This window comes from Natator depressus, chromosome 10 (assembly GCF_965152275.1).
Source record: "Natator depressus isolate rNatDep1 chromosome 10, rNatDep2.hap1, whole genome shotgun sequence".
NCBI lineage: Eukaryota > Metazoa > Chordata > Testudines > Cheloniidae > Natator > Natator depressus.
In genome coordinates, this window is record NC_134243.1 from 22,342,506 (window position 1) to 22,630,863 (window position 288,358).

General features: G+C 41.6%; 4 protein-coding genes across 8 annotated transcripts; 2 read left to right on the plus strand and 2 right to left on the minus strand.

Moving 5' to 3' along the window:
- Nucleotides 1-1,245: 1,245 nt before the first annotated feature.
- On the minus strand, nt 1,246-22,710 carry LOC141994924 (alpha-N-acetylgalactosaminidase-like). Its single transcript, XM_074965448.1, has 9 exons — nt 22,692-22,710; nt 21,891-21,968; nt 19,586-19,754; nt 17,001-17,175; nt 15,734-15,911; nt 12,025-12,119; nt 10,842-11,003; nt 7,156-7,353; nt 1,246-3,027 (listed from the first exon to the last, which is right to left on the minus strand). Exons 3-9 carry the CDS (start codon nt 19,738-19,740, stop codon nt 2,713-2,715), a joined length of 1,278 nt encoding a protein of 425 aa, XP_074821549.1. The 5' UTR covers nt 19,741-19,754; nt 21,891-21,968; nt 22,692-22,710; the 3' UTR covers nt 1,246-2,712.
- Nucleotides 22,711-25,552: 2,842 nt separating this feature from the next.
- Nucleotides 25,553-71,179, plus strand: ZC3H7A (zinc finger CCCH-type containing 7A). Of its 2 annotated transcripts, none has more exons than XM_074965441.1 (23): nt 25,553-25,758; nt 40,187-40,290; nt 41,905-41,944; nt 42,816-43,013; nt 44,307-44,465; nt 47,185-47,265; nt 47,374-47,415; nt 48,271-48,304; nt 49,237-49,523; nt 50,805-51,012; nt 52,020-52,087; nt 52,918-53,110; nt 54,822-54,983; nt 56,643-56,839; nt 57,099-57,196; nt 60,369-60,550; nt 63,747-63,823; nt 64,448-64,581; nt 64,971-65,076; nt 66,096-66,204; nt 68,278-68,411; nt 68,964-69,127; nt 70,282-71,178. In XM_074965441.1, exons 2-23 carry the CDS (start codon nt 40,223-40,225, stop codon nt 70,469-70,471), a joined length of 2,931 nt encoding a protein of 976 aa, XP_074821542.1. In that variant the 5' UTR covers nt 25,553-25,758; nt 40,187-40,222; the 3' UTR covers nt 70,472-71,178. The 2 variants fall into 2 exon arrangements, with proteins under 2 accessions (XP_074821542.1, XP_074821543.1); XM_074965442.1 differs by lacking the exon at nt 25,553-25,758 and adding an exon at nt 26,088-26,207 and having other exon boundaries at nt 70,282-71,179.
- A 3,319-nt stretch (nt 71,180-74,498) lies between these two features.
- Nucleotides 74,499-173,277, plus strand: TXNDC11 (thioredoxin domain containing 11). Of its 3 annotated transcripts, none has more exons than XM_074965444.1 (12): nt 74,499-74,725; nt 84,521-84,737; nt 87,364-87,461; nt 89,813-89,942; nt 101,394-101,487; nt 127,283-127,395; nt 144,433-144,633; nt 148,995-149,784; nt 157,427-157,572; nt 159,797-159,906; nt 161,047-161,127; nt 172,255-173,277. In XM_074965444.1, exons 1-12 carry the CDS (start codon nt 74,586-74,588, stop codon nt 172,817-172,819), a joined length of 2,685 nt encoding a protein of 894 aa, XP_074821545.1. In that variant the 5' UTR covers nt 74,499-74,585; the 3' UTR covers nt 172,820-173,277. The 3 variants fall into 3 exon arrangements, with proteins under 3 accessions (XP_074821545.1, XP_074821544.1, XP_074821546.1); XM_074965443.1 differs by having other exon boundaries at nt 172,174-173,273; XM_074965445.1 differs by lacking the exons at nt 74,499-74,725; nt 89,813-89,942 and having other exon boundaries at nt 84,600-84,737; nt 172,174-173,272.
- Nucleotides 172,902-195,933, minus strand: SNN (stannin). Of its 2 annotated transcripts, none has more exons than XM_074965450.1 (2): nt 195,692-195,933; nt 172,902-175,931 (listed from the first exon to the last, which is right to left on the minus strand). In XM_074965450.1, the coding sequence occupies exon 2, from the start codon at nt 175,836-175,838 to the stop codon at nt 175,575-175,577; it is 264 nt and encodes an 87-aa protein (XP_074821551.1). In that variant the 5' UTR covers nt 175,839-175,931; nt 195,692-195,933; the 3' UTR covers nt 172,902-175,574. The 2 variants fall into 2 exon arrangements, with proteins under 2 accessions (XP_074821551.1, XP_074821550.1); XM_074965449.1 differs by having other exon boundaries at nt 195,628-195,930.
- Nucleotides 195,934-288,358: the final 92,425 nt, after the last annotated feature.

Consider the following 288,358-nt stretch of genomic DNA (forward strand, 5'->3'; position numbering starts at 1 on the left):
GGATGACCCAGGGTAATGTGATCCAGAAACTACAAATTCAGCAGTAAAAATGTAGATACAGGGTAACTGAAGCTTGTGTATGCGTAACATGTAGGTTAGGTAAAAATCAATAAGTAATGTGTTGAATGGTGGTTGGAGGAAAATTGGGAATGTTAAAAGGTTTAAGAATCCAAGTGAAAATGCGACCAAAACTGGAGAAATGCTACATCAGAAACTCAAGTATAGGACTGAAGGACCAGACCAGGAGATGAGGGGAAGCGATGACCATCATGGAGGAAGGAAGGAAGGACTTCTTGGCATCCCAGGATACAATAAGTTGGGTCCATTTACCTATTCAGTCTTATCTGTTGTCACTTGTGTCTGGACGTCCAGACCCAATTATCAATAATTCTATTCTGAAATTGTATTAAAGACAAAAACTTATTAAAACTAAATTGGATGGACTTGGGACTGGGTTTCCCACTCTACCCTCCCAACAGAGGGTGCTATTTATTAGCCTTCTCAATCTCTATCTTGGTTTTTAGATAGGATACAGAATATCAAATTCACCCCCTGAGTATATGGGTAGAGCTCCATTATCTTCAAAGCAGTTGTGACCATTTACATAAGTGCTGTAATTGGCCATATAGATTGAATCAACTCAAAGTAAATGGTCTGAAGCCCAAGTTCTAAAGTTAAATCTTCCTCTTTCCTTCTTTAATTCTAGCAACTGATCTTTGGTATGAGAGACCAGTGGTGTCACATTTCCACAATAAAGGTAAAACTAACAATCTCAAACATTTCAACTAAAATCTTTTGGGTGAAGAACACGCTGAAAGCTGAAGTGAATAACTATTGTACTGAAAGTTTTATCCATATCTGTATGGAGTTAGCAGTTACCCTAACTTTCCATAATAGATCGCTGATTATTTTAAAACTTTTTTCCCAATCAGAGACACTATTGTTTTTTTCTTTTGCTATAAGAATCTTAATTTAAAAAGAAAGCAGTATTTATACCATGCACTAAATAATAAAATACGTGAGCTAAGGTTGTGTTTATAAGTGGTTTTAAGTACTCTCATCCACATTACTGTAAATGTATTTCACACACATTCTGATGATTGGAACAATATTTAATTTTCATGCATTAAACATCACTACTTTAAGTTCAGTTTCTTTTTAAATGAATGAATTCTGAGAAGTGACCTCACTGCTTTAAGAATGCTTTATTCATTCCATTCAAAATAATTATAATTTTTCATTACCAGGTTTGTTGATTTACAGTTGAACAATAAAAAAGGGGTTCCTTGACCCTAAGTATAACAAGATGAAATGTCAGTAAGATGAAAATTAAAATATCTAAACTGACTACTAGTGAAACTTTTAGACATGAATGAATAGATACGAGTAATAATTACTATAAGCCAGATTCTTCCCTCACTAAACCAGTACTACGCTATTGACTCTGGAGTAACTGAAGGGGAAATGCATAAAATTAACTTATCAAAAGCCTAAGTGTCAAAACGTTACAGAGAAAGTGCATTTTAATTTACCTGAAAACAAATCAGTCCTCACTACAATCCTGTGAGGTAGGAAAGCATTCAGAACTATATTTTACAGAGGTGGAAACTGAGGCACAGATCAGTTGAGGCCACAAAGCATGTCCGGGGGCAAAGCAGTGGTAAGAAATTCCTGGTTCTCAATCCCATGTTTTCAGGCCACTAGAGCATGTTGACTTTCAGTTTATTATACAGAGAATAATAATGCTGTAATTTTTTTTTTTTTAAAGATGCTCTGTGGAAGTTGACAGGCCCAAAAAAGAATGCAAAGCCCGTCCCACTGCCAAACACCCAAACAACTTGTATTCTAAATACCCTGTTATTAACAAAACTCCATAAATACCAGTGCTCCAGAAAAAGGTCTGCAAAGTCTTAAACTGCCTGTCCATCCCTGTGTTTTCTTGGCTCACGAGTATGGAGCTGGCAGGAAGGGAGACTATGGAGGTGCAAATGTCACATTTTGTTACGTAAATACATGTTGCAGCAAAACCCGAGCATCTTAGGTTTGTTTTGTTTGGGTCACGTGGCAAAAGGGCCAAAAGTTTAAGGACTACGTTCTTCCTCTGGCTGCACATATGTGGCTCATTTTAATAGGAACCACCTGTGCTTATTTAGCCCCAACTGGACTGCAGCCTTAATTATGAAGCACGTAATTTCACTATCAGTTGGGGAACATTCTGCAACAAACTCACTTAAGGAAAAAAAACGGGTGAGAGGAAAGGAGAGAACAGTGTATTTCAGGTCTGACCGCCTTTGCGATCTCTCTACATAAAGTTATATGTACCATCTATATGTGGGGAGATCAAAGGAAAGGTCTGTAGCATTCAATGTGGTGGTTTTTTTTGTACAAAGAGAAATCTCATCTTTAAAACAAGATGTTCCTGAAAAAACAAAGATCAGCCACTTGGTTTTGTACTATTTGAAAGTGCTGTTTTTCTTCCCTTCTGCAGGCTCAACCTCAACATATTCCTCTGGGTATATGCTAATATAGAACCCACAATAGCAGTTCAAGCAGCTTCAAGATCTCATTTGTCTAGTGCTAGTTGAAAGATGACAGCCATTTCAAATGTATTTTAGATAATGCACCTGATACTAAATATCTCTGATTCAAAGCTCCTGTACCTTTGCTCCCATCCACAGTGAACTCCATTGTAATTACCCTAGTTAACACTCTTTATTGCAGTTCAAGTGCTTGGGTTCTCAGGATTGGTTTTGTAAAGTAGGTGACAGAACACAAAGGCCTGAGAAACAGCAAGACTACACCCGTTGGAGTAACTTCTATGTTAATAGTTGTATCGAGTGCAAAATCTCCTAAGAACATTTGTTCCAAAACATTATATATCTTGTATCCCTCCTTGCAATCCAGGATACCCAGTAGTGCAAAACTGGTTGTGAAAGGTCTTGGCATGCCATCCGTGCCATTGTTCATCACTGCTACGGCAAACTGTCCGTTGAACAGGATTCTCTTCCATACTTCAAAATGACGGCTCTGTCAAATAGAAGAATATGGTGGGGATTCATTTTCATTGTCCTTACATCATCATTTCTGAAACTGGATCCATGGAAGTCACACACATCCCTTTGTGTTTACAATACTATTCACAGAAACGGTCACCACTATATAATTAACTTAAAAGTAGCACTACTATTAGTTTGCACTTAAGCTGAGTGAAAGCCCTGTGAAACGGATGTGATGGGGGGTACAGACCTGATGCAGATGAACAAAATATGGGCTCTCTCTCTTAGCTATTAATTCCCTCAGAGAACAGAAGTGAGAGGTGCTGCTTTAGGGGTTCACTGGATTCCAGATGTTACTTATACTGCAACTAAAAGTATCTAAGGGTACATCTACGCTGCAGTAGAACACCTGTGGCTGGCCCATGTCAGTTGACTCAGGCTCTTAGGGCTATAAAATTGCAGGGTAGATGTTTGGGCTTGGGCTAGAGCCCAGGCTCTGGATCCCTCCTCCCTCATGGGGTCTCAGAGCTCAATGTCTACACTGCAATTTTATAGCCCCTCAGCCTGAACCCTGCAAGCCCAAGTCAGCTGACAAGGGCCAGTGGCTGGTATTTTATTGCTGTGTAGACATACCCTTAGGTACTGTAGACAAGTGCTTGCCCTGAACATCTTACAATAAGTAGACCTCCTACAGCCAAATGAGACTGTCTTAAGAAAATATTACATCTTGCTGTGTTGGGGAGCATAAATCTGCTCACATTTTTACGTAACAATGGAAGATACACAGGGATCAAAATGCTGACTTTTCCAGGTGTTTTAAAAATGTAAGCAAGATGTTATCAATATATCTTTTTTATAATCTTGTGAATTTTGTTCTGTGATGGACACTTACGCTTATTAATAAAGAGCATCTTTTGGGGGGGAATAATCTATAACTTTCTCCCAGAATAAGTGAAGGTGCAATGTAGTAAAATGAGTAAATGATCTCTGATTCTGACAGACTAGCCTTTAAAACTTGAAGCCAGGGCCAGATAGCTTTGTGAAAGAACTGAATGGCACACACAGATCTTTATATGTTGTCCAGGTTGACCCAAATGTTCTCCCAATCAGTAGGTGTTGGTGCTGGATGCGTGCATGCTCTAGTATTCATTTCTAGTGTTGCTGATTTTGTGCATCTACTATATTTTGAAACAGCATCAGTGCTGGTTTTGTGCACATTTTTTGCAACTATCTTACATAATGATCCTGCTTTTTCTACATTTAAAAAGTTTTATTGCCTTTGTAGAACTAGAAAATTGCTAAAAATAGGGGAAATAGATTACTTCAATTTGAGTGCTACAAGTAAGTTTTTTACCTGGGGGGAGGGGGGAATTTCCATTACCCTAGAGCCTGTATCTATTCCAATGCTGTTAAGTGTCAAGAAAAAATTGTAACAATGTGCCAGTTGTATGAAGTTCCTTGGTTCTGCTTTGTGCCTGTGCAGCTACAGCGTAGATACAATTCTGTATTTAAGTTGTAAGAATGTTTATACTTTCACTTCATCCGCTGTTGTCAATTATATGATTACCCACCTTTCCAGCAATTCTAAATAATTTTCCATAGTGAGTAAAACGATCAAAAGTTCTGCTTACTTCTAATCTCTTTTTACACATGGGTCCTATTTATCCAGTGTCTCATTCAAACTATCACATAAGACATTTTTCTTGATGTGATTCTAGGCTTCTAAATTAATTTGTCATTCCAGACCGTCAGAACCAAATTCTGCCCTATATTCTGTTGTACTCTGCTGTTAAAGCCCTACATCTTCTATCTGATGAGCAGCTGGAGTGTTGTCTAGAAGGTTTGCTGCTGATACTTTTGTTTAGAACGATGCAGGTTCCCTAATAGGTAGAAAAAATGACAAGACTCAAGAGCCTCCTTTTACTTATGCAAATAAGCAGCTCCAAATCTCTATCTCCTGAAAGCAAAGGTGCTCTACATGAAAAGCTCCAGCAGAATGGCACAGTTACTTTTAAATTTAGCAGATGCATTTTATTATTCCTACAGCTCAATCAGGGCACAGATATCAGAGAGCGTAGCTTGCAGTTAGGAAAAGCTCAGCATAGTTCTTGCACAGTCAGCAAGACAGATGTGTAACTCTAGTGCAGTTGCACTAACATTACCAAGAGAAGAATTTGGCTTAAATAGTTAGGAATTTGTCTGCTCTTGGGAAGTTTCTCTTCAAACCTCATAGCGTTATCCTATCATATGCAATATTTGGGGATAGAGAGTGCAACAGGGTGGAGACATCAGCCTGGGAAAGCCACTAGGTATGACATTGGCTACAAAGGCCACATGGTCTCACCTTATATGAGCCCAAGGCCCATCACCAAAATCTCAGGTCTCTCATCTCTCAGAGCCATTCATTTTATTCTCTTAACTGCACTGGAAACCGGCTGTAAGTTGTGATGAATAACCAATACCACAGTTAGGAACTAAATGCATTCCTACTTAACCCACTATGGCTTGAAGATGCTCCGAGGAAGGCAAAAAACTCTCTGGTCCTCTGCCAATTGACCTGTGGGGGAAAAAAATTCCTTCCTGACCTCCTGAACAGGTAATCGGCTAGACCTGCGGCATCTGTCAGGCTGGGTTCCCAATCTCATTTTGGGTGGGTAGGGTGGGCTGCTGGAATGGAGCTGAAAGAGGCTCCATGTGGTCCCTGCACTGCGCTAAATTGTGGGAGATGAGGAATGCTGGCCAGTCAACACCCCTCTTTCCCAACTGGTCAATGGGTGCCAGAAACTCCCAGTGGGAGGAGCTACCTATTGTCCCTTGGGAAGCGTCTCCCTCCATTGCTACTGGGACTGTCCCCCTTTCACTGCCAGCCCCATCAATTTCTCCCACCCGTTGATGCGGATGGGTGGCATTTTTCAGCAGCTAAAGATTGTGTAATTCCATTCTACTGCATCCATGTAACACCACTGTGTCAACTCTATTGATGTCAGTGAGATTGTTTACTTAATTAGGAACACCATGTGACACTGCATCTAGTAAGATTATAGTAAGTTTCCAGATACTTTTTCACCCTGAAGAGAGAACATTTGTGTGTTTAACAAAATCAACTCTTGAAATTGACAGGGCTAGAACGTACACATATTTTGCTTTGTGTAACTATTAAGAGATTGAGACATCTCAGTAATGTGGTAATCCTGAAACAATTGTAGTTTTACCATTATGGCAGGATGCGTAGGTAGAGACCAACATAGGCAGAGGTAAAGAGTATGTACCATAGCAGCAGTTGCTGATGGTTATGCTATAAAATACTAGTTTTCCCATTTTATGTGTGGAGCAGAGTTCAGATGCTCATACTATATATGATGGTAAAATGAACTGACCAACTTTCCCCCATCCATCTTTTGAGAGTCTTGGGACTCTCTCTAGAGCCTGAGAGCACTCTAAGCATATACTGTGATCAACCCGCAGATCCTAGAGGAAAGTGAAACAAATAAGGACAAAAGTTACTTGGAAGCAGAGGCAGAGAAACTCAATAAATTGCCACATGAATTACACTGTTCTTGAATCCAAATTGATACTGAATGGAGTGATGTTCTCAGCCTCCCAGAAAGGAAAACATTATATGAAGCCTAAACGGCTGTACACATCAGCACAGAAACTGATAGAATGAAAAAAAGCCTAACACAATCCAGACTGGATGTAAGCTGGTGCAACTCCTGTGGAAGTGTCTTGGCCAAATTCACTAGTGACGTAATTAGCAGTGTAAGTTACTTATGGTCAGAAAATGGGTGTAAATTCCATTCATATGTATCCAATGAATGTGTAACCTATGTATGCAGAAAGGGAGGGGGAAGAAAGTGTGGCAGGAAAAGTAATTAATAATAAGAGTGTGTAGATTAACTTTCCTCAACCTTTCCAGCAACATTAAATAAGTGATTAAAAACAAATCACTACTACATAAGTTTATTACCAAAGGACTAGAAAGGCTGTTTTAAAAAGGAAAAATTCTGAAGCTTCCTTTCTTGGGAAAAAATAAGATAAAGTTCATATTGCTAAGTGTGAGTTTCTGGCAGAGCTTGGTGATGAGGCATAGCAGAACCATCCTTTAAAAACAACAAACAAACAAAAAACATAGAGAATAGACAACTAGCAAACTGGGTACCTGTATAATGCGCTGTCCCTGAATCCCCAGAGAATCTTGGTTTATATAAATCAACAGCTTGTTTTGCAAGATGTACTTGGCATCCTCAGAAATTGTCCTTAAATCACTGGACATAAAGAGAGGGGCTGCCAGGATTGCCCACAATGCCATCTGTACTTTTGACTGCTCATAACTCAGGCCAAAGTTACCAATAATCAGCTGAAATAAATCAGATACTGTTAAATGAAACTGTCTGTATTGTAGTAGCGTCTAGGAGCCCTAATCACAAACGAAGATCCCAGTGTCCTGGCACATGACATGGGCTCTTAGGGGTTACTGCAAATGTGACACTCTTAAAAGAATGAAAATGTACACCAAAAGCCAACTACATTACAATTTAGCACATGATCCTGCAAAATCTGTATGTGCAGAAATCTTACTGAAGTTAATAGTTGAAAGCTTACAGAACTGGACTGTTACTTATATTGTCTTTTATACAACATTTGACCCAAAATGTTTACAGCCTTAATTCAATTTCAGAATGAACCATATCTTTTCCTTCATGACAAAATCCTGTTTCCATAATACCTCTGTGCAGACTTGCAAAATTATCTTAAATTTAACAGCCCAGCTATAAAATGTACTTGTCTGCCTTTACACGCCCAGGGTGAGTGAGCGATTCAGATTTTGAAAGGCTACCTTAATTGCCTCCCTTTGACTGTAATATATTTGTTTAAATATTTACCAATATTTTTCCACTAGGCTATTTTGGAGAGCAGTTTTTGGTAATTAATTATGCATCTAGAATCATAGAATATCAGGGTTGGAAGGGACCTCAGGAGGCCATCTAGTCCAACCCCCTGCTCAAAGCAGGACTAATCCCCAACTAAATTATCCCAGTCAGGGCTTTGTCAAGCCTGACCTTAAAACCTCTAAGGAAGGAGATTCCACCACCTCCCTAGGTAACCCCTTCCAGTGCTTTACCACCCTCCTAGTGAAAAAGGTTTTCCTAATATCCAACCTAAACCTCCCCCACTGCAACTTGAGACCATTATTCCTTGTTCTGTCATCTGGTACCACTGAGAACAGACTAGATCCATCCTCTTTGGAACGCCCTTTCAGGTAGTTGAAAGCAGCTATCAAATCCCCCCTCATTCTTCTCTTCTGCAGACTAAATCCCAGTTCCCTCAGCCTCTCCTCATAAGTCATGTGCTCTAGCCCCCTAATAATTTTTGTTGCCCTCTGCTGGACTCTTTCCAATTTTTTCACATCCTTCTTGTAGTGTGGGGACTACAAAACTGGACACAGTACTCCAGATGAGGCCTCACCAAAGCCAAATAGAGGGGAATGATCACGTCCCTTGATCTGCTGGCAATGCCCCTACTTATACAGCCCAAAATGCTGTTAGCCTTCTTGGCTACCTCAAGCGTGTTCCCAGCCAGGGTCACACATGGCTCCATTTTGCCACCCTTCCTCTTAAACATGTTTGTGTCACAACTTGAGGAGATCATGAAGCATTTTGTACTTTTGTGCCATTGGCATGCTGATTATAATTAAGGTAGGATTCTGTCACAGAGGTCAAGAATTCTGTTACTTTCTGGGACCTCCCTGACTTCTTCTGGGGCAGGGCTGGAGCAGCTGTCAGCCTCAAGGCTTCCAGAGCAGTGGCTGCTGGAACAGCTGATCGGCGGCCAGCCCCACGGCAGCTGTAGCAGCTGCCATGGCCAACCCCAGGCCCACCAGAACAGCTGTCTGGCAGCCAGTCCTTGGGCTTAACATTCTAGTTGGATTTAATAAAGGAAGGCAAAAACAATGCCCTCAAGCTACTTATAGGGACAACTTGAAGTGGAAGCCCAATAAACCAGGAGGCTTGGCAGCTCCTGAATGCTAAGCACTGAACTGCAGGAAACCTCTGGAAAACCTCTGGTAAACCATTACCAAATGCTGTGGGCTTTTTTTTTATTGTTATGATGGAACAGAGACTGGTAAAGTATTGCAGTAAGTAAACTGCAAAGTATAAATCACTTTGGTGGTATAACAATCCAGCTGTATGTTTTCATAGTCAAACAGTAAGTGCTATGAATTTGGGGCCTTTGCTGCACAATGTGGAGGTCTCCACTACGTATTTGGGGCTAAATCCCCAGCAGCAACAAAGCAGAGTTCAGCACCGCTGAGAGGAGGCAGCAAAAGTACCTTCATCCTGGAGCTGGCTAGGGGCTGAACTGTCCTTCAGTGCAAATTAGATTAGCGTGAGACCTGCTCCAGCTAGTAACGGTCTCTTGGGATTGTTGAAGTGCAGCATGCTCCAGCCCTACTCCCTAGGCTGGGAAGGATGATAAAGAGCCAGTGTAGCCAGCCCTAAATCATCTGAAGATTCTTCCATGACAAGACAATCCTCTGCTATCCATTTAAAGAAACTTTTAAGGTTTCTATGCTACATTCCAGTGGCACAAAGAGGCCTTACCATGGGCCAAGATTTAACAAAAAAGTTGCAGTCTTTCTTTATTATGCATCGCCGGCTACGGTGTTCCACACCTTGGTCAGACTGCAATGTGCTTTACTCAGGAATTTCCTTGAAGGCCACTTGGTGCTTTACCAGTGCTGAATGTGCTGTGGAGTGGGTTAGTGTGAGTAAATTACACCAGTGCTCCATTCACTACACTGGTTTTCATTCTGCTGACAGGTGAAATTTAAATTACTGGATTTTAAAATTTCTGAAGCACTATCTAATTTTGAGAGTTGCAACCTGAAAGAATGGTGCTTGTCCTATCCAGTTGGATGAGAAACTGAAGAGCTCTTGTTGACATTTCCTTGATTTGAACTCTTAAGAACAGGAGGCAAGACAGTCACCATGGAAGCTCCCCAGCTGTAACTTATTCCAACTTTGCTGGTACTGAGAGCATCCTGCAAAGTTCATCTTCCTGAACAAATATCTGTTTGATCTCAAGAAAAAACTAAAAACGGATTTTCCACCCGGTGGCTGGGGTGGCTAACAAGGGGATGGCTATTATGTTAGATATTTATTTTTAATATAGGTAACCCAAGGGCCCCAGTGATGAGGCATTATAATTTTAGTAAGAAAAGCTTTTTTACCACATTAATATTTGGCATTCATGTAGAACATTTTTCACTAGATGATCTCAAGGCATTTTACAAACATTAATTCCTAGAAAAAAAGTTAAGGTAGTAAATATGTACCTACTGATTTAAACCAAAAATATTAGAACATTAGTTATAAAATGTTTAATAGGACATTCTGAGTTAAGGTTAAATACCATTTTGGCTTGAGATCCATGTGTAATTTCTAGCTGAATTTTTTTCCCCTGAGATAGTTAAATGTGAACACTGTCTATATCAGATTTAAATGCAAAGACAGTGCAATCTTAATTACTGAGTTGCCACTAAATCTCTATACTCATCTCATGCTATAAATACCTCTAAAGGTATTATACCATTTTGAAGATGGTTAAGTTGCGATAAAAAGAATGCTGCAGTGAGTCAGTGACGGAGGCAGGAGTAGAACCCAAGATTTCTGACTCTGTCCCCTGCTCTAACTGCTGGACATGTTTTCTATGCACAGGTGCATAGTATCAGTCTTGTCCATTGGCTGTTCACGGCTGTCTTTTAGAAAGTCTTACTAAATTATCGTTTTATCAGGATCTATTTAAATTTCAACATAGAACAAAATATTAAAAAGATAACATCACCATATCTGGATCATTCCATCTTCCTGGGCCAGCTGCAGGTTGCAGTTTATCCTGGTTATTTCCATACCACTCAATAATATTTACAACGCTCTCCCAGGAATCCTGGATGTCACCAAAATTTCTCCAGAGGTTACAAATTTCACCAAGTACAGTATAATTTACCTAAAAAAACCCATAAGTAATATATTTATATGTATAATACACATGTGATCATCACATCAATGAAATAAATTATTTTATTTCTACAGCCATTGCATAAACTACATTTATTCTGCACCTTTGACCTGTTTCCTGTGCCAGGACTGCTACTGCCATTATAAATCTCTAAGCAACTTCAATAGCTCCCATTCTCGGCTACCTCCTGTTCTCCCTCTTCCCTCCCTTCCTCATCCCCCCTCTTATTCTTCTGCTGCTTTCCTACCAACACTAATTGCTGAGTGGTGGGTCTGCAATAGCAGAAGCCGACTCTCCCCATTGTGATACAATAATCTGGTGCAAAATTAACTGGATCGCTAGGCTTCAGAACTGGAAATACCAGGTTGTTAAATATCATGTTATGAGCTCTCAGACAAACAAAAGTAGGTGGGAAGGACAGTGTATATAAATACTGTTTTGTTACAGTTTATACTATATTTAAGTGGTATTTTCCATCACCAAATTCAGAAAGGTATTGATATAAAAACATTTTAAAAAACAAATAAGCTGAATTGGTCTCCAGAAAAGCAAACAGGGTTTTCTAAATTTCTAAAGGAGTAAAATGTTCCCTAGCACAGAACATATATCTGTGTCGTTCTCCAACAGTTTTTTTCCAAAGGAAGAACAACTGATTTTAAGACAGTGGTTTAGTTGCCATTTGAAAACAGAGACGAGCAGACGCCTTTGCCATACTCTTTTATTTTCAGATGTCATACCCATAATCTGAATAGGAGAGATTGGTATCTACGATGTACAGCTTTCTTCTATAAGCATCTGAAAAGCGGAAGACTTTGGTATTTCATTAGTGCAGTGAGGTTGTTCATCTAACACGGTGGTGCCAGTACGCAGAAATGAATGGAATAGAATAGGACTTGCCTGGCTGGTGTGCAGTTCATTCAAATAAGTTCCAGCCATTTGTCAAGAGCTCCCAGTTAGCTAAATACTGTCAGCTAAAGAGTAATAATATAAAATCAGACAGTGGAGATACCTTTGGGGGAAGCCCTCCTTCATAGGCTGGCCAGCTACATGAGTAAGCGATGGGTCTTCCTGTTTTATTCAGAGCAATGCTCATCTTTGGGTAGCCTAAACAAAATTGAGCATTGGGTTGTAATGCAAGGCAATATTAACATATTACATAACAACAGTAATAGTGTTCTAGTTTTTTCCACTTGCTATTGTTTTACAAAGATAAGAGAGGAGTCTCTTCTTTGGTGAATTACATATGGAATGTGAATTATATATGGAACATGGCTAATTAAAGGTTTCCTTTACAAAGATCTTATAGTTACAATTTATGAGCAAGCCTGCCCAAAATTGACTGTTTCTGCAGATGTAAGAAAAAACATTTTTTGTATATTCCTGTTTTCAAGTTATTCAGCAACAGGCAGATTTTTTCCAAAATAGATGTGGGATTGGAATAATCTTATAGTTCTGAACCAGTGTTTAAGAAAAGAGCTGAATGGCATAGTAGTATTGTACTGTGTTGTCATTAAGGAAGTCTGGGTTTGGGAAAGAACCAAGGACTCTCCTTCTTTAGACCAGCAGAAAACTGAACATCTTGAAGAGATTATGTTCCTGAAAACTCTTACACATGCGAATAAGTTTTTGGGAAAAGAGGTGCTACAAGTACAGGATCTTGCCCCCTCAGTATCTTTAATTGCTAAGCACCTACTATAACAGTCTGGGAGCAGAGTCCTCTTTACCCTATCTGAGACTCACCTGTTTAAAACAAATCAGTCACAATTTTAAAAACAGTCTCCATTAGCACTCAGTGTATACATACAGAACGTAGGTTTCAAAACAGTTGGCTTTGTAACGTCTATTTTCTTTTGCTTATAAAACTTTATACAAAATGTACTGTTGTAATAATTTGGCCTCCAAACTTACTCGAACTGTGAGCTCAATTGTAAGAAGCGAAAGTTCATAATGTCATAACAACAACATATACGGTAGAACCTCAGAGTTAGGAACACCAGAGTTATGAACTGACCAGTCAACCACACACCTCATTTGGAACTGGTAGTACACAATCAGGCAGCAGCAGAGACAACAACAACAAAAGCAAATACAGTATAGTACTGTGTTAAAAGTAAACTACTAATCAAATAAAGGGAAAGCAGCATTTTTCTTCTGCATAGTAATGTCTCAAAACTGTATTAAGTCAATGTTCAGTTGTAAACTTTTGAAAGAACAACCATAACATTTTGTTTAGAGTTACGGACATTTCAAAGTTATGAACAACCTCCATTCCTAAGGGGTTCGTAACTCTGAGGTTCTACTGTAACAATAAATGGTGCTGGGAAAAGATGCAAAAGGCAGACAAACTGTGTTAGTCAAAACAAAAACACTTACACTGATATAATCCAAGGACTGTGTTAAGAACAAGCCTTGCAAACAAGAGAGGTGTGTAACTGGAAATCAATGGACCAAAACTGGTGTCAGAAATTATGCCTGATTGATGGACAAAATAATAAGGGGATGGGCTATTTCACCTTTCACTATCTTTTTAAAAGAAAAGACTTTGGGGGAAAAACTGCCTGCAGACTAACAACCACTGGTGACTGGGAGATGAGAGGACTGGAAGAAGCAAGCTTTACCATCAAGGCTTTCTCCTGGAACCCTGGGATTCACTGTTACACCAGGTTTCAGAGTAACAGCCGTGTTAGTCTGTATTCACAAAAAGAAAAGGAGTACTTGTGGCACCTTAGAGACTAACCAATTTATTTGAGCATAAGCTTTCGTGAGCTACAGCTCACTTCATCGATGTAGCTCACGAAAGCTTATGCTCAAATAAATTGGTTAGTCTCTAAGGTGCCACAAGTACTCCTTTTCTTTTTACTGTTACACCACTGGTTCTTCGTTGTTCTAATCCTGACGGAGATCCTGATGAGACAGGGCCAGAGAGAGAGGGACCCAAAGGACATCACCACCTACACTAACTAAATCCTAAATATTACCTGGGATGTGAGGCTTTGTCACTCTGTCCATATCCCTTGTATCTTCTCTTTCCTATCCTCCTTCTTTTGCCATCTGTTTAATAAAAGTGTGGCTTATCTGGCCAAGACCATATATTGTGCAACACTGCTATAAGCCTGTGACCAAAGAGGCAGGTGAAAAGCAATGCAGTAAACAGGCTGATGCTGGTACAAGCTTGCCAGGTCACAAAGTGGCTAACTAGACATTTGCCATGCCTGTGTTTCTCTAGGAGTGAGGTAGCAAGTGAGAGTCAACACCAGGGCCAGAAGCTGCATTTTCTGCCTTTCCTGTTCTTTTCTCACCCCTTTTGTGTGTGTTTGTTTTATTCTGTTTTTTAGAAAATGGGATCTGACTTTAACAACAACAGCTCCAGCCCATCTCAACTAACTTTCTCTTGTTTCCCTAAAAGGACAGTTTTAACTAAAAGACTTTCAAACTGTTTTTTTTTCTTTTAATAACTCTACAGCTAAAGGGAATAAGGGATATTGTTAAAATAAAAGGGTTATTTAATAGTTTACATAACTGTGTTCCTTCTTTTTGTTAACCTTTAATAAAAGGTTAAAAAGATTTTATTGGTGTGTTTGTCACGGTACTAGGCAGGTTGAGGTCTCTGTATTCCAAAACCTCAAACTATGTTAACTGTTAATGTTGGACAGTGACAGAGTCCTGTTAACACACTTGACACTCCGGACATATTTACTCCATCAAGATTAATACAACAGTACCTTAACAGACAAAAATATTCAATGCTTCACATTTGCCCCCAAACTTTTTTATTTATATTTTTGGAGCTGTAGCGAAATCCCTTCATCCATTCTGTGTTATCACTGAGTGGAAAAAAACATATTTTTCTGTTGTCTTAAAAGAACCAAAAGCCTTTGATAACACTTTTTGAACAGGGCTTCAGCACAAAGGGTTGACTTTTACAACTTGGCAAGCAGGCCAGCATTCTCACTGAGGACTCGTATCTTTGCTTTGTTTAATAAGATGAATTTGGTTGAACAAATTGATGACTTTTAAAACTTACTGAGCCACAAGCATTAGAACACTATGCTAAGGCTACAGATCTGAACTTAAACATAGGGAGATTCACTGCACATCTTTTGAGGATGCTCAGGATCTCTTATGTGGCGTTTTTAAAATCTTTCACCTGAAGCATCATTCATTGGCTGCAATTTGAGATAAGATATTAGATATGATGGGCTGACATGACCAATATTCCTATTAAAATGCTATATTGAAAACGAGAAGGGGACTGAGAGGAGAGATGGGGTGGCAGTGGGAAGCAGACCCAGAAAGAGAGGGGCACAATCCCGTTGACATCAGTTGGACGTTTGGGTGCTCAAGGAATGCAAAACAAGGGCCTTATTTTGAATCCTGTTTCTTGAGTAGCTACTTAAAATGAGCTAAAAGCTTATGAAGGGGATGAGAGGAAGCTTCATTCAGATAAAACAAGATCATGAGACATCACAACTCAATATTGAGCTTAACGAGTATAAATTCAGATTCACCCAAAACTAATAAACATATAAACAGAAATTATTTGGAGATGAAAAAACAGCGATGAAAAGCAAACTTACTACTTCACAGAACTTGAAGATTTCACAGGCTTTTTAAAAAATGGGATATCCAAGTTTAAGCAGCTTCACTTAAAAATAAAACAAAACAAAACTCCTGAGCCAGCCTTTCCCTTGTTCAAAGATTAACCCTAAGAAACAAACCTATTGCTTTAACAGATGAGTTGGAATAGCAGCCATCAAGCTTCAGCATGTCAACTTCCCATTCTGCAAATGTTTTGGCATCTGTATCAATGGTGTCCAGTGTGGTCCCAGGGTAACCATTGCAGGTGTAGTTACCCATGTCACTATAAATTCCAAATTTCAGCCCTTTGGAATGTACCTGATAAAGCAAATGAAAGTAATTCTGATTAGTTTATGATTTCAGTGTATTTGTCTTCTAGTACCCATTGATGCAAAATCTCTCTTCTGTTTGTTAAACATCTCCATTACTTTTCTGAATTTAGATTTCTCTTGGATGCTCTCTTGTGAGATCTCTGCCTATTTTGGTAATGATGTTCTGAGAGCCTTTGCATACCAGAGTCCTAAAAAGCTGATTGTTGTGTAGTAATGGCCGCTTTGGATTCATGGTGAAAAATATAGTTAAAAGGTGAATTACTTGGCCTTTCATATGTTGCCTTTCATGCAAGGATCTCAAAACAGTTCACAAGGATTAGGATGTAGATAAGCATTGTTATACACATTTGGTAGAAACAAAACAGAACGGTTAAGTGACTCACCCTAGGCCACACAGTAAGTGGTACAAGTAGGAACAGAAACCAGGAATTGTGGCTCCCAGTTCTCTGTGCTAACCATTAGTTCCCTGCCTCTCTGCAAAATATGGCTCTCATTCCAAATACACACTAAGGGCTCCATCCTTCAAACACACACATGCTTATTATTTACTTCAGTGGAACTATCCAAATGTGTAAACTGGTAAGCACATGTGAAACTCTGCAGGATTGGGGCCTTGCTGGGTTCCACTGTACACAACCACATTGTGTAATTGACCCACTGTACAGAATAATGCATCTTTGCTCATTTGTAAATATATCTACCTTCCTTTCAATTCTAACCCAGAGCATGTTAATATATTCCTAAGGAATAACAGTTGATTAACCCTAAGTGTCTACTGATCATCATCCATATGTGCAGGTGCAATGAAAATCCAATATGTATTTCCCTTAGAGATATGCGTAGAATCATTTACATGTATTACCATTAAGCTGTTCCCTGTAATTTTTCCAGCTAAGTAGCTTGACATTTATTAGTTGTCATTTAAGTGAATTCTACAGTATGTTATATGTATCCTTTTCTAATAACAATTTCTTTAAATAACTACATTCAAAAGAAAATTGCATTTTTAGCATCTACATCTGAGATACAACATTGAGAAACTAGTGTTTAAGTACATGTATTTTACTTAACTTACATAATCAGCAAGAGCTTTAATACCACTTGGAAACCTATCTGGGTCTGGCTGAAGTCTGCCCTGGGAATCCCTTTCCTTTGCAGACCAGCAGTCATCAAGGTTCACATATTCGTAACCCAGCTCCTTCCATCCATCTTCTGCCATCTTGTCTGCCATACTTTTGATCAAGTTCTCACTGGTAAAAAACAGAAGATTGCATTAACAAAATTGTTGAAATGTTACATTTTGCTTATTTGTATGTGTTTGCAGGGACCTCAAAGGGTCAGGACCTCACTCTTACATCTCCTCAGAAAAATGGCAATTCCAACCAAACAATACCACTTCATACCTTGCTGGCTGGCCACTGATTCAGAACTGAGTCACAGAGAAAATGGCTCAATTCTGGTTCACCTGTACTACTTCTTCCAGCTCCTGAACTTTTATTTAAAGGTATCCCTTCCAGGTATGTAGTAACCTGTCCCTCCTTAGTCTAGAACAGTGATCACCAACCTATCGATTGCGATCAACTGGTCGATCCTAGAGACTCTCCCAGTTGATCCCGATCTCTGGTGGTGTGGCAGGGCTGCTGCTAAGGCAGGTTCCCTGCCTGCTCCGGCCCCACGCCGCTCCTGGAAGCAACCAGCACAGCCCTGCGGCCGCATGGAGGGGCAGGGGTCTCCGCGTGCTGCTCCTGCCTTCAAGCACTGTCCCCACAGCTCCCGTTGTCCGGGAACGGCCAATGGGAGCTGCGGGGGCAGTGCCTGCAGCGAGGGGCAGTGCGCGGAGCCACATGCCCGCAGCCCCCGCCCCCAGGGGCCGCAGGGAAGCATTGGCCCCTTCCGGGAGTGGCGTGGGGCTAGGGCAGGCAGGGAGCTTGCCTTAGCCTCGCTGCGACTGCCACCCGGGAGCCGCCAAAGGTAAGTGTTGCTCGGCAGGAGGTTGCATCCCAACTCCCAGCCCCCTCCTGAAGCCAGCACCCCAAGCCCCAACCCTGTGCCCCTTCCCGGAGCCAGCACCCCTTCCCCTCTCCTGCACCCTGTACCCCCTCCTGCACCCCAACCCCTGCCCAGACATGAGCCCGCTCCCAGAGCCAGCACCCCAAACCCCCTCCTGCACCGAACCCCTGCCCCAGTCCTGACCTCCCTCTCAGAGCCAGCACCACATACCCCCTCCTGAACTCCAACCCCCTGTCCCAGACCTGACCCCCCTCCCAGAGCCAGCACCCCATACTCCCTCCTGCACCCCAACATTTTGGAAATCAGAAGTTTTATATTTAATTTATATTATATGGTATAGTAATCTCATAGTAGCCTGCCCTATAATCATTTGATTTAGAAACCTTCCATTTTAAATTTCAACCATTCTTTTATATACTTAACAGGTTGAAAAAATGGGACTTGGCCAAAAAATTTCCATCTTCAGCTAGGTTCTTTGTCAGGGTTATAGAAGCAGCCAAAATATTTGTCTCCTTGGCTACTGCTGTGCAAACATTACTAAGTTGATCATAAAACATTTCCTGTTCTGTGAATTATAGGAAAGTACTACGATCTTAACAATGTTAATACACTTAAGCATTTTACATACTTAGCCTTTTTAGTATCAAGTCTAAAGTTCAGCTTGTTTTGCTTGTATTTATTAATACAAAACAATGACGAATACTCTCTCCCTCCGTTAATCTGAAGCAGGCTCTTAACAATAACATTTCTGAGATATAACAGTAGAGGGAGTTCTCTCAATGTTTCCTAGCTAATTCTGTTCTGATTCTAGTTGTGTACATGAACATTATTTCCTTCCTATTGTAGAAATATAGAATTTCCAGCTTCCTTCTTTAGACAAATTTTGGCCACCTCCCAAAATGGTAGCAGTGAAACACTCTGGTTTTGTCTCAGTACTTTTCTGACTGGGAAACACAATGATCTAGGAAGTCCATGAAAGCTTCCACAAATGAGATTTTAAGATTAAAGGATAAAAATTGGGACAATAATATAAACATCTCTTCATAAGAGAATGGGGAAGGAGGAAAAACTAAATCTGACAAGAATTATTTGAACAAAAGACTCAGATGAAAAAAGGGGAAGAAAAAACATAAGAACCTTCAGTAAATGGTGCAGGACTAGAATTGTTGTACTTGAGGCCACCTTACAACAGCTATTCAACCATTCTTCTCCTTTGAGTAGTAAAGTATTACATTTCTTTTGTAAATAAGCTGATTAAAATAAGTGAATTGAGAATTTTTTATTCAAAATCTTCTTCTAATCTAGTGTAACTGACCGAACCTGGATTTATTCTTATCCTAAAATCTTACCTAAATCTATATAGGCACTTATATTACCCCTATCACCATGGCATCTAGCCACCAACATTCTATGTACTTAATATTATTAGAAGTGTTACTAAGAAGGCACCACTCTCACAAATGTTGTAGTAACATTATATTTGTACCAACACTATGCTTTTGGTCTTCTTTGTCTTTTTTATATGGGATAAAACAGACAAAACCTGAACAGTTTGTTCAACATTCTCTTAACTCTAGCACAAAGTTTGAGAAGTTTCCTAACTGTGATATTTAGAACTCTTTCACAGCCATTCTTGATCAATTATCTCACCTGATGCAGTTTCCAGGATCAGTTTTGCAATCGGTATTGCATCTAAAACGTTCCCAAGGCAGCCAGCCCATTGGTGGAGTCCTTAGTAAACCATTATCTAAGGATGAACAGCAGGCAGCCAATCCCAACAGGATGCTCAGAGGAGGCAGCAACATGATTAACAGGACAACTATAAATCAGAAAAATGGATCCAATTAATATTTTCACTTTTAGCACATCTGTTGTTCAAAAACAGTCCTACAATTTAACTTGTTCTTAAATGCTAGTTATCTGTGTCTTAGGTATTTCTGGGATCCTAGCAACCAGGTATCTCAGGGACACCAAGGCATAGAAAATAAAAGATTTCAAAGGCTGATCATGATTAAACATGGACAAATCTAAATATACAGGGGGACATTTCCAAACCTTTGAACAATGATTTATTTGTCTCTTCAATTACCAATAGGAAATTTGCAGCTAAAACCCATTAATCACATTGAGAATACATCATGATAAATATAATTGCACAGTTCAGAGATCAAACTCTTCTTCCAAATATTAATACAGTAAATCCTTCAATATTACTTTTGAGTAAACACTATATTGCCATTTGTTTGCCATTAAAATGCATATAAAGCTTGCATGGATAGCTTTTTCCTACAAGCTTCTTAAAAGATGTATATCGGCATACAACATACAGTTTTAATTTTGGCTGGTGGATCTCTCTTTCACTTACCATTCAAAGGCTGACCTGGGGCAAGGACCTTACCTTAGGTTGAAGATGCGAAATATGCAACTCCTTTGGGGTAAACTATTTTCAATACCAAATTTGTTTTAATGTAAGTGGCATCAGGCTGAAGAAAGGGATTGGTTACAATATCTCACACTTCTCACTTGCTCTCAGGTCTTCACTGCTTTTGCTTTCTCTAGTTTAGATGATGAGTAATCAAATCCTACTCCCAGGGTAGGATTGCTATCACCAATGATTCTGGAGCACAAATGGAATCAGTGCAAAGACAGAGAGAGAGTCATAGATAATTCCTGGGACTCTGTATGTTACAGAACGTTTGACTTTGGAAGGAAATGGTTGATAAAAAGAAAAAAAATTCTTTTTCTAATAACTGCAAGGGTAATTGACATCCTTCTACATCTCTCTGTGTGTTTCTTTTACTCTCTGTCTGGTACTATCAAAACTACATTGCAGTCTTAATTGGAGGAGCATTTAAAAACAGATTTTCTTCTCTATTGGGTTATTAAAGGCCCCTACATAACAACACACGTTTCTCCCAGTATTCTTGCCCAAAATTTTCCTTAGCCCCTTCTGTTGTGAAGTGTGCTAAACTGATTGATTGAAAGACACAGTAGAACCTCAGAGTTACATGCACCAGAGTTATGAATTGATTGGTCAACCACACACCTTATTTGGAACTGGAAGTATACAATCAGCAGCAGCAGAGACAAAATATGTAAATAAATAAATAAAGCAAATACAGTACAGTACTGTGTTAAACGTAAACTACTAAAAATAAAGGGAAAGTTTTTCGAAAAAAAAAAAAAGATTTGACAAGGTAAAGAAACTGTTTCTATGCTTGTTTCATTTAAATTAAGAGGGGGTTTTTCTTCTGCATAGTAAAGTTTCAAAGCTGGATTAAGTCACTGTTCAGTTGTAAACTTTCGAAAGAACAACCATAATGTTTTGTTCAGAGTTACGAACATTTCAGAGGTACAAACAACCTCAATTCCTGAGGTATTCATAACTCTGAGGTTCTACTGTAGGTGCATTTCATATACGTAAAAAGAAAAGGAGTACTTGTGGCACCTTAGAGACTAACCAACGTATTTGAGCATAAGCTTTCGTGAGCTACAGCTCACTTCATCGGATGAAGTGAGCTGTAGCTCACGAAAGCTTATGCTCAAATAAATTGGTTAGTCTCTAAGGTGCCACAAGTACTCCTTTTCTTTTTGCGAATACAGACTAACACAGCTGCTACTCTGAAACCGTTCATATACGTATACACATATAAAACATACAACTTTATCAGCTATGCATAGTAAAATGTTATTAATGAGTTATATTGAAGAGCAAGAACTTGTAATAGAAATGGGCAGATTAAAACTGTGTATAACATGCAACAATGCAAACTGAAACTTCCTCATTTTGTTTAAAATAAAATTCCTTGCAACAACATTTTTTCTTAACTATGAAAGTTGTTACTGTTGCCACATGAACTATAATTACACAAGAAGTAAGTTAGATGCATCAAAAGTGAGAGAGAAATCATAATTATCCAAATGTTATAGAAGAGTTAATGATCAAGTATCTCACCTATACCGAAAGCAGGCAGGCTGACCGATCTGTTCCTGGGCAGATCTTCATTAGGAAAAGAAGATACATGTGATCCCCCTTGTTTTAAATGGAGATTAAAAAAAATTAATTCACAGATCTGCCTTCCATAATTTATTCTTTTGATTTCATTGGATCACTTATCTCATATTACTGGACTAAGTAAGTAACATTTAGTGTAAGATCTCCCCCTCCCTGAAGGTACAATAGAACATTCCAACAGCTTTCCATCTGACATATTTGCTCTCCTAGGAGGAAGCAGAAAAGGAGGAAAAATTCCTTTATCAATCTTGGGGGATTCTACAGTGTCCATCACGATAGTATCAAAGTGCATAAGTAGTCAAAGATCCAACTGTGCCAGCACCAATGGCTATTGTGCTAGCATGTGTGTTGGCCCCAACCGTATCTCTGAAACTGAAACTAATACTAAACACAATAATCTAATTCCAGCCCTCATAGTTGCATTAATTCTCTCTTTTATGGCTGCAATTGTCTTGGCGTAATGGTACCACAGAGAATGAGGTTCTAAGGGCTGAATGCTGACCCACTTCTGAAGGAAAGGAAATCCCTAAACACAGGATAACTGTTACCTTCATATGCAACCGGGTACCTCAAGAAGAGAAATTGGTCTATTCATCCTTGTTGTCATATTCAGGATCATTCAGTAAGGAAATCTGACCAAGTTTCAGATTACTGCTAATTCTGCCCATTGTTTCTCTCTCTTGCTCACCCTCTTTTCTCTCTATCTTCCCTCTCTTTGTGTCTCTTCCAGTCTGCATTTACCTCTCAAAAAGCTCCCATTTTCTATTCCTTCACACTGGACTGGAATCAGGGCAATTTACTGGTGTCAGCCCCAGCTTGTGCTCGTGCAGCATGCCTAAATTAGGGATTTGTAGTGGTTTAACTATACTGATGTGAATTTCCTTAATGTATATGTAACACTGAGAAACCCCAGCCGTTAGCGGGCAGGATCATACTGGGGACTTCTGGAGCTAAATACATGAGCCTCAACTGCAGGGGTGGCCAACCTGTGGCTCCGGAGCCACATGCAGTGCTTCAGAAGTTAATATGCAGCTCCTTGTATAGGCACTGACTCCGGGGCTGGAGCTCCAGGTGCCAACTTTCCAATGTGCTGGGGGGTGCTCACTGCTCAACCCCTGGCTCTGCCACAGGCCCTGCCACCACTCCACCTCTCCCCTCCCCTGAGCCTGCCGTGCCCTCGCTCCTCCTCCGCCCCTCTCTTCCCCACCCTGAGCCTCCTGCATGCCACGAAACAGCACGGGAGGTGCGGGGAGGGAGGGGGAAGCGCTGATTGGCTGCTGGTGGGCGGGAGGCGCTGGGAGCGGGGTGGCGGGGGAGGGAAAGCTGATGGGGGTCTGCTGACGTATTACTTTGGCTCTTTGGCAATGTACATTGGTAAATTCTGGCTCCTTCTCAGGCTCAGGTTGGCCACCCCTGCTCTACTGTATGAACTAAAAGCCAGATGGCAGACTCCTTAATTTCTTTTTCTAAGTGGTCTCAGGGCCACTAGATGGGACACAGCACCACACCCAGGAGGTGTGTGGGTTACATAGACAGGACCTCAGTTTGTATGTATAAGGTATATCTTATTACTTGGGATGAGTTTCAGTTGATATGTTTTATTTGCGTTTTGATTTTCAAAACAAAATCAGAAATGGGTAAAAAAACAGTAGCCAATGGAGTTTGTAAATAGTGATGTACCATCACACAGGAGTAAAACCTTTTATAACCCTGATCTACAGTATATGACTGGGGCTATGAAATAAAAAAAAAAATTACCCTTGCAACAGCACAGTGGGTGTCACTCTCTTATTACTCCCAAGACCAAAGCCAGTAGTATCAAACAAGTGTTGACCTGAGTGCTTTCAGCACTCCACTTATATTTAATTGAATATATCAGCACTGCTCAGAGTGTATGGGAGTGAGGTCAAGGAAGGGCAAATGGCATAGTTAAAGGGAAAAACACCTCTATTTTTAGTAGTGGACTGCTATAAGGGAGGGGTAGGGCTTTCTAGCTTCCCTTGTGCATAGATTAGCCATTCCCATGGCACCGTGTATGAAAATACAATGCCATACTCATTTCAAGTTCCAGAAACCTAGGAGGGAAAAAAATTAAGATAGACTGACTCAAAAATAGACTAAAAGTGGAATTTATGACTTCCCATACCAGCTCAGACTATTTGTCCATCAAGTCAAGCATCCCACTTCCAACAGTTATTTAAGCAATGCTTCAGGGGATGTGAAACTCCCTTGTAGTTGTACAATGCTATGGAATCCTTCCTGAGTGCTGCAGGCAATCATTCTATGCCACAAAAGGTGATGTTAGGTGGTCTGATTGCACCAGGAGCATGTGTGTGTGTATGTGTGTAGCTCTCACTGCGTTATAGGTAACAAGAAGGGGGAATCATGCACAATACTGCTTTCCAAACCAGAATGCGAGGGCTACTCGGTTTGTCTGCAGGATGGAGTTATACTTTCCCTTATTTTTAACCTATTCACATACAGCAGTGGGTTACCATGCAGGACCATGTCTGAAACAAAGACATCATAGTGAAGGCTGCACATTTGAAGCCCAGCATTGTCACTACTCGGGAGAGATCAGAGGCACGGTTTGACACTTGTGCCTCCAGTTGTACCTGTGACAGACTGGCTGGGCTTGTGTCTGCCAGTGCCATCCAGTGGGACAGCACAGTGCCCCCCACCCTGTCCCTGTGACAAAGCATGGCAAATGGCATCAGGAGCCAATGCCTTGGAGGCGTGATGCTGTGGGGCGAGATCACCCCAAGCAGGACAAAGGCCTGACGCCACTTTGGGCCCCCTGGGTGATGTCATAATGATGCATGCCGCAGGCTGACCACACTGTGGCGTCATGGGGGCACGCCCACATTCTGATGGCACCATGGCAGCCAGGTTTATGCCACACCAGAAGGCAACCTCTTCCCCTCACTGCGGTGCGCCCACGTCGGCAGGACACCGTGGCGCCGAAGCCCCACCCGCTCTCTTCAGGCCCGACCCACGGTCACGTGGTGCAATGGCGTGTGGGAGGCGGAGCGAGAACCCGAGACGGGGAAAGACCCCCCCCTCCACATCCCGCGCATGCGCAGTGCTGTCCTTGCCACTTGAACCGGCCACCACCCCGCACATCGCAACGACAGTTGGCGGGGTTGGCGAGGAGACAGGGGTCGAAGGCGGAAAACAGTACCTATGAGGGGGGTGGCCCAAGCGATGCGAGCTAGTACTAATTACAGGGTGGTGCAGACAGTCTGGCACCCCGTGCTTCCGTTTGGTTCCTGAGGGGGCGGTGTGATGGTGAACCTAAGCCAATCGGAGATTCAGAGACGGCCGGCCTCCGCCTATCAGGAGTGGCGTGTCTCTGGCGTGGCAGTTGAGGAGCCAATTGGAGATGGAGATGTTGCCTGCTCCTGTCAAACAGTCGCACGCGGAAGGGAGCGATATAGAGGCGCATAGTTTTAGTAACCAGCCAATCGAAGGAACGGACAGGCAGGAAGGTACATATAGAGCCAATCGGAAGCAAAGAATCTGTTGGTTTCAGCCAATCAGAGGAGCCGGCTCTGTCCTAGGAATTTTGGAGCCGATGGGAGAAGCAGAGATGTGCCCACAGCTGCCAATAGGGTGGGGCTGCTCTGTTTGAGGCGGCTGATTGTGGCGCTGGCCTCCCAGAGGCAGAGGGCGCAAGTGCTAGGTGGCCGGGTTTCATCAGCGCAGCTGCCGAGCAGGAGTGGAGACGGCGCTGTTGTTGTCATACCGAGAGATCGCCGCTGCCTCCGCTTTCCTCCTCAGCTGCGCCGGCGCCGGAGCTAGCGAGCAGGTACGTGGGGGGCTCACCGAACGCGGGAGCTGGCGGCTAGATCCCCCACCCCCCTAGGGCAGGCTGTCCATTGCCCCCGCTAGGGGTGGGGGTGCTCTCGGCCCACTTCCCCCTCCTCTCCCCCCTTAGGGAAGCTGGTGTTGTCCCCTCTCCGCAGTGTCGGGGTTGGGTTTATTGCCCCCGGTAGCGGGGTTACCCTGGTGCCTCCCTCCTCCTGCTCAGCTCGTGTTAATCTTGTGCTGGGCTTGGTGAAGACCCTCGTTTGTGGTTCTGCGGCGGGGACTCCCGATGGCGGTGTGGGGAACGAACACACGGCAGGCAATGCTAAGTGCCCGTTGCGAAGTACGGGCCGGGACCCTTTGGATTTGATCCCCCTGTGGCGTGAACGGAGCGTGTGTGTGGAACCTCTTTTAGCCGCTGACAATCCCTGCTGCGGCTGGAGGGCCCCGGTGAGAGTGGGGAGGGAGGTGCTGGGGGACAGGCCGCCCTAGCCTATCAACTCTTACAGTCTAATTGTGACTTGACAGAACTTCAAGAGCCCCTGGCCCTATCCACTCAGTCTGGTCCATTTTAAACAATGATTTACAGCAAGGTCAGGTGTTACACCCGCTCCCGAGTATGTCTGCTATTTTTTGTGGTTTTACAACTGCATTTTCCTATGGCTCTTAAAATGGCAGTTTTCTGTTCCTGTGTGATGAGTGAGAGAAGAAAAAATAATTGGCAAAGGAGGGAAGGCGACTATAAGAAACTCATTCAGAGACTGATTGTACACAAAGTTGTGTCAAATACGCCAACTATTATTAAAACAGTATTTTAACTGATCTTCAGGTACACCCTATAGCGGGGTGGGCAAACTTTTTGGCCCGAAGGCCACATTGGGGTTGCAAAACTGTATGGGGGGACCAGGTAGGGAAGGCTGTGCTTCCCCAAACAACTTAGCCCCTACCCTGTATCCGCCCCCTCCCACTTCCCGCCCCTTGACTGCCCCCCTTCAGAACTCCCAACCCATACAACCCTCCGTGCTCCTTGTCCCCTGACTGCCCCCTCCCAGACCCCTGCCCCTCACTGCCCCCCTGGGACCTCACCCCCTATCTAACCCCCCTGACTGCCCTGACCCCTGTCCATATCCCCTGCAAGGGCTGTGCAGGACGGTCTTGCGGGCCGGATGTGGCCCGTGGGTCATAGTTTGCCCACCTCTGCGCTAAAGAGTAGTAATCAACATGTCACTAGTAAAAAGAAAAGGAGTGTACTTGTGGCACCTTAGAGACTAACAAATTTATTTGAGCATAAGCTTTTGTGAGCTGCAGCTCACAAAAGTTTATGCTCAAATAAATTTGTTAGTCTCTAAGGTGCCACAAGTACACTCCTTTTCTTTCTGTGAATACAGACTAACACGGCTGCTACTCTGAAACATGTCACTAGTGTTACACAATCACAGTGTGGTGTGAGTTACCTTTTCCATTTGTATATGATTTTCTTTCCTGTATGTTAAGAATGAATTTGTTTACAATTGGTATTAATTAATTTCTACAAAGTTAAGAAAAACACCTTAATATATGCAAAGTGCTATCATGTTCACAAATTGAGCAATCAGGAGAAATATAGAGAAATACTTAATCATTCAGTTATAGTAAAAGTTACTTGGAAAGTAGTAGGCAAAAAAATAAAGTAAAACACAGAAATGATTTTAAAGTTGATGGTGTCTCTCTGTAAAGACACATTGTCGGTTGTAAGCATCAGATTTAATTAACTGTGGTTATCTTGGTGAAACTTCTATCAATATAGTTTTCTTTATAGATACTTTTTCTGTCTAAATAAAGAAAGACACTTAAAATATTAGTTAAAAACAAACCTCAGCCTCCTCCCCTCTAAAACAGCCTGAACTTTTTGGGAATGAGAAGTAACTTTGCAGTGCTTATATCTTCTGTTTTGAGTTTTCAAGGGGGTTTTAAAAATGATGGGGGAAGTGTGATAGCATAAAAGAAAACAAAACGTTTAGTGTCTTTTCTTGTCATTAGTGGGAAGAATCTAAACATACTGTAACAAAATGCTGCTGATAAATAACTTTTAAAATGAGTGTATTATTCTGCGGTTGAGCTTAAACTTATTTTCTCTTTTGCTTATTATATTTAGATGTTTCCTCATAAGCACAGTTTAATTTAGTTTCAGTTTAACTACGAACTATTGCCAGTAAAGTAGGGGAGTTGGGATATTGCAGTTTAGAGGAATTTTATTAAACAACTCGTCATGGCATAAGACAGTTCACTAATGGTTTCTTCTACTAACCATAAGTAATTATCTTAAACTTAATCACTGTTTAAAACTAGTAAATACAGATTGTATTTTAAATAATGCCAAGTGAATTTTTTTTTTTCCTGCATGGAGTGTAGCTTTGATGGGACTGGGAACAGTGGAGATACCCTTTAGGTGGATGAAATCTTAACCTGGAGCAGCTAGGACAGTGTTCCATGTGCTCTCCCTGCTTCCCTCTTCACCTCCGATTTGCCATCAGTGCTTGTGGGGGGTTGGTTCTTTCCGCCCTTCCTTGTGCTGCAAGACGTGGGCAGGGTAGTGTGTACTTAATATGGGCGGTGGGCCTGACCTGCCTGTCACTGATGCTGCTGTTGGTGATGGAGGCTGGTAACAAGGCCAGGTGATTGGCTTCTGCCTACTGCAACTGGATGTGGAGAGAGGTTGGTACTCTCTGCTTCCTAGGTGAGTAGGCATTTTGGGCTCCCAGTTTCAGCCCCACTCTGAATTGAATTGTTTGATCTCTTTTGATTCCGGGGGCTAGGCTGATGGCGAGTTCTGGGATCTAGAAGGGGCTTTTTCCAATATTGCAAAACTGGCAAACTGCCAGCTGGAGTTCTAGTTTGGGGAGTTTAAATTACAACTGCCACAACTTTGGCAGGTTCCAATGCAATTGATGGGTTAGAAAGTGCCCACCTGAGGTCCCTTCAATGCAGTGGTCCTGGACACAGCAATGCATTGTGAGGGGACCTGCCTCAATATCTTTTTTCAGCTTGTGGCACCATTCATCTTATCACTCCTACCTCTGGCATAGTATAGAGCAGGGTAGTGGGTTGGGGCTCAGGCTTTAAATCAGGGTTCCATGGCTGGCCTGAGGACATAGAGGGGGCATGGCCTTCACACCCACTTTCAGGTTTATGACACCCAGGGCCATTGGTGCCAGTGGAGAATGGCACTAGAACAGTTCTGCTCGATAGTTTACAGTTTTCCCTGAAATCTAGAAAAGCACATACTATTCATAATGAAAAATGTGTGTGCTGAGTTTCGGCTTTCTAATGTCGGCTGTTTTCACTGTAGTGATGCATGGAGGAGAGAAAGATCGATCAAAATAACTGTTTTCACAAAGGGGGAAGGGTAGTGTGTGTAACTAATGTGACTGATTGGAATTTTGTCAAAAATAAAAGACCTCCCCCCTTTCCCCCCAAAACCCCCAAACAAAAACCCCACAGTTCCTGGTTTAACACTTTCCATATTTGGTGTCTGCCCCAAGAAGATGAATGTTTAAGAATTATAATCACACTTTGTACTTGCTTATAATAGACTTTTTTTAACCTTAGCAGAAGCAATCACTAGAGCTTTAATAATCTAAGTGGAAACTGTGGCTTTTTAGCAATTTCGTTATTCTTAATCATTGAAACTGAACTACAGGGCAGTCAATTTGAAAATAACATCTACAAAATTGTTTCCTAAAATCCACTCCAAAATGAAGAATTTTTAAGTAACGGTCTTATCTTACCAGGTCAAGATGTGAATTATTTTCATAAATAAATTCTTTGTTAGCCGTTGCATATGTTAAGCATAGGACATGCCATATTATATGAAGTCTTTTTTACAGTTCTTTGCTCACTTATGTCAAGAGACATATATCCCACAATGCTCTGCAAAGCTCAACACAGCTTTTGGCATTAATGAATATAAAGCCTATCAAAGGCAAGATACATTTGTTCTGCGTCCTAGTACAGGTACCTTCATGATTTAAAATATAGTATCCAAAACAGAGATAAGGAGATGTACAGAACAGCAAGTTAAGGAACTGGTACAAACTAGTGGGTAGGATCTTCGTTGACATATAAAATGCTTTATAACTTGTAAGCAATTGTGCTATAAATATAAGTGGTTGGGGGCATATTTCAAAGCACACCCACTGTGGAACAGCACTGCAAGAAACGGCTTCCCAGAAGGATCCCAGAAGGATTGGTATCTTATTAACTTTTTCCTTTCTGTATTATACTGCTATGTTTGGTTTATTGATCTCTTAAGCATTCTTAATAACAAACCATACGTGTAGTCAACTGGCTACGCTTTTAGACAATATTTTGGAGCATTCTGTTTGGACCTTTGGTAACGTTACCCTTTTTAAACAATCAAAAATTGAAAGGAAGTTAATAAAGATGATAGTCTTATTCTTAGCAACTGTCTTCTATTAGTTGAGGTTTTCATTAGCTTGACTTAAAATTTCTTTTTTAATGCTACAGTCTGAGGTTCCATACATAGGTCTTTCAAGAATTAGCATATTTCAAACTGTAACTGATCAGACCTGCTGAATTGTGGCTATTACCCCTAAATACAGTTTTTTGCAACTCTAGTGTCTAACGTTTCCGTTTTATAACTAATATTTCTGGCTAACAACAGTTCTCTTGCTTCAAAGAGTCTTTGTGCTGATCTAATTTGTGACCTTGGGCAAGTCACTTCATCTCTGTATCAAAGTTTCAGTTTCCCCATTTTGCGAAGGGGGATAATGATACTTGCTTTCCTTTGTAAAGTGCTTCAGGATCTCTGGATGAGAAGTGCTATATAGAAAATGTGTGGTGCTGGTTATTGGTTTTGAGTTTTAGCAGTATAAATGCTGGATCAATTTCAAAATAGTAATCTACTTTCACTGACATCCGTAATATGAATATCCGAGATGGCTGCATATTTGGTGAAAATGCAGTTCTGTACATTTCATGTGGATGAAGTCTACCTTATTCTCATGATTTTTTTCTTTCCTAGAGCTCATGACAGTTTTGTTATTGTTGAGTCCAAATCTCTTGTACCTAAAGAAAAATTTCTGGCACGTTCTGGATGTTAGATCGAGCCTTTAAAATGTTCATTGAGTGCATCAGATATTGCAGAAAGTAGAAGAGGCTTCTGTCTTGTCCAATGGTGGAGGGAAAAGAAGTGTCCAAGCCTTTTACATCAGGATGAATCAAATGGACTATTGAGGGTAAAAAAAATTTGGTGACTGCTTGGAGTATTTAGTAAAAAAGAAAAATCAGTACAGCTCAGGAAGGAGAGATTGGTGCTGAAGACCTCACTTACTACACTGCCTTCCATTGATGACTTTCTTGGGCACAGGTTGGCCCATTGTGTTTAAGGGTTGCTGGTAGAATGCCCTTCTGGATGGAGGAATTCCTTAGGTTATTCATCAGTGGTATAAGGTTACTTCAGTGCACTGCCTTTTTCTGTGAAATAGGATGAATTCTTGTCGTTCATGGTGAAGATGACCATCTGTTCAAAACAGTTTTGCTAGTCAAGATTTAGTGGCTGAAGGGTAACTTTTTTTGGTCACCTTCACAGCAGTAGTTCAGGAATTTTATTCCATAGTCAGGTTCTGAGTGGGTGTTGAAGTAGTGGTGCTCCAACCTGCTGCCTTTGTTTCATCCATTCTTCTTCATTGGACTGTGACCTTTGGGGAATAGTATGGAATATGAATGCAATGGTTTTTAACAATATGTGGTAATAAGGTCTTGCCAAACTAACTGTTCACTGGTTCTATGGAAGAGCAACACTGTCCATCACAGCTTTTTGGAAATCCGCTCTCTGGAAACAGCTTTGTGATGTAGTCCTTAGATAGAGAGATGAAAAACTTCCGATCTCTGTCAGAAATGGTGTGTGGACTAGTAAAAGTTGTGGGTACCTCTGTTGTCCTCCTCTAGGCCAGTTGCATCAGTGAACATCTGACTGTGCAAGTCGGACTCAAGATAACTTGGCTGAATCTCATGGTAATAGTGGATATGAGATTTTGAGCCAGTCTTGAAGGTGTCATCTGAGCAAGTATTCAAGTCACCTGGTACAATTAACGTTGGGGATTTAATTACTTATTACAGTAACTCCTCGCTTAACATGTAGTTATGTTCCTGAAAAATGCTACTTTAAGCAAATCCAATTTCCCCATAAGAAATGAATGGTTAACATATTGTTAATGTAGCCTCACACTCTACAAGGTAGCACAAATGGAGGGAGGGGAGACAGAGACGCACAGTATGTGTGAGAGAGAGAGAGACGTGCATTGCCCCTTTAAGTACGCTGGCCCCCTCTAAGTACGCTGACTTTTTAAGTAGATCAGCAAGTTGAGACAGCAGCTGCTGCCAGCAAGCTCCCTCATCCTGAGCTCTGTGGTGTTTCCCCTGCTCTGTGGAGATGGGTGCGGGCGGGATGGGGGAGGGAAGGGGACACCCTGACATTAGCATCCTCCTTCTCTCCCCCACCACCCCCCCCCGAAGCAGGAGGCTCCTGGGAGCAGCTCCAAGGCAGAGGGCAGGAGCAGCACACGGCAGTGGGGAGAGGGACAGTTGAACTACCCAGCAATTGATAGCCTGCTGGGCGGCTGCCGCACAGGAAACTTAGGGGAGCTGATAGTGGGGCTGCCGGTCCACCCTGGTTCCAAGCCCTCACCAGCTAGCTCCAACGGGCTGCTCTTTCTGCAAGCAGTCGACAAATCAGGTGGCTGCCAAACGTTATAAGGGAGCATTGCGCAACTTTAAATGAACGTGTTCTCTAATTGATCAGCAACATAACGCTAACCAGGACGACTTTAAGTGAGGAGTTACTGTACTTATTTATATTATGGTAGGCAGGTAGGGGCCTCAGGTGACTGTCTAAACATGTCAAAGGAAGCATTCCTTGCCTCAAAGACCTCACAATCTAGGCTTTTGACAAGGTATAGCAGGCAGGTGAAACAGACAAACAGTTTTACACACTAGGCAGCAGTCTCAATTCGCCACCTGCCTAGTCTTGCCAATTCCAGTGACCTTTTTCATGGATCACACAGGTTTGGCTGGGGTTGGAGCAGTGTTCTGATGGTACAAAAAGCTCAAGCTTTCACAAATTTCAGCCATGCCTGGTAGGGAAACCCCTTTCGACTGGCTGCTTTCCCCAGTGTCACGCCTCCTGGGGAAGAGCAGCCAATTTACAAGCAGACAGAATACTACTCTCTGTCTCCCCTCAGGAGCAGATACCATTCTTATAGGAAGAAGAACGGTGCAGAGGGAGCCCAGCAGCTCAGGGTGGCTCTGCTCCTTCCGCCCCTCTTGTGAGCAAGTGAATGGTTCATCAGCTGCTTCCCCACTTCACTCTCCTTCCCTGCAACACCCTGTCCTTGAGGGGACAGGAGTGAGTGAAGAACCCCAGGTGCTGCCCGCCAGCCAGGAAGGGGAGACAGGAGACCCTGCTGCAGCTCCTCTAGGCTGGGAGAGATGAGTGAAGAGCCCGTGAGGTGCAGGAAGAGCAGAGGTGGATTCACCAAGGGAACAGTCAGCATGGATTCACCAAGGGCAAGTCATGTCTGACTAATCTAATTGCCTTCTATGATGAGATAACTGGCTCTGTGGACGAGGGGAAAGCCGTGGACGTGTTATTCCTTGACTTTAGCAAAGCTTTCGATACGGTCTCCCACAGTATTCTTGCCAGCAAGTTAAAGAAGTATGGGCTGGATGAATGGACTATAAGGTGGTTAGAAAGCTGGCTAGATTGTCGGGCTCAACGGGTAGTGATCAATGGCTCCATGTCTAGTTGGCAGCCAGTATCAAGCGGAGTGCCCCAAGGGTCAGTCCTGGGGCCGGTTTTGTTCAATATCTTCATTAATGATCTGGAGGACGGCGTGGACTGAACCCTCAGCAAGTTTACAGATGACACTAAACTGGGAGGAGTGATAGATACGCTGGAGGGTAGGGATAGGATACAGAAGGACCTAGACAAATCAGAGGATTGGGCCAAAAGAAATCTGATGAGGTTCAACAAGGACAAGTGCAGAGTCCTGCACTTAGGACAGAAGAATCACATGCATTGCTACAGCGTAGAGACCGAATGGCTAGGCAGCAGTTCTGCAGAAAAGGACCTAGGGGTTACAGTGGACGAGAAGCTGGATATGAGTCAACAGTGTGCCCTTGTTGCCAAGAAGACTAACAGCATTTTGGGCTGTATAAGTAGGGGCATTGCCAGCAGATCGAGGGATGTGATCGTTCCCCTGTATTCGACATTGGTGAGGCCTCATCTGGAGTCCTGTGTCCCAGTTTTTCCACATCCTTCTTGTAGTGTGGGCACACAACTGAAGGAGTCCAGTGGAGGGCAACAAAAATGATTAGGGGACTGGAACACATGACTTACGAGGAGATGCTGAGGGAACTGGGATTTAGTCTTCAGAAGAGAAGAGTGGGTGGATTTGATAGCTGCTTTCAACTACCTGAAAGGGGGTTCCAAAGAGGATGGATCTAGACTGTTCTCAGTGGTAACAGATGACAGAACAAGGAGTAATGGTCTCAAGTTACAGTGGGGGAGGTTTAGGTTGGATATTGGGAAAATCTTTTTCACTAGGAGGGTGGTGAAACACCGGAATGTGTTACCTAGGGAGGTGGTGGAATCTCCTTCCTTAGAGGTTTTTAAGGTCAGGCTTGATAAAGCCTTGGCTGGGATGATTTAGTTGGGGATTGGTCCTGCTTTGAGCAGGGGGTTGGACTAGATGACCTCCTGAGGTCTCTTCCAACCCTGATATTTTGATTCTTTGAGGTGAGGCTGAGTGGGGCAAGGGATAGAGAATTAATAGGGTAGTGGGTAGATGGAAGGGGGATGGGCAGATGTGGGGGTGTAAGCTTCTGTAGCAGGTGCCAAAATCATGTTAATAAATTTGGGAGTAGTGGTATACTAATTCTCTCTCTCTCACTGGGGGTGGATAGACAAAAACCTCAATATATTCTCTGCTTTTAAAAATCTTGGTTTTTTTAGGCCAATCTCATTTTTTAGGGTTCAAATAATTGATTGTTGACCTTTGGGCTGACAACACTGCTAATATCTATGTGTTCAACAGTGGCTCTGATGTACAACATCTCTGGCAGTTGTCTGTTTGGGAGAAGAAAAGCGATCTGGATAATGCTAGGATTTCCATATCAGACCTGTTCTGTGGTGTACATGCTAGAGAACTCAATGAGTTCTTCCGAGGTCAAATACCAATACTATTGCCACTCTACCTTCTTTGTTCTCTCTGTAAGATTATGATGTATTGAGGAGCCTGGTGGCATAAACTATACCAGGATAAAACTGGTCCTATCATTTTGCAAGGTTTCGATGATACATGCAGACTTGTTCTGTGGTATACATACCAGGTGTGGGGTGGGCAAGATCAATATGTAAATAATGTTGGTATTGTAACCTGCCAATGTCATATTAGTTGTCATGAGCCTGAGTTTTGGGAAGTTTCCTTTCTTTTTGTGGGAAGATGGTGGCATATGTCCAGCCTGGCTTTGGTGTTTCTTTTTATATCTCCTCACACTTACTGTAACTGGAATTCAGAAGTTTAATCCATGGAGTGGTGAAGATGGGAAGCAGAGATGCTCACATGCCCAGATAGAAGGATTTTCATGCTGCCTTTTGGCATGTGTGCTTGGAATTGCTTACCATTATGCCATGTGCTTCTACTATACAATACTTTACAAAGTTTATTTTGTATCTGTCTTGCCTAGATCTAAAAACACTATAGAAATGAGTAATAAAGTCATAGGAAAGAAATTTAAATATAAAACAGTGGAGAATATGTTAAAGTATGTTGTCCTAGGCTTTTATGGTGTATTTCCTATCCTGGAAAAGGATCATTGAAGGTTGCCTTTGTACCCAAATGAATGAATAAACTTTGAGTACTTTGTATCAGTGGCATATTCTTAAGCTTAGCTATAATTGACTTTCTATTTATCTGTTTGGTATCAAGGGTCACAATAAGGAATTCTGTATATTCAGTGGAACAGAGAACTTGAGGGGTCCTTTCACTAACTTTCTGTGTGACTTTGGGGATGCGTTTCAACTCTGTGCCACATTTTAGGCATGGTTAAAATGAGAATAATTCTTATACCTTACAGAGATGATATAGCTTTTTAAGATCCTTGGATGAAAGGTATTAGAAAAATGCAAGGTATTAACAGTAAATGATTTAGGGTTACTTCTAGATTTTAATTAAAAAGTTGCTCATCTGGAAAATCTACCTTTTGGCTGAAGTAACTTATGGCCTGGAATTTTCTCAGCCTAGAAGTAAGTGTGTGTGTGTGTGTGTGTGTGTGTGTGTTAAAGTTTGAACAAATTATCTGCACCTGTGCCACAGGTTGGGTTTATAGGTTGAGCATGGTAAAGGTCAAAAATGCATAAATACCAGCTGACTGTTTTTGTTTAGGACTGTTGCCCTTTTTGAGAACTTCATCAGAGAACAAAATGTTACTCATGGTTGCTTCCTTTTCTTTCTGAGCAGTCAAGAACATTTCTTTAGGATAAGAATCAATTTCCACAGTCCTCATTCTCTGTAGAATAGCTCTTCAACTGTCAGTGTGGACAGTTACAGCTTTTTGGATGAAGTTTTGAACTGGCTCTAAATTTTCATTTGAACTGATTAATATAGATCCATGCTACTCTAAGTCTATTGGCCAGGCTGGGAAGCTTGCTCCTGTGGGCTCCAAAATGCTGTATAGACATTCCCTTAGACTCCTAAATAACTCAAATGCTTTTGAAAATTTTCTTGTTTTCCTTAAATGTTACAGTACAAATATCCAAATACTGTTGTCGGGATGCTGTATGAATTATAGGGGGGGAAAAATACATCCATGCATTGAAGGGGAGTGAGACCAAGTAATAAGGACATGAGAGAGGCCACACAGGATCAGACCAGTGGTCCATCTAGCTTAGTATCCTGTCTTCCAACAGTGGCCAATGCCAGATGCTTCAGAGGGGTTGAACAGAACAGGGCAATTATCATGTGATCCATCCCATGTTGTTCAGTCCCAGCAACTGGTCTATGGACACACTTAGCATTTTCCATTGGCATGTTAGACAACTTTTCAAATAGCTGCCTGCACACACAATTTATAAACATATCATGATTAAATTCCCAAAATCTGTTAATCATAAAATGACTTTTGGGGAGAAATATATCCTTTTACAACTATGCTGAGTGAAATAACTTTTTAAACTATGCGTTACAAATATCTAAAGTGTTTCACTTTCACCCAACCAGTACAAATTCCTTCCTTTCCACACGAACACTTGTTGGACAATGTCTTAACTTATCAGAATCCTCCTTTCTTCTTGGTTGTCTGAACATGATTTTTCCTGAGGGCTATTCTTCCTTTATTAGGAAAATTAATGAAATAAAATGGGAACTTGATAGAAATATAGAATCTGTTAATTTATTACATACAGTTTTTAAACTTTAATATTTTTTAAACAAAATAAATTCAGCTCTATTTAAAAGGTAAAGCAAAAGCCCTTCCTTTTCCTCCAGAAGGAAGCACAGCTTAACTGTAAACTTGCTCAATGCTGAAAGTTACCATATAAGTTTTATTCTAGGGGCAATCTTACTCAACCATAGTTTGAAGAAATATGTCTTGCTGTTAATTCCGTCATTTCAGAATCGGTATTGCTCTTGCATTGCAGTTAGAGGGCAGATAGAATTGCATTACCTATTTGGTCACACTTAGGGCATCCTTGTATTGAAACTGGTGTACTGTATTACTTTTTTTGTACCTTTTTATGTAAGGAGTGACTTGCATTATTTGTGTATTTTTAAGATTGTCAGGAACACCAAGAGTATTGAATGTAGATACTCCTTTATTGTAATGGCTGGGGGAGGAGGAGAAATAACTTGATAGTCTGAACAAATGATTGATTATTTAATCTATTTAATAGCTATAGAACCATTAAACAAGATAACATCAGTGAGTTAAATTGAATGATATTTTAACTAGGGATATAAATTATCAAATGGTCAGCATTAGTCTTACCTTTAACCCACCCTAACCTTTAGCCCCTAGCCCTGGGCCGACCTGGCCGGAGCTGCCCCAGCCCCTCTCCCTTTAATTGGTTAAATAATATAATTTTAATAGTTTAAACAGTTAACTTTTTAAATGATATATACATCCCTAATTTCAGCAATACCTCTTGTTTCTGCCAAGGCTTAATCAGATTAATTTGTATTAAAGCTGTGACACAAAAGACAAATATCTACACTTGAGCTCTTTCTGGGTTTGTCAAAGCAAACCTAAACATTGTGATGGATTTTTAAGTCATGTGTGTTGATCACAAAACTGAGAGGCTTACTAATTAGACTCATCTTGCTTTTAATTCTGTCAGCAGTTAGGAGATGAAGATACAAAAACATCTCTCTAGATTTTGACTTCATACGGTATCGTTCATATTAGAGGGTATTCCAACATATTTTTCAGTAATAAATGAAACAGTATTACAAGTTTATTTCGCCTGCAGGAAATACAACAGCAGTTATTGGTGCAAAATATTTTGTGAGCATCTGCTGGTATTTTAGCAGTAGTGCAGTGAATTTGTTTTTTGAGAGCAGGGTTGGGTATTTGACTGGTCCAAAAATCTCCCATAAATGCAAACAAACTTGTTTGTCTTAGCAATTGGCTGAACAAGAAATAGGACTGAGTGGACTTGTAGGCTCTGAAGTTTTACATTGTTTTGTTTTTGAGTGCAGTTATGTAACAAAAAAACCCCTACAGTTGTAAGTTGCACTTTCATGATAGAGATTGCACTACAGTACTTGTATGAGATGAATTGAAAAATACTGTTTCTTTTGTTTATCATTTTTACAGTGCAGATATTTGTAATAAAAATGTGAACACTGTACACTTTGTATTCTGTGTTGTAATTGAAATCGATTATATTTGAAAATGTAGAAAAACATCCAAGAATATTTAATAAATTTCAATTGTATTCTGTTTTTTACAGGGTGATTAATCACGATTAATTTTTTTAATTGTGAATAATTTTTTTAGTTAATCGAGTGAGTTAACTGCGATTAATCAACAGCCCTAAAAAAAGTAAGACAACCATAGGTACTTATGCCAAATTACGAAAAACGTTACTTAACTAAGTTGTTTTAATTCAGAATAATTAGAAACAGAATGAAATGAAGTTCTAGAAAAATGAAAGAATGGCACCATGATTACTCCTGGGGGAATCCTAAGCCAAAAAATTAAAAATTCTGCGCATGATATTTTAAAATTCTGTATATTTTATTAGTCAAAATAGCACTATATAATCACACCAGTTTCAGTTATTTTGGTAATTTATTTCAAAATACCTGTCAGCAACTACATCTATAACAATACAGACACACACAATTTCCCCCAGGAGCAGAGTTAAAGAAACCCCTGTTTCCTCTGCCCCTTCCCCCTCAGAGCACAGCAGGAGGATGCCCTCCAAGCCGAGACACTTGCACCCCCTCTTCCCTCAGAGCCCACCTGGAGGTCCTCCCCAGCCCCAATACTTGCACCCCTCTTCCCCCCCAGAGCCCAGGGATCCAGAGGGAGAAACGTCCTGGTGCTGGGTCCTAGGCTTGTATGGAGTTTCCTGTACGCCACCTCCTTCCTTCAGGGCATGCCAGGAACTGCAGCTGCTGAGAGTCCTCCATCTCCCCCCCCCAGTGTCGTCTTCTTGCAAGCTGGGCTGCGGGGTCCAGTGGCCAGCAGCACCTCTGCAACCCATTTCTGTGGGAGAAAAAGGAAATCCTGCTTTCACAACTCTAATTTCTGTGCAAATTCTGCAAGCGCAGTGGTGCAGAATTCCCCAGGAGTACTTGATGCAATCAGAGAGGTAGGCCATAGCCTATGTTAGGGCATTCTTGCTGGAATATTTGACCATGGTCAAATAAGTGTTTGACTGGCGGCTTGCCAAGTTTGTTTGAGACTGTAACATGGTCCTATGCCATCTAGAGTGGACAAGTTCCCAAATAGTCAGAGTACTTACCACTGTTTGGTAGTGACTAGCCTGGCTATTTTTGCAGTGGCACTGACACACTTCACTTATAAGTCTATCTTGTCCTTCATGAGTGGAGGAATAACATTCTCAGCAGGTGAGAGGAATAGAAACAGAGATTGTCAGGGAGGTTCTCTGTGAAATTGTTGCACACAACTCAGGGGAGAAAAAAGAGAATGTTGGGTTGGACACTCGGCTTATACCCACCCCTGCTTATGGTAGGAACTTAATTTTAATGCAGCGTCTGGAAAAAATGACTTGTCGCTCCTACTTCTGTGCAGTATCAGCATTGTTATTGAACCTAGCCCTGGTGTGAGATTTGAACCATCTGGTCTAGAGGAAAATGTACTAGCAAGTGGGGCATGTTAAAAGCCTCTGTTTATTCTTTCAGAAACCGTAGAGTTAAAAAGTGGATGTGTGGGGTAACATGTCCAGTGTACCTGAAGACAGAAGTATCAGACAGCAGGACATCAAGAAAGGATTGCAATTTATACAGTAAGATCTTATGACAGATGTTCTTATGGGTTTGTGTGTGTGTGCAGTCCTACTTAAAATGTGGTTAGACTTTTTATTTATACTGGCTTTAAAGAGTGAGATAAGGGTGAGCATTTGGCCAATTCATACTTCATTATCTATCCACATTTCAGCATACTCTTGTTTTTAAATGTTTAGGGGCTCAAAATTGACCCTCCCATTTGCTTTAACACAAGTAGGAGATGTCTCCTGTTTTCATGTGGCATTGTGTGTCATGGGGGTAAGCCAGGTGCAGCACTCTGTCTGAAGAGTGAAGACTGTTACTCCAAACAGCAGCTGCCAAATTTGGGGAGAGAAGAACACCTGTATGTTTGGGGAAGTTGTGGGTGTAGTGCTGGTAGTGAAAGTGTGCTCCAGAGGAGCTCAGCAGGCTATTTTTTAGTAACGTCTACTGACCTTGAATGTAGAGTTCATCTCCTATCTGTGTGCCCAACAGCTCTTTTAATGTAATACTGGAGGACGAAATGGTGAGGGCCTGTGTTTTCCCTTCATACACAGCTCCTCCTCAGAGCAGGATATTTGCCTACTCCAACCTGGAAATGGAGCAGGAGGAGAGGCCTTGGAGAGCAGAAGACACGCAAGCCCTCCTCTCTTATCACAACATGGTAGTTCAGAAAGGCTGCTGGGAGAAAGAGCAGCTCTTTAAACCTCAGAGAGAGGAATGGGGTGCTCCAACATGGAAGGCTTGTTTCCCCGCAACTGGCCTACTGAGCTCCTTAGTCCGCCCCAGCTATCTCTATTTTCAGGGGAAGGGAAATTCTTCCCTTTCCCATTTATAGACTGTCCTAGATTCTTGGTGGAGCAAAAGTAACATGATCCTTCCTGTGCTCATCTTCCTCCAAATATTGTTTGCTTGCAGTTTGAAGCAGAAATGGTCTTTTCTCTCTTCAGTTCCCTGGCTGCCTGAGGCAGTGATTACCCACCCTCTACTGATGTTCAGAATGTATCTGATCAGGATGTGGGAGTTCTGATAAAATTACAGAAATGGGAGCGAGTCAGTTAGGGCCCCCAAACATTTTTCCCCCCTTCTTTCTACCTGTCCCCCTCTCCTGTGTATGTAGGGATGCATTTTCAAAGACTACATTAAGGTTGCTAAGTCATGCGCTTGGAAGTTAGGGAATGCCAGAACTAAGGCTGACCATGCACCCTTAATTTAGGCTACTGGTGCGTAAGCATTACAGTAGTGTGCAATCATGTAACTAACAAAAAGAAAAGGAGTACTTGCGGCACCTTAGAGACTAACACATTTATTTGAGCATAGACTTTCGTGAGCTACAGCTCACTGCATCCAACGAAGTGAGCTGTAGCTCACGAAAGTCTATGCTCAAATAAATGTGTTAGTCTCTAAGGTGCCGCAAGTACTCCTTTTTTTTTGCGGATACAGACTAACACGGCTGCTACTCTGAAACATGTAATTAACAGCTACTCTTTTTTCTAGGACCCCTGCCTAATATACAAAATGGATGGTGCTCAGGGAATGAATTAGTGTTGTCTGTAGCACTCAGAACCCTTAAGTTTAATATTTATTTTTAACAATCTATTCATTTACAAAATTTGCTTATCTTTAATTCCTAGGTCTACTTTGCCCTATCCAGGGACACAAGAACAGTATGAGGTAATGGAGTTATTCTCTGAAATCTATTAGAAACATATGATTCTATAATAGGTGGAAATCTTCCTTGTGGTGCTTTTTAAAAAAAAAAAAAAAAACTGTCAAAGTGACATTTTTACTAGTTTTTAATACTGATAAACTACAGTGATATTTACCTTTCACTATCTTGTCCCACCCTGCCATGTATATAATCAAATATTTGAATGCACAGAAATAAGTTATATAGTAGCTCAGAGAGAGAATTTTTAAACTCAAGTTCACTCAACCTTGGCTACAAACTTAGTTCCTACGATTTCAGGAATCAAGATCGTGTTCTCTTTTCAGTGAAGTTAGTTTAGCACCTCATTAGCTAGACAGTAGGAGGTAGATTCACATGGTGAAACTACCCAGGCATTTTTCTGCAGTTGTAGATAACTGGTCATTAGTTTAGTTTTGTAGCTCGCTTTCTGTTGATATTAAAACTCTCTCCTTTCTCAGTGGTTTGAGTTTTGGACATGAATGGGCAACTGGTCTGATCCAAACATTTCCTGTTTGAGACTTCAGTGTGAAATACCAGAATATATAGTGTGTGTGTGTGTGTTCCTGCAAAGGGTAACTATTTCACATGTCGTACATCTTTCATGAGCTGCTTTGTCAACAGTTGTGCCCTACATTTATGCCTAGGTTCTTTGGTAATGGGTACCTTAGAAATGCCTAGATAATACTTCTCTTGCTACTTTTCTGTAGTGTATTTTCTTTTAACCTGGAAACCAAATCTTTGCATTCAATTTTTTTCCCATTAACTTGTTGCGAGAAAATTGTGAGTTAATATGTATTCAGAAGTATGGAATGTTTGCAGAGAGTTCTTCTGTTCATGAGTGCTTCTTTGTTCCAGTTATTCATACGAGGGCTTGTTAGAAATCTCTTCAATGAAGGGAATGATGCATACCGAGAAGGTGATTGGGGAAGGTCACAGAGCCACTATACAGAAGCTTTAAACATATCAGATTATGCCAATTCTGAAGAAATCCACATTTCCAATGAAATACTAGAGAAGCTGCATGTAAACCGTATAGCGTGTTATTCAAATTTGGTAAGCTGTTTTTATTTAAGCTTTTGCTTCTTTTCAGAGAGAGTACATTAACAAAATATGAAGCCATAGAAAATTCACTAGTAGATAAAGAGCTCTTGGTTATGGTTTGAGAATTGTCAAAATGATTCAAAACTTGATTCTCAGTCTTCTCTCTTTAAATATGTAAGCATGTGTCTAGATATATTTAGACAATAATACTAGAAGTATCCTACTAATATGAAATGGTCATACCATGCTCAAATGCTGATAAAGCGGTAGGTTCATCCTTCAGATAAGATTTGTACAGCTAATATACCTACTTCCCTGTCTTTTTGCCTGTGGGTGGACATGTTTTTGGGAGGTGGGGGGGAGATCTTAATGATGCCCCTATTTTCACTGGGCTTTATACTTAAGCTATACATGGACCTTTTCAACCAGGGTGACCTATGTAGGGAGCATAAATGTATATATACAGTACTAGTGCTGCTCCTTAATTGTCTAGAAAAGTTGCTAATGAGTGAGGCCAGATACTTCTTCCTCTCACAAATCATCTGTGGTGCCTCTTCTAAAATTTTCCATTTGTCATTTACCATTATAGTGATCCATTTACTGGTACATCAACAGCTATCAAGTCCAAAGAATTAATGAACCAAAGGCATTATTACTGTTTCCTTCCTTTCCAGCTACATAAAGAAAACCCTGTCTTATTTCCAGAATGAATTCAAAATAAAATCTTAAACTTCTACCTTGAATTCACCTAGAACTGAACTATCCAGAATCTGTCCAAGTAATAGGGCTGTCTGTCTTTCTGTGAGCCAGATACACTGCACTTTTGTCAAATAATATAAACTAGGATCATGAGGCTTAGTACAAGCAGGCTTTAGTACTTTTGCTGCATGAACGCTACCTTTGTAAGGTAACTACTCTGCTGTGCTACCTGAGTCAGTGATTTTTCATTAAACATAGTAAATGGTAGCCTTGAAATAAATACTAACTTTTTTTATTATTTCAAGGTTGAATTACGTTTTATCTGGACTACAAAGAGGGTTCTAGCGTACTTTGGCAAAATACTGTCTGTCTTCATTTGCAATCTGACTACACAGCATTCCATGCTGTTTGTAAGAACAGTAAACAGCTTTAATTTTGGGTCAGAGTTACTCACTTTTATCCAGAAGTAAAACGTTAACAAGGAATAACATCCTAAGAAGAATTCCAGCACTTTTTGATTTAAATATACGCTATTTGAATCTTCTACTCTAGTAACAAAATATTATTTATTGAATAAGCCCTTAAACTTTTTTGCCTTTCTCACAGAGATTGCATGATAAAGTTCTAGAAAATTGTGAAATAGCTTTAAGGTTAAATGAAAACAATTTCAGAGCTCTATATCGGAAATCCAAAGCCTTAAATGAATTGGGAAGGTATAAGAAGGCTTACGATGTTGTAGCAAAATGCTCTCTGGCTGTACCACAGGTAAGTAAATTATACATTGTTAAGTTTACTTTACAATAATGTTTTGGAAATAGCTGGTACTTTACGTAATACAATATTTTCTCGAATACTTATTTATTGTACCTGTTTTCAGTGTGGAAGCTAAGAAATATGAGGGGTTTTTTTTTTTTGTTTTTTTGGTAGGAAAAACTAGGGCCCCCAAAATAAGTAGAGCTGACACAGTTGCCTGATCTTTTTCAGCAAGGAAAATTGAGTCACGTGATGTTTTGTTTTCGCTAGTATGTATGGATGCCATCAGTGAGATTCTTTTAGAGCAGTGATACTCAGACCTCAGTGGTTCAGGAGCCAGATTAGCAATCAACATTGCCCAAAAGAGCCACAGTGGTAAATGAAGCGATGAATTCACACTATAGTACTCCATATTCATATTGAAACTGTATGATGGGAAATATTATTTAGTTTTCATTTTTATATATATATATTCTCACAGCAGAATGACTGACCACATATTATTTTATCAACTACAGTTGGTTAATAACATAGTAAAAGTCTCCTGATTGGTTAATAATTTAAATCACATTTGTGTTTTAATAGCATGTGCTGCAAAGAACCGCAGGAGATGCATTAAAGAGCCAGTTGTGGCATGGAAGCCTCAATCTGAGTATCGGATTGTTTTTGAATTTCTTTCATGTTCTGGATTTCCTCTAGCTATTCTAATATTTTTTTACCTGTCATACATTCAGAATCTTCAAATAACACTTCTTACGTTCAGAAAAATGTCCTCTCCTTTAAATACATATTTTTAAAAAGTGCATTAGAATCAGATAAGCTATGCAAGTTGGAATTATTTACTTTGGCCACAAGGATTAAATGATAGCAGGGCTGTCCTTAGGCATTCGAGGCTGTGTAGGTCACCCAAAAATTTGGGGTACCCCGGGTCTTAGTGTCCACCCTCCCAGCTCTTCCTGTCCCCTGTTCTGACCCTTCCTGCAGGCTCCCACAGCTGGTTGCTGCAGCCTGGTGACTCTTACTCCAGAGGGGATCTAGTAACTTAAAAGTGAAAAAGCCTTCCAGCCTGCCAGGCCTATTAGCACAACATTGAAACTGTTAAAGAGCCATTCAAGTGGTAATGAAGCCATTTGACAGGCATTTGCCAACCCCCAGGTATATACTGTCAGATTCTGAATTTACTGACAAAACAGTTGTGCATTACTGTAATATTTACTCAGAACATGTTAGTCTACAGGACCTTGTATTAAAATTTGCTTTAAAAATAATTCATTAGTGCAGTGTTTCCCAAACTTGGGATGCCGCTTGTTCAGGGAAAGCCCCTGGCAGGCTGGGCCGGTTTGTTTACCTGCCGCGTCTGCAGGTTCGGCCGATCGCGGCTCTCGCTGGCTGTGGTTCGCTGCTGCAGGCCAATGGGGGCTGCGGGAAGCAGCGGCCGCGGATTTTTAGATGCACAATCTGAGTATTCATCTTTAGGCTTAAATGCTTGGATTTTCAGACCTGCAGTTTTTAAAATAAATCCTTCAAAGGACCTCCCTTATGTCAAATACATTTTTAATTTTAATGACTGTAGTACAAAAAACTTGCTTCCGTTGGTCATAGGGGCACCAGTTTAATAATACTGTGTCAGGCCCCATAAATCCTAAGGATGGCCCTGAATGATAGACATCTTTGTAAACATCCCTTATCCCAGTAATGTAATGGCAGGTGTCATGTTAGTACTAGTTGACTATTCCATTTGTGATGGATTTTGTGCTGTGCTTAAAACCTGTGACTGTTTCATATTTGGCATTCCCCCTTCTGCCTTGTTTCAGGTGCCTTTGTAGATGTGGCTTCTCCCACTGACTAGTCTCCACCATGGATTTTTCTTTTGCTATCTATGCTGTGGGGTGAATGGTTACTTTTTCTCCATTTGATTCTAAATATTGATTAATATATATCTTTAATCTGGCATCCTGTTCAAAATGAACCTTTAGAAGGCATGATTGTGAATTTTGTGTGGCTTTTTTTTCTTTTCAAGATACAATTTTTGGCGCAGTGGTCAGAAATTTAAAAGTGCTGGGCACACACAACCACTTCAGTTGGCATTTCTCTGCTTCCTACACCTGAAAATTGGACCACTTAGCTAGGTGTCTAAATTTCAATTTCAAAGCCTAACTTTAGGTACTCATGTTTGAATACCTTGGCCCTAAGGTTTAAAGTAAATGTGCCTTGATTCTTCTTGTAACTTTATATGATATATTCTGAAAACTAAACTTTAAACTGTCAAATATTCTAAATGCTATCTGTCATCTAAAATATGAATTAACTAGGACAAAGTGAAATATGACTTGATTTTAACACAACGCTTCCAGTTACAACAGAGTATATTTCCAAAAAACAAATTAAATATTCAGGATGTTCTTTAATAGTTGACATGCTAATAGAAATGTGGCCTTCAGTTTGTAAAACTACAAAAAATACTCAAACTGTAGAATCTGTAAATCACACTTTAATTGCCAGAGGCCTTTGTCTTTATGGATCTTAAACTCATCTTGGATAAAATGGTATATACCTTTGAACTCAGTTATAGGCAGATGTTTATAATTTTTATTTACATGTAGGGTTAGAAGCACACTATCATAATTCCTATTTACTTTGGAATGAGAAAACAGTTGTATCACTTTGCCTGGGGGGGCGGGTGTGTGTGTGTGTATAGAAATATATAGAAATGTATATGTATTTGTTTTAGGATGAAAGTGTGATAAAGCTGACTCAAGAACTTGCTCAGAAACTAGGATTAAAAATAAGAAAAGCATATGTCAGAGCAAGGGTAAGGAAGTTTTATTTATTTATTTTATTTATTTATTTATTTATTTTTTAAACCTCATTCTGAGTTTTTAATATCAACTTACACTTACAATGACATGTTTAATTGCAGCCAACTTCCTCAAACTCAGTTTCTGGAGAAGTGTCAATTAAGGTAAGGTTCCACATGTTCACATTATAAATAGATTTTGAAAGAACTATTTTCTGTATTCTTACAGTGAAGTGAAACTGAGCAGTTAACATTTGGTTAAAGTTTCTGTATCTTAGGCAATGGTTAGGATTCTTGTCTAACCTTGTGCTTGGTTTTGCCATGAGTATAATATCTTACTCAATCACTTGATCACTTTTATCCAAGTTATCTTTGTACAAGAACTTCCTTGAATAAAAGTAGTTAAAAATGCTGTCTTTACTCTGTTTGGCCTTAGTTATTTGTAAGGTCTTGCTACATGGACACAGTTAACCATTGCTTTCTGTACTTAATGACAACTTAAGTACTACAGATGTCCAAGTGAGTACTATGGTTCACATAGGTTAAGGATAGCAAGTTGAATGCAGCTCAGACACTAATAAAGATGTACTATGAGACCTGCACAGATGCAGTTCCAGGTCTTGGAGGCATAAAGTTCACCTAAATTGTAAACAGATGTTGGCTAGAATTGGTTACACATTACATTAGTAAACATGAACACTTTAAAACAGTTTATTTAAATCTAAACAGTAAATAAAGAACATATCTTATTTTAGGAAATGAAAATTTGTTACGTTTAGTCTCACTTTTGTTAATTTCAGTTTCTTATGGCTGCAGTGCTTGGGTTTCACACACTACAAGGAATGCTTTTGTTTGAAAAGCGATTTTTCTTTGATTTTTAATTGTGGAAATCTGAATTTTCATAAATTTTACAAAAGCTAAATTTTAGGTCAAACTTAGATTGATAAAGTCAACTTAAAAATGTATGCTTGAAGGGTCTTGTTGCTCTTCAAATTAATTGATTGTTTTACTTATCTACAGAATTCAAATTCTTCTGTAGAAGATATTGAGTCAGGTGAGTCTTCCTGGACTACAATATTGTTTGTTAATGAAAGGAAGCTAGATACAAAGTGCAGCGCTGGTGTGTTTGTCATTGTCAATATTCATAAAATTCTTTATATGAATCATGAATTGAGCTCTTCTCCGGAGTTTGACTTCTGTGAAACTGGTATTATATTTCTATCAAGTGTGTGTGAAGGTACAAAGAGCATTACAATTAGGAAAGCTGCTTTCAAAGATGACTTCAGCAGTGGTTTCTCCCACATCCCTTGTCATAGGTAATAAGTAAACGTAGTGTCTCGTAAAGTTGACACAGTCTCCACTTCAAGGGGTTAAAAAAATTATTTAAAAAAATCAAAAGTTTCTCAAGTCAGTCCAAGAAATAACTTCACATATCACTTCTTAGAACACTTTTTTAATTTGCCAGCAAACTAAACTTAATAGACTGTGTGAAAGGTGTGTGGCGTTTTGAGGGATTTGAGTGAATGTTGTGTGTGTATGCATTAGAGAATACAGGTTAAGGTGGCTGTGCAAACTTTATTTAAATCTCCTGACTTTGTTGTTGTTTGTTCTCTTTTTTTAATATTGTGGTGTTCTAATATAACTTCTGTAACGTGGAAAAATTAGTGCTGAGGGGGTGGACGTGGGGAGGCAGAATAAAGCATAGCATGTGATAACTTAGGCCACAAGTCTCCGACTCTTCCTGCCTGCTTAGTATATCAAAATATGCAAACATTCCAATATACACATCTGCATATTTTCTTCTGAAGTTAATTGGTTAATTATGCTTGGTATGCTTTTCTTAAGCATCTATATCTTTATTCCAACATTAAATTTCTTTAAGGCAAAACATATTTGTACCAGATTAAAAGTGGTGAAAGAATTTTTTTTTTTTTTGCAGAACATTGACTAAAAGTTTTGGTCTCTTTCCCAAATTACCTGTTTCAGATTTATCAGAAGAGAAACAAGAGACGCTTTCTACTGTTTCCTCCTCAAATTTTGTCCCAGAAATGTCAAGTGACTTGGCCTCAATACCTATGCAATCCGTATCTTCTGTCATGCCTCTTCAAGTGGAAAAGAGTTCTCTACCTTCTGCAGTGCTGGCAAATGGGGGAAACCTCTCTTTCTCTATTCCAGAAGCATGTTTAGATTGTGGAGATGGAGATGATATTAGTATTGGGGAAGAACTTGATGAACTACTTGATTCTGTACCTGACTCGGATGAAAATGTAACGGTAAACTTTTGTTTTTCATTTTTTCTGGAGAGGAATCATTTAAAATGAAATGTTGTTTTTAGTTTGATAAGCAGGCTCACAACTAAGTGTATAAACTATAGTCATGCCTATTCTGTCAAATTGCACCCTGTCTTTTGACTCTAATATGAACTTCCCAGCAGAAATGTCATGTTTTCAGTTTCTTCTTAGAATAGTGACAGCATTATCCGACCAGCTCTTATCAGGTAATAAAGATGAAGCAATGTCAGAGATTGAGGGGTTTAGAGGCAGTTCTGGAACAGACAGATACATTAAATAGCAGATCACTAGGATCAGATGGCATATATCTGACAGTTCTAAAAGAATTTGAAAATGAAGTGCTGAACTGCTGACACAAATATGCAATCTCTCATAAAATTGTCTACTCTTTGATGTCCAGTTGAGCAGTTGTGGGGGGAGGGGAAACCTGCCAGTATGTTGATATGTTAACTTTAGCATATAGCATTATCCTTAAAGTAAGGAAATATGTCAATTCTTGAACAGATTGTAACTGTAAAGTGAATAATAGTTCCTCCCAGAACAGCACGAAACTAATCAGGATAATACTATTAGTATAATTTACTAATGAGGCTGTAGTAAATAGATTCTTCATGCAGGTTTAGTGGACACAATTTAGAATAAAGTTCAGTTTTGAGAAGTGTGTGGTGATTCTCTGTCTTAAAGTGTTTTTTAAAGCAACGCCGTTTAGAAAGCTTACTCTGAATATTTAACTTTCAGTATTTTAAAATAAACTGAGAAATGTAACTTTCTAAATTTCTGAAATAGATATTGCAAAGTAAAGGAGTTCTAGGAAACAATCTACCATGTTAGAATAAGACTTCTTAAAATTCCATTAGATATTTTTAGGCCTCTTTAATTTCTGCTGCCTCTTTTGTCTGTGTATTTAAAGGTATTTTAGAAACTAAACTCTCAGGTTCTGGTCCTGGTCCTGCAAGGGTTTTAAACCTGTGCTTAACTTTACATGTTGTGATTAGTTCTGCTGAAGTTAATAGGACTATCCACTGTGTATAAAGTTAAACATGGGTAAGTCTCTGCAGCATTAGGGTCTAAAATTTAGATTGAAGGACTGAAGTTCAAGATATTCTTCATTTTACCTTTACCTGTGTAGAGATAGGGTTTTTGTACTAAAACAAAGCAGATTACTAAAAGCTAGACTGTTGCAGACCTCTTAACCTTTTTGAAAAAGAATTTCTGAATGAACATTTAGTAAAAATATTTCTCTTCTTTTTTTTCCCCCCCCAGCAAACCACAGTAGTCAGAGGACCCATTCCATCAGCTAGTGTAGCTCCTAATATAGCCTTCTCCACAACTTTGTTAGGAACTTTACCAGTTGGTGCAGGATTTGTTCCAGCAGCCTCATTTTCAGAAATGTATTCACAGCCTCTGGCTTCTTCTTTGGAAAATTTTTGTTCCTCTTTAAACACCTTTCCAATCAGTGACTCAAAAAGAGGTAAGGAATGAGTCTGAAGTTATACCTGTTTAATCTTTCTTTAATAGAGAGTGGGAGAAGTCTGTGAATGACAGCTGACTTCTCACTACTAATCAGTGTAAACATTAAAGGTTTGTGGTGAAACATTCAGGCAGTTTGACTTGCCTATGTTTTAAATGTATCAAATATATAGTCAATATATACTGTGACCAAAAATTAAAAACAAAGTAACTGTTCATGTGGTATCTACATAAACATGTTCTAGACGCCCTCTGCTGGATCTGCATGAACTATTAGATAGGTTTTCCTAAAGTTGTTTTGATGTTGTGCATGTAAAATTAACCTGAGAAGGAAGTAAATTTAAACTCCATTTAAAAATCTGGGTGAGGCTGGGGATTTAATATGTGCCTGAGTGAAATGGGAGTAAATAAATGGGGCTGTTTTTTTACTCTCAAGATTCTAAAATGACTACACAGTGGAGAGTACACACTGAAAAAACCCAGCAAAGACCTGTTTAAAAAATTTGCTTAACACTGAATCTAAATAGGTGTAAGTGGTGATGAATACCAAGATCAGTAATGAGCTAAATAGGAAATATGCAATAAACTAGAGTTGAAAAAATAATCCCCCTTATATCAGTCAAATCTTGTAGTTGCACATTCTTTGTAGAAGAATGGGTATTGCAAAATTTTGGTAGACTGTCTCCCTAACCATGTCCACAACCAGGGATTTGAAAGTGAACTGTTGCCTATTTGCCCACCTTTTACATTCTGGACCTCTTTTTTCAGTCTGTCCTTACAGTGACTGCCTCAACACATGTTCTGTGGGGCTGCTATTAAAGGTAATCCATTGATTGACTGAGTCAAGATGACTTACCTTGTCTTTCTGTCCAGGGACCAAAAGGCATTTGCATGTAGTGGGAAAAGACATTGACCCCTGTCACCTCTATAGCAGGTGCAAATTCTTACATCAATAAAATGTGCTGAGAGGGGAAATAACTGAAAAATTGTTTCTTAATCACTGTCCAGATCTATCCAGTTCAGTTTCTAGAGATGGAACACCAACACTTAACAGCAATAATTCCTCTCTTTTACTTGTAAGTATCTTCCACGTTTTCCTTCACATGAATCAAATCTTTAATATTTAGTCATCAGGGTTTAAGGAAGTTTTTATTTTTTTATTTTTATTATTATTTATTATTAGTTTTAAAAATGCAGGGATAGCTTCATCCACCATTAAAATGTAGCAATTGGAGTGGGAAAACAGTATCTGTTTGAATAGTACACAGCAACACTCTAAGACAGAAAGTTTAAAAAAAAACAACAAAAAAACCCCAAACTACTTTCCGAAAATCCAGGGGGAATTTTAGATGAGGAAATTGTATATACTAGTGTCCTGGCCATTTTTTAAATTTGGTAAACTTTTTAGCAAAATGCAGCATGGAAGCTTAAAATGACCACAGGTGGTCACAACTGTCTGAATGTTATCTTCTATGAGTTTGCCATCTTACCACCTTGCAGTCCAGCCAGAATAAGGGGCAATATGTAACTGCAGTGGTCCACAAGCAGGGCAGTAACAATATTGTGACTAAGACTTTCAATCTGATCTGTGTTGTACTTGCATCTTAAGCTCCTGTATCTTATTTTTCCCAAATGCTTTCTCAGCAGTGGCTGGCTGGTGTATGGGTGGAGCTAGTGATTTGCATACTCTCAGCCCACCAGCTACTGCACTTATCTCAGTCCCAGTGTGGGGTTTGGCAATGCATTCAGCCTGTAATGGGGATATGGGCTCCTTATTCCCCTGTGTGGATATGCAGCCAAGCTTGCAATTGAACCCTATATGAAGACAATCTGATGTTTTGAGGAAAACCTTCACTCACTAAGTTCTAGTTTGACAGATCAAGTTAAATCTTGTTTCTTCTGGCAGATAAATGGCCCCAAGGCTTTGTTTGGGACTGAGGATTACATGGGAATTGCAGGTCAAACTAGGAATGACTTTTCACATGTTTTTAGCAGTGGAACTGCTAACATAGCTGTATCTGCATCACTTGTTGGAAGAAACCCATTGGAAGGTACACATGAACTAAGACAGGCCTGCCAATTATGTTTCATCAAAACAGGTAAGGAGCGCAGGAAGTCAGTTTGATAGATAATTAAATACATATGTACTGTATCAGCGTTGTAAATTAAAATGTTGTTGGTTTCTAGAAGTGCTCAGCTTTGACTTGTGTATCATTTACAAACAGAATATGGATCTGAATATTGAGTCATAAAAAACGTTGCAACCAGTTTTCTACCTTTGTTTTTCTTGATTTCATGGTCTTGTCCTAATGGGTTCTTAATTTCTAAACCCCCCAGCAATCACAACATGCTTTCCTCAAGCTGAAGGCTTACTGTGTAAGGTCATTCACGTTCTGTATTCACTTTCCTCCCAACCCCCAGGGTACTCTGAAGAATGACACCTTTGCTCAAGACTTAAAAACTTGCAATACCCACTCTGATTGGTCATGGGGAATTGAACTGCAATTCAAAGTACCCGGTAACCTTCACATCCCATCTGTTTTATTGTTCTTTCAAACTAATTCTAAATCATTATCGTGATGCTTCCAAACCTTAGCAATAATTATTAACTTACCTTCATTGACACAGAGGGTCTTAACCTATTTTGGGCCATTCAGAGAACTAATCTTTGAGGTCTGAGCTGTTGCTATTACACAGCTGTATTCTAGAAGCAACTTTTTTTTTCATCAAGACTATTCTTAAAATCGAGCACTATTCTTCAGGTTATAGACATTCTGAAATGTTAGTAGAGCAATAAAACATATATAATAATTCTAAAATACTACACTGACATATCTAGGGAATGGTTATTGTAGTTTGCAGTTTATTGCTCTTTAGTTTAAAACTACTTTTTTTACTGTGTAAGGAGGATCAACAGGTGATTTTGAAATGCCACATAGACATGATGTTTAATAAAAAGCAGCAGTTAGAAAATGCTGAAGGATGAACTTTAAGATATATCCATATGTTGGCCTTTAACAAAGCATTGGTTTCTTCCCTTGTTTCTTTGCATCCCTGCTTTTCCTACCCATTTCTGAAACCACACAGTTCCACCATGAACTTTTTGTTCAAAGAGAACCGGACAGGAATGCACCAGACTCTATTCTTAGTGGGTTATTGTAACTCCTTTTAATGACTGGGATGGTCACTGAGCATTGGAAACTTTACAATCCCTTCGCTGGTATATATGTATTCTTAGTATTTGTGGCTTTGGAAGCAAAATAGACCTAGTTTTGAACCCTGTGCTTAGCATGTGACAGTTAAAACACTACCAACTAGACCGTGGGGCTGGTATTGCATCCTACAGAATGCAAAAGTTGACTTTACTTGAGGTTGTGTTCTGTCTTTGAACTCCCTCTTTGGCTGTTCAAGTTTAATAAAAATTTAAATATTTAGTTGCATGGTTCTCAATGACTTATTAAAGGCCCAAAACAAATTTTATGAAAATTTACCCATTTGGGCCTGCAGAAACAGAAAAATACAGCTGGTTATTCCCATGCGGAAGCAAAGGAAGACTGTAAAATCTTCCTTAAATGACCTATTTTTCTTGTTGGTCTGGTCTTGTAAGTATTTGCATAGTTTTCTTCCACTCTCCCTCCCCCCCCCCCCTTTTTTTATTTAAGATTACTTTGGCTCTTCTAATTTATTGGTGCAAGTAAGAATTCTTAACAGTCTGTTCACACATTTCATATTTGGACATGTGCCTGAATACAAGTTCCACAGTTACTTTATAGCTTATGTAAACTATAAACAATTTTTCTATTATTTTAGGGCCTAAGTTATTGGATTTCACTTACCATCCCAATTTAGAGCATAAGTGTAAAAAGGATATTCTAATTGGTAAAATAAAGAATTCTGAAGATAAATCATGGAAAAAAATACGCCCAAGACCAACAAAAACTCAGTATGTAGGACCATATTATATATGTAAAGGTATGTTTTAAATATGGAAGTTACATAGTTTTTACTGAATTAACAAGGAAATTTAACTAGTTTGAATGAATGCAAAATTAATTGCAAGGTTTTAATTCCTATACTGAATATAAAGTAATGCATGTACATTTTTGTTATAAAATGTAGAATGAAGCTCCATTGTTTTTGCTGATTAACAAAAACAGTTTATAGATATTTTTAATATTTCCACAGGGATTTAAGAGAAACCCCATCATAAAAACTAATGTGATTATTTAGTTCATATTCTACCTCTAATTATAATTGTTTATTTAAAAAACATGAATGTATCTGGCTATTTCCAAATAGAGCCAACTCTAGTGTCCTTGTGACTTGGAGGTTCTGGACACTTAAGTAAAAGTAAGCATTGCTTCATAGATTCTTGGTATGAACTTCTGCTTACAACTTCAGGGAGGTGATTAGTTTGATCACAGATATTGTGCACAAATTAACATTTGTACTTCTGCCTACAGAGAAGAGAGTGGATATCTGTGAAAATATTTTTCTGTTTTTTGGCTTGAAATACAGAAGGGAAGCTGGAGGCTGTGAGGATAATTGGGGTACACATGCAAGCTCTAATGGACACTCCATATCTTCTGAGGGGTTCTAAATGTAGTAAAGTTGTTGTCCGGCTATACTGAAACATATACTGAAACAGGACAGGAGACTTTTGATATGGATTTAATCGGGCCGCAACTTTTATTAGGTGTCTGGGACTACCTGGCAGATAAAAGTGTACAATGCAGGCAACTCCATGTTTATTCAAATTACCTTGGGTTTCTGGGTAGTTTCATCCTGGTCCCCCAGCCAATCCACTCCTTGGACCTTGCCATTCACCCCTGCTTGTAGGAGAGTTAAGGTGGGCTTTAAGAAAGGGGGTTGGCTCCTTGCCCTACCAATCATAGAAGTCCCCAATTCCCCTGTTCCGTTCCTTTGACCAGCACCTCCTTTTAAGTCCTTTACCAGGCCATTTATCTGGTCACTGGATGCCTTCCCTGTGGAGTACCTGCACTGGACATCCACCCCACACTTACTAAATGAGTTGCAACATACAGCCTAACCACCTTTTCTCCTGATTTTCCCCCCCCCCGGTTGGGGAACGTGGGAAAAAAACCACCTCATTCCACTGAAGTCAATAAGGGGTTGAGGGAAAAATTCATTCCCAGCCCCCCTAAAAAGGAGCAATTAGCGCAATGCCCACAGCAGGTCCTAATCCAGCCTGATATTCGCACCTTTCGGGGAGGGAGGGTGGGTGCTGCCTTGCCTGCTGGGTGGAGAAAGGGCTTCCCACACCCAGGGCTTGCACATTTAAAGCCTTCTGTCCCTAACACTCCCTGGGGGTGAGTCAGCACTGCAAAGCTGATGACCACTCACCTTTTTGCAGCAGTTTCTGACCTCCTGCCTCGCCACCATAAAGCACTACTACCTTAAGCCTGGACAGTGTTCCCCCTGCTTAAAGGTGCGGTGTGGTCATTCAAAATGAAGTTTGGGAGAGAGGAGTAAGACCAAAAGACTAGATTAATTAACCATAGAGGTGGCTTTTCATCAGACTTTCTGAAATGCAGAGTTAAGATCTAGTGATGATAAATGTGGTGGTATAAAAGCAATGTCAAATTTAACTTTTATTTCATGTCATTTTAGATGTTGCTGCTGAAGAAGAGTGTAGGTATCCAGGCCACTGCACATTTGCGTATTGCCAGGAGGAGATAGATGTGTGGACTCTAGAGCGCAAAGGAGCCTTTAGTCGAGAAGCTCTCTTTGGAGGAAATGGAAAGATCAACTTTACAGTATCCCAACTCCTTCAAGAACACCACGGACTATTTATGTTTCTTTGTGAGGTGCTTCTTTAAAGGCATATTTGACTGCTTGTTTCCTAAAGATATGAAACAATTTTGAACAGTTTTTCATTTAACAGCTTTGCTAGATAGTAAGGTGAACTGCTTACGAAATGATTTGGTTCATGACTAACTTGTAAGCATTGAGGTGCATGGTGGATAATAGTTTGCACAATCTACATCCCTAATAGAATTTTTAAGGTGATTTCATACATGAAACATATATTCAACTTTTCTTTAATCCCTTGTTTTTGTATTTCAGAAATGCTTTGATCACAAACCTAGAATAATAAGCAAAAGGAACAAGGATAATTCTTCTTCTTGTTCTCACCCTGCCATGCATGACTTTGAAGATAACAAGTATGTCTGTCTGAAATATACTCAATATAAGTTTCAAATTAAAAGTACAGTAGAACCTCAGAATTACAAAGTTGTTTGTAACTCTGAAATGATCGTAACTCTGAGCAAAACATGATGGTTTTTTCAAAAGTTTACAAGTGAACATTGACTAAATACAGCTTTGAATCTTTACTATGTGGAAGAAAAATGCTGCTTTTAACCATCTTAATTTAAATGAAACAAGCACAAACAGTTTCCTTCAAATCTTTTTTTAAAACTTGCCTTTTATTTTTTTAGTAGCTTATGTTACAATAATACTGTACTGTATTTCTTTTCTTTTTTTGTCTCTGCTGCTGCCCAGTTGCATACTTCTGGTTTCAAACTGTGTGTGTGGTTGACTGGTCACTTCATAACATTGGTGTTCGCAACTCTCAGGTTCTACTGTAGCAGAGGTTTCAAAGCATCTTGAATTCTAATTTTCATTCCACAACTGCAGATTGGCTTTCTCCTCTTAGTTGCTCGCAGTCTGGTAGTTTTGCTTCGGTAGTAGTAGTAACAATACAGACTTTTTAGCCAACAAGCTTTAAAAACATAAATTTTGCCTGACAGCATCTTTGTGCTATAGGTATTGCCTTTATCTTACAGGTGGGAACCTGAGGCAAAAGGTTCTATTACCAAAAAATAGTTTGCTTTGAATTAATGCATTTGTTGCATTTTCTTGTCTAAAATATAGTCCTACATCATTTAATTATAAAAGCGATGATAACTTCTTTCTCAATGCTGAAGAAAACCAGTGATGTTGATCAGCTACTCCCATCTGTTTGAAACCATTAACCATCAGTGCCCCTTACTAAGGGCTTCTGTACCTGGCAAGCTGCATTGGTTTACTAAAGGTGTGACTTTAAACTGATATAGTTAAACCTTTACAAACCCCTCTTATGTCAGCTAAAGTATGATTTTTTTTTTTTTAGCTTAAACCTGTTTCTATTAGACTTAAACTAAACCAAAATAAGTTACTCTTAAACTAAAATAAGATTTATCCAGATAAGGGTTTGCATCAGTTTAATTAAACTGGTGCAAGTTTGTATGAGGATAAGGTTTGAAAGCTTATCTAGCTTCATTATTTTCTGAGGTAAACTGTAAGTTTAAAAAAACAAAAGATCCCACAGAGCTCCTTATGTGATTTTATGTATGTATGAAAGTTATAGCTAGTTGGACTACAATGAGAGCACTATTAAATATATGGGGACTCTACTGTCTGTAGGAATTAAATTTACACTGTTTGTAGTGTTTCTCATTCTAAGTAAAGGAAACACAGCAAATATGAGAGTAAGGTAAATACTGTGAAGTCAGTCCATTTTTTTTTTTTTTTAATGCAAGCCTACAAATAGTTATTGGTAAACTTCAGGTTGTGCAGGTGGGAATATTTACTTGGCAGTGGGATGTCATGTCTTTGCCTTTGGAAACAATGGGTATTGTTGGGTCCAGTATTGTTCTGCAGTAGGCAGTATTAGATTTGATAACAGACAGCACTGATTTCTGAGACATTTCTATTCCCCCCCCCCCCCCCCCGCTTGCCCTGCAAATGGTTAATTTAGACCCTAATTCTGTAATCTGCAGACTCTGTTCCTGTTCAGAATTCCATTGCTTACGGTGGGGCTTCACCTGGTCTTAAGCATCTACGTGCATCAATGGGCTTGCAGGAACAGGACTGGAGTTTGGAGAGCAATTTATTCAAATTTCTTCTATTGAACTTAAAAAAAACCTGTAGTATAAAATTACTGAGTGGGGGTGTTTCCAGTGGAGTCCTGCAGTGATCAGTTCTTGGCTCGATGCCAGTCAGTATTTTATCTGTGATCTACAAGAAAATATAAAAAATTTGCTGGTAAAATTTTTAGATGAAACACAGGTTGGTGAGGTAGTAAGTAAAGGCTTGCGTATAGTGAGATTTAAAGTTAATTTCTTCCAGTTATCAAAGAACAGGTTAAGAGAGAGCTATTGTGGTCTAGATGCACCAATACAGGGAAAAGATTTCTGATATTGTAGAGGACTCTAATTTAGCAGACTAAGTGGCTGGATGTTGAAGCTAGACTAAATGAAAATGGAAATAAGATGCAAATTTTTAAATGAGGGTAAATAAGCTTCTTGGTACATTTTGTGCTTGTAGTATCTACCACAGTGGTCTATAATTGGGAGGGCTTCAGGGAGCTACTGCAGTACAAATCAGTAACCATTGGAACAGCTTTCCTAGTAACATGATGGGTTCTTCATCACTTGGAGACTTTAAGGGCATGCTTACAAGGAGCAGCCTACAAGGAGCAGCAATGAGGGCTACGGGGGTGTTTTTTATAAAGTGCACTAATGTGTTGTGTACTAACTGGTCTGTGTAGACCCTGTTAAAATGCACTAAAATTGTAGTTCATGCCAACAGCTTTGAAACAATACTATGTTAAAGCACACCCGGGAACTATTAGTCTACGCCAGTAGGGTCTACATGGACCAGTTAGTGTGCAACATGCTAGTGTGCTTTAGAAATCATCCCCTGCTCCCCAACAGTGCACATTACTGCTATCGGTAGGCAAGCCCAACGTAATTTCTGCTTAAGCTAGAGTCGTGTAAGCTTGATACAAGGGTTACTGGGGTAAAATCCTATGGCCTGTGTTTTATGCATGAAGGTGGACTAGATGACCTTCATGGTCTCTCCTGGCTTTAAAAATCTGTTCTTGACAAATGCCTCCCTTGGCTGTACATAATCTACTCCCTGACTTCTGTAGGAGTTGTGTGTACACATACCTCAGAGGAAGGAGAGTAGGTGTCTATGTAATTCCATGGCAGTTTCCATGACAGTAGAATCCAGGAGCACAAAGGGCTCTGAATACTGCCTATTTGTTATTTTAAAGCTCAAATTTACATGCTGATATATAAACTCATATTTTCCAAAGTTTTAATAATTAATTCCTTAAGTGGAAAGACCTCATAGTCACAGAGAGAATTCACTTGTAAACATTAAACAAACAGCAGTAATCTAGGATTACTCTGCCTAGCAGTATATTAAAAGATACTTTAAAGAGCTGTCAAAATTAAAATAAAATATGAAGTGGAAAGAATGGTAACATTGCATGCTTTCCATATGCACAAGGAAGGTCAGTAAATTTACAGAAAGCTTAAAATATTGATTTCTTTTCAAAAACAGGTGCCTTGTCCACATTTTGCGAGAAACTACAGTAAAGTATTCCAAAATCCGTTCGTTTCATGCTCAGTGTCAGCTAGACCTGTGCAGGCATGAGGTCCATTATGGCTGTTTAAGAGAAGATGAGTGTTTTTATGCACACAGTCTTATAGAACTCAAAGTTTGGATAATGCAGAATGAGACAGGTATGTTTGGATTTAAATATTACCCCCTACCCCCAGTGCAAAAAAATAAAAGAAATGCAATTCCTTGACCCATTTGTCAGTGTCTTCTACTTACAACCTCCTGTAGTCTTCTGTATATCTAATAAACCATTGGTCAGTTTTACTAGCTAGTGGGTATTGAGTAAGACTGCTAGACCCATAAAATTAGGAAACTTTTTAGCTTTAACTCAAAACTAATAGTTTCTTAATCATGGAATCGTAGGACTGGAAGGGACCTCGAGAGGTCATTTAATCCACGGATTCTCAACCTTTTTCTTGCTGAGGCCCCCCTTTACACGCTATTTAAAAACTGCAGGGCCACTCGGGACTTGGGGGCGGGAGGGACCCTTGTGCTTAGGCATAGTTTGACTTCTATTTTGTGGGGGCAAGGGCTGGCAGGGTTCGGGACAGCTCCACACAGCGGGGCCCAGGGAGGGAGTACCACCTCCACCCCCAACTCGCCTCAGCAGGCCATCCAGCCTGTCTGGGTTGTGGGAGCCCGCAACTAAAAATAGAACTCAAAGTGGGGACTCAGTTCAAAAAGTCTGAAAACCGCCCAGGATGAGGGCAGGGAATGGCAAGGGACTGTGTGCAGTGGGGAGTGTAGCTCAGGGTGCAGAGAGGGGGTATCTAGGGGCTGTGTGCTGGCAGAGGAGTAGCTCAGGGTGCAGACGGGGTAGTTAGGGGCTGTGTGTGGGTGGGGGAGGGGTAGCTCAGGGTGCAGGCAGGGGGTAGGCTAGGGGCAGGGTGCAGGCAGGGGGTAGCTAAGGATTGTGTGCCAGGAGGGTTCCTCCTGCAGTGGCTGCTCCCCGAGGGCTCTGCCAACCCCAAAAGCCAGGTCCCCTCATCCGGGCAGCTCTTACCAGCTGCGTGAGCAGTCAAAAGGGGCTGGGAGCTGAAGAGCAGTAGTAACCCTGGGCACCAACAGCAGATGGGAGAATGCCACGGCTGCCCACTTCATGGTACCACCAGCCAGAGGAGCAGCTGCCCTGCACTGCCTGGCTCTGGGTTTCCCACTTACAGCTTGACCAGAGGAATGGGCCTGGGGGAGAGGAGGAGGTAAAGGGGTGGAGCTGTCCCCAGACTGCCCCACTCTGTGTAAGGCACTGCAGTTTGGGGGAGGAGGGGCGAACCCTTGTCTGTCATCGTGGTGGTCTCCTCCCCCACCCCCCGGCGCAACTCTGCCTGTGGGCTCAGGGCTTCCGCTCGTGAGGAGCGCCAGGACTCGAAGAGTGAGGGGAAATGCTGGGGCTGCTGGCTTCAGCCCCGCGCCGCTCCCAGCTTCAGCCCCATGGCGGGTGCTGGGACTTGGAGCACCGGGTTTCAGCCACAGGGCCCCACGGACCCCCCTGAAAGGGCTTGTGGACTCTCCGTTGAGAACCACTGATCTAGTCTAGTCTCCTGCACTGATGGCAATACTCAGTATTATCTATACCATCCCTGGGGTGTTTGAGGTGTTTTAGCTGTAGGTCTCAGAAATGTGTTCTTGTTTTAGTTTTATTACAAAATTGCTTTGACTAGAAATTGAGATATTTACTTTGAAGGCAAAGGAGAATGTTTCTGCTGAGTGTTAAAGACCTTGCAGGCTTATCTTTTAGTTACAGGTCTGTGAGCCAGTTTTTTGAATTGTCCAGTGTCTTTGTTCCTCTAGCTCTAAAATGGCTTAATGTTGCTACAAAATTTCCTTATTGTTAAATGTCCTTGTCTTCAGGGAAGCACCCCAGTCTGGAATGGGCTGCTTCTCTTTGCCTCATTGTGGTGGTCAACTTTTTTGGTATGGTTTTGGTGGTCCCTCCAACCAACTTGCAGTGGACCTCAGCTACGCTCTCTACCTTGCTGTGTGAGGGAGCACTGCTTTAAATATTAGTTGGGTTGATCATCATGGGTGGCGATGATGCCCGGAAAAAGGGCAGTGTGGGCAATGTGGAGATAATATGGTGTCCCATAGTTGGTCCCTTTTTTGCCCAGACTGTCACTCTGAACATTCTCGTTCCTTGGAGAAGGAGCATCAGGTCAGCTTCACTCTGTCTGGAAGTGTATCGGCCAACTTAGGATGACCCCAGGCCAAGAAAAGTTTCAGAGGAGGACAGTCATGTGGAAGTATACAGAATCCTCCCAATTCTCTGTTGCTCTAGCCCATTTATCTCTACTTGGCCTTTGAGGATTCCTTCTTGTGGAAGGAAGGACAGCTGCTCTCCCTTCCTTTCCTGCCCCCGAAAATGTTGAGGTTCAAGGGTAGCTGCTATTTCCTCTTAACCCCATAAACCTCTTATTAAAAGGGTTAGGCCATCCCACAAACATGAGTGTCCATGTCAGTGCTTCTCTCCTACACATGTCCAGACATAGTCAAGGCTCAACTTCTCATCTGCTAGAAGGCCAGTTGATAACTTATAGACTCTGAGTGTTGGAGGACCCTAAAGAAGGGGAATGCTCAACTGAGTGGGAAGCCCCTTCCTGCCCCTGCTACAAATCCAGGCAGAGACCTATTTTTCTTTTCAAGGACTCTGAAAGTCTGATAGAGTTGATGTCTTTAGTCTTCAGCCTCTCCATGGACGTTGTGGAAAAGAAACCTTGGTGAGGCTTTAATGATATGGAAAAGTGTGCAGTAAAAGTTCGTATCTCTGAGGTCATTGAGATTATTAAAGAGCCTGAGAGAAAAGTGGTTGCAAGAATGGCTATCATTAAAGGCAATGTGACAGTCTTTTACATCTTGCAAGACGTGTAGGCAGGTTTTGGGGGGTGGGGGGGTCTCTCTCCTGAGTAACACTGATCTGTACATGAGGAGGGTTTTTATAGGAGCCTTGTGAACATAAACTGGAGTCTCATTTTTGGAAAAAACGAGCTGGTTTTCAAGAGGATTGCAGCTAGCTTGCCTGTGGTCATTTGCACAAAGCCCTTAGGCATCTGGCTCCAGGATTTGAAAACAGGCTCTTTGGAAGATGGAAACTTAGGCAATACTTTGGTCCATCTGCGAATATATTTGTGTTATGTAGACAGTGTAGGATTTTAGGATGTCCTTAACTGGTTTTAAGTGCTTGTTTTTTGTAAATGTTGTGGTAGGTAACACCACTGTCTCTTTGGCAACCTTAGCTGTTTTTTGGAGGGATTCAGTAGCACTTGAACATGTGTATGAATAAAACTTCCAAATTGTCTAAGACCTTTGTTTTCTCCTCTGCAGGTATGTCACATGATACTATTGCTCAAGAATCAAAGAAATATTGGCAGAATATGGAAGCAAATGCACATGGAGCACAGGTATTTCCACTCATCTTTCTGAGGAAGCAAATTTATGTGGGACTAGCGTGATTGATCGGTGACGTACTGGTTTTGATGTCAATGTTTATAACACGATTTAACTGTTAGTTTATATCACAAAATGGTTGTCCCAAGCGTATGCCCCAAATGATTTCCTCTTCTTTCCCCCCACATGTTTTATTAAAAAAAAAAAAAATTAAGCTTTCTGGATACTTCAGATATTCTTATTTTTCCTAATCCCAGATTTCTTATTACACATGTGCAGTTACTTCCCCCCCTTTGCTTATTTTGTCATAAGCAGAATATAAACCTTCAAAAATGCATTCTTTCAAACTTTCTTCAGCTGAGGACCTAGCATAAATCCTTTTCTAGTAGTTTATTTTGTTTATACAGCACATAGTATGCCCATTGCCAGAACGTCTGGGTGCATTTATACAATCTAAACAAAATTAACTAACAATCTGTCATTAAGAGAAATTTCTAGTTTTTAAGATGTATTTATAAGCTCTCTAGTTTTTAACACATCTAGAAACCCTTTCTTATCTTCAGGGGTACTTAATGATTTATGTATGGCATTGCTCTGCAGATGCAAATCACCTTTTTTTTTTTTTTTTTAAATTTAAGGTTCTTGGCAATCAAATGAAGCATGGATCTCTAAATTTGAAAATGAAGTTTGTGTGTGCCCAATGCTGGAGAAATGGTCAAGTTAGTGAGCCAGACAAAAACAAAAAATACTGTAGTGCAAAAGCAAGACACCCGTGAGTAACAGATAACTTCAAATGCATAATGTCTCTCAGTAAACCATTTTGTAAAATCTTCTGAGTGATCTGTATAGGAATTCAGACTATTAAAAGGGATGCAAAAAAGCAAGTGCAGTTGAAGTAGAACTTGGGCTGAAAGGCTGAAGACTTTAAAGGGTGTTAATAATCAAGAATAAAAAATGCATGTTACACACTTCAGTTGGCAGTTTATACTGACTTTTTTTTCCCTTTAACTCACAACCATGATGGGTGTTTGAGACTTTAAATAAATTGCATTAAAACATATGGCTTTGGGGCTCTTTAGGTCCAATCATTGTCTTTACTGTTGACAAATAGTACAGTATGTAGATGTATTCTATATATTTGAATGCTTCCATATTCCTTAGATGGACCAAAGATCGTCGTGTGGTGCTGGTGATGTCTAATGAGCGTAAGAAGTGGATGACCATTCGTCCTCTTCCCACGAAGAAACAAGTGCCTTCGCAGTTTGATGTATTTATCTAAAATGATCTTTTTAATTAAGACACTTAAGTCACTGGAAAATACTAGTAAAGGGCCTGATTTCTGCAGCCACTGTGTGTGAAATGTCTATTGAAATCAGTGGGAGTCACTGGAGCAACTGCAGAGCCAGATGCTAGGAAGGACTGAGCTCATTTTTTATTGCTGAAGCTCCTCCAAGTCAGTGAAACTTCAGTAATAAAAGTATAGAAGGTATTTAATATAAAGTATTAAGTAATCTCATTTGAAGTCTGTAAAATATTAATATAGTTCTCATAAAACCCTAATCAAAAGAGTGCATAATATTTTGAGGGTGAGACACGCTCCATACAATATTGGAAGAGACCTGGAATTTCATTTCTTCTTGTGCAGTTGTCAAGATGAGTTTGCAAAATCCTGTTTCCTGGGTTCTGACAACTCATTACTTCAAAAAGGCTCTGTTTTCAAAGAGCATTGTGTGATTTTTATTACAGTGAATGAGAGGCATCAAGCTAATAACGTAATGCATAAATTTAACCTTACATTTTTGGAGTACTGTCAGAAATAAATAATTTGAATTTCTGCATAATAGAAATACAGCACAGACCTAAAATGTTATATTCTAATCCATGGTGTGATTTCTAAGTCATAACTGTCTACATCCAACCTATGTTTTCTGCTAGCTTTGCAGACTGATGAGCCCTTCCATAGCTAGTGCTTCATAAGGTTTTTAAGACTAGATAAGATCAATGTGTTATGGGCTGCATCCAATATTACCTGTATGGCCCTGAGGATGTCACATGGGCTGCAGCTGTGTGCTGATTGGGTCACAAGTGGCCTGTGGGCCAGAAGTTGAGAACCACTGCTCTGACAGCTTATTTGGAAGGCAACTATTTATTTGAGTTATAGTAATAGTAGTAACTTGTCTGCTTATCAGAATGTTAATGTGCCTGAAGCAAAGCTACAAATATCTTTCATCACCCATTATAACTTAACATATGCCTTAAAGATATTTTTTTTTTATTCTTATTTAGTTGTGCAATCATATTGCTTCAGGCAAGAAATGTCAATATGTTGGAAACTGCTCCTTTGCTCACAGTCCTGAGGAGAGAGAGATGTGGACCTATATGAAAGAGAATAGTAGTAAGTAAAAAATGTGTGAGGGTATTAAACACATGGGTTTTTTCTCTTTTTTCCATCTCTCTCCTACAATAAGTACCTCTCAATCTTCCATAGGCAATCTGGTGGGTAGATTTTTCTTCAAGTAAACCCAGCCTGCCTCTCATGATACAAAATTAGTGTCTAATACATAGTAAAATCATTTTAATATAGGTTTATATACATACCAGGTGACTCATTATGTGACTGAAATTAGTAATTACTGTCATTGCAGTTTTTACCTTTGAAGATTATTGATGAGTAAGTAGAAGAGTTGCAAATGCAAAAACACCATTTGCAACCATTTATGAGAGCACCAAGTTCCTGTTCAGATCAGCTGTATTTGTATTTATCTCTTTTGCAAATTGGGTTTTGTTTGTATATTAGGGGGCTGGCTGTCTGCAAAAATACCTGTGTTCACATGTAAACAAGAGTATTCACTATTCATTCTTGGGTTTAAAATTTGTTGTCCAATCAGGGAGGTTATTAAGGAGAAATAATACCATGTGACAGATCGCAAAGAACAAAGATTGAATAACTGAAGTGATACTAACATTGGTTTGCAAATGAGGAGACAGGATAAATATCGTATTTGTAATGCATTTGACTAGGTCTAATAACAGGCTTAATGATAAAATCACAGATCAGCATAATGGGGCCCAATTGCAATTGGGGCCTTTGGGTGATAGCTAATATAAATATTTTCTACTCATCAGGGTGGATAAAAATCAATGATTTTTTTTTATTTAAATTGGATTTTTTTTATAAAATGCTTTTTGAGGAAAAAACCTAATCTAAAGATACATTATAGCTCAAAGATATCTCATCATGGAATAGGGATTATAAATTCTAATTCTATCGTATGAGACAATATAATCATGTAATGTTTAAGAAAAATTTTGTTAATGAGTTCCAATAGTTCATGGATTAGGGAACCAATCTTATGGGGTTCTGCAGGCTTCTGTATCGATTATTTAGGTTAATCTTTCTATCTACTCAATGGGACTCAGTGCTCGGTCTAGAAGATACCATCAGAGATGCTTAGTTTTGCAGTTCTCAAACTGTGGACTTGTTTCTCCAGAGGTAACAAGCTTGTTAATAGCAAAAATGTTTTTAAATAAATTAATAGACCTCAACTCTATTGTCCCTCTGCGAATTTGTGTACACAGTCAATCCCTTACCTCTCTCTAAAAGTGCAAATTTTCAAAAAATTCAATGAATAGAAGATTGTTGGGGGCGGAATAGATCTGGACAAGGAGAAGCAGTCTGGAGATAAATGTGAGAAGCAAGGGACATATGCTTGTTTTGTTAAGATATTATATGTTTGCTGTTGAAGAAAAAAAATCCCAGAATACTTAATGTTGTTGATTTAGTTAAATAAAACAATTTAAATGTCTGTCTGGTGGTGGTCTCCTCCTAATACAGGATGGCAAGAAAATCTTCCAAATATTAATGATTAACCTGTTGAATTGGAGATAGTTCACCTCCCAGTGACTTCATAAATATCTGCTTCAATTACCATTGGTAAATGAAATAACCAAGCAATCAATCATTTTCTGATATAGCTGTAAAACTAATCTGAAAAGTTTTTTTTTCAAAATAAATTACTGTATAAAAATGTATAGTGTGTACCTGTTAAAAATGAAACCTACATCTAACTCTGAGTTGTGAAGAATATGTATTAAGGTTATAACAACCAACAAGAATGCACTTTTATGTAGAAATCCATGATTAAATAGTCTTCCTGACTTGTGATTTAAATCACATCCGCCCTGCTACTCATATTAGGTAAATCTTAATTTCTCCTACCTAGATGTCTTGGAAGAAAGTGAGTCAGGCTAAGAGGCCAAAGTTTCACATAGCTGTCATTTATTAGCTACTGTGGCTCTCTCCTCCCCTTGGGTCTGCAGTTTGTCCTTTCTTTTCTGCTTCTACTACATGGGGGCCTAAAGATATCTCTGCCGTATTTACAAATTATGTCTGCAAACTCAGTTACATATTGTACTCACTCTCTTGCCTTAATTGCTGAATACTTATTTTAGCTTCTGCTCTTGTTAGTTCAAGACATGGAGCAGTTGTATGAAATGTGGCTAAAGAGTCAAAAACCAGAAAAAGGAGAAGATACAGCTACTCAAGCAAACAAAGAAAATGGGAAGCAAATTCATATGCCAACTGACTATGCTGAAGTTACAGTAAGTAATGCAGGCTTAGTAATTATCCTAAACTCGAGTTTTTTTTGCACTTAATACTGTGTTCCTTGCTCATACACCAAATACTGTGTATGCAGTGTTGTTGTGGCCATGTCAGTCCCAGGATATTAGAGACACAAGATGGATGTGGTAATATCTTTTATTGGACCAACTTCTGTTGGTGAGAGAGACAAGTTTTTGAGCTTACACAGCAAACTCCTTCAGGAAGCTCAAAAACTTGTCTCTCTCACCATCAGAAGTTGGTCCAATGAAAGATATTACCGCACCCATCTTGTGTCTCTGAAATGCTTATAGTTAGCTAATGTGGAGTCATGCTGTGGATCAAGCATTAGTGCTGCTCTTCAGAATCTACAGAGCCTGGGGAGGGGATCAAAAACCTCAGCTGATGACTCCGTATAAACAGACTTTAAAATTATTACTGTATATTAGCCTGTAATTGTTTCTTTAGCTAATCCAATATTAAACTGTGTTAAGGAGCAGTTCTGTGCATGAAGTATTGATTTTTCTTAAATTTTTTAAATGTGTGTAAACCAGGTGGACTTTCACTGCTGGATGTGTGGAAAGAACTGTAATAGTGAGAAACAATGGCAAGGTCACATTTCTTCAGAAAAGCATAAGGAGAAGGTATTCCACACTGAGGATGATCAAAACTGTTGGCAGCATCGGTTTCCAACTGGATATTTTAACATTTGTGATAGGTATGTAGCATTTATATTTGAGATGTCAAAGTTTCTCACTCACAATTGTGGTATAGCAAATATAGGCAGATACTATAATTACTGCAGTTACCTGAGATGGTGAACATTGATACTTTTTTTAATGACACCCACTCTATTAGTATGCATTGTTGAAATCTTATGCAAAGCAAACAGTTAAATAGCAATATTTTAGCATGAATGCCTGAGTGACCAGATATTTAGTGTATTTTAATGTGTGGTGAGAAGGTTTGGCTTTGAGTGCCAGATGTGGAGCTATGTGGAAAGGTTCAAACCTTTTTGTGTTAGGATGAAACTTTAAATAATAGCATTGGTACATCACAGCTATTGCTATTTTCCTTAACGAATTACCTGTAGAATACAAGAAATGTATGCAGTTCCACCCACTATTCTCATGTAACAAAGTATGTTGAAATTATGGGGTGTTCTTTGCAAAGCAGAAATTCACTTGTCCCAGAAAATACTGTCACTGGAAGCAATCTATGAAAGTCAGGTATGTTCCGAAGGGCCCTACACACCAAACTGGCCTGCTGGCTTTCCCAACGCTGGTTAGTATACTCTACTACCCCGTCTTGGAGGACACAGCCTTTTCACCCAAGCCACTTGGCCTCAGGTAGACCAGTTAACACGCTTTAAATCGCTGGAGCCAACCTGGTTGGCTTTGGAGTCTGGGATCCAAGGTTGGAGGTCTACAGGGCAGGCGTTTTCTGTGGCAATATTAAAATCTTCATTTTAGTGATAAAGAGAAAAACTAATGGCTGTCACAGACAGGAATTCTGATGATTTTTGGAACAAACTGAATTTAATTAATATCTTAAAATGAGTTTTTTTGGGGGGAGGGTGGATTTGGGCTAAGTGGAGAAATGAGGACTAGAAGGCCAGAGCTTTGTCTCCTGTCCCCCAATCACTTTTTCCTTACCTGGTTCTCAGAGACTATTAAAGAGGGGAAACTGAACTGATGCATCTTCATTTTAGAGAGAAAATAATCTCTCTTCTAGAGAATTTGTGCTTCTTTAACAAAGGTCTAATTATATGAAAAACATGGCTAGTAGAAAATATTTAAGACTTTTTAAAATTGGATGGCTAATTCATGATACTTTTGTGAAAACTATAACACACATTTATTTTTTAAACAGATATATGGCTGGTACTTGCATTGAAGGAAACAACTGTAAATTTGCACATGGAAATGCTGAGCTCCATGAATGGGAAGAACGAAGAGATGTTCTAAGAATGAAGCTCAGCAAAGCAAGAAAAGACCACTTGATTGCTCCAAATGATAATGACTTTGGAAAATATAGTTTTTTGTTTAAAGATTTAAACTAATACTAAAATGATACATTCATGTTACCTTATGGAAGCATAAACTAGAAAATTTGACAGTAATCAAAAGCATGTGACAGAAAAGCAGCAGGTTTTCTGCTTATATTGGCTATAATTGTTCTTCCTGAACAGCAAAATATAGTAGATGTAGGGGGATTCAGAAGACCTGTCTGTGTTCTCATGAAACAGAATGGTGAAGTAATAAAAAAAAAAAGATATAAAGTATTACGTGCTTATTCGCCTTCTGTTGGACAGAATGTTATGAAAGAGGTGGAGGAGGAGGGAGGGGTTATAATGTGTAGGAAGCCCCCCTAGTGTTGGTCCTTCAGATGAAAACTTTATGGTAAAATTACAAAACACACTGGGTGTTTTGGGCTAAGAAGAAAATTATGGATGAAAATTCTTTAAATGTTTTAATGGAGAGGATTTGTTTAAAACAAAACTTTGCTATTTATCTCTATGTAGGTTGCTAAAGAGGATTTTCTTATTAAAAAGGATTTTAAGCAAAATAACCATTTAACTACAATATATGTTGAATGGGGTATTTTTTCTCTATTTGTATATTTCAATATAATTTACTGAAAAGGATCTTGGGAGAAAAATGTATTGATTTTTTTGAAAATCAAGTAGTTAAAATTCTGTTTCTTGGTCATTGCTGTTTAAATGATGATTTTGAAAGATTACACTTGTATGTCAGTATTGTGTATTGTATGAACCAATGTTACCTGTAATAAAGATAACTTTACATAAAGCTACTTTTTGCATTTAGCTTCTGATTGACGTCTGTTTTGCACGAAACAGTTACTTGCCCATTAGAAAAACCTTTTTGAGCAACTAAATCTAAACAAGTATGTTTAGTTTATCTTCAAGTTGTAGCTGATTTCTTAGAATAGTTTGCTTTTGAACTGCTGCTGACAACCCAAAAAGGGCAAATGTTAGGAATAGGTTTTCTGCACTGGTAGACTAAATGGTCATTTATACCGCACATTGGGCAACACGGATTAGGTCAGGAAGTACATTTAAAAAATAAAGCAGTAGAGCTTGCTTTAGGAGGTTATTTTTAAGTGTCCACCCCAGAGGAATGGGACAAAGTGCTATCAAGTTTTGTATTAGAATCATATGGTTCCCAGCCTCTTGTGTTGGGAACTATCTCTCTCCCCCTCCCCCCGCCCCAAAGTGAATCGTACTTCACAACCCACTTCAGAGATAGGCCCCATCCAGCAGTGAAAGACCAGAAGAGTTATACTTTGCTCTGAAATGTCACTTCTGAATAAGGTTACCCTCTGGGTCACAACTATGAAATCTTTCTCTTCTTACCGCATTTTGTCTTTACTGCAGATCTGCCTGCCTGCTTCATTCCTGACATTCATTTGTGCTTTTCTTAATCCCGCTCCCACAAAACCCCCACTTCCTTTTTAATCTGCTCCTTTATTGGCTGATCTGTTTCCACTGGGAAAGCTTTTAAGAATTATTTCAACTGTTTGAATGTGGTTACTGAGATTCAGGCCATAGTTTAGTTCCATACATTTTACATTATGCAAAATCAGCTCGTTCAAGTACTTGCACACTACAAACAAGCCTGGATATTGATCTGTCCCTTGTGGTCCATGAAATAAAAGCATAATGGATTCAAATGATACCTTTAAAAATAGAGCATAAGCCCTTGCATGATAAATGCTCTTTACTCTGTGTCCATACAGAAATTACAGTAGGGTACACAGGTTACATAGAATATTTGGCTTGTCCCTGAAGTACCAGTTGTTGAAACGCTAACCTTCATTACACTTGTCTTAATTTGTTTTAATAAACTTCTAGGATTGAAATAGGACTTCTTCTCTACTGGTCCTGTTCTTTCTATTTGGCAAATATATTCCTGCCTCTTTTCTCCTTTCAGTTAACTTACCTGCCACCCCCATCAACAAGCTGTTCCCCTGGGGCTTGCTCAGCGCATGGGCCTCTCCACCCTTTGTACTCCCCGGCACGTATTTCAGGAGAGGAGGGCAGCCTTGTCGCCCGTCTCTCGAGTTTACCTCAAGTGGGACCTGCAGGAGGCTGCTCCCTACCCACCCCAGGCTCTCCGGGTCTCTGCATAGGGCCCTTGTCCCCTGAGCCCCCTTGGCTGTCCCATCTACACACCTTGACCAGGCAGCACAACCTGCAGCTGGTTTGCCTTTGAACCGTGCCAAGGGCACATCTGTACACGCTTGAGCTCCATACTCTCTCTCTCTATTTCCTCACCCTCGTGTCCCCACCCGATACTAAGTGGCAGGACCTACTGCCACATATTGAGGGTGAGGAACCCCAGTGGGCCAGCCTATATTCCCCCTTGGTCCCACGGTCTGCTGGAGATATTAGTTGGCAGCTCCTTCATTGAGCCAAGGCGTGTACATGGCCTGGTTCACCCCTGTTCTTGATTTCTGTCCCTTTTGCGGTGTGAGGGAAACGCTGGCACATGTTTACCTTGTGTGCCAGGTTGCAGCCCCTTTTCCGGCTCGTCCTCGACCTACTGTTGCATTTTTGGCTGCACTTCTCCCCACCTTCTCATATATGCACACCCTATCTGTGGCCCCACAAAGTCGTGGGACCTCCTTGTCAACCTAGTCCTAGCGATGGCCAAAGTGGCCATCTACAATACCAGGGACAGGATGTTGACTGAGGGGGCTCTCTGCAACTGCGGGGCCTATTTCGGATCCTCCCTCCGTTCATGCATCTGGGCAGAGTTCCTCTGGGTGGCATCTGCCACCTCCCTTGACACCTTGGAGGAGCAGTGTCCCCTTCCAGTTTCCTACTTTTGACCTTCTGACCTTCACTCCTGTCAATTTTTCTGTTGTCCCCGATAATTGAGTCTTGGGCTCAGTGAATCCTCTCCATAGGCTGGGAAGTGTCCTTTAGCTGTGAAACCCAACAGGACATCAGTAAGCTGTTTTTTTTTTTTTTTTTTTTTGTAAGTTACCTTGGATAAGCAAAATCACATGAAACTCAGTTGTTTCAACAAAACCCCTTTACTGTTAAAAGCCTCCAACCCTCCTTAAACAGCATGAGTTCATTTTTTGTGGACAGTACTCAAATGGGTAAATGCTTCACAGAAGGGTGCAGTTCCGTTCTTTTCACCTGTCCTGGATTTATTCAATCTGTTATATACTTACAAGAATGATCAAAAAAGAGGGCTTGAACATTTAGCAACATCTACTATGCTGAGACCAATCCAAAAAATGGTCACCGCTTTTCCTGCATTGCTGCTCACAGAGGACTAAATAGCAGTAGTGGAAAAGGATCAGGCACCTGAGCTGGCTGAAGATTCAGAGGACATTCCACTCGGTCCATGTACCAACGGGTTCAGGCTTGGGAAGAATATCTCCAGAACCACAGAGGTCAGACGTTTGGCTTATGTTCAGTAACAAAGCAAGAAAACAAGGGTTTGGTAGGTTTCGCGCGGCGGCAGGGGTGCGGGAACAATATTTGTAGTGGCGGTGCTGAGCGCCATTGAACCAAACTGTAAACCCTGTATAGGATGGAACCACTTCAAGCCAGGGGAGTGCTACAGCATTCCCAGCACTCCTAGTTCCAGCACCTACGCGCCACGGGGTCCGGCCGCAAACCCCGTCCACACCTCTGGTGGCGGGTCGGTCGTGTTTTAACCATTGGTAAACGGGAAGGAGGCGTGTACCGCTGGGGCCGTGGACACTGCCATAGGCCCCGGGGTTCTGCGGCGACGCACCCCACATCCAACCCCCTGCGCGCTCCTAACGCCTTTCCCCTCCATTTCTATTGACCGAGGAGGCCTCAGTTGGGGCTGGGGGTCCCGTGCGGCTCCCTCCCCACCGATCTCTCAGCGGTTCAGTCGCAGGCTCTGCGCTTGGCTGTAGGCAGGCCTCAGTCAGGCACTCCCGCGGCGCAGGGCCGGGCCTGTGTGCGCCTACTCTGGGGGCCTTGGCTGGCGGAGCCCGGGCCGGGGCGGGCGAGGAGACGTGGCGGTGTTGGGTTCGCTCGTGCGCGGCAGCCGCCCCCAGGCGTCCCGCCCCAGGAGCCCCTGACAGGCCGGGGGTAGGGAGACGTGTGCGAGCGCGAGCGGCCCTGCCTCGCTCGTCCGCCCCTCCCCGCCCCGGGCTGGGTGGTGATGTCGTTATGCGGAGGCTCCGGCCCCGCCGCTGCCCCTCGGCCCCGCGCTGCCCAGATGTCCCGGAGACCCGAGCTGCTGTGCGGAGCTGCGATCGTGCTGGGCTGCGCCCTCCTGGTCACCCTCAAAGTCACCTGCAGGTAACCGGGCCCGTGAGCTTGCGGGCCGTGGGCTTCTGGACACTGGCGTGCACTCCGGGGGCGCTGTGGGCTCCCCTGGGCGCTGGCAGGCACCCCCAGGAGCCTTGCTGGGAGAATATGGGGGTGTTGAGGGCTCCCTGGGCACTGGCACGCACCCCGGGGAACCTCTCCAGGAGAAAATGGGGGGTGCTGAGGACTCCTGTGGTCACATGCACCCTACGGGGCCTTAGTATGCAGAGTTGGGAGGCCCAGAGCTGTTCTCAGGGCACTGACCTATACCTCGAGGCCTTAAATGGAATATATTGGGATTTCTAAGCTTCCCCATTAGTAGTGGTGTGCACCCAAAGGTACCTAATGGTAGGCCTGGTCATCCCTCAGATCTTGCAGTGGAAGGACATTAGTGTCAACCGTGCTAGGACATTGACAGGCACCAAGGATTCCCTAATGCAGGGGTTCTCAAACATTTTCATAGCATGCAGCGTTCATTGTATCTTAATAAAGAATTGTGTTAGGAACATTCTGCCATAAAGGGGATACCAAGCAGCTGCTTCTCTCCTCTGTACACCAACCTGGCTGCTTTAATGTCATTCTTCTGCTATCCACAGGGACTGAAAGCATTCATTTAATCAAAATGAGTTTTAATAGCTCTGTCCCATAGGAACTGCTCTCTGAGAATAGATCAATAATCCTTGTGGTCCAGTATCCCATCTTTGACAATGACCAGTACCCCACGTTTCAGAGGAAGGTGTAAAAGCCCCCATGATGTACCATATTATGCAATACTATGGAGAGAAAGTTCAGTCCAAACCTGATTAGAGCTAAGTTTGTTTAACTACTTTTGACATGTAATGGAGATTTAGATGCAATTAGTTTTGCTTCATGTTTGATCTTTGTGGTAACATATGTTCCTTATGTGTGTGCATGTAGCTTTCATCTTGCTGTGTTTGGTTAAAATTTTGTTTGGAAACTCAAAATGCAATCTCAGAACTTGCTTTGTTTTTTATTTTTTTTATGCTCTATAAATATATTTAGAAGTTTTGATCTTTCCTAGTATATCTATTTAAATATATAAACTAATGGCAGGAAGGTAATTCTATTATGCTGTTACCAGAGAAAGACAGTGCAAAAAAGTGTTCAAATAATGTAAATGTGACTTCCATTAAAAAAATTACTTGCGTTTAAATTGGTACATGGGAAAGTTGCTGCCTTTACAGCACCAGAAACTGTAGTGTTCTATATGGAGAACAGCACAGACAGTGGCATTGTAGAGTATTCCTTACATCTCTCGCAACGTACTTAAATTTGACCTGGAGGTCTCAACCTGGACCTCTAATATTGAGATAGTAGTTCTTCCATGTCTGTTTACTCTCTTGTTTCTTTTCTAAGAAGTTGCCAGCTGGTACTAACTGTGATCATGGTTTTTATGATGAAGACGTTCAGATCAATAGACAGTGGACTGAGACTTCTAACTTCTTTTTTTACTCATAGGACAACAAACAGTCAGATGGTGACTACTTTTGCTTACTGTCTCTGAGGGTTAAAATTGCATGGGGGTAGTATATTTCATGCCCACCACTGTTACCTGTCTCAGTTTTTTAAAAAATTCCCCTATTGGTAGGGCCCTATCAAATTCACAGCCTTGAAAAACGCGTCATGGACTGTGAAATCTGGTCTCCCACCATGAAATCTGGTCTTTTGTGTGCTTTTACCCTATATGATACAGATTTCATGGGGGAGACCAGCGTTTCTCAAATTGGGGGTTCTGACTCAAAAGGGAGTTGCAGGGCGGTTACAAGGTTATTTTAGGGGGGCTGCCCTTACTTCTGCACTGCCTTCAGAGCTGGGTGACTGGAGAGTGATGACTGGTGGCTGGGTACTTAGCTCTGAAGGTGGTACCCCACCTCCAGCAGTACAGAAGTAAGGGTGACAATACCATACTATGCCACTTTTACTACTTCGTTGCTGCCTTCAGAGCTGGTGGCCGGAGAGTGGCGGCTGGTGGCTGGGTACTTAGCTCTGAAAGCTGAGCCGCACCAGCAGCAGCGCAGAAGTAAGGTTGGCAATAACATATCATGCCATCCTTACTTCTGTGTTACTGCTGGTGGTGGCGCTGCCTTCGCAGCTGGACGGCCAGAGAGTGGCGGCTGCTGACTGAGGGCCCAGCTCTGGAGGCAGCAGTGTCGCAGTAAGGGTGGCAATACCACACCATGGCATCCTTACTTCTGTGCTACTGCTGGTGGTGGCGCTGCCTTCAGAGCTGGGCGGCCGGAGAGTGGCGGTTGGTTACTGAGGGCTCAGTTCTGTAGCCAGCAGTGCAGAATTTAGGGTGGCAGTACCATACCATGCCATTCTTGCTTCTGTACTTCTGCTGGTGGTTGCTCTGCCTTCAGAGCTGGGCTCCTGGCCAGCAGCTGCCACTCTCCAGCTGCCCAGCTCTGAAGGCAGTGCCACCACCAGCAGCACTGCAGAAGTAAGGGAAGCAGTACCACAACCCCTTCCCCCGCACAATAACTTTGTGGGCCCCCCCCCCCCCCACAACTCCTTTTTGGGTCAGGACCCCTGGAATTACAACACTGTGAAATTTCAGATTTAAATAGCTGAAATCATGACAGTTATGATTTTTAAATTCCTATGATCATGAAATTGACCAAAATGGATCATGAATTTGGTAGGGCCCTACCTATAGGACAATTTCTCAAGGAAGGGTGCACAGATGCCTCTTCTGATGCTTGTCATAGTATAATGGTTCTCAACCTTGGGGGGGTCATGGTCTCAAGATAGGTCTCAAAGCTACTTTCTGGAGCTACAGGTTGTAAACATTTTTTCACAGAACTTAAACTTTCAATTCAAAATAAAAATATTTGTAGCTCTCTGGCTGCAGAGAAAACCATTGTAAATAGCTGTAGAATTTAAATTTACTGTATAGGAAGCTGGCAGTGACACCTATATTTAAATTGTTTATCACCTTTCTTGCGACCTTTACCTTCTGAGAAGCTTTCAGACCTCCATTGTTTGCAGCAGACCTTTGATGTTCACCGGGCAGATAGCCCTGTGCATACAGAAGTGCCATTTTTGTCCTTTGAAATTCTGTTAAGCTTTTGTTGAGATATAAACTATTAAAAATAACTGTTTATTTTATCTCGCCAGCTGAGGAAGACTTCGGCAGCATGCCAAAACAATAACTAAAAGCAATTATTCTAAGCCTGGCCACCATTACACTGTTCTGAAAACATCTGGGAACGTCTGGAGCTGCTGTAGCAGGGTAAAGAGAGAGAATGAGCTGGGCTTTCCTCTCCCTCTCACAACCTTAGCCCGATACATAGCTCATGTTCCCCTGGTTGGGGCACTACAAATAGCAGGAACCCTCCTACCTCCTCCAGGAGTAGGGTAGAAAGAGAGAGCCGAGTTGGCTCCCTCCAACCATCCCTGGACCCAGCATGTGGCTGGGGATGCCACATGGCACAGCTGTTTCCCCCACAACTGTTGGTGTGAAAGGTGGAGGGAGGAGACCTCAGCTAGGCTCCCCTGGAATCAGCACCTGGACACAGCAGTCTATCCCCTTCTGCTGCTGCCAGCTAGAGTACCTAGTCCTGAAGCTCAAGGGGTAGCAATCTGTGCTGCAGCACTGCAGGCACACCTTTCAAATCCTCTTGCTGATGCATGGTGGGGAGATTGTCACAATTGCACATAACCTTGTTTTTACTTTTATTCATTTTAAAAAATACCCAAGTGCCCCAAACCTAGGAAATCGCAAATGGAAAAACTACATTAATAGAATGTTACCGAGGATGCAAAATCAAGCATTCAAAAGTTAGGCAATGTCAGATTTTTGGTTGTCTGTGCAATCTTGAATCTGTTCCCTTGTGTTGAAGTTTTATGGTACAGTCTTTAATTATATCTTCACATGCTATTTTTGCCACAGGACCTTGTTTCGGTCAGTGCAGCTGTTGGGTGCACAAGGGTGAATTAAAGTTGCACAGACAAGTATAAATCTGGTATTTCCTAATCTTTGAGTGCTTGACTGTGCAATTTAAATAATCTTCTTTTAATGTATTTTTGTATATATGGAATATATACTTGCTTTAGAGAGTATGCAAGTCATGAGATGTTCAGTACTAATGTAGAAATTGTACTTTAAAATATATCGTACAACAACTATTTATACTGAATATGAATGCCAACTTTGGTCATATATGGCAAACAAAGATTAAAAATGTGTTTAAACATTGTGCTTGTTTTTGGACTGAAACAGGACAAAGGATTCTTGGATATGGGGTTGTTGGAGGAAAAAAAGTGGGTGGTTTTGCCATAGTGTTTCCAGCAGCATAGTTCTGATCAGTACAACTCTGCTATGGAGGTGTTAACTGCAAAAGTAGAAGTACCAGCATGGTCCTCCAATGCTGCTGCAGTGGTCATTTGGAAGTTAGGAGAAAGGCAGGGTAAAAAAGAGAGTGACAGTGGTGTCAACCTTTACATATGATTTTAAAAAAAAATTCTTCAGTGTCTAGAGATGAGGGCCACATTGTGCTAGGCACTGTACAACATATACTACTCTGAAGAGTTTAAAGTCCAAGTTTAGCCTTGACCCTGGAAACACTTGTGTGCTTAACTTTACTGCCATGAGTAGTTCTGTTTAACTCAATGGGAGTACACATGGCAGTAAAGTTAAGCATGCGCGTGTTTGCAGGATTAAAGTCTTAAGTGTAAGACTATAGATATTAGGTGGATAAAACAGACCTTTAAACAAAAAGTTTAAACTGATTTTTATGGGCTGGTGTTTGCATAACAGTTCATCTAACGTTCTTCCGTATACCTCATGCTTATTATAAATGTATAATCTCGGGTTGTTCAGGTCCAACCATTCACTTACCCCCTCACATTGGTACTAGCATTTATTGTTATCCTTTTGATACTGAAGTGATTGTGGATCCTGGCTCTCCTTTTCCCTCTAGTAGTTTGGAAATGGTTAAAATTGAGAGCAAATAGAAGTTACTTTGCTATGTATTCAGAAGCCCATGAGGAGTTAAGTTAGAGAAAATCAATATAAAAGCTGCCAGACCATAACTTCCTTCATTGATTTTTTTTTTTTTTTTAAATTTACTCGCTCTCCCCCACCCTCAGTTGGAGGCTGGCCAAATATTATTCCTTTGTTAGTTAAATTTTAAATTGTCTCACAGTTTAAAACCTTTCCTGCACCCCATTTGAAGAGAGCAATCTTATCAGTTAATATGTTTCATAGTAAAGACATCATCTATTTAGATTCTTATATGTGGCCATTAATCTGAATTTTGTAAAGTTCTTGTTTAGAATTCCAAAAACTTTCTTTTAAATAAAAACGTAGGATTCCCATAACTTTAAAATATTTACTGAGGATTATTACTAAATATTAAACTCCAGTAGTGTGTTCAATACTATACAAATGAGTGAAGAGGCACAGTCCTGCCCAGAAAATTTAGGATCTGTTTCATAAAAGCAGGCAGAACCATTCATACACTTTTGACAAATTAAAGTGAGTGTAGTGCTAAAAAAACTTGACATTTTGCAGAGTAATTGTGATCATGAAAAGGGCTTTTTTATGCCTGAGTTAGTGTGTTGAGTGCAAAATAATTTTATTCCAGGGTTACTAAAATTGTGGCCTGGAGAAACAAAGAACAGGTAGGCTTAATTACTAATAGTTGTTTTTCATCAAGATATTAGATGTGCATCCCACCTCAGGCTCTTACTATAGCTTAGGGCAGGGGTGGGCAAACTATGGCCTGGGGGCTGCATCCGACCCTCCAGACGTTTTAATCTGGCTCTCAAGCTCCCACCGGGGAGTGGGGTTTGGGGCTTGCCCTACTCTGGCTCTCCAGCCAGGGAGCGGGGTAGGAGGCTTGCCCCATTCTGCCTGGCTCCCAGAAGCAGTGGCATGTCCCCCCTTCTGGCTTCTATGTGAAGGGGCAGCCAGGGGGCTCTACATGCTGCCTCTGCCCCAAGCACCACCTGCGCAGCTCCCATTGGCCAGGAACCATGGCCAATGGGAGCTGCAGGGGTGGCGCCTGCGGACAGGGCAGCGTGCAGAGCTGCCTGGCCGTGCCTTCATGTAGGAGCCGGAGGGGGGACATGCTGTTGCTTCTGGGAGCTGCTTGAGGTAAGCGCCGTGCAGAGCCTGCTACCCTTGACCCACTCCTGCGCCCCAACCCCCTGCCCCAGCCTTGTACCCCCTCTTGCCATCCGAACCCCTCGGTCCCAGACTGGCGCACCCTCTTGAACCCCAAACCCCTCATCCCCAGCCCCACCCCAGAGCCTGCACCCCCAGCTGGTGCCCTCACCCCCTCCCACACCCCAACCCCCAATTTCGTGAGTATTCATGGCCCGCCATACAATTTCCATACTCCGATGTGGCCCTCAGGCCAAAAAGTTTGCCCACCGCTGGATTAGGGGATACCATGACTTAGGCAAGAAAGGCAACTTTACAGGCCAGATTCTGATCTCATTTATACTAGTGTAAATCTGTAGTAACTCAGTACATTTATTTTGTATTTAAGCCAATGTAAAAGATAGAGAATCTGACCCTGAGAATTCTTAGAGTATAGTAAGAACCTAGGCCACAATCCTGCAAATACTTACAAATGTGCTTCACTGTACGACCGTGAGCAGTCTGGGTACGCACAGTAGTAAAGCTGAGCACATGCAGTTTTTGCAGGATCAGAGCGCTATATATGAGAGTTTCTGGACAGTAGTTTTTAATGCTATTTATTCTATCAGAAAAACAACAACCTAAAACAGTGTGTTCAGTTCCACTGCTATCTCTTTTGTTATGTCTTTCTTGTGGACAGTTTCCAATAAGAGATTGCATCTTCTACCTGAGTGAGATCTGCTTCCTGTAAGGAACATTCTTCTCTAGGAAAGCTAAAGCAGAAGTTAATATACCCCCAAAATAAGAGGAGGACCATGAGTATTTATCACAAATAATCCTGACAGAGTGTTGATGGAAAAGACAGATTGTTTAAAGGTGAATCCTGTTTGATTTAGTTGATCTGTGATAAAACAGTTTATGAATAGACAATGGTAAATACTATGAAATTCAGTAACTGAGAGGAGAGCTTTTGTTCAGTCATTTAAAATAAGACACTTTAATAGTATTTGCTTAAAATCTCAATTTAAAATCTCTTTTAAACCCTCACTTCATTTAATCAGTGATCTGCGACAGGTAGTTAATTAAAATTGAGGATGGATCCTCAGTTATAAATCAGCATAGCTCTATTGAAGTCAGTAGAACTATGCTGATTTACATCAACTGAAGACCCAGTCCAGAGATCTTAAATTAAAAGGTTTAGCTTGGTCAGCAATACCAAGAATATGGTGTTCAGATATTCAAAGTTTAACAGAAGAAGCTATTAATAAACGTCAAGATCCAACAATATGTCAATACTGAAGTAAAAATCAATTTCAGTAATAAAGTTAACCTAAGCCTTGTCAGTGTTTATGCAAGACTACATGTATCAACTGAAACTTTAGGGTTGGTGATGGAATCTTGCAGGGTTTAAGATTTCTTCCTGGCTTTTGGGTTCTTGCTGTTCCTTCCTGTGGGTTGCAGGTACTGCTGCTTTTGCTCTGAGCATCTCTCATTCTGTAATGCTTTTCTCTCTCTTTCTTCACCGTGTGTGTTTAGTCCTCTGGTGTGGACTTAGTTTCTCTGTTGTAAATTGCAAGAGATGTGAAGGCAATTTTTAACCACTTTCTCAAAGTTAACACATATCTTAAGCGATTTTGTTCATCACTTCTTTACTGGTTTATCGCCTTATGAGCTGGACTCAGTCGCTTCTTTGGTTCATACCTACGTAATAGGATTCATCAGTTCATGTCAACATTTGTAATGCTGTCTTGATTAAAAATGGCTTTTAAGATCTCTTTGAATACCTAACATTTGTCTTCAGTCCATTTTCTAAATGTCAGTTTAGTTCCAAAAAGATTTGGGTACTTGAAGGCTTTTTTGAATGAGTATAAGCATGTAGGGATAGAATCAGAGCTGGTTTAAATCAGCATTGCTCTACTGAGTTATTAGTCTACTATTAAAATAGTCTCTCCAAAATGTATCTTCTTATATGAAACCATCCTTCAGGACCGTTTTTGCATCTTCCTAAGTATGGTGAGTTAGTTGCATTAGAACAGCAATTAATTCCCCAGTTAATATAAATATCTGTGCATTCAAGCAGCTTCCTAAGTTTTCAATAACAAAAGCTCTAAGCAGATGTAACATAACATTTTTGGTACTGTGCTTTTAGCTAGAGTATGTCATTTTCTACTTTATAATTCCTTAACTGTTTTAATGAGGAATGCTTGTTTTTAGAAATGAAAAACTTGCAATCAAAAGAATAACTTACAAATCATCAAGGACAACACAAAGTAGTATAAGTATTAAGGGATAAATAGAAAAGGTTTTCCGCTTTAGTTAAAGGTATGAGCTGACAGTGAACTCTAGCGTGTTTTTTCTTATCTTTAAGATTCTGCTTGTGTGTTTCTTTTTTTAATTCTTATAAAAGTAAGGTTTGGTAAATTAATCATTGCTCAATATAAACTTTATTCTAGAATAAATCCCAAATAAGAGAAAGTGTAATCTAAATTTTAAATAGAGATTTGTCAATATAAGAGGAAGGGATGAGATTAGATTGCTTGGTTGTTTGCTTGAGAGAACAGTTTGCTATGTATTTTTACTCCATTTAAAATGGTATTTTGGGTCAAACCCCGTTCTCTTTAAGAAAGTGAATTTGTCTTGGTAGCTGTTATTTTCTTTAAATAAGATTTATGCCCAGACAGTGGCGTGTTGACAGTACCTTCACATTTAAAACGAGACGTGTCTGTTTTGCCCTGTATGAATTTTGGCCTCTTTAATGATTAGTTCTGAGTTTGCAATGAAATAAGCTATAGCAAACATTTCACAAAATACAAAGTTATAATAAGTAAAACATATTAATTACTCCTTCAGAATACAATATAGAAGAAAGAAATACTGAACATTTAGAAGACCAGCTAAATGTAATATTTTTACAGACATAGCTGTTATTTTACATCACAAAACTTTGACTAGTGTCTGTTCTCTTATCACCTAAGGTACAAGAGTTAAAACAGGAGGAGGCCAGGGAAGAATGCCAAATAAACCTCTTATGCTGGTTATTTCTCATGCTAAAGAGAGATGCTATTCCTCCTTTGAGAATTTAAGGGTTTGTGTGTATTAGGATTCATTTTGTGCTACATTGGTTTCATGATTTGATTATTGATTGTGTTCATGCAATAATTTGTTTCTCAGTCTCTTTTTGTTAAATTATTAATATCAGTTTATACTGTTGTCAATTCCTTGATTAATTCATCTGTTCTCCATGATAACCTCAATTTGATTATTGCATTGTTTAGTGTCTTAGGGAAGTGTAGCAAATTTATTAGCTTTATATTTGCTTGTTTAGTTTCTCAAAAAATACATAAAAAGTACACTAAACTTTCTCTCAAGTGGCTGTGAGGTCCAAACAACCTATAAAGATGAGGCCCACTGACCCACTCCTGAATTAAACCCCATTACCACTACAACATAACACACAAGAATATGTCTGATAGTGTTTATTTCTTAAAGCCTATGTTTTATGACGTGTCATAGGACTAACCCAGATAATATAAATTTTTGTCATTTGCATCAATTTTGAAGATTTTTGTCATTCCATAACCTTTGCTAGGCTTCAGTAAACAAGTGTTTTGGAATGTTTACATATTTTTTTGCTGCTGCATTATGTTGTCTAAGTACTTTCTTTTTCTTTCCCTTAGCCGAGCAAAAGATGTAACAATGGCAGCGAAGGTTCCAGTTAATTTCTTCTCCTCAAGATCCCCAGTCCTTGATCTTTTTCGGGGGCAACTGGACTACGCAGATTACATTCGCCAAGATTCTGAAGTTGTACTGTATTTTTTCTATGCCCCATGGTGTGGACAGTCCATTGCAGCAAGGGAAGAAATTGAACAAGTGGCAAGCAGATTGGCAGACCAGGTAATTCCAGTAAAGATGTTGATTAAAAAATGGCTTCGTTGGCCTTCATTCATTTCCAAACTCTGCCTTTCTCTGAGCATCCCATGGGAAGTCAGTGGGACCTAGATGCTTATGTTTAGCCTGTCCTCTTAATTTTTAAATTAAATTCAGAAAACCCCTGGTCCCCATTCTCTCACATATGTGTTATTCCCACTTCTAGGAGGGGAACTGTGTGAATTTCAACTAATACAATTTTCTCATAATTCTTGAAAGGGGACCGGGGGTTGCCTTTGTGCAGAAGCGGCAGCTCCTAACCTCCCAAACACTTGAATCCTATGGGATCCAGAGTTCCCTCTGTCTTTACACTGCTACTCAGCTTCTGGACACTTCATGCGTACAGCTGTCCTAAAACTCCTATCAGTGGGTTTCATGCCACAGCATAGGAAATAAGTGCAAATTACTGCAGACTTAGGGCTTTGTCTACACTAGCACTTTTTTTTGGCAAAACTTTTGTTGGTTGGATATGAAAAAAAACACCCCACTGACCGACATAAGTTTCACCAACAAAAGCGCTGGTGTGGATAGTGTTATGTTGGCAGGAGACACTCTCTTGCAGACATAGCTACCGCCACTTGTTGGGGGTGGTTTAATTATGTCGGCATAGATCGACTACACAGAAGAGCTTACAGTGGCACAGCTGAAGCGGTACAGCTGTGCTGCTGTAAGGTCTGTAGTGTAGAACTGGTAATGGGCTTAGGTTCTCCTTAATTTGGGGGGGAAGGGTGAGAGCGTGCTCTGGACTTTTTCTGAAGGGTTTTAATAATCTGCATGTGACTGAAACAGTCTCCCAAGTGCATATTTTTCTAGAGGCAACCTCTGTGCCTTCAAGATGGTGGAGAGAGAGTGTGGTTCTTTTATCCCCTAGAGAAGTCACGAAGGAGGTTTCATTATGAGGAAGGGATTTTGGACATATGTTTAATCTTTCAGTATACTAAGCCTGGAAAATTTGAGATCCAAGAGGTGAATTTTTCCTGAAATGAATATCATATGAAAAGAAAGAGGTGGTTTAAAATGGAAACATTGTTTAACCTTAACTATAGTGAACAGAAACAGGTAAACATGATGAGGGCCTGGTCAGCTTGACTGAAAACCAACCAGTGATTGTGTTGGTTATATGCATAACACCTTTTAATACATACTAACGTCTTCTTCCATATGCTTCCCTTCCAGTTGAGTGCTGTTTCTTCTACTTTTTTTAAAGTTTAATTATTACTTTTCTACTCTGCTCAGAATGGTCTAGAAATAAGTCACCATTTCTAAGTTTACTTAAATATCAATACCTAAAATCCAGTTCCATCTTGCTTTGGATCATTCCCTTTCTGTCTTTCCAAACAACAAGAAATAGTTGATTCTTTTTTTTTTTTAAAGAGTATATTTCACCTTTTTGGAAACTTCAGTTGGTACTCCTCTGAATCTTTGAACAATACGGTGCTTATTTGGTTCATTGCTGAGCTCTTTGCTGTACACTGTGAGATACTGCACATGAAATTGTGAGCAGAGTATACAGAAGAAGTAGTGCAGCAGAAACCTGGATTCTTTAGAAGAGCTCAGTCCACAATCTTTTTAACATAGGTTTGCATTATGTGGTGGTGGGAGGCAGAGAGAGAACTTCTGCCAGGCAGGAGGTGCCGCAGAGTATGTATTTATAAAATTCTGTTGAGGGTCTTTTAACACTTATTGCTGCTCCTGTTCCTATCCCTTAACAGTGAGGCATTCATTGTTCGTGCGATTTCAGCTTTATTTTTATGTTTTTTCTTTGTATTATTTAAACAAAATTAAAGAGGGGAAATCATATAACAATCAGTTGCTACACTGTCTGTGTTTCAGAGGGTATATTCCCAATCAATGGGTGGGGATTTACAGATGCAATTCCAGTTAGTTGCATAAATTGTCTATACATTGTTTGGACAGTAGTCCATTGCATGTGCATTTTATATAGCAGCTGTGTATAGCAGCTGTGTTAATCTGTGCAATTATTGGATTTGCCTTTTTTTAGAGAGTCAGGTTGTTTGACACAGTTATAGAAGTAAAAAACTAGAGCATAGCATTTTTCAGAAAAGAAACAAAGTCACATACCACATCTATCTTGGATTTTGGTAATTATGTTTGAAATTTTTATTTGATAGTTAATTATTATTATTAATCATATTTATTGCAGTAGTGCTTAAAGACCTATCAATGACGTAATGTACAAACACTGTGTGAACAGTTGTTGCCCTGAAGAGCTTACAATCTAACTAGACAAAACAAAGACTGAGTGGTAGAAGGGGTATAACAACAGAGGGAACATGAGATGGCAACAAATGTTATGTCAGTTTCTTGATTTTTTTTTTGTTTGTTTTAATTTTGCTTATGGATTTAGTTAGGAGAGGATAAGATAAATGGAAAGAAAAGTGAAGAGAGAGGGGACATTGAAGGGAGAGGTGGAGGGGAATAGAAAAGAGGGTAAGAGGGGAAATTGTGGAGTGAACCTGAGATGAAGAGATTTTGGAGGGCAGGGGAGAAAGAGGCTTGCAGCAAACAGCCAGTCAGCACAGGCTAGAGAAAGTCATTTTGATGTGTTTTGTACTTTTTGTCTGTTCTGCAGGTGCTGTTTGTGGCAGTTAACTGCTGGTGGAACCAGGGGAAATGCAGGAAACAGAAACATTTCTTTTATTTTCCTGTGATATATTTGTACCATCGGAGGTAAGAGTTTCACAAATGCGATTTATCTGCATTTTAGATTGCTGGTAGACAGAACATCATAAAAATATCAAGGATTCGGTTTGTAATACATTGGTGTGACAGAGGGGCTGCGAGCTGAAGTTCATCCCTGTGCAGAGGCCCAGCAGAAAACCTGTGAACTACTTACACCCCCACAGGGCCTGAATGGGACTTAAGTGACTCATAGGCCTTGTGCTTCCCTTTGGTCATAGCTGAATTTCACCTCTTGTGAATAGTCACTTAGGCTAAAGCCTGTCCATTGTTTTGTCCTTAGGCAAAATTCCCATTGACTTCAGTGGGAGGTTTGCCTCAGATGAGGATTCAAGAATTTGGACCTATATCATTTTGTTTTATTTTTAATATTTCCTGCTTGCTTTGGGGGTGGATAGCATCATTTGGTCTCAATTCAGGAAAGCACCCCTACTGAGGACAGCACTTACGTGCTTAAGTCCCACTGAAGTCAGTGGGGTTTAAGCATGTACTTAATTAAGCAGATGCTTAGGTCTTTTTCTGAACTGGGGCCTCTACCAGTGTTATGCAGTGAAAGTTTGGTATCCTTAGTGTCCCTTTACATCTTTTCTTTTTTGATTTTTGTCTGAACTTGAAAATAAGGCACTGAGCATGTTGCCTGACACTAGTCTCAGTGGAGGCAGGTGCTGTGCAGTCTCCCACATCTATTTCTACCTGTGCGCCTTAGTCCTGCACTGTGGCTCCCCGTCTTTTCCAGTCCAGCATTTCTCCCTTGAGTAGTCAACTAATTGTTTTATTTGCGCATGTTTACTAATGCTTCAATTCTCAACTTATTTTATGTAGATGAGGGGAGAATGCTGAAATTTGCTGACAAGCCCTGAATTTCAGCTGACTACATACACAGGTTGCACTGAAATAACTTAAAACGGTATAAGAACTGATTTAGTTAAATCAGTGCAAACTCTGAAATCGACACACATCACTGATTTATCTTGAGTCTGTAAATTTATCAGTACAAACTAAATCAATATAAGCCAGGTTTAAATTGATATTAGGGTCCACGTAGAAAGTTGCACCAAAATAATAAAAGGTTTCAGTTACAACTGATTTAGTTATTTCCTTTTGTTTGTATTTACCAGCCCTCAGATAGTTACATGTTAAGCTCTAAAGCATATTTTCTCCACAGTATGATTTGGATTAGTGTGGTCTTTGTACTTAGGAGGGTGCAAAATTAATTAGTGTAGCAGATTTTTGCTTAGACTCTTCATTTTATGTATAAGTGTGTGTTTAAAAATAAAATTCCCAAACAAACAACACACACCACTTTACAGGTCATTATAGATTAGTGTGCTTGAATTGCTTATGCTGTGTGGATGGACTCCTCTACCTCTCCCAAGGTGTTGAACTTCTAAAATTGTATGTTGTGCATGCAGAGTAATATTTTTCCATCAATTTTTCTGACCTGTGCATTACATAATAATGTTCCTGTGTGTTGATATAATGCATGTTGCTAATAATCCCAAGAGCTGTAATGATACCAGTTGACATGATCTAGTGGACTGCCTCTGGAACAATTCAATCCGTATGAATATATGGTATCTTTTAATGCAGAGTAATATTTTTCTTATAATGTTATATATATTACATATAATTATGTGCAAAACTACATCAAGGTTCTAAGTGACTCCCACAGAGGGAATGCAACTGGGAGAGTTAAGACTACACTTTATGCTTTTAAGTACTACACCTAACTTTCTTTTGACTGATTTATTTCATTGTTCAGTGTGGTGTTAAATCTAATCAGATGGCAGTTAACAGAGTGCCACTTGTGAAAGCCTACTTCATTCTTGCATCATTTGTGTGATGGAGTAGCAGTATTTGCACCTGTCTAGTTTAATTCTTTGTTGTTTTTCTTTTTTAATCCTCAAGGATTTTTTAAATCTATATTTTTTGTTGTCATGTGTGTCTATTGAGGTGTATTGACAAAGCAGAATGGCCTATTGCTCCACATGCTAATTAGGTCATTTTGTAAATTTTTGCCTATCTTTTATCAACTTTTTTTTTAATAAGACTCGTAGATTGTCTTAATTCCCAGATCCTTACTATCACACACAATCATAGGCTCTTTATCGGAGTATCTGTTATTTCAGTAAGTAAATTCTGAATGGGTCTCACTTCAAGTCCCTTAACACTGATACTCTATCAGCTACAGAATTTACTCTTAATCAGCACTAGGAACATCCTCTGCTCTCTAGGGACTGAGCATGGTGTCTGTGTATTACTCCCAGCCAGGGACTCCATTGTTAATTTAGTGTTTGCAGCTTAACCTTCATCTTAATGTATTATTATTTTTTTGGTACTAGTTTTGGACCAATTGAATACAAAGGCCCTATGAGTGCTGTTTATATTGAAAAGTTTGTTCGCCGGGTGATGACACCACTACTCTACATCTCGTCTCGATCAAAATTACTAGATTTCCTCTCATATTATGAGGTACTTGTCTCTCTTGTCTAGTTTTACCATTTGTGGTTCTGAAAGGGTTTGATTTGTTTCAGGATTAAATCTGACCTTCTCCAAATCAGTAGGTTTTTTCAGGGTCTCAGAAACCTGCAGTGCATCTCAAGTGTTCTTACAAGTATAACACGTGAAATAACAGACCAAAAATACCAGTTCCTAATACACTGACTACATATTTCCTGCATTATATGAATTTCAATGTTTCCCTAGTTTATGATTATTAATTTGTATTACAGTAGTGTCTAGAGACCACAATTAAGAATGTGATTCCTCTGTATGAGGTGTTGTATAGTCTTTGCCCCAAAGAGTTTACAGTTTAAGTTTGGATTGCAGTCAAAGGATGAATAATAGAATTAATGTTTAAAATAGAAGTCAAAGTAATATTACAAATTTCTAATAAATGAGAATATCTGTCAAGTAAAAGCTCACATTAAATCAAATGAATAACTGGCTTCTAGAGACAAACGAATTCTTCACTACTTGATAACCTATATTCGTTTATAGTATAACTTCACACTTTTAATCCACATCAGGGGGTGTTGCATTGTGTTTGACTAGCTTTCAGGTTCTGGTGTTTACTTACACTGTGGCAGTGCCCAAAATGTGGTAGGTTGCTTTCCAAACGCACATTAAAACATGGTCCCTGCTTTGAAGAGTGTGCAATCTAAAAAGACATACAAATGAAGGCCAGGGAAAAGAGATACTACATGCAAGCAAAGTCGTCTGGGTGATGATTTGCACATGTCATTTTAGTTGCTTTTTTTTGTTTCTGTATATGGGAAGATTGTGGGAGAGAAAAGAGGATTGATAAATAGAGCATGGATTTGATGTACATAGGAGGCATAATGGACAGCAGGGAAATCTGAGACTAAGTGTGGGGAGGAAGAGGAAAATGGAGATGGGAAAATAGCGAGTGGGGTAGTTTTGATGGCGTGGGGAGCGTGGTGGCCAGAAAGTAAGGTCCTAATGCAAAGGAGGTTTTGTTAGAGAGAAGCAAAAGCAAAAAACAGTCAACAAAATGTGAAATTTGACTAGTTCAAATTTGAGGTTTCCAATGAGGTCAGGAAGCGGTGGGGTGAGAAGTCCCTGCTGATGCTACTGTTACTCCTCCGAAGAATTCTGGAGTGCCTCTGACTAATGTGGAGCCCCCATATCTTTGTTGTATGTGCTGCTGCAAAATGGGAGCTGCTGAGCCCCCCTCTTTATTGCAGCTGCCACCCTAGTCTCTCTTGCTCCCAGCAGGATGCAGGCCTTGACTAATAAAAGGCTCCTTGTCCCTGCTGTCCATCGTTGTCTCAGCAGACACTTGGGGCGTGGCTTAATCTTTTGGCCATGCTGCCTGTCTTCCCTCGCTGCCAGCCCACCATTATGGTCCGTGGATTACGGTAAAAGTTAGGGCTACATTCTATTCTCAGTCCATAGTGGAATGTTATAGGGAAGTTTTGCACAGAGATCAAGGGTGGCATGTGGCTTTTATGTAGTAAGTAAATTTTTAGTTATCATTATTTCTATTTGTTCAATTCCTTATAGTCACATGTGGTGCCATTCAGTGGGAAAATATACTCCCCTTTTAGGATTATGGCTTCTTCTGCCCTTTGATTATCTTCTTTCCCCATGCTCCTTTGTTTCCAGTTTCTTTCCCTTTTTCTTTGTGTGTTTCCTCTGGCCTTCCCTCTGTATTATCTTCTCTGCAGCAACATTTTCCACACTGTTTGGGTTTGCTCCCACAGATGGTCAACAATGAAATGTTTAATGTGGACAGTAACATTTCATTGAGTTTTAGCACTTGTCTCAATGAAATCAGTGGGTGGTGGGGATTCACAACCCTCATCCTCATTTTTTTCAAGTAGTCCATCGATTGAGGTGGACATCATAGCATCTGTTACGCTTGATTCATGTTTGGAAGATTTTTTTCACAATCAAGAGGGCAAGAGTGTTTTTTGTTTTTTTTTTAAATTAAATCTTAGATTATTAATGTGCCACTGGTTTAAAGTTTCAGATTTCAGTACCATCAATAAGGATCAAATCCAGTCAGAATTCCTTTAATCACATCAAGTAGTCTCTTAACAATTGAATGCCTTATCCCTTATTCAGGCCAGACTCTAACCGAAGTTAATAAAAGATTGTCCTACATAGTGAATATGAGAACAGCCCCGAAGAGTACTTGGAAGACCATGACATCAGTGTATATTGTACATACAATATGGGTTAGAGGGAGGAGAAAATAATGTGGACTAGTACTTTAAACAAGCAGATCTCCAAAATGACAAGTTTTGAAAGTGGTACCTCTTGTGCATAATTTCTTTGATATGGCTCTTTACTATGCCATTATGTCTGTACAACTGAATAACATACCTTCCAAGATGTGATAATGTACTCTGGTTGGGTCTTGCTGTCTCTGAAAACAGTTCTCAAAGCAGAAAGGTATGGATTAAAAGTGAATCAGTGATGCATGGAAGTAAGTGTGTGTGTATATTCTGTGAAAGATAGTTTTGCCGGAGTCACTTACATCTACAAAAGGAATTAAATTTAGGGTTCAACCTAACCCTCTTTCCTTAACTCACTCTGTTGTACTTAGGTCTTTCAGGGGAGTGCCAAAAGGCTGGATGAAGCTATATATATTGTCTGTTCAGTATTGCAATACTTCTTTCTCTATATGCTATGGGGTGAGTTTGTGATTGCTTGAGGATTGCCTTTTTTTTTTTTTTTTTTTTGGCTGAATTTCCTTGTTTTATTAATTTAAATCCAACTTTTTATACATTTAATTTATTGTAGTCATGTGGTTTAACACAGTGGCTCTCAATCTTTACAGACTACTGTACCCCTTCTAGGAGTCTGATTTGTCTCACGTACCCCCAAGTGTCATCTCATTTAAAAACTACTTGCTTACAAAATCAGACGTAAAAATACAAAAGTGTCACAGTACGCTATTACTGAAAAATTGCTTACTTTTCCATTTTACCATGTAATTATAAAAAAAATCCACTGGAATATAAATATAGTACTTACGTTTCAGCATATAGTATATAGAGGAGTATAAACAAGTCATTGTCTGTATGAAAATTTAGTTTGTACTGATTTCGCTAGTGCTTTTTTATATAGCATGTTGTAAAATGAGGCAAATATTTAGATGAGTTGATGTACCCCTGGAAGTCCTCTGCATACCCCCAGGAGTACGTGTACCGCTGGTTGAGAACCACTGGTTTACCATAGCTCATCTAATACTAAGGACAAGAAGACTTCATGATTTAACAGTCTTTTTACAGTGTAGTAGCATCAGAAATGGATAGAGATTGTGAGTTGAGCTAGTGCTAGTGTAACCCACACACCTTCTGGGTGTGGTGTTCTGTCCCATCTAGTGGCACCGAGACCACTTAGAGAAATAAAATGAGTCTGTCAGCTGTTAAACTGAGTCTGTTACACTAGCTGCTATGCATACTAGCAAGAGCTTTCCTTTTTTTTTGTCTGAGACACCTTCCTTTTTGGTTAATGAAAGTGCTGTAGTACATTCTTGAGGTCTGTTGTCACAACTATATAACTAGCAGTGTTTTACATCATGACATATTTAAAATGAAGTTTCAGAGTAGCAGCCGTGTTAGTCTGTATTCGCAAAAAGAAAAGGAGTACTTGTGGCACCTTAGAGACTAACCAGTTTATTTGAGCATAAGCTTTCGTGAGCTACAGCTCACTTCATCGGATGCAAAATGAAGTGAACCTGTCAGTAGTATATATTACTAAGGTAGATGAAGCAGCTGCATTTCTTTCATGCAAACCTGTGTAATTTCATAGCTACTCAACTGATTAAGAAGTGTATCTCTGTTTGTGATGCTTGATTCTTCTTTTGCTTTCTGAGGATACAACTGGCAACTTTGCCTTTCTGGGTGAGGGCATCCAACATCCTCTTAAGAATACCTCTAAATTGGTAAGGTTTGATAGACATGTAATTATCTTTCTAAAAACAAAATGGGCCCTTGAGTTTTAGGATACTGACAGATGCTCTTAAAATTGGGCTGTATTTAAAAATATCACTTATTCTATTGAGATAACATTTGTGATTGTTTCTCTGAAACATAAAAGCAGCCTCAGGTAGCCATTGCTTATATCAAAATGCTAGGTTGTACAAAATGTACTCTGAAGTTTAGACAAGTACAGTTGTCAAATAATTTAGGTGGAGAACAATTTTCTGTTTTGCAGTCTGGTATGTGTAAGAATGATGCACGGGAAAGGATCTTCAGCTGGATGAGTTGAAATTGTATTTTGAAGAATGTTATATCTTCAAAACAAAGCATGATGCAACTTGAAACACCAGGCAAACAAAGACTTTTGGTTTCAGAGTGGTAGTCATGTTAGTGTGTATCAGCAAAAACAATGAGGAGTACTTGTGGCACCTTAGAGACTAACCAATTTATTTGGACATAAGCTTTCATGGGCTAAAATCCATCTGATGAAGTGGGTTTTAGCTCATGAAAACTTATTCCCAAATAAATTTTAGTCTCTAAGGTGCACAAGTACTCCTCGTTTTTTTTTTTTAAAGCCTTTTGGATTACTTCTGATTCATGGTACCTGGAGATGTCCTGAGGAAGAGCCCAAAGCCTGAGAAGGACAGTGAATAGGAGGAGGGTCTATGGGGTGTCTAGATCCCATACTGTTTAAGGGATTATACATCAGGAAATGAAGCCCTCATCTTGTAAAGGGATTGCTAAAAGCAGATCCATATGTTGACATGAATTCCTTTGCAGAATCTAAGTTTGTGATTCATGTGTTGGTCTAAATGGCAGCCACTGCAAGGCATGCAAGTTGGGCATAAGATATTTTCTAATGGTCGCCTCTGGTATCAGACATGTTATGTCATTTTGCACTGGCTGCAAGACATAGGGTTGCATTGTGACAGCCCAGAATAGGGGGAATTGCAGTAGTTAAACTGAAATGACAAAGCCGTGGGTGGCATTGGTGAAACTGAACTTTGGTGGCAAATTCTTTTTTCTTTTCTGACAGATACGTTAGTTGCACTTCATGAAGGCTTATTTTCCTTTTAAAAGGACAAACTGCTGTTTTTGAGCTCCAGTTATTGTGCAAACACAGATTCTTATTTGCCTTTCTCCTTTTTTGAACTTTTTATTTACAGTTTTTGCAGTAAAAATGATAATGCCAGAGTGAGAAATGTACACTGATATTAGCAGACATAGTCTATATAAATGAATGGGACTATTCTTTTAACTTTTAAAAAGTGATTATCTTGACTTTTGATTGTGATGGCTGAAAAATTGGGAGTCGTCTTTATAGATAATACATATATCCTCCTCTTTTTTTATTTAAAGAAGAAAAAAGCTTTTTTTCCCTTCTCTCTTCTTTAATTTTTTTAGGGCTAATATTGTTCTAACCTTTTAAATTCATGCATAGCAGTGTTGCTTTGTGTTTTGAGCAAAGAAGTAATAGTCAGGAGTTACCTACTTCTATCCCTGTTTCTGCGCCTGATTTACTGTGTGACACTGGGCAACTCTTTTCCTCAGTTTTGTCATTTTGAAATGAATAGTAATTTTTACCTACCTCCTGATGGCTTCTGGGATTTAATTAATGTATGTAAGGTGTTTTGATATCCTCCAGTGGAAGAAGCCATAAGAAATACAAGGTATTCTTTTTAACATAATCATATTTAGCTGTTAAACGTCATTTATATTTTTAGTGCACATTCAAACTCTTTTCTCTCCCAGTTTCAAAACTCTTCTATGTCCTTGCAAAGTCAGCAATGTTTATTTTACATCTGGCACATTCTGTTTTTATAGGACAGTCTCTCATAACAGAGAAAACAAATCCTTGTTGGTTCCAGTGTAAAGGGGACTAAAAAATAGGTCTCCTTTGTCGGCTAAATGAATGTTCTCCAAGCACTATGTCAGCTGTCTTGTGACTCCTGCCGCTACTAAAGACAACTGTTATGGTGAAGAGGGGGAAATAGCAGCCAACTCAAGCAACTAGAGCACCAGTGAGATTGAAGCTGCCAGCCACAAGTGGGAGAGGCAAGAGTAGAGAAGAGCGGAATTGGATAGCTATGCCATAAGTTTAGGTAGTGGGGAGAGAAAGGGACCAGATGGCTGGGCAGCATTTGCAGTGCAGAGAAAACCCAGAACACCTGGAAGTGTTCAGGAAAGCAGAGGGTGAGAGAGGAACAGATCAGTTAGGAGGGGAAGATGGGTTTAAAAGCAAAAGTAGAGAGTGTGATTCAAATTTTGCCACATTAAAAAGCAGTAAAATACTTATAATTATTTTTCTAAAATTGCTTTTCCATGTAAGCCCAGGGACAATGTGCAGCTGTGAATGGGAGAGGATGGGGTCCCTGAAATAACTTCTGAATTATGATGATGTTAACTCTGTGAAAGGGTTGGAGAATCTCTATCCTGAGGCATATGTATTTTGGTTTGGAGAACAGGAAACATGAGCAGATTTCTATGGATTTCCTCTCTTAACAGTGCGCCTTTTTTTGGCTAACCTCTTGTGTTGACCCTCATCTTTTACATGCTAAAATGTTAATTTCTTGTAATAAGAAGAAACCAAATTTTTACTATGACTAATCAGGAGTCATTTTGATTTCCAGCTTTTTGTAGCTAGAACTCAACCCTACAGTGTGTACATTGTGATTTCCTGTGTTTGGACCAGGGGAAAAGTCTGTGGAAAAACAGTTTGCTGTAAATTATACTTTTAGTCATATCACTGATCTTATTTTGGGGATTCTTTGTTTATGATAGACATAGGAAAATCTCAGAATACCATTTAGTTTGTTAGATGGCCAAAAAAATTTTAAACTATTTCTGAGCAGAATATTTTATTTTTTCTTATTGTGCCAGGGGGACACATTTTGTAAGGGACTGGTGTGATATATTTGGGGGAATTAGCAATTCATATTTACAAGTGTCCCTTTTCTTCCTCTTCATTTACACAGACAAAAAGTACATCGGAAGTGAAATTCTTCAAAATTAAATGTACAAAACATTTTTGATTGAATGTTGGAAAGGATGTAGAGAATTTTGATCAACATTTGACTTTGTTTTGACATCTTATTTAAGATGAAAATAGCAAGTTGATGGGAAAGTGACTGTATAACAAAAATAGATTAGTAAAGATTAATAGACCGAAAAGCTATACTTAATGCCACAAGAGGGCCACAATACATTTTTCAACTAGGTATTTTATCATAGGGTTTATTTTCTAGATTTGAAAGTGCTGATTCTTCTCTCCCTAAAACTAGTGTAGAACTCTGTTGAAGGCAGCAGTGGACTTACACCATTGTAAAAATGGTATGAGATTGGAACTGGAATTGTTTGAGAGATGCAGGAAAAATTGCAGAATAGTATTTGGGGTCTTAGACCCCCCCCCCCCCCAAAAAAAAAAAAAAAAGATTTAAATTACTTCAGGAGTAAGATTTACTGCTTCTAAGAAGTCTCTGAGTCTGTGTCCTCTGTGTACTCTGAGTCTGCCTTTTTTTTTTTTTGAGTTAGAGTTATTTTAACAAAATGTTAAACTCTGACTCAGTTCTTCAGCTGTTTAACCAGATTATTCAGGAGCAACATCCTCCATCTGAGGTGCTTAAGCAGCAGACTTTTTTTCCTTCAGTAGTGTCAGGTGAGAGACTGGCCTAAGAAGAGTAAACAAAAAACACAAAGATGCACAGCATGCTTACGCTCTTCACATCTAAGGGAGACCAAGCTGGAAGGAGCTCTTCATAACACCAACTCCCCCTTTTGCTCCAGCTCCGGGAAAATGCCTTCTATCAGTGCAAGTTGAGTGGGTCATTTGTTCACCAGCTGCTTAGGAAGCTGGCTCCCATCTCTGCTACAGTAGTGCCCAGCTTTAGATCAGTGATAAGGGAACAATCTCTATCGTAGCCTGTGTCTGTCTAGGGAAAATTGAATTATCCACCTCAGGAATTAGTCACAACTCTCCCTCCTTTTCCTTTCTGCCTGGCTAGGTCAGTAGCAGGGAGATGTTTCCTGTACACATAGGAAAGTAGACAGCCTTCATCTCTGTGAAGCTACCTCACCCCAATCCACAGTTCCTTCCTTAACTTTTAAGAGCCTTAGCAGATATAGTGTTTTTTGTTGGTGGTTCTGGGCCCAAAAGATAAGTTTCCCCTTTAAAGTGTTCCTCTCCTTAAGAACAACGAGGAGTCCCGTGGCACCTTACAGACTAACAGATTTATTTGGGCATAAGCTTTCATGGGTAAAAAACTCACTTCTTCAGATGCACTGAGTGAAAATTACAAATGCAGGCATTATTATACTGACACATGAAGAGAAGGGTGTTCCCTTACAAGTGGAGAACCAGTGTTGACAGGCCGCTCAAGGAACATATCCACATTAGCTCTGATCATGCTAGTGTGCTAAAAATAGAGTGTAGCTATGGCAGCATGAGCAGTCTGAGGGGTTAGTGGCCCTAAGTACCTGCCTAGCATCTTGGATGGTACGTACTCGGGGTGGCTAGCCCCTTGCGTCACTGTGGCTATCCTCTATTTTTAGCATGCTAGCTTGATCAGAGCTAGTGTGGGTATGTCCGCTCAAGATGGGACTCTGACCCTGGAGCTCGAAGTGTACACATATCTTTTGATTCTACTTGTCCCAGAAAAAGTGAGGAAATCCCTAGTGTCTCTATCTCCCTTTCGCAAGAAGAGAGAAAGAAAGCATCCTTCATCAGACAGCAATATAGATCCTGTCACTGCTAGTGCTAGTGCTGAAAAGACCGAGACCATGGAGTCATGCTTCTTCCTCCCAATGAGACTGGGGGCAGATGGAGGTAAAATAGTCCAAGCAGCAGGACAAAACCAGAGTGGAAAAAATCCAGAAGCCCTGAATCGGTTCTTATCCTCCAGTTCTTCCTCATTCACAGAAGAAGAGGAACTTTCAGAATCAGAACGGTTTCAGAAGAGAGAGAAATCAAGAGAATTCCGAAGAGAAGTGTCCATTTTATACCACACTAAAAAGAGAACTGAGAGCCTGGTGTAGTTCAATCTCTCAAAAAACCCGGAAGAACCAATCTAGTAAAATAAGGCAAAATGAACAGAAAACATTTCCCAGTATCTTCTAAGTAGGAGCTGTGTATCCCCCTTCATTTGACCCTCCCCAGAATCAGTGAGTGTGTAGTCCTTGAATCCCAGAAGTGGCAGAGATCCCGAACTTTTACACACATCAAAAGAATGTCAGACTCAATCTTTCTTCCCAAAGTGGGAGCAGTATGACTTTTTTTGTTTAAAGATACAGCTATACCTGTAGGTAACTTCCTTTCTCAAACTATTGGAAAAAGCCTGGAAGCTAGTTAAAGGTTTTGAAGCCTCCTTTGTGCCCCTTTGAATATCTGTAGCTTCTGGGTACTTTTCCATAACCACTGCTGTCTTGATGTAGGATGTAGTTTGTTGGTAATATCTCGCAATCAGTTGCTATAAAGGATCACAAACTTCATGTAGAAAATAAAGGTACAATATATTTTAGTAAAGCTGTGATTATATTTTATAATCCATATTTGAATAATTTATCATTCAAAGACAAGAAAATCAAAGCCACCTCATGAAGTATCTCACTGGTTCCTTCTCTTCATTGGATGCTTCTCTCAACTGCTTACATTTCATAGTTCCAGCAATGGTGGGCAATATTGTAGTAAGTTGAAATATGTGGCTGGGCTCTTAAAACATCTCTCTTGAGATGGGACAACCAGAACGGCATGCCGTATTCAAGGTGTGCTTGTACGATGGATTTATATAGTGTCACGATATTTTCTGTCGTCTTATCTATCCCTTTCCTGATGGTTCCTAACATTATTTGCTTTTTGGCTGCTGCTGCACATTGAGCAGGTGTTTTCAGAAAACTATCCACACTGACTCCAAGATCTTTGTTGAGTGGTAACAGCTAATTTAGATCTCATCATTTTGTATGTATCATTGGGATTGTGTTTTCCAATGTGCATTACTTTGCATTTATCAACATTGAATTTCATCTGCCGTTTTCTTACCCAGTCACCCAGTTTTGTGAGATCCCTTTGTAGCTCTTCACAGTTTGCTTTTCCAGTCATGGGCCTTATTTGAGTAGAGATTGTCAGGCATGCCGAGTTGTCTAATGTGGGGTTGTATGCGTGTGAGAGAGAGAGTGTGAGTGTGTGTGTACGCAAGACAGAGAGAGTGTGTGTGATATGGACAAATGTCTGTGTATTTGGGACTTGGACGAGACTACAGAACTCATTTTCAGCTGTACTTTAAGGCAGAATTTGAAATGTGACACCTGACCTTTTTCACTTAAAAGTTATTTCACTAAGAAAAGTGAATGCAGAGAAATCTTCTTGCATCATAGAACAGTGAAAGGATAACCATCCACACTTACAACAAATAAAATTCAGTATTTCACGTTAATGTTAACAAGTTGCATTTAGTGTTCATTTTTAAAAGGTAACTTTTAAACCTACTTTGTAGCTCTTTGTCGAGATAGCAGTGCAGTTATCAAGAAAATGAAGAGTGAATAAGAGTGCAAGTTGAGTGTGTGATGAATTGTTTTATCTGCAAATGCAAATATAAATGGTTCAAGGAAGGCTGTCTTACATTCTGATCTCAAGTATCTAAGTTCTAAGAATCACTTTTGTACCCCTTCACTATTATCACATGGAATAGGATCTGTAATCTCTGCCTATTTTGATGTGACCAGTATTCTCCGCACCCTCAACCCAGTCTCGATGGACAAAAATTTTCGTCTCTCTTTCTGGAGATCACAGATCCTTTAAATCTCAAATTACCTGGTTGCCTGGGCCAGGATCTGGGTTTCTTCCCTTTGTTTTTGTGAAATCAGTCTCTCACTATTTCCCTTGCAAGAATCTCATATGGCTGATGGCTTACCAGTGTGATGTAGACTGGCAGTCATGCAGAGGCTTCATATATAGATGTGAATCATGCACAGTATAGTAAAAACTTAAAGAAAACCAAGTATTTTATGTTGAAAAAGGGTTACAGTTGACTTCATTGTACAATGACACATTAAATCCCAAATCTCAATTTCAAAAGAACGCAGTATGGTGCTATGTAGAAAATGAAATATTCCATCAACGTGGTGGTGCTGAAGCTTGACTCCTGCAAGTATTTTAAATTATTACCATTTGCTTAGAGAATAATGTAACCACTAACACAGGAAATATGTAACACTGAAATTATAATGTTCTGCATATATACAGATTTGGTCTTGTGCACATTTTCCAAATTATAGTATTGGCTGATTTTTTTCCCCTCCTTTAAGATCCACTTTTCTTGCAGAGAAAAATGGCTAGTTTGTTTTTTCCAAAACAAAACAGCCCATTAATGTTTAATGTTTTAATCTGTTTGTTTTTTACTATAGTTAAATAATTGCAGTGTCCCATAAATGTGTACTTTTGTAATAGCTTAGCTAACTCTAATTCTTATTCTTGCAGCCTGGAGTTCTAGGATATTTTGAGTTCAATGCTTCACCTCAGCCTCCTGGTTATTTGACATTCTTCACATCAGCATTACATTCATTAAAGAAAGGTAAAAGCTTAATCTTAAGAATTTAAGGCACCTTTGCAAATAGTTTACATATGTGAACTTCAGTTCTCATCTGAAATATTTTGTAATTTGAGAATTACAGCTCTTAGTATTGGTCTGACGACTAAGTTGTATTCCTTTGTTAATAGACAATGAATGGATTAAGGAATAAAACAAAAATTAATTAAATAAAAGGTATCTTATATATTTTGTGGACAGGCAGAGTGGAATAAAATACATAGTGTGTTTATCTGTTGTCACATTTTCATAGCATAATAAATGTGATCTTCATTTTGTATAGTTTACTAAATATATCCAGCAAGTCTTATTTGCCAAGTCTCTCCACTTTATTGAAGGAACTGCAGTTCCTGTTTCATGTCACATTTCATTGTCTACTATTTGGGTACAAAAGTACTCAAAAGTAAATATAATTTTTGTAGCCAAATGAAAATGAAGCAAAATCACAAGTCTAAGTAAAATTGAGTGCATTCCTGTTTTTAGGATCTGATCCTTCAAACAGTTACACTTGAGTAGCTTTACTCATATGAGCAATCTCTTCAAAAACATAGATTTGAGATTGCTGATTTGCCACTTAAAGTTCATGGTATGTTTGTCTATTTTTCAGGTAAGTTTTGTTTTACACTGGAGTCAGAAGTCTGGTAGTGCAAGACATGACACTGGGGCTCATCCTCAGGTCTTTCCTGTCTCTTTGTTTAATTTAGCTTCTGGCTTTTTCACTTTCCCCATTTTACATTACTTAATGTCTCGGAAACATCTTGTAAATTTCTTCAAGTTACCTTTTCCACTGAAAGATGCTAAACAAAGAAATATTTACTTCCTTGGGGGTGATTATGGTAAAACAAAGATAGATTCTTCTTACACGGAGCTTAGGTTAGACAACTGCTAACAAAAGGAGATGCGCCTCCCACAGTGGTAACTTAGAATCAAGAAATTTGACCCCCCCCCCCCAAAAAAAAAGGTTATGCATAAAGAAGAACTAAATCTTTCTTCTTTTCTTTTTTAAGGGGGAAAAGTAAAACTCCGAGAGTGGGCTCTGTTGCTGACTGATGATCATTGATTTGGTTTATGTCTGTTTTAGTGGCTAGTAGATGGATATTCATGCTGATGGGGGTAGGTTGACTATCTAAGCAAAGGACATATCTGTATTTTGGAGAGTTTTATTCTAGTTTCCAAATTAAAGGAGAACTAACCCCCCAAATGTTTCATGTTTCAGGGCATAAACATAAAGCATAACGTATTTATATGTATTTTGAAAGGTTATTTTAACATGTAATTGTGTTCCTGTTGTAGCTTTTTAAGTGCTGAGCATTTTCACCACATTTTCCTAGGAGCAGAAGCAATGATGTCACAAACTAAAGTGCTTTACACACCACTGAGCAGGCCTCCCTAATTAAACCATCAGTTTCTTAACTCTGAGTACATTGCACAGAAAAGTGCACAAAACATTCCTGCATTTAAAATGCTTCATCTCTGAAACAAGAGCTTGTACACCAAGAATAAATACAGTGTAAAATATAATTACAAAAATATCTTAAAGAACATTATTTGTTTTCATGTTTGCAGCCTGTAAATGTCATAATTTTTTTAGGTGTAATGAACATGGTATCTGGATAATTTCATGCCAAATGTTGCGGAAACACTAAATAATAAAACTTTTATAGCCTCTTTTATCCAGTTTGTTGCATACATTATATTAATTCTCACAACAGTCTTGTGAAAAGAGTAATTATCATTGACCCAACTTCATAGGTTGGGGACCTGCGGTATAAAAAGATGGAGTAGCTTGCCCAAGATAAGTGAATTGGTGGCAAAACTTGGCAGAACAGAGTAGTCCCAGCTTTCAGTTTGATATATTATTAATTAGTCATCATTTGAGACCCAATCCTTATTTTATGTTTTTAATTTTCCTTAATTATGCAGATCAATAATTTGTGTTTTAAAATGCTGAGGAAGACAGGTTGTCTTATTTTTGCTGGTTGAGTAATTCCTTTAACTCTTACGTGTTTTGTCGTATACATTGAGGCAAACTAGATACCTTATAAAGAAAAGGAGTACTTGTGGCACCTTAGAGACTAACAAATTTATTTGAGCATAAGCTTTCGTGAGCTACAGCTCACTTCATCGGATGCATTTCCAACGAAGTGAGCTGTAGCTCACGAAAGCTTATGCTCAAATAAATTTGTTAGTCTCTAAGGTGCCACAAGTACTCCTTTTCTTTTTGCGAATACAGACTAACACGGCTGCTACTCTGAAACCTGTCTAGATACCTTATAGTTTGCACTAGCTGGGTCTATACAGGGCAGCTATAGCACAGCACATTTAGAGCACTTTACAAATTACACCCCTCGAATGTGCTTTGCTGTGACATGTAGACAAGCGCTTATACTCTTAGATTGTTCAGAAGAATTATGCTGCCATCTTTAACACATACTATTACAGTAAGATTTAATCTATAAGGTATTTATTATGATGGGAAAGCAGAGTAGGAGGAAAAAGCCGAGTGTTGTTCTGTGGCATGAAAGCCTATTCAAGGAGCTGATTCTAGAAGGTATAGAGCATTGATGTCAGTGGATACGGGTACTTAGCACCTTGTAGGATCAGATCATTAATGAGGTAAATTATGAATAATTGCTTTGTTGTGACATCACATTTTTGTTCAACTGAAAATTGAACTTTGTGAATATTTTTTGTTCTCTGAATGTGTACTCGTAGAGTTCTTAATTTTTAGTTCTTCTTTGTGTAATTATCCACATGGATTCAACTCTTTGATATTGTGTGTCATGCACCCTGATTTCATTTGGCCAGTAGTGTCTGTTCAGGCTGTGCCTGCACCCTAGCTGTCCTTGTGTATCCCCACCCAAGGGCTATAAGGGGGAATGGGCCCTACTGACCCTCAGTTTCTTCTTATTGATCATGCCAGTGAGACCAAACTCCTGCAATGTTCCCCTGTTTTCTGTGTGCACTGTGCTACTGACTTTAGTTAGTAATCTTACTATTTAGGTGATTGTTAGTTAATTCATTCTTATAGTTAGTTAGATGTTGCCCATTGCGGGGGGGAAAAAAATCTAATCTTTTCTTCAGTAGGTTTCAACTTTGGTACAAAGTGCCTTGGTCCATGGAGCCTTGGTACCTACCACCTCCGTACCCCAGTGGACAGTCATCAGTCTGTTGTAATTGCACCCGACCTTTGGCCCACATGTCTCCAAGCCAGTTACATCTGGGCAGTATCCAGTCACTGTTCCCAATTCTGAGCCTCTAAGGCACGCTTCCGGGTGCAGACCTCCTGTATGGCCCCTTGGGATGTAGGACTCTGCAATCCAGCTGCCTTAGACCCTTAAACCAGTATTGTGACCCCCTGCCAAGCCTCCCCATTTGCTTATGCATGCTTCCCTCAGAGTCCATCTCAGTGGGCATTCTAATTTATAGTTTAACTCTTTTTGGATACCACATGGCAGGTAAAGCAAGGAACACAGGCTTTGCACAGGGGTTTCTAAAACCACAGTAACAAAGCATACAAGAGTTACTGGTGTTTAGACAGAACAACAAAAGCCTGTACACTCTCCCCCCAAGTCTGTGTTCACCCCTTCTGATGAGTCCTTAAGTCCAGTCTGTATGTCAAAAAGGTTGGCCCTTTCAGCTCTCTGAACCATGTATTTCTTCTGTTGTTTGGCTGCTGAGAGAGTGAGAAACTGAGCAAACCCTGCTCTTAAAGTTTCTGTCTCCTCTCTCATGTGACTCCCTGACCAGCTTCAAAGCCCCAGTTAGGTATTTAAAGTCCTAGTTTCCCCTGCAGGCAAAGGGGAAGAACCAGTTTCCTTTAGTTTGGCCACCCTATTTAGCAAACTCATGGTTCTGGCAATCACCTTGGCAACTCTTTTGTTAGTCACTTCATGGAGGTGACTGGCATAAAATAAGCTACCTTGGTCTATCCTTGCCATCTCTAGGCAATCACAGCTACACACTCAAAATGCAAATCATGTTCTTCAAAATGGTGGTGTCAAGGAATGGTCACAATTTGATATAGACATGTACAGACATATCAGTCCATCACACCAACCTCTTCCCCCCCCCAGAGACAAGACACTACATATAGAATGGTCCATCCCTTAGATGACATTTACTCCTCCTCATCCCCATCTAGAAACATCAGGGAGTTATCTTCCATTCACCTCCCTCTCCTTGGGTGGCACAATAGAATCAGGAAGAGACTGAAGAGGAAATTCCATAAGAGGTATCAGGAAAAGATCTAGGACTCATAGGGAACATCCCTTCTGATACCCCCCTCAGTACTCCTATTCCTCCCAACTACAGGCTGTCCATTGTATGTAACGATGACATTACAGCATCACATGTGTTCTTCTGACTGTATAGTCCAACCTGTGAGTAGCAAAGAGAGCAGATATGTGGAGCTCAGTCTACACCTTTACAAGACACTATTCTTTGGTAGAGTCGTCCAGTTCAGATCCTTGTTTCGGTAGGACTGTCCTGCTGTCATTGTTTGAGGACTCCTACAACCCGCCTTCAAGCAAACAGACAACTGCTTGTTAGTCACCAAGAGTGCTAGATGCTCACTTGAAGAAGAAAGAACGGTTGCATACCCTGCAATAACTGTGGTTCTTTGAGATGTGTTGCCCACATGGATTGCACAACCTGCCCTCCTTCCTTGCTCCTTTGGCGTTCTACTCCTCCAGGATCCTTTGTTGGTGAAGGAACTGAGGGATGATTGGATTCACTCCACCCTTTATGCTTTCAGGTAGGGGGTGGGCAAGGACAAGAGGTCAGACTAGATGATCTGGTGGTCGCTTTTGGCCTTAAACTCTATGATGCCTAAGATACAGGCAAGGCCCCAACAGAATCTGCTGGCCAAAAGAATCTGATCTCATGCGCATAGGGCACATATGCACCAAGCGTGGAATTGTGTGGACAACACATCTTGAAGAACAAAAGTTACTGTAAGTTAAATAGCCATTTTATTTTTTTATTAAACAAAAAGCCAGCTATGCTATAAAAAGGATAACTGGTGTGTGTGTATGTGTGTGTGTGTGTGTGTGTGTGTATATATATATATATACATATGTACATATATATATACATATATATACATATACATGTACATATACATGTACATATATATATATATATATATACATGTACATATGTATATATACATATATATATATATATACTCCTCAGGCTGTCAGCTTCAAAAGAAGCATCACTCTGCACCATAAAACATTTTACCCATGTTGTCTACTGCCGAATGAAACTTATCATGAATTCCTTTTCTATTCTGTATTATACAGCATTTCACTGTGTGACATTACTCTCTGACACTACATGATAGCACTAGCTGTCCTGTGACTATCAGGAAAAACGGCTCCAGTAATGGTGCATCCCTGGCAGGCAGAGTTGTTCACCTATTTCATAAATATTTTTGTTAATTAATTTTGTTAAACAGATCTTTAGTAAAAACCAGTATATTTGCCAAAAATGGCAAGTATTAATTTAAAAGAGTTGTTAAAAGTTATGCTGATGGAAAGATGAGTGTTTGCAAAACATTTAAAATGGTTAAGAATTTTGAATTGTAACTTTTTGTCATGTGATGATATGGCAGTGAACAGAAACCAGAGATGTCAGAGGCAGCTGTGTTTGCAGAGAAATAATCCGTCAGAAGCTTGGATATGGATGAAAAGTTGCATTTCATGTAATTTAAGCAGTGCAAATGCTGGCCAACTTGCAGAAGGTCCTTACTTGCTCATCCAGTCAGACATACTGGATGATGGAGAACTTGTGTATTTAAATTCATCTGCCTTTTTAGTTAGAAAATATTTTGGCATTTGTGCCACAGGAAAAGAATGATCTTTGTACGCAAGTTTTAGGATGGCTATTTTTTTGAACTTGTGCTGAATTTCATAGATTTTTTTTCAGCAGATTTTATTGTTTCCATTTTTTTAAAAAGTGTTATTCTGTCTGCCTCCATTTATTACCCATTTCTTTATTACTTATTATTTGTGTTGTTGTAGTGTGTAAAGGTTGGGGGTCCATTGTGCTAAGCACTGTACAAGCAGGATACAAATAGTCCTTGCCTGAAGAGCTTACAATTTAAAAGACAAGGCAGAGAAAAGATATAGTTAAGCAATAATATTATTTACATTCTTATAATTAAATATTTAACTGTTTATCTCCCCCAAAGACATGAGCATCCTTTCTTCCTTGAAGTGTTCTGCTAAGCCCTCCAGTAGTTTCTGGTGCACTGGGATGCAGTTCTGTAGAAGGCACTCAAATTTGCATCTTTTTGATATGAAAAGATTTAGGCTTCTTTAAAAAACGATGATGAAAGTGAGAGAGTCTGCGTGGGATTTTGTTGAATAATGGCTGAACTGCTACATATGTTTCGTATTTATAAACAAAGGCAGACATCTCTCTGTCTTCATGACAACAAAAGCAGCCACCTCACATACCAGTGAGAAAAGGGATAGAATTCTGTAGAAACAAGTTAGAAAACATACATGGTGATAATGTGCAGCTTTCTATATCTGTTTTTCAGTTTATATGGCATCTGTTTAATACTCTAGGTGCTATAAACCAGCAAATATAGAAATATAAGTGTATGTGTATGCATATATATTAATGCAAAGGTTAAAGACACTGTCAATTTTTTTAAATGACAAAACATAATTTTCTGATAGAGCACCCTTTAATTAATACATCCTGATTTTTTAAAATTCTTTAGTATTTTTAATAAATATTTTTCTTCTCTCCTGTGGATGCTTGAATATTTTCAGTAAGGGAGAAACTGACTTATATGGGGAAATGATGACGCTAATTGTACACAAAGTACTATCAGATGGACAGAGTAAACAAACTGGAAAAACAGAGATATTTTTGTCCCGCTTCTGTTAGTTATCGTAATCTTAGGTGTTTAGCTATAGTATGCACACAGTTTTCAGACAGAAATGTGATTTTTGAAGTTTTGTCCTTAAAAAACCAAACAGAACTTGCTCATATCTGCTTAGTATTCACTCAAAATAAAACGCACAGATAACGATATTAGGAACCATAATTTAGGTTCCCTATCCTTCACCCATCAATCCAACATTTAGGATGATCATATAGACTCTTGATTCAGCAAGACATTTAAACACATGCTTAATTTGAACTTTAACCATTCGTTTCAACACCACTAGTCAAATGCTCTGCACTGTTAGCAACACTGCTGGTCCCACTGGCTAAAAGAGGAGGATTCTGCAGTTGGATTTGTGACCCATGCAGGTAAAACCTTACTGCAGCAGAAACAGTTCAGTTAAACCAAAACTTGAGGTTGCTAAGTACAGATGGAGCTCAAGACCGAAGATCTCAGTGAAAACTGAAAGGAAGCAGAGATCTCGAGACATCAAATGCTGATGACCATATTTCTAACAAGAGTAGGCACATAGAATGTATGAACTTTGTGTAGTAAGGGAAAGCTGGCACAAGTTACACAAAATATGAAAACAATACCATGTTTCATTGCACTGACACATACTTGGTGTCAGTGCAATGAGAAGGGCAGGGAGTGACAAGATGTTGTCTGATGGTGCTACAGTCTTATACTCAGGAGAAGGAATGCACAAAAGAAGTGTAGGAATTATGCAGGATAACATTCCAGCGAAGACCCTGCTGGCTTGAGAACCAATGAATGGCAGAATAACAGCCAGTCTGCAAACAAGACATATCAAGTGTACAGTAATCCAAGTGTATGCACCAACAAATTCAGCAGGCGACCCTGAAATGGATACGTTCTTTGAGCAGGTACAGCAAATTTTGGATAATGTGCCTAACCATGATATCATAGGCAAAGAAGTGGAAGGCATCCATGCTGATAATAGCAAACCGCTTTTGATTCTCTGTGGCACAAACCCTCTAAAGATAGGAGTCAGTCTCTTCCAGTATAAGAGGATTCACAAGCTCACATGGAGATCAGCAAAGAATGCAACTGTTAACCAGATACACACACATGGTCTATCTCAAGGATGAGCATCATCTTTGAGGAGTGTCCCTACCCAGATGTTGGCTTGGATGATTATCTTTTAGTGGCCGCGTTACAATGTAAACTTAAAAAGATCGTAAAGACAGACAAAAAGAGTGTTACAGCAATAGCAAAGTTCAAGGACAACAAAATACAGATCAGATTGCTTTTAGCAACAGTTACAGTATTTTACAGGCTCAGGAAAGTCTGGAAGATAGATGGTCAAATTTGAAGACCGTAGTTGAGACAGCTGGACCTCCAAAAGGTGTAGAAGAAAGATGCATGGATTACATCTGGAACACGGGCAGCAGTTAACAAGCAGAAAGTTCTGAAGGCAAAAAAGGACAGAGCAAGACACAGGCAGAGCTTTTACGGGCAGGTGCAAGATGTAGAGAAAAAGTCAAAAAATAAAGAAGAGAAGCAGGCAAGACAGAAATGCCTGGGTTCAGGAGAAGTCTGCAGAGGCACAAGATGTACCACTGAGAGAGACTTCAAAGAACTCTACAGAATAGTGAAAGACCTCTTAGGAAGAACCAGTTCAAGACGGGTGATGCCCATCGGGGACGCTTATGGACAGATGTTGGAAACACATGAAGAACAAGCCAGCTGAAGGAAAATACCATTTCCATTCCATATTAAACTGTGTAGAGCCACAGTCATACACAGCTTCCAGAGGAATGCCTATGTTAAGTTAGAAATAGAAGAGGGACCAATAAATAACACCCAATGAAATTAAAGCAGCCATCGAAGGCCTCAAACAGGGGAAAACTTCTGAAGTTGACAGAATTCAAGCAGAGGTACGGTGACAAGAGGATATAGAATGCGCTGTCATTACCTGGAAAGACGTACCATGACTAGCGAGCGCACATAATCAGTGCAGGAACTGGACTGGCCAATATGCCAGCAGCACAGGAGGGTCTAAAGTTTAAGTCGCATGCTTAAATACCTTCCTGAATGGCACAATAATGCTAATATAAAATAACTTGATAAGCAGTTTTTATTTCCTGTTGTTTTGCATTAAGAATCCAAAATGCAAAAGGCTGTTCTGATGACTAAATATACAAAGCTTGTAAGGTTGATAAATTAAGATTTGTGTTGGTTATTCTAGTTACGTTCTGCCTACTGAGGTTTGCTCTATTGCCTTATTTTATTCCTTTCATATTTCACTTGTAATGAGCAAATACAGAATGTTGAACATTGGGGAAATATCCTCGTGTCTTTTCACTGCATTTACATTATAATGTAAAATGCTTCTTATAAACAGCATATAATACTGTAAGAGAGGTTTGTTTTCACAGTCTCAGTACACGGATACCTTCTTATAAAAGGTGTATTTCCTTGAGGTAGTAGTTTTGTGTATGTGCAAAAAAAATCTTGAATTTGTCGGTTTTAGTTTTTGATGTACATAAGAGTTTTTTTCATGGGTTGTTTCTTTTGAATAGCTTTTATTTGGGATTGTAATGTGTGTATTAATAATACCAATGCTTTTTACTTAAGACTCTATTTGAGGACTAAAAGTGCTCTACGAACATTATCTAAGCCCAACAACATTCCTATGAGGAGGCAGATATCATTGTACTCATTTTACAGATTAATAAACTGAGGAACAGATTGGTTGACTGGCTTACCCAATAGGTTTTACTTGAAAGTCATTTATTTTGAGACAGCTTTCCACTGCAGTAGTGGTTTTAAAATCCCTGTATACAAGTGGGCAGGCAAGTAAACATTCTGAAATAAATGATCTGACATCCACTTTTTCCCCAAAAGGCAGACTGGAGAGATTAAGGAATACAGTTGTTTGTCTGATTAACTTTGGACTTTACTGATGTATTAAGGCTGTGATTGGATTTTTTTTTTTTGAAAGATACAGAATAATTAATAACAAGATAGCAGTATCTGTAGTGGTGTTGTTTGTTTCCACCAAGACCTTGCCGTTCAGTATTACATTCCTGAAAGCATACCAGTTTTGTTGTCGTTCTACCACTTGGTTCTGGCTAGAATTTAGACGGGTTTTGCTGTTTTAAGTAGCTAACTGTGAAATTTGATCTTTGTCTATCTTGAAATGCCTGTAATGTATTGCTCTTTTATTTGTTAGGAGAAGTGGACATTGGGGGAGCTGCTTGCAGTTCTTGACTGTTTCTTTCTCTGTAAAGAACACTTTTTTTAAATTCAGTTTGGTGAGAGTTTGTTCTTTTGGCTATTAGAGGAGGGATAAAAAATATCTCTACTTTTGAGAGAGAGAGACTTTGAGTCATAGAGGAATTCTGCTGTACATTGCTGCTTTGCTTGTTCCAAACATTGCATCAAAACAGTAATAAAAAACTAGAAATGTCAGACATTACTTGTAAAATCTTATTTGTCAAACAGAATTGATTATATAAACTGTTTAGCATTCTCTTCTTTAATCTTTCACTGTAAATTTCTGTGATCTGTAATTTCAGTGTATCTACTTATAGGTAGGGCTACGATTTTGTCACGGAATTCACAGAATCCATGACTTCCAGAGACCTCCATGACTTGAGCCTGCAGCGCCTGAGAGCTGCAGGGTCCCCCCATTGCCTGTGGAGGATGGGAACTGTGGGACCCCGAGAACCCAGCTGCTGCGGACGGGGGAGGGAGTGCCCCAGGAGCTTCCAGCTGCTGTGGGCAGTGAGGGTGCTTCGGGTGGTGGGGGAGCCCTGCAGCTCCCGGCTGCTGGGGAGCTCAGAGCCACCACGGGCGGCCGGGGCGGCCGGGAGCTCGGGGCCGCCGCAGGTGGCTGGGGTGCCCCGCAGCTCCTGGGCTGCTGCGCGCAGAGGGGATGCCCCGCAGCTCCCAGCTGGGCCCCAAGGGGTGGTGTGGGAACCCCTGCAGCTTCCCATTTTGTCATGCATACTTTTAGTAAAAGTCATGGATAGGTCACCGGCTTCTGTGAATTTTTCTTTATTGCCCATGACCTGTCTGTGATTTTTACTAAAAATATGCGTAACAAAATCTTGGCCTTACTTATAGGCCTTAAAACTGCTTGCATTAAAATCAGGTTCTTAGTCTGGCCATATGTGTATCCAAACTAAAAAAAAGTCTGTGCTCCACTACCTGTTTGTTTTTTTTTATCACGAGATATGTGTACAATCCAGTGGGTGAATAGTTTCCTTGACACACACTTACAGAATTCCCACTACATCGATGGGAATGAAACATTGAAGGGGAAGTATATGTCACAGTGCATTGTTATATATGTATTTGATTTGTCCAATTTATCACAAAGAATAAGTATCAGAAAAGAACTGTAAACCTTCCTTCTGGTAGAGTCCACGTGCAGCTAGAACTCTCATGAAAGTAGGTGCTGCTACTGACAAGGAGGGACCTGATTCAGTTCCTCGCCTTTGTTGCTTTCACTAGCGGAACTTCATCCTGGCCAGAAGTAAAGTTGTGCTCCCAAAGCAATGCCTCATAGTGTGAATTCCCTGGGAACACAGAAGGGTCTGTCTGGTTCAGGGAAGTGCATTTTGCAGGGTGACTCTAACTTTATGGCTGTTGATTTGAGTTATAGAGTAGCTAAGCTAATATCTGAATTTCAGCTTTTTCCTACAGTGTTTAATAAGTGTCTCACTAAGGTGAATAATGTAATGCTAAATCAGTGCTCCAACCCTCTGAGTAAACAGACACGTGATGAAATCATTTATATTAGCAATATTTGTAATCTCATATATTGAGACAGCTTGTTTTGCTTCATATAAATTGTAGAGTGAAAGATAAGCAAAAAGAAACATTACTATTTGGAGTTGAGCAAATGTTAATGTTATTACGAAACAGATTGTTATATTCTTTCAACAATGTACAGTACTTGTTTGATATGGTCCAGGTTTTAACTGAGTTGTCTGTTATAAAATGTGCAATTTAAAAGCTTGACTTGGAAATTAGCTCACTTAGGTATCATAAATAATTATATTAGATTCTTAAAATCATGCTCTTGCATTGTCTGTGAATTGAGACTGTTTAATCTGCTGAAACTGTCACACATTAATGCAAAAAATTAGTAATATTTTACCATAGCACAGATCAAATTATATATTTTCTCTCTCATTGCTTTTACTCTTTAAATTTACACCAAATTCTGCTGAAATAGTAATAGAAATATTTTTGCTCCAAATCTTGGATCATAGAATACAGATGTCATACGAGATGTAATATGCTCAACTGGACTAAATTTTTACTAAACCATTTTCTGCTACTTTTTTTTTATTTTATTTTATTTATTTATTTATTTATTTAATTACAATAATCAACATTTGTTTTTATTTGATTACAGGCTGAAGTTTTTATACTGCAAATTAAGACATTTGTCTCTGTTAGAGTTGGGTGAATATTGCAAACAACAGATTCACTTTAACAGAATTCAAAATCCTTTTTATTTTCTTTAACCTCCATGAGTAATTTGCCCATTCCAAGTTTCTGTAAAATGTTCCTTGTGTGTGAGATATTTGGGCAGATTCACTACTATCATGAGTGGGCAAACTCCACTGTGGAATACTCCACCTTTATTACACAGTTTTTTGAGTCCACAGTAAAATAATCTAAAACAGTGGCTCACAAACTTTATTGGTTAACATATTGCTTTCTTAAAAAAATTGTGAACTGAAATGATGGAACATTAAGCTCATATACCACAATTAGGGAACCCCTGATCTAATCTGTAATCATGTACTTTCCTAAAGGTCAAAATTGCTATTTATGGGAATGTAGCAGAATAAAATTTTATCATGAGTATCTATCAGGTCACAATATTTTTGTGGCTTTTAATTGACATTTAATCAGAAATTTTTTTTTCCTGAAAAACATAAGACTCACCTCCATCTTTGGAGAGACCTCTTAGCTGAGTGGGAGGATATGAATCCCTTTCACCAAGGAGTATGATCTCTGGCATTCCCAGATTGATTTTATAATCTGAGGGAACTAAAAGGACTCTGGAGACTTATTATGTTTATTTGCTCTATTCCTTTGTTAGATGTGCTCTGTCAAATTTTCCTTCTTATAAATCTTTGCACATTTTTTTTCAAATCATCCCATCACTATTTGTCTTTCATGAACTATAATGTTTTGTCCATTCAGTTAGTCTTTATACTTTGTCTGGTTTTGTCATTTATTTTTTGCTTTTTTTTTTTCCTTTTAGTTTCTTTATATTAGTCACCTGCACTGAATTTTTCATTGTTTTATTATATAAAATTGTGTAATTTAAATCCGATGACTCATGTTTTATTTTTGTTATAATTCGGTCTAGCATAATCTAGTTGAAACTACAGTAGAACCTCAGAGTTACAAACACTAGAGTTACAAACTGACCAGTCAGCCACACACCTCATTTGGAACCGGAAGTATACAATCAGGCAGCAGCAGAAACCAATAAATAAATAAATAAAGTAAATAAATAAATAAAGCAAATACAGTACAGTACTGTGTTAAATGTAAACTATTAAAAACATAAAGGGAAAGCAGAATTTTTCTACTGCATAATAAAGTTTCAAAACTGTATTAAGTCAATGTTCAGTTGTAAAGCTTTGAAAGAGCAACGTATTTTGTTCAGAGTTATGAACATTTCACAGTTACGAACAACCTCCATTCCGATGGTGTTCGTAACTCTTGAGGTTCTACTGTATTGAAAACTGAGTACAGTAAGAACTGTTTTAAGTGAATATGCAAGAGACAAGCCAAAACTGAACATTTAATAGAGGCCATCTTATTCAGTTTGCACACTACATAATTTTTTTTAAAAATGAACTGTAATAAATGGCAGAGATGAGTGAGAGAAAGGAAGCCTGGGTGCAGCTAAATCCACACTAAAGGTTGCCTCACAAGTGTAACCCATATCTTCAGTCTCTGCGTTAAGCTTTCCTGAGGGTTGCTAATAACATTTTGTATCTATCTATCTCTATCTATCTATCTAGTTTATATATATTTATTTTTGCTGGTCACTTGAATTGCTCCTAATGACATGGTTTATTGTAATTAAACTAGAAAGAGTGTGAGAAGGAATGAAATAATATGATCAACCTATTTGGGTTGATTTATTGTTTTTTTTTTTCTCAAAGACTGTTCAGGTGACCACAGAAGAACACACGTGCATATGATAGATTTCTGGGATAACTGTCCAAATTACAATTACTGGAAATGTTTGTTTTTCATTCTTTTATTCTTCAAACCTGTTCATCGTTACCTGCAGTACTTATGTTTTGGAGAAGTAAAATGAGTTTACTTCCTTTGACCCAGCTATGGCTGCATCTGAATTCTGTATCCTCTGACATTGCACTACTAGGGTTGCCAGGTGTCCGGTTTTCGACCGGAACGCCTGGTCGAAAAGGGACCCTGGCGGCTTCAGTCAGCACTGCTGACAGGGCTGTTTAAAGTCCGGTTGGCGGTGCAGCAGGGCTAAGGCAGGCTCCCTGCCTGCTTTGGCTCCACATGGGTCCTGGAAGCAGCGACCTGTCTCCCCTCCGGCTGCTACACATAAGGGCATCCAGGGGGCTCTGCACACTGCCCCCACCCCAACCACCGGCTCCGCAGCTCCCATTGACCGGGTACCGCTCTGCGGACTTAGTCACTTAAAAAAAAGCTGCTTTCATTAGTTATAACCATAACAGTATACTTTTCAGATATGTATGAGAATTTTAAATTGGCACAAGAATCAACTCTATGACGTCTGAGGACTTGTCATCCAAACTCAACATGAATCCTACATACTATGAAACACTGGGTAATGGAGTAGTACAGTTGTGGGATCCAAGTAAGTCCTGGAAGCCATTTTGATAAAAGCATCTTTAGTAATATATGCACTTGTATGTAAGGGTATTTGGTGTGTGTGTGTGTTGTTCAACATAAGCACCTTACAAGTAAATTTTTACTTGTAAATATTATGCAAACAAACTTTTAGATCAACTTCTTATAAGGTATTATTACCTTCCCATCATCACTCTGATGTGGCTTGGCAATCCTGAAGCCCGGCTCAAATTTCAGATTCAAAAGTATGTAAGTTTTCAATTCTTTATCTAAATCCAATGGATTGTTTGTGTGCCTATGCAATTCTTTCTTGAGGTGACCTTTTTAAGAATCTTTAACTCCAATTTGTCAGCTGTTTCTATAAATTGCTTTTGGTGACTAATAACTGGTGACCCTCATAGTTCCAGATATGGATTTATATAAGCTTCTTAGCTGGCAATTTTTCTCTCCCTCTTCCCTGCCCTCCACAAAAAATTACATTTGACTAGTATAGATATCTTTAAATGCTCTTTTCTTGACTCCTTGCTTGGAAATGACGTCTGTCTATCTAATCAGCTGCTGCTAATTGTCAGCAATGGCTTTTTCAGTTTTGGCTTTTTTGAACTATTCTAAAATCCTAGATGATGTTGTTATTAGTTGTGTAAATTATAGATGTCTTTTTCCTTCTCCCATAAATCTTGTGAATTACGTTATAGTCAGATCTCTTCACTTCAGTGGTCCTGGCAGGCATTAGAGGTTTTTGCTGTGTACGGTATTACTTTGCTGGGGAATCTCTGAGATAGAATTATTTTCTTAAGGTGAATCCTTTGCCTGGTCATCCTGAGATTTGCCTTTGACTTCCTTTGTTCTCTTCCCTTTGGTGGTGACTGCAACATTCATCTTGTAGGCTCTACTGTGTTTGCTAACTTCCTCTGTATCATTAAACTGTACAGACATTTCTGATGTATACTGTGTTGTGTTGCTTCATCACTTGTGTTATTGCATCCCTACTATATTCCCTGAGAAGCCTTAAAAGGGACAGAGGTCCAAAATGTTAGAATATTCAATTTTATTTGTGTAAGGCAACTGCAAATTCTTATGTAACTTTATAGGAGTCTAAGACCCCCCCAGAATATTTTTTTGTTTTTAATAAGTAATCGGAGTTACATTCAGTGTCTTATGTATGGTTCGATTTGACTCTATTTGGAAAGATGGGGTGACATTCATACAGGTGCAGAGAACTGGCGCAAGGCCCTTGAACACTTAAGTTCTGCATGGAATTGCTCGCTTGCTGGCTAGGCAGCTGCACAAAGGAGCTTGTGTTCCCAGTGCATGCAAAGAAAAAAGATAGGCCAGTATGCAAGGCTACATTGAACACGAGCTAGAGGAGGGACTGCAAATCTGAGATTTTGTGTGGATCCAGTAACCCAGACAACAGGCACAGGAATTGCTGTTGCCCTGCTCCAACCAAAAACTGGAATATCAACCTGGTCGTCTTTTGGAGTGGATTTTACTCAAATTTGTACACATGAAGTGGATTTTACCCAGAGGACTTGATTCTACCCCAGTTGATTTCAGTTGTTCATGGAGTCCATAGCTAATAAATTATGAGGTGGTGTGTGTTAAGAGCCTTATCGGCTTGAGTTGGGGATGGCTACATTATTCTAGAATGGTAACGCCTCTTGTGACTTTTGCAAAAAGAAAAGGAGTACTTGTGGCACCTTAGAGACTAATGAATTTATTTGAGCATAAGCTTTCGTGAGCTACAGCTCACTTCATTGGATGCATTTAGTGGAAAATACAGTGGGGAGATTTATATACACAGAGAACATGAAACAATGGGTGTTACCATACACACTGTAAGGAGAATGATCACTTAAGATGAGCTAATACCAGCAGGAGAGCGGGGGCGGGGGAACCTTTTTGTAGTGATAATCAAGGTGGGCCATTTCCAGCAGTTTTGTGGATCATTTCAAATTAGCTGCTAAATCTTCATATTTAATCATGCTGTCATGTATTTCATAGATGTCACATATTTTACAGAAAAACAATTTTAAAAATGTTTTAGAGTTTAGAAAGTTTTTAATTGGTACATTTTTTCATATTCCTCCACCCAATAAAGCCAGGTTGCCTTACTTAGCAGTCTTGCTGTATAGACCACAGAGGGAGAGAGAAATTATAACTAATACGTCCTATTAGTGGGGGAGGGGGGCAGGGGGAAAATAAGGAAATGCTTCTCTAGTAGGTTTTTTCTTGTTGCATTTGTTTGTTTTTAAATGGAGTTTGTTTGAAACTGCTGGGAGGTTTGGAATATGGGAAGTAGCCTCTGCAATGATTTGCTGTTTGTGTTACTGTGGTCTGGTCCAGGCATCCATTGGGCCTGGGCCATCGGTTCCTGCCATGACCTGCCCCATGAAAAGTCTGTTGGATGAGGTGGTGATACATGCCAAGTGGGTTTATGAAGAAAATGTTCTACAGCAGTATTTGTTTATTATACAAAAGATGGTATATAAGACCCTTGGATTTGATTTAATAGCAGAACAGCATATGATGAAAGTGAAAGCAGGATGATTATAGTTGTGACAAAGAGGACATTTTCTGTAATATTTTTATGAAGACTATGTATGCCTCAGTTTCCCTCTGTAGTTTGCATTGCATCCAGTGGACACAAGTGTTAACACTGCTCTTGAAGCAGCATAGAAAACACATATGTCTCACTTTGCTGTCTGGATGGAATGAATTTGTCATTGAGAAACTGGTTGAAACCGAGCTAGAGCAATAAAGGGTTTAGAGAGGCAATGGAAGCCCTGAGGACTGAATGATCTATGCTCCATATGGGGAGGCTCCAGCAGGTGGAGTTGTGAACTTGGCATGGTCCTGCCTGGAGACAAAGAACTTGTGACCAGCAGAGGATAGAGTGGGCTTCTGAAAGAGGCTGGCTGCTCTCACCTACGACTGATAAAGAGGTCCGAGTGGATAGACTCCTCTGCAGCTTGGCTGGTTAATTGTGCTGGCTTGGCCATACGGACTGCGTTTTAGCTTTCATTTCTTTATGCTATCCTAAGGACTTCCATTGCTGTGTTTCAGTTGTCAAATAAACCATACTCTGTTTTGAAAACGCTGCTTAGTGTCATTTCAGATGCTTGCTGCGGTGCATTAGTCCCTGAAGAGTGCACAGTTCTCTGACCAGGAGTGTATCTCAGTGTGGACTGCAGGGGAGGATTTATAGCATACAACAGTAGTGGTGAAGCCAGAGGCTCGGTTTCGGAGGTAGTAAGGTTGTATGGCCTATCCTGAGACCCCTTGTGGATCTGGCACACTACAGGGTTTCCTCCAAGAGACTGTTTAAAAACTGTAGCATCGATCCTGTGGATCCATGATGGTAATGAAATATGACAGTTATGGCAGCTGCACTCTTTTGATGGCCACTCTTTGTGACCAAGTGGCTGGAAAAGTACTGCCTTGTGGGAATTGGCTGCTGGAGTTTGGGTCATTTGATTCCCCCTTGTTGATTCAGCAGCATAACCAATAGGTGCTTGATTTCAAGCATGTGAGTGGCCCTGTTGACTTCAGTGGGACTGTTCACATAGTCAAAATCATGCTTAATTAGGGCTAGGATCATCAAGGGGAGGGTAGGACAGACATAGTAAAACTGGAACATGTTCACTTCAGTTTAAACCAAAACAATATCTTTGGAAGTGATATTTGCTTTATGCTTTGGAAGACTTCACTGATATATTATTTTTAAAAAGCTGATAAAGTAGTTGTGTTGGCAGAAGGGAACTAGTGGATGGAGTCAGTTGAGACCATCAGAGATTCATGATAAAGGCACTGCTATGCAGTTTATCACTTGGTTTAACACAGAGATATCACTTCTGTGTTTTTTAATGTACGTTGTTTAATTCTGAGCTGTGATGTTGCAGCAGTGAGTCAAAAGGATCTGCGCCACTGTGCATGTCCATATTTAATGAGCCCCACAGACTTCTATTTTTTTGTTAGGCCATGTCAGGAGACGGGGTCTGTGGGGTGCTGGGGGGGGGGGGGTTAAACAGGGACTCATAAGGGCTAGTGGGGGAGGACAGACTGGGGTAGGGGCTGAATGGGAGTGGAGGCACAGGGCCACTGGGGGAGGGAGATGCAGACACACAGGGGGAGGTGGGGCAGAGCTACATAGGGACAGGGGAGTGGCTGGGTGAGGGCACAGAGACACATGGGATCAGGAGCAGATGTACCTGACTGAATGGGAGAGGCTAGGGGTCATCCAGGGTCTGCATGGGGGAAGCTCCCTAACAATCCCTCCCTGCTCTCCCCCCCCCTGCAAAAAAAAGACAAAAACTCCTGTTCCATACTTTCCCACCCAAACCCAACAGCCCTCCAAGTTCACACCCAGGCTCCTGCTCAGCAATTTACTTCCCTCCGTTATCCCTGACTCCCCTTTTGCACTGCTTCTGAGGGGTGTGGGAAATACGGTTCTGTATTGGAGTTTAAATGAATTATTACTCAGAGTTCTGTATTTATATGCCTAGTAAGGAATCTATTTGTTAAAAAAAAAATTCCTAAATCTTTTTTGTTGTCTGTATTGTTACAGACAGACTTGCTGACAGGTATTTTGAAATAAATGACCAAAAATAATTGAAATTGGTGTGATTCTAGTGTGTTATTTTGACAAATGAAATATGCAGAATTTTAAAATATTGTGCGCAGAACTTTTAATTTTTTGTGCAGAATTCCACCAGGAGTAGAAGGTGAACAGTGGATGAGTTAGTCAATAAATATACTTGTACCTAATTTACGTAGGTATTGTTTAAAGCTGAATGGAAATGTTGGTGTGCTTGAGTTGGAATTCTGAGAGTTTACATTTGGGTTAAAATTTTTACGTATAATGTGAAAATGGGACAAAAAGTGTAACTTTAAAAGTAGTTTCTGGTTAAAGAAAATATAAATATTATAAAACAAATCATATGACTGTTTATTTTTTCTATTTAAGAAAATGTTATATTATGACTCAGACATGATATTTCCCATCAGATTTAGTGGTTTAGGAACACACTCCATGTACATGCCAATTTCTTTATGCCCAAATCTGACATGGTTATGCAGGAGGTACAGTTTTTTCTTCTTCCCTTTTTTCTGTAGCACTTAGGGGTGGCTCCCCGGAAATCCTATGTCCTGTTGCTGAGAAAAGAACTGGGCTTATTATTCATCATTGTTAAATTTATTCCCAATTCCCTTATGATAGTTTGTGTTCTTACCCTTCAAATACCCCCTTCCCCACCTCCGCTCTGGGCCACTTTCATGAGAGCATTCTCAAACAAGAAGTGGTGTGTCTCTTACAGAGAGGAGAGAGAGATTAGGTTTCTCTTCAGTAGCAAGAGAGGGGTTTTAGTTGACATATTTCCTAGTCCCCAAACAGAAAGGCAGTTAGAGACCCATTCTTAACCTCTGTCATCTCAACCAGTATATTCACAAACTCAAGCTTCACATGGTCATGGTGGCATCTATTATAATTCCATCCCTGAAAAAGGACACTTGGTTTACGGCTCTCAACATGGATGCCTGTTTTCACATGGACATTTACCTCACTCTCTGACACTTTCTCAGATTCATAGTTGGTCCCGACCACTTTCAGCATAGAGTACTCCCTTTTGGCATTGCTGCCACCCACAGGGTCTTTACTAAGGTGTTCTCTGTTGCAGTAGCCTATAGCAGATGATGTGGTTTTACCATCTTCCTCTACCTCGATGATTGGCTCCATGTTGCCAGGTCCATCACAGCAAGGGCTTACATGCCGAGAGACAGGTGTCAGGCTATGAATGTTGTCATAGACCAGATCATAACCAACACCAGAGTGCCTGTCATGACCCCTCTCTCTTCATGCGCTTACATCACACCTTTTGGAAGACTCCACCTTCATTGCCTACAAGTGTGACTTTAAACTATGTACTCACCAAACTGACAGTCCATGAGCACCATAGCTACTGTTCCCTCCCAAATGATATTGTCCCATCAGGTTTGCATTGGCATTGGCATTCCATTCCATTCCTCGCTTCCTCACCAGACAGGACAGTTGTTTCCAATACATCTCTCTTGGGTTGTGGAGCTCACATAGACAACTGTACAGTGCATGGCATCTGGACATCTCGAGAGTCCAGAATGCACATCAATGTTCTGGAGCTACAAGCAGTTCAAAGAGCTTGCGTAACCTTTTTCCTGTTCCTCATAATGTCAGACAATATTATGACTGTCTCTTACATCAACAAACAAGGAGGCGAGAGATATGCCCCCCATGTGTTCAGAAGCAATCAGCCTGTGCAACTGGTGTGTCAGCAATCAGTTTACCCTGTTGGCAGTGTACCTCCCAAGAAACCAGAATGTGCTAGTGAACTCTCTCAGCGGACTCTTTGATCACGACTGGGAGCTTCTCACCTCTGTGGTAAATACTTTAGCTCTAAGAGGGACTCCCTGTTTGCTTGGAGGCCAACAGGTCCCTGGTGGAAGTGTAACATATACTGTTCCAGAGGAGCCCTGGGTTACCACTGGAAGGGTGATGCTCTACTCCTCTCGTGGTCAGATCATCTGAACAATGCCTTCTCTCCACTACCACTTCTGCCTCAAGTTTTGTGCAAGATTTGGCAGGACAATGCACAACTTATTCTCATTGTCCCCCACTGGCGCAGACAGTTTTGGTTTCCGAAGCTCCTATGCATGTTGCCTCAGGCACCAATCATTATTTCTACGTTTCCTGATCTCCAGACTCAGGGAACAGCAAGATTAGACATCTCAAGCCATGTCTGCTTCATCTCAGCGCCTGGTTTTTGGATGGGCACCATCCTTTGAGCAATCATATTCTGAAGCGGTACAAAACATCCTTTCTAATAGCAGGAAGGATTCCACTAGGAAATGATATCTAGTCAAGTGGAAGTGTTTCACTGTCTGGGCACTTCAGACTTATTTCTCCAGAAGCCACAGATACTCCTTTCATTCTGCACTATATTCTTTCCCTGAAGACAGCAGGTTTGTCTCTCAGTTCCTTAGCAGTCAGTACATACCATTCACCTTCACGGGGCTACTCAATCTTCACACCCCTTCTGACCAGCAGATTCTGGAAATGCCTAATCAGAACCTTTCCTCCTACAAAAAAGCCTACTCCTCAACGAGACTTGAACCTTGTTCTCTCAGTACGCACTAAGCCCCCTTTTGCACCATTAGGTTCTTCTCCAGGGCTCTCCTATCCATGAAGGTTGCATTCCTGGTAGCCATCACCTCAGCCAAGTGGATTGGTGAGGTTGGGGCGTTGATGGTAAATTCTTCTTACACTGTATTCTATACGGAAAAGGTTTAATTAGCTTTACATTCTAAATTCACCCCTAAAATAGTTTGAGTTTTGTCTGAACCAGTCTATCCACTTGCCTGTGTTCTTCCCAAAACTTCATGCATCCTCAGAAGTAAGGAGGCTCTATTCCCTCAGTGTTTGAACCTTTTACCTGCAGAGAATGAAAACAATCAGGAAACCTCCTAGACCAGGGGTTCTCAAACTTCATTGCACTGTGACCACCTTCTGACAACAAAAATTACTACACGACCTCAGGAGGGTGGACTGAAGCCTGAACCCCCCGCCCTGAGCAGGGGCAGGGGGTGGAGGCTTGCAACCTGAGCCCCGCCACTCAGGACTCAAGCCCTCAGGCGTGGGCTTCAGCCCTGGGCAGTGGGGCTCAGGTGTCAGCTTCAGCCTCAGGCCCCAGCAACTCTAACACCAGCTCTGGTGACCCCATTAAAACGGAGTCCTGACCCACTTTGGGGTCCCGACCCACCGTTTTTGGGAACCGCTGCTGGCCTAGACTATTTTGTCAACATAGCGGAAAGGGTGAGGGGTCAGGCTATATCCTCTCACAGAATCTCAAAATAAATCTTGGGCTGTATTTTGTTCTGCTATCAGCTGTTTAATCTTCCCCCTCTTCATGGGGTAAGAGCTCATTCTGCATGAGTGCAAGCAACGTATATGGCGTTGCTTTGAGGTGCCTCTACTGCTGTTTGTAAGGTAGTTACGTGGAGCTCAGTGCACACATTTGCTAGATAGTGTGCCTTGATACAGGACTCCTCTGCTAATGCATCTTTTGGAACAGCAGTCCTTTGTTTGGCTCTGCCATCTACAGCCTTGTACCTTCCTCCTATTTGAGTAGTACTTGTCAGTTACCCACAGTGGACTACATAGAGGGACCAACACTTGAAGAAGAGAAAGTTACTTCCCTTATAGTAACTGTAGTTCTTTGAGATGTGTGGTCCGTATCTGTATTCCACTATCCACCATCCTTCCCCTTTGCTTTGGATCTTCTCTGATTCACAGTAGAGAAGAACTGGAGAGGTGGTTGGTCCACCCCACCCTTATTCTCCTTGTTCAGAGGCACGAGGTAAGCCATGTGCAGACCAATGGACACAGATTTCAAAATGCTCCAGCTCCAGGTGTATGGAGCATATGCATACCCACAGTGGAATATAGATAAGGATTATAGATTTCAAAGAACCTCCAGTACTATAAGTTTCAGAGTAGCAGCCATGTTAGTCTGTATTCGCAAAAAGAAAAGGAGTTCTAGTGGCACCTTAGAGACTAACCAATTTATTTGAGACTAAATTGGTTAGTCTCTAAGGTGCCACTAGAACTCCTTTTCTTTTTGTCAGTACTATAAGGTGAGTAGCTTTCTTTTATTAGGTGCTAAGTGCATGACCTTGCACTTGTACTAGTTCATCCCACTTCTGTCACTCCAATGTTCAATGTCATCCAGAGCTTCCTCACTGATATGTGAAAGTCTGTTTACACTAGAGTTTTGTAGTCAGGCCCATCTCTCTTCTCAGGCCTCTGCCCAAGAGGGTAATTGTTGGAATGATTTATAGTTTAGTGGTGGATGACAGTCTTCAGTGTTGACATTACTCAACAAATTATGTATCTTATTTTTAAATATTATTGCAACACCCAGCACCTGTTTTTATCTATCGGAGGAGGATTAAAGAATTAATTTTCAATGGTACTTTCCAGCATATACCCCTGTTTCACATTTGGATGTCAGTGCAGAAGTGAAATCCTAAACTGATTTTAAGGGATTTTTCCCCTGCATCATATGTGATTTTTGAGTTTCCTAAAAATTCCCTTTTTCCCCCCCCCCACTCCCAGTTTCAAAAATTGGCTAGAAACAAACAGTATTCTGATATACAGTATGTCTGCTGCTTCTAATGGGCACTGTGAAAAATTAAATGAAATAAAGTAAAATATATAGTACAGTAACGTACAAAATACTTCCAAATGCTTTCAGAGAGTGAAGAAAAGCCGTTTAATATGGCTGATTTTGTTTTCTGTTCCTGTGTTTCAGCGGATCATTTTCAATTACACATGTGCACTAACATGGTTTCATTGCAGTTAAAGATAAAAAGTGAAATGGAGAACAAATTAAAACCATACATTTCAAAGGCCATTCCTTGTTTTTCCAATCCTCATTTTGAAGGTGATGGCCTTTGTTATTTCACCTTCTTATAAAGCATAGTTATTTTAACATGATGCCATGTGTTTTTCAGATGTGGAAGAATGCAGAATGTTTTTATTGAATGTTAAAAGTCAAGTAACAGTCATGTAAACTCCTAAATGCTTGTGTCTAAATGTGGCAACTAGAGATATGAGGATAGTACATGTTTCCTGTATATGATTGCAGAAGGCTAAGCTGGCTTTTCTGTTGTCCCATCTTTCAGTAATAATACAATGTAATTTACAGTGATAATTTGGTGTATAGAAGGTATATGGCTGCATAGGTGCTAAGCACTTACTTTGTAGTCATTTTAGAATGATGCAGAATAGTTATATTTAAATGGATCGCTGATCCCTTTATTTTATATTTATGTTCCTTTATTCAATATTTCATACTCAGGAAGAGGATAATTAGACACTATGAGTGAAGGAGGCTCAGGTAATATAGTGCCCACTTACGTCTGGATCTCCATGGCATCCACATAGCACTATGCGTGCATTCACAGACTGATGAAGTTTTGATCTGATTATTCGGCTTTGTGAGACTCAATCAGAATGTTAATTTTATTGTAACAGATTTTTCTCAGAAATGTTGCATGAATGAACAGAAAGCTTACTTAAATTTAAGACTTGTAAATTTATTAGGGGGAATCATTTTGTATGTATAGTTGAGATTATGTTTTCCAATGTGCATTATGTTGCATTTATCAACATTGGATTTCATCTGCCATTTTCTTACCCAGTCACCCAGTTTTATGAGATCCCTTTCTAACTCTTGACAGTCAGTTTTGGACTTACCTATCTTGAGTGATTTTGTATCATCTGCAGATTTTGCCACTTCACTGTTCACCCCCTTTTCCAGATAATTTATGAATAAGTTGAACAGCACAGGTCCCAATACAGATTCTTAGGGGCATCCTCTCTCCATTGCGAAAACTGACTGTTTATTCTTACCCTTTGTTTCCTATCATTTAACCAGTTACTGATCAATGACAGGATCTTTCCTTTTATTCCATGACTACCTACTTTGCTTAAGAGCTTTTGGTGTGGGACCTTTTCAAAGGTTTTTTGAAAGTCCAAATGTACTATCAACTGGATCATCCTTAACCACATGCTTGCTGACTCCTTCAAAGAACTCTAATAGATTGGGGAGGCATGATTTCCCTTTACAAAAGCCATGTTGACTCTTCCCCAACATATCATGTTCATCTATGTGTCTGATCATTCTGTTCTTATAAACAAATGGAGTAAGCCAATATACTTCTCCTGTTTCTTGTTTTGTCACGTCTTGCTGTGTGACATGAGGTTAGCCTTCTGCCTCTCTGTTTCCCTATCTGTACAATGGAGATAATGATAGTTACCCTCCCTAGTAAAGTACTTGAAGATTTACAGGTGACAAGCACTACATAGATATTAAGTATTATTATAATAAAATCATTATTCTTTAAAGGGAGATAACAGTATTAACATACCCTTCTCCTTCAGTGTTTCAAAATTTTATTAAAACTGAAAATTTACACTTTCAGATTACCTTGGAACAATACACTTTGGAGTGATCACGGATAAACAAATTGCAAAGGAGATCTCGTTGACGCGCTCGGGAAGCGTGTACCTTCATAGACATGTCAACACTTCGCTTGTGAGTACTATTATTATTACTTAACAATATTTATATTTCAGTAGCAACCAAAGGCCAACTAGGTTGGACCCATTGTGCTAGGCACTACATAAACATAGAGTAGATGACAGTGCTTCAAAGAGCTTTCATAAAGCTATTATGTGTTAGAATGCAGTGTATTTAAGAACTGACATTTCCATAGTGTAGTTTCTATTGTCCTTCTGTGGAAGATAAAAATAAGTAATTGTATTTGGTTTTTGTTAGTTTTAAATAGTGGATGCTACTGTGTTTGTACAGTGTTTTTAAGAGTAACATACCACTCAGTTTCATTCCTGATGCTGGCCTGACACTTCATAGCAGAAATAAGAATGTCCATACTGGATCAGACCAATGGTCCATCTAGTCCAGTATCCTGTTTTCCGATAGTAGCCAGTGCCTGCCAGATGCTTCAGGGGGAATGAACGGAAGAGGGCAATTTATTGAGTGATCTATCCCCTGTTGTCCAGTCCCAGCTCCTGGCAATTGGAGTTTTAGAGACACCCAGAGCATGGGATTGTGTCCCTCACCATCTTGGTTAATAGCCATTGATGCACCTATTCTCCATAAATTAACCTAATTCTTTTTTTACCCCAGTTATACTTTTGGCCTTCACAACACCCCTGGCAATGAGTTCCACACATTGACTGTGCAGTGTGTGAAAAAGCACTTCTTTATGTTTGTTTTAAACCTGCAGCCTATTAATTTCTTTGAGTGACCCCTGGTGCTTGTGTTATGTGAAACAACACATCCCTATTCATTTTCAAACCATTCATGATTTTATAGACCTCTGTCATATCCCTCCTTAGTCGTCTCTTGTCTAAACTGAATAGTCCCAGTCATTTTAATTTCTTCTCATATGTGGAAGCCATTCCAAATCCCGTAATCATTTTTATTACCCTTCTCTGTAGCTTTTCCAGATAATATATAAGATAATATATCTTTTTTGAGATGGGGTGCCCAGAACTGCAGGCACTTTTCAGGGTGTGAGCATTCCATGGATTTATGTAGTGGCATTAGCATATTTTCTGCCTTATTATCTTCCCTAACTTCGTTAGCATTTTTAACTGCCACTGCATACTGAGCAGATGTTTTCAGAGAACTGTCCACAATGATTCCAAGATCTTTCTTGAGTGATAACAGCTAATTTAGACCCCCGGACACACTTGGATCCTGGCCAGGGAAATCCCCAATACAGTGGCCTCCACAGCCCACTGCCCCTCTGAGCATATGCCAAGGTGTGGAACCGCCAACGGTAAACGTAAGGAGAGATCCCATCATGAGAGCAAGAAACACTCTCATGGGCACAAGAGCAGATTCCCACAGCAAATTGATCATGAGGGACATGTTCTCGCCCCATGCCGTGCCAGGTTGGGTGAGATATTGTGCACGGGTCCAATGGAACCAGTGCTAAAGATCCCCCTGCTGGAGGATAAGGCTAAGAAGAATCGGGATCTGTTGATATCGCTGGTCACCTTGGTACTGGGACTATTAGAATGTCTATCTGTGAGTGCAGGTTCAGATACTCAGATGGTGGCGCCTTGACACCATATGGACAGACCAGGCCTGACCATGGGAACAGCTCCCTCCAGAGTTTCCATGGGAACCCAATGGACTCTGGGATGTATGGAGACTTTCTTGTCTCCAGAGGTGTTTCTGCTGTACCCGTAATCCCCACTCCTCTCAGGCCCTTCCATTCTTCGGGACATTCCCACACCAGAGTATGAACTGCTGCTCCTGCTGCAGGAAAGGCCCCTTCCCTGTTTGTTGGACCAGGGACCTCTGGTACCGGCGGTCCTGCTGTTTCAGTCAGAACTGTCATCTGACTCAGAGGAGTCCCAGGATGTAGGCCAGCCAGTTTCACCCCCGCCCCTCAGGCACCCCTTCCTTGCCCAGCTGTGACCCCTCCCCAGATACCTCTTCCCCTGGGGCCCACCCAAACTGATGGATCCCACGTTCTGGCCCTACTGGAACCCCTGGGACCCATACTATAGGCAGCAGGCACCATCACAAGGGTCCTATCGTTCTTCCTTCGTGAGGCAACTGGCTCCATCAGTTTACGAGGAGGAAGATGGTACTGCCGGTTCTGACCAGAGCCTCCTTGTCACTGGTTGAGACAGTCATCCTCTTGCCGCTCTCTCTGTCGAATGATTCTCGGCATTATCACGAACTTCTGCAGAGTGGCTACTGACTTACATATCCCACTGGAGGAAGTCCAGGACCCCCAACACATCCTCCAGTCACAGGGACCACTCCAGTGGCTCTCCCTATAAATGAGGCTATCCTGGAACCAACCTGAACAGTGTGGGACACTCCAGCATTGTGTGCCCCAACCGCCAAAAGAGCTGAGAGATGTTACTTAGTGCTGGCTAAAGTGGTGGACTTCCTCTTCACCCACCTGGCCCCTAACTCATTAGTTGTCCAGGAAGCCACAGAACAATCCCATCAACACCCCCAAAAGTCCACTCCACCAGACAAGGGGTCAAAAAGATTGGATCTCCTGGGCAGGAGGGCCTTTTCATTGGTAGGTCTGCAATTCTGCATAGCGAACTACCAGGCTCTGTTAGCTAAGTACAACTTTAACACATGTGGCAGGCTAGCAGAGTTTAAGGACAAGCTCCCTGTGGAAGACCAGGCCCAGTTCCAGGCCCTAGTTGACGAGGGTACACTGGTGGCGAAGGTGGCCCTCCAGGCAGCCGTGGATGCAGCCGACACTGTTTCCTGTTCTGTAGCCCCCAAACCAGTGATGCACAGGGATTTCTGGCTTCAATCTTCAGGGTTTCTGCAGTAGGTCCAAAACACCATTGAGGACCTCCCTTTCGTTGAAGCCAATCTCTTCAATGCTCAAAAGGATGCATCTCTGCTGTCCTTGAACTCATGCTTCAGTAACCCTCACTATTATTAGACTTGGTTGTCTAGATGGGAATCAAGGGCTGGAATGCCAATAGGGGACAGTGTTTGTCTTCTTTTTAACCAGTGTGGTACTGTAGCAGCTCTTTTATTACTGGCTTGGTGAATCTAATTATACAATAAACCACCAGTTTTGGGAATTGTCTGCCCTATTTCTTCCAGTCTGCCCTGAGTGTGGCACTCTCAGTGTGGCACATCTAGATACCTGGTCACACTAGGAATCTGTGTAAACGAACATAAGTCTGTTTTGTCATGTACCCAGACGATAAATTTTATAGGGGCAAGAATGGACTTGGTAGCTGTGTGGGCCTTCCTCCCGACAGACCGCTTTGTGGCTATGAGCACCCAAGTCATCCACATCTGCTGTAAACCCCTCATGACAGTCCACCAGTGCCTCTCCCTTTTGGGGCACATAGCAGCTTGTATCTACGTGATGTCCTTTGCAAGACTCCACCTGCGATGCCTACAAACCTGGCTCTTCCTGACCTGCAAGCCAAACAGGAACCACTTAGACTCCAGAGTGACTGTTCTCTCGGATGTTCGGACCTCTCTTGTTTGTTCGTCCAATCCGTCCAAGGTCATGATCGGGACCCCCTTTAACCCTCCCACTCTGCAGGCCACCATTGTGATGGACGCTTCCTTTATGGAATGGGGTGCCCACCAGGGCACGTGGACGCCAAGGGAAGCTAGGCTACGCATAAATGTCCTGTAACTTAGGACAGTCCACCTTGCCTGCAAAGCCTTTCTTCCCGTCCTTTGTGATCTCCGCATATAACTTCTTTCAGATAACATTGCCACAGTGGTCTACATTTACAAGCAAGGAGGGATCAGGTCTCATTTCCTCTGCTTGGAGTTGCTCAGACCATGGAATTGGTGCATCTGAAACCAAGTGACCTTACAGACTGCATAGCTGCCCAGAATTCCCTTACAGACTGCATATCTGCCCAGAATTCCCTTGCACCCAGAATTCCCTTGCAAACAGACTGAGCAGGAGTTTCCACATGGATCATGAATGGCACTCCATGACACAGTATTGACTGACCTCTTCACATAGTGGGGTACCCCCAGCTGGGACTTTTTTTCATCACATGAATCGCAATCTCCTCTTGTATTGCTTCAGGGGCGCGGTAGTCAAAGACTCTCAAGGTGATGCTCTCCTGCTCCTATGAATAGGCCACCTCTGATATGCCTTTCCCCCCCATCCCCCATTTCCCTTTTGCATCAGGTTCTCAGGAAGGTGCATCGGGACACAGCCACCATCATCCTCATAGCACCCTGCTGACCATGACAGTTCTGGTTCACAGATCTCCTGAAGCTCTCCACCCATCCACCGATCAGACTTGATTATTCCGGGATCTTCTGATGCAATTCAAGGCAGCTCAAACATCCTAACTTAGGCACATTTCACCTCACAGCCTGGTGTTGGGATGAGCATCTGACATAGACCATTTGTGTTCTATGCCGATCCAGCAGATCCTTTCCCAGAGCAAAAAAAATCCACCAGAACGTGCTATCAAGGAAAGTAATGTAGCTTCTTGGAGTGGGCCTGCTGCCCACCATTCCCCAGACACTGTGACTATTACTGGCATCCTGATTGCCTCCTTGACCTGACAATATCAGGTTTAGCTTTCAGCTCTATCTGTATGCATCTTGCTGCATTTAGCGCCTTCCTTCCCCCCGCGGATGGATGCTCCATTTTTACACCCCTATGATGGTACCATTCATGAAAGGCCTGCTCAAAACCTTCTCGCCAGTCACCAAAACCACCCGTCAGTGGAACCTTAACTTAGTCCTCTCAGCCCTCACAAAGACCGCCTTTGAACCTATGGTAACCTGTACCATGACCCACATTTCTATGAAAATGTCATTCCTGGTTGCCATCACTTTGGCCAGAAAGGTCAGTGTACTAGCAGCCATGATTGTGACCCACCCTACACAGTATTCGACAAAGACAAGATGTCCTCGAGACTACACCCTAAATTTCTCCCTGAGATTGTGTCAGAATTCCATCTCAACCAATACATCCACTTTGCTTGTGTTCTGCCTGAAACCACACTGCTCCCCTACAGACAAGAGATGTTCCCTCAACATTAGGCAGATCCTGGCATTCTACCTACAAAGAACTAAACCAATAAGGAAGTCTCCAAGATGCTTCGTAGCTGTGGTAGAGAGGTCAAGGGGACAAGCCACATCCTCAGAGTCTCTCCAAGTGGGTCTCGAGCTGCATACTGGAATGCTATCAAACTTCCTGCCTCCTGGGGGTGTTATAGCTCATTCCATACAAGCACAGGCCACTTCCTCCACTTCATTAGCGGACATTCTATGGTAAGACATCTGCAAGGCCCCAACATGGCGTTCTGTACACACATTTACAACTCTCTAAGCCCTGGCAGCTGTGGACATGGCCATGGGATGAGCTGTACTGCAAATGGCTCTACCATCAACCTCCTTGCACCCACTGCCACACTGATCACAGCCCATGCGTGGAATATGCATAGGGACCATCACTTGAAGAAGAAGAAGAAGAAGCGGAAGTTCCTTACTGTAACTGGAGGTTCTTTGAGATGTGTGGTCCCTATCTGTATTCCACTACCTGCCCTCCTTCTCCTCTGCTTTGAGCTTGACCATACTATGGTAAGAGGAGGAACTGAAGCGGCGTTGAGCCGCACTACCCCTTATATCCTCGGTCGGAAGCATGAGGAAACATACCACATGTGTGGGTCAGTGGACATTGGTTAGAAAAAACTTCTGGACTCAGGCACATGGCATGCATTCATACCTACGTGTGGAATACAGATAGGGACCACACATCTTGAAGAACCTCCATTTACAGTAAGTAACCTCCTCTTTACGCCCCATTAAGGTTATCCTTAGCATGATTATCCCTCATGGCCGCCAAATCTTTTTCAGAGTCACTGCCTCCTAGGATAGAGTCTCCTCATCATAGTATATCAGGGTTGGAGGGGACCTCAGGAGGTCATCTAGTCCAACCCCCTGCTCAGAGCAGGACCAATCCCCAACTAAATCATCCCAGCCAGAGCTTTGTCAAGCCTCACCTTAAAAATTTCTAAGGAAGGAGATTCCACCACTTCCCTAGGTAACGCATTCCAGTGCTTCACCACCCTCCTAGTGAAAAAGTTTTTCCTAATATCCAACCTAAACCTCCCCCACTGCAACTTGAGACCATTACTCCTTGTTCTGTCATCTGTTACCACTGAGAACAGTCTAGATCCATCCTCTTTGGAACCCCCTTTCAGGTAGTTGAAAGCCGAATAGAGGGGAATTATCATGTCCCTCCATCTGCTGGCAATGCTCCTACTTATACAGCCCAAAATGCCATTCGCCTTCTTGGGGACAAGGGCACACTGTTGACTCATATCCAGCTTCTTGTCCACTGTAACCCCTAGGTCCTTTTCTGCAGAACTGCTGCCTAGCCATTCGGTCCCTAGGCTGTAGCAGTGCATGGGATTCTTTCATCCTAAGTGCAGGACTCTCTGCACTTGTCCTTGTTGAACCTCCATCAGATTTCTTTTGGCCCAATCCTCTAATTTGTCTAGGTCCCTCTGTATCCTATTGCTACCCTCCAGCATATCTACCTCTCCTCCCAGTTTAGTGTTATCTGCAAACTTGCTTAGGGTGCAATCCACGCCATCCTCCAGATCATTAATGAAGATATTGAACAAAATCGGCCCGAGGACCGACCCGTGAGGCACTCCACTTGATACCAGCTGCCAACTAGACATGGAGCCATTGATCACTACTTGTTGAGCCCGACAATCTAGCCAGCTTTCTATCCACCTTATAGTCCATTCATCCAGGCCATACTTCTTTAACTTGCTGGCAAGAATACTGTGGGAGACCGTGTCAAAAGCTTTGCTAAAGTCAAGGAACAACATGTCCACTGCTTTCCCCTCATCCACAGAGCCAGTTATCTCGTCATAGAAGGCAATTAGATTAGTCAGGCATGACTTGCCCTTGGTGAATCCATGCTGACTGTTCCTGATCACTTTCCTCTCCTCTAAGTGCTTCAGAATTAATTCCTTGAGGACCTGCTCCATGATTTTTCCAGGGACTGAGGTGAGGCTGACTGGCCTGTGGTTCCCAGGATCCTCCTCCTTCCCTTTTTTAAAGATGGGCACTACATTAGCCTTTTTCCAGTCGTCCGGGACTCCCCCGATCGCCATGAGTTTTCAAAGATAATGGCCAATGGTTCTGCAATCACATCTGCCAATTCCTTTAGCACTCTCAGATGCAGCGCATCTGGCCCCATGGACTTGTGCTTGTCCAGCTTTTCTAAATAGTCCTGAACTACCTCTTTCTCCACAGAGGGCTGGTCACCTCCTTCCCGTGCTGTGCTGCCTAGTGCAGTAGTCTGGGAGCTGACCTTGTTCGTGAAGACAGAGACAAAAAGCATTGAGTACATTAGCTTTTTCCACATCCTCTGTCACTAGGTTGCCTCCCTCATTCAGTAAGGGGCCCACACTTTGCTTGACTTTCCTCTTGTTGCTAACATACCTGAAGAAAGCCTTCTTGTTACTCTTAACATCTCTTGCTAGCTGCAACTCCAGGTGTGATTTGGCCTTCTGATTTCATTCCTGCATGCCCGAACAATATTTTTATACTCTTCCCTGGTCATTTGTCCCATCTCCCACTTCTTGTAAGCTTCTTTTTTGTGTTTAAGATCAGCAAGGATTTCACTGTTAAACCAAGGTGGTCGCCTGCCATATTTACTATTCTTTCTACACATCAGGATGGTTTGTACCTATAACCTCAATAAGGATTCTTTAAAATACAGCCAGCTCTCCTGGACTCCTTTCCCCCTCATGTTATTCTCCCAGGGATCCTGCCCATCAGTTCCCTGCGGGAGTCAGTCTGCTTTTCTGAAGTCCAGGGTCCGTATTCTGCTGCTCTCCTTTCTTCCTTGTGTCAGGATCCTGAACTCGACCATCTCATGGTCACTGCCTCCCAGGTTCCCATCCACTTGTGCTTCCCCTACTAATACTTCCCGGTTTGTGAGCAGCAGGTCAAGAAGAGCTCTGCCCCAGTTGGTTCCTCCAGCACTTGCACCAGGAAATTGTCCCCTACCCTTCCCAAAAACTTCCTGGATTGTCTGTGCACCGCTGTATTGCTCTACCAGCAGATATCAGGGTGATTGAAGTCTCCCATGAGAACCAGGGCCTGCAATCTAGTAACTTCCATTAGTTGCCGGAAGAAAGCCTCGTCCACCTCATCCCCCTGATCCGGTGATCTATAGCAGACTCCCACCACGACATCACCTTTGTTGCTCACACTTCTAAACTTAATCCAGAGACTCTCAGGTTTTTCTGCAGTTTCATAGCGGAGCTCTGAGCAGTCATACTGCTCTCTTACATACAGTGCAACTCCCCCACCTTTTCTGTCCTGCCTGTCCTTCCTGAACAGTTTATATCCATCCATGACAGTACTCCAGTCAGGTGAGTTATCCCATCAAGTCTCAGTTATTCCAATCACATCATAATTCCTTGACTGTGCCAGGACTTCCAGTTCTCCCTGCTTGTTTCCCAGGCTTCTTGAATTTGTGTATAGGCACTTGAGATATCTTGCTGTTTGTCCTGCTTTCTTAGTATGAGGCAGGAGCCCTCCCTGCTCGCGCTCTCCTGCTCATGCTTCCTCCCGGTATCCCACGTCCCCACTTACCTCAGGGCTTTTATCTCCTTGCCCCGGTGAACCTAGTTTAAAGCCCTCCTCACTAGGTTAGCCAGTCTGCTTGTGAAGATGCTCTTCCCTCTCTTAGCTAGGTGGAGCCTGTCTCTGCCTAGCACTCCTCCTTCTTGGAACACCATCCCATGATCGAAGAATCCAAAGCCTTCTCTCCGACACCATCTGCGTAGCCTTTCGTTGACTTCCATGATTCGACAGTCTCTACCCAGGCCTTTTCCTTCCACTGGGAGGATGGATGAGAACACCACTTGCACCTCAAACTCCTTTATCCTTCTTCCCAGAGCCACGTAGTCTGCAGTGTTCTGCTCAAGGTCATTCTTGGCAGTATCATTGGTGCCCACGTGGAGAAGCAGGAAGGGGTAGCGATCCGAGGGCTTGATGAGTCTCGGCAGTCTCTGTCACATTGTGAATCCTGGCAAGCAGCAGACTTCTCGGTTTTCCTGGTCAGGGCGGCAGATAGATGACTCAGTCCCCCTGAGGAGAGAGTCCCCGACCACCACCACCCGCCTCCTTCTCTGGGGGGGCGGTGGTCGTGGAACCCCCATCCCTAGGACAGTGCATCTCATGCCTTCCAATCGGTGGAGTCTCCTTCTGTTCCCTTCCCTCAGATGTATCATCTAGTCCACTCTCTGCATTAGTACCTGTGGAGAGAACATGAAAACGGTTGCTTACCTGTATATGCATTGCTGGTACATGGACGCTCCCCTTTCTTCTTCTGGAGGTCACATGCTGCCAGATTTCTTCACCATCCTCCTGTCCCCGCTGCGCAGCCTGCTCTGAATCTTCAGAACATTGTGTCCGTAGAAACATATCCTGACGTCTGTCCAGGAAATCTTCAGTTTCTCTTATGCAGTGCAGGGTCAATACTTGTTTCTCCAGACCTTGAACCTTCTCTTCCAATATGGAGACCAGCTTGCACTTTGTACAGACAAAGTCGCTTCTGTCCTGTGGAAGAAAGACAAACATGGCACATCCGGTGCAGGTCACAACAGCTGAACACTCCCCATCCATATTACCTTCCTTCTACGAGCTTCCTCAGGAGTTGTAGTAACTACTCAGAGAAGCCGGCAAGATATAAGCCTCAGTGGGCTCTCCCCAGGCGAACTCCCTCTGTTAGCCTCTCTGCTGTTTGCCGCTCTGCTGGTTCGCAGCCGACTGTCTTTTTATAACAATCAGGCCTACTCAAGGCTCACCTGGAACAAAGCACTCCCAATTCACACTTTTCAAAGAATCAATCAAGCACACGGTCAAACTGTCCCCCCAACAGACACTCAGATATTCACCAACACATCCTGTAAGTGTGGCCTACGTTCTTTGTTTCTAGGTGTATACATTTATGTTTAGCCATGTTAAAATGCATATTGTTTGCTTGTGCCCAGTTTACCAAGTGATCCAGATCGCTGTGTATCAGTAACTTGTCCTCTTCGTTTACCAGTCCCCCCCATTTTTTTTTTTTTTTTTTAAACTGCAAACTACATCAGTGTTGATTTCTTCCAGGTCATTGATAAAAATGTTAAATAGCATAGTGCCAAGAACCGATCTCTCATCGATGATGAGTCTCCATTTACAGTTACATTTTGAGACCTATGAGTTAGCCAGTTTTTAATCCATTTGATGTTTGCCATGTTAATTTTATATCATTCTAGTTTTTTTAATCAAAATGTCATGTGGTCCCAAGTCAAATGCCTTACAGAAGTCTAAGTATATTGGAACAACATGTTACTTTTATCAACCAAACTTGCAATCTCATCAAAAAAGATATCAAATTAGTTTGACAGTCTCTTTTTCCACAACCTCTTGATAGTAACTTCTTAACATAGCTTCATGATGTGTTTCTTCTTTATTAATCTGGAAGTTTTAAAGATGCTTCATGCAATTATTAAACATGGAGACAATTTGATAAGCACCTCCAAAAGAGGTAGCCTTTTCCATCTTTCTAAAATTAACCTCTTTCATAATATACTGCCAGTCAGTTATTTAAATTCCTTTGTCCACGTGTGTATAGTGAATATTGAATTAAGGGACCTCATCGGCAATTCCTCGAGGTTGAGGATAATCTCTTTCACAGGTTTTATTTTTCATGAGTCTTTTGGTGACTGAGTAGTCCGATCCTTGAGCCACAGGCTCGTTGGCAGACATTGCGGGTCGTGTTGGGAGACAGGGTTGGGTCACAGTTGCTGTGTGACCATTGTCTTTCCTTTCTTTTCTGGCGTTTTTCTGCGACCAGGGCAAGGAGATTTTCCTCAAAAGTGGACGTTTGCTCTCTGACAAGTTTTTGCCAGTTATCCCTATCCTGAGCTGCTGTCTCCCAGTGTGTGTGGTGTCAATGCCACATCTCTTGATGTTTATCTTGAGGGTGTATTTAAAGCATTTCTTTTGGCCTCCTCATTTCCTTTCTCCTTTGGTGAGTTGGGCATACAGCAATTGTTTTGGTAAGTGTTCATCAGGCATGTACACACAGTGCCCGCTGCACCCCAGCTGGTGCTGGATAATCAGCGCCTCTTTGAGGACATTGACATTAGTGTGATGATCCTCCCAGTTTATGTTGAATTTCTTCCAAAGAAAGTGCTGGTGCTGGCGTTCCAGGTTTTTCAGGTGTTTTCTATAGCTCACCCAAATCTCACAGCTATAGAGGAGAGTTGGGATTACCACCACTTTATAAACTAAAAGTCTACTATGTGTTCTGACGATGTGATTGTTGAACACCCGGCCAGACGGTCTGCCAAAGGCAAGGCTGGCATAGCGAATTCTGTGCTGAATCTCGATGCCTATGTCTGCCTTCTGTGAGACATGGCTGCCAAGATAGGCAAAGTATTCTACATTTTCCAGTTACTCTTTGTCTATATACATCTTCCTTGCTGGGTCTGATGATTGACCGGGGACTGGCTGGTGGAGAACTTTTGTTTTGCTGATGTTCAGAGTTAGCCCTAGTTTTTTGTAAGCTTTGAGAAGCAATTAAGGGCTGTTTGAAGAGTGTGCAACTACAGCACAATCATCTGCGTATTGGAGTTCGGTTATTGTTGCCGATATTACTTTAGTTCTAGTATGGAGACGAGAAAGGTTGAAGAGGTTGCCGTCAATCCAATATTGGATGCCAATGCCCTGTGGTAGACCATCTTGGGTTAGTGTTTTCATAGCTGCTAAGAAAATGGAGAAAAGGGTGGGTGCCAGTACACAACCTTGTTTTACGCCAGTTCGGATGACAAAGGGCTCAGAGGTAGAGCCACTGCATAGGATGGATTCAGTCATCTGGTCGTGGAGGAGTCTTACAGTGGTGATGATTTTGCTTTGGCAGCCAAACTTTGACATGATTTTCCACAGAGCCTCACGGTTGACAGAGTCGAAGGCTTCGGTCAGATCGATAAAGGCCATATACAGATCCTGGTGGTGGTGTTGACGTTTTTTCTGGATCTGCCTGGCTGCAAAAATCGTGTCGGTGGTGCCTCGTGATGTTCTGAAGCTGCACTTGCACTCTAGAAGTACCTCCTCTGCAAGAGGGAGCAGGTGATTCAGTAAGATTCTAGCAAGAATTTTCCCAGTGATGGAGAGGAGGGCAATGCCTTGATAGTTGTCATAATCGGTCCTGTCTCCCTTTGTGAAAATGGTGACAATGTTAGCATTACGTAAGTCAGCAGGGATTTCTTCGGTGCACCAGATTTTGAGGAGCAGCAAGTGAAGCTTGTTAATCAGTATTTCTCCCCCTACTTTCGGTACTTCAGCTGGTATGCCATCAGGACCTGGTGCTTTATTGTTCTTCATTTGTTTAATTGCTTTGCCTCCTCGGGTGTTTGGTGGGTTGGCAAGAGTTTCCCATATTGGGTACTGAAGAATGGAGTTGATGGTGTCATCAGTCACAGTCGATTCTCAATTTAGAAGGTAGTGTTCCTTGCAGTGATCTTTGATGGATTCGTTACCTTTAAGAAGGGTACTACCGTCTTTGGATCTCAGAGGTGTGAGGCCACATGAGCTTAGTCTGTATAGGGTCTTTGTCTCACCAAAAAAAAAAAAAAGTGGGGGGGACCTACATTTACTAAGTATATTAAAATGAACAAAGGTTTAGTGTGAAAAACATTTGATAGAGAGGAGCAGGTTGCCCCAGTCCATATTTAATCCATTTATAATGTAAACAATACACTCCATATTATATTGGCTGTCCTTCACAGCTCTTGAGTAGTGCCTTTGTATCAGGGGAAACAAGTTATGTCGTCTGGGATAATAGATGTGAATAAATACATGATATCAGAATGAGAATGATGTGAAGGAGAAGCAAGGAGTGGCAACAAAATTTTAGTGGCCAAGAGGTGGAATCCGTTTATCATTTCTTTGTTCACAGCCATCACAGAATAACGTCCACTTCAAAGTTTCATTCCACACATGAAATATCCATGCTGCCAATATATTGGAACTGGTATCAGAGAAGTCATAGGGTGTAATAAGTAGAAAGGTAGTGATTCCAATGATGATCCTTCTTGCTACCCTTCTGTCTCTTTGATTAGTTTTTACTTGACAAGAACCTAGGAGAAACACAGACCACACTGGACCAAATCCTGCTGGCCTTACGGCATAGGTGCACAAGTAATCATACATGTTATCGTTTCCCCCATATTTCCTGTGATTAATTTCTCAGAAAAAACAAACTCATATACCAGAAACTGCAATGAAGTACTGAATATTGCTTTGGTGAAAAGAGTAATTTTTTTTAAGGGGTGGAGGGGAAGGGCAGTCAGTATGATGCATTGTTTCATTTAAAAATTATATTGTGATACATGAAAATACAATATGCATCGAAACACTTGATCCTGAAAAATCCACTGAAGTAAAATATTGTAAGCAAAAGCAAGTGATATTCCCACCTTGCCCTGTAGTATACCCTTGCGTGATATATAGTCTAAGCCAAACCTCAGAGAGATTGCGTGGATGGGGTAATTGTAATAACAGCAAAACATAAACCTCAGCCTATGTTAGCTGTCTCATTTCTCTTTTCTACCGAAAACTGGAAATCACAGTGAAGTGGGGGATTTCCAGCAGAGAAAGTGAGAACTAGTCAGAAGAGTTTAGCAAATTTCCCAGAGAGAGATGGGTGCATCCCAAAAAGAGGTTCTACAGAAAATGAGATAGCCAAGAACAGTTTCATAATAATGCAAAACTTTAACAAATTGCTATCTCCCTCCCCTTTTCTCCATCTTTTTGAGTTAGCTTTTGCTGTGCATGATTTTATTTAATGAAAGTGATGTTTTCTTCAAAGTTTTGAGCCTGAAAAGTCATGTAACAGTTTCTAGGAAGAAATTGAACAGTCATTCTAAAATAAAATATGAAATTTTCACACTTCTAAATGGAAAAGATAAGTAACATATTCTTTATCATTCTGGTGTGTTTACATTTGTAATTAGTGGTTATTATTTAAATTTCTATTTGATTTTGTTGGATCAAATTTTAGTGACCCGGATTTTTATATCATTATTCATGCAAACATCCTGTATGTATTTTATCAATTACAATGTAATTAGGAGAAAGAGAGTATAATCAGAAAAGTGCTGTTTTTAATAGTTTCTAATGACAAGAGAAGTAAGTGATTATTCCGTAGTCTTTGGTTCTGATCATCTGTTCTTATCGTGTGATGATCTAGCTTGGCAAAAGTGGCTGCTGCTGTACATAAGCATGCTCTCATTTTCTTTAATAATAAATACACATGTTGTGGTGTTTAATTGCTTTGATTTGAAGATGTTTACTGGGAGGCTCAGAACTATGTACCATCCATCATGTGAGGGGAATTCTAAACAAAGACAGATTAAATTGTTTTATAACAGTGTTCAAAGTCAAAGTTACTTTCTGAACAGAATTGCCAAAACAGTAGTGTTCTCTTATGCCAAATAATAGTTTTAATACCTCACAAGTGTTTGTTGCCATCAAATTTGAAGTCAACAAACCTTTGGTTACCAAGGAATGTGAGAGAAGATACTCATATGTACAGAATTTTGCAACCTTCAGTGTTAAGAAATGGCTCATGGATGGGACATAACTGTTAATGGAAATGTTAATTGTGTTTCATTTATTTTTCCTTAGTAGGAAGCTTTAGTCTGTCCTCTGTTTTGGGGAAAATAAATGCTTTCCTTGTATCCTTACAAAAATCCATCTTCTTCTGGTGTAAAATATTTCAGAAATGTGAAGACAAAGGTCCTCTAGAGCGCTCAAATGAAAATAACATGTGCTTTTGCCCTGCCACCCTGAAATATACGTAACGTGTGGTGCTCATTTTGCTTTAAAGATACCTGATTTATCACACTCAAGTAGAGAAATTACTTAAGTGAGTTAACTCAAAAAGGGTAATCCTAGTGTCAGCTGTGTTCATGGTAGCTGGGAATATTAATTTTGGCTGAAATTGATGAAGGTGGAGGAGCAAGGAAAACCCTGAAATGCAACTTTCAGAATAGCTATTCAGTGTAAAGACCTTAACTCTGTGTATGTCATCGTTAACCGTGGAAATGGTATGGAGATAAGGCATGTATTTACAGTTTATTCTGCTTAAATTATAAAGAAGGATTTTCATGTATCACATGAAACAATAACTGGTGTCTGTGCAAACCTATTATAATGGTGCATGATAAACAGCATGCTTTAATTCATGAAAGTGACTGCAGAATTTAAATTCTTTTTTTAGAACATTGAATTAGTTAATCGCACTCAGTGATACCAAAGTTTTATTGAATTGCAGTCACAGCTACGTCAGGTTCTTAAAGAAGATGCATTTAAAGAGAGTCAATGTGATGAAATTAGAGACATAGTGGGGAGGTTTTTCTGGTGTCCCACCATAATAAATCAAGGTGAGTGGCAATATTAATCTGGAAGCTGAGGTCTTTCACATTAGTGAAAATAAACACAAGAGGAGATTTGTATCAGGTGTAGAGGAGAAAAAAGAGATCTAAAGTCACTTGAGAAGCATTTTGGAAATAGTTTTGAAATGGATACATATTGAGGGTCCAGAGTCTCCATAAACTTTTATAGAAATGTACACATTTTCTGGGAGGAAGGGAGAGAGGTGAGGGGGTATGAGTGTAAGAAAATAAAGTAAAAAAGAACCTGCTTGGTAGAGCATATGTTGTTGACCAGACTAATATGATATTTAAGCAGGTAAGAGTTAAATATAACCTTCCCAAGTCAAAATTATTTTATCATCTGCAAATAAGATCTAACATGCTAAAGGATTATGATGCAATTGTTTATTTCTATTCCAATTTATCTATTCCAGTCTGTCAAACAAACTTATTGATGAAAAGGAGCAGATGGCATTAATTTCATAAATTTGTTAAGCCCAACTATGTGCTATCTAGAATACAGAAGACATGGTTCTTGCACAAAGAACCTTGCAGTCTAAATAAACAGATAATGGAAAATCCACTTGGAGACCCAGAGGGAAGGTTCTGTTTTAATGGTGGTTCAGCTTGGTTTTATAATAGCTGAGACATTGAAATTTTACTGACATGGGTTATCATTAATGGGCTTTGCAGAGGCCGTTATGTTAGGAAAGTTCCAGGTGTAGGTGGACGGCAAGGCAAGATGTATAAAGATGAGAATGAGAGCATTTATTTTATATGTTTATTAGATGTTGAGGGCCATAAGTCTTAAGCATTTGAGAAGAATTGAGAAAAATCAGAAGAGAATGTGGGAATTACATTAGAGAGGCAGAATAACACAAATTGTCAAAGCTTCTACCTTATAACAACTGGTAAAATTTAATCTTATGAACATAAGGGTGTTGCACAGGTAGTCTGTCACCCTGAAAGTCCTGTCTGATTATTTATTTATTTTTGGATAAAATTACACTAGAGATACACTAGAGATGCAGGGTAAAACCTTAACGTTCACTTTGTGGGTGTTGATTTCATAATTCCTTTAGGCAGGAACTTTCTTTTCAGCTCTAAGCACATTATCAGTATTCAGCAAAGAAATAATAATACAATGAGGTTGAGGGAGTGCTGGGAGTATTAGTTCAAGATGCTGTCAGAGCTGCTTGATACAGAGGTAAAAGCATTACCAACATTGAGACAGCTTGGCTGGAAAACAAAAGAATAAGAGAAAACAATAAATTGCTTTAAATTTGCTTTTGACCACCATCTGATAGTTCTTAACTGAGAACTGGAAATACAGTGAGCCATACTTCAGTGTGAGATTCTACTCATGGTACTATGAGTTGGAGAGGAGTAGGGAAGAGTATCTATAGGGAAAGATCTATGGAATAATGATTAAGGCGAGAATGGTTCCTGAATAATGTCCATAAAGAAAAATTGTCCTAGCTGTAACAGTACCAACATAACATGTATAACAGTATATGACATCTTATGTACCTCATTCATCAGTAAACAGTATATTTAAATAAATGAGGAGGACTAATTATGATTTTTTTTCCCTTTTAAGATCTATTCAAGTGAAGTCATGAACTACACAGCTGAGAATATTTGCAAGTGGGCTCTAGAAAACAGAGAGATATTTATACGTTGGTTGAGACCACATGGAGGAAAAAGCCTTCTACTAAACAATGAACTGAAGAAGGGACCAGCACTTTTCTTATTTATACCCTTCAATCCCTTAGCAGAAAGTCATCCTCTTTTAGATGAAGTAAGTGAGATATATTATTATTTCTTTTTATTGTGGTAGAACATGCAGGCCCCAGTCACGGATCTGAATCCCATTGTGTTGGCACTATACAAACATAGAAAAAGGTCTATATGAGGAGGGTTGCTTCTACTCCATAAAGATCTAACTTGAAATTGTATGTATTGATACAGATTGGGTGACATTTATGTGTTACTTGATGTCCCAGAATAGTGTAGATTGCTTATACTGGGTCTGATTCTCTGCTCCCCCACCCCCCCGCCCAAAGTTTGTGGTTTGTGAATGCTTAATGGTAACAATTATAGATCCCAATTCTCATGAAAAACAGGGAGAGGGGAATGGTTACTAGTGTATATTTTTTTCATATTGAATTAGTTAAGTGAACCTAATGTTGCCATTGAGAAATTGAAAGGATTTATTATGGTGCCTTCCAATGGAAAAAATAGTAGTAAAGAACATTTAACCCTATAAATCCCGGGGTGGTCCTTGCTATTCTATTGGAAAAACAATATCAGATTATAAAGAAAGATTGATGCAATCTTTTTATATTTTTAATTTATATCCATCTTACTTACACGCTTTATTCTCACCCTCTGTTGAAAGGGGACATTCCTGGTCCTCAGTGTGTTTTCTCAATGGGCTGAAGGACCAGTCATTTTTATTTATGAAAGAATCATCTTTGTAATGCCACTTGTATTTAAAAAGTTAATTGTGACATAGATGTTTGCTGCTGTCTTTGTATTGTCCAAAGTCTTTAAGGCATTGTTTCATCTGCTTGAACCCAGTCAACCTTGTTTACATGTACTAATTTGATCTTAAGTGGCACTTCTGTAGAATTATTGTAAATTACCAGTTTCAAAGTCAGTTTCAATAATATCTAGCCTCAAACTGGGCATCTGACACTAGAAATGGCTTCGTTAATAATCCAGAGGTGTTTCCTTGAGTTGGCAGAGCATGATTCCCAGTCAGATTTCCTCTTTCCCCTTTCTCTGCTAAAGAAATTAAACCAACATAATTCTAAGATTCTTGCTTTGCTAGAGTCAATGATGTGTAGTGGTCTGAGTATGGGATTGGGAACTTGGAATGGCTCAGCATTAGGATTAATTCAGTTGGTTCAGTTTTTCTCATGTAAATAATTTGCAGTAATTAAAGTCTGTTGTATCAAATTTTTGTGGAGAGATGTAAATTTGACTCTAAAATTGAGATTATGGTTTCAGTTGCAATTCTCATAGTACTTCATTACATAAACAGACATTTATGGAGAGTGTTGAGTTTAAACCATTTTGACTGCAAAGCTGTCGTAGCTAATGTATCAAGGTGAAACTGTACATCAATACTTTTAGTTACCAACTGCGTTACCCATGCTTCCACAGGCAAATCCATCTTTGGGGGACGTGTCAGAGGTATATCTGAAACAAGAACTCACTTATTGTGGTCTTTTTGCCAATACACCATTACTGTTATTGTCATGAACATATACAAAAGCCAGACACGACAGATTCCACTTCTGCAAGTCTTGCATAAATTTGCTTGCAAACTTCTCAGCAGCATGAATCTATTCCAGTTTATATATCTTTACAATAACATATTCTGTTTGCACACACAGTGATTGGTAACCCTTGTAATTCCTTGCATTTACCACAGACTGCAGGATTGCTATAAAGAGGCATCCGAGGCAGGAATTTCAAGTCCTGTAGGAGGTAGTCAGCATATTTTCCAATTCAGCTGGTACTGTTTGTTTTGTGGGGTGCTGGGCTGTTGGAGCATGATATTATGAAAAGTAATGGCCTAAACCCCCTGAAGTTTGGTTCCAGATCCAAACTTTCTCAAAGTTCAGATGGACTTGAGCTCTGAGGTTCTTGTTTGGGCCAATTAGAGGTGAAGGAAGGTCCAAGCTGCAAAGTTCATGGTTTTCAGATCCAGAGCCCATTAGAGAGAGGGCTCTGAGGTGAGAAGTTTTGGTCTGGATCCCAAATTTTACGGTTTGGGAAGATTCAGACCCACATTTTTTATTCAGCTCTTTTTCTAGTTGTGGGCCTGTGGGATTTCATGAGGTCACAAAGGCCTTAGCTTCCAACTAATTAGCTTTTGTGGCATCTGTTACTAGTTTGTCTCTAATGATGTCAGTGATTTTCATATTTTCCTTATTGCATATGGCACATAGCAGTTTGCCTACAAAATCATTGAGACTGAAGAAGAAGATTGGAAGGGAACTGGAGCGATTCCTATAGCAAATTGTGCTCAGTGTAAAGCAGGCTTAATTCAGCTGTTTTTTGACACAGATTATACACTCTATAATATTAGCCGCCATATATTTTGATAAAGTAAAATCAGTACACCCAGTTTCTGATTTATTCTAGTTAAGAGAAGAATATTTATTTATATCAAAGCATTAAAACAGATACAGGGAATCCTGGTTACTGTAGCATGACAGTATGTTAAAATGGGCATAAGAAGCTACAGTATATTATGCAACTTGTTTACCACAAGGAGAAATGGTTACTGCAGCTAGCAGCCTTTGTGAATTTCATTTGGCTCTGAAACCATTTGCCTGTAAGGCATTCACACAGCATGAAGCTGTCAATTCATTGTATGTTAGCAGTGCTCAAAAACTATAACTTTCTCTGATTAGAGCTCACTGAAATAAGATTTTGTAATGCAAATATGTTTTTTCAGTTTATAAAAAAAAAAAAAAAAAAAAAAAAATCAGGCATCCTCCAACATCTGTTCACATTCTTTAGAGTAGGTTACAACATGAAGGAATGAGCCCTTATAGAATCTAATCTGACATTTTCAGGAACTATTAAGTATATAAAAAGAAAAGGCTATGCCAATGATTCCTTTAAAAAAAAAAAAAAAAATCACAGAAGTTGTCATTGTGGACCACAGCTGAGAGATGATCATGTGATCCAGCTTCCCTCACAGTCATAATCTCACAATATCCCCGTGACAACTTGCAAGGATTGCTAATATGGAAAAGTACTAGTAGGAAAATGTGCATGTATTTTTAACTGTTTAACACAATACATGGAGGGGGGGACATAATCACACTGTCTCTTTTTGCTGTTCATTTCATCTCTCTGTCCTATCTGTTCTGCTACAATAAAGTCATTAGAAATTTAAGAATATTCCAATTTGCAGTTATTTTCAGAATATGATGGATTAGAGGAAAGACAAAAAGAGTAGGTGAAAAAGCCCCAGTAACTACTGTAAATGAGGCCTGGCCTACTGTGCATATTCTTAATGGCTGTAAAATAAACTCCTACTAGGACACAAGAATTTTCATAATGGGGAATTTTAGTATCATAATGAGTATCTCAAACTCTGAAGAAAAGTGTTTTAAAAAAAAAAAAAAAAAAAAGCCTCCAAAACCAAAAACAAACCTTCGCTAATTCTTCGGAAATGGAAACCCTGAGTTTAGTATAAATTTAGAATACTGTTTGTGAAGGAGAGAACCTTTCATGTCCATATGTTTTCAATTGAGTGGCAATATTGGTATCTTTAGTGAAATGAGGACCCAGTTTAGTGACCAAATCCAGAAGTCCGTTATTCAAGCAAAACTTCTGATGAAGTCAGCAGCAGATAATGTCACTATTGAAATAAATGGAAGTTCTGCCCACAGAAGGACAGGAAGATTTACCCTTATATCAGTAGTTGATTTGACTGGATGACTCTTGTTGTTATGTTCACAATGAGATGTTAAGAATGACTTAAGCATTATATATTTTGCTTTAATTTATTTTTCATCATCTTTATGGAAAACGGATATATTGGATAATGTGTCAAATAACAGGATTTAGCATCGCAGCCTAACAAATATAAATATAAATATAAAAATAAATATAAAGAGGGTTTTGAGCTGACTATGTATAAATGGAAGATCTTTTTAGTGTGGCTTGTCACTCATCACTGTTCTTAAGCACATACTATAATTGTGGATTTTTTTTTTTAATTTAAATTCATAATAAAGCAACAGTGCATCCTGTGGCTTTGGGTAAGAAACTAAAATTAAAGGTTTCAGAGTAGCAGCCGTGTTAGTCTGTATCCGCAAAAAGAAAAGGAGGACTTGTGGCACCTTAGAGACTAACAAATTATTTGAGCATAAGCATCCGATGAAGTAAGCTGTAGCTCATGAAAGCTTATGCTCAAATAAATTTGTTAGTCTCTAAGGTGCCACAAGTCCTCCTTTTCTTTTTGTCAAATTGAAGGGTAAGAGTTGGCCCTGGGTCTAAAATTCCAGGATAGGACATCTAAAACTAAATATATTTTATGTATTTCAAAAAAATTGGGACAAATATTGTCTGTGTTGATACATGAATGATATATAACTGATCACAGTTCTGTGTAATTTGTTTTTTCTATAGATTACCAAAGTGGCCTTGGAATACAACAACTGTAGTAAAAGCCAGGCAGCTGAACCTGTTCTTCAGCACTTGAGAGATGCAAATTCACCAGCTTTTGAGTCCATTGTACCACAAGTGCATACACAAGTTGCAGAGACATACTCCATAACAAAGTACCCATGCTGCAACACGGTGGTGCTCCCTCACTGGCACTCAATCTCTAGGACTCACAATGTCTGTGAGCTTTGTGTTAACCAGACGGTTGGGGTCAAACCAAGTAAAGTCAATGTACCACAGTGTAACTTTTTAGAGATAGAAGCAGCCCTGGACTCTTTCTACCTCAAGGAACATACCTTTTTCCAATTTGTATCAAATACCATAGAATGCAGCAATTTCTTAAGTTTCTATAGTCCTTTTAGCTACTACACTGCATGTTGCAGGACAGTAAATAGGGGTCTGATAAATGTAATTAGTTCTGAAAAGACCATATTTCAGACCCCTAAAGTAGCATTTTCTTCCCATGGGAAGAAAGGTAAGGATGATACCCAACATTCTATTCCTCACATTGAGGATAGGAATTATTTTTCTCCTGACCTTCGCATTAATGGCACTCACATTACTGGTCTGAGCTGCAGGACCAACAAGACCTTGAATCTCTATCTACTGGATTCAAATTTGTTTTGGATGTATGCAGAGAGACTCGGAGCATCAAGATCTACTCATGTGAAGGAATTTGCTGCCATTGTTGACCTGAAGGAAGAGGCAAACTATATCTTGGATCAGAATCAAACACTTATAAAATCTACTCTAGGTACGGTATGCAGCAATCTTGTATTCAAAATTTAAAGTAAGTAAATACATTAAATGAAGATAGGATGGAGTTGGCAAAGAATAATAACTTTGAAAAACATGTTATTGACAAAAGCAGGTCAATTTATAAAGTGAGACTGTGAAAAGCATTGTGGATCTTCATCTGCTTAATCATTAATAAAACTGTAAAGAGTTGTTCTAGGGTATGATAAAAGAACTAATAATTTCACAATCCAGGAATAACTTACTCAGTTTAAGTGGAAATTTTGCCAACCTCAACCTCCTAGTATTTGTCAGTCGGTTGACAATAGGTATGTCATCAAACTATAGGAATTTCCCTAAGTGGTCAATCCACAAAACCAGATTGCCAGCAGTTTTAAAGAAGTGTACCGTAGCTCAAACTAAATAACTGCTGATGCCTCAGAGAAAATGTTTAAAATGCATTTTATTCCTAAAATCGTGTACTTACAAAAGCATGTATTTGGTACTCACATCATTTTATATTACAGAACACATTTGCATGGAAATAGTATTGTTTGAGTTCAGCAGCTCCAGCTGTTTGGTAATGACTTCCAGAATGAAGAGTCGGTAGTGAATGTCTTCTTCCAGTAGCCACTCCTTGGGTAGTGACTCTTTGGCAGTGGGCTGGTTCTTCTGCTGTTCTTGGATGCCATGGTGATAAGTGGGGTATGAGAATTAAAAAAATAAATAGCTATGTGGAGCAGTGGCTTCTGTAAGTGGAGGAGCTGCAGTCCCTCACCCCCTACCGGTGGCTGTCAATCTCTGCTCTGACCTCCACAAAAGTCAGTGGGTGAGAATGAGGCAAATCCAAGTCATCCAACACCATCTAGACTTCCCCCCATAAGAGTGTTTTGGGTATAGCAGCTCTTTTTACCCTACTCCCAAAAGTTGTTTCCTACTATGTCTGATTACTTTTCATGCTGTGTCCATGAAAGTGCTCTTCCTTGCCCCGTTCTCAGTGCTTGCTTGGCAGGTATGCCATGTAGGCCATTGGGATTAGATCTGACCACCTCTGGGGACAGGAAGGAATCTCTGACAATTTTTTTGTTTAAGATTTAAAGCTCTTTTTCTAGTCAGGCAAGATATTTCTTTTGTCCCCCCTGTATGGTGAGTAAATTTGCCTCAGATCCATGGATGTGGGATTTAGATTATCCATTCCATTATAATAGGAGGGAGGGATGGCCTTTCGTCCGTCCCCTACCCAGACACAATTCTCTATACTTAAAGATACCAACAAGCAATCCTAATCCTGAATTTGTTTTACTGTTAAACATTAGATTAGGGTATCATTAATGTATCATGTTACAATTAGATTATTTATTATTATATACAAGATAAGTAGTTGACAGTACACTTTTAATCATCTTATTTTTATAAAAACTTCTAAATTCACATTTTCCAATTCCTGCAATTATTTCCCTTGGGTATTATATCCCCTGAGATCAGATTCTGGATTTCTTTTGTTTAGGCTGAACTGCATTGTGCTCTGGTTTCTTTTTAAACACACTTTTTACTAAAACGTGTGATTCCTTCTGAAACCAGTCTTAGTGCAAAATGCCATATTAAAAGTTATTGGTGGCTACTTTCAAACTGTCTGGTGGGGGCATGGCATTATATGTAAAAGAAAGCATAGCATCAAATAAAGTAAAAATCTTAAATGAAACAAACTGTACTATAGAAACTCTATGGACAGAAATTCCATGCTTGACTAAAAAGAGTATAGCAATAGGAATAAACTGCTGACCACCTGACCAGGATGGTGACAGCGATCGTGAAATGCTAAGGGAGGTTAGAGAGACCACAAAAGCAGAAAGCACAGTAATAATGATTGATTTCAGTGATTCAGTGGGTAAATGTCACCTCAGAGTGTGATGCAGAGGTAAAATTTCTAGACACCATGAATGACTGTTTCTTGGAGCAACTAGTTCTGGAACCCACAGAAGAGAGGCAATTCTTGATTTAGTGCTAAGTGGACCACAGGATCTGGTCCAGAAGTAACTATAACTGAACTGCTCACTTAAATTTAATATCCTTGTGGGGGGGTGGATGATTAGATATATATAAACTAGGGCTGTCAAGCGATTAAAAATTAATCATGATTAATCGCACTGTTAAACAGTAATAGAATACCATTTATTTAAATATTTTTGGATGTTTTCTACATTTTCAAATATATTGATTTCAATTACAACACCGAATACAAAGTGTACAGTGCTCACTTTATATTTATTTTTTATTACAAATATTTGCACTGTAAAAAACAAAAGAAATAGTATATTTCAGTTCACCTAATATAAGTAGTGTAGTGCAGTCTCTTTATCATGAAAGTTGAACTTACAAATGTAGAATTATGTACAAAAAAATAACTGCATTCAAAAATAAAACAATGTAAAACTTTAGAGCCTACAAGTCCACTCGGTCCTACTTCAGCCAATCACTCAGACGAAAAGTTTGTTTATATTTGCACTAGATAATGCTGCCCACTTCTCGTTTACAACGTCACCTGAAAGTGAGAACAGGCGTTCGCATGGCACTGTTGTAACCTGCATTGCAAGATATTTACATGTCAAATGCGCTAAAGATTCACATGTCCCTTCATGCTTCAACCACCATTCCAGAGGACATGCATCCATGCTGATGATGGATTCTGCTTGATAATTTTGCTCTTTTAAAAGAGCTCTGTTGCTCTTTTAAGACTCCTGAAAGCATGCTCCACACTCTTCCCTCTCAGATTTTGGAAGGCACTTCAGATTCTTAAACCTTGGGTCGAGTGCTGTAGCTATTTTTAGAAATTTCACATTGGTATCTTCTTTGCGTTTTGTCAGATCTGCAGTGACAGTGTTCGTAAATCAAACAACATGTGCTGGGTCATCATCTGAGACTTCTATAACATGAAATATATGGCAGAATGTAGGTAAAACAGAGCAAGAGACATACAATATTCCCCCCCAAGTAGTTCAGTCACTAATTTAATTAACGCACTATTTTTGTAATGAATATCATCAGCATGGAAGCAGGTCCTCCAGAATGGTGGCCGAAGCATGAAGGGGCATACAAATGTTTAGCATATCTGGCACGTAAATACCTTGCAATGCTGGCTACAAAAGTGCCATGTGAATGCCTCTTCTCATTTTCAGGTGACATTGTAAATAAGAAGCAGGCAGCAGTATCTCCTGTAAATGCAAACAAACTTGTTTTGTCTTAGCGATTGGCTGAACAAGAAGTAGGACTGAGTGGACTTGTAGGCTCTGAAGTTTTACATTGTTTTGGTTTTGCGTGCAGTTGTGTAACAAAAAAAATCTACATTTGTAAGTTACACTTTCACAATAGAGATTGCACTACAGTACTTGTATGAGATGAATTGAAAAATACTATCTTTTGTTTATCATTTTTACAGTGCATATATTTGTAATAAAACTAATATAAAATGAGTACTGTACACTTTGTATTCTGTGTTGTAATACAAATCAATATATTTGAAAATGTAGAAAAACATCCAAAAATATTTATAAATTGCAGTTGGTATTCTATTGTTTAACAGTGCGATTAATCGCGATAAATTTTTTTTAATCGCAGTTAATTTTTTTTGAGTTAATCGCATGAGTTAACTGTGATTAATCGACAGCCCTAATATAAACCCATCATGATAACATTTAACTTTAAAAGGGGGATTACACAAAAATGAGGATGCTTGTTAGGGTGAAATTAAAAGGAGCTGTCACAAGGTTAAATGCCTGCAAGCAGCATAGGGGCTATTTAAAATCACCATAATAGTGGATCAGACTAAAAGTATACCCCGAATCAGAAAAGACAATAAGAGGACCAAAAAAAATGCCACCATAGCTAAACAGAAGAGTAAGTGGAGGCCATTTAGAGGCAAAAGGTCATCTTTTTAACATTTGAAAGTCAAAATCTAATGAAGATAATAGGAAGGAGAACAAACACTGGCAGGTTAAGTGTAAAAGTATAATAAGGCAGGCCAACAAAGAATTTGAGAAGCAACTTGCTAAAAGATGCAAAAACTAACAGTAAGAATTTTGTTAAAAATGTCAGAAGTAGGAAGCCTGACAAACAGGAAGTGGGCCACTAGAAGACCAAAGTTTAAAGGGGCACCCAGGGAGAAAAAGGCCACTGAGAGAAGCTAAACAAATCCTTTACATTGGTCTTCACTGTAGAGGATGTGGGGGAGATATCCATTGCAGAGCTATTCCTTCTGGCTGCAAACCTGAAATACTATCATACAAGAGGTTTTAGAACAAATAGATAAATTAAGCCATAATAAGTCCCCAGGAACAGACGGTCTTCACTCAAGAGTTCTGAAGAAACTCATATATGAAATTGCAGAACTACTAACTGTAGTATGTAACCTGTTACTGAAACAAGCCTCTGTACCAGATGACTGGAAGGTAACTGTAATGTAGCTTTTAAAAAGGCTCCAGAGATGATCCTTGCAATTAGGAGCCAGTGAGCCTAAATTCAGTGCTGGGCAAATTGGTGGAAACTACAGTAAAGAACGGAATGATCAGATACATAGATAAACATGCTTTATTGGGGAAGACTCAACACAGCTTTTGTACAGGGAAGTCATGTCTTACCAATCTATTAGAATTATATGAGGGTGTCAACAAGTATGTGGATAAGGGTGATTCTGTCAATATGCAGTACTTGGATTTTCAGAGAGCCTTTGACAGGGCACCTCACCAAAAGTTCTTAAGGAAATTAGTCATGGGATAATAGGGAAGTTCCTCTCATGGATCGGTAACTATCGGTTAAAAGATAGGAAGCAAAGGGTAGGAATAAATGGTTCATTTTCACAACAGAAAGAGGTAAGCAGTGGGGTCTCCCAAAGACCTGTGCTGGAACCTGTTGTTCAACATATTCATTAATTATCTGGAACAGGGAGTGAACAGTGAAGTAGCAAAGTTTGCAGATGTTACAAAAGTATCTAAGATTGTGAAGTCCATAGCTGACTGTGAAGAATTCCAGGGGGATCTCACTAAACTGGGTGACTGGGGAGCAAACTGGCAGATGAAATTAATGAATAAAATGAAACATTGATAAGTGCAAAGCAATGCACATTGGAAAAAATAATCCCAACTACACATGTATAATGATGGGTTCTATGTTAGCTATGTCACCGTACAAGAAAGAGATTTCAGAGTCAGCATGGATAGATTTCTGAAAACTTCAGTTCAGTGTGCAGCAGCAGTCAAAAAGGCTAACAGAATGTTAGGAGCTATTAGGAAAGGTATAAGAAAATAAGACAAAAAAATATAATGCCACTGTATAAATCCATATGTGTCCAATTCTGGTTGTCCATCTCAGAAAGGATATAGTGGAACTGGAAAAGGTTCAGAGAAGGGCAACAGAGATGATTAGGGGTATGGAATGGCTTCCATACCAAGATAAGGGATGTTCATCTTAGAAAAGAGATAATTATGGGAAGATATGATTGAGGTTTATAAAATCATGAATGGTGTGGGGAAAAATGAATAGAGAAGTGTCATTTGCTCTTTTCCACAATACAAAAACCAGGGGTCACCCAATGAAATGAATAGGCAACAGGTTTAATACAAACAAGAGGAAGTACTTTTTCACACAACCCACAGTTAGCCATGGAACTCATTGCTGTAGAATCTTGTGATGGCCAAAAGAAAAAATGGGTTAAAAAAAGAATTATGGCAGTTCTTATATTCTTGTGTACACATACTTTTGTCAGAATAAATTTATCAAGACAGAGATATGAGGTGTATTTAATCAAATTACGGTACCTTTGTTTTTCTAACTCTATTTGAAACCATTTCTAAATTAATTTAGTAATTTGATTTTTTTTCTGCCATTAGATACTTTTTTCCAGACTTTTACATGCTTATTTCCAAAACGGCACATGTGCAGTCATTTGCTCAGAAGAGCACGTGAATTACATTCCTAACCTGCATGCCCAGTAATTTGAATGGTACACACAAGATATATAACTAGCCTTTTACACATGAAAATACCCACTTTGCATACTAGTCTTGTTACTTTCTTGCAGAAATTAAGTGTACCTTTTGGGCATGAAAATTGCAAGCATACAGTTTTGAAAATCATGCCTTTAATTTAGGCAATGTTGAAAGGGAAGAGGCAAGTTCATGTAAAAATCAGGCTTGTAATGTAGGCAATGATGCCTGGGAAGAGAAGCAAATTCATGTGTGTTCATAATTGAGTATTAAAATAAGTTGCTCAGATCGGTGTATTTACATTGTTCTTACATCATTTCTTGCCCTGGGCCAGTTGCATAGTCACATTTTATAGCAGAAATTGAAAAATAACTTAAGCAAATACTTAAGTGACTAAGACTTTAAAAAAAAAAACCCCCAACTCCCATATTCTTCCCATACTCCTTAAGTAGAGTACCAATTTTTAAACACAGATATTCTTGCAATTAGAAGCTAATTACAGTAATAGATCTAACTGTTGGTCCAATGAGAAACCTTACAGATTGCTCATTATAGTTTTTTAGAAACACTTAAGACAGTTAAAAAGACAGACCTCATCTTTTTTGTTTCTTAAATACACCACAGCTAAAAACACCCCATAGTCTTTCAAAATCTAGTTGCTCTAAAAAACATGGAGCTTTGGTTTGGTCTTGGTTTTCATGAATGTTGAGTTAAAATTTTTAAAATAAGGTTGAATTTACTATTATATGCATATGCCTGTTTAGGGACCTATAATATGCTTTCCCTCTTCACTTTGGTCATTAATTTAATCCTGACTTTGTTTAGTTTTCATGCTAGTGTTCTCAATGTAGAAAATTTCCAAATGACTAAATTATTATTTGAGTATCATCTGGCATTGTATAATGCGAATCTCAGTTCTTGAATGTACTTGGCATCATACAGTGCATAGCAGAATTATGACCCCGATCTAAATTGAACAGGAAATACAGTTTTGACGTTGTAACACGTGATAGAAAACGATGACGTCTCAAGACAGTGCAGATGAGTGGTGTTTTATTTTAATATCTATCTTTGGTGGGTTATTGTTCAAAGTTGTCTGAGAAGAAGTGAGTTTTATGGAAAGAGAGTTGTTTGAGGGGAAATGTGGTCATTTGACGCACAAAAGAGAGTAGATTGTTCCAAGCATATAGGCATGAAAGATGATTAGGGGGAAGGATATAAAAGAAGCAATTAGAAGAGGGACTTGGGCAGAGCAAAGGAGAGTGGGAGGGTAAGTACGAAGAAATAAGAGCATAGATATAAGGAGGAGTGGAATCGTGCAGAGTCTTGAACCGGAGCACTGGAGACTTGAACTTGGTGCAGAATGTGAAGGAAAACCAGTGAAAAGGTTCTAATTGGTTGAGACCCCCTCGAGTCGAGTAAGAACAAGGTAAAAAGCAATGACACCAGTGAAGAGAAGGTTGTAGTAATCAAGGCAAAAGATGACCCATGTGAATGGTCATTAATCAGAAACTGAGGTAAGACTACAGAAATTATATTTAGGGCTTGTAAACTAGATTTGTATTTTTCTTTTATGCCATAAGTCAGTTTGTCTTCTGAAACCCAAAATAAAAACAGGCAGCCTAGATATTACAGGTATAATGAAGCTGGAATAACCTTCTTAATGCCCCTCTTTCATTTTAGAGAACTTCATTCAAAACTTCAGCATCCTCTACAGTCCCTTGAAAAGGCATCTTGTTGGTGACTCTTCAGTTCATTTTCCCGCACAGCACATAATCACTGAAGTGACTACTAATACCTTTCATGATGTGGTGGTTTTGAGTGAAAAGGTACAGCTCATAACTGCAATTACATTGAGGGTTTAATCACATTTTGAAGAATAGGATTGCAGAGTTCATTTTTCTGGATTTTCATTGCTTAAAACTAAAGGGTATCCTCCTCTCCCATTCATGCAGTTACACTAATTTTGTACATAATTTTAAACAAGGGCACTCCATGAAAGTCATACTTCACTGTAACTTAAATTCAGGAGACCACTCTGATGGAACAAATCAGCCAGAAAATCAGCCAAACCAGCTCCCTGAAGACCACCCCCTGCCTTCCTGTGCTGTGTGTATCTGCCATAGCTGGGGTTTAGCCTTTTGTATTCTTATTTGCTAAATGTGATCGAAATTACATATATAATTGTGGGGATGGAGAAGTCCTGTTTTGCCTTTGTTTGCATGGTGGCAACTCTTAACAAATTAAGTAGAGGTTGAGACCCAAGGTCAAGAACAGGTCCCAAGCCTACTCAGTCTTGAATGGAATTCGAGATATGTGTGATGAACATTGCTTTTATGAACCAGTTAAGGCTGTAGAGATCGTGCCAGCTGCAGAGGGAGCCACTTGCTGCCTTACTGGAACTAAGGTACAAAATAGTGAATAAAAGTGACTGGGAAGTAGCTGTAACAGAAAATTGAAGGTTGTAAAACAAAGAAACAAAAATCCCAACAAAAAGTAGTACTTTAAAAGCATACATCACAAAAATCCATAGCAAAAAGCTTTTTGATTTCATGATGTGAAATGTTTTGATGTACAGTGTAATTTTGAATGATGCCTAAAGTACTTTATATAATTTGATTCTTTAAATGTGTGATTGAATTTGGACTAATATTCTTTGGCTACTAGGATAGCAGAGAAGGAATGCATGTGCAATATTCAGTTTCCAGTGTCCCCAGTGCCTAGTGTGCTAGCTTGAGGAAAATTGCTTAGTTCTCTAGAGTTCTCCAGAGATTTTCTTTTTAAAGTGTACAGTGACCATTATTTAAATGGGAATGAAAGGCTGGTCTTGAAATCTGCGTATCTGTGAATTTGAGAAAACCTGTCCATCCCTTCCTTCATGGGCCAAGGGGGTAACAGGACTGCCTGCCTTTCCTTCAACATGTTCATAATACTTGCAGCTCTGAATTAAAATCATGATTATAATCAAATCTCATGCTTCAGGGCTTCAGCCAATTGCCTGCGGCAGTCAAGAAGGATTTTTTTCCCCCTCTGCATGATGTAGTCATTGGCAGGGAGGGAGTTTTCCTTCAACTGAAGCAGCAGAGATTCCGCACAGTAGGGGACAGGACAGTGGATGGGATGAACCAGTAAATGCCTGGCTGGTGTATCTTGCTCACATGCTCAGAGTCATACTGATTGCAAGATTTGGGACTTGGAAGGAAATTTCCCATAGGTCACATTGGCTGGAACCTTGGGGTTTTTCGCCTTCTTCTGCAGCATGGTGCTGGTTCACCTGGGCATATCTCACCTCATAAGTTCCCTTCCATTGCTCAGGCCTTGGGCACTGGGGGCACCTTGATTCTCCTGTTGTCTGCCTGTGGCACAAGGTTTAGTTTCCTGAAGATTGAAAAACTTCAGTCTAACTGAAGTCTTTGAAAACAACAAGGAGTCTGGTGGAACCTTAAAGACTAACAGATTTATTTGAGCATAAGGTTTCATGGGTAAAAAACCCACTTCTTCAGATGCATGGAGTGAAAATTACAGATGCAGACATAAATATACTGACACATGAAGAGAAGGGAGTTAGCTCACAAGTGGAGAACCAGTGTTGACCGGGCCAATTCGATCAGTGTGGATGTAGTCCACTCCCAATAATAGATGAGGAGGTGTCAATTCCAGGAGAGACAAAGCTGCTTTTGTAATAAGCCAGTCACTCCCAGTCCCTATTCAAGCCCAAATTAATGGTGTTAAATTTGCAAATGAATTTTAGTTCTTTCTGTTTCTCTTTGAAGTCTGTTTCTGAAGTTTTTTTTGTTCAAGTGTAGCTACTTTCAAATCTGTTATAGAATATCCAGGAAGATTGAAGTGTTCTCCTACTGGCTTTTGTATGTTACTATTCCTGATGTCCGATTTGTGTCCAAATTCCCTACATAAAAGAATAAACGTGTAGGGGATTTGTGTCCATTTATTCTTTAAATAGCTCAGATGTTTTGTTTAACACAGTGATGACTATTTCTGCTGCATGTAAAACCCCAGTTGCTAACTGAATTTCTTCCCCCTCCCACCCCCCAGGATGTCTTGCTGCTCTATTATGCGCAATGGTGTGGATTCTGTGCTTCTCTTAATCATATCTTTATCCAGCTAGCTCGACTTCTGCCTCCAAACAACTTCACTGTGGCAAGGTAAAAGAATCGCTCTTCATTTTCCACAGTATTTTTAACTATACTGTTGTGACTACTTAGACTTCCAGATATGCATATATGGATATTATGTAGCTTGTAAAGTTGATATAGTGCCATTAATTTCCACTAATTTATGTTTAATTTTAAGTTAAGATTGCATGTCTGTCAAATTAGATACAAGTCCTATGAATTTGTTATAAGCAGTGTATTATAACATTACATAATAAGTTTAGAATATTACTATTAGATTCCAATTTAGTCTGTCAAAATTGAGTTGAGTGAGCTAATCAGCTCAGAGGGAAAATATATATGAAGAGAAGAAAGAAAAAATGTATACTGTACTTCGGGTAGACGCTTTCTTCTTTGTTATGTGATACAGCATGGCCAGAAGGCAGCAGGAGAGTGATATAGGAGATATGTGTTAGCCCCAGGATGAGGAGAAGCCTTATTCCCTGTAGAGGGAAGAAAGGTTGCTATTAGAGGGAAGAAAGGTTGCCAATTAGAGCACCTGAAGCCAGTCACTTGATTAAACCCCCCTGCTTCAAGCACAGTGGTGTGGTGTTGGAGCAGAGAGCAGTTTGAAGGAGTTGAAGTAGAAGAGAGTTTGGAGAAGTGCTGTGGCTGGCTAGAAGACCAAGACCCTAGGTAAAGAGACACCCGGCTTGTGCAGAGAGAGGGTAGGAAGCCCCACAAGCTGAAGAGCAGGAGAGGGAAGTAGCCCAGGGAAAGGAAGCACTAGTTCAAGTGGTTTGCCACTATCCCTAGGGCCCCTGGACTGGGACCCAGAGTAGAGGGTGGGCCCAGGTCCCTCCCTCCCTCTCCACTACCCTTCTCTGACTGTTCATAAAGTGAATTAGTAACACAGCAATTAATTAAAAAAAACTTTTATCTTGATTCCCAGAAAACCAGATTTCCCATTATAAACAACGCTGAGAGACAGATTTTCAGACCTCAGAATAGGAAACACCTCATATCGCTCATCAGAGCAAGCATCCATTCAGCTGTATGCTTATACACAACTGTTTATCATTTGTTTATAAAACAAAAACAAAACGGATATTTCAGAAGCAAAAGTAATACATGGAATGTTCAGCTGCATCTTTATCAGTTTATTTTTTCTTTTTATTTTGTTTTTAACAGAATTGATGTTGCTCGAAATGACCTTCCATGGGAATTTATGGCAGATCGTCTCCCAACCATTTTGTTTTTTCCTTCTAACAGGTAATGTCATTCCTTTCTCTTAAAGGTTTTTTTTTTTTTTTTTTTTTTCCCCTCATTTCTTGGAGTTTGAAAAATGAATCTGGTCACATGCTTAAGAGGAGAGGAAAGCCAAATAGCCATTCATTACCACGTATTACCAATGCACTTTCTAAAATAGACATGTATGGACAAATGATGATTTTCTGAAAGTGAATTAAATTCTAGCCCAAGTGTCATTATTTTATAGTTTTGTCAGTATTTATTTGTAAACAGCAATATGCATTACTCACCTTATTTCCTCATATAATTTTTCCTCTCATTTGGTTGTGCAGCAGTTCTTTTGGCATGGTCAGAATTGACTAGTGAGTGAGAACTGGAGGGAAGAGAGTGACAGAAAAAGAGGCATGGTTAAAAAAGAGACTGTGAGATATGTCAGAGGATCACACAATGGGCTCTTGAAGTAAGAGGCAAGACTTCTTGCTAGTTTTCTATCTGAAAAAGTTAAAATACGCGTGGGCTGAGGCAAAGGGTCAAGCTCTTTCCTAGTTAAACTAACCCATACTTTATTGTCTCTTAATAAGATAATTTTAAAAAATAAACAATTGAAGTTTAAAAGCAGGCAAGAATTTAAAAGCTAAATGAAAATAGAAAGTTGCCTTGAATTTATATTAAAAAGTGCTAATAGGCAAGAGTTAAAAATAAAAGCAATAAAAGTCAAGGAGTTGGAAGTTAAAGGGAAACTCACTGTATCCTCTGATCATAATGGTTTCCTCTGGCCTTAAAAAAATCTCTGAATCTTTTATCCTACTCCTTGGTGTCAATGGTTATATTGTAAGTTGTTTGGGGAAGTTTCTTATATGTTTGTAAAGTGCATAGAACATTCCTAAATAATAACAGTTTAATGTCTGGTGGAATTGAAGGGCTTCTCATTTCACCCAGACAGAGCCTTCTGAACCTTCCTTGGTTAAAGTAAAGTTGTTTTGTGTTTCGCCTAGCCCTCCATTCTGAATTGGTATTTTTACTCAGTTAAACTTTTTCTTGATTTCATGTAATAATGGCTGTCAAAAAGCACTTCACTTCCTAGCTGAGAGGACATCTATTGGCTACACAGTTTGACTCTTCCATCTTTTATGGGGGCAGAAAGCCCTCTACAGTTCTACAGTATTTCTGGCCCCTATAAACTCACTAGAGAAGATGCCAATATTATCCATAATCTAAGATCCGATTCTACAAATATTTACACACGGAATTTTACAAATGGAAATAGTCCATTGATGTCTACGAGAGTAAAGGCTCATCTGATTAAAATTACACATGTTATTAAGTGCTTATAGGATAAGGGACTAAATTTTCTTCTGTGAACCATTATCTGCGGAAGTGTGGGCAGTTTCATGATATTCTCTCTCTATATACAAGGAATTTTCACACGAGAGCAAGCTTCAACAGAGAATATGTACACAATTTACTTAATTGGCCAGGTTCTCTCTTCTTGTGTGTGAATTGGATCTCATTTTCTCCTTGTTGCTTGCTCCATTAGTGAAGTAATTAATCCTATTTTGTGACATCATTGTGTTGCGTTAAAAGTGTGTGAAGTCATAAATGCAACATTATGATTTCACTCCAGGATCAAGCAGAAAGAGAATCTGGTCTGAGGGGGAGAAAATGAGTAGCTGAAAAAGCACATATCTGAAATATAAGAGGGGAGGTAGGTACATTTATTATCAAAAGTCTCCTTCAGCAAGGAACCATTGTTAAAACTTTTTTGAAATTGTACTGGTCTTTAATATGAGATTGTCATGTCTGCATATGATGAGTCAAATGAGAAACTGCAAATATTGCAAAAATTTGCAAATATTAACCATTTTCTTGTATTGTTTTTCTGCAGTGTTTGTTAAAGCTAAGTTTTATTTCAACCTATGAATATATCAAACACTGTGGCTACAGCCTTCAAGGGAAACATACGGAAACCAAGTTACATCATGTAGTAATTTCCGGTGCAAACTATCAGTGGTTGGTGAAAGGTTTTTCTCTTGCAAACTGCATTTAATATTTCACAAAACACTTTGATACAAATGCAATATTTTTTCAAAGTTTTAAATAATGTTTTGCGGAAATATCAGTTGCTTTATCCGTCACCAGGATCTGTAATGTTACTGGTTCTGTTTCTGTTTTACAATAGCAATGAACAATCACGCTGCACTGCTCTAACTTACATTGCAGAAAATGTTAGCATTGCAAAGCACCTTTTTTTCCAGTCTGACTCATTAGCAAACCATTGAGCTTTCATAAGGGAAGAGCTAACTGCTGAATTAAATGTAACACATTAGCTTTGCTGCATGAAAGAGTAGGACTTCCTGATTTAAAAATAAATCTTTAGTAGCTTAATACCTCCATAGCAGAATGATGATAAAATTTCCAAAGCAAAATGGCAGGAAGACTAGGGAATGTAAATATTTATAAGGGGAAGTGCGTCTCAGAAAGACTAAAAACTTTAATCTATGGTGGTTTCATTTATCCAGATAGACAAGAAAACAAACCGTAGAACCACCAAGAAATGAACAAGGAAAACAACATTTCAGGAAGAATTAGCATAATATAATATGATCTACAGAATAATCTTGGGTTCTGTGAAAAAAGAGTGCAACGCTTCCGTGTGGTTTTTGAGGAACCGATAAGAAAATGTGCTTGGTTATTTTTTCCCAGGTTTTCTTCTTATCTTAACTCTTCTGGGTTTGGAGGGGTTTACAGGTCTGGGTTATCATCACAAATAGTAAACCTTCTTTCACTCTTAGGAAACTTTATTCTCTTTCACCTTCAGAAATAAAGTTGGGAATATAATTGTATTGAATTTAGAAGCTCAGAAAAATATATATGTAAATTTCCAAGTGCACTTTAGTTTTAGTGGGTTGGGTTTTTTTAAAGAATGTGTGTATAGGCAGAGATCCTAAAGTTACCTTTAATTACAATCAAAATTAAAATCAGATTTAAAGTTCTGCTTGGAAGGGGGGGGGTCTTTCACTGTAGCAATCAACCAATTAAACTTCTGAGTTCACGTCATATTATACAGAATTGTATGGAACTGCGGTTCTGTTACCGTTTGAGTGACTGTTTCAACAAACAGGAAAAAAAAACCCACAGAACTTATTATGTTTCTAGAATTTGTTATGGCTATGAGTGGACTCCTGTATGAAATCCACTGTGGACAATGGCAAGCAGCTTTAATGTAGTGCTTCACTGGTCAGATACTGTAGTAATGGGCACTGCGGAAAAATTTTAAGTGTGTCACAAAAATATATGACATTGTTTCTGTAGATTTCTAAGCAAGTGCTTTAAACTCCGTTCCATGATCAAAAACTAAATATGTACCTTTCAGAACATATTCAGGAACTTTTTTGGGGGTGGTGTTTGATCGTATTAGTTTATCACCAGTATTAATATTTTCCCTGCTATTTGAAACTCTTTGGGGGAAACAACTCTTGTATATTGGCTGAGATATATTACAAGCCAATTAAGTTAGTTTTATTTCTGTTGATTTTGAAGAGAAATCAATTAAACACTCGTTCATTCCTTTCCCAGCATAGTTTCACAAACTTGTTTCTAAACAGGTCTCCTGTGTCTAAGTGGCTATAACAGAAAAAGACATTTTAAACAGATGTGCCATTTGGACTTTGTCCTCCCAGTCTCCAAACATATCAAAGACCCACGAGAGGATTTATTGCTTTTCTATTGTATTTCATGTTCTTTTTCTATTTTTCTTCTTATTGTAAAGCAATATCCAGAGGTACTTTTTCTTTAAGAAAAATAAAGTTCACATTTGGAGTTGAGTAAACATTTCTTCAGGTGGACTTTTAAAAGAATATTGTCAAGCTTCTTAGACCTAAGAACTGACTTGCCGTGATATTGGGGCCATATTGAAAATTTTGTTCTCTGATTTATTTTAAATTTAATTTATTTCTTTTTTGCACCAAATATTCCACCTTGCCTTGTGTAAAATTTTGCCTGACACTCCCATTTTAAGACCCGTTTTATAGTTTCTTTTAACTTTGCCAAACTGTAGCCATTTGGGCTGAAATTTTACATGCTGGCTGTGCACGTTGGGCTGAATTTTTTTGAAAATTTCAGCTACAATTGTTTAGCTGTTTCCAAGACTGGGCTAGGGATAAATATGTGGATTGCCCATATTTTAAAAAATCTGGCAATCTTTTCTTTGAACAGCTCTAGCGCCCTCCCCCCCAAGTGCTTGAAACAGGGACTTGAAATTTGATGGGGAGTGGTTTTAGTGTCAGGGATATGCCTTTTGCCATCTCCATGAAATTCTGCCCATATTTGGCCAAGCTGTAAACTCAAGTTATAAAAGAGGCAGGGATCCCGTGGCAAAACTAGTATGTGATCATGTGCTTAAAAACACTCATAATGAATATGCACACGGGAACTGAATTAAGGTTGCACGGGCAACCTTAGTTTAGGCATTATCTAACTTTTGAGTGCTTGAGTTTTCAACCTTAATATTCTTTTAATGTAGTTTTTTTGTGTGCAGTTATTTTAAAAGTAGATTTTTCGACTTTTAGTGAACTTACTCGTGACTTAGTGGTACTGAACCAACTCGGGCCCATGTGCTCTGTCATGTGATAGCAATCTCTGTCATAAGGTGTGAGTCTTATCTTATTTTTCTTTTATCTAGTCTTACAAATCTGCTGCTATGTTTGCCTTCCTGCTCCCTCCCTGTCATTGTTTAATTGCTTGTTTTTCCTCTTTTCTCTCTGCTCTGTTTTCTTCCTAATGCTATTATCTGGTGTGTATTTTTAAAAACCAATTTTAGATGGTTATTTTGGAGCCCATCACCATAATATCTAAGCAGTCCTTTATCTTTTAGGCTCATGGTTTAGTAAAACATGACTTTTTCCCTCACTGTGTTTCTATAAACAACAGTTTAGTGTTTGTGATGTACACTGGGGGGGAGGGTGTGTGTGTGTGTGTGTGTAAAGAAATGGTTGTGATGTAATAAATTGTCATTATTATATATGAGTAAATTTTGCCTTTGTGTAGATTCCATATTTTTGCCAAATCATGACAAGCTGCATTAAATTTGTATGCTCTTGTAGTTAGCAATTGAGAAACACAAGATTATGAGTATAGGAGTGACTTGTCTGATCATGAGAAGTTTGTAGGGGAAAAGAACCTTATCCATGTCATTACTTGTTTACTCTTCCAAGAATAGCTTAGCTTTGAACAGGAACCTCATTTGGCACAGGTTTTTGGACCATTAGTAAAAGGGGATCATGTTGCTTTTCCTACCTGAAATGAAATAAACAGAAGCTGCCATAAATTAAACGAAGTAAACAAACAATGTAATGTAGTATGAATGTTCCGTACATCAATAAATTAGAGTATTTTCCAGGATTTCATAGAGAATATCTTTTGAGGCAGCAGCGCGCTTAATAGGTCAACGTAAGTACATACTCCTCCCTATGTATAAACAACTAAAGCAGCCCAGGAGGTATTGTTTTAGATTTAGGTGATCTGGAAGGATATTTGGAGTTGGCAGTTGTGTCCATTTTACCGAAGTGATAGCAATACCTTTTGTGAGGCATTAGGTACTGCAGTTAGATCTGTGAATAGGTGGAATATAGGGCATCCCATTCTGACCAGATTTTCTCATATGCTCTTCAACCAGGAAACAGTCTAGTGTATTTTTTTCTTTCTGTAGCTTTTCTGCTCCAATTTGGCGGTATGCCTTGTAGCCCTTTTGGGTAACCTCAGATATTGGTCAGCTTTTTAATGGTTTTATTGATTGATCCAGAGTCAGCTACCACTATGATGTACTGATCTGGTTTTGTCCTCTTATCTTCATTGTTTTTCTGAGGTATCGTATTGGGAGACTAACATACATTCATCCTACTGCTTAGCTAATTGGCCTTATTGCTGCACAGAGGATAGAGTTCTTGAGTTATGAGTTCATGTAAGTTTTCTCTAGAGTTCTTCTCTTAAACAAGAGCTAAAAAAACATAAGCAGCTTTGCTAAGTAAGGGTCAAATTCTCAGTCCTTAATTAAACAAAATACTCACTGAAGTAGATAGGAGTCTTGGTAGATGATAGATTTTTGGTCATAATGAATTGTTTTTGTGCTCCATCTCCACCATACTCATCATGATTCTAGAGATTAATTAGGCAGGGAAACTGGCCTCTTTTTTGACAGCTATGCCTTTGTCACCAACCTGCATGATCTTGGCATTAGGAACAATGATTTTTGTGTGCTTCACTGCTGAGTCTTTTAAGTAAGGGAAGCTGCAGCTTCTGTATTTTATGGTAATGGAAGTTTTATCCTTAGTTCATCAAAACTCCCATTAACTTCAGGGATCTTTGTGTCATTCACCAAGTCTAAGCATGATAATGGTTTTGCAGTTTGATTCTTTCATGGATTAGGCAGCTAAACAGAATTCAAAGAGTTTTTCACTGTTTTGTTTCACAGAGCTATGTAAGGTATAATACTCCTATCATTTAGTCATCTTTGAAACATCCACTTCTGTTGTTTTATCTCCTGGTCTAAAGGGTATATTTGCTGACTGATTCAATACCAGGACTGGGCTATAGTGTTGAATCTTTCTTCTTTCTGAATAGTACATTTTGGGTGCATTCCGCATGTAATGCTTTTACCCATCTCACTTTGATTCACTCACAGCTAGGCTCCCCCTCTCAGTACTTCCTCAGGGTGATCGATATGAGTTTATCCAATTTGATGGGTCACACTGTGTGCATATTACATGCTGTAAATCCCGTCCGTTACTGATTTGGCAAACAGAGGAACTTTACTGAAAAGCACCAGCTACACTCTTTTCTACAAATCCCTGAATTTGGACGGAGGGATTATGATCACAGTTGGAGTTTCTGAAGATACATGAGTTGTTTCTTTACCCACACCCACTTCTCCTCAACAACCTTAACATTGTTTCGAAGTCTAACTGTGCCATTTTGTTGGGTACCTGCAGTTTAAAAACCCACCTGAGGAAAATGCAGTATGGTGATGATTGTTGTTGAGCATTTGCAAGTGTGGTTTTCTATTAAAATGACGTACAGGACTGATTATTCCAGTAATCTTCTTAGGGCAAGGACAAGAGTAGGAGAGAATCTTTCTTTCCCTTCAGCTGAGGTGCAGTAGCATTTACTCTTAAACACAAGGCTTTCCCTGCTCATTAACATGGTGGAATAGGGCCTAACTACCTTTCATACCCTTTGTTTTAAAATAGAAAGTTTGAGTGGTAGCTTCTGTAAGTCTGTGGCTGCAGAAAACTAAATAAAGAAACCCTCTTTCTTCATTAATATTGCCCTACCACAGGATTCTGGCCATGGTCATCAATGCTTTGGACACCTAGATCTTAAAACCCAGATTCTTACAAAGCAGAAAAGAAAAATCTGATTTTCTTTACAGGGACATTTAATCTGGTTCGTCCATTTTAAAGGAGTCAGTATTTTATGACTGTTGATTAATTGGTTTCTTAACACATCAGAGTAACTACATTTTCTGCAGAAACCCCTTTCTTGTACGTTATCCTCTAAATAAAGGAAAGCTTAATTCTTCCTGACATTTAACCCATTTTTGTATGGCACCCTATAGATTTGTTTAATAAACCACAAAAGGATTACGACACAATTGTGTTATGGTTGAAGGGCATTATACAACCATTTCCTTTACAAAAGCTGGGTTAGTATTTTGTTCCCTTTCATAAATCGAAAAGGGGGAGGGGCTGGCTACTTGTGACCTGTTCTAGAGTTAAGGAAATTAAAACAGCTTTTAGAAAGCTACCCTGTTGTTCACCTGTCTGGACTTCAATAAACTGCTCAGGTAGGAGAAAATATGATTGTTGTAAACTTAGGCCCAAATTCTGGTCCTCTACCCTCAAATGTAGGCAGATTCCCTAGCTTTGGAGTGTATGCTTCTGTGGCCCAAGTTCTGCTCATTCATACCTGTGCTTTTATTCTAAGCCCCGAAAGGTGCTTAGTGTTTCCTTTCAAGAAGAATTTAAATGGGAAGGCACTATACTTCCATTCCAAAACCAAATGAGGCACTGGGGGAAGGGCAGGGATAAAAACCGCTCTTTTGTGCTGGGTCATTTCCATTCTGAGCTCAACGCCAAAAAAAATCAAGTTTTTCATTATGAGATAATCAATAATAGGTTATGATTTTACAAGCTTCAAATAAAAGCTTTTCACTGAATTTATTGAGGTTGATTCTGGAGGTCGGCTCTTTCACAGGGAATCCAGTCAGAAATAGTGCTGCAGACCAGCTTCGTATCTGCAAACTACCTGTGCTAAGCTTCAAGTTCTATTTTTCTTGTAGAAGTCAAACACAGGGGAGCATTACAGGAACTTAGAGATGGAACATCATCTCTGTGTTCCTCGGACTGGCTGTAGTACTACTACATGGGTGAATGTTGGGGAAAAAAACGTTAAAGTATCAAATTGAGCAGTAAGTTTGAATAGTTTAAGCTGAGCAGCAATGCACACTGAAAAGGGCTCCTTCTGATGCACTTAAAGAATCTCCATTTGTTACTGTGTTATGGGAAGTATGTGTCTGCTATTTCACTCACCAATTAAGTTTTTGCTTTGTTAGTGTTCAGTCTTTCAGATTGAATACTGGCTTATGCTTCGCAGCAGGGTATCATAAAGTAAGCCTGAGCTTTAGGAGCATGTTTACCTCTCTCACTGAATGGAAGAGGGAATGATTAATTTTTTCTTCCCTAGGAATATTCACTTCAGAAACAAGGGGTGGAAGTTTTCTGATAGCATGAATACTCTACTTACTGATTTGGCAAATGAACATTGCATCATAAAGTGTACTATAATGTTTTTCCTGGAACTAAGTTGTCAAATTGGTGTTTCTACAGCAGGAACTTTGACACAAACTACACAACTTGTGCTGCTTTGGAAGAAGGATTTTTATTTATTACCAATTATTATGGCTTTAGTTAACAGGCACTTCTCACTCAAAGTTTAGATTTGCTATAGTGCTATGCTTTGTGTTTGTATTTTCCTTGTAGCATTAAGCCTTTGGAAATATTGAATCAGAAAAGCCTTGTCCACTAGGACTAGCTCTATTTTCCCTTAGATACAATGGCCTAGTGTATCATTTCCATTTCCAAAAAAAAATATCTCAAACACCAATTGTAAACTAAAAGTCATGGGGTGTGCCTTAAGTACAGTGAAACTAAAGGGTTTTTTTTTCTACCCTGTATTATTTTCAGAAATGAAGGACCAAGTACTCGGTTTCAGCTACTTCGATAACATTGAGCTAGGAGGCTTATAGCTCTATCAAAATTGTTTAAGCAGCATGAAAGTTGCCTTTAGATGCAAGATATATTATCAGCTTGTAGGACACTAAAGCTTTTTTTTTTTTTTCTAATTGCACCTGCAAATTAAATGTCAACCCTCCCCATCTTCCCCCCTCCCATACATAGGATTCACCGCTTCAGCCCATTTCCTGAGGAAGCATGTAGATATTTATGCCCTACAGTTTACCTTAAGGGTTGTTAGATGGGATTTTCTGAACTAGAATGGGTGAGCAAAGAGCAAAAGTAACTTCCAGAACAGAGAAACATAGTCTCCCCTCTCAAACAAGTCTAGGGACTCTTAGTAACCTTAGCAGATCCACTGAGGGGGCTAGACTACAACAAATGAGGTAGCCCCTTTAACATAGGCAGGATTCCAATGATTAGAAAACACATCTAATACTGTCTTGAATTATGTACATGTAACCTGCCTGCCATTGTAGTCCATGGAACAGTTATAAAATGCTCAAGCAATGGTTTGCTTGCTGAATGATCAGCCATATACTGAATTAAGTGATGTCTGAGTGGTGTAGGTGGTGATAGATGCTAGATAAGTAGTTTTCAAATAAGTGGACAATTCTGACGAGTGGGGACTAGATCTACTGTAAGTCAATTTAAGTAACAGCAGAATGTAACCCCTAAGAAGTTTGGGCCTCAACATTTTGAGGTAGTGATGGAAAAATAAGTTCCCATCCCGTTGTGTACAGTAAGTCTTAAATTCTGCTTGCAACACTACTGAGTTGAAGCTTCCAGAATTGTATGCATGGTATTCTTGTGGTAGGAAGGAAGGGCTGTAGTTTGGGGGAGGGAAAGAGAAGAAGCTGCTTTTGAAGAAATGCCTTTGAGGGAGGAGTAGTCTTGGACAAGAGGTTTTGCATAATACATGCATCAAGTAAAACTCGGGACAAGTTTACTAGAGGAAACGCATGTCAGGTCTGTTTGAAAAATCAAGTTTTTCACAAGGAGATATTGTGAAGTCAAGCTCTGTATCATGTATGTGCTAAACCAGTTTTAGCCATCTTCCAACCTCCATTTGTTTTCACCAAATAATAGGATGACAAAATAGAACCCATTGCTTGCTAAAACGACATCTGGTTCTGAAGTAGGTATTAGTTGTTAATGTAACTATGCTCTGAAGGCATCAGTATTGGTAGCAGACATTGACATCTTTAGAAGGCCCCTTGCTGAATGAAAGTAGTGTAGTGTGGGGTTCAGATTAGTGTAAACATTTTTCTTCCCCTACTTTTGTTAATGGATTCTTCAGCGGTATTCGTGTGAGGATGAAAATCAGAACTATAACTGGCTTATCACTGTATTCATGTTAAGGTAAAGTACTGTTTAAGTGGGAAAAATACAAGATGCATCGAAAAGTAGTATTGCATTGCAAAAAAACTAAAGATTAAAAAAAAATCAAATTGATTTATTACCTCTCTGAACTCAGGAAGGAAACTTAATGAGGTTTATCTAATGGATAGCAGGCTGTATCCTAATGTGGAGTGTTAATTTTTGGAAGTATGAAAATAATCTTAATTTGCCCCTCCACAATGTTGGTGTAGGTTATATTATGGAAAAAGCATTAGGATTTTCTTGCTCAAAATAAAGCGTACAGAATGGTAGTTAAATAGAAGTGATATCTAGAAATTTAGTTTTGATACCACCAGTTTAAAATCTAAACCGAATTACAGTGTTCAGATAAATAGCCAAAGACATTTAAATGCACTAATCTACCTGTATATTTTCATAGGAAGGACAAGAGTGTGAAGTTTCCTGAAGCTTTTTCAGTTACTCTTCCTAATCTGCTTAAATTCATTTTACATTACTCAAGTCTACCTTCAGCTGCACCGGACTCAGAGCCCTGCACCAAAGAATGTCCACAGAAAGAGAGTGTGTTACAGCAAGAGCATATCTCCCACTTAAGGAGTGAGATTCAGAAATTGAGATCAGAAGTCAGTGCACTACACCAGGCTCAAGATCAGCTGGAAGCCCAACTTTCTGAAGCCAGAAGAGAAGAACATAAACTACAGCAGCAGAAGCATACACTGGAAAAGCAGCACAGTATTCTCCAGCTCCACAGTGAACAATTACAGGCACTATCTGAACAGAAGAACAGAGAATTAGAAGAAATGGCTGAGAAGCTTCAAGAATTAGCAGATGCATCAGAAAACCTCCTTACAGAGAATGCTTTACTAAAAGTCCTGCTAGCATCAATGGAGGGGAAGCTAGAGAACAAAGATGAAACCAAGAAATCAATTCAGTCAGAGGAGACTCTTTCCACCCACAATACTGGCCCAGTTCTAACTGCTACAGACAGATTACATGAAAGAGAAAGGCTTGATGTTTCCAATATTGATACCACAGTGACTGAGCATAAAGAAAACAGGACGGAATAATTATTTATGCTATGGGGGGTGGGGGAAAAAATCAGGAATGACACTGCATTGGGAAGGTATTTATGCAAATTTTATTTGTTGTAAATAAAATATTTTCCAATTGTCTAGAAAAATCAAACCAGAATTTCTGCAATACTTCAAACAATTTACCAGATCTTGAAACCTAAATGGAGATATGGAAAACACTTTCCACTTTATGATTGCACTAATTTGATAGCCATTTTATTAATTTAACCTAGGTTAAAAACAGTAAATTCCCAGGGACAGCAGAGTGAAGCATCTCCTACCAAAAGACCAATTTTTGCACTGGCTTCTTCCCATGTCTCCCAGATGAAGTGTTCATTTAGGAACTTGACAATTTATACTTTTCTAAGAAACAGCTGAAGTTAGCTATCTTCACTGCATTTTGCCTTTGTTTACAGAATTGACTGGAAATGATGAATTTGTTTGTTTAGTAAACTTGAATGAAAAGTCAAATGGTTAAAATATTCTGTCATTCCTGTTGTAGGATTTCAGCAACTCTGCATACCACTTTTACATGTGCCACAATTAACCTACAGTTGTCTTTGAATCGTAAGTTAGGGAACAGATTTTCATAGATGTTTCACTATGGGGAACAAAAGGCAGAATAATCTCATCCAACCTCCTTATACATCCCACTAGTGTTCCCTCCGCCTGCTGTCCACCCCAAAAAAGCCCACAAGTGGGGGAAGGAGAATAAAGTTTGGCATCCCAAACAAGCAAAGTCTACTTATTGATTGCCCAGCATATATGCAGTTAAGAATCCAGTGTGCATGTATAGGCCAGTGCCTCAAACCATGGGCTGAAAAATTAAAATTGGCATCTTTGGAACCAGTAAGTATACAATACAGTGTTTGCCCCCTCCCTAGGCAGTTGTATTCCACACTGCACTTAGAGGAAGGAAGCGCTTGTCCATTAGTAGCAATGGATTTGCTTTGCAGTGAAAGACACTTCATTTTCTAGCCTCAGTTTAATCAGTGCACACAGGAATAAGAATGCAACTCAGCAGCTTGTCCTGGAGGGAGCTAGCAATTTAGTTCATAAGTGGACTATCATTTGCTTGCAGACAAAGTCATTAAGGCCTAGCTAGCTGAGAATAAATAGTGTTAATCGCGATGTATAAGCCATCATTCACACCAGTGTTTAGCAAAATAACTGTTCCCCCACACACAGATGGTGGTGGTTGACCTTTTGCATCATCTACTACTTGTGTGTACACACACACACACATCCCCCCTCTTTGCATCTCAGTTTGCTAGGGAGTTTAATTTAAACTAAAGGAATTCCTTAGCTACATATGAACTGGTAAAAGCTGGGTAGTTAGTGGAATATGCAGGCCTAAAAGTTAGGAAATCTAGAACATTTTAGCCATGGTTGAATGATTGTTCAGAACCTATGGTACTGTTTACGGCCTATAATTTTTCACTCCCAGTACCTGTTATAGGTTTCTCTGTAGTACTGAGAAGGGAAAGGTTAGGAAATGAGGGGCCCTTTGTGTGAAGGTACTTCAGATTACACCAAAATATTTTTTTAAAAAACCCTATACCTACCCACAAACAAGCTTTTCCCTTCCCAACACACCCAAAATTTAGTTAGCTGTTACAAGACAAATTTCAGTCTGCCCTGTAAGTTAAGAATCCAAAAAACCTTATCTACAAAATACATTAACTGTAGACAATTTGGTATCTAGACTAAAAACAGTTTGCACAGTTGGCTGTTTAGCTTCATGTTTACATATGCCCCAACTACTAGGTACACACATAAACAGTGGTTATGGGGGAAAAAAGAGGAATAGTTACATTAATGCCAGTTCTAGTGAAAACACCACTTCTGTAATTAACATGCTTGCTAACAGGAGGGAAAGATCTGCTCTACTGCTATTTTTAACTCCACTGGAAACCTTCTGGACCATGCATGAAGTAGCCATCATTAGTTCCCAGATTGGAATCTGCTAAAATGGCAGTTTCCTTGCAGTAGCTACATGGCTAGGACAATCACAGTATTAGCTGCTAACAGCTTAATCTACCCTAAAGGAAGAGAGGTACAGTTCCTTCCTTATAACCCCTATCCTTTCTGCCTCAATTACCTTAATGAGATTATATATACCTGCATTCAGAGAGAGTGTTCTGAATCAGTCCCATAAGAGGTTTAAAACCAAAAAATAAAAAGCAACCATTCTGTCTTTATGGTTATGCACTCAGAACTTCATAGCAGAAACAGACTTTAACTGCAGATTTGGTTTTGAAGGTCTGGCATCCAATCTGTAATCATGTGGCTCAGATGTCCAAATGTGTGTTACTAAGAATAACTTCATACCACTTCCATATGCTGGATAACAAAAAGCCAGAACTCCTGGCAGCCTATTTACAGTTCACAGTTTTAAGTAGTTCACATTACAGTAGCAGTTCCATCAAAATAGGCTCAGCTAAACATTCAAGTAACAAAAATGCTATTAGTCTTTTCATGCCAGCATATCCCTGCACGTCCATTGCCAGCAATGGACTTTATACCAGAGAAGTCACCTCTTAGCACTAAGGAGTTAAAATACAGGATTGATGGATAGTATAGTTTCTCAGTGCATGCAGTGGCAAACCAACAAAACCGTAACTTTGAAGTCTTATCTCAAGGTGTTTTAAGAGAGAGCAGTATGTATGTCCAATTTCTTCACAGTATCAGTTCTGCTGATTACAGACATCTTAAGTGTAGTCCAGATACACATCTGTGCTGCTCAAAGTTAGCTATGAATTTCTGTGCCATTAGGAGTCAGCTTTGCTTTTCTCTCTACACAAGGTCCTTTAGCAGAATACTGCACCAAAAGGAAAGGCTCTTTGGTTTCTCCTTCTCCCACAATGCTCTCTTCATCTTCAGACTGGCTGATCCTTTGCAGACGCAGGTAACACCAGCAGCCCAGTATCAAGGCACCAAGAGCAGCAATAGCAATCAGAATGACTATTACAGTCACCACTCCAGTGGTGGGGCTGTGATCCATAATAGACATGGTCAGTATTTCAGGTCAATTCTCCGATCTTAAAAGTGGTTCTTCAGTCCTTGCTATCAGTTTTGAGATGTCTGAGGTGGCATCTTGGAACTCCTGAAATATAGAAATAAGACATGTAATGCAATTGTACACAGATATTACAGTTTTGCCTTATTCAGTAGCTTTAGTGTTACGTGGCCGGTGCTACAGATTCTGGCAACCCACCCTCTTGCTGATCTGTACATAAGTTTGCCATTTTTTGGTTTTGCTCATTTGGTTGCCTGGGGAAAAAAATATTAGCCCTCTTTCATACAAAGCCTTTCAATTTGCATGGTCATATATTAGAAGTGTTAAAACTTTTTATTCAATATCATTTTGCCTTCGCTTAAACTCATAGGTTACGTATGGTACATTTCCTACTGGACCAAAGTCCTGAATGACTCAGATGATCCTGAATGCTTATGAATCAATGTTGAAAGCACAAGATGAGGTATTAGTCAGTGTCTGGTGCAGATCACTAAATCACAAGAGTGAACAGGAAGATGACTGCCTCCTTATGCACCTTTCTACAATGAGAATGGAAAAAAGACTGATCATAGAGGATGTCATGTGACTGACATTCATATTTCTAGTACTGAAACATCCTTGGAATTTCTAAACGTTATAGATAATTTCTGAACTCAAAGGGTTGCAGTCAACATGGGGGGGAATTCTATATTACACCTTGTCGGAACCGAGAGGAACTGATCACCCAACTAAAAATTAATGGTCATTTCCTGTACTTCTACACTACATTTAAAAAAAACCCCACACACCCTCTGGATGGAGTCTCAGAGCCAGAGTCTATTGACTGGTTTACAGGGCTTGGGCTGCAGGGCTAAGAAGAGCAGTGCAGACATTAGAGCTCATGCTGGAGGCAGGGTTCTGAGACTCTCCTTCACATGGGTTTCAGAGCCCAGGCTCCAGTCAGCGCCCAAAACATCTGCACTGCAATTTTGAGCCCTGAGCCATATATAGCCAAATAATGAAAAAGCACAAGTCACTGATTCAGATCTATCTAGATTGCTTACACCAAGTCTACCCAGCACACACGATGCATTTTAATATGGCTACATGTAAATGTGCACATCTGGGAGAATGTAGGCCATATTTACAGGATGGGGGACTCTATCCTGGGATGTAGTGCCTCTGAAAAAATTTGGACATTGTGGATAACTAGCTGAATGTGAGCTCCCACTGTGATGCTGTGGCCAAAAGATCTAAAGCAATCATAGGATGTATAAACAGAGGAATCTTAAGTAGGAGTAATGAGGTTATTTTACGGATATGACAGCTGCTGGAATATTGTGTCCAGTTCTGGTGTCCATAATTCAAGAAGAACGTGGATAAATTGGAGAGGGTTTAGAGAAGAGCCACAAGAATGATTAAGGGTTAGAAAACATGCCTTATAGTGAGACTCAAGGTGCTCAATCTATTTAGCTAAACAGAGACATGGTTAAGGGGTGATTTGATTACAGTCTTAAATGCCTGTATGAGGGACAAATATTGGGCTCTTCAATCTAGCAGAGAAACCTATACAACATGATTAGGCCCCTACCAAATTCACAGCCGTGAAAAATGTGTCACAGACTGTGAAATCTGGTCTTGTGTGCTTTTACCCTATACTAGACAGATTTCACAGGAGAGACCAGCATTTCTCAAATTTGGGTCTTGAACCAAAAGGGAGTTGCAGGAGGGTCACAGCATTGCCACCCTTACTTCTGCGCTGCCTTCAGAGCGGGGTGCCCAGAGACCTGTGGCTGTTGCCTTCAAAGCTGGGCGCCCAGCCAACACAGCAGCAGCATAGAAGTAAGGATGAAATACCATACCATGCCACCCTTACTTCTGCGCTGCTGCCTTCGGAGCTCGGCTGCCAGAGAGTGGCGGCTGCTGACTGAGGGCCCAGCTCTGCAAGCAGGAGCGCAGAAATAAGGGTGGCATGGTACGGTATTTCGCCCTTACTTCTGCGCTGCTGCTGGCGGCGGCTCTGCCTTCAGAGCTGGGCTCCTGGCCAGCAGCCGCCACTCTCCAGCTGCTCAACTCTGAAGGCAGCACTGCTGCCAGCAGCTGCACAGAAGTTAGGGTAGCAGTACTGCAACCCCCATTACAATAACCTTGTGACCCCCCCCACCCAAAACTCCTTTTTGCGTCAGGACCCCTCAAATTACAACACTCTGAAATTTCAGATTTAAATAGCTGAAATCATGAAATTTACAATTTTTAAAATCCTATGACCGTTAAATTGGTAGTGTCCTAAATACGATTCAATGGCTGGAGGTTGAAGCTAGATATTCAGATGGGAAATTTGGTAAAGTTTTTAAATGGTGAGTGATTCGCCATTGGAACAATTTACCACGGGTTGTGGTGGCTTCTCTTATCACTGGCCATTTTTAAAATCAAGCTTGGATGCATTTCTAAAAGATCTTCTGTTGGAATTATTTTGGGGGAAGTTCTGTGACCTGTGCTATACAGATGGTCAGCATGGATGATCACAATGATCCCTGCTGGCCTTGTACTCTAAGTGTTGGTTACAGTGAGTTCCTGAATGGATTTTATCTGACCTGAAGAGATGATAGCCAACACGTATTCTCCAATCAGACACTCAAGCCTAGTCATCTCTAGAGCCTGCCCATGGCAGTAAGTAGTTCTAGTTAGGGAAGGGAACATTACAATTTATATTTAATCAAACAACTTTAGTGGTTGCAGAGCTTTGCCTTAGTTCAAGTCGAAGCCCATTCTGCCAGCTGGCTAACAATCATACCAGAGCCATCCCCAGATCTGAGGAAATTCTTTCCTGTACTACTAATGGAAGCCTATACATTCTAGTATTATGGGATTTATAAGATACAGTATGCACATGCCAACTTCAATCATGTAAGTTCTCAGCAGTTTCATAATCAGGTGCTAATTTCATAGTCTCATTAAAACATTTAAGTGCAAGTATAGATATACTTCAAAAACAGTTCAGGACAAAACCCTGTGCAAGTAGAACCAAAATTGCACTTTGAAGCGTGGAACAGAAACAAAGTGATGATGTCAGCACAATCCATGCCCCACCTACTAATGCAAAGCTGGGGGGAGGGGAAGAAGGGTGAAAGATGTAGGTTATGTTAATATGTTCCTCTAAGACAAATAAATCAGGAAGACAGTGGCAGTTTAGTAAATTAAGCATGAAACATTGAATTCTAATAATAATAGCTCTTAGGTAGACGTCACAATTAACCTGTAAATAGGGAAGGATTAGACTGCAGTGCTTTCCACCACCCCTCCCCATTTTTAGAAAATGCTCGAAAACTGAAAGATCATGTGACCCGAATTGTGGTACAGAAACTAATCTAGATTATTTTCTATGCTATGATTATCTTAACGTGTACAGCCATGTTTAGCAATATTCTTGGAACACCAATAAAGAACTCCCACCAGCTAACACGAATATTAAAAGCTGGAAGATACCCTAAAACTTGTGAGCATTTGAAAGAAGTTTTGTCAAGTCAGAAAAGTAATAGCTGCTGTAACAGTAGTTTGCAGAAAGCCAGCAAGTGTGACACTGGTGCATGACAGCATCACTGGCCATCTACAGCTTGGTTACGTGAGAAGGAGGAGGATACTACTCTCCAGCTGCTAAATAAGTTGTCCTACTTGTCAAGTTACTTCATTCCTTCCATCCACTGTGCCCCACTGCAGTACCCTGGGCCATCCTTGCCCATACGCAAAGCACGCAGCTCTGTAGGGCACCAAATTTCCTGGTGCCCTGTGCAGCTGCGTGCTACTCCAGCCCCTGCTCCGGCTCTTCTCCAGGCCCCTTCCCCGCCCCCACTCCCCTGAAGATTGCAGCCAGGCCTGACTATGCACTCACCGCGTGGTAAGTGGAGTGACCCGGCCCCAGCCTGCTCTGCTCCGCTCCCCGGGCTCCCAGCCATGCCACGCTACCAGCGAGTGCTGGGGGGCGGTTCCCCCCACCCTCCAAGTCTGGGAGCCAGGGGAGCAGAGCAGCCTGGGGTCCCAGGCCTCTGCGATGGGGAAGCGCGGGGGTGGGATGGGCTGGTTCCGGGCCTCCGCAGAGGGGCTGTGTGGGGCCCCAGGCCTCCGTGGGAGTGGGGGGGCTGGCCACTTCCTGTGGGAAGTGGAGTGACCTGGCCCCAGCCTGCTCCGCTCCCCTGGCTCCCAGCCTTGGGGGAAGGGGGAACTGCCCCCCAGCACTTGCCAGCAGCGCAGCTGGGAGCCGGGGGAGCAGAGCAGGCTGGGGCCAGTCACTCCACTTCCACCAGGAAGTGGCCAGCCCCCGGCCTCCATGGAGGCCTGGGGCCAGCCTCCCCATGGAGGCCTGGGGGCCGTGTAGGGCACCAAAATAGCTAGGGATGGCCCTGGCAGTACCATCAGAAGGTTAATGTTCACCTCTGCCGCAACTAGTAAAGTCAGGAAGCCTACACAGGGGAGTAACTCCTGGCTTCCACTCTACTAGTTGAGCTTTGAGAGGAGAGCCTGACTTGTCACCATTTAGTAAAGTTACTATGGTCAGGCAATAGCTGCCGTTGTTTGCTTTGTGAACTTGCTCAATGCAGTGGATTAAAACAAATAAACAAAACACGCACTGTGACCCATGAACCTAATTATCTACAACAAAATAATACAACTGCTTTGGCCACACAGTCATTTATTACTGACATTCAACACCTGTTTGCTTAAGTCGTGACAACAAATGCAGTTTTACTTGTATTTTTAGGAAAAGAGAGCTGCCGATGCTGGCTTTGAGCAAAGTGTGACTTTCCTCCTGGTTATTCTGGCAGGAATGGAAGAGGGTCATTACTTCAAGCTTCCCTCCCTCCTCACTCTAGAAGAGCAAAATTAAAAAAAAAAAAAAGTTAAAGGAAGCTGAAAATGAAAGTGAAGAGGCAGCAGTGTGCAAAAAAGGAGGGGAGGGATGAAAGGTGGGCTACAGGTTTTGTGGGTATTACTCTCAAACCTACCCAGACTAATCAGCAGTAGCAAGCAGAAAAACCCCTATCCCCCCTTAAGTCAGGACTCCTTATTTAAGAGGATGCTCTTTCACAAAAATCTTTAAAGCAAGTCTCCACTCATTTTACTGTGCTGCACCATAGGTCTTTTGCCCCCAGCTGATGGTTAATATTTCTTTAGACTTCTCACCCTCTGCTGCTGTCAGAGCAGAAGAAAACATCAAGGACTCATGAACCGAGAGGCAAGGCTGAGGACTACCAAGTTCATGACTCTGCGCCTCAGCTGGACGCAAGCCTCCTAGCCTGGGCGGACAGATTTAACGCTCACTCTACTCCAACTATGGGACTCGGCTGCTGCAGGAAGCTACTCGCTTTGGGCTCGGCAATGAACTGCAAGCTGTAGCTGACAGTAGGAGGAAAGTGAGAAGCTAACGTTTGCACGGTCAATGGAAAGCATCAAGGGCTGAGATGGTCAGGAAAACAAGTCTCTTCCCTCCACCAGAGAAAGCTAGTCTTTGGACTAGCACTGGAGTAGGGCTGCCTGCTGCTTCATAGAGCTCTGCTGTAAGCTTGCTGTCTGTGGGAAAGGTTACACACACACAGCTCCTGAGAGAAGGTTTCCCTACCTACAAACTCCCCCCCCCCCCCGCCCTTCATTCTCTTCCATCTCACCTAAAACAGGACCTTTGCCACATAAACCCAAAGACTGAGCTGGTTAAAAGTTAGACCCCATCATGTTGCTCATAGGCACGTCAGGAGGAGTCACTGCCCAGAGTCCATCCACTAGCCACCCTTTAGACAAGCATGGACACACACACCCAGGACAACCACTGTTCACTATTTTGTTACTTGTGCAGCTGTACTCAGAAAAAAAAAAAAGCCATTAAATATACAAGTGACGTTGGGCTCCATGTCTCAATTCTCACATCAAATGTACTTTATTTACAAATAAAAACAGCTTGTTTTTAAGTACAAGCCCTGCAAATTAGATCTGGGGTTAAAGCCAAAATGGGTTCTTTTCTGAAGCTCACTCACCAATAGTACAAATTCTTCAGGCCTAATTCTGCTCTCAGGCACTGCTGTGCAACCCAACAGCCTTTGGTTACATTTTGTACAAACCCAGCATATTTACTAAGTTCCAGTTGCAAGACCACAGTTCAGCTAATGATACACAAAAAGAAATAGCATAGTCAGAGTAGCCATTTTTTGTTTGTACACAATGTAAAATAATGACACCTGCAATTTCCCTTCTGATAACTATGATCTACCTTTCTGATAGTGTAGTCTTATAATGAAGATCCTAATATCTAAGCCAGTTTTGAGGTAAGGTGATTGGAAGGGGCCTAGATGTCAGATCAAATTCATTAACTGACTGTTAAAACTGTACATCTACCCAGAGCACCAGATGGCTGTATTTTTTAACTAAACTGCAGTTAAGACTAAATGGCCTGATCCTACAGGCTGACCCACTCAGGACAACACTTGCATCCATACAGATCAGCTTCTAGGACTGTGGCCTAAGCTTCTATTTGTGATAATTCTCCCCTGTTTAAAATGGATATTGTTCTTCCCTTTTGCTAGGGAAGGAGACATTTCTGTCAAGATTCAAAGCAGTGGATGGGTGGTCTCTTGCCATCCCATTCCTCAGGGGAACCTGAATGTATAGCTGGACTGAGAACTGTTTCTCACCTCTCCAAGGGTGCAGGAGTTTCTTTCTCCAATGACTAGCTCCTTCATGTGGTGTGTGCACATGGGATATGGATGGGATGTGAAAGAGAGAAAAAATAGTCACTCTTTCTAAAAACAAAATCAGAAAACCTCCACAGTGCTCTCAATTCTTCCCAGAAAATAATTTCTTTACCCTTTTATAAGAGGTTACTTGAATGGTGCAGCTATGCTACAACTCAAGTGAAGTTGGAAGGGAAAGATCAGCATCTTCCACTAGAAGATTCTTTTCCTCTGCTTCCCCATTTTTCTTCTCTTATATACACAGGGACCAGATATAACCACCCTGAGAGGGACTTAAGCTGGCAGCTATTTTCTAGCTACCAGTGGACATCAGAAAGAACCTTGTTAACCCACCTGTGTCTAATCATGAGTCTCAGCTGCAGCAATTCCCACTCAGCATGGTGGTTCTGAAATACATAAAACCTTGTGGCAGACCCCAAGTTAGGGGAGAATAAGGAGTTTTAAGGAAGACTGACAGTAGGCTATGAAGAGACTATAACACTTGTAGGTAACTGAGAAACTTTACACTTTTTTGGTTTAGATTTTCCTCCTCTTTTACTGATAAACCTTTTTACCAAGGGAGTTAATCTAGCACCTTTACCCTGTGAGACAGATGCATAAATATATCCTGCAATAATGGGCAGCACAAACAGGTTCTTAAAATGGAACTTATCTCCCTGGTAGAAGTGATAGTTAAGTTTAGCTGTTCTTAGTCTCTTTCCTAGTCAAAATACAACCCAGCCCTCCCACTTGTCTGAATGATTGTGTCCCTAAAAACCTTTGAGGAAACGATTCTGCTGTAGGTGTTCTATGCACTAAGACAAAATAGTGAATGTGTGAGTATGGTCAGAAGACAGTGACTGTAGCATGAGGGGTATTATTGAAACAGATCATTCCTCAGGTCAATGCTGATGTTTACATTTAAGATAAAACAGTAATCCTTTAAACAGATTAGAATAACCTCTTATTAGTTTGCCTTAGATACACTAACAAAGAACAAAAATGGGCAGAGCGCACAGGTGAACAGCAGAAGTCACATCTGAGGCAGGCTACATGTGAATGAACTGTTAGCTTGTTATTTCCATAAATTATTTCAGACAATTTATATAGCAAGGAAGCATAGTCCAGCTGTTTCAGCAACCATCATGGAAGCAGACTTTTTTTTTTTAAATAAAGTCCACAAGAGCCTAACTGGTAACTAAAGGAATTTATATACTATTTAGAGAATGCTAGCTGGATAATGTAGACTATGGTATATGCTGAAGGCTGATGGCCCCTAATATCTCATTACAGGATAGGGGTAGCTTTCATTGAGGTCCAAGGATGTTACTTGTCTTTTGTGGCAGTAGGATTAGGCTCTTGCAATTTAAGGAGGTATGGAAGTGGTGGTTTTTTTTTTTTTTTTGAGGCATATACTTGGTTTCTTAACTCAAGAATTCAGGTCTTGTCTATCCTGGAAGTCTCTCTAGAGAAACAGTGAAAACATGAGGTCCCAGGGAGGAAGGTGGCTATTCAGATTTCTTCTATAGGATGAAGCAACAAACTTGTATTTGGGGTCCTTAAAGAGCACAAATGCATCAGCAAACAGACAAGCCAGGCTTGTGCCCCTTGGCTGGTCACTCAAAGCTTTACAGCAAACTGACTGGTGCTGTGAGACTTTTGCCTCAGACATGGCAGCTTAACTTCTCTGCAAGGAGTGAGTCATGCCGATAATCAACAACCAAGCTAAGAAAAAGGCTTAGGAGCCTACCAAGAGCCATTTGAAGTATATCTTCTAGTAGTGTAGTCTACTGGAATTGTACTAAGCTTCCTCATGGTTTCTTAAGTATCCCAAATATCAAGTCACAATATGACTTTAAATATAATGGAAAAAAATGACTGGCAGTAGCATGGTGTTTGTGAAACTTAATCTGGGATAGTGTGTGACCCTGATGGGTCCAGTCACCCTGTGACACCTTCGCTATAAGGGCCAATAGAACCAGCCATACCTTTGCTATAATTAATTAGCTGTTTCCCAGCCTCAGGGGGTAGGCTAGCTTCATAGTGACCTGGGCCTTATAAAATGACACCATCTTGAGGGTTGTAACTGGAGTGAATGGGGAGGGGCTGAGCCAAGGCCTGCATGAGGCTTAGTATCCCACAGGAGCCAGCCTGGCAGCCCAGTGCTTTATATACAGGAACAGGGAACGCAGCCCAGAAGGGGCTCAGAACAGTACTTCACAGAACCCAGCCTGGGCACTGAATGCTCCATCCCAGAACCATAAAGACTCTCAAAGGAAGCCCAAAGAGGTACCGGGAACAGGGCCAAGAGGGCAAGCTGAAGAGCAGAGGAATGGGTTAAGTTTATCACTTGGCCAGAAGGCTTAAGACACATCTCCAGTGGTGTGTGGAAAGCTGAGGTGGTCAACCTCAGAGTGCCAGGCCAGCAGAGGGCACTGCAGGGTGGCATGACAAGTCAGATAGCTGGCTGCTTAATGCCATCAGCAAGCTATGAGTTCTGAATACTAGATTCAATTGTATTTGTTTGAAGGCAGAACAGATTTCCCATTTGGTTAATAAGTGGACACAGACCTATGGCACAAGGCTCCTTTATACTCTTACTAGTAAGTCAAGTCATGAGTTTAGGGATCTGAACCTGGGCCTAAGAAGTGTTCCAGGATTGAGTGGGGCCTTAGGACAAGTTGGGTGCAGGGGTCTGTCCACACACATCCTGAGGTCCACTGCAGAAGTGGGATCTGAAAGGGCAGCACCTGTGCTTAAATGATTGCTTTTTAGGAAAGAATACCTCAACATTTCTGCAGTATTCTGAGTTGGCTCTGGAATAAGAAATCTGCTTCTTAGGTCTCTTGTAGCATGGAAAACAACTTCAAGTTGCCCTGCATATTATCAGTGGCCAAAGCTAAGTATCTAACTTTTAAGAGGCAGTGCTTAACAAGTTATAAGCTACAGATGGACGGTAAAACAGCTTGCAGACAAAGTGCTACCTCATCATTGCCTTGAAGAGGGTACTGTTAATGTTGTAGATCAGTGGTTCTCAAAATTTTGTACTGGTGACCCCTTTCACATAGCAAAACTGAGTCTGACCCCCCCCCCCTATAAATTAAAAATACTTTATAATATATTTAGCATTATAAATGCTGGAGGCAAAGTGGGTTTTGGCAACTCATCCCTTCCCAAGTAGGTTGTGGGACTCTGGGACAGGGACAGTCTTCCAATGTGTTTGTACAGCACTTAATCCACATCTGACTCAGGCTTTGGATGCTAGTGCAATATGAATAAAATGGAGTCTAGACTACAAACCAGAGAGGCAGAAAAGTGCTACTAACATCTGTATTTGGAATGACTTTGCTATGGGAAGCCATGCTCCTAGATAACAAGAGAAGTTATGGGGACTGGCCTATCAAGTGCCAAGCAAACTTTTTCTTATTTTAAAAATGACACCCCTGAGAAAGTCCATCACCTACCTGACATGGGCTGTGGCTTAACTAGTCCCTGCAACTACTCTCCTCATTTAACATTTTTAAAGTTTTCATGGTACAATACTACAGCTCAACTAGGGTTTAAGCTCTTGCATAAAGCCCAAGGTGAGTAAATTGAAGCCAGGAAGTCAAAACTGGGTGGTTTTCAGAATGCACTGAAGACCACTATTTTAAGCTTTTAAAAAATAACCTATAGTCCAAGCCCATTCACACACAGCCCATGACTTTCAGAAGCACTGCATGCAGGCCAGGAGCATATCCAGCTCAAATCTCTTCAGCAAAGCCTCACTTTGGTAGGTCTCTAGCTTGTGCAATAGTATGACAGCATTCCGTTCTGGAAAAGGGGACTGAACCACATTTATTAACACTACACCACATACTAAGGTCCAAATCCTGCTCACTTCAACCACATGAATCAAGCAGACATCAACTAGAAAACGGCAAGATTTGGCCTCACGCTGGTCTTGAAATAGTTTAAGTATTCTTTCAAGTCCTTTAACACCTTAAAACCGTGAATGCTAGCAATTCAGCTGCTTGGTGGAACAGAGCAGACCAACCTTATGTAGAATAACTTTAATGCAGTAAACTTGAGGTAGGATTGCAGATGGCTTTGGATAGATACTTAAGTAGGCATCAGCTTTTTATGTAGCTTGTCACAGGCAAACCTATATGCAGGAACTAATTTGCAATTCTGAAAACCGTATACATGCAAATGCTACATATAGCTTACCCAATTCCCTCTTCTGCATTTTATGCCACTCATTGGTGAGCCTGTTCTCGGGTTCATGCTGTAGGCATATCTGCTGCCTTATTCTGACCATTCCAATTAACACTCTGCCAGTACGAGTGATTTTTATAGAATCTAGCTTGGTAACCTTGAACTGACTTTTACTGGGGCTACACTGCACCACACCACTGGACACTTAAGACTTAGGGTTTTGGCAAGTTTTGTCACTATTTTATCTTTTTGATTTAAGTGAACAGATATTTAAGGCAGACTGTCATAAAGAGTGCCAACTTTGTATGGCTTTGTCACATGCCACAACTACTATCCTAGTTTTGAATTAGTAGTTATTACAAGAAGCACTGTAACATAGTAACTTAGTTGACGAATGCCCAGCACACTTGTATTCTGTAAATGTAAGTTAATACTAGTATGAGCTACCAACAAAGAGGTTCTAGGTCTCATGCCAGTATCTCTGAAGGGTTCTTCCCTTTCAGATTCCACCTCTTATGTTTCTCAGCCATGCAATTCCATTCCCACTCTGCACCAGCAGTCAACTGAATTAATCTAGCTCTCTAGAGAATGTTTTGTATGGGGCCTCTGAAGTACTGTCTTAGTGTAGGACCCATTACCTCTTCCCCAACCTTCTCCATAAGATACTAGTGAGTTGCCTTCCTTAAGAACCCAAATTCCTAGTGGCTTGGGCTTTTACTTTAAGTAGCCCACAATTAGTTCCAAAGAGACTAGTTCATTCTTAGGGTTTCTTGGCGTCTGGATGAAAGATGTGCTGGAACATTCAGCACATTTATAGCAAGAAAATGCTGATTTAGCTAATTGCTTCATAAGATAAATTCTAGCAGTTCCAAAGAACACTGACTTTTTTCCACAGTAATATTCAATGGAAGGGAAGATTTAAATTCAAGTCTCAGTGCAAGGCAGATAAAAGTATGCTATCAGTTATTTACTCCAAATACTTATCAACACCTTAACTCCAAAGTGAGACAGACTTTGGATATGCTAGACCAGAGGTAGGCAAACTATGGCTCGTGGGCCAGATCCGGCCTGTGAGCCGTTTTAAGCCAACCCTGCTCCAGCCAGGGTGCCGGGTTGCAGGGCACCACACAGCTCAGCCCCACTCTGCTGCTCCAGCCGGAGTGCTGGCTCAGGGTGCACCACACAGCTCCTGGAAACAGCTGCACGGCCCTGCTCCGAGGGTTGGGGGCCGCCGCACATGAAGGGACATGCCACTGTTTCCAGGAGCTGCTTGAGGTAAGTGCTGCTCACAGCCTGCACCTGAGCCTCTCCCCATGCCCCAACCCCTGCCCTGATCCCCCTCCTGTTCTCCAAACACCTCAATCCCAGCCTGGAGCACCCTCCTGCATCCCCCAACCTCTCATCCTCAGCCCCACCCCAGAGCCTGCACCCCCAACCAGAGCCCTCAACCCCCCCCGCCCCCCCAATTTAGTGAGCATTCATGGCCCGCAATAAAATTTCTATTCCCCGATGTGGCCCTCAGGCCATAAAAGTTTGCCCACCCTTGTGGTAGACAGATTAGATTTTTTGTACAAAGTTTTTTAAAATTTTAACCTCTTTCACATGGGGTGGTGGGGGGGAGTGGGTCAGAAGAGAGGGGAAAGTGATACAAAAGGAGAACAGTATGTCATCCAAGGAGAGGGAGAACACAAGGTTCACTTTTCTTATTCACTCTGCAGTGTGGCTATACCCTAAAGCAGGAGGTGTGACTGCAGCTCATGTAGGCACATACCTGAGGTGCTAGCTTTGATCTAGCTAAGTTACACATCTAAGTAGATCAAAGCTAACCAGTGTATAGCATTGTGGCTGTGGCAGCAGCATGAGCTAGCCTCCTGAGTACAACTTCACCTGGGACCCTGCATATAAATGCAAATGGCTAGCCGGTTGCACAGCTAAACTGCTATGGTTACCTGAGCATTGATCTAGCTGCAGCAAAGCTAGCTAGCTCAGATATATACCTATATGAGCTGCAATCATAGCTCCTGACACTAATATAGGCATTCTTAGTCACGACAAATAGACTGGGCCTTCCTTACTAGAGAAGTCAGGCAGTATGGTTGAAAGCAAAAAAAGTTGAAAGTAGTTGAAAGCAAAAAACAAAGATTTCATGGTCCACTCAAAAGCATCTGGATTTGGCCCATGGTTTGCCTATTAATTACCACTGGTTAAGATGCTCCACAGAACGCTTAACTTTAAAACCACCAGCCACTGGCCATCTTATTCTTGAGGCAATTTCATGATCTCACACCCAAGTCTCCATCCAAGCTGACGCATGTACAATATTCACTCACTATCAAAAATTAAGTAGAGACCCACTAATATTTAAATTTCAAGTGGACACACAAAGGCTCTTTAGTCTCAAAGTTTCAGTTCTGAACATTCTGCACCAAGAAGTTTCTCTTTGCTATCTGCAAGTGATAGCTGTTGTGAGGTTACTGATTAACCTCCCTATTCAGAGCTGTTCCAAAGACCTCAGAAGTACTTGCTTTATTTTTATAGTGGCCAGGCGGTGTTTGAGATGCTACTAGCTAAAAAAAAATTTGCTAGATGTGTCAGCTTTTAGAAAAGCCAGTCTGTTTGAACACCACAGATTCTATACAGCACATATCCCCGATTCTTGTTATTAAGGGAAAGGTGTGGAGAGGCAAGCAAAAAGGAGAAACCAGTCTAACTTGATAAAGATGAATAGAAACAGATGATGTATTTAGAGACTAGGCTTCCTTGTCAAGGAAAAAAATACCATACTTCTGAACATTCTGCTGTTAAACAGAACTAACTGTTAGTACTAAAGTATGCATGTATATCGGGGCTGTAAAAACTTCTAATAAAAGTTAAATGTGTAGAGCACTACACTACAGTATACTTTTCACTAAAGAAAAGTGGCTGAGATTTCAGTAAGTGCCTATTTTTAATTGCTATATTTTCCATAGCAGAATTGTAGTTGAAGAACTTGAAAAAAGGCTTATGCCTCCTAAATACAGCTACTTTGGTATTTTAACATCTGGTTTGGCCATTAACCAAGTTAATAGAACTCTGAGATTAAATCCAATATTTAAGGTAACTGCAAACTAACTACTCCAAGCTCTTGAGTGAGTTTTAGAATGCGGAGCTTTTTTTAATGGGAGCAAGGAGAACGCAAACTAAGGCCTTGGCTACACTTGCGAGTTACAGCGCAATAAAGCAGCCCTGGGCACCCTAGCTCACTCCCTATCCACATTGGCAAGGCAGGTAGAGCGCTCTGACTCCATGGCTACAGCGCTGCTGGTACTCCACCTCAGCAAGACTATTAATGCTTGTTGCATAGTGGCTGAAATGCCCAGGTGTCAGTGTGAACAAGGTGTTGCAGTACTGCACTGTGATCGGCCTCCAGAAACATACTATAAGTGGCCACTCTTCTCATTGTTGTGACATCGGGCACAGGAATGCAGAAATGCCCTTTCAAAGCTCTGTTTCGGAGAAAAAGCAAACATTTACTGTTTGCTATGGGGGGGGGCTTGGGTAGGGGGGGTCAGCTTACAAGACAGCATGCTGACACACTCAGCACCCCAAAAGCCCCCTCTCCCTCCCCCACATACACACAACACACTCCACCCCAGCCCTATTTGAAAAGCACGTTGCAGTCACATTGGGAGTTGCTGCCCATAATGCACCACTCCCAATGCCGCTGCAAATGTGGCCACGCCAGTGTGCTGTCGGCATGGACAGACTGCAGCACTTTCCCCAATGTGCTCTACAAAGGTGGGTTTAACTCCCAGTGCTCTATATCTGCAAGTGTAGCCATGCCCTAAAAAGCCTACTCTGTACATCCTGTTTTTCTTGGCAGTCATATTTACTGCAAGTGGCCCATAGTTCATTCTAAATGCAATGTGAATTCGCAACCCCATTCAAGACTCAACACCAGTACAAGTGATGTGTAGTGAAGAAGCCAGAAAGACCAAGGGGAAAATCCATTAGGGGTCCAAGTGTATCATTTGGACATTAATATGTACTGGCATCTTCACTACCCAACCTTCATTTGCTGCATTTTACAGAAATGAAGAATTCATTTCTATCACGCATCCACTATAGGCAAGTACTTATTTCTGTGACAATACCAGCCATAATTAGACTGTTACACTACTCTAGGTGGCCAGAATATTTACTCCAGAGAAAATTCAATGCCAAAATTTAAAACTCTGCACACTTCTAAAATTCTGAATATTTTGTCAATAAAATGTGGAGGCTCCAGCATAGCAGTGGGGAGCACAGGACACTGGGTGCAAGGAGGTGGGAAACCACCCTGCACCCCTACTCCCCCCCCCCCCCCCCGACTCATCAGTGATTACCCTGCCACATCACACATTCCAAGAGCCAGCCCAGCCTGGCCCTGCCCCTCAGATCTAGGCACACCAAGATAGACTCTCACACATGCCCAGTCCTTGCCCCTGGACCCAGGTGTGGGGCAATCTGGGTGCAGGTGCCTCAGTGGGGGGCCCTGGTACAGGGGGATCTGGATGCCCGGGGGTTCATTGGGGGTTCCAGGTATGGGGAAATGGGACTCTGAGGGGGTCCAAGTGAAGGTAATTGGGGCTCAGTAGGGCAGTCTGGGTGTGGGGGGGCTACGTGGGGGTCCAGCTGCAGGTTGGGGCTCAGTGGAGTGGGGGGTTGGTATGGGGGGCTTGTCAGGGTGGTATGGAGTGAGGCTAGTCAGGAGGCTTAGCAAGGTATGGTCTGGGTGCAAGGGTGGGGTGCAGCTGCAAGAGGGACTGAGGGGGATGACATGGGTAAGCAGCTCACCATACAGTGACCTCTTTTCTCCCCCCCCTCCCCATGGTTGAGGAGCAGTGGGGCAGGAAGTAGAGGTGAAGTGGGATTCCTGTACCTGGGGAGGTGCCTGGGGGTGGGTCTTGAAGGAGAAGAGGAAGTCCTGTCCTTCCCCTGCCCCCAGTCCAGACAGGACTAGCAGCTAAATCTGGTGTAGGGTAGGAGCCACCAGCAGGGCTGGCTCTAGGTTTTTTGCTGCCCCAAGCCAAAAATTTACTGCCCCAAGTTCCGAGAAGGCAACTTCCCAAGCCCCCCCCCCCCCCAAAAAAAAAAAGAGAGCCACCCCTGGAATTGTGCCGCCCCAAGCACACGCTCGCTTTGCTGTTGCCTAGAGCTGGTCCTGGCCACCAGCCAGCTCTCCGGGTGCCAGAAATGTGCCCACACTGCTGGGGAGGGATGCATGACTGCTCTTGCGGCTTCCCTGTCAGAAGTCCTTTCTCCACAGGGAAACAAATCTGTGGGGGACATGAATTCTGCATGCACAAAGTAGTGCAGAATTCCCCCAAGAGTAAATATTTTGTGTTCAAACTGAAAATAATCCTCACTTGTCTGGACTTAGTGCTACCTCATATGACAGTTTAACTTACAATCACTTGGACAGAGGTGCAAGTTAAATAAATTGACAGATTACCATTACATATACTTTCACTCACAAACTGGGCTCATTTTGTTACTCCTTTAATGCAGATATTCTGAAGGGCAACTTTCTGCCAGGAAGTAAGTTAGTTGCCTGTTCTGTTTCTCCCCCTTCCCCCCCCCTCCCTCCAACTAAGCTTTTCACAGTCTGTTTCCTGTTGGATAACCTTCAAAAGGAAACTAGTTTAGCTGTCAAATAGCAGGTTAAAAACTTAGTTAATAAAGCTTAAACTTGGCATACCTGAATTGCTATTCCTACTCCACACATTTTTCATGTCTACCATATAGCACTGGAACTGCATGCGGATATCTAGTATCCATTTTGAGTGTCTTATAAAATCTGGTGCAATTGTAACTTTGTCTATTTCTGTGATCAATGGACAAAAGGTAGGCAAATGGAGGCCAGAATGGTTCTCAGGTGACTGTGTTTTCCATGTTACTAGCCTCATTTAATCATATTTAAGATGTTACTAGATTACACACCATTAGGGGGAATTTGCATGAGATAAAGGCCTGCTCCCACTGACCTCTGTAGTAAACTTTCTATTTACTTCAGGGGCAGCAGGAGCCCAATTTTTAGCCAAAGTCAATACACAAAGCATTTATTTAAACACAAATTGTTTCAGAAGACATAAAATTTTGATGCATAGGGATATTTGTCTGGTGTCCGTCCACACCTTATTGTGGCGCTCCAATAAGAGGCATACTAAAATTACAATGACCCAGTACACTAATTGTAGAAAGCAAAAAATACCTGTGTTCAACTTTGTCCTTTTAAATATGTATTGTTAGTCCAGCCTTGATGTATTAGGTTTGCTAAACTAATAAAAGGTACAAATTCCAATTGCATGTTTCAGTGGAATACTGATTCTCTTCCCCCCCCCAAGCCAGATACTCCACATCTAAGGGTATGCCTACACTACAAGTGCAAGTGCTGTAGTGGTGACTCCCTATAGTAACAGAAGGGATCCCCACTCCCCATTTTTAGTAATCCACCACCTTGAGACACTGGCTAGCTCAACAGAAGAATTCTTCTGTCAAACTAACTGCATCTACAGTGGGGGGGGTGGGGGTGGCTAGACAGACCTAAGGATGTCACACAGGGTGTGATTTTTTTTTTCCACATCCCTGAGCAATGTAGCTAGGTCTACCTAAGTTTTAGGGGTAGACCAGGCCCTACTTGGCACCAAGCCCTTTATTCCAAAAGGACAGCTTTTGGCAAGGTGTTTCATTGTGAACCCCCCATCCCCCTTTTCAAAGCTTTTTTTTTTTTAAATCTCTATAGTTTTGCCAAACAAAGGCTTGATACCCTCACTTACATCTATCTCTAATATTAAGTCATTTAAGAGACCGCATTATTAGCTGTTTTATCTAAGAGCTCCATAGATTTCAGCAGTTGAAAATGTTTAGACTCTGTAAGCTACCAAAAATGAAGTGCACCGACAGGTAGTAGCTGAATAACCCTGATCCACCCAGTTAGTTAAATGCAGTTTGTTGCAGCAGTTGAAGACTGGAGAAGTCACTGATCAACCTAAGCACGACCTCTTGGAGCAGTGGTTTACCTACACCATCCGAAGCCCTTCCTCCTTCCTGGCATAGGCAGTGTCTTCACTAAAGCACAACAGCGGTGCATCGGGCATAAGTCCTCTGCCAGTGTTTTCCTGCACTATGTTTTATGCACAATCTCTAGAGACTAATATTTTGCTCTTAGCTTTTCTGTCTCGTGTGTGCGCATGCATGCACACACAGATATAGTTGCATAACTGTCTGCACACACAGAGATGGTCCTTGGTATAGAAAGGGCAAAACTTGGACTGTCCTTTTGTATTACCTCCAAGCAGGTTACAGAGGAGTCTGCAGTATGAAGTAGACTGGCAGTTACTAGCTACATATAATTCTCCACTGACTATATTCAAAAGCTGTATACAGTTTGTCTACAGACAGGTCTGCACCTACATGGCTGCCAGAAAAGAAAATGTGCTAGGTAGTACAGCACATACTGTGCAGATATAGAGACTCTTTTGAATGTGTAGTCCTACTGACCATTACATTGACAGTACTAACAGCTATGATGTGCAGACAAGTTAGTTTAATATCAAGACAGTCCAATGAAGTTATAACCAGAACACAAGTTTTTTCCAGGTGATTTGGAAGGGGGGTTACTCCAGAAAGTACTGCTATATACAGGTAACAGCTTTTTTTAAAGCTGTAACCCACAATGCACAGGCAAGAAGATGATGCAAAATGGCAACTGTAGTTTTAATATGCCTTTTAAGATTTCATACTTCACACCCCATGGTGTGGAGGAGGTGGTGAAAAGAAAAATCTCCTCTGCCTCTTGAATTTTTAAGGATGTAACTTTTCTTCTACAACCTGGAAAGCAAAGATGCTACGTTTGTCAGGCAGCAATGTGCATTGGTTACAGATCACGTCCACAAGGTGAGACTGGGGGGGAAGGTTCGGAGGGGGGGGCGGAGCTGGGGGCACATGGAGAAAAACGTGATGTATCCAGACAGCGCAGGGAGACAGATCTGTGCCAGCCCTTCTCTCTGAAAGCCAGTGATTCCGTCACCCCGAGTATTTGCACAACAAGAGGAGCCCGTGACCCAGGAGAGGCATCTGAATCACACGGTGCGGGTGGTTGCAAGGCGACCTGTACAGACGATGCAAAGCATTGCAGAACAGGGTATTATGCTACGTGATGTGCACTGTTACTGAGGGGTTCAAGGCAGGAACCAGCGCCGGGCGCTAAAGCTGCAATCCCGGTTAACTCCCCGCGTCTTGCGAGTGGATGAGGGGGCTCCAGCTCCCTCCTCCCCGAGGAAGGGGCGGGATGAGCTTTGCGGCTGGCAAACACCAGACACGATCCCGAATCCGCGAGGGACGCTACAAGGCCGCTGCTGCCGCCGCCTCCTCTCCCCCCCCCTTTTGTTTGTAGGTTGCGCTCGGAGCGGATATCCCCGCCCCCCGGGAGCCGGGGGGTGCAGGGGAGATCCGGGCAGCTGGGCTCGCTGCAGACACAAAGAGCAGCTATAATGCAGTCGCCTGTGTGGGGGTTTCCCTACCACAGCTCCCCGAGTGGCTCTCTTGCCCCACCCCCCCAACCGGCGTCGTCTCTTCTTCCCCCCCCCCCCCAATCTCGAGGCACTAGCGTGGGAGGGGGCTGCCCTGCACCCGGACAGAGACGGGAGCAGAAATGGCTGAAGCTACTAAAAGGCTTTAGGGAGGAATACAGCGTCGTCGTCCCTGCCCCCCCGCCCCCCGCGGCGCTTGGGACAAAGCGACCGGCCCCCAGCGCGCACAGACCCGGCCCCGGGCCACACGGGGCGCGGGGAGAAGCAAGCCGCTTCCGCTGGCTGCATGCAGAGGAGGGACCCGCGTTGGGGCGAGCAGACAGGCGGCCCGCCGCTTACCAGGCGCCCGGCTGCAGGCAAAGGACCGGCCCGCTCCTTCAGCCGCCGCCTTGCCGGCACTCACCCTGGCTCACGGGCGCTCCCCGCTACACTCCGTGCCAGGCACCCGGCACGGGCGGCTGGCTGCCCCGCTGCACACGGAGCGCGGCCGGCTACGCACCATCCCGAGCGAAGCCACCAGACGCGACCCGGGCAGCGACGGCTCGTTACCCTGCAGCTCCGCCTTATATAGGGGCAGGGGCGGCGCGGGGCGGCGGCCAATCGGCGCGCGGTGCCCGGGCCCTGGCTAGCAACAGCTGACGGGGGCGGAGCGGGGGGCTCGGTGACAGCGGCGAATGGAAGGGATCCAACCGCCCGAGACACGCCGGGAGGGGTGGGACAGCGACCGGGACAGGGCGAGGCCCCCCCCCGCACCAACCGGGACGCCCTCGATCGATCCCCGCCCCTCGAGCGAACCCCCGCCCCCACACCAGCCGGCCCCCACACCAGCCGACCCCCTCCCTCCGCGCCAGCTTGACCACTCCCCCGCTTTCGAGCGAGACCCCTCCGCACCAGCCCGACCCCCTCCCTCCGCGCCAGCCTAACCACTCCCCCGCCTTCGAGCGAGACCCCTCCGCACCAGCCCGACCGCGACCCGCGAGCGAGCCCCCCCCCGCACCAGCCGACCCCCTCCCTCCGCGCCAGCCTGACCACTCCCCCGCCTTCGAGCGAGCCCCCCCGCAGCCTCCGAACCCCTTCTCCCTGCCCTCGAGCGAGCCCCCCCCCTCCGCGCCAGCCTTACCACTCCCCCGCCTTCGAGCGAGCCCCCCCGCACCCTCCGAACCCCTTCTCCCTGCCCTCGAGCGAGCCCCCCCCCTCCGCGCCAGCCTGACCACTCCCCCGCCTTCGAGCGAGCCCCCCCGCACCCTCCGAACCCCTTCTCCCTGCCCTCGAGCGAGCCCCCCCCTCCGCGCCAGCCCGGCCCCTCCCTCCGCCTTCGAGCGAGCCCCCCCGCACCAGCTGAACCCCTTCTCCCTGCCCTCGAGCGAGCCCCCCCCTCCGCGCCAGCCCGGCCCCTCCCTCTGCCTTCGAGCGAGCCCCCCCGCACCAGCTGAACCCCTTCTCCCTGCCCTCGAGCGACACCCCCCCTCCGCGCCAGCCCGGCCCCTCCCTCCGCCTTCGAGCGAGCCCCCCCCCGCACCAGCTGAACCCCTTCTCCCTGCCCTCGAGCGAGCCCCCCCCCCTCCGCGCCAGCCCGGCCCCTCCCTCCGCCTTCGAGCGAGCCCCCCCCCGCACCAGCTGAACCCCTTCTCCCTGCCCTCGAGCGACACCCCCCCTCCGCGCCAGCCCGGCCCCTCCCCCACAGCCCTTGAGCGAGGTACCCCCGCACCAGCCCGGACCCCCGATGCTTCAAGCGAGCCTCCCCCCTCACGAACCCTCCCTTTCCCCCCTTTCCTCCCCCCTCCCTCCCACCTTATCTTCCCTGCTGGTGGTGCCTTCCGTGAATGGGTGGGTCCCGCTTCCCAGAGCCACCTGGACCCTGGTGCTGGGGCAGGTGAGGGCCCGGCTGCTGGGAGAACAAGGAAAGGGAGCGGGGCCCATCCATGGCACACTCACTCCAACCCGCTTTTAAGAAATGTGGGGTGTGGGGAAGAGGCCTGGCCCTTTCCGTCCCCCCCCCCCCAAATGCCCATGGGTTCCAGAGTTGTCAGGCTTTCCAGGGAGATTGGGTCAGAGGCTTTGCCTGCAGTAGCCGGTAGTCCAGGTTTAACATTTACATGCCTTGTTCACCACTCACCAGGGCCTCTGCACAGATGCCACTTTCAGGTGTTCTTAGTGTTCTCCTCTGTTAGCAGAGCCGATAATCTACCAAGCCCTCCATCCCCAACCACCTCAGACCTTGCCACATAGTGTTAGGGCATGCCAGGCATAGGCGTGGGAACTAGAGGTGCGGGGTGTGCTGCAGCACCTCCAGGTTTTACATGGGGCTCTGCTCCCGGCCCTGCATGTGGGGGTCCCAGCTCCACGCCTGGGGCTCTGCTTCTGGCCCCCAACGCAGGGTCCCAGCTACTGGTTCAGAGCCCAGGGCTCCCCTCCTGGCCCCATGCCTGGGGCTCTGCTTCTGGCCCTGCACATGGGATCCTAGCTGCTGGCCCCTCACCCAGGGCTTGGTTCCCTTCCTGGCCCCATACTCAGGGTCCTGGCTTCCTTCACACCTGCATCTCTATTCCTGGCCCCACACATGGAGTCCCGGCTGCCACTCCACACCTGGGGCTCTGCTCCCGACCCCACATGCAGGGTCCCAGCCCCACACCGAGGGCTCCACTCCCAGCCCCACATGCAGGGTCCTGGCTGCTGGCCCCATGCCCACCCCCAGCTTCGGCCTCCTTACCTCCGTCCAGGTCCCCCGCCCCGTCCCATAGACATGACCCTGCTCCCATCCCCAGCTCAGGGGAGACAGGGCTGAGGGGGCTGGCTTTCAGCACCCCCACTAGTAAAAGTGTTCCAGCACCACTGATGCAGGGGATCTCTCACAGCAGCCTGAGACTGGCAAAGTACAGGGGCATGCAGAAAAATCCCTTCTTCAACCCTGCATGATCACACTGCTGCAAGAACCCCAACAGGTTTGGCATTCATCATCATTCTGGATAAGTATACAAGCTTGTGAATGGGTATCTAACCTACATATTGCAGGATAGATTCAATCACATATGCATAGAAAGCAGGACAAAGCAATCTAGATTAAACACCTAGCTTTCTCTAATTAAATCAGTGCAACAAACTACATGAGTATGGCTTTTCCCCTTAATATGACAGTTGGCCTAGTCAATAGCACCAAGCCACAACACTCAAGGTTCTTGCCAGCTTCTGTTGCAATTCAACCTATACAGACAGTGCAAAGCATTTCAGAACAGCATACTGTATTATACTGAACCTGTACAGCGTTTATAAGGAAGGGGAAGCTACCGCCTTGAAAGGAGAATTTATTCCGTGGTCCATGTGGTATTTTTATTTTAGTAGCACCTCAATCACAATCAAGGCCCCATTCTGATAGGCATTGTACAACAAGATTCCCACATTCTTCAAAGCCTTCTAATGTCAATTTGTGCTTTATTTGTATTGTGGTAGCACCGAGGGGACCAAACCCTAGTGGGCTGGACACTGTGTGAACAAACATAACTAAGACAGTTGTTGGTCCAAAGAGTTTTACAATTTATGTAAATCTCACTAGGGATGTCTATTTCCAGACCTATGTTTAATATTAGTTATTCCCTCCCAAATTTTTGTGATACCTTGTACTCCACCTGTAACCAGATTAAGGGGTTTCTTCAATCTTTCTCTGAAGCATCTGGTAGTAGTTGCTGTTGGAGGATACTAGAGTTGAGCAATCACTGTTAATAATGCAGGATGGCAGTTGCCAACAAAACAAAAACCAGCTTGTTCCAGAAATAGCCCTTGAAAAGTTAGTTTAAGGTTGATAAAATGCTCTAGAGAACCCTTCTGCAAGAACCTTTCCTCACCTCAGTCCCTGGAAAAATCATGGAGCAGGTCCTCAAGGAATCAATTCTGAAGCACTTGGAGGAGAGGAAAGTGATCAGGAACAGTCAGCATGGATTCACCAACGGCAAGTCATGCCTGACTAATCTAATTGCCTTCTGTGACGAGATAACTGGCTCTGTGGATGAGGGGAAAGCCGTGGACGTGTTATTCCTTGGCTTTAGCAAAGCTTTTGATACAGTCTCCCACAGTATTCTTGCCAGAAAGTTAAAGAAGTATGGGCTGGATGAATGGACTATAAGGTGGATAGAAAGCTGGCTAGATTGTCGAGCTCAACGGGTAGTGATCAATAGCTCCATGTCTAGTTGGCAGCCGGTATCAAGTGGAGTGCCCCAACAGTCAGTCCTGGGGCCGGTTTTGTTCAATATCTTCATTAGTGACTCGGCGGATGGCGTGGATTGCACCCTCAGCAAGTTTGCAGATAACAATAACCTGGGAGGAGAGGTAGATACGCTGGAGGGTAGCGATAGGATACAGAGGGACCTAGACAAATTGGAGGATTGGGCCAAAAGAAATCTGATGAGGTTCAACAAGGACAAGTGCAGAGTCCTGCATTTAGGACGGAAGAATCCCATGCACTGCTACAGCCTAGGGACCAAATGGCTAGGCAGCAGTTCTGCAGAAAAGGACCTAGGGGTTACAGTGGACGAGAAGCTGGATATGAGTCAACAGTGTGCCCTTGTTGCCAAGAAGGCCAATGGCATTTTGGGATGTATAAATAGGGGCATTGCCAGCAGATCGAGGGATGTGATCGTTCCCCTCTATTCGACATTGGTGAGGCTCATCTAGAGTACTGTGTCCAGTTTTGGGCCCCAGACTACAAGACGGATGTGAAAAAATTGGAAGGAGTCTAGCAGTGGGCAACAAAAATGATTAGGGGACTGGAACACATGACTTATGAGGAGAGGCTGAGGGAACTGGGATTGTTTAGTCTGCGGAAGAGAAGAGTGAGGGGCGATTTGATAGCTGCTTTCAAAGGGGGATACCTGAAAGGGGGTTCCAAAGAGGATGGATCTAGACTGTTCTCAGTGGTAGCAGATGAGAGAACGAGGAGTAATGGTCTCAAGTTGCAGTGGGTGAGGTTTAGGTTGGATATTAGGAAAAACTTTTTCACTAGGAGGGTAGTGAAGCACTGGGATGCGTTACCTAGGGAGGTGGTGGAATTTCCTTCCTTAGAAATTATTAAGGTCAGGCTTGACAAAGCCCTGGCTGGGATGATTTAGTTGGGGATTGGTCCTGCTTTGAGCAGGGGGTTGGACTAGATGACCTCCTGAGGTCCCTTCCAACCCCGATATTCTATGAAAAGTTACAGCATTTTCAGAAAAAATTAGCCCATTTTACCATCTCTCATCTTTTATTTGTTATCCAGAGCTTGCATAACTCCTTGCCTGCTTTTTACAAGCTTCACTTTACTGGTGGTTTACTTTTAATGAGTTGAATAAAACGTGTTAGTCATGTGTTCATGATCAGCTGTGAAGGAAGAGACTAAAAATTAATCACTAAGCACTTTCTGCAAGTTTAAAAATTGCACTTTTTTAAAAAGTGCAAGATCAATTAACTGGTTGCTTTCCTAGTTCATAGCAAGCGGTCTGACTGTTCTGACAATTCAATGTTTGTCATCAGGATATTCCATCTATTCTTTTTGTCAGTTGAACAGATGCAGTGGTAGCTTCAGACCACACCATTCAAATGTGGGTACCTTATTAAGATGTATGAATCCCACATTTAGGTGGGTAATACAGAGGTGGAAAAATGCCTGTTTTAAATACCTAATTGTCAATGCAAGTGCTAGAGAGACAGAGTGAGGTAATCTCTTTTATTTGACCAACTTGAGTTGTTGAGAGAGACAAGCTTTTGGGCCACACTGAGCTCTTCTTCACATCTGAGTGGCTCAAAAGCTGTCTTTCTCTCTCCCTCTCACCAACAGAAGTTGGTTCAATAAAAAACATTACCTCTCTCACCTTGTCTCTTTAGTATCCTGGGACCTGCACAGCTACATCTACATGGCAGAGTAAGTATCCTGATGTAAGATATAGGTGTCCTAGTAGTAAAGCACCTACTTTTATCAGAGTTGTTAGATTCTTTTGCATGAATGCATTTATGACAGAGCTGATCAGTAAGAAAAGTCTCTTCAGTTTATTAGGGGGGAAAAAAACACTTCAGTAATTGCACCTTCCTAACCCTAAAGAAAAGTCTAGCAGTCTCTTCTGGCACACTTTGAAAACCTGTTCCCTTTATAAAAAATATTCAGTGGTTTTTGCAACATGTATTCAATAAATCACACAGGACAACATTGTTTGTTCATATCAGTGTCTCATAGTTGCTAATGGACTCGTTTTCAATATCCCAGGGGCACTTCTCTAATAAAAAGATAGGCCTTCCCAGATGGAGAGCACAAGGTACGACCTTCACCATTTTACAGGAAGTCAGGGAAGGACACTGGCACACTCAGTAGAGACAAGCTAAAACACGCTCTGCAGCTGTGCAGCAGATGAGAAACTGTTGATAATGCTTCCTACAGTGTGACAGATCAGCTAGTTAGTATAGAAAATATTCACACTTTCTCTTTCTAGCAGCCAACACTGAGGGAAAGTTTTTTCATTACAGCTGAAGCAATTTTTTTCTCTCAACTTTACACTGTCTGCAGCATCTCCTCTCTTTCAATAAATACCTTCTTCTTTAGCACTCAGTACTCCCAGTTCATCCACATTTCTAATGGCTTCAGCAAGAGTTTTGTGTGCAGAAGAACTGCACAATCAGGCTATAATCATAGAAGTTAGAGATGACCAAGACCCAATCTCTTTGCTAGTTCAGGATTGAGCCTTACAGTAAGTTTCCTAGGGTTTTATCCAGTCTAGTTTCAAATGTTCTTAGCAGTGGAAGTGCAATAACTTCCCCTTGAAGACTGTACCACAGGCCAGTCAGTTGCACTGCCAAGGAGATTTATGTTCAGATTACAATTGTACTTTTCTGAATTTTGTCCTGTTACTCCTAGATATTCCCCACCAACTCCCTCCCTTGTAATGTCCAAAATAGTCTTTCTCCTTGTCTGATAGTTACATCCTTTGGTTATTCATCTTAGCCAAACTGCACCTCTCTTTTGGAGTTTCCTCATGTCAACCCTCCCAATCCCCTGACGATTTTTATTACTTTCCTAGGAACTCAAACTCTCCAATTTGTCAGTGTCTTGGTAGAAGCACAATGCCCCAGAAATAGATGAAGGATCAAATTTGTGTAGCAACACTTATTCTTTATATAACCATAATATTTCTTCCTCGCGCTTCCTTTTGCTCACAGATTTGGAATGGTTTATGAGTATTTGCTCTTTGTATTAGAAATACAAGTTCTGATACTGCTAGGATTGTAATTGCCAAGACCACATTCCTTTTTGGAAGGTTGGTACACTTGCTTTTCCAGAAGCAACTATTACTGATGCAATAATTTGTGAATTCCCATAATATTTTGGAATGTATATCATTCATGCCTGGTTGACACCTAAACCTAGGTCAACTTAGCTATGTCACTCATGGGTGTGAAAAATTCATGCTCCTGAAAGACATAATTACGGTGACCTAAACCTTGGGTCAGAAGACAGGATACTGGTCTAGGTGGACCTTTGGTCTGACCCAGAATGGATGTTCTTATGTTCTGGTATAGACAGCACTATGTCGACAAAACAATCCTTCCTTTGAGCTGATCACTGCCTTTTGAGGGGCTAGATTAACTACAGAGGTGAAAAGTCCCCTTCCGTTGCTGTAGCAAGCATCTATGCTATGGTGCTACAGTGATACAGCTGCAGTGCACTGTAGTGTCTGCAGCATGGACAAGCCCTCAGACAGGAATGGTGGTTTTGCAGGGTGTTCCTTCCTCTCTAGCTGTTTGAACGTCTGTTTTTATTCAAAATATATTTTAGAAGGGCAAAATGTCACTGTCCTTGTTTGAGGAAGAGGTGAGACAATTCATTTATGAATGGTCCCATTGCTGAGCCAACTTGTAATTACAGTAACCTACAAATATGTTGAAGATGTAAAGCCAAAGTCTGACTCCCTTTGAACCTATCAATAACAATACTCAGACAAAGGGGGTCCATGGCCACATAGTATGACTTTAATCCAGGCATCTAAAAGCTCCACAGGGTTATTACCGATCTGGTACAGTCAGGTTAAGTGTGGACGATTGCATGGCTGCCAATCCAAAGCTATGGGCAGACAACAGTCCTTCTTAGGGTGACCAGATGTCCTGATTCTATAGGGACAGTCCTGATATTTGGAACTTTTTCTTATATAGGCACCTACTACCCCCCACTCCTTGTCCCAATTTTTCACATTTGCTATCTGGTCACTCTATTCCTTCTTGACCTCAAGTCCAATCTTCAGGGCTTGACATGCAGGGACTTTCTCTCTGAGGTGGGCTATCTGACACTATATGTGACACTGTGAGCAGGTGATTTCTACCCTCTCTACTTTTTATTTCCTCATCTGTAAAATGGAGATAACACCCAACTTTAAACAGCATTTTCAGATCATGCAATTGACAAATTTTATTATAGTTCTGCCAGTTGATGGATATACACCACTCCAATTGACTTTAACATGACTAATATATGAAAAACATGGCCCCTTAAGTTTTAATTGTTTTGATTATTGGTCCCTCTGCTCAGGGGCATTCTTTAGTCATATTGCTCTACGTAGAGCTTTTAATGACACGTCAATGCAGCTTTATTTTACAAGCCAATAACCAGATTCCTGCATGGATAATCTATGAGATTGAAGGCTGAGTAACTAGTCATAGTGAGGGAATCTGATTATTGCTTAGGAAAATAGAGGGATGATAGTATAATAAGTTTAATTAATATAGCAATTTTCATTTCCCATTAGGTTTAGGAAGTGCAATGTCATTAACTATTTGAAGGGTGTGGGGAACTGAGACTTCTTACAATGGGCAGGAAGTTGAGCATGGCTCTGTCATTTTATTGTGGATTAGAGGTATTTCTATACCACAGTTAAACACCTGAGGCTGGCCTATGACAGCTAACTCAAGCTCATAGAGCTCAGGCTTGGTCTGGAGCCTGAGCTCTGGGACCTTCCCCTCTTGTGGGGTCTCCGAGCCTGGGTTCCAGCCGAAGCCCAAATGTGTCCATTGCAATTAAACAGCCCCTTAGCCCAAGCCCTGTGATGCCAAGTCACCTGTCATGGGCCAGCTGTGGGTGTTCAACTGCAGCGTAGACATTATAAAATGACATCATTTGCAGCTACTCTTTTTCAAACCTGGACATTTGTTAGCACATATACAGTGTGATCTTGGGTCTTATTTTCATTTTGTTATAATGACCTAAAATAGCAAAGCATAAAAGTAATGTGTAAGCTTTTAAAATGAAGGTGAAGTATCCCATGGTAGTGGAGTTGTTGGAGCTAACTGTTGTTGGTACTAATTCCACCTTCACACATACTTTAATAAATGTTTACTCAAATAAAACAAAAAGGCAGTTCTTCTTACGCACCAGTAATTTCAAGGCTGAGTCTTCTTACCCTATTCAGTACAGAAGGTACTACTGCATGATGGCAGCAGACTGGGAAATGTGTGTAAGACAACCAAAGAAGGTATGGCTAAAACCCATTTGAGCATAAGCTCAGCTGCAGCCTTTGAAGCCCCTTTTGGCATTCAGTCTGCAAAGGGAAGTATTTGACTTGAAAGAGACATTCTTGTGTATGGTTACACAGATGTTAATTAGAAATGTGGATCCAGTACTGTATCTTTTATTGGGGTGAGGAGTGAGTCTAGTCATACTTCTCATTTTTGTCTGATTACAACACAACTGTCTGTCTCTCATTTTACATCTCACTCCACATATTTGGTGTTCTCATTGTTTATCTTACATAGTCACATCACAAAGCCCAAATGTCTGGAAAACAAGAAAAAAAGCAAACATAATTCTGGGATGTATTAGCAGGAGTATTGTAAGCAAGACGAGAAGTAATTCTTCTGCTCTACTCCATGCTGATTAGGCCTTACTTTGGAGTATTGTATCCAGTTCTGGGTGCCACATTTCTCCAATTTGTCCACATCTTTCCTGAAAGTCCAGAGAAGAGCAACAAAAATGATTAGAGGTCTAGAAAACATGACCTATGAGGGAAGATTGAAAAAAAATTGGGTTTGTTTAGTCTGGAGAAGAGAAGACTGAGAGGGGACATAAGTTTTCAAGTACATAAAAGGTTGTGACAAGGAGGAGGGAGAAAAATTGTTCTTAACCTCTGAGGATAGGACAAGAAGCAATGGGCTTAAATTGCAGCAAAGGTGTGTGACGTTACACTCTATATGATTTTATGAAAATATACTAATGTGTGAATATAATGTAACTGGAATATGTTTCATGCAAAAGTTCTCTTGTAAGGTATCGTACAAAGCTTATAATCTGCTAAGTGTGGTCATCCTATTTGTATAAATGTATCAGTCTTGTATCTGAAACTAGAAATATGAAATATAACTGAGGGCCTATTGTAGTTATGCAAAGTGTGGGCCATTAATGGTGGTTTGGAATCTTGATGGCTCCCATCAGTCAGGACAATTGACTGTGGATGGCTCTGTTTGTAGGCAGGCCTTCCTGTGAGTCAGGCTGGGAGGAATGAAGGCTTGGAGTCTCACAGGAAATGTGACCATGTCACCTGGTACTGGAATCCATCTTAAACCTGGGGCTTTTCCATTTAGAAGGGGGAGGGAGAAAGACCCAGAGAGACAAAAGATTTCCGCCTTGTACCAAAGCCATATAAGGGGGTGGAACAGAACAAAAGGGGGCTGCAATTATGAGAAATCCCCTAGCTACCACCTGAGCAGGAACAAGGGCTGTACCAGGGGAAAGGATTCTGCCCAGACTAGGAAGGCATCCAGTCTGTGAAAGAAACTTATTGAAACACCTACGGGTGAGGTTTTATCTGTATTTGATTTTCTTACTGTATTAGGCATAGACTTGCATGTTCTATTTTATTTTGCTTGGTAATTCACTTTGGAACCACTTAAATCCTACTTTCTGTATTTAATAAAATCACTTTTTACTTATTAATTAACCCAGAGTATGTATTAATACGTGGGTTGGGGAGGGGGGAGGGCAAACAGCTGTGCATATCTCTATCAGTGAACAATTTGAGTTTAAATGGATTTATTTGGGCTTTGGACCCCATTGGCAGTTGAGCATCTGAGTGTTAAAGACAGGAACACTTCTTAAGCCATTTTCAGTTCAGCCTGCAGCTTTTGCAGGACGTGGTTTAGACTTGGGTCTGTGTTTGTAGCAGGATAGTGGGTCTGGCTCAAACCAGGCAGGGCACTGAACCCCGAAGCTGGCAAGGAAAGTGGGCTCAGGGGTAGTCTCGGCACATCAGTTGGCAACCCCAAGGGGGTTTTGTGATCCAACCTGTCACAGGGCGGTTTAGGTTGGACATGAGGATAAGCTTCCTAACTGTCGGAGCGATTAAGTACTGGAATAAATTACCTAGGGAGGTTGTGGAATCTCCATCATTGGGGATTTTTAAGAGCAGGTTTGATAAACACCTGTCAGGGATGGTCTAGACAGTACATAGTCCTGCCTTGAGTGCAGGAGACTGGACTAGATGACCTCTCGAGGTCCCTTCCAGTTCTATGATTCTATGTATGTTAAAGAAACATTGCTGAGCTTGCTGTTTTTCTTTGTCTGTCCCTACTTTTGGGGGCATCTGAATCCCACACTTTAGAGGCCCTTGACTTGCTGCAACATTGAACTCCAGACATATCACATAACCTCTGTACCTCAGTTCCCCCTTCACAGCTGTAAAATGAATACAGTAATATCTACTTCACAGGAGTTATCACAACCTGAGACTCTGACAAACAGAGAACAAAGGCTTTTGCCTTTCACAAGCTTCCTCCATTTCCTGGTACAACTTCACCCTTTTCTGTGCCAGAGGCGTTCTGTCGGTGTGCTCATGTGTATCCCAGCTCTTGTGAGATTTTTTTTTCCCCCCCACTTTCTCAGACTCCTGTATCCCCCAAGGCCCTCCCATTAAAGTTAATTTTAAAAAAATAAGAACTCACATGGGTTTTAAACTTCTGATTTAATTTTCTGTGCGGATAGGCATTGCTACAGGAAGTATCTGTAGCAGAGCTGGAGGATTGCAGCAAGGTTTGGTGACAGTGCTACTGCTTTTGCAAAGTGGAAGATTTAAGACAGTATTACAGGTGACAAAATTTTACTGCATATGAGTTTAAAAAACCACCAAAAAACTACTTTTGGAGACAGGCCCAAAACGGAAACACAAGGTGCAAACTTTGTGACTGGAGCCCATCTCTGTAACAGCCTGAACCAGAACACTAGATACTCTTGAGTTGTGGGGAAGTTCATATTTTAAGTCCCGTTTCAAATTTTCTGAATCAGCATCCTAAGTGATATTTTTCTGTTCTTTGAAGTATTGTAATGATTAGGTATCTACTGGCTGGAATTCATAAACCAGGCCATGTGTAAATTGTATCCTATGGCCATTTTAGTTATTTGTGGAGAATTGTGATTAGGTCATGGAAATTAGGACTTCTGGATTATATTCCTGGTTCTGCCATTGATTTACTGCAATATTGAACTTCAGATGCATCACATAACCTCTCTGTACCTCAGTTCCCCCTTCACAACTGTAAAATAGATACAGTAATATCTACTTCACAGGGGTTATAAAGATTAACCTACTGTTTTTAAAGTGTGTTGAGATCCTTAAATGAGAGTTATTAAAGAGACAAGGTGGGTGAGGTAGTATCTTTTATTAGATCAATTTCTATGGTGAGAGAGAAGCTTTCAAGGGACTCAGAGCTCTTCCGGTCTATAAGTGCTATTAAAATAGACTATTGTGGGGGGGAAAAAGGACTACAGTTTGTTAATTTTAAAACTGCACTGTGAGTGATGCCACAGGTAGAGTCATACAAATCCATAATGATTAGTAGTTTTGTTGCTTTTGAACTATGCACATTAGGTTTTACAGTACCCAGTCCTAGATATTACTTATTACGAAGACCATAGATTAACAATGTTGAAATGTTTTTAAAATCAATTTTCTGTATTCTGTTTACATAATCTTAAAAAGCTGTGGAATAAAAAATGTCAGAAATATTTCTATGTAGTTTTTTTTTAAACAAACAAGCACCAATCATTTGAGCTAAATTTTTGATCTGACAGGCTTCCCTTGCTTATAAACAATACAGAGTAAGAAAAATCAATTATTTTCTTTTACCCAATGATACTGTTCAGCCAGCTCCTAGACATACTGGTGACAGACTTAGTACATGGCTCCCAGCCAGACAAGTGAAACTAATAATGATCTGTAATTTCTCTAATACTTTCACTCTACCATGTCCATCAGTATGGAGTGCTTCCCAGCAGTGGTGGAATAGCCACTGAGCCGACGGAGCCTGTGCCAGGGACCTTGGCCAATTGGAGGGCCCTCCTGGAAAAACGGGCATGCCCCGACCCTCTCCACCAACCCGCCAGGTGCTCCTGCTGGGGAGCGGGGGCTTGCCCTGCTCCCCCTGCCCACCCAGCACTCCTGCCAGTAAGCAGGGGAAGCCTCCGCTCCCCGGAAGGAGCACTGGGCAGGTGGAGGGAGTGGGACAAGCCCCTGTGTGCCCCAATCCTGGAGGGGCAGGGGAGAGGCCCCCCACTTGTTCTGGCCCATAAGCTCTAACAAACTTAAGAGCACACATTTGTAACCCCTTCACTTCTCATTTTGAGCAGTTTAAGGTTTTGTTTCTTCAGCTCTGCCACGTAGCTTTTTTTAATATTAAAAAATTGAAGATAACAAAAAAGCATGTTCAACCTAACCAATATGAAGCATTGCCTTTGAGTTGATCTCTAGAGGTTAGAGACTCATGTACCTCTAGTATTTTTGATAAGAACATTTTCTGGTAAGCTGGGTGATTCAGCTACTGTACAGGACAGTTGTTTGCTTATTCTGCTACAGAATGGCGAGGAGGTGGGGAAATCAAGAGATTCAGGTCTCCTTTTACTGGGTTAAACTAATTTTGATTTGTCAAAATTGCAAGTTTTGTAAAGGTGACCTACAAATGAAGTAAAATGGTTTTTGTGTTTACCTTTTTTCCCCCTAATGTATTAAAGTGACCCTGAAGATCAACATTCCCTGCCCCATAACACAAACTTCAGTTTTTACCTTAGAAGTATGAGTCTTGTTTTCCTTGTCTTTTGCTGGAAATTTCCATGGAGAACCAGTAGGGGAGCTTTCTTTGCTCTTAACTGATTGGGGTGGAACTGTGGGTTTAAAAAACAAGTCTTTCCTCAGCTGTTTAAGGCATTTGATTTAAGTAGGTGCTATCACCACTAAGAAGTCTGACTGTAAATCCCCACTCCTCTCAATTGCTCAGGTTTTGCTTCTTTAGTTTGAGATATAATCCTACTTGTACTCCAGTGGTCCATAGAGAGCACTGAGTAGACAGTCTGAATGTCTAATATGAAAAACAAGCAAGGAGGGTGAAAAAACCCTGAGGTTTAAAATAAGCTGCAGCCACCTGTACTTCAAGTCTTTCTTATACCAGAAGGTATAAACAAGGTTCCAGCTCTTTTAGTGGGGGGCAGGTCATCTTTAAAAGCATGACCAAAATAAGACAGCAGGGGGATTCAGGTAATAGCAATGTAATGACTGTCAGACTTAACACCTGAGGAAAAGCTGTGTACCCCTAGAGCCCAAAAAGAAAAGGAGTACTTGTGGCACCTTAGAGACTAACCAATTTATTTGAGCATAAGCTTTCGTGAGCTACAGCTCACTTCATTGGATGCATAAAGTGGAACTCTGGACTACAGTCCACTAAGTTTCACTCTTTATCTCCTTATTTTTTCAGTGTAACAGCCGTGTTAGTCTGTATTCGTAAAAAGAAAAAAGAAAAGGAGTACTTGTGGCACCTTAGAGACTAACCAGTTTATTTGAGCATGAGCTTTCGTGAGCTACAGCTCACTTCATCGGATGCATAGCATGAAGTGAGCTGTAGCTCATGAAAGCTCATGCTCAAATAAACTGGTTAGTCTCTAAGGTGCCACAAGTACTCCTTTTCTTTTTTCTTTTTATTTTTTCAAGCCACTCAAAGGTTTGTCTTTAAAGGGTTCCCACTGATATTAAACCTTGGTGGATTTCTAGACGTATGGGCTGATGCCTACCAGGCATTTCAGACTGGAATTGAGACTTATCTTTTAAGTGTGTTTGTTCAACTAAAGAAAAGTTTTTTTAAAAAGCATTTACAGGCTTTAGTATCATGGTTTAATAAGTGCAAATGACCAAAGTGCTGTAATCTGAGGCGTGCTGTTAAAAACACACTCTAGTTTAAATAGTGTTGGCCTGGCAGACATGGAAGATGAAGTACCCTCTTTAGATACATAAAGATAGACTACATGTTGTGCAAGCTATTCCAGCACCTCTGCTTTGCTCCCTTCTATTGTGCTTGATAGAACAAGACATTTAGGCCCAAATCCCAAAGATACTTAGGTGCATGAACACCAGACTTAGGCACCTAAATCTCAGGTTTGCCACCTAAATCCCAGATTTGGCTCCACTGCTATCTACCCTGTATGCTCCTAAACTCACTCGGTGCCTATGTTTTCAGGGTAAAAGTTACCTGGATACCTAAATTTTGGGCATGTAAGCTACTGCCTCCTCCTAGCTGTCTGGATGCCTTTGTCCCACCTAAGCCCCAAAGTGATTCACAAACCAACGGAAGATGGGAGCTAGGCAGCCAAATGCCTATCTGAGGTCCAATGTGGTAGGTGCCCTCTGAGCATGGATGGATCCCATTGAAAATCCTACTGTTGCAAGAGGAGAAGGTGCCAGCACCACCCACCTTATATGTTTTAGCCCATTATTTAGAGTACTCACCTAGGATGTGGGAGATCCGGGTTCAATTCCTGCTCTGAGGGGAGAAAGGATTTGAACGAGGGTCTCTCCCTCTCAGGAGGCTGCTCTACCACTAGGCTAGGGAATATTCTGTGGTGGGGGTTCCTTTAATCTTTCCTGTCCACTGTGGATAAATAATAATGAGTGATTGACGCAGAGGACTGGACCCTGGGTCTCCCTGCTTCTCAGTGTATGCCCTAACCACAAGGCTATAGAGTCACTTGTTCCTGTGATTTTCTAGGAGCCTAAAAGTTTGGCATTGTGATGTTCAGGATTGTAATGGCAAAGTCCTTCCATGGATCTAGGGCTTAGTCCCCAGTATTTTTCTATATTCTGGAGCAATTATGTCAAAGGGACATCAGTATTCCCCTATCTTCTACTTCATAACCATATCAACATAAGTAATTTAGGGAAGGATTACATACCTGAAGTAGCAGACCTAGTAGAAAAAGGACTAATACACTGCAAATAATACTGTCCAGAAAATTCATATAAAGCATTGTAGCCCAGTAAGAGGGCTTTTCCAATTAAGCTTTGTGATCAGAGTTGCCTGACGTTAATAAAGAATCCAGAGGCAAATAAAAGACAAGAGGTTAGTTCAGTTTCACAAATAGGAGACTTAGGAATGTACTGCAAAACTCGAGACCAAAACAGTCATCACAGAACTCCAATCACAAAACTCTGTCCAGTCTTTTATATTGCTATTCCTCCTCTCACCATGCTATCCATACACTCTGCTAAATTAAATATATTCCAGGGAATGTTACTGTTCTCTCTCATCCACTAGGGTATTGATTGGCAACACAGCCAATGAAATGCAAGGTAGGAGCATTACATCAGAACACCCTGTGTGATCAATCAGTAATTCTGGTGGCAGGATATTGTTGTCTAGGCATTTCAGAGAATCTAACATACAGGACTTGGGTAGTTTCCTTTGTATCCATGGGTAGGATAGACTACTCACTCCGGTTCAGACTATTATGGTTGACATTTTAGAGACAATCCAGGAAATTCAGATTTCTTTCCTGCACAACAGTAATAGTTCAGCCGTACTGGATATATATACCAAATACATGGTTTTGCCACTGTGTGAGATTCTTCTCCATTGCATTTTTTGCCACTTGGACCAATGTTTCTGTATCACTCTGGTTCACTGACTATTCTAATTTCAAGTCTTTGTCCCTTACTTTAGGCCTCTTAAGTTTATTCTCCCTCTGAAACATGGTGAAGTATTTGGGACAGAGTTTATATGTCATATAATGTTGCATTGTGTTTCTGTTTAAACCCCCTGCCCCCCACCACTGCATAGTATTTCTACAGATTCAGACATTGGTGGTGATTTGCAGATTAAAGTAAAAGTATATTCCCTGCTCCCAAGATGTTTAAAATCCAGGTTAAATGTAGCATAGAATGGGGACAATAGGCAAGGGTAAATGGAATGAGAGAGAGATTTGGGAGGGTTTGGCTGGAGGATAGGAGGGTGGGGTGGCATGGGATCAGGATGGCATCCTGACAGGTGTCCAGACAGTTTTAGGAGACCAGGGAGTGACTAGGAAGACCAGGGCATGAACCTAGCAATAGAGAGCAGATTTAGAGGCGTTGCCAGCAAGCAGTGAAGAGTCTTCATTGTGGGGAGGATTTGAAGCCAATGAAGGCATTCATGGTGTGTGTTTGGCATCAGAAGTTTGAATCACAGTTGAGGTAGATATTTTAAATAGTTCTAATTTAGAAATTCCATTACTGCAGCAGAATTAATACACTAACAAAACTGCTCACTACAACACAGTTTACAGTAGCTGTCAGCATCAAATGTTTTCTAGGCACTCCATATGCTGCCTAGCAACCCTGCTAGGATAATCTTGCTGCATATCATGTATGTACACAGTACAGTCAGATAAGAGTCTGCTGCAGGATTTTCCCCTGCCCATTGCTAATTAATGGTCGGATATCTTTCTTACACTAGTTAGTGTCCTGTAGTGCAGGCTTTACAGGATAAATTCACAAGATTTCAAATAGCATCCGATTCCATTTTTTCCCCTTAAAAACCTCAAGTAATGTTTAGTTCAACAAGATCTCAATTCCTGAAATCTCAATTCTTACAGCTGCTTCTCTAAGTAGTATTTGGACTTTTTACTCTTCTCTCCATCCAGATTTTCAGGACTCCAAAACTGGCCAGCATGTGGTTGAGAGATTCATTTATGTAAGTGATCAAGTTCTTTTATATATTGAATTTTTTATCTTTTAAATATAACCAAAAAGGTTCTGTCCAATTGCAGTTTATTTGCTACCTCACATTTGTCATCAGTTTGACTACATGAAACCATGTATTCTGTTTCAGAATGGGCTGGTCTCATAGGCCTTGTCTACAATAACTTTTAAGTTTCCCCACAGTTACACTAATGCTGGGCACTGTTTTCCTTGCAATAGTGGGAGTATAATCCAGGCCATCCCTAGGGGGGTGCAGGGCCTGGGGGCAAAATCAGCCTCTATGGGGCCTGTCATGGGGCACAGACTCACTCAGCAGCACCACCTGCTGGCAGTCTGGGAATTAGCTCTTTTTACCAGTTCCAGAGCACCCTCTGCCAGTGTCTTGCTGTCACTGGCCCCCCATGTCCCTCTCAGACCCTGGTGCCCTTTTACCTGGGGTGCTGCCCCTCCAGGCAATACCCCACAGATCTGGGTCTCCCCTCCCTGGGGAACCCCTCACCCTGTCTCCCCACCTTGCCTCAGCTTATGGGCTACTGCCAGTCACCATCTAGCCCCCTTTCACTGGGGCCAACTGCAGTCTGTATAAGCCAGTCATCATAGGAAAGGGGGGTTTGGACCTGCTGCCTCCACCTACTCTTGCACTGCCCTGTTGCAACCCCAGTACCTTGTCTTAGGCCATCTGCCAGGCCTGCAGCCTGGGGCTTTTCCAGTCTGGAGCCTCCCAGCTCCTCTAGCCTTCCCCAGTCCTGCTTCACCTCAGGTACCTTCTCAAGCTCCCCAGCAGCCAGGCCTGTCTCCCTCCACAGCTAGAGGAGACTCTGTGTGCTCCTGGCCCACTGCCCTCTTATAAGGGCCAGCCGCGGCCTGATTGGGGTGTGGTCCCCAGCTGAGGCTGCTTCTCCCAATCAGCCCCGCTTTTCCTTGCCTGCCGCAGCCCTCTCCCCAGGGTGTTTTAAGCCTTTTAAGGCAGGAGTGGGTGACCACCCCACTACAGGTCCCCCCTTAACATTTTTTATGCAAGTGAACTCTGGTTACAGTGAACTTCAAGGGCAGCTGCTGGCCACAGGTTAAATATTGATAGTGCCCAGCTGTACAATTATAATGTTGTTATATTGCAGTCCTTTTTTATAATAATAATGAAGTTCATATAATTAAAAAAAACCCTCACCGATCACAATCAGTGTCGCGCCGCTTACATTCTGAAATCCATCTTCTTGGACTTCCTTGCAGCAAACTCACTTCCCAGGTGCATATGGTCTTGCTATCTTCAGTGGATTTTTTAAAAATGTAATTACACATTCGCAACACTGAGAGCTCATGTCTTGGGAACTGGGTGGCTCTTGGAGGGCCCATGTGTACCCTGGGGCTGGGGCCCCTAGAACCCTCCAGCATGGCGGAGGGGCTCTAAGATCTGTTTTCTCTGGGGGCTGGGACAGAGAGGGGAGGCAGAAAAGCAGATGGATGGAGAACCCCAGTCCTGGTGGCTGGTGGAGAGAGCAGAGTTGTGGGACCCCAAGTCCTGGTACTGTGGGGAGGGAGACCCCATGACTGGAGAGCTGAAAGTCAAGGAGGACCTTGAGGCAGGGGGCTGATGAGATCTGGCTATGGCCTGGAGGTGGCATTGGAGGACCCCACCCAGTGCTGGGAGAGGGGAGAAAGGGCAGTGGAAGGGGGGAGGTGTGAGGCACTGCGGGGACACCAGTGCTGGGGCTACAGGCCAGGGATGATGGAGACTACTGATTGCACTCACCTGTGCTAGGGGCAAGGGGGCCCCCACTATGCTGGTGCGGGGTCCCACTGGAAAAGGGAAGGGTCCATCTGAGGTGGAAGGGCAGGGTCAGCCTGGGTCAGCCTGCCCTGGCACTAGAGGAGCAGGGTGCTAGGACCCTTCGGTGGCAGGCGACACTGGGAGCTGGCAGAGTGGAGTGGGCTGGGGCTGGGGTTGGGGCTGGGGCTGGGTCGTTCACTGCTGCTGCCACAGAAACTGAGCCCGAGCCCGAACCCGAGCCCGAGCCCAGGGAGCTGTGGGCAAGAAAAAGAAATAAACGCCCGGGTAAGTAAGTGTGGGGCTCAGGCCTGACCCCTGCTGCTAGCGCCAGGTCCCCACTAGCCCCCCAGGCTTCCCTGCCCCTCACGGATCCCCCTGAAATGCGGGGCACTGCAAAGCGCGGGGCCTGGGGCAGTTGCCCAGGTCTGTTCTATGGACAGGATGGCTCTGAATATAATCTAGACCTGTTCTAAGCAGGGTTAGACAACATGCTGGCTAATATTCTGGACGCTGGTCTACAGTAAAGTCCCATTAGCAGTAGCATGGTAGATAGTTTTACTAAAAATTTTGTGCAGACAACATAGAGACAAGACCAGTCCTCATGACACAGAACTCTGATTGTTAGAATTGCGAAGTGTGGCTTGGAAAGGGCCAAAGAATCTAGAGTGAGAATGTGTGCAGAATTGGCAGAGGAAACTAAGGAAATGTTAGAAAGCCTGGAGGAGCAGGGAGATGCTCAAAGACGCTAAGGAGCATACAGCATTGGGGGGACCATGACTCTTAGGGCAAACCTTTGGAGTTTGATGAACAGATGTCCCAAATCAATGATGATCCCTTTACATTTTAAAAGAGTCATTTTAAAGGAGCCAGTAATAGTCTGTACTGAGCTCTCTGGATGCAGATGCAGTTGGGATGTAAGCTACAAGAAGTGAAGAGATTCTGAATATTGATTACTAGCAGCAAATAAATTATTCTGGAGCAGAAGAATATTTAGGGCTTGTCTACATTACAAAGTTAAGTTGACTTAAGTTACATCGACTGCCAAGGACATGTGCAAGAATTTAAATTTGACTGCTTTTGGAAGGCCATGTTAAATGCACACAAATGAAAGGTCTGTATGACCCTCCGCCCAGATTTCTCAGGAAGCCTCTGGCAGGGACACCCAGCAAGGAGGAGGCAGTTTTGCAGACCATGTGCTGAGGTAAATCTGCCTCCATCCCCTGAGGCAAAGTGTGGATCTCCAGCAGCAGGGAAGGAGAAGCAGCAGCTGTAGGGTGGGGGAAGGAGGAGTTTGGCTGGCAGCCAGCCGCCCTGCTACTTCCTCCCTCCTTGGACTGCAGGGGGACACAGAGATTTGCAGTGGGTGGTGGGGATGTGCCCTTAGCCCGTCCTTGTTGCCCCACTTTGTTCATGCCCCTGGCAACGGCTATAATTAAACCACTGTTGCATATGCACACTAGGCTCCTTGAGTCAGTGGAGCATGTCCACAGAGTAGCTCTTGCATTGACACCGAAAGCAGTGCACTGTGGGTAGCTATCTCACTATGCAACTCACCATCATCTACCGTGGGGTGTTTTTGGAAGGGTTTGCAGTGCCTCATGGGGCAGGTTCAGCTTCCCATGATGCAGTTTTCCCGGTCCCATCATTCCATGCGCATGCTAGTACGTTTTGTGCTGCTTTTCAACAGCCCCTGTAACCTGTGCACCACCATCTGTTAGAAAGAATGAATCCTGCACTGCTCTCCAGTATTGTGGTGAGCATTATGAGCACAACGCATCTGGTCCTGCAGTATTTCCTGAGCTGTGAATCTGATGACAATGCCTTGGTGTCTGCGTTGCTGTGTACCATGGAAAGAAACAATTCAGGATTGCTGTTGGCATTTATGGAGCAGCTGCACACAGTGGACCATTGGCTCTGGGCTCGAGAATCAAGCTAGTGGGATTGCAGATATGGGATGATGAGCAGTGGCTGCAGAACTTTTGGATATGCAGGGCTACCTTCCTGGAACGGTGTTTGAAGTTCACCCCAGCCCTCTGGTGCAGTGACACCAAAATGAGAACTGCAGTCATGGTGGAGAAGTGAGTGGTGATCACTGTGGGGAAGCTGGCAATGCCATACTGCTACATCAGTTGGGAATTAGTATGGAGTTGGGAATTGAGGAAATCCACCATATGGATTGCTGTGATGCAATTGTGCAGGGCGATTAATCACCTCCTCCTATGAAGGACTGTGACTCTGGGCAATATGCATGAAATAGTGCATGATTTTGCAGCAGTGGGGTTCCATAACTGCGGTGGTGACAGATGGCACGCATATTCTATTTTGGTCCCAGAGCACCTTGTGACGGAATACATCAAGAGAAAGTGCTACTTTTCTATGGTATTGCAAGTGCTGGTGGATTGCTGGAGTCCTTTCACCAACATCAACGTGGGCTGGTCAGGGAAGGTGCATGATGCACGCATCTTTAGGAACACAAGCTTGTACAGAAAGCTTCAAGCAGGGACTTTCTTTCCAGAAGACAACTATTGGCATTTCCACATGCACAATGGTAATCCTGAGAGACCCAGCCTCCCCCTTGCTCTCATGGCTCATGAAGCCATACACCAGCCACCTTGACAGCAGCAAGGAGCGCTTCAACAAGAGGCTCAGCAGATGCAGAATGACTGTTGAATGTGCCTTTGGAGGGTTGCTAGCGCTGTCTCCTCAGGAGATTAGACCTCATTGAGGAGAATATCCCCATGGTCATCGCTGCCTTCTGTGCACTTCAGAATATCTGCGAAGTAAAGGGGGAGAAATTTCCCCAAGGGTGGAGCTTGGAGGTGGATCGGCTGTCTGCTGATTTTGAGCAGCCAGATACCAGGGCTATAAGAAGGGCTCAATGGGGGTCTATTCGGCTCAGGGAGGCTTTGAAGGAACATTTTAACAATGAGCCACGGTAAGATGTGTTGCTGTAATGTGTTGAGCCTGGCATAGTTTTTTTGCACTGTGGTATGATCTCAGTAATAATTGTGGTTTGTGCCTTATATGACAATGCAAATGCGCGTATAGCTGTTCTCTGTGAATGTTGGAGCTGAAGCCATCTTATGCTGCAGAATAATAATATCCTGTAGCTCTCATTGGCCAGGAGGGGACATGCCGCTGCTTCCCGGAGCCACTTGAGGTTAGCGCCACCTGGATCCTGCATCTCTGAGCCTCCCCATGTGCCCCAAACCCCTGCCCCAGCCCTGATCCCCCTCCAGCCCTCTGAACCCCTTGATCCCAGGCCGGAGCACCCTCCTGCACCCCCAGCCAGAGTCCTCGCCACCCCTGCACCCCCTCCTGCTCCAGCTCAGAGCCCCCTCCTGCATCCTGAACTCCTCATTTCTGGCCCCACCCCAGAGCCTGCACCCCCAGCCAGAGCCCTCACCTCCTCCCACATTCCAACCCCAATTTCGTGAGTATTCCTGGCCCGCCATACAGTTTCTATACCCAGATGTGGCCCTCGGTCCAAAAAGTTTGCCCACCCCTGTGTTACAGACTCCGGTGCGCTCCAGGCAGGAGCGTGTTTGCTGCATGGAGCTGGCAGGGTCATCTGGGCAGCTGCTACTTTAGCTTTCCACACTGAGAAAACAGAAAAAGCAACTTCAAAAGTTCCCAGGACATTAAAAGGGAAGGGGGACATATCTGTGTACCTGGCTGCAGGTCAACGGAGTTCAAAATGGTTACCAGAGCGGTCCTGGTGGGCATGGTGGGACATGTCTTGGAGGCCACTTAGGTCGATGTAAACAGCGCAGTGTCTACACTGACACTGTATTGCCCCAAACTATGTTGACCTAAGGGCTATGCCTCTCATTGAGGTGGTTTTATTAGGTCGGCGTAGCAGGCGAGTTACAGCGGTGGGAGGACAATTGTAATGTGTACACCTCCATACTTAAGTCGATGTAAGATGCCTTATGTTGACCTAACTCTGTAATGTAGACTAGGGCTTAACCTGTTCACTCTTCCTACTTTGAGGTACCCAAATTTAATGGCAGGTTGCTAGTTGTGCAGGGTTTTGTTGTTGTTTGTTGTTTTTTGGGTGGGTTATTTTTTTTATTATTTTTTTCTTTTTGCATTACATAGCATGTGGTTTCTCATGTAGCTGATTTCTCAAGAGTAATGGCTGGGTGGGTCTGTGGTTGGTGCAGTGAACAGAAGTTGGTATTTGTATATTTAGTAGCTGTAGGCTATATCTGTTTGCTGGGGATGAAGCAATGTAGCCAGTTTAGCAGATTTTTTTCTTTTTCTTTTTAAAAATTCCTTAATGATCTGAACTGCTCTTTCAGTCTCTTATCTTGAAGCTATCAGATTACTCATTGGTTGCTCAAAATCATAATGTCAAGCAGCAAACTTTGGTCCAGAGTTGCTCATCCATATATGCAAGAATGGATTTTAATCTGGCTATAAGTCTTGGTGATGTAATCAATGTCTAAATTAACTATTTTGATGGAGTGGGATTTACAGTGCATCAGAGTGGAGTAGATATTTGCAGACAACTTAAACAGATCAAGCTGACCTGTTTCCATGGTGCTCTGGTACAAGAAACATGTTGGTGTGTTTTCTGCCTATTCAGAACAGCTACAGTCATGAATAAGGCATTGCTTACTATAAGCACAGAACACCAGTAGTAGCTGAGAGATTTCTCCAGAATGTCCTCAGAGGTGCTAGAGAGACAAGGTGGATGTGGTAATATCTTTTATTAGACGACCTTCTGTTGGTAAGAGAGACAAGCTTTTGAGCTTACACAGAGCTCTTCTTCAGGTCTGGGAAGTGTACTCAGAGGCCTGGTCTAAGAAATTAGATCAGTTTCACTATGTCACTCAGGGATGTAAAAAATCCACCCCCATGAGCGATGCAGTTAAACCAACCTAATCCCTCCCAGTCAGCCTAGGTAGTGTCTTCACTTGAGGCTATGTGCTCACAGTTTATACCGAGGTAAGCTGTAATGTTGCTTAGGGGTGTGAATAAGCCACTCCCCTGAGCGACATAAGATACACCAACCTAAGTGCTGATGTGAACAGCTGCTGTGTTGGTGGGAGAGCTTCTCCATCTGATGTAGCAACCAGCACTCGCTGGGGGCCTGGAGTAATTAAGTCGACAGGAGAGCTCGTTCCCATCAGCTTTGAGCTGTGCCACTGTAAGCTATATAGTGTAGCCATACCCTCAAGCACCTCAGTGGCACAGTTGCAGTGGTGCAGTTGCAATGCTGAGTTTTAAGTCTAAACAAGCTTAGAGTGTCACAGCTAAATACAAGGTGGAACAAATTGTTCAGTATAAATAGTTAACATATATTTCAAGGGACCATTCAAAATGCAGTGTTCCATTTACACAGAGGTGGGCAACCTGAGCCTGAGAAGGAGCCAGAATTTACCAATGTACATTGCCAAAGAGCCACAGTAATACGTCAGCAGCCCCTAATCAGCTCCCCGCACCCCCACTCTCAGCGCCTCCACCCACCAGCAGTCCTGCTGATCAGCGCCTCCCCCTCTCTCCCCGCACATCCTGATCAGTTGTTTTGTGGTGTGCAGGAGGCTCTGGGGGGGAGAAGGGAAGAGCAAGGGCACGGCAGGCTCAGGGGATGGGGGGGAAGGGGTGGAGTGGGGGCAGGGCCTGTGGCAGAGCCAGGGCTTGAGCAGTGAGCACCCCCCGGCACACTGGAAAGTTGGCGCCTGTAGCTCCAGCCCCGGAGTTGGTGCCTATACAAAAAGCCACATATTAACTTCTGAAGAGCCGCATGTGGCATCGGAACCACAGAGTGGCCACCCCTGTATTAACACCTATCCAGTCATAGGGGAGAAAGGGGGAAAAAGAAGTTGGGGAGGCGGTTTAAGTTGGTTCTAGATTGTTGTAATAAGCCATAAATCCAGTGGCTCTGTTCAGTGCATGATTTTTTGTATCTACAAAATCATGAATTTAAGCTCCCATGTTGCTATTGTCCAGGTGTTATGCAGGTTTCCTTTGAGGATGAGGACTGAGAGGTCAGATATAGAGTGATCACTTTGTGAAAAGTGTTCACCCACAGGTGGTATGGTGTTTTTTAATCACTTCTGTGTGAGTTTATTTGAGAGCATAGTGATTGTCTCATTTCACCCACATAGTTGTTGTTGGGGCATTGAGTGCACTGGATGAGGTACACATGTAGGACCCAGGGAACTTGAAAGGAGTGTTGTGTTGATCATTATAGCAGTGGAGATATGTCTATAGGTTTTACATCTGTTGTTCTGATGCTGCTTTGAGTTGGTGTGTGGGGGTGCTTAGTTATGATGATGAGCTTGGAGGATTGTTTGAAGGTCAAAAGAGGGGGTTCAGGACAGATTTCTTTTAGGCTGTGCTCCCCATCAAGTCTGGGTTGTATTTGTTTGATACCCCATATGGGTTCCAAGTGACAATTAGAGGTGTGTGATTGGAGGGGGGATTATTTCTGTGGTGAAACAGATTATCTCAGGGTATTTGGGTAGCCCATTCCATGATGCACTTGTCAGGAACTGTGGGTCTTGAGCTTTGGTCCTAAGGGCTCTTTGGTGCTAGCAAAGGGGTTCTCAAACTATCAGAGGTATGGGAATGTGTCAAAGGAGTTGTGAGCGGTGTGCCTTTATTTTATTTTTTAAGAGCTCTGACTGTGTGGCTGGGGCTCATGCAGAAGGGCTGTGCACACCAGGGAGGCAGAGGGAGGGGATAAAGGGGACAGCTGGAGACCAGGGGCTGACTGCTGGAGCCCTGCCACCTGGGCTCCTCCCTGCTCCCAATCCCTCACCTGCAGTACCGGGTTTACCATGGCGCCGGGCCCAGAGTCAGAAGGGGCCCTGGCCAGCCCAATCCCCGGGCCGACTGAGCCGGCCAGGAAAGCTGCCCCCACCCCTGCCTCTTCCCCAAAGCCTCTGCCCCTGCTCCACCCCAGCCCCACCCCCACTCCATCCCTTCACCTGAGCAACGTCCCGGGGGACTGCAGCAGGGGTTGGGCGTGCCCTGCACTCACCGGGTGGTGGAGCCAGGGGAGAAGAGTGGAGCAGGCTGGGGCTGGGTTACTCCACTTCCCACCGCCCCGTGAGTGCGGGGTCGGGCCTGCCCTGAAATCACTGGGTGGCAGGAAGTGGAGTGACCCAGCCCCAGTCTGCTCTGCCGGCTCGTGCTTCGGGTAGTTTCCCCCCTGCTCCCCAAGCCTGGGGAGGAAATGGAGCGGTGGGGAAGGGGCATGGGATGGGGAAGAGAAGGGGATGGGGAAGTGGGGGCAGGAGAAAAGGCAGTGGGGGAGGAAGGGGGTGGGATGGGGAGAAGATGGAGTGGTGGGGAAGAGAAGGGGATATGGGAAGCGGGGGCCCAGCATGCAGATCCCCTTGGCAGCAGCTGGGGCTACCCTGCTAAGCAGGCCTATCAAACCCCTCACCCTGAGAAGCCCCACCTCATCTGCATCTGCACAACCCTGATGAGCCCCCCCCAGACACCCTCCGCACTGAGCCCCAACCACCTACGCCTGGACCCCCACCCAAATGAACCCCACGTCCCCTGCACCCAGACCCCTCCCACTGCTGAGCTCCAACCACTTTCACTTGGTCCCCCCTGCAGACTCCCATTGCCCCTGCTCCTGGAACCTCCCTGTGCATCCAGATCCCCCACTGAGCTGCCTGCACCCAGACTGCCCCACACAGAACCCTCTTACCCCCATCTGGGTCCCCACACACTCAGTCGCTCTGCACTTGGATCCTGCTGCCAGGCTGAGCCTCCCTGCCCACATCTGGTGTGCTTGGCGCAAAAGGGGCAGGGCCCCAGGGTGTTTCTGTGGCAGGGATGACCCTTGTAGTGTGTCAGGGTCAGGTTCAGCCTCACTGCCAAGTCCCTGTCCCAGGGGGGTGGGGGAGGCTGCAGGGTATTCTCCCACCTCCATGCAGCCAGTGGCCTGTGCTCCCCACTGCCATGGTAGAGCTTTCACTTTTATTTATTGAAAAAAAAAGACAGAATTTTAAAATATTATGCACAGAGTTTGATGCAGAATTCCCTCAGGAATGTGGGGCGCTGTACAGCTGTGATGGTGAGACTGTGAAGGGGGTGCTGGACAGGAGGGGATCTGGGGGTGGGGGAGCTGGACAGGGGATATGGTGTGCAGGGTGCTGTGCAGTTGTGGTGAGAGGTCAGCTGGAGGGGTCTCTGGGCAGGGGGTGCTGGACATAGTGGGTCCAGGGACATTGGGCATAGGGATCTGTGGGGGAGGTCTCTGGGTGAGGGGGTGCTGGGCATAAGGGCAGGGCACTGGGCAGTGGGGCAGTGTGGAAGGGGCACGCTGGCCGTGCAGGGCAGGGTGGGCCAGTGTGCGTCTAGCAGTTGTGGGTTTGTAAACAGTGCCCTTGTGCTGGGCTGAGTGGGGCCACTCCCACTGTGCTGAGCGTCATTGCCCCCAACCGGCCTCTCGCTCTGTGGTCCACCCCCCATCACATGCCCTATTTCCCCCATGGGGGCCTACAGATGTGTTTGGCACCGGGCCCACAAAAAGTCAATCCGGCCATGCTCACTTGGAGGTGATGGCAGAGCTCTGGCTGTCAGCCCAGTGCAGGGCAGCAGGGCTCTGGCTGTCAGCCCTGGGGTTGCAGCAGCAGCACAGAAATAAGGGTGGCAATGGGGCGCTACGTCTGCGGTGAAAAATGATTGATATAGACAAATATCACTTTTCACATTGCCACCTTTACTTCTGTGCTGCTGCTGATGCAGTGCTGCCTTCAGAGCTGCGTGCCTGGCCAACAGCCGCTGCTCTCTGCTCTGCCTGGGCAATGGTATATGTACTTGGGGTGTGGGGGAAAGGGCATAAATGACAACGGACACAAAGAAGTGGGGCGGGATCAAATACATTTGGGAACCACTGCGTTAGCAGGTTCCGACCTGCTAACTATTGTCAGAACAGGAGCTGAACTCAGAGATGCCCCCGTGCTGGGACCTGATTGCCAGAACAGTGGAGGACCTGAGTGGTCTACTGTCCTTGCTTAAACCCAGCACAGGAACAGGAAGTTGTCCATGCAACTGGGATCCACAGTGCTCTGGACTGCGTACTTCCTGTTCCTAGATTTCCTGGTATCCTGACCCAGTCTGACTTTGATCCGTGGTTCTGTTTGATCCGAGAACCGATCCGTGGTTCTGTTCTCAAGTTTGTCTCCTGCTTCTGATCTCCTTGTAACCTGACCCTACCTGCCTCCTGACACCTGACTCTCGGTTTTTGCCCTCTGGCCTGTTTTGTACTCTGACCTCCTAGTATCTGACCCGGCCTGACTCCTCCTTTGACCACTAGGTCAGACTGCCCACATGCAGCTGATGACAGCAATCTACTTCTCGGGTGGAGCATCATAAAAACATAAGAACGGCCACGCTAGGTCAGACCAAAGGTCCATCTAGCCCAGTATCCTGTTTTCCGACAGTGGCCAATGCCAGGTGCCCCAGAGGGAATTAGGGTTTCCAGTCATGTGGTTTTCGACCGGAATGCCTGGTCAAAAAGCCTGGAGGCTAATAGGAGCTGCGGGCGTGGCGCTTGCAGGTGTGGGCAGCACAAACATAGCAGAGCTGCCTGGCCGCCCTGTACCTAGGAGCCTAGGGACATGTTGACCCCTCCAGGGAGCTCCCCAAGGTAAGAGCTGTCCGGAGACCCCTCCTGCACCCAAACTCCCTCCTGGAGCCCGCACCAGCCCACGCCTGGTCAAAAACTCGGGAGGGTTTTCTGCCATTTTGATACGATCATATCCTTATTTGGCAAATCATTGAACAAAACCTCCGAACTGCTGAGAAAAACTTTTTATATATATTTCCCATCTGTAAATGGCTTTCCGTTTTTTGCAAGCACTGTGCAATCTTGTAACTTCCTTCTGTGGCTTGATTTTTACTTACACTTAAGCAGTTAAAAACACTGCTTTGCTTCTCATATCCTGCTACTGGCTTTTTGATCGATTCGGTCTTGTCTGCTTCATCAAGAAAACTAAAAAAAAATCAGTCCAGAATCTATATTATACAAACTCTTCAGCAATCTAAATTATATATTTATTTTTTTAATTCAGCATTTTGAAATAATAAATTAATTTCTATCTTTAAGGCAGCAAGGAGACACATGGTTTTGCATTGAGTTCTTAGGCTAGTGGTAGAACAAGCTCTGATACCTAGTCCTAAAAAAGGATCAAATTGGAAAGGTTAAAGGATTATCATAGCCCTGACACCTCTTTGAGACCAGGGTTCTTACTAGATTCAGGACACTACGAAGCCTCCCAGGTATTCCTTTTTACAAATTTGGAAAGTAATGTAAACAGAACATTCTAACAGAGCCAGTTCCTGGATTTTGGGTTAGTTCAAAGGCTCTTGCAAGTGTAAATCTAACATGTAGACTGTCACTTGCAGACATCTTTATTATAGATGTGTCAAGAATGGTAAAGTGTGTGTTTGTTCTGCCATAATAGGCATATGCCAGAAAAGGCAGTTAGTCAGTGCATATGAAATCCCAGGTTAAGGTCATCTAGGTATGAATTACCCTCTTCCTCACTTAAACCCCTCATGAAGTACAGATTTATGGTATGTGGACTGCTATTATTTAGCCCCATCAGTCTCTCTAGTATGTTGTGGTGTGGCAGTGGGGATCTGGGAATGCTACAGTATCTAGCTCTTTCTGTGCAAGCTTATTTATTCTTTGGGTGAAAGCATTACAGAGAAAGCATATTAAAAAGAATAAAAGAACCTATCTGCATGCTAATAAGCTTACCAGAGACCACCTAACTCCGACATGGGCTCTGGCAGGTGATTAGTTCTTCAGAACCCACAAAGGGGTGTCTCTTATGGTCACAAGTTCATAGCTACCTCAGCTCAGAACCAGCACACTTATGAAAAGTCTGGTCCATCCTTTATACAGTTCAGGGGTCTTTGAAATGGCATTTACAGGAGCATGTAACTAGTGGACAATGGATTTTTCTCAAGGTGCAGGATTCAAAAGGATGGACTTTAAGGTGAATTGTTTACATTCCCCTCACCCTGAGTATTTCCTAGGAAATCCACTTCACATTATGTCTCAAAAAAAGTCCTTTGAAGTTCTTAATCCTTGCCAGAGATTACATTAGTCAGTCTCCTACAGAAGTTGTGTACAATTCCACAATAACACATACAGAATTCAGTTTTTAATAAATAGACCCCAAAGGTACTAAACTTAATTCAATACATTTTATCTCAATTCCATAAGGTTTGGCCAGGCTATTGCAGGATATTGTCAAATCTATCACACTAACTCTAGCACACCCATGGTTTACATATTTCATCATCTTTCACTATCACACAGCTCTAGCCCTTTCATCAGTGACATGTATACACAGGAAGAGTTAATCAGCTGCAGCAATAGGAAAATAAGGTTCTCTGCCACTGTAATACTTAAGTAGATACATTAGCTGCAACTATCAGCCTCTTCCTGTTTTGTGTTCTTAACCTTATTAACCTACCCTTGACCTTATGCAACAATAGCACTCGTTGCCCAAACACTGCAAGATCCGGTTAACAGATGTTAATATATATTTTTAACTTTCCATAGTAGTTCCAACATGTCACTTCTTGTATATATTCTGTGCTATAGCCTATGCAGAAGAGGAAAACAAAATCATGTCATCTCATAAGTAGACAAATGCATTATATGCAATAACTTCAGACCAAGACGATGTGTGACACCTGCTTTGTTGTTGTGTGGTCTCAAACAGGTTTCCATGGGTAACCTAATGAAGTCAAGAATTCCCACATGTGGCCCCCTAGCTGTCAATGAGCAGAGAGGTTTCAAGTCACACATGCAAATCTCATTTCTTTTACACACAGAATGTGAATGTCAAAATAGGGTGCTCATCTGCTATGGCATTCTGTAACCTGCTGTACCCTGATCTTACTTTCATTTTTAGTTGTTGCTGTTGTCTCTGTCAGCCATTTATACACATTTACACTTGCAGCTTCTTTGCATATTAGTTTTTCTGAGAGATACAGCTTCCTGTAACTATTTGCTTTAAAAAAGCCTCTTACAGAAGTCAGTCTTTATATATTGTAGGGACATTTCTATGCTCTGGTCACACATGTATGCATGTCCTTCAGGTAAAATCGTGAAGTTAGACCTGGCAGTTACCCGGATTTAGATTACGTTATCTGGTTATGGATAGCTGATATCCTTCTCAGTATCCAATTTGTTATAAAAGTCATCATTCATTCTTCTACAGTGCATGCCATCCAAGAAGCTTAGTGCTTATCACCATGAATGTTAAAAAGACAAGTATTGTTACCTCCATTTTAGAGGAGGGTATGGAGGCAGAGAGGATAAGACCCACATTTTTAAGTGTCCACTGATTTTGAGGTTCCACATGTTTGTTATGTTGCCAACCCAGAGGTGATAGCCAGAGATGCTGAGCACTCCCCCATAAGTCTATCTGTGGGAGCTGTGGATAAGCAACATCTCTGAAAAAAGAATCTGATCTCTGTATCTCAAGTTCCATACAGCATTCAAAGCCAGGGGACAATTGAAAATTTTGACCTTAGCTGCTTGCCCAAAGACACATGGAAAGTCTGTGCCACAGCTGGGAACAGAACATAACTCTCCCTCCTCCAGTCCCACTCTTGTGCAGAATCCATAAGATCATTTTTTCCTTTCCTTTTTAAATTAGAGTGTGTTAAATATTTCAGAACATTTTTTAGGCTTCGGTGCTTGTTTACTATTACAATCTTGAATCACGGGAAAGGGACAGCTTAAGAAATAAGTGTTAATGCCAACAAAAGGATGATTAAAAAGTTTTAGCACATTTTCACCTTCCCCTCCCCAAGTATTTATTTATACAAGTTGCTGTAAGATTTAGGCTGTCTACACTATGGAGTCTATGCTGGCATAGCCCCCTACTGTAGAGTACTATACAGTATAGGAACATCACCTCCCCGAATGACATTAGCCACATTGACAGAAGCATACTTCCATAGCTGCGTCTACACTGGGGTTTTTGTCAGCATAGCTACTTTGATCTGCTAACTTACTTATAGCTCACAAGTATTAAACCCTCCTTACTGTGGGAGCCAGGCTGCTGCCTGCTTACTCCCCCATTACCACCAGCAGTGCCTAGACCCTTTCCCCAGGGTGTTCACTCCGCTCCTTTTGTAGAAGGTTAATTATCTTACTTCCTTTCCCCTGCTTGCAAATAACTCCTATGCTCTGCAAACAAACCAGGCAACTCATTTCCCCTTTTATACACTAACATTCTGATGTAATCACATCTCCTCAAAAGTGGAGCTTCAAGAAAAAAAAACAGCAAATATTGCAAAACTAACAATAATTGGCAACATTGTAACCACAGTGTCTGTAACAAGCTGGTCACCTGTGCTCAGATCCTCAAAGATGTTTACTTTAGGCACTTAACTCCTACTGATTTCAATGGAAGTTAGGAGAAAACTACCTCTTGAGGATGTGGGCTCCAGCTATCAAACTACATTTCCCAAAAGACCACAGGTCAAATGTGGCTCTGCCCTCTCCAGCAACTAGGTGTGCCATAGTTACAGAGAATTTCAAGCTGCACAGAAGATACCCAGGGTAAGTAGTGGTTTCTCACATCTCACAGGCCAAACCATTGCATAAGCAAACACAAACAGTGAGACAAGGCACCTTTTAACAATGTCTACAAACATTTGAGATATACATCAACCCACACTATGTTACATGACTTTATGATTAGCTCCTTGTTTACCCTTCCCCTGAAAGAACAAACTTTCTTTTCTGAGATCAAAGGAGAGAGCTATAGTCCCTTTAAAATAATCTTTCTTGCTAGAAATTGAGACTTCTGTGTTTCAAGAGTACTCTAGGTAGGACATACCAAGAATGCAAGGCAAAACTGCTGGTCAGAGAATGAACAAAAGTCATTCAGGGACTTTTTTCTTTGTCATATTCATTCTGCCATGTGATCCTAGTTGTTGGACATGGTACATAAAGCAAAAAGTTAGGCGACAAAATAATACCTAATTAGCAGATTAGATGTTTCCATGCCCCTGTCACTCTAAAAGCATTCCTGTGCCAGAAGGCAAGGGATTCCCTGGATCTAGCAGTGAGTTTCAGCTGACCTAATCATCTCAGTGTACCCAACTCACTATTTGTATCTAAAAGGTGTCATGTAATATGTCATTGGAAAACTAATAACTCACTGATCATTAATTTTCTTGCATGATGTAAGTACGATCAATCCACAGAGGATTATAGAGACGTGCTGGTATTATTATTAAAATGTATTTAAAACAAGCATGTTAGAGGGAGTTGATTAAACTGTTTTTTCCAGACGGGGAATGTGGTTCTACCTCCTTGAATGTGTCTTCCATGTAAACTGAGCAAGGTGTGACCAATGACAAAGAAAAGCACATTTCAATGCCAGGCAAACAAAGCCATCAGGAAAAGCAAGTGGGGGAAAAGTGATCATTTAGCAATCTCAATGGGGGATGGAGACTGCAACCCCAAGAAGCCTGCCTGCCTCTTGAAGCATGATCAATAAACTTTTGAGAGAGAGACTTTTTCAAAGGTCTATTGGACAATAAAGAGAAGGGCAGAGACCCCCCTAAGTTACTTCACCACAGAAGACATGAAAAAGCAGTGCCTTGGACACTGGGGATCCTGACTAAGAACTAGTCAGCAATTACTGGAAAAGGAAGATAGGTGAGGAAATTACCTTGAACAAAGACTGTAGCTTGTAAAGTTAGGTTTTAGCTGTTAGAGAGTGTTACTTTTACTTTTGTCTTCTTGCAGTCCTTTCTGTCTTTATCCCTTGTACTTGAACTTACCTAAAATCTCTCTCTTTGATTGAATAAACTGGTTTTACTTTTTATCTAAACCAGCCCAATGCAGTGATTGAATTGAAGTGATTTTTAACTCCCGTCAAGATAACAAGCGGCTGTTTGTTCCTTTAAAGGAGCCCCAAGGTTAACTGTGTTCCAGGACAGGGTGGGACACTGCAGGGAGACAGTTTTGGGAAATTCAGGACTTAGGGAGTGTTGGGATAACTCTGAAAACAGTAACTGGCCAGTGGAAGCCAGGGTCTGATGTGTATGCTTGTAGGCTGGCTGTTGGTGTCCAGACTGTGAGCCACAGCAGCAAAGCACTTAAGGCACCCAGAGTTGCAGGGTAGTTGGTGACACAACCCCTTACTGGTCTGGGTTGACCCCCAGAATGTCACAGGCCCATATCCACATCTCACTCTCACCTCTCAGGCCCATGCAGTGGTATTTCCAGGTTCTCTCTGGTTTAGTGGGCCATCCTAAATTGATAGTCAACTTTAAAAAAAAAAAAAAAAGGCACACTTCCAAGAAAGCTTTATCACCTAAGATTCTTATAATGAACAAAGATTGTCTGTTTAATTTGTGTGTTTGGCAGAGCTTTATCTAATCAGAGCTATAGGGCTCTCTGTCTAGAGTCTTTCCATTGTACGTGGGTCTTTCACACTACAAGAAAGGGGAGAGAAAAATGAAATAACTATTTTAAAACAATAGAAATTGGTATGAAGCCTTAAGGCCAGGAGTATACCTGAAACTGTAGCTTTTATTGTTGTCAAGTTTGCAGGATTTCTAGCTGACCCTCTTAACCATCAGGAATGACAGGTGCTTCTTGTTTTAGCTTTTATGAGCTCTGTTGCCTTCATTATGGTTTTCCACCAAGATTATCTCAGTTAGATCCATCCCAATATTCACATGAAACACTGTCAGGACAACTTTATTTGTGTATTGGGGGAAATAGGAAATCTATTTTAAATAAAAATTGACAGTTACTTTAAACCCCAATGAGGAATTTTCACAAGGGGATGCTGTTGACTTTGTCACGGTTTCAGGGTAACTGCACCCATCCTCTGTGGTTCACTCCAAGTGTGCCCAGTTAGGTCTCTAGACATCACTTGTCTCTGGATAGAGACCTGGTTCCACCCTCTTCTGACTGGGGTTTTTAAAGCCTTACACTGTGATATGCCTGTTGGGATTCCACCCAAGATCTGTTTCCACTCGGCTTCCCAAGAATTCATTTCAACTCCAGACTTCATCACTCAGGCATCTTTATTTGGCATACAGCAATGCTATGCCGAGTTAATCAGACTCAAACTTGGGGGAGAGGTAAATGCAGGGTACATAACAAATCCAAAGTTGCACAGAAACCCATTCCCTTTATATACACTTACAGATTTTATTCTAGTTATTATATCTGTATTACACATATTTGGATTGGCTTCATTACTCTGTAGGAACCAATGCCTGTACAGCATGCTTTGTTCATACTTGACCTACCTTCTACCTCATCTTTACATTCCTGACTTATCTTGTCCATTGTGGCTTTGTTTTTTAGTAAATCTTTCTCTGGGTGTTTCCCTTCTTATCTTAACTAGCTCAGACATACTGTCTTTTAGCTTACTGACCTATTATCTTAGTTAGTACAAACATTCCATTTTCAGCCTGCTAATCTATTTACCTCCCTAATCCTGTCTCCAAGAAATAAGGCCACCTCCATGTTCAATTACTCATGTCAAGCCAGTCCTACAATGTCCAGCAAGCCAGTCTGCCTAATGGCCCATGTCTGTATGTTGGTTTCTCTCCAAGGTCTGTGAACAGAGTATTGCCAGCAGTTAAAAATGACCACACAGCTCTTTCAAAGCAAGCACATTTATTTTTAAATTAAAAGCATTAAGGAGAGAACATAATAAAAACAATACACAGATTTAAACACATACTAACCTTACCAGGAGTCACCCATTATGGGGCCCTAGCAGCCGAAAGCCCTTCCAACCCTTCTGCAGGATGGGGCCTCTTGGACAAAAGTACATTCCCATTTGCTGGATCAGAGAGAAGGCTCTGTGTCAGTTTAAACTCAGTCTGTTTATACCAAAAGTCCTTTCTTTGTCTGAGTCTCTGGAAAACTCAGTTTGAACTAGTATGTGGAAACTTCTCCAGGGGCTAGTATCTCTCTAGTGCTATTTAGTCTCAGAAATGATCCCATAGTTGGGACCCTCCTTCCAGACGATGTTGTGGTATCCTCTCACACTGAGGATACCTCTCTGGGGGAGGGAACTCCAGTTATTAGGAAGAGACAGGTATTAGTAATGGGCGATTCAATCATTAGAAACATAGATAGCTGGGTTTGCGATGACTGGGAGAACCACATGGTGACTTGCCTGCCTGGTGCGAAAGTTGCAGATCTCTTGAGACATCTAGGTAGACTTATGTGTAGTGCTGGGGAGGAGCCAGTGGTCATGGTACCATGGTACCAATGACCTAGGGAAGGATAGGAGAGAGGTCCTGGAGGCCAAATTTAGGCTGATAGGTAAGATTGAAGTCCAGGACCTCCATGGTAGCTTCCAGTTCCACGCATTGGGCCAGTTAGACAGGCACAACTGCAGGGTCTCAATGTGTGGATGAGATGGTAGGGAGGAGGGGTTTAGATTTATTAGGAACTGGGGAAACTTTTGGGAAAGGGGGAGCCTCTACAGGAAGGATGGGCTCCACCTAAACCAAAATGGAACCAGATTGCTTGCACTTAAAATTAAAAAGGTCGTAGAGCAGTTTGTAAACTAAGGGCTGGGGGAAAGCTGACAGGTGCAGAGGAGCACATGGTCTGGACAGCAACATCCCTTAGGGGAGGATCTATTACTGGAGATTCTCTATGTCCTAGTAAGGAGAAGAGGATGGAAGATGGTAAAGTACAAGTAGGATCTGATGAGAAACCGTCAAATGAAAAACAGTCTCATTCAATTACATCATGTAATGGATACCGCTAAAAAGTGACAAGTTTGCAAAGTGCTTATATACCAATGCTAGAAGTCTAAATAATAAGAGGAGTGAACTAGAGTGCTTTGTATTAAATGAGGATATTGATATAATAGGCATCACAGAAACTTGGTGGAATGAGGATAATCAATGGGACAGAGTAATACCAGGATACAAAATATACCGGAAGGACAGAACAGATCGTCCTGGTGGCGGAGTGACACTATATGTGAAAGAAAGCGTAGAATCAAATGAAGAAAAAATTTTAAATGAACCAAACCATACCATAGTATCTCTATGGATAGTAATTCCATGCTTAAATAATAAGAATATAGCAGCAGGGATATATTACTGACCACTTGACCAGAATGATGATAGTGACTATGAAATGCTCAGGGAGAGGCAATTCTTGATTTAGTTCTAAGGTATAGGATCAGGTCCAAGAGGTGAATATAGCTGGACTGCTTGGTAATAGTGACCCTAGTATAACTAAATTTAACATCCCTGTGGTGGGGAAAACACCACAGTGGCCCAACACTGAAGCATTTAATTTCAGAAAGGGGAACTACACAAAAATGAAGAGGTTAGTAAAACAGAAATTAAAAGGTATAGCACCGAAAGTAAAATCCCTGCAAGCTGCATGGAAACTTTTTAAAGACACCATAATAGAGGCTCAACTTAAATGTTAAATTAAAAATTAAATTAAATTAAAATTAAAAATTAAAAAACATAGTAAGAGAACCAAAAAGGAGCCACTGTGGCTAAACAACAAAGTAAAAGAAGCAGTGAGAGGCAAAAAGGCATCCCTTAAAAAAAGGAAGTTAAATCCTAGTGAGGAAAATAGAAAGGAGCATAAAATCTGGCAAATGAAATGTAAAAATATAATTAGGAAGGCCAAAAAAGAATTTGAAGTACAGCTAGCCAAAGACTCAAAAAGAAATAGCAATTTTTTTTAAGTATATCAGAAACAGGAAGCCTGCTAAACAACCAGTGGGGCCACTGGATGATCGAGATGCTAAAGGAGCACCCAAGGACAATAAAGCCACTGTGGAGAAACTAAATGAATTATTTGCATCAGTCTTCATGGTTGAGGATGTGAGTGAGATTCCCAAACCTGAGCCATTCTTTTTAGGTGACAAATCTGAGGAACTGTTCTTGATTGAAGTGTCATTAGAGGCGGTTTTGGAACAAATTGATAAACTAAACAGTAATAAGTCATCAGGACCAGATGGTATTTATCCAAGAGTTCTGAAGGAACTCAAATGTGTAATTGCTGGACTACTAACTGTAGTCTGTAACTTACCATTTAAATCAGCTTCTGTACCAAATGACTGGAGGATAGCTAATGTGACGCCAGTTTTTAAAAAGGGCTCCGGAGGGGACCCCGGAAATTACAGGGCGGTAAGCCTGACTTCAGTACTGGGCAAACTGGTTGAAACTATAGTAAGGAACTAAATTGTCAGACACATAGATGAACATAATTTGTTGGGGAAGAGTCAACATGGTTTTTGTAAAGGGAAATCATGCCTCACCAATCTACTAGAATTCTTTGAGGGGGTCAACAAGCATATGGACAAGGGGGATCCAGTGGATATAGTGTATTTAGATTTTCAGAAAGCCTTTGACAAGGTCCCTCACCAAAGGCTCTTAAGCAAAGTAAGCAGTCATGAGATAAGAGGGAAGATTCCCTCATGGATTGGTAACTGGTTAAAAGATAGGAAACACAGGGTAGGAATAAATGGTCAGTTTTCAGAATGGAGAGAGATAAATAGTCCCCTAGGGGTCTGTACTGGGCCCCAGTCCTATTTAACATATTCATAAATGATTTGGAAAAAGGGGTAAACAGTGAAGTGGCAAAATTTGCAGATGATACAAAACTACTCGAGATAGTTAAATCCCAGGCAGACTGCGAAGAACTACAAAAGGATCTCTCAAAACTGGGTGACTGGGCAACAAAATGGCACATGAAATTCAATTTTGATAAATGCAAAGTAATGCACATTGGACTATACATATAAAATAATAGGGTCTAAATTAGCTGTTACCACTCAAGAAAGAGATCCTGGAGTCATTGTGGATAGTTCTCTGAAAACATCCACTCAATGTGCAATGGCAGTCAAAAAAGCGAACAGAATGTTGGGAATCATTAAGAAAGGGATAGATAATAAGACAGAAAATATCACATTGCCTCTTTATAAATTCATGGTATGCCCACAACTTGAATACTGTGTGCAGATGTGGTCGCCCCATCTCAAAAAATATATATTGGAATTGGAAAAGGTTCAGAAAAGGGCAACAAAAATTATTAGGGGTATGGAATGGAGAGATTAATGAGACTGGGATTTTTCATCTTGGAAAAGAGATGACTAAGGGGGGATATGATAGAGGTCTATAAAATCATGACTGGTGTAGAGAAAGTAAATAAGGAAGTGTTATTTACTCCTTCTCATAATACAAGAAATAGGGGCCACCAAATGAAATAAATAGGCAGCAGGTTTAAAACAAACAAAAGGAAGTATTTTTTCACACAACACAGTCAACCTGTGGAAATCCTTACCAGAGGATGTTGTGAAGGCCAAGACTATAACAGGGTTAAAAAAAGAACTAAATAAATTCATGGAGGATAGGTTCATCAATGGCTATTAGCCAGGATGGGCAGGGATGGTGTCCCTAGCCTCTGTTTGCCAGAAGCTGGGAATGGGCGACGGGATGGATCACTTGATGATTACCTGTTCTGTTCATTCCCTCTGAGGCACGCGGCATTGGCCACTGTTGGAAGACAGGATACTGGGCTAGATGGACCTTTGGTCTGACCCAGTATGGCTGTTCTTATGTTCTCATGACTTGCCTTAATTATCCCCTGCTATTTTTAGTATGTGGAGGATCTGTGGTAACACTTCCCCATGAAGCAGAACACAACCTTATGTAAACCATTCTTAAATTTAATACAATGGTCTCCAAAGATACTTCATGGGGTTGCAATATCTGTCACTAACCTGTCAAGAGAGGGTAATGAGTCTATTCAGGAGAGCAGCTTGGCCTACAACAGGGAACTGGCAGTAGGCACTCCTGGCTTCTATTACCAAGGAAGTCTTTGTGCCTTGACAGATTTGGAGCTGATTTTGCACCAGCATTGTTCTAGCCTTCTGCCAATGCACTTCAGCTAACTAACTAGATCAACGTGGTTCACTGAACAAACAGTACAGGGGAAGAGAGCAGTGTGACTGTGGAAAGGAATCGATCATTATGGATATCAGGCAATTCCCATGATTTGCCAGCTGGTCTGCCCCTTCACCTGCTAGTTGGGTTGCTTGGCTTATTAGGAAGATGAAAATTTCAAGGATTCAGCAGTAGAAATATGAAGTCTTATTATATCCCTAGTATTTTTCCAGTGACCCAAGTTATATTAGATTGTGTAGGAACAAGCAAACAGGAAAAATGGCTTCCAAAAATTTGATGGCATTGATCATTTGGGAGGGAATGTTTTTGTACCTATATGAAGAGTATCTTCTAGCCTCTCACCCATGTAGAGGGCATAATTCCCATTCACTTCAATGAAAGCAGGATGGTGAATGGTACATATTTTAACATAGCCATTCCCTGGCAGTTCAGGCTATAAAATCAGTCTGCTTCTAGCTAAGGTATTTCTATGGCCCCCATCACTGTAGTATGAGACCATCTCACAATCTTTAATGTATTTATTTCTCATAACACTCGTGGGTTGGGAAGTACTACTATCCCCATTTTAAGGGCTTGTTTACATGGTGGGGTAATGTACTCTAGGGTGTGTGATTTCTAAAGCACCACTAACGTGCATTAATTGGTCAATGTAGATCCTGGTGGTGGACACTAAAGGTTCCCTAGGTAGCACTTTAACATCGTGCTGTTTCAAACAATACTACATTAAAGCACACCTGCAGGTTGCAGAATCTAAATGAACCACTTAATGCACTTTAGAAATCACACCCCCATAAAGCACATTACCCCATCATGTAGATGAGTCCTAGGTGACGTCTCAAAGTCACATATGAACTCTGTAGCAAAATAGAGAATTGAACCTGGGTCCTAGTCTAGTGCCCTAATGACTGGGCTATCCTTCCTCTACTTCCAAACTCAGGTTTCATTTAGAAATGTTAGCCATTACTGTTGCACTGTTCCAGTGCAATATTAGACATTGCCTTCTTTATGATGACATTGCTTTCTTCTCTACAATAATTTTAATTATATAACTGGAGGAAAAATTAGTAGCAAAGTTATTTCAAGGACTTTGGGAGTTGTGCCAACTCATTAAAGAGACAACATGGGTGAGGTAATAAAAGACATTGCCTCAACCACCTTGTCTTTCTAATATTTTTGGACCAACATTGCAAACAAGCCACTAAACTCTCAAAATGGTCAGCAGCAAGTGTTCCTGAAATCTAAATACTAACAGATACACAGAATTTAAAAGAGAAGCTCATGGGGAAAAAACACGGGTGCTGTACTGTAATTCCTGTAAGTGATTTGTATTTGGCAGTTTGAATGTAGATGGTTTAAAAATACTATTTGCATGTGATAACTTTGCCTTAATATGTCAGCAGCTGAATCAGTTTTTAAAAAATACAGAATTGCAGGTGTCCTTAAAGGGAAGGAAGTACCCAAATGCTAATGAGCCAAAGAAAATAGTGAAATTAGATAATGGGATTAGATCAGTGGCATTAAATTATCATCCCTCTGGGGCATTTTCTGTTGACAGGCACAGATTGCAAAGGGAGTCAGTCTCAGTGCGTCATCCCTAACCTCTTTAACTACTGCATTTGAACTGAGGAGAATATCCATCGCTGGGAAAGATTTAGAACATCCCAACAGATTCTATGAGTTCATTTCAGAGGTGCTATGTCAGTGGCATTGATGCAGTGCACAGAATGGTGAAATACCAGTGTTATTTGTAAGTTAGTCTCTCATCTGTTGGAATCCGAATGCCTCTTTTGTTAAATATGCATAATTTATCTTTCACAAATACACTAGAGATGTCTCCAGTACTATTGTGCATACAGTACTTGAGTTAAACACTCTCAGGGCAGAGTGCAACAAGGAAAGGAGACTATTTTAGTTTACACTTGTTAACAGAAGCCCTTCACACATTCTGGTAGGCGTCAAGATTACATCTGCCAGTCTGGTTTTTAAAATGCGTGAATACAGAGGAAATGGTATTGAAATTAGCATCTCCAGCAGTCTGTTTGGTTTTACATAGATGTCACAAAGCATTAACAGTGCAAGGGAAAGATGGAAAATGGCTCTTTGACACTTCTCCCCATCCTATTTTTATTAGCCCAAGATGCTTGAATTCATATTTCTTTCAGCGTTTTGGGGCTGTCAAAGCCAGCATTAGAAAGGGCCAAGCTAATCAGCTCCTGTGTTCACACTTATAATTGGCAGTGCCCCCAGCTTCTGCTTTGGAAGCAGCTGGCCAATACCCAGACTCTGCATTTAAACTCACTTTCCTACTTGCAGTAGGATGCTATTGTGTGACTGAGAACAGTACAACTGTAATTAACTGAGTCAGGTCTGGAAATGGGGCAGTGCCATTTTTATTATTTCAAGCAAACCCACTGGTGGTTATAGTTTCTTTAAAAATCCTCGTCCCTGTTATCCTAGGTAGATGTTGACATTTGGTAGTTTGCAGCGAGACAGGGCTGTGGAAAAGTATGTTTGTATAGTTTTAGGAATCAGATTTTTTTCTTGCTTTCCTCCAAATCTAACATTTCACTTAAGCAAAAAACCAAAAACCAGGCAACCAAACAAAAAAAAAAAACACCCCCAAACCAAAACACCCCACAACCCTTAAATTTGCTTTCCTCTTGCATAGATATTGAACCTTGGGGAATAAAAAAAAGGGCAAGCAGGCACAGCCGGAGGGAACTTGACTACAGCAGCAGTGATAGGAACTCTTGGTACAATTCCCATATTACCTGACGTACCTCAGTGATGGGAATAACTGAATGTGAAACTCTCCAGATGGGTCCCATTGACAGTCAATGGAGTATGAACCAATAGACGTCAATGAATTTGGCCTATTTTTTCCCTAGAGTTCTTTTTCCTTCAAGATGGGATTTTTGCTTATCTCCCTCAGAATCCAAGAAACATTTCCAAGGGATTCTACCTCACCCATCTCCAGAATTTTGGATCGTTGCAAAGAAATTGTCCCATGATGGCTGTAAAGACATGGAGTGAAAAAAGAGTGAAAAAAATGTACTCAGTTGATAATATTCCACTCACTTGGCTAATGGTCCTGAATAACACTGGATGTGTCCTCTTCTCAGTATGTGCATCTCCTGTTATCCTAATTTAATGGGAGATACCAGCTCTTTTGAAGAGAGAATTTCTTCTTTTTGCAGTGAAGGAAGTCTAGCCAGTCTTCTTTGCTGTAACTGAGGGCTGGTCTACATGGAAAACATATATTGGCATAGATAAATCTCCCAGGGGTGTGAAAAATCCACCCCCCTGAGCAGGGTCGCCTCCATGCACCAGCTTTCCAAGCAGGTGCCTGGGGCAGCATTTAGAATGGGGCAGCTGTCCGTGTCCCGTGGTGGCAATTCCGTGGCAGCTTTTGGGCGGCAGCTCCGCCGCTGTTGTGGTAGCGGCAATTCGGCGGTGACTGCTTGGGGTGGCAAAATTGGTAGAGCCGCCCCTGCCCCTGAGAGACATAGCTATGCCGACCTAACCCCTGGTATAGACAGTGCTAGGTCAGCGGAAGACTTCTTTCCTCAAGCTAGTGATCACCTCTCAAAGAGGTGGATTAACTACAGTGATGGGAGAATGCCTCCCGTCGCTGTAGTGAGTGCCTACACTGAACTGTTAACAGCGGCAAAGTTGCAGGTCAGATAATCTGCAATACAAGAACTGTAATTTACCAAGTCAGAATTCCAGCTTTAGGAGGTTTCAGAGTAACAGCCGTGTTAGTCTGTATTCGCAAAAAGAAAAGGAGTACTTGTGGCACCTTAGAGACTAACCAATTTATTTGAGTGTAAGCTTTCGTGAGCTACAGCTCACTTCATCGGATGAAGTGAGCTGTAGCTCACAAAAGCTTATGCTCAAATAAATTGGTTAGTCTCTAAGGTGCCACAAGTACTCCTTTTCTTTTAGATTTAGGAGGATAGTCATATACTAAGTACCTCTTCCTCCTCCCATCCCCACATTCAGTATTTCTACAAGGAATCCACTTATATTCATACCCCAGCACAACAACTCAGAGCTGTATACATTGAAGAGATAATTGGGTGTGCAAGAATGGTATCAGCAGTCACCCACTCTACATCCTCTTTCTCTTATCCTCCCAGGAGCTAGCCACTTTGGTCTGGTCTAAACTAAGGCTTTTTAGCAACTTTCTGACTGTTTGGCTAAGCTGTGGCATTGCTAGCCTCTCATGCACATAAACACAGATTGGGTCTTGGAAGAAGCTTCGGTGGGGAAAATAAAGTATTCCGTGGGGATTAATGTAGGTGAGATTACATATGTTTTTTCCACACTTCAATTTTTCCTTAATACTAACATTACCTGCTCCATATTAATGGAGATGGTGGGAGTTAGAGTGAGGATTATTTGTAATGTTCTGAAATGTAATGAATCCATGGATTTCTTATTTGTTAAGTTTCAGAGTAGCAGCCATGTTACTCTGTATTCGCAAAAAGAAAAGGAGTACTTGTGGCACCTTAGAGACTAACCAATTTATTTGAGCATAAGCTTTTGTGAGCTACAGCATGATGCATCCGATGAATCACAAAAGCTTATGCTCAAATAAATTGGTTAGTCTCTAAGGTGCCACAAGTACTCCTTTTCTTATTTGTTAAAGCAGTCAAATAGACAATACACTGTTCCAGTGCCAATTACCACTACCTATATTTATAGAAAATCTACATGTACCAAAAATCACAGCTGTACATAGAGGCTAGACCCTGCTCTCTCCCAGCTGTGTTCCTCCACTTCCTTCTAGGCAGGCTCAGTTTTCTAGGAGAAAGGATGGTTTAATACATCGGTCCATATATTACAGCTCTGAGGGACATTGTCTGCCATCCAGGAGGAGTGTCCTGGCTTCCAGCTGGTTATCCTCTGTTCTGCACTTAGCATCGTATGCTGTTTGGAACACATGCTACTCCTGTTTAGAACAGCAGCATAGTATTGTCTTACCACTTTTTCCCTGCCACTCCACCTCTTGGAATCCTGAACAGTATTCCTGCTGCAACGGAGGGCATATTGGACTGAGGGTAGTGGCATGTCACGGTCCTGGGGCCAGTTTTGTTCAATATCTTCATAAATGATCTGGAGGATGGTGTGGATTGCACCCTCAGCAAGTTTGCAGATGACACTAAACTGGGAGGAGTGGTAGATACGCTGGAGGGCAGAGATAGGATACAGAGGGACATAGACAAATTGGAGGATTGGGTCAAAAGAAATCTGATGAGGTTCAACAAGGACAAGTGCAGAGTCCTGCACTTAGGACAGAAGAATCCAATGCACCGCTACAGACTAGGGACCGAATGGCTAGGCATCAGTTCTGCAGAAAAGGACCTAGGGGTTACAGTGGACGAGAAGTTGGATATGAGTCAACAGTGTGCCCTTGTTGCCAAGAAGGCCAGTGTCATTTTGGGATGTATAAGTAGGAGCATTGCCAGCAGATCGAAGGACGTGATCGTTCCCCTCTATTCGACATTGGTGAGGCCTCATCTGGAGTACTGTGTCCAGTTTTGGGCCCCACACTACAAGAAGGATGTGGAAAAATTGGAAAGAGTCCAGCGGAGGGCAACAAAAATGATTAGGGGACTGGAACACATGACTTATGAGGAGAGGCTGAGGGAACTGGGGATGTTTAGTCTTCAGAAGAGAAGAATGAGGGGGGATTTGATAGCTGCTTTCAACTACCTGAAAGGGGGTTTCAAAGAGGATGGTTCTCAGTGGTAGCAGATGACAGAACAAGGAGCAATGGTCTCAAGTTGCAGTGGGGGAGATTTAGGTTGGATATTAGGAAAAACTTTTTCACTAGGAGGGTGGTGAACCACTGGAATGCGTTACCTAGGGAGGTGGTGGAATCTCCTTCCCTAGAAGTTTTTAAGGTCAGGCTTGACAAAGCCCTGGCTGGGATGATTTAGTCAGGGATCGGTCCTGCTTTGAGCAGGGGGTGGGACTAGATGCCCTCCTGAGGTCCCTTCCAACCCTGATATTCTATGATTCTATGATTCTATGTCAGGGCAGGATTTGGCTCTAAACCCACAAAGGAGTTCTGGTGCCATGACATAAATACATTGCAAGTAATGTCTGGACCACATGAATAAACCAAGATGGAACTATATCCTAATTCTGAGCCATACCCTAAAAAAATAAAAATTAAAAAAAAATCAATTTCAATCATGCTGAAATGCCATGCGATCTCTTGTGGCTTCTGAAAGGCTGTGTGCTCTTTAAAGCCACTAGACGTTCCCAGTGGCCTGGTACACCTCAGTGGGGCTACTGAAGATTATTCTACATGTGTTCTTCTGCTTAAATTCCTCAATCAGTTTAAGTGACTTAATCCGGTCAATAACCCTACCTAATACACCGAAACACTATTTCTTCATTACAAATATTCCCTCCCCCCAAATATTCTCCTCCCATCTCCCTTCAAGTACTCGTAGAAAACCTCTTAAAAAGAGGGTGCAGCATAACTTGACACTGAAATAGCAATGCACTTTAAACAGAACCTCAAATCAGAAACTTTGCAGCGTTGATCCACCTGCTTTGGGCTCTTCTCTGTTGGCAGACATTGCACCACTTTAAATTGAATATACATCCCTGCTGTATTTGGGAGAAGCTAGTTTTGTAGTAACTGAGGAACCAATAGAGGAGGTGTGACAGGGGTCCTAGTGGGGAGCCAGCTGTGGTCACTCAATTAGGGTGAACCGCAAAGAATGGGGCAGACAATCCCCATAAAGCTGGTGAATATTCCAATACTTAGATTCACCAAACCAGCATAAAACAGCTTCTTTATTACCTTACTGGTTACTCAGAGTCCAAACAACACAGTTTCCTTAAAGTGATCCAGCCTCAGGCCTCCATCCAGGTACCCAAGTCAAATATGATGAGAATTTCTGTAAATCTTATTTCGTCATATAAAAGAAAAGGTTCTACCAATCCCAAAGTATCGGACACATTACCTCCCAGGTTAATGAATGTTTCAGCTCTTACCGAAATACATGCTACAGCCAATTCTTATTAAGTAAACTAAAATTTATTAAAAAACAAAAGAGAGAGAGTATGGTTAAAAGATCAATGTACATACAGACATGAGTTCAATTCATTGAGGTGCAGATTCATAACAGAGATGGTGAGCTTTGTAGTTGCAAAGAGTTCTTTTAGAAATAGTTCATAGGTTATAGTCCAATATCCAGATCTCATATTCAGGGTGTATCAGCATAACTGGGACCTCAGTCTTCCGACTCAAACTTCCCCTGACGAAGCCTAAGCAGATCTGAGATGACAGAATCAGGACCCAAGGATCTTTTATACAATTTCATGTCCTCTTTGACAAGTTGGGACTTCCTCAGGGAACAAAAGGTAATTAGGATGATTGTTTTCAGAGTAACAGCCGTGTTAGTCTGTATTCGCAAAAAGAAAAGAAGGACTTGTGGCACCTTGGAGACTAACCAATTTATTTGAGCATGAGCTTTCGTGAGCTACAGCTCACTTCATCGGATGCATACTGTGGAAATTGCAGAAGCCGTTATATACACAGACACCATGAAACAATACCTCCTCCCACCCCACTCTCCTGCTGGTAATAGCTTATCTAAAGTGATCGTCAAGTTGGGCCATTTCCAGCACAAATCCAGGTTTTCTCACCCTCCGCCCCCCCACAGACAAACTCACTCTCTTGCTGGTAATAGCCCATCCAAAGTGACCACTCTCTTCACAATGTGTATGATAATCAGGGTGGGCCATTTCCTGCAGAAATCCAGGTTCTCTCACCCCCTCACCCCCCTCCAAAAACCACACACACAAACTCACTCTCCTGCTGGTAATAGCCTATCCAAAGTGACCACTCTCCTTACAACCTGCATGAAAATCAAGGTGGGCCATTTCCAGCACAAATACAGGTTTTCTCACTCCCCCACCCCCATACACACACAGACTCACTCTCCTGCTGGTAATAGCTCATCCAAACTGACCACTCTCCCCACAATGTGCATGACAATCAAGGTGGGCCACTTCCAGCATAAATCCAAGTTTAACCAGAACGTCTGGGGGGGGGAGGAGGGTAGGAAAAAACAAGGGGAAATAGGCTACCTTGCATAATAACTTAGCCACTCCCAGTCTCTATTTAAGCCTAAATTAATAGTATCCAATTTGCAAATGAATTCCAATTCAGCAGTTTCTCGCTGGACTCTGGATTTGAAGTTTTTTTGTTCTAAGATAGCGACCTTCATGTCTCTGATTGCGTGACCAGAGAGATTGAAGTGTTCTCCGACTGGTTTATGAATGTTATAATTCTTGACATCTGATTTGTGTCCATTTATTCTTTTATGTAGAGACTGTCCAGTTTGACCAATGTACATGGCAGAGGGGCATTTCTGGCACATGATGGTATATATCACATTGGTGGATGTGCAGGTGAACGAGCCTCTGATAGTGTGGCTGATGTTATTAGGCCCTGTGATGGTGTCCCCTGAATAGATATGTGGGCACAGTTGGCAACGGGCTTTGTTGCAAGGATAGGTTCCTGGGTTAGTGGTTCTGTTGTGTGGTATGTGGTTGTTGGTGAGTATTCGCTTCAGGTTGGGGGGTTGTCTGTAGGCAAGGACTAGCCTGTCTCCCAAGATTTGTGAGAGTGTTGGGTCATCCTTCAGGATAGGTTGTAGATCCTTAATAATGCGTTGGAGGGGTTTTAGTTGGGGACTGAAGGTGACGGCTAGTGGCGTTCTGTTATTTTCTTTGTTAGGCCTGTCCTGTAGTAGGTGACTTCTGGGAACTCTTCTGGCTCTATCAATCTGTTTCTTCACTTCCGCAGGTGGGTATTGTAGTTGTAAGAATGCTTGATAGAGATCTTGTAGGTGTTTGTCTCTGTCTGAGGGGTTGGAGCAAATGCGGTTGTATCGCAGAGCTTGGCTGTAGACGATGGATCGCGTGGTGTGGTCAGGGTGAAAGCTGGAGGCATGTAGGTAGGAATAGCGGTCAGTAGGTTTCCGGTATAGGGTGGTGTTTATGTGACCATTGTTTATTAGCACTGTAGTGTCCAGGAAGTGGATCTCTTGTGTGGACTGGACCAGGCTGAGGTTGATGGTGGGATGGAAATTGTTGAAATCATGGTGGAATTCCTCAAGGGCTTCTTTTCCATGGGTCCAGATGATGAAGATGTCATCAATATAGCGCAAGTAGAGTAGGGACGTTAGGGGACGAGAGCTGAGGAAGCGTTGTTCTAAATCAGCCATAAAAATGTTGGCATACTGTGGGGCCATGCGGGTACCCATAGCAGTGCCGCTGATCTGAAGGTATACATTGTCCCCAAATGTAAAATAGTTATGGGTAAGGACAAAGTCACAAAGTTCAGCCACCAGGTTAGCCGTGACATTATCGGGGATAGTGTTCTTGACGGCTTGTAGTCCATCTTTGTGTGGAATGTTGGTGTAGAGGGCTTCTACATCCATTGTGGCCAGGATGGTGTTATCAGGAAGATCACCGATGGATTGTAGTTTCCTCAGGAAGTCAGTGGTATCTCGAAGGTAGCTGGGAGTGCTGGTAGCGTAGGGCCTGAGGAGGGAGTCTACATAGCCAGACAATCCTGCTGTCAGGGTGCCAATGCCTGAGATGATGGGGCGCCCAGGATTTCCAGGTTTGTGGATCTTGCGTAGTAGATAGAATATCCCAGGTCGGGGTTCCAGGGTGTGTCTATGCGGATTTGATCTTGTGCTTTTTCAGGAAGTTTCTTGAGCAAATGCTGTAGTTGCTTTTGGTAACTCTCAGTGGGATCATAGGGTAATGGCTTGTAGAAAGTGGTGTTGGAGAGCTGCCGAGCAGCCTCTTGTTCATATTCCGACCTATTCATGATGACAACAGCACCTCCTTTGTCAGCCTTTTTGATTATGATGTCAGAGTTGTTTCTGAGGCTGTGGATGGCATTGTGTTCTGCACGGCTGAGGTTATGGGGCAAGTGATGCTGCTTTTCCACAATTTCAGCCCGTGCACGTCGGCGGAAGCACTCTATGTAGAAGTCCAGTCTGCTGTTTCGACCTTCAGGGATTGTGAAGGAGGTCCATCACCATCACCTATATGACTTAACATAAGGCCATTTGCTTTTTCCTCCACCATTCACAGTACATTTCAAAGAGAGATGAATACTGAGATATCCTGTGTTTACAATTCATTTAAATGATATCAGAATACAGCATAGACAGGGACTGTTGATTACATTGTGGACCCTACTCATACATATGTAAATACACAAAAACACAAACATTATCTCCCCACATGTCTTTTGAGGGTTATTTATTTTGCAGGATATTTAACCTTTTCTAGCCATGCGTCACACCCACAATGTGAGACTGGTGTGGAAGGGCGAAATTATACATTCCCTGGATACATCTTAAGGACCTTCCAACATTGATATGAGCTGTGTTTATATTGAATTGTTTGTAAAGCCAAATTATTGATGCATGCTTTGGCCCCAGCCTAAAACTTAGTCCATACTTTGTGAAACACTTCAGTGATTCCAGGGTTTGGTCTATGTGTTAACTTAACATAGCCATTAATGTTCTTCAGAGAGCATTTACTCTAGTATTCTGCCATGAAGGCTGTGCGGTGTTGTACCTCAGTTTCCCTTTGTGCACAGCAGTTCAAGCTTATAGTGGTTTTTCTGCTGTGGAAAGTTTTAGAGATATGTCTATGCATTAGCTGTGAAGCCTCAACATTATTAGGCTTTTTAACACAAAGTGTGTTCTTGTTGAACCAAACAGCATAATCATAAGGGTTTCTATTATGTACCACTCTTAACATGTTCAAGGGCTTTTCCAAAAGACCATGCACATTGTACATTTTTACAGTTCTTGGTATCAGCAACAAGTTAGTTACAATCATTAGCAATAACATTAACATCAGTTCTGTCATATGTGTACATTGACAATTATTTTTGTCATGCCAAGCCTTTCTTTGGTTTAGACAAATAATTTTTTAGGTCAGCTTGTTCAATATCCCTTTTGAATCTTTGTAGCTTTTTCTTCACCCCAGGGTCTTCTGTAACATAGGCTTTCAGTTTAATCACTTTCTTGGGGTTTTGGTATTTTAGGGTTAACCTGTGGCTTTTATTATTAATCCTTCCCTTCCTCCCTGTCCAGAAGGGTCAAAATCTGAACTCTTTTGTGTAACAGAATCCATTGGCTGGCTGGGTGCAAAAAGTTCTCTTTTTTAAGGGCTATGGGCAAGTCTTTCTCCCCTCAGTCAGTCAGGTAATTTGCATCAACACAGACACTAGCTTGTTTACTAGTTTTCAAATCCTCAAGCTTTACCAATTCCAAGGCTGGACTGTGTTTTAAAGAGATACCATCAGTTTTCACTAGCATAAAGAAAAGGAGTACTTGTGGCACCTTAGAGACTAACCAATTTATTTGAGCATAAGCTTTCGTGAGCTACATCGGTTGCATCCAATGAAGTGAGCTGTAGCTCACGAAAGCTTATGCTCAAATAAATTGGTTAGTCTCTAAGGTGCCACAAGTACTCCTTTTCTTTTTGCGAATACAGACTAACACGGCTGTTACTCTGAAACCTTTCACTAGCATGTTAGACTCAAGATTCTTTTATCCTTCCATTACCAACCTCTGCTTTCATATGGAATCAGATGTCAAGTACACTAAGAGACTACAAGTCATATCCAAAATATCTAGAGATGAGAGTTTACCTACAATCCCCTGAATTCTCGAGAGATTAACTGCACAGCTGTTCTCCTGCTCTGCAGATTCAGCTATCCAGTCTTCCCTCTGGATCAGCGATACAGACTGTTTACTCAAAGAATCAACAGGGAGACATTCATGTTCCAATAAGATTGTCTTCCTGACAAGCTGATTAAGCTTATAGGGCTGCTTAAACTCCCTAACAATTTTTATTCCATCTGAAATCTCCTCAAAGCTATCCACAATGGATTTTTTCAAAACAAATTCAGTGGATTCATTTTCATTTGAAATACTTTGGCCACTAGGCACTAACACACTTTTCTCAGAAGAGAGACTGTTTACTATCAACAATGGTCCATTAAGAGTCAATGGAAACAATTCCTAACAGCCCAATAGCACCTTATTTCAATGTGACTAGTTTGGGATGTGACTGTTCGCTTCCCAGCCTCTCTCTGCTGCTTAGCCAAAGATCTTAGCCTAAGCACAGGGCCTCAGACTGTCACAGTAAGAGAAGGACCTTACACTGGCAGACAGTGATTTTGATTCTTTCTTTTATACCTCTATAACTAGCTAAGTGATAAGAATATACCTAAATTCTTAGAGTATAGGCCTTTACAGACAGGCCTGAATATCTATATCCTAACACTTTCCTTTGTCCCAGCACATGTGGCTATTCACGGACAATTGCTTGGAGATTGGGGTAGCTCCCTTCATGGGCAAGTCATTACCCCTAACAGACACAGGAACATTTCCTTCACTGTCACAATTCTCCACACTGGTTACAGGTAAGGTATAGGGATACTCATGTTCCCCTAACCTTGCCTTCCCAAACTGCTGATTAGAAGGCTGCCTATGCTCATCTAAACTTTCTTTGCCTTTTCTTCCCTTAGCAGATAAATTGCTGTTTTCCACAAATAGTGTCTTATTACACTGAGCTACTTTAAGCACATCACTTTTACCTGGGCCAGGCTTACTTTCACAAGCTTTACTAGCCAACATTCCATCACCCATACAAATTTTACCCTTTTCTTCCTCAATTAGAGCTTTAACCTGATCACCACCTTTAATTTGCTCTAGAGAAACATCTTCCTGAGCCTTGTCTAAAGCCAGATTCACTTCTGAGATACCAGACAGACAGTTAGGGATTTTTTCCACATATGCACTGCTTCTTTGCACAGATAAACAGTTATCTTCCTCATACAAACATTTGGAGAAACCCTCCATAGGCAAATCCTTGCCCCCAGTAGACCCAGGTCCAGGATTATTTCTTTCCTGTGACTGGTTTATGTCATCAGCTTAACTGAACAGAGTTTTAACATCATCCCCAGTCAAAATATCCTTAGGCAATAACTTCCTTACACCAGCTATAACTCCATGTTTAACACCATTCCATTCAAGATGGATTCTGGCTAAAGGGACACATACAGTAAACTCATAGAGGATTAAAATATTCACACTCTGATTTGGTAAATAATCTTTGTCTTTGACAAAATCTGTTTTAACAAGAGTGATGTTATCACTCTTAACAATAACAAGAGTGATGTAACGGGGGAGGGATAGCTCAGTGGTTTGAGCATTGACCTGTTAAACCCAAGGTTGCGAGTTCAATCCTTAAGGGGGCCATTTAGGGATCTGGGGAAAAAATTGGGGATTGGTCCTGCTTTGAGTAGAGAGTTGGACTAGATGACCTCCTGAGGTCCCTCCCAACCCTGATATTCTATGTTAGAAGACTGATCACTTTAGATAAGCTATTACCAGCAGGAGAGTGGGGTGGGAGGAGGTATTGTTTCATGGTCTCTGTGTATATAATGTCTTCTGCAGTTTCCACAGTATACATCTGATGAAGTGAGCTGTAGCTCACGAAAGCTTATGCTCAAATAAATTGGTTAGTCTCTAAGGTGCCACAAGTACTCCTTTTCTTTTTATGTTAGAAGCTGTAATTTGCCTGAAACAACTTTTACCATTGACTTTTACATTCTCTACACAATAAAAGCATTTACATAAAAGGTGGCAGTGTTGGGGTAAATTTGTTTACATAGACACAACTGCTTAGAGTCAAACAACATACCAACACTGTTGCAAACTGGATAGATTTTATCCCCATCTTTGTTGTTGAGAGGAACTGTTTTTTCAGGATGATACAGTTCCTCTTGTTCCTTTATTCTCTTGAGTTGGAGCTTAAGTCTGTCCACTTTTGCCGTAGCTTCTAGATCCTGCAATCAAATATGCCATTTTTTCTTCACGTTCAAAACACAGGCATTCTCTTTCAGCAGTTTCTCCTCCCATATCAGCTATTTTTTGCTTTTGTTCAAGTTCTAGCTGCTGGTTTCTCACTGCAAGCATTTTCGCTATGTCTGCTTCCTTATCACTGGCAATTATCAGATTTTTCAGTTCCTCCTCTGGGGCCTTTTGCTTAAAATACAATCCTCTCTGTAAGCACAATTCTTCCAGGCTTTTTCTGTCAGGATCTTGATCATGGGTCACTCACTGTAACTGATTTTTAACCTTAAAACTCTCCAATATCAAAATTAAATTTTGACAAGTGTGTGGTTCTGATCCAAAAACCCAATTAACCTGTGTTAATGTGTATCCAAGCATGACTATGCCACTGTGACCGGGATCCTAGTGGGGAGCCAGCTGTGGCCACTCAATTAGGGTGAACTACAAAGAATGGGGCAGACAATCCCCATAAAGCTGGTGGATATTCCAATACTTAGATTCACGAAACCAGCATAAAACAGCTTCTTTATTACCTTACTGGTTACTCAGAAGTCCAAAAAACACAGTTCTCTTAAAGTGATCCAGCCTCAGGCATCCATCCAGGTACCCAAGTCAAATATGATGAGAATTTCTGTAAATCTCATTTCATCATATAAAAGAAAAGGTTCTACCAATCCCAAAGTATCGGACACATTACCTCCCAGGCTAATGAATATTTCAGCTCTTACCCAAATACAAGCTACAGCCTTGCCATGCATCACAGGAGGTTTTGGAAGAAATTGATAAATTAAACAGTAATAAGTCACCAGGACCAGACGGTATTTCCTCGAGTTCTGAAGGAACTCAACAATGAAATTGCAGAACTACTAACAGTAGTATGTAACCCATCACATAAATCAGCTTCTGTATCAGATGACTGGAGGATAGCTAGTGTAATACCGATTTTTAAAAAAGGCTCTAGAGGCAATCCTGGAAATTCCAGGCCTGTAAGCCTAACTTCAGTACCAAGCAAATTGGTTAAACCATGGTAAAGAACAGAATGCTCAGACACATAGATGAACACAATATGTTGGGGAAGAGTCAACATGGCTTTTGTAAAGGGAAATCGTGTCTCACCAATCTATCAGAATTCCTTGAGGGTATCAACAAGCATGTGGACAAAGGTGATCCAGTTGATATAGCATACTTGAACTTTCAGGGCACAGCTATGCTGCAATTAAACAACCGCAGCTGGCCCATGTCAGCTGACTTGGGCTTGCAGGGGTTGGACTAAAAGGCTGTTTAATTGCTGTGTAGACATTTGGGCTTGAGCTGGAGCCTGGACTCTGGGACCTTTCTCCCTGATCCCAAATGCCTACACCACAGTTAAACAGCCCCATAGTCTGAGCCCTGTGAGCCTGAGTCAGCTGACATGGGGCAAATGTGGGTGTTTAATTGCAGTGTAGACATACCCTTAGAAATCCTTTGACAAGATCCAACATCAAAGGCTTTTAAGCAAAGCAGGCAGACATGGGATAAAAGGGAAGGTCGTTTCATGGATCAGTAACTGTTTAACAGATAGGAAACGAAGGGTAGGAATAAATAATCAGTTTTCACAATGGAAAGAGGTAAATAGAGGGTACCTGCAAGGACCTGTACTGGGACCTGTGCTGTTCAACATATTCATAAATGATCAGGAAAATAGATAAACAGCAAGGTGGCAAAGCTTGCAGACAATGCTAAATTACGCAAAACAGTGAAGTCCAAAGTTGACTGTGAAGTGTTGCAAAGGAAATCTCAATGTTGATAAGTGCAAAGTAAACATAATCCCAACTATACATACCAAATGGTGAGGTCTAAATTAGTTGTTATCACTCAAGAATGAAATCTTGGAGTCATTGTGGATAGGTCTCTGAAAACATCCACTCAATCTGCAGCAGCAGTCAAAAAAGCAAACAGAATGTTAGGAACCATTAAGAAAGGGATAGATAAGACAGAAAATGTCATAATGCCACTATATAAATCTATGGTACACCCACAGCTTGAATACTGTGTGCAGCTCTGGTCACCCCATTTCATGAAAGATGTATTAGAGTTGGAAAAAGTACAGAGAAGGGCAACAAAAATGATTAGGAGCAGAGAACAGCTTTCATATGAGGAGAGATTAAAAAGACAGGGACTGTTCAGCTTAAAAAAGAGATGTCTAAATGGGGTTATGACAGTAGGGTGACCAGGTTTCTGGTTTGGGACCCTGGCAGCTCCAGTCAGCACCGCTGACCGGGCTGTTAAAAGTCTGGTCGGCGGTGCTGTGGAGCCAAGGCAGGCTTGTCCCTACCTGTCCTGGGGCACTGCGCTGTGTCCTGGAAGCGGCCATCAGGTCCGGCTCCTAGGCAGGGGTGCCTCGGGGCTCCAAACACTGCCCCTGCCCCGAGCACCGGCTCTGCCCTCTCATTGGTCGGGAGCTGGGGGGGTGGTGTCTGCAGGTGAGAGCAGTGTGTGCCATGGAGTCTCCTGCCTTCCCCACCACCCGCCAAGATCCAGAACTGTTGGCCACTTCTGGGGTGCAGAGCAGTGCCCCAGTACAGGCAGGCAGCCTGCCTTAGCCCCTGCACTGTGCTGCTGACTGGGAGCCACATGAGGTAAGCTTGGGCCCCAACCCCAAGCCCCAGCCTGCAGCCCTGAGCCCCTCCAAACCCGGAGCCCCCTCCTGCATCCCAAACCCCTCATTCCCGGCCCCACCCCAGAGTCCACACCTCCAGCCCAGAGCCTCTACCCCCTCCTGCACCCAACTCCCAGCTCTGAGCCCCCGCAAACCCAGAGCCCGCCTCCTACACCCCAGCCCAGAGCCCTCACACCCCGTGCACCTCAACCCCTGCCCCAGCGCAGAGCCCCCTCCCATACCCTAAACCCCTCATCCCCAGCCCCACTCATGAGCCCTCACTCCCTCCTGCACCCTAACTCCCTGCCTCGACCTGCAGCCCCCTCCCCCACTCCGAATCTCTCTGCCCCACCCCCCAGCCTGGAGCCCCCTCCTCCACCCCAAACCCCTCATCCCTGGCCCCACCCCAGATCCAGCACCCCCAGACCACAGCCCTCTCCCCTCCCACACTCCAACCCCCTGCCTCACCCCGCAGCCCCCTCCCTCAGCCCCACCCCCGAGCCTGAACCCCTCTCATGCACCGCAAGCCCCTCATCCCCAGCCCCACCCCAGAACCTACATCCCCCAGCTGGAGCCCTCACCCCCTCCTGCACCCCAACTCCCTGCCCCAGCCCAGAGCCCCCTCCCACACCCTGAACCCCTCATTTCTGGCCCCCACCCCAGAGCCTGCACCCCCATTTAGAGCCCTCACCCTCACCCTCTCCCACACCCCAAACCCCTGCCTCAGCCCAGTGAAAGTGAGTGAGCGTGGGGGAGAGCAAGCCACTGAGGGAGGGGGAATGTAGTGAGCAGTGGGCGGGCCTCATGGAAGGGGCGGGGCTAGGGTGTTCAATTTTGTGGCAATAGAAAGTTGGAAACCCTCTATGACAGAGGTCTGTAAAATCATGAATGGTGTGGAGAAAGTAAATAAAGAAGTGTTTTTTATCCTTTCACATAACAGAAGAACCAGGTGTCACCCAATGAAATTAATAGGCAGCTGGTTTAAAACAAACATAAGGAAGTACTTCACACAACTCACAGTCAACATTTTGAACTCATTGTCAGGGGATGTTGTGAAGGCCAAAAGTATAACTGAGTTCAAAAGGCATTAGATAAGTTTATGGAGGATAGGTCCATCAATGACTATTAGCCAAGATGGTCAGGGACGCAACCCCATGATCCAGATGTCCCTAACCCTCTAGCTTCCAGAAGCTAGGACTGGATGATGGGGGATGGATCATTTGATAATTGTTCTGTTTATTCCTTCTAAAGTATCTGGCACTGGCCACTGGCACTGGCCGAAGAGAGGAAACTGGGCTAGACTGACTGTTGGTCTGACCTAGTATGGCCATTCTTTTGTTCTTATATCATCCATGCCATCTCTTTCCAAGAACATTCTAAATGAAAATTGTCCTTTCTCTCCTTTCCTTGCTCACCTCTTGCAACTAGTTTCTTTAGTTCAAGGTGAATAGATTTGTATGTGGGTTAATGGAATCAGATGCACTACTATCAGGTTGAATAGTGAAAATAGCACATGCACAAAACAACTGAACCAAGGGAAAGTGTCAGTTGGAAAAGTGACCAGCAAAGAACAACACGGTGGCAAATGGCTGAAAATATGAAAATATTCCAGGATCAGTCAGACATTTGAAATGTGTCTGTAAGCGATGGGCCAAATCCTGCCTTTGCTGGCACAGTGAGGGGCCTATGCATTCTCTGCCCCAAGGATCTTGCTGGCCAGAACAGGACTCCAGTGAGTGGGGTTGGTACGCCCTGTATATATGTGGTGTATGGAGCAGTGCATTCTGTACTAGTGCCAGTTCTCTTGAGTGCTATGATGAGGTCTTGCTCTATTATTAAGAGTGCAAGGGACACTACAAAGGGCATAACTGAGGCCTCAAGCCATATGGGTCTCATTTGCACAAATAGGTGCACAAATTGTAGTATTAACATTATGGAGCCCTTTTGCACACACAAAGGCCAAAATTCTGCAGCCCTAGGGGACTCACTGTCAGTCTGAATGGTGAGACAGCCTGCCTAAAAAAGCAAAATGTTTCCATAGTATTGTTAAAAACATTTGCATTTTCAAGTAAAAATAGTTTTCCACTTTCTGAATGAGAGATAAAATTAACAACTGCTCATTAGGCAAGATCAGGAGCTGCTCAATCCTTGCTCAAGATTATTCTGCACCTTAGGAGTGAACACTGGAACAGATGAATCAACAGAAATTGTACACACTGTACTTTACTATTAATTATACATTTTCAAAACTATATTTAGCATCTGAGGAGTTTTGTCAGCATTTTCATTGAAAGACCTGGTTCCAAAGGTTTGGGGTACAGCAATAGAAATTCTCTCCTGGGCAACGCACTGAACATGGCCTCAGGAGTAAAAGGAATTTATCAATTTAGGATGCATCTGGAGCTTTTGTTCCCCCTTCAGTATCTAATGTTAGGGTAAGCCCCAGGTGGTATAAGGCATATAGGAGCCAGATTATGCAATATAACTTAATCTTAGTGAAAGTCTACCGTAAAGACAAAGTTGATACTTCTTGATAGCATTTTACATCCCTGTTAGTTATGTTCCCTGCCATGTTGCCATTTCCTACCTGTATGCTGCTTTCCAGAGCATGCATCTCCACCTACTGTTGCTATCATGGTGGAGTGGGGTCTACGAGCCCGGAGGTGGGGAACATTCATGAAGCTTCATAAAGCCGAAACTGATATTGCAAGGCTGGGCTAGATGGGATGTACTTCTTGCAATAAGGAACAGTTGTCGGAAGGATCTTATGAACCAGCAGCCAGAGAGTTTGAAGTGAATAGACGCAGTGGTCCCCAACCTATTAGCTACTCCCAGAAGACTGTGGCGGGCGCTGGACAAAATAACAGATTTTATTTTACATCAGCGATCCTTTGAATTTGCTGGCTTTATGAAAAATAACCAGGTGGTGTTGCCTCCATAGCTACAGTATTTCCTTCTACTTCCCTGTACTTGCTATGCTTAACCTCAGTATTTGTGAGGATAGCAATTTAACTTCAGTTTAAGGGCCACCACTTTTTTTTCTGCTGCTTAATATTGGAGTGGTTTCTTTGCTATGGATTCCATTGCAGGATAACACTTTGAGGTCCAAGTGAACCTATCACTCAGGCTAACAGCTCTTTATTTTGTGTGGAGATTGATTTTTTTATAGAAACAACACTTTTAAAATGTCTAAAACACGTAACTTAAAGAAAATTGAATTACTCCTTCAGTCACTGTTCATGGCCAAGTCTTGTGCCTCCAATAATCTACATTTATTTTAATTGACACTATTTAATGAAGCCCATAGAAGCATGACAAATTAGACCAACTGCTCCTCTTACCAACACCACAAAATAAAATCCCTAGGGATGCCCAAACAAATGCTTGACCAGGACAGATGTGCCATGCAGTTGAGTGTAAGCATTTCTTTTTTCAGACTTCTAGCTCGATTGATATTTCTTTCTCCTCTGCTGCCTTCATTTTCCTTCATAAAATCTTAATGAAATGCTCACCATCATCAAGTAAACTAGCGTTCTTCTGGGAGATCTTATATTCTAATGCCAGACAAATTATTTATGTAGCAACACTGATAGAAGTGGAATTGCCATATGTTAATGTGCTGAGAGGAATGAATCCCATTTCTTAGATTTACACAGAATCCTATGCCAAGAATACCAGCAATAGTGTGCTTTATAATCTCAGAATAAAATGTACAGGTTCAAGTGCTGAATACATTTTTCTAGCTTCTATATAAACAGTTCATATGCTAGTGTCTGAGCTGTATTATACACCAGTTACTGAAGCAGAAACAGAGGTTTTACCATGCAAGATCAGTTCATCAAGTACTTTTGTTTGTGTAGTTATAAGTTGCACAATTATCCAGCTATCCATCCTTTTAAACTCTGCTCCTTTAAGTGTGACTAGATGCAAGGGTTGTGTAGTTTTGTGTTGTTTTAGCAACTTAGAGAATGTTCCATTTATGGACAGGGATAAGATAAGCTCTGCATACAAGTCTGTGGAGAAGTCAAACACACACAAGCAATTGTCTATCGTTTAATAACATTATATAGCCTCTTTTTTAGTATGTGAGGAGTCACCCCTCTTGTAGCTAGAGAATAAGAGCTGGCCGTAAGCACACACAAAGGAAGCACATGTATATACTGCTTTGAAGCTACTAAAGAGGACAGAACTTACAAAATCCTTACTGAAATAAAGTTATAGTCCTTGTTTATTTGGATTTATTGGGTTATGGGTTTTTATATCAGTAGAAGTGGTCACACTTTAATATAAAGTTCCATTTATAAAAGATTAAGTGATGTGTTATAAGCATGATACAGACAGGAGGTATGCATGTTATTAACAGTTATAAGCACATCATTAGTTGGCTTTTACGCTGTTTATAAGCAACCTAGCGGGTGCTAACAGGCTAAAAATTGATTAGCCATTTATTAAACATCTATTTATATTAAGAAGCTGTTTATAAAAGATTAAGCATGTCTGTAGAAATACTAAGTGTACTTCTTTCACCTGCAGAAAGAAAGATGGTCTAGTGGCCTAAACTATAAAGACCCAGATTCAATTCCCTGCTTTGCCACAGACTATGACATCGTGGGTAAGTCACGTTGTGGTTCTCTGTTTCCCAGTTTCCTCAATTACAAAATGGGGGTAGTAGTATTACTTCCCAGCACTGTTGTAAGGCTAAATGCATTAGAGGTTTTGAGGCACTGACACAATAGAGTGAGGGGTACTGTAGTATTAATTTAGATGGACTATACAGGCCCCCAAAGCCAAAGGTATTAACATGATCCTGTCACTGTCCACATTAAACTGTATTAGACAAGGTTTGGGGTTTGGTATACAGAGATACAGAGACCTCAGCCTGCTTAATACCATGGAAAATACACCATTAAACATTTTTGAACCTTTTATTAAAGATACAGAAATAAAAAGGAAATGCATTTGAAATGTAAGGCAGTAAGGAAGGTATTTTAAAAACATCCTTTGCTCGCTTTCCCTTTAGCTGAAGAGAATCTTTGGGAAGAACCGCCCCCGTCTGAAAGTCTCTTCGATGGTATTAAAGATGGTAATAACTGTCATTTATGGGGATAAGAGAAGAAGTTAGTTGAAATGGGCTGGAGCTATTGTTAAAGGCTGTTTCTGAGAATACAAAACAAGGAAAAAAAAGAGGAAAAAGAAAAGATCAGTAAAGATAGAAAATGCAGTTTCTGTCTTTGGTGTTGACTCTCACTTGCTGCCTCATTGCTGGAAGACCAGAGGCATGGTGCATGGGCTTAACAGGCACTCCAAGACCTGGCAAATTTGTATAAGTATTGGGCTGTTTGGGGCATTGCGTTTAGCTGTCTCTTTCTGGTCACAGGCTTACAGCAGTGTTACAAAATATACTGTCTTGGCCAGCTGAGCAAGACTCTCATTAGACAGGAGGCGAATCAGGTGGGGAAGGAAAAGAACACACTGTGTGTGTGTGTGTGTGTGTGTGTGTGTGTGTGTGTGTCATACAGTCTCACATCCTGGGGTGCAGCTGGAGCCAGTGGAGGTGGTGATGCCATCTGGCTCCCTCCCTCTGGCCTGGCCCATTCAGGACATCTCTCGGTATTAGGATGAAGGTTCAGTGTCCTAGGAGATGGTAGGGGTGGCATTCTTGATGGCAAAGCTTACTTCTTCCCCTTTCTCTCATGTTTCAGTCCGCCAATATTTGCACTACCCAGCTTTTCACTCCAAGTCTCTTTTTGAGGACCCCAAGAGGGGAGTGGTGGGTGTACTAGCCAATTCCCTCATTATTTTGTCCACTTATTAGGCCTAATGTCTGACACACCAATTTTGGTCCATTGATTTCCAGTCCTAGACTTCTCTTGTTTACCAGGCATAATCTTAACACAGTACTTGAGTTATGTTAGTAGGCCTTCTGGTTTAAATGAATTCAGTGTTTCCCTTTGGCACCTTTTCCCATCAACATTTATTGTTATATGCTATTGTGACATTTTATAAACTTTCACTCACTTTTTACTGTTGAGCTCCCAATTAAGGTAAATTTGAAGGCCCAGTCATAACAACAGCTTCCTGACTGCCTCCTTCGAAACACTGAGTCTCTGTGCTTGAAGGCCTCCACCCAATTTCACTTTCAGATTTTTTGCTCCTTTTACATTCTGGGGAGGAATCTAATCAAACTGCTACCTCTGGGCAGTGGAGGTGACATACTGCGGGGCTAGCTGGGAGGCACATATGGAACATATGCATTGGGAAGGGACAGAAGCATGGAACACTTGCCAATTTTCCTGTGCACATGAAGAGTGGCCTGAGCTACAAAGCCACTCTTCATGTGCACAGGAAAAGTGTATTTTCCACTGAATGCATCCGATGAAGTGAGCTGTAGCTCATGAAAGCTTATGCTCAAATAAATTGGTTAGTCTCTAAGGTGCCACAAGTACTCCTTTTCTTTTTCCCTCCTCAGTAGACTATAACTCTTAGTATAGCTGGTCAGAAAAAAAAAATATTTTTCACAAATTCTGAAAAAATCAATTTTTTGGCCCATTTTTGCAAAGTTTTTGTGCATCTCTAGCTCTCAGGCTACTGGTAGTCATTATTATTTCTATTACCATAGCAGTCAGGAGCCCTAGTCATGGATCCAGATCTCACTGTACTAGGCTCTGTGCAAAAACACAAAACAAAAAGCTGATTCCTGCCTCAAGAACTTTACAATCCAAGTATAAGATAAGAGACAACAAATGGATATAACTAGACAGGAGAGTACAAGTGAACAATGAGACAATAGTGGTTCAGAGCTGCCAGCACTCTCTGCTTTGCTTACTTCCTTTTTATTTCCTGTTCCTCTTCCTGAATCATCATCACCGCTGGAGCATTTCTGGCAGGTGTTAGAGGGCAGAGCAGGATCATTAACTCCTTCTGGCACTGGCCCACTGGGGGGGTTTGGTATACTTCACAGTAAAATATGTAACTTATCTAGCCTTTAGGTCACTTCATCCATTAAGATGCTCTAATACTCATCCTCACTTTTTATTTTATGAATGTATAAAAATGAAAGCTGGTGACTGCTGTAAAGCCTTCTCAAGAATTCAGTTCAAAACAATATCTCCCCTTGAGTGCACACACTCCCCTGTCTGTTTGCTTCCTGTGCACAGTGGAGCATTTGAGTTTTAGTTTACAAACGTGCACAGAAAATCAGTTTTAAGCATGCATGCTAAAGGGTTTATGGATGTTTTAATATGGGCAGTACACGTATTAGGTAAACTGTTTGCTGCAGCAAGGGTTTATGGTCCCCAGAAACTTTCACTAGGTACAAAAGTAATTAGGGCCTGTCGCCTGCTGAGCTGATGCTAGCCAAAATGTGACTGGGACTGCATTTGATAGTTGCTTTGTATGAATGTGACCAGAGTAGATGATGTATCTGCTTCACCTGGATAATATGTGCTAGTTTAGGAAACTACACAGATTCCCACTGAAGCTAGCAGGTCTCTGCTTGGAGGTAAGGACCCACCAGTTCTAATCCCTTTGAAGGACTAACAACAGTGGTCAGTGTTACCAACTCATGTTATTTCATATTTTCTTAAAACCCCAGCCCCTGGAGGCATGGGATTAGGTGAGAATCTCAGATTTAACAGAAAAAAAGCAAGTTTCTAGCTCTTATGGTTGCAGAGAAAAGCTTGAAAATATGAAGTGAGTGCTACCATAAAGGCTCAGACCTAGATCTTCAAAGGCATTAGATGCCTAATTCCAATTGAAATCAATGGGATTTAAGCGTCTAAACACTTTGAGGATGTGGGCCTCAGAAACCAAAAGGCAGAGAAAAAGAACTGCTATTCTGTGTCTATTGTGATCTCATGATTTTTAAGCCACTCTCATGATTTTTTGGGGGGTGGAGGTGCGGGTGAGTGTGACTAAATGAGTTTTGGACACTTGGAGTCAGCAATCCGGGTTGTGCTTTGTCATGTTCTCCTCTAGTGGTTGACGCAATGATGATAACAGCACGTTACTTACAGGTAACTTCTCAATCTCTATCTCTAATAGGAGAGGTCTGCATTTTCAGTTGTAAAGGGCTGGGAGGGTTCAGTTGGGAGGGTTGATCCCTGCCTATGTATAGATATGCAAGCACTGTTCATTGTACATGGAAATGATTCAAAGTTGGTCTTACACTCAAAAAAGCAGAATCAGGCCTTGGTTGAAAAATAGTTTGCAGCAGTTCAAGCTGCAGGACTTTTTTTTAACATAACAAACAGACATAGATTAACAGTTCCTTTAAAAAAATATTTGAAAACTCAAAAGTAGTTTTAGTTAATTGGCAACTTGGATTTGCCACAAGAGTTTAAGAAAATCACTTTCACAAAACTATCTTGACCTAATGAATTGTTAGTCTGACTCTGACCTTCACAGAAGGGATAATTGCTACAGGAGCTACAGACAGACTTCTGTGGGACATGGTGCTATAACTCAATGATAAAATATACTTTGCTACAGAAAGTATTTTTAAAATATAATTGTGATCTCTTTACATGAAAAGTGTGCCAATGTACTTTCTTAGGTACTACTGTATCTCAGCAAATGAAATGAACTCAGTTTCATGTTACTAATACTAGAGAGAAATTCAAAACCAGTACGTTAGACTACGCTACAAGAAGGGTGTACATTTTTCCTCATGGTTCCTAACATTCTAGTATCTTTTTTGCCTGCCACTGCACATTGAGCGGATGTTTTCAGAGAACTATCCACAATTACTCCAAGATCTCTTCCTTGAGTGGCAACAGCTAATTTAGACCCTAACATTTTGTATATATAGTTGGGATAATATTTTCCGATGTGCATTACTTTGCACTTATCAACATTGAATTTTATTTGCCATTTTGGAGCCCAGTTACCTAGTTTTGTAAGATCCCTTTGTAACTCTTCACAGTCAGCTATGGACTTCACTATCTTGAGTAATTTAGTATCATCGGCAAACTTTGCCGCCTCACTGTTTTTGTTTATTTACTAAGGTAATCTGCTTTGATCTGTTTGCTGTCACTTATAATCACTTAAAATCTATCTTTTGTAGTTAATAAACTTGTTTTGTTTTGTCTCTAAAACCAGTGTGGAACTCATACTTGGGGCAGAAAGCTGTTGCATATCTCTGTTCACATTGAGAGAGAGAGTGAATTTTATGAGCTTACATTGTATAGTTCTCTGTGCAACACAAGACGATACAATTTTGAGTTTACACTCCAGAGGGGTGTGTACTTGTGTGCTGGGCAAGCCCCTCGCTGAGCTCTCCCATGCAGCGCTGATCTCAGCATCTGTGTGAATATAGCTGCAGCTGGGTTTGTGCTGGAAGGGGACTTGAGAGCCTGTCACAGCAGCACAGGGTAAGGGGAACCCAGGCTGGTGGGACAGGCAGGTTCAGTGGTATCCCAGTTCTAGGTGGCACCCTGGGGGGAACCCGTCACAGCCCTGCTGACTGTTTGACAGGTTTCCTGCTTCTGATGTACTTAAATAAAAATTTTGATGTTAGTTTTTGTCTTTTGCTAGTTGATCTTCAAATTCTTTTTTGGCCTACCTAATTATACATTTACACTTGACTTGCCAGTAGTTTATGTTCCTTTCTATTTTCCTCAGTAGGATTTGACTAATTTTATTTTTTTTAAAAATTTTCACCTTGTACTCTGTTCAGCCATGGTGGCTTTTTTTTGGGTCCTCTTATTTATTTTTTATTTGGGGTATACATATACTTTGAGTTTCTATTATGGTGTTTTTATATAGTTTCCACGCGTCTTGAAGGCAGTTTACTCTTGTGACTGTTCCTCTTAATTTCCATTTAATTAGCCTCTTTATTTTTGTGTAGTTCCCCCTTTTAAAGTTCAGTGCTACCATGGTGGGTACCTTTGGTATTTTCCCCCTTATGAGAATGTTAAATTTAATTACATTATGGTCATTACTACCAAGCAGTTCAGCTATATTCTCCTCTTGGACCAGATCCTATGTGTCACTTAGGACTAAATCAATCATTGTGTCTCCTCTTGTTGGTTCCAGGACTAGCTGTTCCAAGAAGCAGTAACTTATGGTGCCTAGAAATTTTATCTCTGCATCCCATCCTGAGGTGACATTTTCCCAGTCAACGTAGTACTTGAAATCCCCTATCATTATTGCAGTTTTCTGTTCTTTTAGCCTCTCTAATCTCCCTGAGCATTTCATAATCACCATCACCTCCAGAGCAGATGGTCAGTAGTATATTCCTACTGCAATGCTCTTATTATTCAAGCATGGAATTTCCATCCATAGAGATTCTATGATACTGTTTGAGTCATTTAAGATGTTTACTATAGTTGACTCTATGCTTTCTTTCACATATAGTGCCATTCCCCCACCAGTGTGACCTAATCTGTCATTCCAATATATTTTGTACCTTGATATTACTGTGTCACATTAATTATTATTGTTCCACCAAGTTTCTGTGATGCCTATTAGATCAATGTCTTCTTTTAATACCAAGTTCACCCATCTTAGACTACTTGGATTTTTTTACAAGCACTTATAAAATTTGTCAATATTTAGTTGTCTGCCTTCATGTCATATAATTGAAGAGGACTCTTTTGTTTGACTGTTTTTCTTCAGTTCCTGACTGTACTTTATTAACTTCTATCCTCTTCTCTGTACTAGGATATAGAGTATCCCCTTTAATAAATCCTCTCCTATGGGATATCTCTGTCTGTACTGAGTTCTCCTCCACACCTAACGGCTGACCCCCAGCTGTGAGTTTAAAAACTCCTTCACAACCTTTTTAATTTCACATGCCAGCAATCTGGTTCCATTTTGGTTGAGGTGGAGCCCATCTTTCCTGAATCGGCTCCTCCTTTCCCAGAAATGTTCCCTAGTTCCTAATAAGCCTAAATCCCTCCTCCTGACACCATTGTCTCATCCACGCACTGAGACTCTGCAGTTCTGCCAGTCTAACTGGCCCCACACATGGAACTGGAAGCATTTCAGAGAATGCTACCATGGAGGTTCTGGACTTTAATATTTTACCTGGCAGCCTAAATTTGGCCTCCAGGACGTCTCCCCTATCCTTCCCTATGTCATTGGTTTCTACATGTACCATGACCACCAGCTCTTCCTCAGCATTGCACATAGGTCTATCTAGACTTCTTGAGAAGACCACAACCTCTGTATCCAGCCTGCAATTCAACATGAGGTTCTCCTGGTCATCACAAATTCAACTTTCTATATTTCTAATAATCAAATCCTCCATTACTATTACCTGTTTCTTCCTAATAACAGAGGTTCCCTCCCCAAGTGTGAGAGGATACTATGGCATCATCTGGAAGGAAGTTCCCAACTATGGGATTGTTTCCCTCCACTCCAGCTTGATGTTCTCCTTCCTTGAGACTTCCATCTTCTTCAACAGCACAGAGGCTATCAGACTGTGGGTGGGAACGCTCTACTGTGTCCCTGAAAAGCCTTATCTGTGAACCTCTCTGTCTCCCTTAGCTCCTCCAGTTCAGCCACTCTGGTCTCAAGAGCCCATACTCAGTCGTTGAAGGCCATGAGCTGCTTGCACCAAATGCACATGTATGCCACCAGCCCACAAGGCAGGTAATCATACATGCTGCATTCAGTGCAAAACTGGATAGATGTTGCTGCTGCCAGTGTAGTCTGCTATATGGAGAGTGAACAACCAACTTATGTGGTAACAAAGTCAGATTTTTCCTAGTTATTAACTAGTTTCACAATAAGAAAAGGAGTACTTGTGGCACCTTAGAGACTAACCAATTTATTTGAGCATAAGCTTTCGTGAGCTACAGCTCACTTCATCAGATGCATGCAGTGGAAAATACAGTGGGGAGATTTATATACACAGAGAACATGAAACAATGGGTGTTACCATACACACTGTAACGAGAGTGATCAGGTAAGGTGAGCTATTAGTTTCATATTCATAGCACAGTTTGCATTGAACACTGAAGATATTAGTAATTCATTAAGATGTGTGATGAAATTTGTTTACAGTTTTATCGAATACAGCAGAATTATGTGGCTGCCTGTGCAACTCAGTAGGGAGCTAGAGCACTGAATAGGTTCTCTTTGAAGTATAGGTTATCAGAATACAACTACAGGTCACTTTGCTACCTGCCTTCATGAACCCAATGTATATGAGCTTTATATCTTTTTGGTGTGCACAAATAAAAAAGAAATATGAAGCTGGCCTACAAGCCAAACCCACTACTATTTTGTAGAATGAAACTTTCCTGTAAATGAAAGAATGGTATGGCCTGAAACACCCACATTATAAACTCTCTCCTTCCAAGACCCCGTCATAGTGAATGGGGAATCAGCTGTGATGCAGCTTTTGGTTTTAAACATGAGGTACCCAAATGTGGTCTGTTTTGGAAGTGTTTGGAAGGGCATTATGCATACAGTGCTGTCCCCTGGCTCTGGCTGTTCCAGTGTGCACTGATTGTATGAAAAGGCACTTCCATTGTACATGCAAAACTCCCATTGATTTCAGTGGAGCAAGAACAGACTCTTTAACAAGAGCATTAGTAAAGTATCAAGGCATTCCCATTAACTGACCTAAGTCTTCGCGGGCCATATGTAAGGAGACCCACAAGGCCCCAATCAGCTATTTCTCAAGTTTTCATCACACCTTGCCACTCTGCTCTGGCTGATGGTGCAATTAGTAGTAGTGTAGCCAGTGCTCAGGTGTGTGAATGTAACAGAGTGTCCTATGTAATAGTAGAGGGTTAAGGTTGCTGCTAGGCAGGTGTTCCCTTTGGAAGAAAGAAGTGCTTCAAAGTTCTCTGAGATCCAGAGCATGTGAAAATCTGGAGTAGCTTTAAGGGATTGCAGGTAAATTTTGGGGCCTGACAATTTTCTAGTTACGTTTTACGAGTGTTTCAAAGTATTTTTCAAAGTGGTTTCAGGTTTGAGTCTGCTACTGCTCATGCTTGTAAAACTGCTGTACTAATACCCTTTTCCAAACCACCCAAATAATGGAGGATGCCCTGAACTGTAAGCTTTTTGCAAATAAGCCATTTCTTGATTACATTGTATTAGTCAGATAGAATATACTACATTATTTAATAAATGGGTGCAACTCAGTTGATTTCTGTAGAGCAGGTCTGAATTTGGCACTGCATATCTAAGTTGCTACTCCAAACTATATTCACTGGGAAGGTTGTTTGTTTTTTGATAGTCATGAACAGCTAACATGCAATATATAAATTTAAGAAACTGGAATAAGCGCAAACCTAATGTCATAGGGATACACTAGTATAATTAACCAGTGCAAGGTAATAGCAATGGTACATAGCAGTTCAGTATCAGAGCTAGGAATAGAACTCCTAGTCCAGCTACTATCAGCTACACCACACACTGCCTCTTAATAATCCCTTCGCCCTCTGAGCTAAAAACAATATCTTTAGATAGCAGACTAGTCACTGTTAGCCACCTGATATACAGAGGCTGTATTATGTCCTGGTGGAAATGAGTTGGCTGTTTGGAGTTGTTCCATGGTAGCTGCACTCTGATCTGCAGGATACTTAATTAGTAAACACTCTTGGAAAAAATTTTGAAAGCAAATACAAGGTATAAAAGCCAATCTGCCACTCAAAATTTGGGTCTCAGGACCTGTATAGTATCAGGTTCAGTAGAACAGGTCTGTGGGAGTCAGTGAGTTGAGCCCTTAAGTCTGGATTGTTGGAACCAGTGACTGTTTTTTACTGGGTTTTAATTTTATAACTGTCCTGTGCACATATTTATCTTGGGAGAGAACTGTCATGCTCAGCACCTCTATACCCCACCACTTAAAGCTTTCCTGGAAAAACAAGTTGTTTTCTTTTTAACATTAAAAATAAGAAAGCATTCTTCGTAGTTCTAATAATAGAGATCTATTTATATTTTCTTTTGGGTTACATAGCTCCTGGTCTAAAGAAACAAATGGTGTTAAGTTGGTACATTCAAGAGTAACCAGGAAGTAACCCAGTGCCTCCTTTTGGAAGTAGCATTAACTTCTGAAAAAACTTTATACAATCTCTGCAAAATCGTTAAACAAGTTCTGGGGGGAAATAACCCCCACAGCAAGCACCAAACTTCTCTAGCAAAAGGGAATAAGCTAATATATTTGTAACAAACCATTCAGGGAAACATCATTTCAAGAAGGATATGAACTTCCATGTGAGCTTTGAAACTCAGCACAACAAACAACTCAGAGAGGAATTATTGCTAGTGAGGATACTCAGCCAGTTGGTTGGTGCCAGACAAACAATTTCATCCCAAACTTGGAAGGTCCTCCATTTCTACACAAAACAGCTATTATAACACAAAGGAGGTGAAGACAAGAGACAGTCACAATCAACAAGCAAACAAGTCTATTATAAAAGAACCTGTGCAAGAACAAAAACCTGGCTACTTAAAATGCAGAGACACTCACTAGGTTTTTGCAAAAAGAAAAGGAGTACTTGTGGCACCTTAGAGACTAACCAATTTATTTGAGCATAAGCTTTCGTGAGCTACAGCTCACTTCATCGGATGCATACTGTGGAAAGTACAGAAGACGTTTTTATACACACAAACCATGAAAAAATGGGTGATTATCACTACAAAAAGTTTTCTCTCCCCCCACCCCACTCTCCTGCTGGTAATAGCTTATGTAAAGTGATCACTCTCCTTACAATGTGTATGATAATCAAGGTGGGCCATTTCCAGCACAAATCCAGGTTTTCTCCCCATCCCCCACCCCCTCAACACACACACAAACCCACTCTCCTGTTGGTAATAGCTTATCTAAAGTGATGACTCTCCTTACAATGTTTATGATAATCAAGGTGGGCCATTTCCAGCACAAATCCAGGGTTTAACAAGAACGTCTGAGGAAGGGGTGGGGTTGTAGGAAAAAACAAGGGGAAATACATTACCTTGCATAATGACTTAGCCACTCCCAGTCTCTATTCAAGCCTAAGTTAATTGTATCCAATTTGCAAATGAATTCCAATTCAGCAGTCTCTCGCTGGAGTCTGGATTTGAAGTTTTTCTGTTGTAATATCGCAACTTTCATGTCTGTAATCGCGTGACCAGAGAGATTGAAGTGTTCTCCGACTGTTATAATTCTTGACAACTGATTTATGTCCATTTATTCTTTTACGTAGAGACTGTCCAGTTCGACCAATGTACATGGCGGGGGGCATTGCTGGCACATGATGGCATATATCACATTGGTAGATGTGCAGGTGAACGAGCGTCTGATAGTGTGGCTGATGTTATTAGGCCCTGTGATGGTGTCCCCTGAATAGATATGTGGGCACAGTTGGCAATGGGCTTTGTTGCAAGGATAGGTTCCTGGGTTAGTGGTTCTGTTGTGTGGTATGTGGTTGCTGGTGAGTATTCGCTTCAGGTTGGGGGGCTGTCTGTAGGCAAGGACTGGCCTGTCTCCCAAGATTTGTCAGAGTGTTGGGTCATCCTTCAGGATAGGTTGTAGATCCTTGATAATGCGTTGGAGGGGTTTTAGTTGGGGGCTGAAGGTGACGGCTAGTGGCGTTCTGTTATTTTCTTTGTTAGGCCTGTCCTGTAGAAGGTGACTTCTGGGAACTCTTCTGGCTCTATCAATCTGTTTCTTCACTTCAGCAGGTGGGTATTGTAGTTGTAAGAATGCTTGATAGAGATCTTGTAGGTGTTTGTCTCTGTCTGATGGGTTGGAGCAAATGCGGTTGTATCGCAGAGCTTGGCTGTAGACAATGGATCGCGTGGTGTGGTCAGGGTGAAAGCTGGAGGCATGTAGGTAGGCATAGCGGTCAGTAGGTTTCCGGTATAGGGTGGTGTTTATGTGATCATCGTTTATTAGTACTGTAGTGTCCAGGAAGTGGATCTCTTGTGTGGACTGGACCAGGCTGAGATTGATGGTGGGATGGAAATTGGACACAAATCAGATGTCAAGAATTATAACATTCATAAACCAGTCGGAGAACACTTCAATCTCTCTGGTCACGCGATTACAGACATGAAAGTTGCTATATTACAACAGAAAAACTTCAAATCCAGACTCCAGCGAGAGACTGCTGAATTGGAATTCATTTACAAATTGGATACAATTAACTTAGGCTTGAATAGAGACTGGGAGTGGCTAAGTCATTATGCAAGGTAACCTATTTCCCCTTGTTTTTTCCTACCCCCCTCTCCTCAGACGTTCTTGTTAAACCCTGGATTTGTGCTGGAAATGGCCCACCTTGATTATCATACACATTGTAAGGAGAGTGATCACTTTACATAAGCTATTACCAGCAGGAGAGTGGGGTGAGGGGAGAGAAAACCTTTTGTAGTGATAATCACCCATTTTTTCATGGTTTGTGTGTATAAAAACGTCTTCTGTACTTTCCACAGTATGCATCCGATGAAGTGAGCTGTAGCTCACGAAAGCTTATGCTCAGATAAATTGGTTAGTCTCTAAGGTGCCACAAGTAATCCTTTTCTTTTTGCAAATACAGACTAACATGGCTGTTACTCTGAAACCTGTCACTAGGTTTTATAGTACTTATGATATTAGTATTCTTTTCATTTTCTCAGTGGAGAAAGATACAAGTTGCAGCATTAAAAATAATTTTAGCTAATTAAATAAATCTTGATCCTTTGCTATGCCTGAATGTTATGTGGTTTACAAGCAATTAGTTTTGAAAGGTATGGTTGTTTACCAACCAAGTCAGTGCCGCATTGTATTAGGCACAGCATGTGAATGAGACAAGTGGCAGGGGGGTGGGGAATAGAGGCAGGAGGAAGGGGTAGCATAGGATGTTTTAGCATAGGCTAGCTGTGTAGGTAATTCTTAGCCAGTTAGTAGCAGTAATCAACAGCAGTCATGCAAAAGGAGAGGGGCATAGACACAGTTGCCTAATTTTGGATTCCACTCCAGCCTCTTTATGTGGGGCCTGCCAGTGGAAAAGGACTGTAAAGGTGACCCCTTGGAACAGCTCTTCACTCACACTGTAGTGAAACTGTTTCAGAACTAGCATTCAGTTCTATCTCAAACCAGTTTTATTAGGGATATTTACTGGTGTTGGAATTGATAATTAGCACCATTCCAGATTGATGTGTACTGAAGTAGTGTCTTCAAGGAAGAGCTGAATAGTGCTTAAGAAAATCTTAGTCATGGACCTTTATTTTCACTTCATCTGCTGTGACTATATTGGACACTTCAGCTTTATAAACAGAGCTTTCATAATTCTGAAGTATGCCTGCCACATCTGGTTAGCTTCTCCTAACACACCAGCTACTTTACATGCCATCAACCATTTTCTTTAGTTTTATTTGTAGTCTTGGTGGCAGGGCTTGGTAGCATTTTTGCAGCTTCTCAGTCCCAGTTCACCTAGGGACTTTCGGCCAAAACAAAACTTTGAAACACCAATAGAGTGTCACTGTCCTAAATGGGGGAGGAGGGGAAATCTTCCCAAAACCATGAGCCAGACCTTAAACAATCTTAGCAAGAATAGAAAGATGAGCTTTAATAAAAGTATACAAGCAGATAAATAATCCTAGGCAGATCCTAAAAAAATCAGTCTGATATTAATGCCTCTGATACTTTCCCTAATGTCTTCTTCAGCCCCACAACTGAAATTCCCTTCAATAAAGCCCCATGACTCAAGGTCTTCATTGTTAGTTCAAAAGGCAGATTCCTCACTCTCAGATCAAAATACCATTTGCTTAGACTTCAGAACAAATTTACATGGTGCCAGTCTTAAGTATTTCTGGGGCCTTTACCTCTCAGCTTTCCCTGTGAAGGAGGGGAGGTCACATATGTTCTTACTTAAAAGGGTTTTAGTACAAAATAATCTGTGTTATGTTTATGGAAGAGATTGTACCCAAAGTTTGTAGCTGGCTCTACGCTTCACAGCTTGATAGAAAGTGAAAAGTTGAGAATGAAAAGAGATGGGAAGAGAACTTGGAGGAAAGAAGGTGTGACAGGGTGTACAACCTGTATTGGTGAGGCCAGGGTTAAAGAGCTGCTCTAGGCCCAACAGGCTATGCTCCCTCACCTCTGCCAGGTATGCTCCCAGTGGAGGGAGCATTTAAAGGGGGCCTCAGTGTGGGATGACTGAGTAGGAAAGCAGTTGGCTGCAGTGGTCTCCTGCTGGGAAGCCACCAGGATTCCATGCTGCCATGATCCAGCATCAAAGCCAAGCCGCTGGAAGCCCATCAACCACAGGAGCCAAGGATGATGACTTGCTGTGGCCAGCGGAAGAGGCTCTGGAGATGGGTCAGAGGGGAACACAGAAGGGACCACAAGTCCAATCTGTGAATACGCTGGAGGGACCAGAACTAGGGTAGGAAGTGACCCAGGGAGCGCGCCTAGGGGTATCAGGCCCTGAGACCTCTGCAAAGGTCACTGTTTCAAAGGGTCCTGGATCAGAACCAGGTGGAGTAGAGTGGGCTTGGGTTCTCCTACCCCTCCTCTTCCCCCCATACCTGGCGCCAGTGGGCAACTCTATCCTGCACTACAGCTGCTAGGCAAAGCAGCCTTTGGACTCTCGCCGGGGGACACATTACCCTGCACTATAGCCACTAGGCAAATTGGGTGGCCCACCCCAAACTGTAACTGCCAGGGAATTTGACCCTTGTTACATCCTGGAGTATAGCCAATAGGAGGTACTGCCAGCCTGGAGCTCACAGCCAGCCCCCTGACAGAAAGGGGCAGGAAGATGTGAAAGGATGCCAAGTGTAAGGATGTTGCACAGAGATTCAGAACCATCCTGCTGACTCATCCTGGCTACTACACCATATAGACCTTATTGGCTCCAACTCACACGTATAAGAGGGTTAATGCCTTTAAGGCAGAGGGAGCTATAGGCAAGGACAGAGGAATCCTGCGGGGCGAAATACTAAGAACAGGTGTGCTCATGCAGAGTTTTGTTTGTTTAAGTTAACAGTAAAGGAAACCTTGGAATGGGTAAGCTTGTATGTTCAGTATATATACACTGTACTAGAAGCAGAGGAGAAATGTAACCTGCTTGGACAAGGAGTCTGAATTAGATGTAGTACAAAACAGGAATATCTGTGTATGGTGTAAGGATCTGTGGACTGAGGCCTGGGTCTGCAGAGTCTGGGACAGCTGATAATTCCCACAGCACCAAAGGGTGTGTCCTATCTAAGTAGAGCACTGTGGAGATTAGGTGCTGCAAGAAATACCGCCCATAGGGTCCGGAGTGACAGCATCCTGTGGCCCTCTGATTGACCCCTGAGCACTATTTAATCCTGGAATGTGACCCAGGAGGCTGTCTGGGCAACCACAGCCATTTCTAGCCTGCACCAGGCTGCATCTTGCTTTCTGATCTCCATTCTCCAACCCCAGTCTGACTTTGACCCTGACTCTTGCATATTAATCCCGGCTATAGCGATCACTCCGATCCTTGCATGCTGGCTACTGCCCTGTGGCCATCCTTGACTTGTTGGTACCAGCCCAGCTGGGAATACTGGGCCAGACCACCTGTGCCTTGATCCCTTACATGTGCTAGAATGTGCATCCCAGGCCCTGATTTCCAGAGAAGCTGAGCACTAACAGCCCTCATTGGCTTCAACTGGATCTGTGGGTGCTGAGCACCTTGGAAAATCAGGCCCTATGTCTATAACTGGCAGATTTTAACCCCCCAGGATCAACTTTGGCAACACTTGAATCTGGATCCAAACATTGTGTTTCAGGCCCATCTCCAGCTTATGGCTGTTAATATTCCATGAAAATCACTTTGACCTTCATGGTGTGCAGTAGTGCTTGTCTGCAGGGAGCGAACAGTGACACAGGTATTCTCCAAGGTCTGTCTGCTTACTGGTCTGATCAAGATTCATGATGCATTTCAATGCTATTTGTGTTGTCAAGTCAAAATTGTATGATTGTATCAGAAGGCGTGAGACCACCCCGTGAGTCACTGTAAGTGGAACACATCCTCTTAGTGTCATGGTGTGCCCTAAAAAATTGGTTCATAAATAAAGCTAGCTTAAGCTGACTGGCAGCGGCTGGCAAGGTGAGTGGTCTTAAAATCTCATGTAATATAGTAAAACACTGAAGATAGTCAGAGGTTAACCTATAATTGTTCCCCTCCATTACTGTCTTCACAAGCTAGTCAGGAGGAGGGGCTATATCATTGGTCAGAAACCCCTGTAACATGTTTGCAGCTCTAAGCATCTAGTAGCAAATACAACAGGCATGCACTAGAGAATCTAAGAGAACATTTGCGGGTGGGGTTGACAATGCTAGTCGAAAACCCTGTGCACTTCTGCCGTGTAGAAACACTTCAATAGTGATGAAATATTGCCGCTGTCATATCAGTAGGGTTAAATGCATATTGATAAGCTGTGTAAGGGGTTCAGTTTGCCTGCATCAGTTTCTGGGACATCCCAGCAGAGGGGTTGATTCAAGGCATCCATAATCCCTACTCTGCTAAAGGGCCCTCAGACAGCGGTCAACCCCAATTGTATGCAGCAATGGCTGGGAAGGGGACCTTGTCAGGCCAACTGGGGGATGGGCTACCTCAGCATATTTCCTCAAGAGGGGACCAGTGGCCACAAATGAAGGCCGCCTTCTCCTAGCAGAATGGCTGGTGGTGCAGCAAACACTGCCAGTGAAAGCTGTCCCTATTAGCTCAGGTGGAGAGTGCAGTTTGCAGACATACCCTGTATCAGTGGTGCGTGACTCAGACCGTGGGAATGTGCAATTTACAGACTGAATTGGCAGCAGTATAGCATTGTAGCACAAAAAGCAGGCTTGTCCTAGGAGGGTGTAACATAGTAGCACAAAGAAGGAGGCTTCATACCCTCGAGTTTCTCATACCCTCTAGCTGGGTACTTTTTCTATGACAACCTCTACCCACTGGGCATAGAAATTACTGATAATTTCTTAGGCTGACTCTAATGGACACCACCATTTATTACCTGATCCCGGGCCCACACATTCTAGCAGGATTGTATAAAAGAGTAGCCTGGACCTGAACTGGAATTAATTATTTGCTGAGGTTATCCACCTACCTATTTAATTATTTAAATATTTAATGTTGACTGTATTATATATAATGTTGACCTCAGGGTTTGGAATATTGTAACAGGGTGGTCTCCCCTTTAAGGAATGATTACATGGGCAACTGATATTGTACTGTTTCCTTCCTAACTTTCAAATGCTTGACTTTGCAGCTGAAATAACATTCTTTTAAATGTATTTTTTATATAATTTAATTTGTACTACATCATGAAGAATGTCATGTCTACCCAAGGAAATGTTGGTTCCAGCTCTCACCTATCTTGAAACAATAAGTATGGAATTGTAAACCATTATCTAATTGCTGTACCCCAAATAGTCCAAACTGTAGGTGTATTTTCTTTTAACTTCAAACCCTTTTGTTACAGGGTGGCAGACTAAGACCATGTATAGGAATTCAGGGCTCTTCTGTTGAGTCATTCTCATGCTACAGCTGTACCATGGAATTGTGTCAGACTATTTTAAAATCAGTTAGAAAAAAGTCAGCTCATTACAGATACAGAAAGATAAAAAAGGGTATTTTAACTGGAAGCTCTAAAAAAAAAATTGACTTAAAAATTCAGGGAACAAAATTAAGGATGGTTTGGTGGGTTAGGCACTGGACGTGAGTCAGGAGATTTGTGCTAAAGTCCTAGCTCTCCACAGACTTCCTTTGTGACTTTCAGCAAATTAGAGCACCTTTCCGTACCTCAGCTCCTCACCGGTTAAACGGAGCTAATTCTTTCCTCCCTCACATGGGTACTGTGAGGATAAACTCATAAGTATTCAATGGCAAAACACTACATTAACACAGAGTTCAGAGTTGCTTGGTGGTATGTCATCCCTTTGCAGAAAGATGAGTAAGCAAAACTCAAACGTCTTAAAACCAGGAAATGCAGTCAAGGTTGCCTTAATTCTGCCCTCTTTCACCAGTGCCTCAACCCCTCCTTAACATACATACCTTTACTTTGCCAACTTCGCAGTTGCTGAGAAGTACAAGCTCTTCATCTCCTTTTACAACCCATTCACTCTCTTCCACAGCATTCTATCTACAACTGTTAAAGGACCAAAAAAAAAAAAGGGGGGGGGAGAGTATTGCCCATGTTACCTTCCCTCCTTTCCCCTGGAGTTGGCAGTAGCTAGTGGGAATTATTTGCATACAGTCCTTGTGCAGTCAGTGTGTTAGGTGTGCCTATGCTCCATGGTGGAGGCAACAGTTGGGTCTGCTTGGTAAAGATGCGTTTGTGATAAGCGGACATTTATGGATTAGGTTGAGGTATGTGATAGAGCTGTGATTATGATAAGAGAAAATCTATGTTTTGCCCTGTCTGATGTGTGTGAGCAAAGGGAAAAGCTGCATGTGGACCTTCAGGATCTAGTATTCATCATTCAGAGCAGAACTGTGTATGTTATATAATTAGCAGGGCCACAGAGGTTTTATTACAAAGGGTATTGTCAGTAGTGAGCTGGGATATGAAAGCAGTCCAAGCACTTATCTGCATGCACTCCAAGTGAAGTGAGTGTGGGTGGTGTCAGTTGTAGCTGTACTGACCAGTGGAGATAGCTTAATAGAAGTGTGTGTGTACCACTGAGCCCACCTGACCCACCAGCCTGGGCTCCCTCTCACACTGTGGTGCTGTGATAAGTTTCCACACTCTCCAAGCTTGCTCTTTCACCAGCATACACACAGATAGGGACACACCCAGGTGCAGCTTCACACACAGATGCTGAGATCAGCTCTGCATGGCAAGGCTCAGTTAAGGCACCTCCCAGTTGCTAAAGCATGCACACCCCTCTGGAGTGTAAACCCAAAATTATACCATCTTGTGCTGCACAGGAAACTGTACAGTGTAAACTCATAAAATTTGCCTCCTCCCTCAATGTGGGGAGAGATATGCTACAGCTTTCTGCCCCCATTTATAATTTACACATACTGGTTTTAGAAAAAACAAAACAAGTTTATTAACTACAAAAGATAGATTTTTAAAAAGTGATTATAAGTGATAGCAAACAGAGCAAAACAGATTACCTTAGTAAATAAACAAAACTGCCAAGTGAGTTTAACACACTAGATAGGTAGGATATGAATTAGGAAATTCTCACCCTGAGTGATAAACAGGCTGACGGATTCTTAAGGCACAAGCTGCCTTGGCTTTCCCAGGTTTTCATACACAGGTAAAAATCCCTCTATCCTGGGACCATCACTTTCCACAGTTCAATCCTTGCCCCTCAGGTGTTTCTAGGTGTGTTGTTGTAGGGAGAGTGAGGTACTATCATGATATCATTGTCCTGTTATACCAATAAAATAAAAACCAGCAGGATCTTATTAAAGGGAAAAAAGCAAAATACCACATTTATTGTGAATACAGAAAGAATCATAGTAAGAAGTTAGTTACAGCTATAACATTCCATTCAATCTCATATTTATTCACACATTCATTCATACAAACACACACAGGTTCTGCAAGGTTGTTATCATAGTTACCAGCCTTAGAGTTGCTCATGCCAAGCCACTGGCCAGGTGGCATGGACATGAGGAGGGAGCAGGGCCTTGTCAGATGCACATCTGATGCTCCTGGAAGTTGGTTTGCAGAATCAGACCCCAAAGTTCTCACTTTCTAGAGTCCATTTTTATAGGAATTTCTTCCTATGCCAGTCTATGGGAATTGCTTCATTATGCTGAATCAATCAGCAGATAACACATTCCTGACGGCTCCGTACTGCTAGATGTTATCTTGTTCTTTGGTTCTCCCATTCTTGAGGCTGTTGGGTGGATTCCAGTCTGTCCTCTGGGGGTCCTCTGGTTATTTCTACTTGATGCCTTCTTCAGCCGATGGACACTGGATTCTTAGGCTGGCACCTTCCTGATCATTCAGTTATTATCCACACCAAGCATCCATCCACATACATCCTCTATCTCTATTTTAATCACAATTGTTAACAAAGCGAGATGAATACAACAAAAGGGTGGGGAGTCTCTGGGTGCTGTTTCTGTTGTTACAGAGTATTGCTTTGAGTCTCTCTCTGTGTGAATTGCTTGGAGAACAGACTCTGTCTTAGACTGTATTAATGCAATTAGCAGCTTGCAAGTTTCACACACAGAGGGAGAGAAACAGTACCAAAAACCAAGACACCTCTTAATTAGTAATACCCTGGAATTTAAACTATGGGGAATCAAACTCATTTGTGATTTTAATACAGAACTTCTTTAATATGATCCAACAGTCCCCCTTTTATAACTTCTTCCCACTTTCTGGAAAGCTCTTTTTCTGTGACCTGGGTCAAACAGTTCCCATTGTGTAGTGCTATCTCTGAGTTCCTGGAGTAATCCTTGTGCTTGTGCGCATTTCCTCAATAAGCCATTAACATTGTTTAGCCTTTTTACTGTTGTACCTGAAAGGCTGCTTGTGGGTGTTTTCAACCTCAGGATATGTTTCAGTAACACATACATAGCCAAACTTCATAACTTCACATACGACGATAGCACATACAATCCAATGAGATATTACTGTCTAGCAGATCAAGACTTTTAGAATGATATCTCACAAGGCATACTTTGTACAAAACATATCCTAATTCCATGACAGTGGTGAATCTTGGGGTGCCAGGCTGTCACAATGTGATATGAGGATATCTATGTTTTGCACCCTCTGATATGGGTGACGAAAGGGAAGAGGTACATGTGTATCCTTCAAGATGCAGTATTATGCAGGGCACAGAGTTTTTATTACAAAGGATATTGTCAGCAGTGAGCTGGCATATGAGAGGATTCTAATGCTTTAATGATGGTTAAGTGAAAGTGTGGGTTGAGATGGTGTCCTGTGAGTAATGGTACAACTACATTTGAGCTGAGATTCCTAGCTTGATGTATCTACTCTGTGACGTTGCACTCCATATGTTTATGGAAATATGCTTATGAGTGTAAATATAATGTAACTGGAATATGCTTTATGCAAAAGGTCTCTTGTAAGGTATCATTATAAAGCTTATAATCTACTGAATGTGTTCATCCTATTTGTGTGAATGTATCATTCTTGTATCTAAAACTAGAAATATGAAGTATAACTCTGAGGTCCTATTGTAATTATGTAAAATGTGGGCCATTAACGGTGGCTTAAGATCTTGATGGCTCCCATTAACTAGAACAATTGGTTGTAAATGTCTCTGTTTACTTGTAAGTCTTCCTGTGTTCGTGTGAGTCAGGTCAGAAAGAATGGTATCCTGAGAACCATCACTTCATTCCCAGAGGCCAAAAACTTAGGTGCCTAGGGAATTTTTACTCTGAAAAACTTGGGTGCTGAGTGAATTTAGATACCTACAGGAGCAGGACTTTTGCGGATTGCAGTAGAGGATTTAGGTAGGTGCCTAAATCCTCTACTGCAATCCACAAAAGTCCTGCTCCTGTAGGCACTCAGCACTCAAGTTTTTAAGGGGCTAAGTAGCTTTATGGATTCCACCCCTTGAACATTTCAGCATCTGTGGGGTTGGCAGAGTAAAGATCTGTGTGTTAATGGAGTGTACTGGGACATAGTTGGCAGAGGTAAGATTGCATGGGCAACCTTAACTGTGCATTTCCTGGTTTTCAGAAGTGTGAGTGTTGCTCAGCTTAGCATCTGCAAGGGGATGACATACCACCAAACAACCATAACTCTGTGTTAATGTAGGGTTCCCCACCCCATTGAAATTCTAGGTTTTTGAACAGGAAAATATGTTGTCTGTAGCCATTTAGCCAGTTGTACACATCATGTCCTACAGTTAGCATACTGAACCAGTCACCCTCATCCCCACCATCAGCTGTGCTCCATCCACCCTGCTTTGGCCCGCCTCCCCAGCCATGCCCTGACCCAATCAAAGCGTTCCCCTGCTCCAACCAGGCCACTCCCCACAATTGTATCCAGGCCTCCGCATTGCTATCAGGGAACACAACTCCCTAGTCTTCACTCCCTCATATACCAATGTTTCTATTGCCATTACTTTCTTCTTCCTATAATCCAACTCACAGGGAGTGTCTGGAATGGACAACTGTATTAGAGTGGAAGTGTGTTCCTGGTTGTGTTTCACAGTGATTGGAGGGTGGAGATTGTGCCGGCCGGCAAGAGAGATTACAGATCAGGTTTCTGTTTCAAAATACTGGCAGTTTTGTGTCTGAGAGAAAGATCCTCTGACCCCTGTCCAATAGGCATAACTCATCTCTGGGAAACACTGAGGTGAAAGTACACATTTTCTGGTCAGCCATTAACCCTCCAATTTCATGTTCTTCCAACATGTATTAATAGTTTTCATGCAGTGATAGGTGCACTGGCGGAGTTGTGGGGTGCAGGCAGGTTGGAGGGCAGAGTGGTTGTGGTGTACGGTCAGAGCTGGCGGGTGTACAGGGTTTTGGGTGTCCTGGCAGAACTGTGGGGTGCAGAGGGTTGGGGTCACTGGCAGAGCTAAAGGGAGCTATGGCTCCCTCACTTGAGCCCCCAACTAGGGTTACCATACATCTGGGTTTTCCCAGACAGTTCCTCTTTTTTGAGCCTCCTTTCATTGTCTGGGTAGATTTTTCAAATAACCAGAAATGCCTGGTTGCAGAGCAGACAAGCTGCAGTTCAGAAAGAGCCCCGATTGGTTCACTTCCTGATTTGGTCCCTCCCCTACAAGCCACAGCTGCCAGATACCCCCTCCCCTGGGCTGGGTCGGCTTGCAGGGAGGCGCTGATTGATGGCTGCATCCTAGGATTCTGCCAGTCGCCCTGTCACCATGACAGGGAGGGACATTGCTCCCTATCTCTAGTGAGTATCCATACCACAGGTACCCCATCCAGCACCTCCTAGATTCCTCCTCCAGCTCCCTCCCTTCCCTCCAGCTATGTCCTCTTTTTGGAAACCTGAAATATGGTAACCCTAGCCCCAAACTCTCTTGCCTCCTCTACCATCCATTCCCATTTGTCCACCTCCCCAAACATGCCTCCCCTCACTGGAAGCACCTCTCTGGAAGCATTCACACATCCAATTCTCTCTGTGATGGGTTCCCTGCAGGGTGCCACATGGAACTGGGGTACCACTAAGCCCTCTGACCCACCAGTCTACGCTCCCTGTCACACTGTGCAGGTGTGACAAGTTTCAAAGCCCTCCAAACTTGCACTTTCACCAGCATTCACACAGGTAGAGACATACCCAGCTGAAGTTACATGCAGGCTCTCTAACCACCAGCATCTCAGCCTAGGACCCCAGAGCAGTACTGTCCTGCCCTTGTCAAATCTGGCCAGTATATGGGTTTAACACCCGGTCCGCCTCTCCCTTAATGTGAAGGGGGCCATGGCCACTTGTGGTAACCAAGCAGAGATTTTCCTCAGACACCGTAGTCAAATGAACACTAGTTTGGATTAAAACATAAAATAAGTTTATTAACAACAAAAGGATAGATTTTAAGTGATAGTGAACAGATCAAAGCAGATTACCTAGCAAATAAAATATGCAAACTAAGCTTAATATACTAAAGAGATTGGAAACGAATAGCAAATTCTCACCCTAAATAATGATACCAGCAGGCTGTGGATTCTTAGTGGGCCAGCTGCACTTGCTTACAGCTTGGAATCCCCAGGTGTTTCGTTTCACAGTCTAAAAATCCCTTTAGCCTGGGTCCAGCACTTCCCCCAGTTCAGTCTTTGTTCCTTAGGTGTTTCCAGCAGTCTCTTTGGGTGGGGAGTCAGTGAGGAACCACAGTGATGTTACTCCCCTGCCTTATATAGCTTTTGCATATGGCGGGAACCCTTTGTTTCAAACCTTGTTTCCCACGTCAGTCAGTGGAAAAACACTGGTATCCCAAGATGGAGTCCAGCACCAGGTGACCTGATCGCGTCCCTGTAGTGTCACAGCGACCATAACTCAGAGGCTATCTGTAGTGTCTTCAGGAAGGCTTGCCAGTGGGAGATAAGCTTCTTCTAAGGCCTATTGTTTTCTCCTAATGGCTCATTAACCTGAATGGGCACTTCCCAGCCAGCCAGCTAGGCTGAGAGTTTTTTGCCTAGTGTGTGTTCCCCAGGTGTAAACACATTTGTAATACAGATATATAATCAATATTCCTAATTTCAGATACAAAAATGATACATGCATAGAAGCAGGATAATCCTATTCAAGAAAATCATAACCTTTCCAATGACCGCTCACGTGACTTATCTTGCATAAAATACATTATGATTACATCATAATCATATCAGAATAATATCTCTATGAAGAATATGCAGTCGCACTCCCCTATCCCAAAAAAATGGATTACCTTCTCCCCAAAGTACAATTGCCACCCATGTATGACTCACAAATTATATCAACTTCCAGCACTCAGTCCAAACCTCCTTTTGTCTTAAGTGGGGGCTTGTGATTAATTTATCTTTAGTGATGTTAATTAAAGGATGAGTTCGTAACTATCAATAGGTCTGTGATTCATCCAGTCATTAGTACCTTTCAGTTTAACAGTAAGACTGCAGAAGGAAACAGTTTTTTGGGGGAGGCTGTGACTTAGGAATCCCTTAGCCAAATGACTCCAAATTTGGATCACTAATACTACCCTATGCTGCACACCAAATTTCAAAGCAATCTAACTATATGAATTTTAGAGCACTTATGAGAGTTGAGCTGAAATATATAAAATGGCAGGAATGGAAACCCTCTAGATGTTTTTGTATTGGAGTGTGCTTGGTGTAAAAATGTACATTTTCTTAAATACCATTCTCAAACAAATACTGTTACCCAGAGATTTAGCAGGTGTCATACACTACCTTGCATAAAACCCAACAGACCATCTTGACCTACATCACATCAATAGTTTGATCTCTAGGCAAAAGAACCAAAAAACCTGCCTAAAACCTTTTTTTTAAATGGTTATTTTATTCAGGGCTCAAATGACCCAAAATTTGATTGGTCAACCCTATCCTGCATCCTCCTGCGCACACCAAATTTCAAAGAAATCTGACTAAGTATGTTGATTTAGGGTACTTAGAAGGTCCGCCTTTAAACAAATGTCATGATGCCACCTTGGTTGTAATTGCACTACCACACCATTAGAATATGGGAGGCACTCAGTTACTGATAGTAACTCGGTGAAAGGGATCACACATTTGTCTAGATAGAACTATACAAATAAATACCTGTTCCTGTTACAGTAATAGACCCCAATCCTGCAACTGACTGTGTGGGTGCACCTGCAGTCAATTGGAAGATCAGGACTTTAGGCTAATAGCAGGAGTGCTCCCTAAATTGTACCCTGGATTAACATACATCAGCTCTGGAGACTAGTTTGGCTCCAGCCTCTTGTGGTGTCAGCCAATAAACCCTTTCACTTTTCCATGCTAGATTTTTCCTTACACTTTTTGTATTTTTTGTTTTGTTTTCAACCACAATAAATTGCTTGCCACAAAACACCTACTTAAACAGACAACAAACAAGAATGAGAACAAAGCGACTAATTTAAAACCACAATTACTTGGCAGTTTCCTACTACACAATAGGAAGCAGTTGTACTGCATTCCTATCTATTGGTGGTTCTCTGTGGGGGTATAAATAACAGATTTCATGTGAACCCAAATTATGTCTTACAGTTGCCATACAAACTGTAAGAGGCTAATTAATTAAGATGAGCTATTACCAGCAGGAGAAAAAAAACTTTTGTAGTGATAATCAAGATGGCCCATTTAGACACCTGACAAGAAGGTGTGAGGTTACTTAACATAGGGAAATAGATTCAATATGTGTAATGACCCAGCCGCTCCCAGTCTCTATTCAAACCCAAGTTAATGGTATCTAGTTTGCATATTAATTCAAGCTCAGCAGTTTCTCCTTGGAGTCTGTTTTTGAAGATTTCTGTTGCAAAATTGGCCACTCAGTGAAAGATTTAAGGGTGGCAGTTTTGCAACAGACAAGCTTCAAAAACAGACTCCAAGGAGAAACTGCTGAGCTTGAATTAATATGCAAACTAGATACCATTAACTTGGGTTTGAATAGAGACTGGGAGCGGCTGGGTCATTACACATTTTGAATCTATTTCCCTATGTTAAGTATCCTCACACCTTCTTGTCAACTGTCTAAATGGGCCATCTTGATTATCACTACAAAAGTTTTTTTTCTCCTGCTGATAATAGCTCATCTTATTTAATTAGCCTCTTACAGTTTGTATGGCAACTTCCAAATATGTTTGTATGTCATACACAAACATATCTTCTTACTATATGTTCCATTCTATGCATCCAATGAAATGGGCTGTAGCCCATGAAAGCTTATGCTCTAATAAATTTGTTAGTTTCTAAGGTGCCGCAAGTACTCCTGTTCTTTTTGCGGATACAGACTAACACGGCTGCTACTCTGAAACCTATTCCAGCTGAATGTGTTCTGTAATTTGTGTTGCTAACCAACACAACCAGCTGTGACCTATTGTATCTATCTAGATACAGTTAGTGTGCTAGTTTTTCCCCTGCTAAAGATGACTCATGTAGTTTGTCAAGTGCAACAAATTTACTGGGACATTTAACCCTGTAATAAATCTACCATCTGATGCAGCACAACTAATAGTCTCAGTTCTATAAGGCAAAAATTGGAAAGGTTCAGGAATGAGGTTGGTAAAGACGCAGCCTGTACTTTGTGTGGATCTTTACAGTGCGCTCATTTTGTCATTAGCAAATACTAGAATTGAATCAAAACTTAAATATCTTCCTACAGAGTGTTGCTAGCTATTTGCCTTGATGATAATCTACCAAACATCTATCCTATAACAGAAAAACTTCAAACAATTGGACCTGTATTGGCAGAATTTGTTGTTTATGCAAAACTTATAAACTGTGTAACATACCCTATGTTTGATGCCACGATGATCTGGGGTCCACAAGTCTAAGGTGAGAGAGCTTTATAAAGGCAATATGCAAATATAATAGTGTTCGTGTGTATTTTATTATGTATGAGATCCTGATGTTGCAGTGAAAGATCTGACCAAAAAATTACCCGTATAAGGCATTTTAAAAATGACTTTGGGCCCTTCACGTCTATCCTCCTGCTCTTTTCAAATAAGCATTTTTGAAATTAATACAGTTTGAGTCAGCAAGTTCAAAGCAGTGATGTGGTAGAACTACTAGAAAAACATGTTTACAAGGCAGAGTGTCAAATTACAAATGCTGGTGAGATATGCTTTAAAATGTTTTTTTCAAGGGCATAAACTGAAGGAAATGTTGAAGTTTTTGTCTGAACAAACATGCTGTAGAATAGAGGTTCTCAAACTGGGGGTTCACACCCCCTGCCCGGGGGGCCCATAATGCATTCTGGGGCACCATGAGACACTCTAGGAACCCCTGCCCGCCCCCAAAAGAAAACAAACCAAAACCACCACCCACAAAACTTATTGTGCACATTTTACCCCAGCAACAAGTAAGTAGCAATGCTGATTCCTCCGGACATATCAGGTCTTCAGATGGCGCTGTGCATTTTGATGGATTTCTGTTAAGCTTGCCTAGCATTATACAAAGTCGTTGCCTTCTGTATGTTAATCGGTTTGCTATGATGTGGAATGCACATTTAATTGTAAGCATTGACCACAAGTTTTGACATTGGCTCATTTGTGCAATTTGTGTTGCTCTGCTCCAAAAAACACCTATTACACAAGTAGTAACAACAGTGTGATGCCAGTAAGTAGTATCTCACTTAAAATTTACATTACTATATATTTAAATGACTCTGTTTGAATCAATGCCTTACTGTTTTTTAATATTTAGTGAGAGTTGCATGTTGATTTGTTTTAATTTGGCATAGGTACTTGTGTGGCAGGAAGGGTACGCATAAACTACTACAGACACAACTAAGGGGGGCATGATCAAATAAGTTTGAGAAACACTTGTGTAGAACACTGATTAGAGCAGTTACAAGGAATCTTTTGTAAATAACATAGGTATTCTGTCTGACATGACCAGTCACCCTAGCAGATGTACTTACATAACATTAAAATTTCCTCTTTGCAGAATCTCTGCAAAGATACTTCACTATAGTAGACAATAGGTAAAAGAATGCAGTAGTTAAAATTGTTTTTTGTACAAGTTCAGTACACCTAGCCTTTTTTCACAGCTGAAGTATTTTAATCTGTCCCTTTAACACTGTCTCCATTGTTTTATGACCATATTTTAGACTAGTGATAATTTAATCTTCAGTTTCTTCCTTTTTTGAGTCAGTTTTCAATTTTAGTGAATAGGAAATGCATTCATTTAGCTGATTTCTTTGATAGCAAATGGAAGTAATGTCTGTCTCCTATAGTGAACATTGAGTAAATGTTTGCCTTTTGTTCAATTACCCATAACTTTCCCAAATCCTTTCAGTCTTAATCTTCCAAGCTTGGTATTTGCCTGAAGGTGAACTATTTTTGTAAAGCTTGAGCAAAGACAGTTCAGCTGTTCATTGCAAATGATACTAGGAAAAAAAACCACTTCACACATTGTAGTCTTGCAACTGTTCAATGAGCAGTTCTATATCTTAAATGGCTGGCACTGGGAAGCTGAAAATTGATGGGGGAAATACCTCCTACTAAGCACCTTTGAGTAGGTGTGGGGAAAATTTTCAAGTGTGCCTAAGTGACTTAGGCATTTAGCACTTTATAAAATGTTACCCCAGAGGAAAATTGTCTTTGATTTGACCAAGTCAATCTCAGTTATGGAAAGCCAAGCCGCACACTTGTGCAGAGCTAATTTAGCTGTGCATTGAAAATTTTAACCAAAGGCCTTAGTCAGTAAAATGTAGACAGGCAGCCAGTGGAGCATTTGCAAATGAAATGAAAGGAATGGCGAGGTTCCTCTTTCACTTACATTTACTCTGACCTTTTACCAGTAAGCTAGATTTCTTTAGTGAACAAAATTGATATGCTTAGTTTAGAGATGTGGTAGTAACAGTGGGGAAAACACTACCAAGGAGTTTCCATGAATGTTCTTCTGAATTTTGTGAGCATACTTGTTTTAACCTTGTTGGTGTTTTGTTTGTACCATGGTAGTGCATAAGGAGCCCCAGCTATGGTCCAGGACTAGGTTCTGTACAAACAGGGAAAAAAATGACAATCTCTGCCCGAACAATGTATCATCTAAGTAATGTCATACTTGTGTTCCCTTTCCACAGACATCTAGCGAGCCATTTCATTGGCACAAGAGTTTGCAGAAACAACTAACTTAGATAGGTTTCAGAGTAACAGCCGTGTTAGTCTGTATTCGTAAAAAGAAAAAAGAAAAGGAGTACTTGTGGCACCTTAGCGACTAACCAGTTTATTTGAGCATGAGCTTTCGTGAGCTACAGCTCACTTCATCGGATGCATAGCATATTGTGGAAACTGCAGAAGACATTATATACACGCAGAGACCATGAAACAAAACTTCCTCCCACCCCACTGTCCTGCTCGTAACAGCTTATCTAAAGTGATCATCAAGGAGGGCCATTTCCAGCACAAATCCAGGTTTTCTCACCCTTTTCTCCCCCCCCCCCCCCCAGACACACATACAAACTCACTCTTACCAGCAGGAGAGTGAGTTTGTATGTGTGTCTGTGGGGGGGCGGGGGGGAAGGGTGAGAAAACCTGGATTTGTGCTGGAAATGGCCCTCCTTGATGATCACTTTAGATAAGCTGTTACGAGCAGGACAGTGGGGTGGGAGGAAGTTTTGTTTCATGGTCTCTGTGTGTGTATATAATGTCTTCTGCAGTTTCCACAATATGCTATGCATCCGATGAAGTGAGCTGTAGCTCACGAAAGCTCATGCTCAAATAAACTGGTTAGTCTCTAAGGTGCCACAAGTACTCCTTTTCTTTTTTCTTTTAACTAACTTAGAAAATGTTATAGAATCATATCTGGAACCAGGGGTGCTGGAACAATATGTGTGTGTGTGGGGGGGGGGGGTGCTGAGAGCCACTGAACCAAACTGTAAACCTGTATATGATGGAAATCACTTCAAGCCAGCACATATGGCTGGAACTGAATTTTGAAGCAGTAAATGTGATTCATAGCAGAAACCTGAGTCTGTTGTTTTCATCCATTCAAGAAACAGACACATACTATCTTACGTACGTGCCCAGACAAAACAGCTTGAATTCTGAAAACTGAATGCTCACACTCATCTGTTCATGAACAACTTACAGACTAAGAATTATTCAGATATTTCGCAAATAATTTTGATGTATGAATAAGTTAGAGAAAATGACAGACAGCTTGCTAACATGATTTTAAGTTGGTTTGCCTGACCAGTATAAACCAAGCATAGCTGTTTCAAAGCATGAACACAATGCAGTCTAGAGCAAGGTCTTTGCCTTTATTACAGAATACTGTAGTCTTTTTTTATAATAGCCACAAACACTCTGCTTACAATAGTTAATGCTTATTTGTATTTATAAAGGTAAACATGATTTATAAAGAGTTATTCCTGGCCTAAACTGGCCAGTGAATATTTAAGCCATATCACCACTATATAAGCTGTTTAAAAATTGTAGTGCTAACACGCTTTACCAATGTAGAGGGAGCTTAGCAGGTTTTTAACCAGAGATGAAAGTTTGGGCAAGGAGCTAATTGCTTCTGAACTTCAAAAGAGTAGGATGAGCCAATTAGATTATTCACTTATTTTCAGGTTTCAGAGTAGCAGCCCTATTAGTCTGTATCCACAAAAAGAAAAGGAGTACTTGTGGCACCTTAGAGACTAACAAATTTATTTGAGCATAAGCTTTCGTGAGCTACAGCTCACTTCAGTGGACGCATTCAGTGGAAAATACAGTGGGAAGATTTATATACACAGAGAACATGAAACAATGGGTGTTATCATACACACTGTAAAAAGAATGATCAGGTAAGGTAAGCTGTTACCAGCAGGAGAGCGGGGCAGGGCGGGGAGGGAAACTTTTGTAGTGATAATCAAGGTGGGCTATTTCCAGCAGTTGACAAGAACGTGTGAGGAACAGTGGGGGAGGCGGGGAGAAATAAACATGGAGAAATCGTTTTACTTTGTGTAATGACACATCCACTCCCAGTCTTTATTCAAGCCTAAGTTAATTGTATCCAGTTTGCAAATTAATTCAAATTCAGCAGTGAGTGATGGTCACATAAACACCACCCTATACCGGAAACCTACTGACCGCTATGCCTACCTACATGCCTCCAGCTTTCATCCAGACCACACCACACGATCCATTGTTTACAGCCAAGCTCTACGATACAACCGCATTTGCTCCAATCCCTCAGACAGAGACAAACACCTACAACATCTCTATCAAGCATTCTTACAACTACAATACCCACCTGCTGAAGTGAAGAAACAGATTGACAGAGCCAGAAGAGTATCCAGAAGTTACCTACTACAGGACAAGGCCAACAAAGAGAATAACAGAACGCCACTAGCCATCACCTTCAGCCCCCAACTAAAACCTCTCCAATGCATCATCAAGGATCTATAAGCTATCCTGAAGGACGACCCATCACTCTCACAGATCTTGGGAGACAGGCCAGTCCTTGCTTACAGACAGCCCCCAACCTGAAGCAAATACTCACCAGCAACCACACACCACATAACAGAACCACTAACCCAGGAACCTATCCTTGCAACAAAGCCCGTTGCCAACTGTGTCCACATATCTATTCAGGGGACACCATCACAGGGCCTAATCACATCAGCCACACCATCAGAGGCTTGTTCACCTGCACATCTACCAATGTGATATATGCCCCTCTGCCATGTAAATTGGCCAAACTGGACAGTCTCTACGTAGAAGAATAAATGGACACAAATCAGACGTCAAGAATTATAACATTCAAAAACCAGTTGGAGAACACTTCAATCTCTTTGGTCACTCGAT

Coding starts and splice junctions, on each gene's coding strand:
- ZC3H7A (XM_074965441.1), top strand. CDS start 40,223: ATGTCCAGTGTACCTGAAGACAGAAGTATCAGACAGCAGGACATCAAG. Junction 44,466..47,184: donor GCTCTCTGGCTGTACCACAG/GTAAGTAAATTA, acceptor TATTTGTTTTAG/GATGAAAGTGTGATAAAGCT. Junction 64,582..64,970: donor AGTGCAAAAGCAAGACACCC/GTGAGTAACAGA, acceptor CATATTCCTTAG/ATGGACCAAAGATCGTCGTG.
- LOC141994924 (XM_074965448.1), bottom strand. CDS start 19,740: ATGTTGCTGCCTCCTCTGAGCATCCTGTTGGGATTGGCTGCCTGCTGT. Junction 17,176..19,585: donor GATCCTGGAAACTGCATCAG/GTGAGATAATTG, acceptor GTTTTTTACCAG/TGAGAACTTGATCAAAAGTA. Junction 11,004..12,024: donor AAGGAGGGCTTCCCCCAAAG/GTATCTCCACTG, acceptor GGGTTTTTTTAG/GTAAATTATACTGTACTTGG.
- SNN (XM_074965450.1), bottom strand. CDS start 175,838: ATGTCTATTATGGATCACAGCCCCACCACTGGAGTGGTGACTGTAATA.
- TXNDC11 (XM_074965443.1), top strand. CDS start 74,586: ATGTCGTTATGCGGAGGCTCCGGCCCCGCCGCTGCCCCTCGGCCCCGC. Junction 101,488..127,282: donor ATTACATTCATTAAAGAAAG/GTAAAAGCTTAA, acceptor TTACACTTTCAG/ATTACCTTGGAACAATACAC. Junction 161,128..172,173: donor TTGTTTTTTCCTTCTAACAG/GTAATGTCATTC, acceptor ATATTTTCATAG/GAAGGACAAGAGTGTGAAGT.